The sequence below is a fragment of the Symphalangus syndactylus genome, chromosome 23 (genome assembly GCF_028878055.3).
Source record: "Symphalangus syndactylus isolate Jambi chromosome 23, NHGRI_mSymSyn1-v2.1_pri, whole genome shotgun sequence".
Classification (NCBI taxonomy): domain Eukaryota; kingdom Metazoa; phylum Chordata; class Mammalia; order Primates; family Hylobatidae; genus Symphalangus; species Symphalangus syndactylus.
The window spans coordinates 26,323,767-26,612,124 of NC_072445.2; the positions used below are offsets into that span (position 1 = coordinate 26,323,767).

At 42.1% G+C, this 288,358-nt stretch overlaps 1 protein-coding gene, 2 long non-coding RNA genes, 1 other non-coding gene and 4 pseudogenes across 11 annotated transcripts; 5 read left to right on the plus strand and 3 right to left on the minus strand.

Annotated features, from left to right (window-relative positions):
* Positions 1-25,941: 25,941 nt before the first annotated feature.
* Positions 25,942-26,381, minus strand: LOC129472893 (superoxide dismutase [Cu-Zn]-like; annotated as a pseudogene).
* A 20,398-nt stretch (positions 26,382-46,779) lies between these two features.
* On the plus strand, positions 46,780-109,932 carry LOC134735717 (uncharacterized). Its single transcript, XR_010119127.1, has 3 exons — positions 46,780-46,891; positions 104,072-104,165; positions 108,281-109,932. It is a non-coding gene; the product is annotated as an uncharacterized lncRNA (long non-coding RNA).
* Positions 56,740-56,903, plus strand: LOC129473893 (U1 spliceosomal RNA). Its single transcript, XR_008654414.1, has one exon. It is a non-coding gene; the product is annotated as a U1 spliceosomal RNA (small nuclear RNA).
* LOC129472892 (high mobility group protein B1-like) lies at positions 73,760-74,383 on the minus strand (annotated as a pseudogene).
* ELOVL5 (ELOVL fatty acid elongase 5) lies at positions 100,266-185,941 on the minus strand. Of its 8 annotated transcripts, none has more exons than XM_063632656.1 (9): positions 185,766-185,903; positions 134,318-134,383; positions 130,443-130,630; positions 114,905-114,982; positions 113,816-113,987; positions 111,945-112,069; positions 109,311-109,445; positions 107,790-107,973; positions 100,266-100,559 (listed from the first exon to the last, which is right to left on the minus strand). In XM_063632656.1, the coding sequence occupies exons 2-8, from the start codon at positions 134,373-134,375 to the stop codon at positions 107,830-107,832; spliced, it is 900 nt and encodes a 299-aa protein (XP_063488726.1). In that variant the 5' UTR covers positions 134,376-134,383; positions 185,766-185,903; the 3' UTR covers positions 100,266-100,559; positions 107,790-107,829. The 8 variants fall into 8 exon arrangements, with proteins under 8 accessions (XP_063488726.1, XP_055118822.1, XP_055118821.1 ...); XM_055262847.1 differs by lacking the exon at positions 100,266-100,559 and adding an exon at positions 126,539-126,619 and having other exon boundaries at positions 106,101-107,973; XM_055262846.2 differs by lacking the exon at positions 100,266-100,559 and having other exon boundaries at positions 106,101-107,973; positions 185,766-185,941.
* LOC134735718 (uncharacterized) lies at positions 173,921-177,046 on the plus strand. Its single transcript, XR_010119128.1, has 3 exons — positions 173,921-174,042; positions 175,110-175,237; positions 176,597-177,046. It is a non-coding gene; the product is annotated as an uncharacterized lncRNA (long non-coding RNA).
* Positions 185,942-191,608: 5,667 nt separating the features above from the next.
* On the plus strand, positions 191,609-192,006 carry LOC129473396 (large ribosomal subunit protein eL31-like; annotated as a pseudogene).
* A 23,193-nt stretch (positions 192,007-215,199) lies between these two features.
* Positions 215,200-215,605, plus strand: LOC129473109 (replication protein A 14 kDa subunit-like; annotated as a pseudogene).
* The last annotated feature ends 72,753 nt before the right edge of the window (positions 215,606-288,358 follow it).

The window sequence follows — 288,358 nt, forward strand, 5'->3', positions numbered from 1 at the left end:
GTGCAGGAACACGCACTGATGTGTAGCAACTCAGCCTAAAAAGCAGTTTTTATTATAATACATTGCTGCTGTCATAAGCACTCAGCAAATATTTGTTTGAGTGAGTTGACGCTATGTTGACGCTAACTCATTAAGATCACTCTCTTGAATGCGCCCTCAACACCTTTGCAGGTACCACAATCCTGGGTCATCACTTTAAACCCATGTCCATGAACGTTACCCTGTATCCCGCCGTCCGTTCATTCTCACACTGTTTCACACTTGCAACTCACTCAGCTAAGCTCCGACACCTCACTCTGCTCATGGCCTTGCTTTCCAGTTCACTGAGAAAACGAAGCAGATAGACGGAACTTCACAGCGCCCTACCACGACCACAGGTCGGCCTTCCTGCCAGTGAAGGTAGGTGAACTGTCCTGGCTCCTAAGAGCAACCCTTCCCGTGCCCTAGGTAAAATCCCTTCTCACTTCCACGGAAACATGACTCCAGAAAATTTTCACGACCTTTTTCCCCGTGTCATCAATTTTCTTTTCTCTACTAGATTATTCTTATTAGCACAGAAACCTGCTGTTATCTATCCCATCATTATTTATCATTCCTCTTGGGCCCCAGTTTTCTATCGGCTATGACCTTATTTCTGTTCTTTTTTCCAGTACAATTCCTGGGGTTTTCCATACTAGCTGATACTCACCAACTCCAAAGCCTTCCTTGCTATTCTCGGCTACACCCACTGTAATCAGCTTTTGCTCAGACCATTCCAAAGGAACTTCTCTTGACCTCTGCATCACTTACATCCATTAGTCAACCCTGTCCTCATCTTCACTTTATCTATAAACAGCATTTGATTGCTAGCTCCTCACTTCACCGACCCTCAGGGCACCATCAACTGGCTTCTCCTCCCCTCTTAGTTCTTTGTGGAGCCTGCCTTTTCTCCCCAGTCTATCCTTACCAAGTTCTCTAAGGCATGGTCCTTGCACTTATTTCTACCGCTAGCTCAGACTTCTCCCCTGAGCTCCATACTCTGACACCTAACTGTTCAACTTCTCTACATGACCATTTAATGGGCCCCCAAACTGTTATCCTCATATTCTCCTGCTCTGCCCACAGTCTTCCTGTCTCAGTTAATGGCTACCCATCCTTTCAGGCTCTCAGGCCAAAGTCACTGCAGGCATCAGTGACCACTTTATTTCTCTCACACTCCATATCAGCTCCCTCAGGAAATCCTGCTGGCTCTACCTTTAAAATATATTGGGATTCAAGCCGGGTGTGGTGGCTCATGCCTGTAATCCCAATACTTTGGGAGGCTGAAACAGGTGGATCACCTGAGGTCAGGAGTTTGAGACCTGCCTGACCAATATGGTGAATCCCTGTCTCTGCTAAAAATACAAAAATTAGGCCAGGCATCGTGGCTCATGTCTGTAATCCCAGCATTTTGGGAGGGTGAGGTGGGTGGATCACCCGAGGTCAGGAGTTTGAGACCAGCTTGACCAATATGATGAAACCCTGTCTCTACTAAAAATACAAAAATTAGCCAGGTGTGGTGGCATGCACTTATAGTCCCAGCTACTCAGGAGGCTGAGACAGGAGAATTGCTTGAACCCAGGATGCAGAGGTTGCAGTGAGCTGAGATCATGCTTCGGCACTCCAGCCTGGGTGACAGAGCGAGATTCCATCTCGAAAAAAATATATATATAATATATATATATATGTATTCTTACCATGTCTCACCACCTCCACCCACTACCACTCTGGGATAAGCCATCAATATGTCTCCCCTGGATTACTCAATAGCCTCCTAGGTGGTCTTCCTACATCTCCTCCAATTTATTGTCAATTGAGCACCCAGAGTGATCTCTTTTAAAAAGGCCAGAGCATGTCACTCCTTTGCTCACAACTATTTATGGGCTCCCCACATTAGTAAGAATAAAAGCCAAAATCCTTGAAAGGCATGCAAGATTCTAGACCAACAAAGTCCAATCAAAACAGGGCATTTTACATTTCCCAGGAGTCACAATGGAAAAGTAAAAATAAACACATGAAATGAATTTTAGTAATATATTCATTTAACCCAATATCGCTAAAACATTATTTTGACATGGAATCAAAATTGAGAAAAATTACAACTAATTCTCATTCAAAGTCTTTGAAACATGGTGTATTATTTAATCATGGAGTCAGGCTAGGTGCAGTGGCTCACACCTGTTAATCTTAGCACTTTGGGAGGCTGAGGTGGGTGGATCACCTGAGGTCAGGAGTTCGATACCAGCCTGGCCAACATGGTGAAACCCCATCTCTATTAAAAATACAAAAATTAGCTGGGTGTGGTGGCATGTGCCTGTAGTCCCAGCTACTTGGGAGGCCAAGGCAGGAGAATTGCTTGAACCTGGGAGGTGGAGGTTGCAATGAGCCAAGATCACGCCACTGCACTCCAGCCTGGGTGACAAAGAGAGATTCCATCTCAAAAAAAAAAAAAAAAATCATGCAGCCCATGTCAATTTGGACCAGCCACATTTCAAGTGCTGAGAGCCATCTGTTGCCAGAGATGACCGTATCGGGCTATACAGCCAGAGACCACATTTCTCAGATTATCTCTCTGATCTAGTGATGGCTCCCTGCAGACATGTGCGAAAGTTACAGCCTTCAGCTACCCTCCGCCTGGCTCACTCTGCTCCAGCCAGGGGGCATGCCTGACACTCTGCACTGCCTATTCCCTCTGTCTCCACTGCTCTTTCCCCCAGTATCCATAGAGCTGCCTTCTTCACATCTTGTCATCTTTGCTCACATGGTCAACCTGTTTAAATGATAGCCACCACACGTCCCCTTCTGACACTCCTAATTCCTCTTATGCACCCTATTTCTCCCTCTAGCATTTAGCACCTTCTAAAAGTGTGTGTATTCATGACGTGATCTCTGTTTTCTCACACTAGAAGATAAGCTCTGCAAGGGAAGGTGTCTATTTTGTTTGGCAATATGGGCCCAACACTTACAACAGTGCCTGGTACATAGTTGGGCACTCAACAAACACTCCTTGACTGAACAAAGTGATGAGAGACTAAATCAATCTTCCCAGAGGGTTTTCAGGTCAGGGCTCAGAGCCAGCGTCTCACATAGCACGATAGCAGCAGTGACCTTGGCATGATTGAAATGGGAGCTGTTTTGTTTGTTAGTAATCACTGCAAGAAAGGGCAAGGCTAGATTCAATGCAGCAAGCATTTTCTGAGTGTCCACTGTGTGCAAGGCTGTAACTTTCGCACATGTCTGCAGGGAGCCATCACTAGGACACAGCCTCACCTTCGGGCTGGTACTAGTTTTCCTGTGTGCAGCTCTGGAGAGCAGCCCCAGTGTCAAAAGCATGAAATTGATAGAAACTGATTTCAGTTTTTTTGGAAAGAAGAACGTTTGAGTAACCAGCTCCATTCAAAATGAATTGGACTGTCTTAAGAAGTGCAACTATTGCCCCAAATCTAGAAATAAATATTACTGAGAAGATATGGGCACTGAGTGGGAGGTTAAATTAAACCTCATAAGCCAACTCTAACTTTAATATTCTAAGACATTAGCCTACATTTTGATATAGTAGAAATAGTATGGGTTTTAGTATCAGGCAGTCTGGGTTTGAAATCCTCTTCCATCCATCACTTAGCCTGCTTCTGGTTAGCCTTTTCTTTTTCTTTTTCTTTTTTTTCAGACATAGTCTTGCTCTGTCACCAGGCTGGAGTGCAGTGGCATGATCTCGGCTCACTGCAACTTCTGCCTCCCGGGTTCAAGCGATTCTTGTGCCTCAGCCTCCCGAGTAGCTGGGACTACAGGCACGTGCCACCACGCTCGGCTAATTTTAGTATTTTTAGTAGAGACGGGGTTTCACCATGTTGGCCAGGATGGTCTCGATCTCCTGACCTCATGATCCGCCCTCCTCGGCCTCACAAAGTGCTGGGATTACAGGCGTGAGCCACCGCGCCCGGCCTTGGTTAGCCTTTTGCATATGTTCCATTTTTTTAGAATGTTGCCTGTCCCCAAGGATTTTTTCTAATATCAGATGAGATAATGTATATAAAACTGTCTTCTATATGAGTTGACATATAATAGAAAATAAATAATAAACTTTACTTGGAAAATTTTCTCCTAGGTTCCAAGATTTCCAAAATTTTTCAAGGTTTTCCTTTAAAAAAAAAAAAAATTCTGATTTCCAATGGCAGGGCCTGGGGAATGGGTGATAGGTGCCATGTCCGGCCTCGAAGGCGGGAAGAAGAAGCCCCTGAAACAACCAAAGAAGCAAGCCAAGGAGATGGATGAGGAACAAGAGGCCTCCAAACAGGAAAAAAAAGGAGAAGCAGAAGAAACCTAGGAGCTAAAAGTGAAGGCCAAGGCTGTAGGGAAGGGCCCTCTCCCTGAACATGGGTGAAATCTGGCAATCTCCATCTCTTTTTCTATCAGTAACAAGAGCAATCACTACTCATAAGTGTTAGGTGCTGTGTCATTTAATCTTTGCAAAAGGCCAAGCGATGTTGGCCCAAATTAGTCTCATTCACATGAGGAAACTGAGGTTCAGAGATGCTAATTAACTTGCCCAAGGCCAGTATCTGGGTAAATGGCCAAAGCTAGCCTAGGAGATTCCTAAGGTATTCTTTCAGTATTTTGTACTAATTAATTCACTCAAAAAGTGTTTATTAGCCAGGCATGGTGTCTCATGCCTGTAATCCCAGCACTTGGAGAGGCAGAGGTGAGAGGATTGCTGAAGCCCAGAGTTTGAGACCAGCCTGGACGACATAGGGAGGGCCCTATATCTATAAAGATTTAAAAATTAGCTAGGCCATGGTGGTGTGTCCCGTAGTCCTAGCTACGTGGGAGGCTGAGTCAGGAGGATCACTTAAGCCCAGAGGGTCAAGGCTGCAGTGAGCTGAGATCATGCCACTGCACTCCTGCTTGGATGACAAAGTGAGACCCTGTTTCAAAAAAAAAAAAAAAAGAGAAATGTGTTTTAAGTATTTAAAACACTCATATTCATATATATTATATATATTTATATAAAACATACATTACATATAGATAGATAGCCCTCCTAACTGTGCCAGGAGCTCCGTGCAATTGAAGACACAGTTGTACACAAACGTCTTCTCTGCCCTCTGGGAACTTAGTCCCTAGGGTTAGGCTGGAGAGTTTTTGACAGTCACCTGTTCCCTTTCAAGAAGGCTTTGCTTCCCCTCCAGGCTCCAGGAGAATGTCTGTAGATACTTTGGTTTTCTGCTCCTCTGCTAAGTCTGTAGCATTTTCCTGAAATTATTTTATCTTATAATTATGCAAATAACTTATGGAAATAAGTTGGAAAGATAATTTTCCATTTGTGATTGGATGCCAAAATGGATATTACTTTTTCCTTTTTTTGAGACAGAGTCTCGCTTTGTTGCCCAGGCTGGAGTGCAATGGAGCAATCTTGGCTCACTGCAACCTCTGCCTCCCTAGTTCAAGCGATTCTCTTGCCTCAGCCTCCGGAGTAGCTGGGATTACAGGCATGCACAACACCTGGCTAATTTTTGTATTTTCAGTAGAGTGTTTCGTCATTTTGGCCAGGCTGGTCTCGAACTCCTGACCTCGGATGATCCGCCTGCCTCAGCCTCCCAAAGTTCTGGGATTACAGGCATGAGCCACCGTGCCCGGCCTACTTTTTCTTTTCTCATTTTTTTTTTCTTTTTCTTTTCTTTTTTTTTTTTTTGAGACAGAGTCTCGCTCTGTTGCCCAGGCTGGAGTACAGTGGTGCGATCTTGGCTCACTGCAAGCTCTGCCTCCTGGGTTCACGCCATTCTCCTGCCTCAGCCTCCCGAGTAGCTGGGACTACAGGCGCCCACCACCACGCCCGGCTAATTTTTTTGTATTTTTAGTAAAGATGGGGTTTCACTGTGTTAGCCAGGATGGTCTCGATCTCCTGACCTCGTGATCCGCCTGCCTCGGCCTCCCAAAGTGCTGGGATTACAGGTGTGAGCCACCGCACCTGGCCCTACTTTTTCTTAAGTGGCCACACATCGCAGCCTAACATCTTGCAGAGCAAACTGTAATTTGGAAACCTAACTTCTCTAAAGCCCCCTCCATGTCCTCCTTTGACTTCCAGTTTGTTTCAAAATCCCAGTCACATCCTGTATACACGATGTGGAAGAGGAACGTGTGCACACTTAAGCAGTGCAGAGTTCTTAATTAGTAAAAAATGTTGGCTTGCTCCTTCCCTCTCCTGAGGGGCCTGAACCTACACCTCTCCCTCTTCAGGTCACTGACCAAGGGCTTGCTGACCTATCCCTTAGCCCTCCTTAGAACAACCTTACAGTATCAACCACACCTATCCAATGCGTATTTTAAGGGCTCAACCTTCCCCTTTTCATTCAGTCTGATTTTACTCATTTGTTTTAGAAACAAAAAAGCAAAAAAGGCTGGGCGTGGTGGCTCATGCCTGTAATCTCAACAATTTGGAAGGCGAAGGTGGGAGGATAACAGGAGTTGAAGGCCAGCCTGGGCAACACAGTGAGACACAGTCTCTACAAATAATTTTTTTTTAATGAGCTGGGTGTGGTCGCGTGTACCTGTGGTCACAGCTATGCTAGGGAGGCTGAGACAGGAGGATCGCTTGAGTATCAGGAGGTCAAGGCTGCAGTGAGCTGTGATGTGTCACTCACTGCACTCCAGTCTGAGTGACAGAGTGAAACTCTGTCTCGATAAATAAATAAATAGAAGGAAAAGCAGAAAACTTGTCCTATTTTCTTAAAAAAAAAATTAAAAAGCAACCAGAAGACTATGAAGGCCTGGAAAAAAACTCACCACAATTTTTCTAATCCCAATTTATATGATTCTATAACACACATAAGGCCAGGCACGGTGGCTCACGCTTGTAATCCCAGCACTTTGGGAGGCCGAGGTGGGCGGATCACGAGGTCAGGAGATCGAGACCACGGTGAAACCCCGTCTCTACTAAAAAATACAAAAAATTAGCCGGGCGTGGTGGCGGGCGCCTGTAGTCCCAGCTACTCGGAGAGGCTGAGGCAGGAGAATGGCATGAACCCAGGAGGCGGAGCTTGCAGTGAGCTGAGATTGTGCCACTGCACTCCAGCCTGGGCAACAGAGCGGGACTCCGTCTCAAAAAAAAAAAAAAAAAAACACACACACACACACACACACATAAAACAGAGATATAGTTAATGCTCCAAACCCCTGTAGCGACATTACACAGGGCAATAAAACCACGAACCATGCACTTGGAATGTCTTACTTTTAACTTTGGAATAAAAAGGCTCAGGGACTAAGAGAAATGTATTTTAAGTATTTAAAACACTCATATTCAGGTATGCCAAATGAGATAGAGATGTACTGATTTCATTGATTTTGCTATTTTTTTTTACAGGAAGCAGGGGTACTATCAAACTAGTGGTACTAAATTTCATAGCATAGCATTCAAAGGCCTCCCTCATCTAGAGGACTTTGCCAGCCTCTGTGGGTTCCATAGATTACCCTAGATTGGAATACTCTTGATAATAATCTTTATTTTGTGTTCCTACACAGTCCTGGTCATATGATAAGCATGCAGTTATTTCGGTCATTTTATGGTATTATCAATACACTATCCATGTAGACGAACCTCTGAACCCTCAGTTCCTTGAAGTCCTTACCTCCAATGATCTTGTCCACCACCCAATGCCTCACACTCACCCTCATTGTTGGAACCTAAACCTCATCAAGACCAGTAACTGCAACTGGTCATAATCTCAAAGTCAAGCGTTCGATCCATGCCTCCCACCTTCTATCATTTCAGATTAGCCTTTCCAGTAGCCTGGTAGCCCTCTTCAAAAATCTTTCCCCAACTAGAACCTCAAATCTATTGATCCTCTAACTCATAACACTCCCTCACCTGCTTCATGTTCTCTACCTTCTAACCATGGGACACTAACTTTTATACCAAAAAAATTATTGTTTGTCTGAAATTCACATTTAAGGAAGCATTCTGTTGTGTTTTGTTTTGAGAGGCAGGGTCTATGATGCCCAGGCTGAACTTGAACTCATGTGCTCAAGCAATCCTCCTGCCTCAGCCTCCTGAATAGTTAGGGCTACAGGTGCATGCCACCGTGCACAACTATTCTGTATTGTTATCTGCTACATCTGGCAACCCTGCAATCATTATAATCACTCCCTTACATTAACTCCCAACCTGCTTGGCTACCTCTGACTTGAAACTCCCTCAGCAAAAGCACAGCTGAGGTTAAACCCCAGCTTCCTGACCACTCTGTGTCCCCCTCATTGCAGCAGACTGTGGCTGGGGGAAAGCACAACCCTGCTGGGCGGGTCTCACTTGAAATTCACAGCAGCAGCCCTTGAATAGGGCCTTCCTGCTGCCTGGTGAATCGTCCTACTTAGATTCCCCTACTCCATTTACACTCTGTATTTCACGCCTGTGCCAATCTCCTCAAATCTTCTGTATTTTCTCCCTCGTCTCCATCCTCGGGATCCTACTTCACTGAGAAAACCGAAGCACTCAGGAGAATTTCCTGATTCCCCTCACTACATCTGTCCAACTTGTTTGTACCCATCTATGTTAACTTCTTGTCCATGACGTAGATCAGGGCAGGCAAACTCTTGGCCCCGAGCCAAATCCAGCCCATTGCCTGTGTGTGTACAGCTGGCTGGCTAAGGATGGTTTTTACATTTTTCAATAGAGGAGAATCTTTTTTTTTTCTTTTTGAGACAGGGTCTCACCCTGTCTCCCAGACTGGAGTGCTGTGGTGGTGCAATCTTGGCTCACTGCAACCTCCACCTCCCAGGCTCAAGCCATTCTCCTGCCTCAGCCTCCCGGGTAGCTGGGATTACAGGCACGCACCACTACCACCCAGCTAATTTTTGACTTTTTGGTAGAGACGGGGTTTCACCATGTTGGCCAAGCTGGTCTCGAACTCCTGACCTCAAATTCAAATGATCCACCAATGATCCACCTGCCTCGGCCTCTCAAAGTGTTGGGATTACAGGTGTGAGCTACCGCACCCAGCCTGAGGTGAATATATTTTATGACATGTGAAAATCATATGAAATTAAAATTTCAGCAATCCTAAAGAAAGTTTTATTGGAACATAGCCATGTCCATTCATTTTGTATTGCCTATGTATTGCTTTAGAGCCGGGACCATAAAGTAGTTTCAATAGAAACTGTATGACTCACAAATACTAAATCATTTACTATTTGGTTCTTTATAGAAAAAGTTGGTGGGCATGGAGGCACACGCCTGTAATCTCAACACTTTGGGAGGCCTAGGCAGGAGGCTCTCTTGAGCCCAGGAGTTTGAGACTAGCCTGGGAACGTAGGGAGACCCCATGGCTACAAAAAATTTAAAAATTAGCTGGGCATGGTGGTGCATACCTGTAGTCCCAGCTACTCAGGAGGGTGAGATGAGGATCGCTTGAGCCCCAGAGGTCGAGGCTCTAGTGAACCTTGACTGTCATGCCACTGCACTCCAGCCTGGGCAACAGAGCAAGATCCTGTCTAAAAAAGAAAAAAGAAAAAGTTTGCTGATCCCTGCCATAGACTATATGCTCCAATCCAAGGCCAATAATTCGCATCCCTCTCCACTATTCAAGGATATTGCCCTACTAATTCTACCCTATCCCGTGTCATCATTTTTCCCTGTTCTACTAAATCATTATTAGCATACCAAAAGGCTGTTATTTCTCCAATCTTTTTTTTTTTCTTTTTTTTTTTTTGAGACAGAGTCTTGCTTTGTTGCCCAGGCTGGAGGGCAGTGGTGCAATCTCAGCTCACTGCAACCTCCACCTCCTGGGTTCAAGCGATTCCCCCACCTCAGCTTCCCAAGTAGCTGGGACAACAGGCGTGCACCACCATATCTGGCTAATTTTTGGATTTTTAGTAGAGACAGGGTTTCACCATGTTGGCCAGTCTGGTCTCGAGCTCTTGACCTCAAGTGATCCAGCCGCCTCGGCCTCCCGAAGTGCTGGGATTACAGGCGTGAGCCACCATGCGCAGCCTATTTCTCCAATCTTTAAACAAAACAAACTCTTCCTTGGCTTGCCCCTGCCACAATCAGTGAGTGCTCTTTTTGGCAGCAAAAAAGTCCCTGAAGATAAACTGTACTTGAGGTCCACAATTCTCCAAATTTCTCTGAAACCATCCTCCATCACTACCGACACTGTTCGCTAAGTTACCAATGACCCCCACATGCTAAATCCCGCGGCCGTTCTTGGTCTCCTCTCATCTTACCTGATCGTTGGGCAGGCAGCGTGTGACACGGTGGCTCACTCTTTCTGCTTCCAAGCACTTTCTTCGTGCCGCTTCTGAGACACCACACCCTCTTGATTTTTCTCCTTGCTCCTGGATGCTTCCTTGTCGTCTCCTTTCCTTGTTCCTCTTTTTCATCTCTTATCACGGGAGGGCTCCAGGACCTCTTGCCAGACTCTTCTTGCTTTCCCCTTCATAGACTCTTTCTGTCTCACCCTTTAAATTAGCTCTGTTACGCTGATGACTCCCAAATATATGCCTGCAGCCCAGACCTCACTCCTGAGCTCCCTGCTTCACTGTTGAGCCCCCTACCCGTCATCAACACATGAGCATCTGCCAGACAACTCAAAATCACCATTCCAGGAACAACTGGGGCATCTGCGCTTGATTACCACTCTCTACTTTCACCCGTGACACTGTAGCCCCTGTCCCCTCAAAGGATCATTGCCCCTAAAGAAAGTATTTCAACACTGTGATGTGATTTTTTTTTTTTTTTTTGAGATGCAGTCTCACTCTGTCGCCCAGGCTGGAGTGCAGTGGCATGATCTTGGCTCACTGCAACCTCTGCCTCCTGGGCTCAAGTGATTCTCCCGCCTCAGCCTCCTGAATAGCTGGTATTACAGGCACCCCCCACCAAGCCCAGCTAATTTTTGTATTTTTAGTAGAGACGGGGTTTCGCCATGTTGGCCAAGCTGGTCTCAAACTCCTGACCTCAGGTGATCCATCTGCCTTGGCCTCCCAAAGTGCTGGGATTACAGGCCTGAGCCACTGCGCCCGGCCTGTAATGCGATTTTTAAGATTTCCTTTCATAGGCGATTTCCAAGCAAAGCTTAATTGGACCATCACACCACAGATCACACTGCAGATTTTCCATGTTAACATTGTGGATGATTTTTAATCAATAAACACTGGAGATTTCTTCTCACCTGTCTCACCACTTGCCCAAGCTGCCAAAAACCTGTGGTTCTGTGTGCCAGGCCTTCACTCTGCAGTAAAGGATGGAGTAAGGGAACTCTGTGGGCCTCAAAATGTGGGTGCCAGAGAGGGGGCTGCAGGGCTTACCAGTAGGCAGCCCCACCTGGTCCAGGGGAGCTGGAGGCAGAAGCAGGGTCTCTGTCCTCATGACTGTCCAGCTGACTTCAGGCCCTGAGGGGCGTGTGCAGAGCTCAGGGCTCCTGTGGGAGAGAGGATGTTCTTTTTTTTTTTTTAATTTATTTTTATTTTTTTGTTATTATACTTTAGGTTTTAGGGTACATGTGCACAATGTGCAGGTTTGTTACATATGTATCCATGTGCCATGTTGGTGTGCTGCACCCATTAACTCGTCATTTAGCATTAGGTGTATCTCCTAATGCTGTCCCTCCCCCCTCCCCCCAACCCACAACAGTCCCCAGAGTGTGATATTCCCCTTCCTGTGTCCATGAGTTCTCATTGTTCAATTCCCACCTATGAGTGAGAACATGCGGTGTTTGGTTTTTTGTCCTTGTGATAGTTTACTGAGAATGATGGTTTCCAGTTTCATCCATGTCCCTACAAAGGACATGAACTCATCATTTTTTATGGCTGCATAGTATTCCATGGTGTATATGTGCCACATTTTCTTAATCCAGTCTATCGTTGTTGGACATTTGGGTTGGTTCCAACTCTTTGCTATTGTGAATAGTGCCGCAGTAAACATACGTGTGCACGTGTCTTTATAGCAGCATGATTTATAGTCCTTTGGGTATATACCCAGTAATGGGATGGCTGGGTCAAATGGTATTTCTAGTTCTAGATCCCTGAGGAATCGCCACACTGACTTCCACAATGGTTGAACTAGTTTACAGTCCCACCAACAGTGTAAAAGTGTTCCTATTTCTCCACATGAGAGGATGTTCTTGAGTCTGAGCCAGGTGAAGCCAGTGTAGGAGTGCTTACAAATTCGAGCAGTAAGAGAGGAGTTTCTGGGAGCTTCCAGCCCAGGATAGAAGCCTCCATGGCTTCTGGCAACTGGGTGTCCAGACCCAGGTAGTAGGGTAATTTTGGTGACAACAGCGTGCCCGTCCCATTGAGTGTTACACTCCTGAATGGGTGAAAGACTCAGGGCTGGACCTATGTGACCTGATGTGAAATTTCTGTCAAATAACAAAATTTTTAAATGGTTTGCTAGGATTATTTCTATATTGAAAGTTTCTGGCTGGGCGAGGGGGCTCTCGTCTATAATCCCAGCACTTTGGGAGTCCAAGGCCAGTGGATCGTTTGAGCCCAGGAATTCAAGACCAGCCTGGATAACATAGTAAGACCCTGTCTCTACAAGAAATAAAAAAATTAGCCGGGTGTGGTGGTGCGTGCCTGTAGTTCCAGCTATTCAGGAGGCTGAGGCGGGGGGATCACCTAAGGTTGAGGCTGCAGTGAGCTGAGATCACGCCACTGCACTGCAACTTGGGTGACAGAGGGAGACCCTGTCTCAAAAACAAAAAAAAAACAACTTCTAATTATACTTTAAAAACTACTAAAGGTTCAAACTGCCCCCAAAAGACAAAGCAATGTTCTAGTCCAACATTGAAGTCCAGCTTCCTCTCATCCCCACCTGTCTTCCTTCCCTCAAATACTGGCAACCTGTCCTTCCTTCCTCACAGTCCTACATCCTTGCAATCATCTTTGGTCACTCTTTCTCTCAAGCTCCACCTAGCATCTGTGAGGACATTGTGTTGACTCTGCATTCACAATGAATCCAGCAGCTGACATTTCTCACCCAATCTCGCCTCACCTCATCAGTCTGAGCTAGATGACTACAATCCTTCCTAATAGTTCTCCCTGCCTCCTCCCTTGTCTGATAGTCTCCTCCCCATCAGAATAATCCTTTCAAAAGGACATCAGATCCACACCCTGCAGTGGCTCCCCATTTCCCTCAGAGCCAACGCCCAAGTCCCGTAGACGGCTTCCAAAGCCCTGTGTGGTCTGGCAGGCAGCCCCACCGGCCCTCACCTTTTCTGCCCTGTGTCCTGTCATTCTCCCTAACTCACTCAGCACAACACACTGGCCTGCCTGCTGCTCGGGAAACAGGCCTGTCTCCACCTGGAGACCTTTGTGCTGGCTCTTCCATCTACCTGGAATGCTTTTCCCTAGATAGCTTGCTAGGCTCACCTCTTCATCACCTTGTAGTCTACTCAGATGTCACATTTCAGTGTGACCTACCCTAGCCTTCTGACCCCTCAGCCATACCCACCGTTTGACATCACTCTATCAACTTGTAATATATCATACAGCATACTTACTTATTATGCAGTTTAATAGAGCATTATCTTTACAAGGCAACATGTTTTTATCTATTTTGTTCATTTTGATTATTTTGGTCCAAGTGCTTGGAACTAAAAAGCATTCAATAAATATTTGTGGAATGAATGAATTGAATATCTACTTGTTAAACGACTTCACCTTCATGTTTTTACTTAATTTTTCAGTCACCTTGAGAGTTATGTGTTACTCCATTTTACCTATAAAGACAGCAACCTTTAAAAAGTTTAAGTAACTTATACAAATCACAGATTACTAAGTTGAAAAGTGAAATTGGGGACCAAGGTGTTCTTTTTAACCTCATAACTAGTGTCGTTTCCAGCTCTCTATGTGGCTGCATCCCACTTTGGTATTTGTGAGAATCAAAGGAAAGTCAAGTTCATTCACACACCAAATTTCTTTCTTTTTTTTTTTTTTTTGAAATGGAGTCCCCATCTGTCACCCAGGCTGGAGTGCAGTGGCAAGATCTCTGCTAACTGCAAGCTCCGCCTCCCAGGTTCACACCATTCTCCTGCCTCAGCCTCCCAAGTAGCTGGGACTACAGGCGCCCGCCACCATGCCCGGCTAATTTTTTGTATTTTTTAGTAGAGACAGGGTTTCACCGTGTTAGCCAGGATGGTCTCGATCTCCTGACCTCGTGATCTGCCCGCCTCGGCCTCCCAAAGTGCTGGGATTACAGGCGTGAGCCACTGCGCCCAGACTTTTCACACCAAATTTCTGTAAATCAAGGCAGAACTTCCCAAAATAACTGCAAAGGAAAAGTTAGAAGTGGGCACTTACTCATAATTATAAATGCATTTGTTCTTAAAATAATTCACACATTTAAATAACAGAAATTTAGAAGTATTTAAATAGGTAGAAATCATTAAAAAAAATAAAGAAGTAAACATATAACAAATCACTTGCTTTTATCAGATTTAAATATATCCTTGATGGAGTTGTGGTTAAAAAGAATCAAGATGAACTTCATGGTCCCGGCGCAGTGGCTCACTCCTGCAATCCCAGCACTTTGGGAGGCCAAGGCATGTGGGATCACCTTAGGTCAGGAGTTCGAGAGTAGCCTGACCAATATGATGGAACACCGTCTCTACTAAAAATACAAAAATTAGCCAGGCATGGTGGCAGGCACCTATAGTCCCAGCTACTTGGGAGGCTGAGACAGGAGAATTGCTTGAACCCGGGAGGCAGAGGTTGCAATGACTGAGATCGTGCCACTGCACTCCAGCCTGGGTGACAGAGCGAGACTCTAACAACAACAACAACAAAAAAAAAAAACAGAAGAACTTCATGAGGTCTGATTGGAGGTTTTGGGCCAGGAAAAGTGATGGGGATTTTTTTTTTTTTTTTTAAGAGTGAAGGAAGATGAAAAGAATAAACCAAAAAAAAAGTCATCTAAATAATTTGGACAGATGACATTCCCTAGTCTGCTAGAGGCTGCTGATCTCAGAGAATCATCCTTTGTTTTAAAAAATCTAAAGACTGTTGCTGGGCGTGGTGGCTCACGCCTGTAATCCCAGCACTTTGGGAGGCCAAAGTGGGCAGATGGCCTGAGGTCAGGAGTTCGATACCAGTCTGGCCAACATGGTGAAACCCCATCTCTACTAAAAATACAAAAAAATTAGCTGGGCGTGGCGGCGGGTGCCTGTAATCCCAGCTACTTGGGAGGCTGAGGCAGGGGAATTGCTTGAACCAGGGAGGCAGAGGTTGCAGTGAGCCAAGATCGTGCCACTGCCCTCCAGCCTGGGCGACAGAGTGAGACTGTCTCGAAAAAAAGAAAAAAAATCTAATGACTATTTAGCTTTTGTCTTTGGGCCAACTAAAGGCTATATAGCCCAAATAGAGATTATCTTTACCTAGAATAGAAAACCAGAACAAAACCAGTAGAAAAGCTATTACCTCCTCATCCCAGGGCCTGTCAACCTAAAACCCAAGCTCCTCCCATTCCTGTGCCTGGCAAGCCCTCAGATTTGCATTAGAAACTTTGGAGAAGGTTTCCTTTGGTTAACCTGGCAAACTGAAAAGTGGCTGTGCTAAAGGGTACACTCATACCACCAATCTGTAGGTATGGCTTTAATTAATTTGCCCCAGGATTTATGGGAAGAGAGGAAGGAGACAGTTTTTTTGTTTTTCTGGCTTTTTATTGTTGTTGTTGTTGTTTTGTTTTTTTTTTTGAGACAGAGCCTCGCTCTGTGGCCCAGGCTGGAATGCAGTGGTGCAATCTCAGCTCACTGCAACCACCACTTCCCAGTTTCAAGCAATTCTCCTGCGTCAGCCTCCCAAGTAGCTAGGATTACAGAAGCCTAGTGCCATGCCCGGCTAATTTTCATATTTTTAGTAGAGACAGGGTTTCACCATGTTGGCCAGGCTGGTCTTGAACTCCTGACCTCAGGAGATCCACCCGCTTGGCCTCCTGAAGTGCTGGGATTACAGGTGTGAGTCACCGCACCTGGCCTGAAAGGGACAGTTTTATGTGTCACCATGACTTCCCATTTAAAATCAATATAAAATCTGTAGCATCTCTGCTGGTTAACAATTAAATAGAAGAAGCATTACTGATATAGCAATATTAGTACGATGCATTTTTAAATCACATGCTGCAGATAACTGAGTAAGTGCTGTCATTGCTCTAACAATGCAATGTACAAAAGGATAGCTAGGACACTTCGCTGGGCCTCAAGAGCCTCTACCTGTATTTCTTCCTCATCCCTCCCAAGTTTACTTGTCACAGGTAGAAAAAACAAGAGGCGGCCGAAGGCGGTGGCTCACGCCTGTAATCCCAGCACTTTGGGAGGCTGAGGCAGGCAGATCACCTGAGGTCAAGAGTTCAAGACCAGCCTGGCCAACATGGCGAAATCCCGTCTCTACTAAAAATACAAATATTAGCCAGTTGTGGTGGCTCACGCCTGTAATCCTAGCTACTTGGGAGGCAAAGGCAGGAGAATTCACTTGAACCTGGGAGGTGGAGGTGGCAGTGAGCCGAGATCGCGCCATTGCACTCCAGCCTGGGCAACAAGAGTGAAACCCCATCTCAAAAAGAAAAAAAGAAAAAGAAAAATCAAGAGGCATCCACCTAAATAACCCAATGGAATAGGAGGGTGTGGGGTCAGGGCCATTTAGCCTGAACTGCCCCACCTGCCTAAGATAATTGCATTTGAAGGGAACCTTGAAATGGTTAAGTACACAAATTTTGAAGAAGAATTAGGCCGGGCGCGGTGGCTCACGCTTGTAATCCCAGGACTTTGGGAGGCCGAGGCGGGCGGATCACGAGGTCAGGAGATCGAGAACCACAGTGAAACCCCGTCTCTACTAAAAATACAAAAAATTAGCCAGGCGCCTGTAGTCCCAGCTACTCGGAGAGGCTGAGGCAGGAGAAGGGCGTGAACCTGGGAGGCGGAGCTTGCAGTGAGCCGAGACTGCGCCGAGACTGCGCCACTGCACTTCAGCCTGGGCGACAGAGCGAGACTCCGTCTCAAAAAAAAAAAAAGAAGAAGAAGAATTTAAGTGATTTCCAACCTGGAACTCTGTAATACCAGCTACAGGTAGGAGAATTGCTTGAACCTGAGAGGCGGAGGATGCAGTGAGCCAAGATCGCGCCACTGCATTGCAGCCTAGGCGACAGAGTGAGCCTAGGCGACAGAGCGAGAATCCGTCTAAAAAAAATAAAAAAATAAGCCGGCCGGGCGCCGTGACTCACGCCTTTGGGAGGCTGAGGCGGGCTGATCACAAGGTCAGGAGTTGGAGACCAGCCTGGATAACACGGTGAAACCCTGTCTGTACTCAAAATGCAAAAATCAGCTGGGCGTGGTGGCGGGCGCCTGTAATCCCAGCTACTCGGGAGGCTGAGGCAGGAGAATCACTTGAACCCGGGTGGCAGAGGTTGCAGTGAGCCGAGATTGCACCACTGCACTCCAGTCTGGGCAACAGAGCAAGACTTCGTCTCAAAAAAAAAAAAAAAAAAAAAAGCTGAAGAGAAGCCGCAAGTGCGTCCTCTGAATGCAAAGGTGAAAAGTTCTTAACTTAATAAGAAAAGGAAACCATCGTATTTTGAGGTTGCTAAGATCTGCAGTAAGAAGGAATCTTGTATCCCTGAGATCGTGAAGAAAAAGAAATTCATGCTAGTTTTGTTGTTGCATCTCAAACTGCAAAGCTCACAACAGTGTGTGATAAGTGCTTAGTTAAGGAAAAAAAAACATTAAAATATGTGGGTGGAGGTCATAAACAGAACTGTGTTCCACTTGATGGCGATCAGGTTCACTGCTATGGGCAGTTTCAGCCTCTGAACTTATCCCCTGTGGATAAGGGAGCGGGAGGGCTACTGTCATCCCTGTTCAGGAATCAGTTGCAGAAGAGATGTCTCTAGAACTCCTCCCACCAAGGTGAACCTCCACCAAAAGCAGCAAGAACCATAATACTGGTATGTCTGATCTGGTTTTGTTTTTGTTTTCGTTTTAGAGGCAGAATCTCACCTGTGACCCAGGCTGGAATGCAGTAGCAAGATCACTGCTCATTGCAGCCTGAAACTCCTGGGCTCGAGAGATCCTTCCGGATCTCTTGGGACCATAGGGTCCCAAGTAGGACCACAGGCATGCACCACCACACCCAGCTAATTTTTTTTTTTTTTTTTTTTTTTTTTTTTTTTTTTTTTGAGACGGAGTCTCGCTTTGTCGTCGCCCAGGCTGGAGTGCAGTGGCGCAATCTCGGCTCACTGCAAGCTCCGCCTCCCGGGTTCACGCCATTCTCCTGCCTCAGCCTCTCCGAGTAGCTGGGACTACAGGCGCCCGCCACCACGCCCGGCTAATTTTTTTTTGTATTTTTAGTAGAGACGGGGTTTCACCGTGGTCTCGATCTCCTGACCTCGTGATCCGCCCGCCTCGGCCTCCCAAAGTGCTGGGATTACAAGCGTGAGCCACCGCGCCCGGCCTAATTTTTTATATTTTTTGTAGAGACAGGGTCTTGCTTTTGTTACCCAGGCTGTGATCTGTTTATTAAAATATGTCACTAGAGGTTAGAGCTACATCTCCTACTATTCTGCCTAGTAAGCATAATTAAAATATTCACTAAGTATAATTAAGTAAGTATTCATTTAGTGAAGTAACTGAGTAGGAATCTAAGAACTAGGTTCCAGCCTAATCTATACCCAATGTGTAAGATATTACATGGGATCAGATCCTTAGCAAATGTCTTTATATTGATCCACAGTAGATCAACAGAATATATTTTTTAAAGACCTGTTCAAAGTTTTAGACAACTAGGGCCAGGCGTGGTGGCTCACGCCTGTAATCCCAGCACTTTGGGAGGCTGAGGTGGGCGGATCGCAAGGTCAGGAGTTCGAGACCAGTCTGACCAATATGGTGAAACCCCGTCCCTACTAAAAATACAAAAAAAATTAGCTGGGCATGGTGGCACATGCCGGTAATCCCAGCTATTCAAGAGGCTGAGGCAGAACTGCTTGAACCCGGGAGGCGGAAGTTGCAGTGAGTCGAGATCGTGCCACTGCACTCCAGCCTGGGCGACATAGGGAGACTCCGTCTCAAAACAAAATAAAACAGAAAACAACAACAACAAAAAAAACTAGATCATACAAAGTTAAAATATAACTTTCTTGAGAGTCATGATTATATTTAGCAACTTAAATCATTGCCACTGAAAAGCTTGGCTTTAGTTTTAAGCAACTAATCTAAAAGCTATGGCACAGAGCTTGCATGGTGCGGGCTCTAAAGGGTTACATTCCATAGCTAAATCATATAGTTGCTTGGCTGCCTTTATGCTAGACATCAAGTCAGGCAACTGGAATTCAACTCCTGGCAACCCCACTTACTACTTAGCTCTTGGACAAGTCACTTAATCTCTTTGCATTTCATCTGTAAAATAAAAATGATAATACATTCCTGCCTCATTCCACCACTAATGTAGGTGGAATAACATAAGTATGCAATAACTCTAAGACTCTAAGCCTCTGTGAAAATGTTAGTTATTTTTAACATAAATTACAATAATGGTCAAAATGACCAATATTGGCCAAAGCCACACAGGATCCTTCCCAATCCCTTGAAATCACCTTCTGATAACATTGTATATTATTATATTTTATATATTTCTAGTAGATGGACACCCACCTTCCACCCTCAAGTACACCCCAGCGCCTGTTGTTCACCTCCTAGTGTCCATGTGTTCTTTTTGTGTAGCTCCCACTTATAACTGAGAACATGCAGTATTTAATTTTCTGTTCCTGTATTAGTTTGCTTAGAATAATGATCTTGTTCTTTTTTTTCTTGAGACAGTGTCTGGCTCTATCGCCCAGGCTGGACTGCAGTGGCACGATCTCAGCTCACTGCAAGCTCCGCCTCTCGGGTTCACGCCATTCTCCTGCCTCAGCCTCCCAAGTAGCTGGGACTACAGGCACCCACCACCACACCTGGCTAATTTTTTTTTGTATTTTTAGTAGAGACGGGGTTTCACTGTGTTAGCCAGGATGGTCTCGATCTCCTGACCTGGTGATCCACCCACCTTGGCCTCCGAAAGTGCTGGGATTACAGGTGTGAGCCACTGGGCCCGGCTGATCTTGTTCTTTTTTATGGCTGCATAGTATTCCATGGTATATATGTAACCACATTTTCTATCTTTTTTTTTTTTTTTTTTGGAGACAGAGTCTCACTCTGTTGCCCAGGCCTGGGCGACAAGAGTGAAATATGTCTCAAAAAAAAAAAAATTAGCCAGGCATGGTGGAACATACCTGTAGTCGCAGTTACTAGGGAGGCTGAGGCACAAGAATCATCTTAACCCAGAAGGCAGAAGTTGCAGTGAGCCGAGATGGTGCCACTATACTCCAGCCTGGGCAATAGAGCGAGACTCTGTCTCAAAAAAAAAAAAAAAAATAGAAAATGTGATTACATATTTACCATGGAATACTATACAGCCATAAAAAAGAATGAGATCATGTCTTTCACAGCAACATGGATGGAGCCAGGGCCATTATCCTAAGCAAACTAATGCAGGAACAGAAAATTAAATACTGCACGTTCTCAGTTATAAGTGGGTGTTACACCCAAGAACACATGGACACTGGGAGGTGAACGACAGGTGCACTAGGGCATACTTGAGGGTGGAAGGTGGGAGCAGAGAGAGGATCAGAAAAAATACCTATTGGGTAATATGTTCGTTGCCTGGGGACAAAATTTTTTGTACACCGAACCCCTGTGACACACAATTTACCTATTTAACAAACCTGCACATGTACCCTGAACCTAAAATAAAAGTTAAAAGGGTGTGAGAAAGAGAGAGAAAAGAATCTGGTAAAGCTTTCTTTTTTTTTTTGAGACGGAGTTTCGGCCAGGCTGGAGTGCAACGGCGCCATCTCGGCTCACTGCAACCTCTGCCTCCTGGGTTCAGGCAATTCTCCCACCTCAGCCTCCTGAGTAGCTGGGATTACAGGCGCCTGCCAGCACCATGCCCAGCTAAATTTTTTTTTTTTTTGTATTTTTAGTAGAGACGGGGTTTTGCCATGTTGGCCAGGCTGGTCTCAAACTCCTGACCTCAGCCTCCCAAAGTGCTGGGATTACAGGCATGAGCCACTGCACCTGGCCTCTAGGTGTATATACTTCAGTAAATAAATATTCATATGCATTAAAATCCTTGGAAGAATAAAAAAGAAACTTGTTTTAGGAAGGGAATGTTGGGTAGATAGGGGACAAGTGTAGAAAGGAACTTCACTCTGTAATTTTCTCCTAGTTTTTTAGACATAGGAATGAATTACACATTCAAACATTTTAAAAAATTAACAATTTGGCCAGGCGCGGTGGCTGACGCCTGTAATCCCAGCACTTTGGGAGGTTGAGGTCGGTGGATCACCTGATGTTAGGAGTTTGAGACCAGCCTGGCTAACATGGTGAAACCCTGTCTCTACTAAAAATACAAAAAAAATTAGCCAGGCATGGTGGCGCATGCCTATAACCCCTGCTACTTGGGAGGCGGAGGCAGGAGAATCAGTTGAACCTGGGAGATGGAGGTTGCAATGAGCCGAGATCGCGCCACTGCACACCAGCCTGGGCAACAAGAGTGAAATTCCATCTCAAAAAAACAAAAACCAAAAAACAAAAAAATAAACAATTTAAATACGAAATGAAAGTAACCCTCTTCTAAAATTCTTATAGTGTGGTTTCTTGGTGGCCACCAAAACCCTTGTCACAACTAGCTCTGGGAGTTGAAGATGTACAGGAAGGTAAGTGGTTTATTTTGCTATTTAATCAACTTTAAGTCTTTAACAAGTATACTGTGATTTAATGAAAATGGCAACTCAGCAAAGGATTTAGGGCTGTAATTCAGGATGAAACAAACAGGTTGTGATGAGGAAACTCCCCTGCCTGAGGGGTGTCCTGAGAGGGTCAGAGGCTCCAGTGTAGTGAGATAGGAAATGCATTTGCCAAAATGGAATTTAAATTGTTTTTTAACTTTTATTTTAGATTCAGGGGATACATGTAGATTTGTTACATGGGTATATTGTGTGATGCTAAGGATTGGGATACGGGTGATCCGATCACTCAAGTAGTGAGCATAATTTTTCAAACCTTATCCACCTTTCCTGCCTGCATCCAAAATAGAAATTTGAAAATAATTCTCCACACACTGGGATGGATGTTGGCAAGGGAACACCATTGTTTCCTACTTAACCCTTGCTGGATGTTTTTAAGAGTTCTTACCAGATTGCTGGCAGCAAAAACACTAATGTATTCATTCATTTACTTAGATCAATACAGTTCGATTCTTTGCCAAACCGCCCCCCGCCCCTCCGCCGTGTTACTGCTTGTCCTGTCTCTCGAACAGGCTGTTCTGGTCAAATCAAGAGGAGATCAAATGTCTAGGCCTCCACTTTCAGCAGCTGGAACTGAGTTGGAAAAGACAGACTGCCCTCTGAAGCGAAATCACAAAATGAAGGTGAAGGGAGAGGGCCATCAACAAAAGAAAAAGAGAAACTGAATTTATTATCTTTTTGTTTTTCTCCCTGAGGCAACGGAAACAGATAGCAGAGGCGTGGCTCTCCAGGCGACTTCTGTGCTTGCCTGGTCGGCGCATACAGGGCATTCTTCCTAGCTTCCAGCCTGCTCTGCAGAGTCCTCCCCTCCTTCCTTCCTCCCAATCTCCCTCCCTTGCTCTCTTCCTTAACTCTTGGCTTTATTCTGGGTTTTTTTGTTTGTTCTAAATTCTGTTTGTTCTTCGTACTGTTTTTTTTGTTTGTCCTAAAAATCAGGTTTATTAAAATATAACTTACATAGAGTGAAATTCACCCTCTTTAGGTGTACAGTTCTGTAGTTTTATAACCACCCAGATACAGAACATTTCCATCAAGACATAGACCATTTCCAACTGGGTATGGTGGCACACACCTGTACTCCCAGCTACTCGGGAGCCTGAGGTGGGAGGATGGCTTAAGCCGAGGAGTTTGAGGCTGCAGTAAGCTATGATCATGCCACTGCACTACAGCCTGGGCAACACAGTGAGGCCTCATCTCTCAAAAAAAAAATTTATAATAAAAATAAAATATAACAAATTAAACTTGGCTACAAATAGTTTGGAAGCTGCTCTCTGGGAAACAGCTCTCTACCTTTGACATTTAATTTTATAATAAAAAACATTTCCATCACCCCTCAAAATTCCCTGTGCTTCTTTGTAGCCAGTTTCAACAGATGGTCTCTGTTCAAAGTCACCTCTGCTGCTTATTGATTTTGTGCTGTGGACAAATGACTTGGCTTCCCTGTGCCTCCGTTTCTATATTTTTTTTTTTTTTTTTTTTTTTGAGACGGAGTCTGTCTCTGTCGCCCAGGCTGGAGTGCGTTTCTATATTTTTTAAGCGGGGATAATGATATAAACTAGTTCATGGGGTTGTTGTGAGGAGTAAACACTCAAAAATGACTTGTCATCATCGTTATTGTGTGCATAGTTGGTGCTCTGTAAACACCAGTTTGTCATGTGAGCAGGCACATGCTGAAACACTGGTATGTTGCACACGTGCTTCGTGTTCAAGAGTCTGGCACCAGCATACAGTTGGTTTTCTCTAATTCATAGGATTGTATGATCCCGGAACTGGTGGGTACAAGAAATTAACTAGTCCAGTCCCCTGCCTTCCATGACAGGATGAAATATTGTTCTCATCTTAAAGAGGAGCTCACTGGGCCCTCAAAGGCGAATCTGTTCACCCAAGGGGTAGAAAATGGAAGATTTAATGGAAAATGAGAAAGAGCAGGCAAGGGATAAATTGCTCAAGGTAATCAGAACAGCTAAGAAGTGCTAAAGGAAGAACAGATTTCAGATTTCCTGCTTCCAAATCTAGAGCTCTTTTGACTACATCATAGCATTAATAGATGTATCTTCTCTAGATCTTTGGTTGTAGTTAGTGACAGTAACTGTAGCAATGAGCAAAGACTAAATTAGAAGGGGAAAACTTGCAAGGCCAGTTGTGCACAGTTCACTTCTGCAGCAGTTCATTTGCTGTCAGTTTTGTTGTAGTCTTTTTTCTGCCTTTCCCTAGTAAATATTTCCAGTAGAAAGAGAGAAAATACAGCTTGAGCAACATGGCAAAACCCTGTCTCTACTAAATATATAAGAAATTAGCTAGGCACAGTGGCGCATGCCTGTAGTCCCGGCTACTTGGGATACAGAGGTGGGAGAATCACTGAGCCCAGGAGGTCGAGGCTGAAGTGAGCTGAGATCATGCTACGGCACTCCAGCCTGGGAAACAGATGTGAGATCCAGAAAGAAAAGAAAGAATGGAAAAACAAAAGAAAGAAAAGAAGGAGGAAGGAAGGAAGGAATATAAGAAAGAAAGGAAAAGAAAAGAAAAGAAAGAAGAGAAAAGGAAAACAAATGCAGGAGGTAGGAAGGAAAGGAGAGGAGAGGAGAGGACGGGGGGCGGGGGGGATGGAAGGGGAGGGGAGGGGAGAAGAGCGGAGGGGAGGGGTGGCCAGGCGTGGTGGCTCACGCCTGTAATCCTGTCACTTTGGAAGGCTGAAGCAGGAGGATCCCTCGAGCCCAGGAGTTCAAGACCAGCCTGGGCAACATAGGGAGACCCTGTCTCTATTAAGAAAAAAAGACAGAGAAAGCATACTTTTTCCTGCTTGAATATCTGTATGAGTAGCTATGGGGATGGGAATGAGTAGTCTATCACCCACATACCTGAATCTCTACCTGTGGGGCCAGACACTTTAGGACACTCTAGGATGTATTATCTTCAGAAAAACACCACGTGATCACCCAAACCTAACCCTAAGGCATGCGCGCCTTACCTTTCCTGCCCCAGCACCTGAAAAACAACTTTGAGAGAGTTTTTTCCCCTTCAGCCAAGCACCCAATTGCTTCATTCAAGTGCAAACAGACCCTAAAAGAGGTATGACAATAATCGTACTAAGTAACAATGACTCAGTGTTCCTCCAATCATTCTGATTAAATTTAGGAGAAGATCCCTAACACTTGTTAATCATCCTTTTAACAAAAGATCTCACCCTTCAGCAGGCAAAGGTATTAAACTAGATTTAAGAATACTGTTTTATCTCTCTGGTATTTATTTTAAAGTTACTTTCTATTTGTGGCAAATACTTTTCATTTTATGATGTCACATAAATTTTCCTTGTTTTCTTAATTTTTGAGATGGAGTCTCACTGTGTCGCCCAGGCTGGAGCGCAGTGGCGTGATCTTGGTTCACTGGAGCCTCCACCTCCTGGGTTCCAGCGATTCCCCTGCCTCAGCCTCCCCCATAGCTGGGATTGCAGGTGCATGCCACCACACCCAGCTAATTTTTGTATTTTTAGTAGAGATGGGGTTTCACCATGTTGGCCAGGTTGGTCTCAAACTCCTGACCTGAAGTGATCCGCCTGCCTCGGCCTCCCAAAGTGTTGGGATTACAGGCGTGAGCCACCGCGCCGGGCCTGAATTACTCTTTGTCTATTGCAATTCCTCTGTCTTGATGAATCAGCTCTGTCTAGGCAGCAGGCAAGGTGAACCACTTGGGCAGTTAAAAATACAGTATTTAATATTTATCACGTTATATTTTCTTTTTCTTTTTTTCTTTTTTTGAGATAGAGTCTCACTCTGTCACCCAGGCTGGAGTGCAGTGGCTTGATCTCGACTCACTGCAACCTCTGCCTCCCGGGTTCAAGCGATTCTCCTGCCTCAGCCTCCTGAGTAGCTAGGATTACAAGCTCACGCCACCACGCCTGGCTATTTTTTGTATTTTTAGTAGAGATGGGGTGTCACCATTTCGGTCAGGCTGGTCTTGAACTCCTGACCTCGTTATCTGCCCACCTTGGCCTCCCAAAGTGCTGGGATTACAGGCGTGAGCCGCCGTGCCCAGCCTCACATTACATTTTCATAGCTAGCAGGATAACGGTGGAGTTATTGGCACTCGGGTCACATTCTAGGGAATGTTTATTGGGCAATCTCAATGACACCACAAGCTAAATGACTTCCAGTGTTTCTCGTCTTTGTGCTTTCTTCGTTGCCACCTTTGTCCAAGGCATCTGTTTCTTCTGGATCACGCTTGTACAGCCAATGATGGAATGATCTTCTGAAAGTGAATCTTCAGTAGACACACTGGCCACACCATCTTTGCCAGCCATCTCATTGCCCAGGTCTCCCACATGCCTCTCTTGATCCTTTGGGCCACCGTGTTTTTTGGATAGAGGATTAAAGTGCGGATCAGCCTTGTGTATTAGCTCCAAACTGATGGACATGGAATCTGTGCTGAACTTTAGTCAATCCCATAATGCGTCTTGATACCACAGCTGGCCCATTTTCCTTCTGTTTAAAGTGGATGGTGCCAGCATGAGGCCTTAGGCCTCCAACACGCACACAGCCCTTGTTGTCATGGCTTTTGTGGGGTATGCTTTGGTCCAGGCTCTGAAGGCTGTGATGGAATTTTGGCTTAACTTAAAAAAATATACCTTGTTTATTTGTTTATTTAGAGATGGAATTTCACTCTGTTGCCCAGGCTGGAGTGCAGTGACGTGATCTCAGCTCACTGCAACCTCTGCCTCCCGAGTTCAAGCCATTCTCTTGCCTCAGCTTCCCAAGTAGCTGGGATAACAGGCACCCCCCACCATGTCTGGCTAATTTTTTTTGTATTTTTGGTAGAGATGGGGTTTCATCACGTTGGCCAGGCTGGTTTCAGACTCCTGACCTCAAGTGATTTGCCCGCCTTGGCCTCCCAAAGTGCTAGGATTACAGGTGTGAGCCACCGTACCTGGCTAAAAATCAACTTTAAATTATAAAATAATGTAAGCAGTTTACAGAAAGTTTGGGAAAGAGAGAAAGAGAAGGAAGGAAGGAAGGAAGGGAAGGGAAGGAGGGAAGGAGAGGAAAGGAGGGAAGGAATGAGGGAGGGAGGGAGGGAGGGAGGGAAGGATGGAAGAAAAGAAGGAGGGAAGGTTTGTTACATGGGTATATCACGTGATGCTGAAGTCTGCGATACTAAAGGAAGAAAGGAGGGAAGGAAGGAAGGAAAGAAGGAGGGAAGGAAGCAGGGGTGGAGGGAAGGAAGGAATGAGGGACAGAAGGAAGGAAGGAAGGAAGGAAGGAAGGAAGGAAGGAAGGAAGGAAGGCAGGCAGGAAGCCATACACCTTCCATACATTCATATCGTCTATGATCCTATTTGCATTTGAGGAGAGTTCACTGGGAAGGGTCTTTAAAAGTAAGGCCTCTGGGATATAAGAGGCATAGGTATCTTATAGGGTAAGAGGGGATAAAACTAGGAGAGAGACATCCTGGAACAGGTCTGCATTGGAAGACGGGAGGAGGAGAGAGAAGTGTAGGAAGGTTGTGATAAGAGGAAAAGAGAGACTGGGGAGGCAGATGAGAGATTAAGGGCACTATTCCCTAAATTAGCTAAATGCAGTCATGTCTGGGTGACCCTGGAAGGAATTATTTGAGGAAAAATCTGTCATCTAGGTGCCTAATGGCCAGATATGGTCTTTCATTTTCAAGGACCAGGCACACTTTCTGGGGAAGTTGAGGACTAACCAAAATACATAAGTGGGCAACAGAAAGGCTGATTTATGAACTTCCAGTGGAAAACGTAACTCTCAGGTTAAGGCGTCATTAGATATCATGCTGCGGTCAATGCCTTCGAAGTCACATCTTAAGCATAATAATTATTTGTTGGCCTACTGCAAGAATCCACCCTATACAGGGACCAAAAGTTTTCATAAGTTGCAAATCTCTCCCAATAGATGAAATTAAAATAGAATTTGAAAGCTCCTCAGTAAATGTAGTATCAGAACACAGAGTTAGAATGTATTGAACATCTATGATGTGGCTAGGCATGGTGGTTCACGCCTGTAATTTCAGCACTTTGGGAGGCTGAGGTGGGTGGATCACCTGAGGTAGGGAGTTCAAGACCAGCCTGGCCAACTTAGTGAAACCCCATCTTTACTAAAAATACAAAAATTAGCTGGATGTGGTGGAGCACACCTATAATCCTAGCTACTCGGGAGTCTGAGGCACGAGAATTGCTTGAACCAGGGAGGCAGAGGTTGCAGTGAGCGGAGATCACACCATTGCACTCCAGCCTGGGCGACAGAGTGAGACTCTGACTCAAAAAATAAAATAAAATAAAATAAATAAAAAATAATAAAATAATACATTGAACATCTACAATGTGTCAGGCATTGTAGAAACTAATTATAATGTGGTAAAAGACGGACAAACTCAAATACTTGCAATCTAACAGAAGACAATAAAATAGATGAATAAATAAGACAATTTCAAATTTTCAAATAGACATGACTTCTATAAAAACAGAATGTTGAATAGGACGAGGAGAGAGTCAGAGAAAGTGTGTGTATGCTTGTGTGTGTTTTGCACACACCTGTGTTCTTTCTTTCAATTGGGTGATCAATGAAGGCTTCTTTAAGGAGGTGAAGTTTGAGTTAAGACCTGAAGAATCAAAAAGATCCGGAAAAAGGTCTGATGGGTGTGGCAGGAAGCATTCAAAGTACTGGGCAGTGGTGAAGCAGAGGCAGATGGAAGTGGGAGTTTGAGAGGAACCGAGAGAAGGCCTGTGGGTTGGAGGGTAAGAATGCAGGGGAGAGGGAGGCTACAGTTAAATGTTTAACGGAAGGCATTCAGCACGTCATTAGACTCTTTCAGTTCAAATCCCCACCCAACCACAAACTGGTTGTGTGACCTTGGACAAGCTAGTTAACTTCTTTATGGCTCGATGTCTTCATCTGTAAAGGGGTGAAATCAGAGGTAACTACTTCATGGAGCTCCTCTGAAGATGACATGAGATAGTCTAAGTTAAAGTGCGGAGCTTAGGCACGTGGTTGGTCCTGAATAAGCATTAGATGTTGGCATTAATGTGCCCATCTCCACAACAGACTCTCGTCCACTGAGTAAGATTCCCTCCCCCCAGAAATGTACTTGGATGCGTGCTGCCAGTTTGGCGTCTTCGACTACTTAGTCAAACTTGAGACGTGTCAGAGGTCTGCAAACTATAGCTCCCTGGGCAATTCTGTAAACTTTCAAGTTAAGAAAAGTGATTACATATGTAAAGGGTTGGAAAAAATCAAAATAAGAATACATATATTTTCTGCTTTTATTTAAAGTGCAGGCGGTACATGTGCAGGTTTGTTACATGGGTATATCACGTGATGCTGAAGTTTGGGATACAAACTTCACCCAGGTAGTGAGCATAGCACCCAATAGGTAGTTATTCACCCCATGCCCCCCTCCCTCCCCCTTTCTTCTAATAGTCCCCAGTGTCTATTGTTCCCATCTTTGAGTATGTGTACCTATAAGTGAGAACATGTGGTATTTGGTTTTCTGTTCCTGCATTAATTTGCTTAGGATGATGGTCTCCAGCTATATCCATGTTGCTGCAAAGGACACAGTTTCATTCTTTTTATGGCTGTGTAATATTCCGTGGTGTATATGTATCACAGAAAATCAGAATATTTCGTGTGTATGGCACAAGAAAAATGTATGAAACTCAAATTTCAGTGTCTATAAAGTTTTATCAGAACACAGCCACAGCCTTCACTTATGTCTGTGTATGGCTTCTTTCTTGCTCTGACCGCAGAGTTGGGAAGTTTCAGCAAAGACCACATGGCCCACAAAACCTAACGTATTTACCATCCGACCCTTTACAGAGAAAGTTTGCCATCATAGTTAGGAGGACAGGTTTTGGAGACAACGGAGTTACCTGGAGCATGAATTTTCTTCTAAGAAAATGGGCGTAGTAACAATGCCCTCAACAGGTTGCTATGCGAATTAAGAACATTTGTGCTGGCCAGGCGCGGTGGCTCACGCCTGTAATCCCAGCACTTTGGGAGGCTGAGGCGGGTGGATCACGAGGTCAGGAGATTGAGACCATCCTGGCTAACACGATGAAACCCCATCTCTACTAAAAATACAAAACATTAGCCGGGTGTGGTGGCGGGCACCTATAGTCCCAGCTACTTTGGAGGCTGAGGCAGGAGAATGGTGTGAACCCGGGAGGCGGAGCTTGCAGTGAGCAGAGATGGCACCACTGCGCTCCAGCCTGGGTGACAGAGAGAGACTCCATCTCAAAAAAAAAAAAAAAAAAGAACATTTGTCCCATAATCTGAGTTCAATAAATAGTACCCACTGTTTTGTTGTTGTTGTTCTGTTTGTTTGTTTGTTGAGACAGTCTCTGTTTGTTGCCCAGGCTGGCCTGCAGTGCTGTGATCTCGGCTCACTGCAACCTCTGCCTCCCCGGTTCAAGCTCAAGTGATTCTCCTGCCCCAGCCTTCTGAGTAGCTGGGATTACAGGCGTGTGCCACCACGCCTAGCTAATATTTGTATTTTTAGTAGAGACAGGGTTTTGCCATGTTGGCCAGGCTGGTCTCAAACTCTTGGCCTCAAGTGATTTGCCTGCCTTGGCCTCTCAATGTGCTTGGATTACAGGTGTGAGCCATCGCACCCGGCCTAGTACCCATTGTTTTGAAAATGAAGAAGAGAGTGATGATGATAATGCTATTTCCCTACCTGACAGTCCACTCTCTGTTTGATAGCTTTCCTTTTTATGTAGATTTTTCCTATGGAAATGTTGAGGCTTAGAAAGTGATACCTCAAAATGAGACTTCAGAAGCAGCCTGAAGCAAAAGTTTCTCTCTGACCTTCTCCTGTCCGCCTGTCTCTGGCCCCTCATTCTCCCCTGAGGCCAGCCATAGAAACTAGAATCCCTCTTCCCCAAGGCCATAGAAACCAGAACTTCTTTTCCCCCAAACCAGCCACAAAACCTAAAAATACTACTCTAACTTTCCTCCTGCCCCTTCTGTATAAGAACTGGCTATAAAGAAATTATCTGACCCACCTTATGTGACTGTAGGCCACAAGACCCCCATTCTAGAGAGGGTCCTGCCCCACACCCAGAAAGAAGGAATGCTGCTCAGAGAGGCCAAGAGGAACCTAAACAGAAGGGCCTGCTGGGTTTCCCCGCTCAGCCTGTTAGCTTTAGAGCACACGCTTTTTTCCAGTTATATTTCTACAAGGCTGTTGATACTTTGTTGAACCTAACCGTAAGAATGAACAGTTTCCCTTGTATCTTTGTGCCTTCATTCTGAAGGGTCTTGTGTCATATAAAAGTATGAAAAAGTAAATTTGTATGCCTTTTCGCCTATTAATCTGCCTTTAAAAAAATAGAGATGGGGGTCTCCCTATGTTGCCCCGGTTGGAGTATGCTGGCTATTCACAGGCCTGATCACAGTGCATTACAACCTCGTACTCCTGGCCCCAAGGGATCCTCCCTCCTCAACCCCCTGAGTAGTTGGGACTACAGGTGCATACAACTGTACCTGGCTGTAATCTGCCTTTTGCCAGTTGATTTTCAGTGAACCTTCAGAGGGTGAAGGGGGAGCTTTCCCTTGCCCTACAGGAACAAAATCTTTCTAATCTGGAAGCCAGTCTTTCTTTTTCAGATCACTTTGCGTATATGTATGCATACTACTAGCTTAACTCCACAAAGGCAATCTTTTCCCTTCACTTATAAGTTCCTTTTTTCATTATATTCATTTTTCAAGAGTCACTGCCATCCAAGAAGAATCCTCCTGGTGCTAATAAAACTTTCCAGTTCCATTGTTCATTGTAAATTTCTATGAGGATGGACATATTCTATAGATGCATGTTCTATATATTGCTCTTTTTTTTTGAGATGGAGTTTCACTCTTGTTGTCCAGGCTGGAGTGCAATGGCAAGATCTCGGCTCACCGCAACCTCCACCTCCTGGGTTCAAGTGATTCTCCTGTCTCAGCCTCCTGAGTAGCTGGGATTACAGGTGCGTGCCACCACACCCAGCTAACTTTTGTATTTTTAGTAGAGATGGGGTTTCACCATGTTGGCCAGTCTGGTCTTGAACTGCTTACTTCAGGTGATCCACCTGTGTTGGCCTCCCAAAGTGTTGGGATTACAGGCATGAACCACCGTGCCCAGCCCTGTTTTATATATCTATATCTATATATAGATATATAAAATTTTTTTTTGAGTCAGAGTCTTGCTCTGTTGCCCAGGCTGGAGTGCAATGATGCAATCTCAGCTCACTGCAACCTCTGCCTCCCGGGTTCAAGGGATTCTCCTGCCTCAGCCTCCTGTGTAGCTGGGATTACAGGCGCCTGCCACCATGCCTGGCTAATTTTTGTATTTTGAGTAGAGATGGGGTTTCACCATCTTGGCCAGGCTGGTCTTGAACTCCTGACCTTGTGATCAACCCACCTCAGCCTCCCAAACTGCTGGGATTACAGGTGTGAGCCACTGCGCCCGGCCTTGTTCCATATATTTCCATATTTGCACAGTCCAATATCATGGGCCCTGGTCACATGTGACCACTGAGTACTTGAAATGTGGCTCGTTCAACCAAGGAAGTTTAATTATTAAATAAATTTAGTTGATTTAAGTGTAAATAGCCACGTGCAGCTAGTGACCACTATATTGGACAGGTCAGTCCTATATGATTAGGTTACTCGATTGCTTATGAAAATTAATATACATAATATACATTAATATACACTAATATACATAAGCTGTCTTCAGAGTTATTGTGCAATTAATCATGTTTATACAAGGATGACAGGAGTTGGAGACCAGCCTGACCAACATGGTGAAACCCTGTCTCTACTAAAAAATACAAAAATTAGCCGGGCGTGGTGGTGTGTGCCTGTAATCCCAGCTACTTGGGGGGCTGAGACAGGAGAATCGCTGGAATCTGGGAGGCAGAGGTTGCAATGAGCCAAGATCATGCCACTGCACTCCAGCCTGGGTGACAGAGCAAGACTCTGTCTCAGAATAAAATAAAATAGTAAAATAAAATAATCAAAACTATTGTGTATTTTGTCAGCCACTGTATGAGTTGCCACTTCCTTTTCTCACTCAGCACCAGCCCCTGCCTCTCCAACTCTTTCCCCCATCTCTCTGCTCTCAATATTGCTATAAGATTGTTTATGAAACCCTCCTCTTCTCTCTCTGCAAGCCCTGCCCAGAGTGGCTTCTCCTCTAGTTTTAGGCCCAGGGCTGCAGGCGAGGCTGACTGGAGAGATGGATGCCTGAGGGGCAGAGAATGCTTTGACTTCTGGGGGATCGGCTCACTGGCTTTTTTATTGGTTGTGTGGAGGATTATTGTCCTTTTTGTCCTATGGACACCTGCCCAGAGCCAAATATTTGGTTTGGGGTTGTTGGTACTCAGAAAATGATACCCCAAAATATGGAAGTAAAGAGGAAGCCTCAGGCTGGCCTTCGTGTCTGGTGCCTGTAATCCCAGCACTTTGGGAGGCTGAAACAGGAGGATCACTTTAGGCCAGGAGTTAGAGGCCAGCCTGGGCAACATAGTGAGACCCTATATCTACTATTAAAAGAATAAAAAGGCCGGGCATTGGTGGCTCCATGCCTGTAATCCCAGAACTTTGGGAGGTCGAGGCTGGTGGATCACGAGGTCAGGAGATGGAGACCATCCTGGCTAACACGGTGAAACCCCATCTCTACTAAAAATACAAAAAACTAGCTGGGCGTGGTGGCGGGCGCCTGTAGTCCCAGCTACTCGGGAGGCTGAGGCAGGAGAATGGCGTGAACCCGGGAGGTGGAGCTTGCAGTGAGCCGAGATCGCGCCACTGCAACCCAGCCTGGGCGAAAGAGCGAGACTCCGTCTCAAAAAAAAAAAAAAGAATAAAAAAAGAAGCAGCCTCAACGTCTCTCTGACCCGCCCCCTTCCTATCTCTCTGATCTCCTGTCTCTCCCCCTAAAGTGCAGGATGAGACCATTCTCTGAAGTTCCCTTATCGTAGAAATTGGGCCCCTGAAGAGGAACATAATTATCTTCAATCCCTCCCCTGAAATTTCTTTTTCTTTTGTTCTTTTTCTTTTTTGAGACAGGGTCTTGCTCTGTCACCCAGGCTAGAGTGCAGTGCCGTGATCACTGCCTGCTGCGGCCCCAGCCTCCCGGGCTCAAGTAATCCTCTCACCTTAGCCTCCTGAGTAGCTAGTACTATGGGTACACGCCACCACACCTGGCTAATTTTTAGATTTTTTGTAGAGGCAGGGTTTCACCATGTTCCCCAGGCTGGTCTCAAACTCCTGAGCTCAAGCGATCTGCCCACCTCAGCCTCCCAAAGTGCTGGGATTTCAGGTGTGAGCCACTGCACCCGGTTTGAAATTTCATTAATCAGGGAAGATTAAAACTCATATCGCAGAGGAAGAGACTGTGCCACACCTAGAGCCCAGAAAAATTGTCCTAAACCAGTTTGTTCTCCAGTCCCATTCAATCCCCAAAGAAAACTATTTACTCACCATTCTCTGAGCACTGGGTCCATTCTTTCCCCCTGAAAATCATTTTCTCCTGCACCTCCCATCTCCCCTTCCCCTATGAAGCAGGGCCTATAAGCACCTGTACCCTGTTGGGTCACTGGGCAATCATTCTCTTGTGATTCCCCCACGCTATGCATGTTAAAATAAATTTTGTATGCATTTTTCTCTTATTAATCTGCCTATTGCCAGTTCATTTTCAGCAAACCTTCAGAGGATGAAGTAGGGGCTTTTTCTCTTTTTCACTACAGGTTTGCTCTGCCTCTTCTCTGGTTTCCCCAGGCATGGGTTCATGACAGCTGAGTCTGATGACTGTACCAGGTATCTGCCTGTGGATGTTAGGGACAGGACAAATGGCACACGACTAGAGTGCAGCTTGATCGAGCCCCAGCTCCTCAGAGCATGGACAACAAACCCCCAGGGGTGAGGTAAACTTTTTTTTTTTTTGAGATGGAGTTGACTCACTCTGCTGCCCAGGCTAAAGTGCAGTGGAGTTATCTTGGCTCTGGTCTCGAACTAGTGACGTCAAGTGATGCGCTCGCTTCGGTCTCCCAAAGTGCTGGGATTACAGGCATGAGACACCATGCCTGGCCATATTTTGATTTTTTGATAGGCAAAGCCAGAATCAGCCAGGGCCATGAAAGGTAGGGACATGGGAGGAAAGGTCTAACCACTTAGCTCTGGGGTGGGCAATGCTCTTTCTGACATCCCCTCTTTCATCCCCTACTTCATCCTACAGATCCCAGGATGATTCCAGAAAGGAGGAAGACAAAGAAGAAAAGGATTCTGTCATGCTGATGGGAAAAAGACACACGGCAGAGTGCTCAGGGCTAGGGGAGGCCCGCTAGAATTTCTAGCTGTCACTGCTTCCCTGTTCTGTGTGGAAGGGTCCTGGGGCCATGAACCAGTCGCTCAGAGGCTTCATCAGCTCTACTCCTTGCCCTTGACTAATAGATGACCACATAGTTCTCCAGCTCGTTGCCTGTCATCTCCACCACGCTCCAGGCATCCTCATCCCGCTCTGAGCCCGGCTGGTAGTTGCTGTCCATGTCCCAGGCAAAAACACGTCCATCACTGATCACAGTTTCCCCTACAGAGGCCCAAAGCCACTGAGGAGACCGAGGAGATGGCACCAGCCTGGAGATGAGGGTGGGCATGTTCTTAGCACCATGAAGGCCCACCCTCTATATTCAGCCTGGCCCAGGCTGCATGCTTTTCCTTCTGAATCCCCGAAGACTGTATGGTGCTGGCCACCAGAGAAGCCTACCTGGCCTTGGTAGAGTTCTTTTTTTTTTAGATGGAGTCTCGCTCTGTCACCCAAGCTGGAGTGCAGTGGCGTGATCTCAGCTCACTGCAAGCTCCATCTCCCGGGTTCACGCCATTCTCCTGCCTCAGCCTCCTGAGTAGGTGGGACTACAGGTGCCCACCACCACGCCCAGCTAATTTTTTTTTGTATTTTTAGTAGAGACGGGGTTTCACCTTGTTACCCAGGATGGTCTCAATCTCCTAACCTCGTGATCCACCCGCCTCAGCCTCCCAAAGTGCTGAGATTGCAGGCGTGAGCCACCGTGCCCGGCCTGGACTTGGTAGAGTTCTTGAAGGATCCCAGGTTCTGGGATATGAAGCAAGATTCTGTGCCTGGTGTTCCAAGCTGATGGTTGTTGAAGAGGCCAAAGCCATATTCTGTGTATGTGCCCCTTACAGGGGATGGAACGGTGAGGCAGGTGCTACAGAAGGGCGTCAGGTCCCAGCTTCCCCTGAATTTCAGCATCATATCTGGGGGACCAGGAATCATGCCCTGTCAGCCATCACGGTTGGTACACAATTCAAGCACAAGGCCCAGATGGCCTTGGTCCCACAGCACAAGGTATCTATGTCACTGTCAGCTGTCAGCATCACCAAGTGGCCATTTCCTGAGGCCACCTTCACTGTGGGCATGTCCAGCTGCACTTGCACCATCGTCATGCTCCTCTTCGTGGGATCTAACAGCCTGATCACACTGTAATTGTTCTGGAAGCAGCCTCAGAGGAAGACATGGCCATCTTCTGTGAGGACCACTATGTGACTGTCTCCTGCTGACACCTGTATCAACTTCTCTTGCAGTTCCACTTTCCTGGGGACCATCTCTGAGCCCTCCACTGATGTGTCCCTTCCCACGGCACCCTCCTCATTGCAGCTGAAGCACTCGACCTGGCCATTTTGCTTAGACATATTATGGTGTGCATGTCCCCAGCCCCAGCCTACACAGCAGCCTCTGGAACCAGCACCAGCGCTGGCTACTTTTTCTTTTGAATGTTTATTATGCAAATTGGGTCATTCTTGTGATACTCAACTAAATCAAAGTAGAAAGGACAGGTTGGAAAAGAATCAGGGCACATAGCACTGATCCAATAACTGAATTCTCCACAAGCCCAGCAGCTGCAATGGCCTGCTATAGGTAAGATCAGTTTTACCCAATAGCAGCTGAAACGCCCTGCTGTGACTCTACGAATAGCTGTACCGACCCCTGTCACTCACCAATCGGAGCTTGCCAGCTCCCAAAAGCTTCTCCAGTGCCAAGGAGCTTTCTTTCAAAACCATACGTAATATTTCCCTTTCTAATAAAACTCCTAACCTTCTCTTTGTCCTTCGGACACACTGAAGACCACCCCATCTGTGTGTGTGCACCAAATTGCAATTCTGTGATTCCTAAGGAGAAACAGTAGAGATTTGTCTTTATATTTTTATTTCGACTTTGACACTCCCTGGCACACTGTCACCCAGCTCCAGTGAGTCTACATTGCCCTGGCCCGCCATCAGCACCAAGCCTGGTTCAGTTTTCTGGGACCTCTGTGAGACTGAGGGATGCAGAAGGTGGCCCCGTCAGGTTTTCTGGTCAGGAGCACTCAGCTGTGGTGGGAGCTAAAAGCATGGCAGGAGGCAGTGGATCTCACCGTCTGGGTACAAGTGTCCTTCACCTTCTTGCTTTTGGGGGTGAAATCTCCTGGGCGTGGTCTTCTCTTAGTTATGTACTTGGGTGAAATATTCCCGTCCTCAGCGCAGGTTGACCTCAAGGAACACCAGCGCTCACCAGCAGGGCCACCAAATACCCAGAGCACATCCTCTGCAGGCCTCGTCCCAACCCTGGATGAGATGAGAAAGGGCATTTATAAGTTCTTAAATGTTTTCTTTTCTTTCTTTCTTTTTTCTTTTTTTTTTTTTTTGAGACGGAGTCTCACTCTATTGCCCAGGCTGGACTGAAGTGCCATGATCTCGGCTCACTGCAACCTCTGCCTCCCGGGTTCAAGCAATTCTCCTGTCTCAGCCTCCCTAGTAGCTGGGACTACAGGTTCCTGCCACCATGCCCGGCTAATTTTTGTATTTTTAGTAGAGATGGGATTTCACCTTGCTGGTCAGGCTGGTCTCAAACTCCTGACGTCAGGTGATCCACCTCCCTCAGCCTCCCAAAGTGCTGGGATAACAGGCGTGAGCCACTGTGCCTGGCCTCTTTTCTTTTTTTTTTTTTTTTTTTGAGACAGAGTCTCACTCTGTCTCCCAGGCTGGAGTGCAGTGGTGCGATTTTGGCTCACTGCAAGCTCTGCCTCCTGGGTTCACGCCATTCTCCTGCCTGAGCCTCCCAAGTGGCTGGGACTACAGGTGCCTGCCACCACTCCTGGCTATTTTTTTTGTATTTTTAGTAGAGTCGGCGTTTCACTATGTTAGCCAGGATGGTCTCGATCTCCTGACTTCGTGATCCACCCACCTCGGCCTCCCAAAGTGCTGGGATTACAGGCGTGAGCCACCATGCCCAGCCGTTTTCTTTTTTTTTTTTTTAATTGAGACAAGGTCTTACTCTGTCACCCAGGATAGAGTGCAGTGGCACGAACATGGCTCACTGCAGCCTCAATCTCCCCAGCTCAAGCAATCCTCCCACCTCAGCCTCCTGAGTAGCTGGAACTACAGACATGCGCCACCACACCTGGCTAATTTTTGTATTTTTTGTAAAGATGGGGTTTTACCATGTTGCCCAGGCTGGTCTTGGACTCCCGGGCTCAAAGGATCCTCCTGCCTCAGCCTCCTAAAGTGCTGGGATCACAAGTGGGAGCCACTATGCCCAGTTCTTAAAGGTTTTCCTACTTAAGCTTTCCAAGTCTTAAAAATGCCTGCAACTACTGAGTACTCTTCCTCTCCTATCCATGCCCAGCTTGGCAAAAGTTAGTTCTACTTAAACAAACACGTTTACACTGTTACAGGCTCTTTATATTTGCTTTTTGAACAAGTTTGGATTGTTATATGCTATCTGGAGACAAGCAGGCAATATATATCATCAGAGGTCAAATGTTCTAAATTCACTGACTTCTTTTTCCTTTTATTCTTTTCTGAAAATTAAATTTCTTTTTATTTTTTAAAATTAATTTTTCTAGAGACAGGGTCTCACTGTGTGGCCCTCTTCCCTGACAAGAGGTATCAATAAACAAAGTAGATACGAATCCCTGTCCTCAAGGAGCTTACATTCTAATGCTTCTAGGGGTAACATATATAAGGTCAAGCCTCTCATATGACACCTCATGCTAGTCAAGTTTTGCATTTATAAACGTTTGACTGCAGAATGCACTGAAACATAGGGAGAGCTTGAAAGCTTCTCAGGGGTGTTTAGTGCAACATAGATACCAACGTGAACCACAAGAAACACTGAAGTGAAAGCTGTTACTTTGTGTATAACATGCTATTTTCACCATAAGTGTTTTCTAGTGTTTAAGTTTTTTTTTTTGAAGCATCTTTACAATGATATTATAGGAAGTATATGAGAACAATAGGAATGGCCACCTCTACCCACTGCCCACACACTTCAATCCAATGTAGTTTTTTTCTTTTTTTTTTTTTTTGAGACAGAGTCTCGCTCTGTGCCCAGGCTGCAGTGCAGTGGTGCAACCTCAGCTCACTGCAACCTCTGCCTCCTGGACTTAAGCTATTCTCCTTCCTTAGCCTCTTGAGTAGCTGTAACTACAGGTACATGCCACCATGCCTGGCTACTTTTTGTATTTTTAGTGGAGATGGGGTTTCACCATGTTGGCCAGGCTGGTCTTGAATTCCTGACCTCAGGTGATCTGCCCACCTCTGCCTCCCAAAGTGCTGGGATTATAAGCATGAGCCACGGCGCTCGGCCTCAATCCAATTTGGAATCAGGGAAATAGGACTTACTGCCCTGAAGAGTCAAACTCTGTACTGAATAAGGGAGATATGAAAAGTCAGTAGATGCCGCTAAGTAGGCTTTTTAATTGCATGGACACAACTAAAGAATAAATGTGTGAATCAGAAGGAAATGGGCTTTGATCAGCAATGGCAGTGAGGGAAAGAAAAGTGAAAGAAGTAAATGTTTGCTGTTCAGTGGAAGGAGAGGTGCCAGGCACAGTTTCAATCCTCAAGGCAGGTGTTGCCAAGGAAGTTTTAGAACATCCTTTGTGGACTGGCTTTTAGAAATGGTTCAGTACTGAAAAATATTTGCTGCTATTGAAAGATAAACTTAGGTACATTAAAATTTTAGAGAGCTTAGAGTATAAAGTTATAGTTAGCAGGAGGAGGAACAAGTTCTGGGTTCTATTGCACAGTAGGGTGACTACAGTCAATGACAGTATACTTCAAAATAGCTGGAAGATGGTCAGGTGCAGTGGCTCACCCTTGAAATCCCAGCACTTTGGGATGCTGAGGTGAGCAGATCACTTGAGGCCAGGAGTTCCAGACCAGCCTGGCCAACATGGTGAAACCTGTCTCTACTAAAAATACAAAAATTAGCTGGGTGTGGCGGCACACGTCTGTAGTCCCAGCTACTCAGGAGGCTGAGACAGGAGAATCACTTGAGTAGCTGGGACTACCGACAGGGTTTCACCATGTTGGCCAGGCTGGTCTCAAACTCCTGGCCTCAAATGATCCACCCTCCTTGGCCTCCCAAAGTGCTGGGATTACAGGTGTGAGTTACAGTGCCTAGCCAGCTATTTTAAAATATACAAAAAATTATTATTGACTGTAGTTACCCTGCTATGCTATCAAATACTAGATCTTATTAATTCTATCTATTATTTTGTACCCATTAATCACCCCCACTTTATCCACCCCTCTCCTCACTACCCTTCCCAGCCTCCAGTAACCGTTATTCTACTCTCTCACTCCATGAGTTTGTTTTAATTTTTAACTCCCATATATGTAAAATTTGTCTTTGTGTGCCTGGTTTACTTCACTTAACCTAATTTCCTCCAGTTCCCTCCATGTTGTTGCAGATTACAGGATCTCTTTTTTATGGCTGAATAATATTTCATTGTGTATATGTACCACATTTTTTTTATCCATTCGTCCACTCATGGACACTGAGGCTGATTCATGGGAGTGCAGGTATCTCTTTGATATACTGTTTTTTTTCTTTGGGATATATACCTAGCAGTGGGATTGCTGGGTCATATGGTAGCTCCATCTTCAGTTTTTTGAGGAAGCTTCATACTGTTCTCCACAGTGGCTGTCCTAATTTCCATTCCCACCAACAGTGTACAAGGGTTCCCTTTTCTCCACATTCTCACCAGCATTTGTTATTGCCTGCCTTTTGGATAAAAGCTGCTTTAGCTGAAGTGAGATGATACCTCACTGTAGTTTTGACTTGCATTTCTCTGATGATAAATGATGAGCATTTTTTATTTACCCACTGACTATTTGTAATATCTTCTTTTGAGACATGTCTATTCAGATCTTTTGCTCATTTTAAAATAAGATGATTAGATTTTTTTCTATTGAGTTGTCTGAGCTCCTTATATATTTTGGTTATTAATCCTTTGTCAGATGTGTAGTTTGAAAATATTTTCTCTCATTTGGTGGATTGTTTAGAAGGTTTTGAATATTCTCACCACAAAGGAATGACAAGTGTCTGAAGTAATGAATATGTTATTTATCCTGATTTGATCATTACACAATGTATATACGTATCAAAACATTGCACTGTATCCTATAAACATGTACGATAAAGTGCCAATTAAAAACAAAATAAAACTTCTTTTTTTTTTTTTTTTGAGACAGAGTTTCACTCTTGTTGCCCAGGCTGGAGTGCAATGGCGCAATCTTGGCTCACTGCAACCTCCGCCTCCTGGGTTCAAGCAATTCTCCTGCCTCAGCCTCTCAAATAGCTGGGATTATAGGCGCCCATCACCATGTCTAGCTAATTTTTGTATTTTTAGTGGAGATGGCTTTCACCATGTTGGCCAGGCTGGTCTCTAACTCCTGATCTTAAGTGATCTGCCCACCTTAGCCTCCCAAAGTGCTGGGATTACAGGTGTGAGCCACTGTGCCCAGCCAAAATAAAACTTGTTAAATTTTTTTTTTTTTTTTTTGAGACGGAGTCTTGCTCTGTTTCCCAGGCTGGACTGCAGTGGCATGATCTTGGCTCACTGCAACCTCCACTCCCAGGTTCACGCCATTCTCCTGCCTCAGCCTCCCAAGTAGCTGGGACTACAGGCACCCGCCACCATGCCCGGCTAATTTTTTTTAGTAGAGACGGGGTTTCACCGTGTTAGCCAGGATGGTCTCAATCTCCTGACCTTGTGATCCACCCGCCTTGGCCTCCTAAAATGCTGGGATTACAGGCATGAACCACCGCGTCCGGCCCTAAAATTGTTTGAAGATTTTATTTGAGCAGATAACAATGCATGAATTGGGTAGCACTGGATTGCATGTGGTTCAAAGGTGCCACCAAAGTGGGATCAGGGAGGAAGACTTTTATGACGTGAAGGCAGAAGCAAGGCAGATAAAACATTTGATTGGCTGAAGTGAACAAGCCTTATTTGGATCATTCTGATGGAAAGTTCCTAAGCTAAAGGCTAGTTGGTAGTTTCTGATTGGTTAAGCTTAAGTTTCATTTTACTATTTATACTGAGCAGGATTTCAGTTTGTTTCTGTAGGAACCCAGGGTGCTGGAGCCACCTCAGCCTAATGGCCTCCAGTTAATAGTTTTAACACCTCCTGTGTGAATGTTCACCAGAATGTCCACCCACAGGGAAGGCTCTTAGTAATGAGGTTGAAAAGATGCCAGACACTGGATTCTAATCCAGATTCTACATTTACCAGCTGTGTGTTCTTGGGCAAATGGATTTAGTAACTCTGTGCTTATGCATCTAAAATGCAGACAATATTAATACCTTCTCATAAGGTTTTAATGAGGATTATATGAGGAAATAAATATAAAGGCCTTAAAACAACATCCAGTACATGGTTAATGCTGTAAGTATTTGCTATTATTAATAATAACGTATGTCAGGTACTGTTTAGTGGAGCTTACACTCTCACTGTGAGGGGATGTTGGGAGACAGCCAACAAATAATCATAGTGATTAAATTGTATAATATGTAAGACTATACATACTTACATATGTGAAGTATGTAAGGGGACTGGTAAAGGTAAAGGAGACTGGTGGTGAGAACTGCTCACAGTTTCCCATCTACATTAACATTCTCTTATCACTGGGCTGTCTTCACTAACATAGCTTTTCTATTCTGTCTTCATCAATATAATTTTATTATTCCAGGAAACTCTTGCCCAAGAGATACAATTGCACATAACCTTATCATTTCTTCCAGGAACTTCCCAAAATACCCACTTAAATGAATGGTTTGATCAAAGATGATTGACTCATCTCAACTGCTGGTTCATCTCAAACCTTCACCTTGCTCTGTCTACCAACTCTAAATTATATCATAATTTTATGCAACCCTAAGCAAGCCCCCACAATGAAAGATCTGCCTTAAACCTGACTCGCATACCTCATAAACATCCCAACTTCACCCCTTGTGGGCTCCAAGACTGTCAAGGTAGTGCACACTCTTTCTGTCTTATTGTAGTATGAATGTAGTCAGCTTTGTCTTATCAATAGGTCGTTTCTGTGATAGTTTTTGAAAGCCAGCATTTGACAGGGATACTTTGCAGTTTTAAATATAATCATCAAAGAAGGCCTTGACAGGCTTCAGGACATGCTACCCCAAAGTTTGACACTTTGGCATTTGAGAAAATAACAGAAGCAGAAAGGTCCCTCTGCCCTCCTCCCCCTGTTCTCCCCTGAAACACGCCATAGAAGAACTATTTGATCTTCCTCTAAAGCAGGTCATAAGGCCCTCATTCTAGAAGGGTCCTCCCTATACCCAGAGGAAATGAATGAAGACACAGAGAAAAATCTGAACAAATAGGCCTTGCTAAGTTCCTCCTAGTTAATTACCATTAAATTGTATCCTTTTGCTCTCCAGTCATACTTCTGCATGACCCTCTACAAAAACACACTTTTCCCTGTTTCCCTAGGTCTTTATTTCTGAAGTCTCCCATGCCATGTTTAAGTTACATTAAGTATATTTGTACGCTTCCCCTGTTGGTCTGCTTTTGTTATAGGGGTCTTTGTGATGGGTGAGAAAATGTTACGTTTTCTCCCTTACAGCCTCCTTAAGAATGTGGTATTTGGACAAAGACTCAAAGACAGTGAATTCACCCTAGGTATTTGTAGGGGAGGGTGTTCCAGGAAGAGAGAATAGCCAGAGCAAAGGCTCAAATGGGGCCAAGGCCTGTCTTGATTGTAGCAGAGTGAACAACGCGAGTCATGAGACATGAGGTCTGAGATTCTGTGTAAGCCTGGATGTGTGTATATGTGGAGAAGCTATTCATATAGGGTCTTGCAGCCAAGATTATGTTTATATATGTTCCCCTAAAATTATGCCTGATAATAATTTTCTCTTTCAGGAGATTACTTAGATCCAAACCATCCTAGTTTTCATTTCTCTTGGCATTTTGTCCAGCTTCCTGCAAGCTGCAGCTCCCTCAGAATTTCCCCACCATTACCTTATTTTCTTCGCACATTTAGCTCAGTCCTGTCTCCAAGAGCATCACAGCTCTGTCGTTTGAAAAGCACTTAGTGAGTTTCGTAGAAAACTAGGAATTAATACTATCACAGAAGCTGAAAAGTAGTTTCAATACAAAGAAAATGGTTACAGTCAAGTCCCTTGCAGGGCTGTGTCAGGCAGTGTCCTTTGGTTATAGAAGAACTAACAAGTTACATTTCTATTTGACAGGGAGCATTTCATTAACTTTAAAGAAATGAGGGCCTGTGGAGCGAAAGATGGAAACCAGCAAGCCATATCGTCTAGAATTAAATGGTTAAAACAGAGAAAATAACCATGAAATGAAAGAAGAATGGGCATCAGTTGAAAAGACAGAAAGTCTAAAGGTTTTTTTAAATAGGTAACTTAAATGTATTCAAATATGGTTAAATATTACATATTAAATATGGAACAGAACAACACCGATGACTGACAATTTGGGTGGTTCTAATAAAAATATCTTAGTCTAGTTTAATAATTAAAATCTTATTTTGACTGATATATTCATTACTGGTTCAGTGAAATTTTAAAAGGGTCACTTTCATCTCCAAATACGCTGACCTGGAACATACCTGATCTGGGTAATATAAGACTCATCCCAGAAAGTTCAATGGTAAGAAGGTTAAAAAAACATTCTAGCAATTAACTGTCAGAAAGTTTCACAAAGGCCTCTGGGCAGAAAATCTAATTATGTCAGATAAAAATGCAATGCTATCAAGAAGAAAAAAACAACGTTGATGATATAGACTGAATATTTATGTCCCACCAACGTTCATAGGTTGAATTCTAATCCTCAATGTGATGGTACTAGGAGGTGGGATCTTTGGGAGGTTATGAGGTCATGAGCAGAGTCCTCATGAATGAGATCCTTGTTCTTATTAAAGATACCCAAGAGAAATCCCTCCCCCTTCTGCCATGTGAGGACACAGCAAGAAGATGTTTATCTAGGAACCAGGAAGTGAGCCTCACCAGACGCCGAATCTGCCAGCGCCTTGATCTTAGACTTTCCAGACTCCAGAAATAAATTTCTGTTGTTTAGAAGTCACCCAATCTATGGCATTCTGTTACAGCAGTCCACGTGGACTAAGATACTTGATATATCATATATATCATATCATATGTATCATATAATCTTTGGAAATATAGCCAAAGAAATTCCTCTTGTTCCAAAAGAACAGAAAGCAGACAGGTGGTTTATAAATACTGTATAAAACACAAGAACACAGTGAGGAAATGTGATACATCTTAGTAGGGCCAAACACGGAGGTGGTCTCCTTGAGAAAATATCCCCTGCATGTTCCAGACAGACCGAATGACCAACCCTGTGTCTCATGGGTGGCCCTCTGGCAGCACAGTCCACATTACACTGACATTCCCTATTTATGTGCTTGTGTCCCTAGTCAGAGTGTAAAGTCAAGGTCAGAGCTTGTGTCTTACTCATTTCCCAGCATCTAGCCCAGTGCCTGACCCATGGTAGGTATCCTGCAATGGGAGGGGAGCTGAAGTGAGTAATACTGACAGAGGTTAGTTAGGGGAGGTCTTGTACTTCTCTTGAATCTTTAACCTACCTTCTTATTGACCACAAATTAGAAGCATTTATGTAAAAAAGAAACTTCCAACCATTATAATCATGTTTTTCTTTCAGCTCCCTTATGGGCAAGTATTTCTAATGTAGAAACCTAAAAAAAAAACTTGAGGCATTCTAATACCTGTTAAACATACAGCTACAGACCAAATGATTTGCTATATTTTTTTTTTGCAGTCTAGTTGAGGTGTCTACATAATGAGCAGAATGGGCTCCCGAATATTGGACAGTAAAATAATTAAGAGCTGGTCTATGGTATGTATATATATATGTATGTATGTATTTCTTCTGAGACAGAGTCTTTCTCTGTCACTCAGGGTGGACCGCAGTGGTGTGGTCTTGGCTCACTGCAACCTCCAACTCCCAGGTTCAAGTGATTTTCCCACCTCAGCCTCCCGAGTAGCTGGGCCTCCAGGCGTGCACCACCACATCCGGTTATTTTTGTAATTTTTGGTAGAGATGGGGGTTTCACTATGTTGGGCAGGCTGGTCCCAAACTCCTGGCTGCAAGTGATCTGCCCACCTCAGCCTCCCAAGTGCTGGGATTAAGGCATGAGCCACTGCACCCGGCCTACGAGTCTTTATTGAGGGCCTGCTCTGTGCGGTTTTCAGTACTAGGTATAATATGACAAGATAAAGTCCCTGACCTTCATGAACTCACACGCCAGAAAACAAATGAAGAAAATTTCAGATAATACGAGCTGTGAAGAGAAAAAGGAGTGACTTGAAGGAAGAGGTATGACAGGGAAAAACTCTTTTTTTTTTTTTTTTTTTTAAAGAGCTATAAGCATTAGTGGATAATTTATTATTGACTTATATGGTTTGGCTCTATGTCCCCACCCAAATCTCATCTGGAATTATAATTACCACGTGTTGGGGGAGGGGCATGATGGGAGGTGATTCAATCATGCCGCGGACTTCCCCCTTGCTGTACTTGTGAGAGTTAGTGAGTTCTCACGAGATCTGGTTGTTTGAAAGTGTGTACCACTTCCTCCATCTCCCCGTCTCTTTCCTGTCCTGCCATGGTAAAGAAGTGCTTGTTTCCCCTTCGCCTTCCACCACAAGTATTTTTCCTGAGGCCTGCCAGTCATGCTTCCTGTTAAGCCTGCAGAACTGTAAGTTAATTACATCTCTTTTCTTCATAAATTACCCAGGCTTGGGTATTTCTTTATAGCAGTCTGAAAACGGAGTAATAACATTGATTCTTAGAGTTATAAATAATAATTACAAACATATTCAAGAGATACAGAAATGATTAAAGTGAAATTCACAGAGATTATTTCCATTGCCTAACATTTTGACACACACATATCATATATACACATACACATATATAATATACATATTTATATTTCACACTTATCTTACACATAAACACAACTTTTATGTGTACACTCTAAATATCTATGTATAATATATCTGAGGAAGAAAAATAGGGAATTAGGATAGATAAGGGTTGAGGCATAAGTAAGCAAAGAATAATAGGTGCAGCCAGTTCTAGGCAAAGGAATAGCAGGTGCAGCCAGTTCTAGGCAAAGGAATAGCAGGTGCAGCCAGTTCTAAGCAAAGGAATAGCAGGTGCAGCCAGTTCTAGGCAAGATTAGGCAGCATACAGGCCACATCTTCACTCTTGTGATAACAAGACAGAAGTTTCCCCTTCAGCCTCTGTTGGGTTGCAGGCCCATCTTTCATAGGGTATAACCAATTGGAGGCCACTAAAGGGCACCTAGGGGTGTTGCCAAGTTATTTTGACTTTATAAAAACCCTAATTGGAGAGGCTCTTGATCTGCTTGCTACAGCCGCTCCCACTCTGTGAATTGTCTTCAATAAATCTGTGCTTTCCTTTCCTTGCTCCATTCTCCGGTTGCTTTGTTTTTCCTTGCTTTGTTCTTTTGTCACTTTGTTTCTGCATTTTGTTCAATTCTTTGTTCAACAGGGTAAGAACCTGGACAACTCCATCCAGTAACATATTTATGTATACATAATACATCACAAATAGTGCCATAATGTGCATCCTGTTTTTGAACGCAATTCACTTAACAGTAACTCAGGAAGAGGGAGGTGGAGGACACAGCAAGTAAGACTGAAAAAGTATGGCCAGGAAGCTAAATAAGAATCTAGAGAATAAGGTCGTGTAAGACAAGAATTGAAAGACTTTTCGGAATGCATAATTTATTGTCAAATGCTGCAGAATTAAGAACTGAAACAAGAACTAAGACCTATTAACTGGATTTGGCAATTAGACTAGATGTGACCTCTGCTAGAATAGCTTCAGTGGCATGGCAGGGTGGGAACCTGATTGCTGTGTTGAGACGCAAAGAGGGGGTGTTAATAATCATGAACTGTTTCTGTGAGAAAGTCCCTTTGAAAAGACAGGGGAAAAACATACTCTTTTCTCCACAGCCTCATCAACATTTGTTATCTTTTGTCTTTTTAATAATAGTCATCCTAAAGGTGTAAGGTGATATTTTATTGTGGTTTAATTTGCATTTCCCTGATGATTAGAGATGTTGAGTACTTTTTCATATGCCTGTTCACCATCTGAATTTCTTCTTTTGATACGTGTTTATTTAAGTACTTAGCCCAATTTTTAATTCAGTTATTTATACTTTTGGTACTGAGTTGTGTAAGTTCTTTATATATATTTGGGTATTAACTTCTTATTAGGTGAATGGTTTGCAAATGCTTTTTCCAATTCCATCAGTTGCCTTTTGATTTAGGTGATTGCTTCCTTTGCTGTGCAGAACTTTTAGTTTCATGTAATACTAGATATCTATTTTTGCTTTTGTTGCCATATCCAAAAACATATTGCCAAGACCACTGTCAAAAAGCTTTTTCCCTATGTTTTCTTCTAGGAGTTTTACAGTTGCATGTTGTGTTTAAGTCTCTAATTCATTATAGATTGGTTTTTGTATGTGTGTGATAGGGGTTCAATTTAATTCCTTTTTTTTTTTGCATGTGGATAACCAGTTTTCCAAACACCAATTTTTTTTTTTTCTTAATGAGCTATACCCATTATGTGTTCTTGGCACCCTAGTAGAAGATACATTGACCATAAATGTATGGGCTTATTTCTGGGCTCTCTAGTCTTTTCCACTGATTTAGATGTTTGTTTTTATGACAATACTGTATGGTTTTGATTACTATAGCTTTGTAATATGATTTGAAGTCAAGCAGTGTGATGCTTCCAGCTTTATTCTTTCTTCTTAAAATTGCTTTGGCTATTCAGGGTCTTTTGTAGTTCCATGTGAATTTAGAATTGTTTTTTCTATTTCTGTATAAATTGCCATTGGGATTTTGATAAGGATGACATTGAATCTGTAGATTGCATTGGGTAGTGTGAACATTTTAACAATTTTAATTTTTCCAATCCATGAACACGGAACGTCTTTCTATTTGTGTCATTTGAAAAATTTCTTTTGGTAATGTTTTACAATTTTCAGGGTACAGGTCTTTTATTTCTTAATTTCTAAGTATTTCCTTGTTGTTATTGTTGCTAATTTAAATGAGCTTGTTTCTTGGTTTTCCTTTTCTAAAGTTTGTTGTTAGTGTATAGAAACACCACTCATTTTTGTATGTTAACTTTGTATCCTGTAATTTTATTGACTTTTTAAGTTAGTTATAATAGTGTTTTGTGTAGAGTCTTTAGGGATTTCCAGGTATATGATCATATCATCTGCAGAAAGAGATGATTTTTATTTTTCCCTTTCAATTTGGATACTTATTTTTTCTTCTTCTTTTTTTTTATTATACTTTAGGTTTTAGGGTACATGTGCACAATGTGCAGGTTTGTTACATATGTATCCACGTGCCGTGTTGATTTCCTGCACCCATTAACTCGTCATTTAGCATTAGGTATATCTCCTAATGCTGTCCCTCCCCCTCCCCCAACCCCACAACAGTCCCCAGAGTGTGATGTTCCCCTTCCTGTGTCCATGAGTTCTCATTGTTCAGTTCCCACCTATGAGTGAGAACATGCGATGTTTGGTTTTTTGTCCTTGCGATAGTTTACTGAGAATGATGTTTTCCAGTTTCATCCATGTCCCTACAAAGGACATGAACTCATCATTTTTTATGGCTGCATAGTATTCCATGGTGTATATGTGCCACATTTTCTTAATCCAGTCTATCGTTGTTGGACATTTGGGTTGGTTCCAAGTCTTTGCTATTGTGAATAGTGCCGCAATAAACATACGTGTGCATGTGTCTTTATAGCAGCATGATTTATAGTCCTTTGGGTATATACCCAGTAATGGGATGGCTGGGTCAAATGGTATTTCTAGTTCTAGATCCCTGAGGAATCGCCACACTGATTTCCACAATGGTTGAACTAGTTTACAGTCCCACCAACAGTGTAAAAGTGTTCCTATTTCTCCACATCCTCTCCAGCACCTGTTGTTTCCTGATTTTTTAATGATGGCCATTCTAACTGGTGTGAGATGGTATCTCACTGTGGTTTTGATTTGCATTTCTCTGATGGCGAGTGATGATGAGCATTTCTTCATGTGTTTTTTGGCTGCATAAATGTCTTCTTTTGCGAAGTGTCTGTTCATGTCCTTTGCCCACTTTTTGATGGGGTTGTTTGTTTTTTTCTTGTAAATTTGTTTGAGTTCATTGTAGATTCTGGATATCAGCCCTTTGTCAGATGAGTAGGTTGCAAAAATTTTCTCCCATTCTGTAGGTTGCCTGTTCACTCTGATGGTAGTTTCTTTTGCTGTGCAGAAGCTCTTTAGTTTAATTAGATCCCATTTGTCAATTTTGGCTTTTGTTGCCATTGCTTTTGGTGTTTTAGACATGAAGTCCTTGCCCACGCCTATGTCCTGAATGGTATTGCCTAGGTTTTCTTGTAGGATTTTAATGGTTTCAGGTCTAACATTTAAGTCTTTAATCCATCTTGAATTAATTTTTGTATAAGGTGTAAGGAAGGGATCCAGTTTCAACTTTCTACATATGGCTAGCCAGTTTTCCCAGCACCATGTATTAAATAGGGAATCCTTTCCCCATTTCTTGTTTTTGTCAGGTTTATCAAAGATCAGATAGTTGTAGATATGCGGCATCATTTCTGAGGGCTCTGTTCTGTTCCATTGATCTATGTCTCTGTTGTGGTGCCAGTACCATGCTGTTTTGGTTACTGTAGCCTTGTAGTATAGTTTGAAGTCAGGTAGCGTGATGCCTCCAGCTTTGTTCTTTTGGCTTAGGATTGACTTGGCGATGCGGGCTCTTTTTTGGTTCCATATGAACTTTAAAGTAGTTTTTTCCAATTCTGTGAAGAAAGTCATTGGTAGCTTGATGGGGATGGCATTGATCTATAAATTACCTTGGGCAGTATGGCCATTTTCACGATATTGATTCTTCCAACCCATGAGCATGGAATGTTCTTCCGTTTGTTTGTATCCTCTTTTATTTCATTGAGCAGTGGTTTGTAGTTCTCCTTGAAGAGGTCCTCCACATCCCTTGTAAGTTGGATTCCTAGGTATTTTATTGTCTTTGAAGCAATTGTGAATGGGAGTTCAGTCATGATTTGGCTCTCTGTTTGTCTGTGATTGGTGTACAAGAATGCTTGTGATTTTTGTACATTGATTTTGTATCCTGAGACTTTGCTGAAGTTGCTAATCAGCTTAAGGAGATTTTGGGCTGAGATGATGGGGTTTTCTAGATATACAATCATGTCATCTGCAAACAGGGATAATTTGACTTCCTCTTTTCCTAATTGAATACCCTTTATTTCCTTCTCCTGCCTGATTGCCCTGGCCGGAACTTCCAGCACTATGTTGCATAGGAGTGGTGAGAGAGGGCATCCCTGTCTTGTGCCAGTTTTCAAAGGGAATGCTTCCAGTTTTTGCCCATTCAGTATGATATTGGCTGTGGGTTTGTCATAGATAGCTCTTATTATTTTGAGATACGTCCCATCAATACCTAATTTATTGAGGGTTTTTAGCATGAAGGGTTGTTGAATTTTGTCAAAGGCCTTTTCTGCATCTATTGAGATAATTATATGGTTTTTGTCTTTGGTTCTGTTTATATGCTGGATTACATTTATTGATTTGCGTATGTTGAACCAGCCTTGCATCCCAGGGATGAAGCCCACTTGATCATGGTGTATAAGCTTTTTGATGTGCTGCTGGATTCAGTTTGCCAGTATTTTATTGAGGATTTTTGCATCAATGTTCATCAAGGATATTGGTCTGAAATTCTCTTTTTTGGTTATGTCTCTGCCAGGCTTTGGTATCAGGACGATGCTGGCCTCATAAAATGTGTTAGGGAGGATTCCCTCTTTTTCTATCGATTGGAATAGTTTCAGAAGGAATGGTACCAGTTCCTCCTTGTACCTCTGGTAGAATTCGGCTGTGAATCCATCAGGTCCTGGACTCTTTTTGGTTGGTAAGCTATTGATTATTGCCACAATTTCAGAACCTGTTATTGGTCTATTCAGAGATTCAACTTCTTCCTGGTTTAGTCTTGGGAGGGTGTATTTGTCGAGGAATTTATCCATTTCTTCTAGATTTTCTAGTTTATTTGCATAGAGGTGTTTGTAGTATTCTCTGATGGTAGATTGTATTTCTGTGGGATCGGTGGTGATATCCCCTTTTTCATTTTTTATTGCATCTATTTGATTCTTCTCTGTTTTCTTCTTTATTAGTCTTGCTAGCGGTCTATCAATTTTGTTGATCTTTTCAAAAAACCAGCTCCTGGATTCATTAATTTTTTGAAGGGTTTTTTGTGTCTCTATTTCCTTCAGTTCTGCTCTGATTTTAGTTATTTCTAGCCTTCTGCTAGCTTTTGAATGTGTTTGCTCTTGCTTTTCTAGTTCTTTTAATTGTGATGTTAGGGTGTCAATTTTGAATCTTTCCTGCTTTCTCTTGTGGGCATTTAGTGCTATAAACTTCCCTCTACACACTGCTTTGAACGTGTCCCAGAGATTCTGGTATGTTGAGTCTTTGTTCTCGTTGGTTTCAAAGAACATCTTTATTTCTGCCTTCATTTCATTACGTACCCAATAGTCATTAAGGAGCAGGTTGTTCAGTTTCCATGTAGTTGAGCGGTTTTGAGTGAGTTTCTTAATCCTGAGTTCTAGTTTGATTGCACTGTGGTCTGAGAGACAGTTTGTTATAATTTCTGTTCTTTTACATTTGCTGAGGAGAGCTTTACTTCCAACTATGTGGTCAATTTTGGAATAGGTGTGGTGTGCTGCTGAAAAAAATGTATATTCTGTTGATTTGGGGTGGAGAGTTCTGTAGATGTCTATTAGGTCCACTTTGTGTAGAGCTGAGTTCAATTCCTGGATATGCTTGTTAACTTTCTGTCTCATTTATCTGTCTAATGTTGACAGTGGGGTGTTAAAATCTCCCATTATTATTGTGTGGGAGTTTAAGTCCCTTTGTAGGTCACTCAGGACTTGCTTTATGAATCTGGGTGCTCCTGTGTTGGGTGCATATATATTTAGGATAGTTAGCTCTTCTTGTTGAATTGATCCCTTTACCATTATGTAATGGCCTTCTTTGTCTCTTTTGATCTTTGTTGGTTTAAAGTCTATTTTATCAGAGACTAGGATTGCAACCCCTGCCTTTTTTTGTTTTCCATTTGCTTGATAGATCTTCCTCCATCCCTTTATTTTGAGTCTATGTGTGTCTCTGCATGTGAGATGGGTTTCCTGAATACAGCACACTGATGGGTCCTGACTCCTTATCCAGTTTGCCAGTCTGTGTCTTTTAATTGGAGCATTTAGCCCATTTACATTTAAGGTTAATATTGTTATGTGTGAATCTGATCCTGTCATTATGATGTTAGTTGGTTATTTTGCTCGTTAGTTGATGCAGTTTCTTCCTAGCCTCGATGGTCTTTACAATTTGGCATGTTTTTGCAGTGGCTGGTACCGGTTGTTCCTTTCCATGTTTAGTGCTTCCTTCAGGAGCTCTTTTAGGGCAGGCCTGGTGGTGACAAAATCACTCAGCGTTTGCTTGTCTGTAAAGTATTTTATTTCTCCTTCACTTATGAAGCTTAGTTTGGCTGGATATGAAATTCTGGGTTGAAAATTCTTTTCTTTAAGAATGTTGAATATCGGCCCCCACTCTCTTCTGGCTTGTAGAGTTTCTGCCGAGAGATCAGCTGTTAGTCTGATGGGCTTCCCTTTGTGGGTAACCCGACCTTTCTCTCTGGCTGCCCTTAACATTTTTTCCTTCATTTCAACTTTGGTGAATCTGACAATTATGTGTCTTGGAGTTGCTCTTCTCGAGGAGTATCTTTGTGGCATTCTCTGTATTTCCTGAATCTGAATGTTGGCCTGCCTTGCTAGATTGGGGAAGTTCTCCTGGATAATATCTTGCAGAGTGTTTTCCAAGTTGGTTGCATTCTCCCCGTCATTTTCAGGTACACCAATCAGACGTAGGTTTGGTCTTTTCATATAGTCCCAAATTTCTTGGAGGCTTTGTTCATTTCTTTTTATTCTTTTTTCTCTAAACTTCCCTTCTCACTTAATTTCATTCATTTCATCTTCCATCAGCGATACCCTTTCTTCCAGTTGATCGCATCTGCTACTGAGGCTTCTGCAATCTTCGCGTAGTTCTCGAAACTTGGCTTTCAGCTCCATCAGCTCCTTTAAGCCCTTCTCTCCATTGGTTATTCTAGTTATCCATTCTTCTAATTTTTTTTCAAAGTTTTTAACTTCTTTGCTATTGTTTTGAATTTCTTCCCGTAGCTCACAGTAGTTTGATCATCTGAAGTCTTCTTCTCTCAACTCGTCAAAGTCATCCTTCATCCAGCTTTGTTCCGTTGCTGGTGAGGAACTGTGTTCCTTTGGAGGAGGAGAGGTGCTCTGCTTTTTAGAGTTTCCAGTTTTTCTGCTCTGTTTTTTCCCCATCTTTGTGGTTTTATCTACTTTTGGTGTTTGATGATGGTGATGTACAGATGGGTTTTTGGTGTGGATGTCCTTTCTGTTTGTTAGTTTTCCTTCTACCAGACAGGACCCTCAGCTGCAGGTCTGTTGGAGTTTACTAGAGGTCCACTCCAGACCCTGTTTGGCTGGGTGTCAGCAGCGGTGGCTGCAGAACAGCGGATTTTCGTGAGACCACAAATTCAGCTGTCTGATAGTTCCTCTGGAAGTTTTGTCTCAGAGGAGTACCCAGCCGAGTGAGGTGTCAGTCTGTCCCTACTGGGGGGGGGGTGCCTCCCAGTTAGGCTGCTCAGGGGTGAGGGACCCACTTTAGGAGGCAGTCTGTTCGTTCTCAGATCTCCAGCTGTGTGCTGGGAGAACCACTACTCTCTTCAAAGCTGTCAGTCAGACAGGGACATTTAAGTCTGTGGAGGTTCCTGCTGACTTTTTGTTTGTCTGTGCCCTGCCCCCAGAGGTGGAGCCTACAGAGGCAGGCAGGCCTCCTTGAGCTGTGGTGGGCTCCACCCAGTTCGAGCTTCCTGGCTGCTTTGTTTACCTAAGCAAGCCTGGGCAATGGCGGGCGCACCTCCCCCAGCCTCACTGCCGCCTTGCAGCTTGATCTCAGACTGCTGTGCTAGCAATCAGCGAGACTCCGTGGGCACAGGACCCTGCGAGCCAGGTGCGGGACACAATCTCCTAGTGTGCCGTTTTCCAGGCCCGTTGGAAAAGCGCAGTATTAGGGTGGGACTGACCTCATATTCCAGGTGCCGTCTGTTACCCCTTTCTTTGACTAGGAAAGGGAACTCCCTGACTCCTTGCACTTCCCGAGTGAGGCAATGCCTCGCCCTGCTTCGGCTCGCGCACAGTGCGCTTCACCGACTGTCCTGCACCCACTGTTTGGCACTCCCTAGTGAGATGAACCCGGTACCTCAGATGGAAATGCAGAAATCACCCGTCTTCTGTGTTGCTCAGGCTGGGAGCTGTAGACCGGAGCTGTTCCTATTCAGCCATCTTGGCTCCTGGGAAAAACTCTTGAGGAGTTGATGTTTGGCTGCGACCCAAGTGAAGAGGAGGCAGCCACGTCATGACTCATAGGAAGACCATTCTAAGAGGAAGGCCCAACAATTTGAAAGCTCCTGGAGAATTTGACAGATAGAAGGAGGCCAGTGTGGCTGGAGCCTCGTGGATGAGCAGAAGAGTGTGGGTGAGGACTGGGCACAGAAGGCAGGGGCAAACCATAAATCATGCTAGGGACTGGGTTATTACCCAACACATAATTGGAAGCTTTTGGAGGAATAGCAATGTGATTAAGTAAATTTTTTTTTTATTTTGTTTCTTTTGAGACAGGGTCTTGCTCTGTCACCCAGGCTGGAGTGCAGTGGTGCGATCATGGCTCACTGCAGTCTCAACCTCCTGGGCTCAAGCAATCCTCCCATCTTGCCCTCCCAAAGTGCTGGGATTATAGGTGTGAGCCACTTGTGCCTGGCCTAGCAAATGTTTTTAAAATATCACTCAGACTGCCATCTGAAAGGGGGCTGCTGGGATGGCAAGAATGAAAGCAGGAAGAGAGGACTCCAGGAGGGTGGGTTCCCTGAAGCCTAGAGAAGAAAGGGCTTCCAGAAGGATGGAGTGGTCAGCTTGCCAAATCCCACAGAGAGGTAAGGTAAGGACAGAGAATGGACCATTGGCTTTGGCAAGATATAGGTAGGTCACTGATGACCTCAATAGGAGCTGTTTAGTAGAGGGATGCCATGGAAAGCCTCATAAGAGTGGACTGAGGATGTGAATAAATCAACTACAGTCAACTCTTTTGAGATGGAGTCCAGTTTCACGCCTAGACCGAAATTCAAGATTCATAATGAAGAATTCACTTTTATCAAGCATTGACAGGAGTTAGACACACCTCAAACCATATTTTAAAATACAGCCAGATTACAATGTTATCTGATTCTGAGATTGCCTGTAACTTGATTCATAATAGTGACAGACAGCACTTGGACTAGGACATTAGAGCTGCTGAGAAGGAAAATTGCACCCAGCTTCTTAGCTTCCTGCAAAGATGCACCAGGATCAGAGAAGAAAAGATCAAGTTCTATACTTACCTGGCAGGGGAGATACCATGATCACGAAGGTGGTTTTCGCGGGGTGAGGCTTATCCATTGCGCTCCGGATGTGCTGACCCCTGCGATTTCCCCAAATGTGGGAAAGTCAACTGCATAATTTGCGTTAATGGGGGACTGTGTTCGCGCTTTCTGCCGGAAAAAAAGAAGAAAAGAAAAAAAAAGACAAGACAAGACAAGACCAAGTTCTGAGAGTGCTTGAAGAAGCTGTGCTAGGAGAAGACTGCACTGCCCTAAAACCTTTGAACAAAGATTCTGGGAAGGCTTGGAGAGTGACAGGCATGCTGGACCCTGCAGCTGTTGACAAGGGAGAAATCTTAATTATATTGGGTGAAATTCTCCTATAGAGAAAAGAAGATAAAACTATATGTTTTTGACCAGAAATGCCCAAGAGAGCTCTGCTACCCTCAAGAATCTATTCTTCCTGAAAATGTGAAGATAATGGCTTAGATCTGGAGACCAAAGATAGTCTCAGATGTGGCTGTGAATTTTAGTGGGTGGGCAATGTGGGGTGGAGTGGGGATGGAGGGCTGTTGTGGAAAAGGCAGCCCAGCCTGCTCAGAGGTGTCTATATAGACCCACATTGCTGGCAAGCAACTCATCTCACTACCACACAATGTTTTTTTGTTTTTGTTTTTTTTAAGACAGAGTCTACTCTGTTGCCCAGGTTGGCGTGCAGTGGCATGATCTCATCTCACTGCAACCTCTGCCTCCTGGTTTCAAGCAATTCTCATGCCTCAGCCACCTGAGTAGCTGGGATTATAGGTGTGGAGCACCACGCCTGGCTAATTTTTTTTTTTGTATTTTTAGTAGAGATGGGGTTTCACCATGTTGGCCAGGCTGGTCTTGAACTCCTGACCTCAAGTAATCCGCCCACCTCAGCCTCCCAAAGTGCTGGGATTACAGGCGTGAGCCACTGTGGCCAGCCACAAACAATGTTTTTTTGTTTTTGTTTTTGTTTTTCTTTGAAACAGGGTCTCACTGTCGCTCAGACTGGAGTACAGTGGTGCAAACATGGCTCCCTATAGCCTGAACCTCCTGCACTCAAGCGCTTCACCTGCCTCAGCCTCCTGTGTAGCTGGGACCACAGACATACGCCACCATGCCCAGCCAGCTTTTGATTTTTTTGTAGAGATGAGTTTTCTCTTTATTGCCCAGTCTAGTCTTGAACTTTTGGGCTCAAGCGATCCTCCCACTTTGGTCTCCCAAAGTGCTGAGATTACAGGTATGAGCCATTGTGCCCAGCCTTTCTGCAGCTGGAAAAAGACCAATGAGCTGTAAAGGGAGAAATTCCACAAGGCATAAAAATACACCAGGCTTATATCATCCAGGGCTGCAGATGAGCCACAGTTGAGGAACCAGGCCATGGAACACAGTGAGGGATTCATTCTGCTAAATTAAAGCATCTTTCCTCCAGGATTGTCATCGTGAGGGCATGGCCTGGCCAGAGTTGAGACTGTCAAATGGCTCTCAAGATAGTTCTGAGGTCTAATATAGAAGGGGCTAATGAAAAGGGAAGTTGCTCATGAATACTCACCTACTTACTTTAAAGAGGTTAAGTCCACAAGAACACTAGGTGGGAAGGAGTGGGGGATGGGATAATTGTTGCTGATTAAAAAAAATTTGCAAAATTGTTAAAATAAAGGCTGGAAAATAATCACCTACAGTGGATGTATGACTGCTTATTTAGGTATCCCTCTATTGTCAGACACATAGAATGCTTCCAAACATTGCCGATGCAGCCATTAGCGTGGTTATCACGCTGCTACGGCACAGAGAAGCGGATGCTGTAGTGAGAGAGGCAGGACCACCTGGACATGCACTCTGATTGCAGCAATGTGAAAATCTCATGCAAATTGAGAAAGATCAGAAAGGGACACTGAAAAATGAAAATATTTTCGTTAGGATTGTGGGCTTATGTGTATTTTGAAAAGTTTAAATTAAAGTTATTACCTATTTAAATGTTCAGTAAATTTTTTAGGCAACCATTTTGTTTGTGTTTGTTTGTTTGTTTGTTTGAGACAGAATGTTGCCCTGTCGCCCAGGCTGGAGTGCAGTGGTGTGATCTCAGCTCACTGCAACCTCTGCCTCTGGGGTTCAAGTGATTCTCCTGCCTCTGCCTCCCTGGTAGCTGGGATTACAGGTACCCATCCCCATGCCCAGCTAATTTTTGTGTTTTTAGTAGAGATGGTATTTGGCCATGTTGACCAGGCTGGTCTTGAACTCCTGACCTCAGGTGATCCGCCTGCATTGGCCTCCCAAAGTGCTGGGATTACAGGTGTGAGCCACGGCGCCCGGCCCCAGCCAACTGTTTTAATAATAGTTTTGGTAATGGCAGTAGATGAGGTTGTGAGCTGCTGGGCACATGGCAGCGTTAACTCATACTGGTTGCCTTTGTCCACATCTCCAATCCAAACACTGCGTTTCTCCTGAGCCCAGAGAATGGTGGGGCCTGGGACCCTCCTCCACAGGAGAAAGCAGGCACAGTTACCTTTCTTACTTGAGCCTGCTGAGGACTGAAGATCAGCCACGGAGAAGCCCCGGGGTGAGAATCAGACCAAACTCTAGATGCTTGAGGTGGGAAGGCCTGTTGATCCCTAGGGGAGGAGCTGTGCTTGTCCACTCGATAATTCCTTAGAGGTTGCTCTCCCATGCCAAGGAGTGAGGGAGCTGAGCTCTTTCTACCCTCAAGGCCTACAGCCAGTCAGCTGAGGAGACTGGGGAGAGAGAGGCTTCCTCCTTGTGCTCAGTTGGGCTCTGTCAGCTGGGCAGCGGGTGCACAGCTGAACCATGTGGGGAGATAGTGGTGTTCCATCCACCACTCATGGTACTGCTGTCTGCTGTGGTCTGAATGTTTGTATCCCTCCCTGACAAATTCATATGTTGAAACCTAATCCCCAATGCAATTGTTTTAAGAAGTGGGACCTTGGGAGGTGATGGAGCCCTCGTGAATGGAATTAGTGCCCTTATAAAAGACACCAAAGGGAGCTCATTCACCCCTTCTGCCATGTGAAGACACAGATAGAAAATGCCCTCTATTAAGCAGAGAGCGAGCCCTCACCAGACACTGAATCTGTTGACATCTTGATCTTGGAATTCCCAGCCTCTAGAACTGTAAGAAATAAACTGTTATAAGCCATCTAGTTTAGGAGATTTTTTTTTTTTTTTTTGAGATGGAGTCTTCCTCTGTCGCCTAGGCTGGAGTGCAGTGGCACAATCGCTACAATCACCTCTCACTGCAGCCCCGACCTCCTAGGCTCAAGTGATCCTCCCACCTCAGCTTCCTGACTAGCTGGGTCTATAGGCATGCTTTACCATGTTTGGCTAATTTTTGTATTTTTTGTAGAGATGGAGTTTTTGTCATGTTGTCCAGGCTGGTCTCCAACTCCTGGGCTCAAGCCATCATCTTGCCTTGGCCTCCCAAAGTGCTGGGATTACAGGTGTGAGTACCATGTCCTGCCAGGATTTTTCTTACAGTAGCCCAAATGGACCAAGATGCTACCACTGTAAGTTCTCCCCAGGCCTCAGTGAGCCACTGAGGGAAAACAGTGAAGAATACCCAAGGGACCCAATAGCCAGAGAAATGGCAAACAAGCAGAAAGTCGGCAGTCCCCACGAAAGTGGAACTACTGGAGAAAATAAATGACAACCTGAACCAAAAAATGATAAGAGCATTTACAAGAACTCTAGCAGCCCCCATATGGGGACAAGACTGACTTTTATTTTATTTTATTTTATTTTATTTTTTATTTTATTTTATTTTATTTTTTTATTATACTTTAGGTTTTAGGGTACATGTGCACAATGTGCAGGTTTGTTACATATGTATCCACGTGCCATGTTGATCTCCTGCACCCATTAACTCGTCATTTAGCATTAGGTATATCTCCTAATGCTGTCCCTCCCCCCTCCCCCAACCCCACAACAGTCCCCGGAGTGTGATGTTCCCCTTCCTATGTCCATGAGTTCTCATTGGAACCAACCCAAATGTCCAACAACAATAGACTGGATTAAGAAAATGTGGCACATATACACCATGGAATACTATGCAGCCATAAAAAATGATGAGTTCATGTCCTTTGTAGGGACATAGATGAAATTGGAAAACGTCTTTCTCAGTAAACTATCGCAAGGACAAAAAACCAAACACCACATGTTCTCACTCATAGGTGGGAATTGAACAATGACTGACTTTATTTTAACTGCTAATCTGCCTGACTAAGCCTGAGTCCAGGAATGCCTCCAAAATATGTAGCTGATCTATTACTCCTTAGTAGGAACACCTATTCATTGTACATCTCTTCCAAAACAACCTTCATTGCAGAAATCATATGCTGTGACCCCCAAAGCCACCTACATGTTCTTTCCAGGGTACTTAGGCTTTTTTCCCATGATATAAGCCCTGGGTCTGAGGCCCTGTGGGGCAGAACTCTACCTGTTTCTTGGCTGCCCAAGACCACACTTCTCTCTGTAAATTCCCTTCATAAATCACCCAATGCCGAGAAACTGAATTTGTCTGCCTCATCCTTTGGTTTCTCGGCTCCTTAAACATTGGGGGTCACTTCACATATATGGCCCCCTTCATGGAATACCCCCGATCCCCACACAAAAATTTCTGGGAATAAAAATCTTGATTTGTGAGCTAGAAACATTAGTAAATAATCTAAAAGGGAGGGTGATCATTGTTGAGATCTGAAATGGTGACCTGGAAGTCTAAAAGTGGTAGAAATATATCACAACCCAGAGCAAAAATATAAAAAAATAAAAATCATGAAGAAAATGATAAAGGACTCAGATCTAAGAAACTTCCCATGCAAATAATAGGAGTTGCAGAAAAATCAAAAAGAAATATCAAGAAGGGGAAAGAAGACACACTGAGTTCCAGGCAGATTGATCAAAAATAATTTCTGAACTGGAATAATAAAGAGGAAATCTTATATATTTCTAGGAAGAAAGAAAAAGAAGCAAATGGTTGGATGCGGTGGCTCATGCCTGTAATCCTAGCACTTTGGGAGGTCAAGGCGAGTGGATTGCCTAAGCTCAGGAGTTCAAGACCAGCCTGGGCAACGCAGTGAAACCCCGTCTCTACTAAAATACAAAAAATTAGGCCGGGCGTGGTGGCTCATGCCTGTAATCCAGCACTTTGGGAGGCCGAGGTAGGCAGATCACAAGGTCAGGAGATCAAGACCATCCTGGCAAACATGGTGAAACCCCGTCTCTACTAAAAATACAAAAACAAAATTAGCCAGGCGTGATGGCAGGTGCCTGTAGTCCCAGCTACTCAGGAGGCTGAGACAGGAGAATGGCGTGAACCCGTGAGGCGGAGCTTGCAGTGAGCCAAGATCATGCCACTGCACTCCAGCCTGGGCAACAGAGCAAGATTCTGTCTCAAAAAAAAAAAAAAAAAAAAAATAGCCAGATGTGGTGGCGTGCGCCTGTAATCCCAGCTACTCAGGAGGCTGACACAGGAGAATCCCTTGAACCCAGGAGGCAGAAGTTGCAGTGAGCAGAGATTGCACCATTGCACTCCAGCCTGGGCAACAGAGTGAGACTCCGTCTCAAACAAACAAACAAAAAAACAAAAGAAACAAACTAGTATGTGACTGCAATACTGGAAGGAAAAACATACATTCATGCAACATCCTCAGACTACTGAGAGAAAAGGACTGCAACTCAAGGATTTAACATTCAACCAAAATATTATTCACCTGCCAGGGTAAAAGAACGATATTTGCCAACAAACAAGAATTCACAGACTCTCTCACTTGCATATGCCACTAAGAGCTCTTGCCAAACAACAAAGTTATTGGAACAGAGATTTAATAAGTGGCAGAAGACTTATTTCACATTGATATGTGGTTAAAAGGATAATGGTAGAGTACCTAGGAAAGTATAATTTAAACATTAAATAAAATGTCTTGAAAAACAAAAGATGCAATTCATTAGTGGGAAAGCCTACTAATGGCCAGGAACACAAAGGACTAAACTATCTCTTCAAAACGTAGGAGCTGGCCTGGCATGGTGGTGCGCTCCTGTAATCCCAGCACTTTGGGAGGCTGAGGCAGGCGGATCACCTGAGGTCAAGAGTTCAAGACCAGCCTGGCCAACATGGCAAAACCCCGTCTCTACTACAAGTACAAACATTAGCCAGGGGTGGTGGTGCATGCCAGTAATCCCAGCTACTTGGGAGGCTGAGATAGGAGAATCGCTTGAACCCAGGAGGTGGAAGTTGCAGTGAGCCAAGATTTTGCCACTGCACTCCAGCCTGGGTGACAGAGTGAGACTCTGTCACACACAGACAAAAAACAACAACAACCTAGGAGTTGAGGTATGTTGGATAGATGGGGGAAAGTAAAAGTGATCTAATATTTGCACTAAGTGGGGAACTAAAAGCATTCTGAGGGTCTTAAGGGGAAGAGAATAAACAGTGGGAGAATTAAGCATTTTCCATAAGAGAAAAAGGGTGCTCTCTTGCTCTCTTGTTTCCATATAACATTATACTAAAGAAATATGTAACTATAGGGAAAATAAAAGGTAATCAATGGTGGAATAAAAAATTACAATAAAACCTTCAAGTTAGTGAAGGGAGAAAAGAGAATGAAGAGCAACTTGTCAAAACCATAAAATCAAAGACAAAGAAAAGAGAAAAATCGGCCGGGCGCGGTGGCTCACGCTTGTAATCCCAGCACTTTGGGAGGCCGAGGCGGGCGGATCACGAGGTCAGGAGATCAAGACCACGGTGAAACCCCGTCTCTACTAAAAAAAAGACAAAAAATTAGCCGGGCGTGGTGGCGGGCGCCTGTAGTCCCAGCTACTCGGAGAGGCTGAGGCAGGAGAATGGCGTGAACCCGGGAGGCGGAGCTTGCAGTGAGCCGAGATTGCGCCACTGCACTCCAGCCTGGGCGACAGAGCGAGACTCCGTCTCAAAAAAAAAAAAAAAAAAAAGAAAAGAGAAAAATCAAATAAATAGTAAATATGATGACAAAAAGAATAAAACTAAAAGGTCAATTTTACTAAAAATGCGGTAATTTTTCTATTAACATATTCTAAAATATTATAACAGAAAACAACCCCCATCTCTATATTATTTATGAAAAAAACATTTAAAATGGGGTAATAAAGTTTTGAAAACAAAGTGATACACTGAAGTAATACAAATAAAACAACAGAAAGATGGACATTATGTTAGTATATGACTTACAACATAAAAAGGTATTACTACATCATAAACCTGTATGCACCAAACAACATGGAGCTAAATTTAAGGAAAAGTGATAAAATATAATGATTTTTAAAATTGTTATTGGGAGATTTTATTTTATGGAAGATTTTCATATACATCTTTCAGAATCAGAGAAACTTAATAGTCTAAAAGTAATTAAAGCCTGGGCATGGTGGCTCATGCCTGTAATCCCAACACTTTGGTAGGCAAAGGCAGTTGAATCACTTGAGGTCAGGAGTTCCAGACCAGTCTGGTCAACATGATAAAACCTTGTCTCTACTAAAAATACAAAAATTAGCTGGCATGGTGGCACAGGCCTGTAATCCCAGCTACTTGGGAGGCTGAGGCAGGAGAATCGATTGAACCCGGGAGATAGAGGTTGCACTCAGCCGAGATCAGGCCACTGCACTCCAGCCTGGACTACAAAGCAAGACTCCATCTTAAAAGAAAAAAAAAGTAAGTAAAGACACTGGGAAATTGAATGATATAGTCAAAAACTTTAAGTTAGTAGATATGGTCTTTGTATCTTTTAAGTAAGGATATGTGTGTGTGTATCTATATAATATATATATTTTATATATATTATATATTTTATATATTTTACATATATTATATATTATATATTTTTTATATATTATATATTTTATATATTTTATATATTTTACATATATTATATATAATTTATATATTATATATAGTATGTAATTTATATATTATATATTATATATAATATATTTTATTATGATATAATCTATTATATATTATATATTATATATAATATAATATATATATGTATATTTCTTCCCATATGTCCATGGATTATTTATAAAAATTGTTTGGTAATTGGTCTCAAAAAAAAACTTCTAACAAAATTTTAAAATTTTAACAAAGTTTGCAGGCCTTAAAGAAAATCTCATGCCAAATGTTTAAAAAGCTTAGACTATAACACAATAAAATTAGAAATAAGTATAAAAAAGATAAGACTTAATTACCTATAAATTAACACATTTCTAGGCCAGGTGTGATGGCTCATGCCTGTAATTCCAGCATTTTGCCAGGCTGTAGCAGGTGAATTGCTTGAGGCTGAGGTTACAATGAGCTATAATCATGCCAGCTTGGGTGACAGAGCAAGACTTTTTCTCAAAAATAAAATAAAATAAAATAAAACAAAGAAAGAAGAAAAGAAAAAAAGGAAACATATTTCTAAAAATCTTGGATTAGTGAGAAAATCAAAACAGATTAGACATATGGAATGCAATAAAAAGGAAAATACTTATGCAAAATGGAAGGAATGGAATACAGTAAAAGCTGCATTCTGAAGGAATTCTATCAGTCTTTTTTTTTTTCTTTGAGACGGAGTTTTGCTCTTATTGCCCAGGCTAGAGTGCAGTGGCACAATCTCGGCTCACTGCAACCTCCGCCTTCCAGTTTCAAGCGATTCTCCTGCCTCAGCCTCCCAAGTCACTGGGGTTACAGGTGCCCGCCGCCACCACACCCAGCTAATTTTTTTGTATTTTTAGTAGAGACGAGGTTTCACCACGTTGGTCAGTCTGGTCTCGAACTGCTGACCTCATGATCCACCCACCTCGGCCTCCCAAAGTGCTGGGATTACAGGCATGAGCCACCGTGCCTGGCTGGAATTCTATTAATATTATTAATATTATTAATTCACATTAATTTCCAAAGAAGAAAGACTATAATAAAAAACAAACCTGATAGTAATCTTAGTAAATTAGAAAAATTCATAAGATATTCTTTTAAAAAGTATGAAGGGGGAATAATAAAAATAAAAGCTGAAAATAATGACATGTAAGTAGAAAAAAATAATAAAAAGAAAAATTTTAAAGTTGATTCTTTGAAAAAATAGTAAGAGAGATAAACTCTCCCCAAGCCAGATTAATTTTTTTAAAAAGGAGAGAAGGAAACAAAAATACAGAATTAAGATGAAAAAGGAGATAATCACAGACTCTTCACTGATGAATGAAATTACAAGCAACTGTAACCTTTAATCTCATAGAAACTAATGAGAAAACCTAAAGGAAATCACCAGTTAGAAAAATATGTTTCAAATTTTGTCCCAAGGAAACATAAAATAACTCGAATAAACTATTAGAGAAGAGACTCAAAACGTATTCAGAGATCTATCATGTAAAAAACTTTTAGGCCAAGCACAGTGGCTCATACCTGTAATCCCAGCACTTTGGGAAGCTGAGGCCAGAAGATTGTGTGAGCCCAGAAATTTGAGACCAGCCTGGGCAACATAGCCAGACCCCATCTCTACCAAAAAATTAGCTGGTTGTGGTAATGTGTGCCTGTAGCCCCAGCTACTCAGGAGGCTGAGGTGGGAGGATTGCTTGAGCCCAGGAGGTCAAGGCTACAGTAAGCCATGGTCATGCCACTGCACTCCAACTTTGGGTGAGAGAGAGATACCCTGTCTCAAAAAATAAAAGGCACTTGGTAAATGCAGCTGGCAGATATAATAAAAAACAAAGTAAACCAGAACATGCTTGGGGAATTCTCCTTGGCACTCTTGGAGCTAGGGTACAAGTACAAACCCTGTGATATTCATCTCACTTGGGTAAGATATAATTCACAAGAGCAGGGGCCCAAGGGGGATTTCCTAATAGGACAATATAAGGGCACCACTTTGATAAATTTCAAGGGTAGCAGTAGGAAAAAAAAAAGTCAAGGTTTTAGACCTAGGCAGAAATTACAAGTCAGTATTTTTCTGGAGAAGCACTTTTAAGACAGGCAGTGCTAGCTTCTAGAACATACAATCTGTGCACTCACACAGGGACCTGCATTTTCATTTTGTACTCAGCTCTGCATGAGGTTGATCCTGAGCATAGGTTAGCACTCATCTTCAAGGCGGGTGTTTTGCTGCCACATACAGATCAATTTTGACACACTTTAAATGTCCTCAGGTGAATTAAAGAAGCTAATACGAATATGTTGGTGGTCATCTTCAAGAATGAGGCTACCTAGTGTGGATGGGTAGACAGGTTTAATGTTTCTAGGCATTGTCATTCTCAGGCATCCTTAGAATAGATGCCCTTAATTTCACAATTAAAAATTTAAAAATAGTTTAAAAATATAATTACTTCTGAATATTATTTAATCTTAAAAAGAAAGGAAATCTTGTGACATGCTATAACACGAATGAACCTTGAAGACATAATGGTAAGTCAAATAAGCCAGTCACACACAAAGTACTATATTATTCCACTTATGTGGCATATTGAAAGTGAGCAAATTTATAAACAGAAAATAGAATGGTGGTTGCCAGGTACTGGGGAGAGGGAATAATAGGAAGTTATTTTTCAATGTTACAGACCTTCAGTTTTGTGAGATGAAATAGTTCTGAAGATTGGTTGCATGGCAATGTAAACATACTTAACACTACCGAACTGCACATTTAAAAATGGTTAAGAGGCCAGGTGTGGTGGCTCATGCCTGTAATCCCAACACCTTGGGACGCTGAGGCGGGTGGATTGCTTGAGGCTAGGAGTTTGAGACCAGCTTGAGCAACATGGCAAAACGTCTCTACAAAAAACAAAAAAATTAGCTGGCTGTGGTGGTGCATGCCTGTAGTTCCAGCTACTCAGGAGGCTGAGGTAGGAGGATCACTGGAACCCGGGAGGCCAAGGTGGCAGTGAGCTGAGATGGTGCCACTGCACTTCAGCCTGGGAGACAGAGTGAGACCCTGTCTCAAAAACAAACAAACAAACAAAACACACACCCACAAAACGGTTAAGATGGTAAATTCATGTTACGTGTATTTTACCACAATTAAAAATAAAAAATGGACAGATAGAAACTTCTGAACAGTATAGTGGGGTGCTTAGGCAGAACATACAAGGTGCTTTCCTCCGTAGTAGACAAGACAGAAAGTATGAGATTTCCAGATGCTTAATGAGAGATTTGGTATCAAGAAAGATTATTTATTTATTTATTTATTTATTTTGAGATGAGTCTCACACTGTGGCCCAGGCTGGAGTGCAGTGGCGCAATCTTGGCTCACTGCAACCTCTGCCTCCTGGGTTCAAGCAATTCTCCTGCCTCAGCCTCCCAAGTAGCTGGGATTACAGGCGCCTGCTACCATGCCCAGCTAATTTTTAAATTTTCAGTAGAGACAGGTTTCACCATGTTGGCCAGGCTGGTCTGGAACTCCTAACCTCAAGTCATCTGCCCACCTCGGCCTCCCAAAGTGCTGGGCTTATAGGTGTGAGCCACCAGGCCTGGCCTCAAGAATGATTTCAAAGGCTTGGTGCAGTATCCCATCTTTTCACCTCCAAAGAACTATACAATGTGAACTATGTTATTCTGACTCCCCCTAAGTGAGAATAGGACTGGACTTCCCCCAGTCCTCTGGTTATCCTAGTGCCAAACATTTTTTCCAGAGCCTACAATGCCCAAGGCACTGGGGACACAGTGTCAAATCTAAATAGATTCACCTCATTCCCTGCCCTCATTGGAGATAAGGTTCTTGTGAGGAAGAGAGCTTATCACACAACTAACTTGTTATACATGTTGTGAAGCAGACATTAAAGAGGCAATGAGAGAAGTGATCTTTAGCTGAAGTAGAGGTGACATTGAGCTTTAGTGATCTTCAGCTGAAGTAGAGGTGATATTGAACTTTAGCATGTGAACAAGGTTCCCAACATTGCGTCATGGCAGTGGTTTTCAAGTTGTACTTTCTAGAAGCATTTTTGGACCTCTAAGGAAGAGTGGGGAAAGGGGAAGAGGCCTGACAGCTCAAAGTAGGGTAGGGTTGAGAGGCAATAGATTTATTTACCCAAGCAATGGAGACTTACTTTCTCAGAGAATCACAGCTGCAGTGGGAGGTGGGATGAATTTGCAACATCTGAAAGCAAAAAGATTTGAGAGTTGCTCACAAGGGAATAAATAAATACAACCAGATATTCCCTGGTTTCGTGTCACCAGCTTGTCTATAAACTTAGAAACATCTTATGATTCCTGAAACCTCTCCTGGTCCCCGGCACCCACAGCTTCAACTCCAGTTTCCTGGGGTTGCTGGGTGCTTGCCCCCAAAAGCCTAGCTGCATCAGGACACTCTGTTGTATCGAAATGGGAGAATGTCCTGGTAGAGCTGAAGCTCTGCTTCTGCTGTCTCATGCCACAACAGCTGCAAGTCCTGCTCCCTCCAGAAAGCCGTGCTTGCTAGTTAGGTCTTCTTTCTCCACCTCTCTCAGGAAGGGGGCTTAAAACAAGAGGAGATGCTAGACAGTCTCTTTGTTAATAACAACCACTGCTATTTATTGCATGCTTACTGTGTCCTAGTATTTTATTTTTAATATCATAACAATCCCATGAGGAAAGAAATATTAGCTCTGGGTCCTAGATGTGAAACCCGAGGTTCAGAAAAGTTAAGGATCTTGCCCAAATTTATACTGCTCATAAGTGACAGTGCCAGGTGTGAGCCCTTTGTGCGTGCTCCAAACCATTCAGTGCAAAAAGCAAGAAGTCGGCTGGGCGTGGTGGCTTACACCTCTAATCCCAGCACTTTGAGAGGCTGTGGCGGGCAGATCACGAGGTCAGGAGTTCGAGACCAGCCTGGCCAACATAGCGAAACCCTGTCTCTATTAAAAATACAAAAATTAGCCAGGCATGGTGGCACACGCCTGTAGTCCCGGCTACTCAGGAGGCTGAGGCAGGAGAATCGCTTGAACCTGGGAGGCAGAGGTTGCAGTGAGCCGAGATCATGCCACTGCACTCCCGCCTGGGTGACAGAGCGAGACTCCATCTCAAAAACAAAACAAAAAAAGGCAAGAAGTCCTAGACTCCCTCTCTAGTGGTGGGCACAGAGTCATTCAGGTAAGGCCACTGAAAAAGAAGGTGGAAGGGGAAGATGAGTTAGTACTTGAAATTCTGCTGTCTTGACACAAATAGCTTATCCCGAAATGATAAATGTATTTGTTAATGGAATTTACCCATTTTATACATCGCACATGTTTTGTATGTGGTGTTGAGCATAGAGGTCTTCATTACGAGTCAGGAAATGTAAGTTCCACTTCCACTGTGAGCTGTGTCTCTGTCACAAATGGCTTTATTATTCAAAATTTTCAGACCCCAGTTTCTGTCTTCACTTGACTGAGAATAATTCAACGACAGAGAATGTTCTAGTCTCCTTTGTGTCTCTAGTATCTAGTACAGGGCCCCAAAATGTTTGAGGGTGGAATGACTAGGGAAGGAGGCGAATAAAGGAGGAAGAGATTTATCTTGTAACATCTGTCCTGGTGTTAGCAATATTAATTAAAACAGTTTGCAGGTTTTGTTGAAAAGGTCTGTTGTCCATCTTGGTGGCAAACTAGGAGGAAATGGTATCTAGCAAGGCCCTCTTTGGCATAAAGGGCACAGAATGTGCAACTGACATGTACACACAATGGAATGCCTTCCTCTGTCCACCTTTCGTTTCCCCTTGTTCTTTCCAAAGCAACTGACACCACAAAATGAGAAGAGGTGGAACAGGAGACAGGCTCGCAACAATGACTTGCTGCTTCCTTTTCAGTTACCTTTGTGGACAGACACAAGAATGCAGAGGTCAGAGCTGCCCTAACACAATGTGGAATTGTGAACTAGTTTTGTGCCACCAAACTCACCTGATATATATTCTTCAGTGTCCTCAATTCTTTTAACTTTGCAGAGCTAACTCTTTAGGATTGTGCCAGGATTTAAACTGGGAGCATTAGCTGCAGAGGGCAAAGGAGTCAAGCTAATAAGCTCTCCAATTCTGCTTCTTGCAGACTGCTTCAATTTTGAAGGAGAAGTCGTTATTTTTAGAATTCTTACTTGCGTTCACCCTGTACCCCGAATGATTAACTCCTAGTATGTCCCTCAAGTTTAACCCATACTCCCCCTCTGCTCCTAGGAATGTGAGCACGCCTTCCACTCTGTGACCAGGATTTTAAAAAACTATTTTCAATCTGCCTCCTCTTCCTCTACCCATTTCCCCAATTGCAGCCCTTACCCTCCACCTCTCTCCTATTAAACTCATGTCCATTCAATCTCTAGACTTGTTGGGGGAAGTGGCAGCATTGTAAGATAAACCTTAAGTAATTATTATTGTTTATTTATTTTTGAGTCTCTCTCTGTCACCCAGGCTGGAGTGCAGTGGCGTGATCTTGGCTCACTGCAAGCTCTGCCTCCCGGGTTCAGATGATTTTTCTGCCTCAGCATCCCAAGTAGCTAGGACTGCAGGTGCACGGCCACCATGCCTAGCTAATTTTTGTATTTTTAGTAGAGATGGCATTTCATCATATTGGCCAGGCTGGTCTCGAACTCCTGACCTCGTGATCTGCCCACCTCGGCCTCCCAAGGTGCTGGGATTACAAGCGTGAGCCACTGCACCTGGCCTATTTTTTTCTTTATCTTAAGTTCCAGGGTACATGTGCAGGATGTGCAGGTTTGTTATATAGGTACACATGTGCTATGGTGGTTTGCTGCACCTATCAACCCATCGCCTAGGTATTAAGCCCCACATGCACTAGCTATTTTTCCTGGTGCTCTCCCTCTTCCGGCACCCCAGCCTGAAGTTATTATTAAAGTTCAGTTTAACTCTTGTGGTGTCTACAAAGCATGACTTTGTTGAGTCTTCAACAGATTGTAGCGTTACTCACCTTATGTCATTAAACTGAAGAGGCTGGGGTGATAGGATAAGGGAAGTACACAGCTCAGCATGTGGGGAGTTTATTTAAAACTCTTGTGGTCTTTCATTGACTAGGCAGATGAAGTCATTGCTGACTTATAAATCAACAAAATACTTTTAAAATGTAACCTCCTTTCGTGGTTTGTTATAATAAATTACCCTTGACTACTCTTTAAAAAAATCACAAAGAGAAAATTATAATTTTCCTTCATTGAGTTCAATACTTGTGAGCATCTTTCAGGTAAATGAAGAGGAAAAATACATACAAATAGTTACATTTTGGAAATATTTGCACCTAAAACAATAGAATATGTTCTATGGGAGTAATAAGTAGTTCCTAATGTTGATTTATCTAAATGTATTATTTCTTTTTTTTTATATAATGTGACTATGATGACCAGGAAAGGAGCCAAAAAAAAAGGTTTGAAAATAAATGAAAATAAATGCAAAACCTTAAGTGGTGCACACCTGTAAGCCCAGCAATTGGGGGCGAGGGAGATGGGGCAATGGCTGAGGCTGGAGAATGGCTTGAGCCCGGGAGTTTGAGACCAACCTGAGCAACATAGGAAGATCCTGTCTCTTTAAAAAAGAAATAAATTGGCCAGACATGGTGGTTCATGCCTGTAATTCCAGAACTTTGGGAGGCCAAGGTGGGCAGACCACCTGAGGTCAGGAGTTCAAGACCAGCCTGGCCAACATGGTGAAACCCTGTGTCTACCAAAAACACAAAAATTAGCTGAGCGTGGTGGCAGGCGCCTGTAATCCCAGCTACTGGGGAGGCTGAGGCAGGAGAATTGCTTGAACCCGGGAGGCAGAGGTTGCAGTGAGCTGAAATCGCACCACTGCACTCCACCCTGGGTGACAGGGCAAGACTCCATCTCAAACGAACAAACAAAAATAAAAAACAAATAAATAAGGAAAAAAGGAAAAAGAAGAACTTGTGAACTTGCAAAGAAAAATGGGCGCATTTGGTAACACTGCCCAAATTGGGTGATTTTATTATTATTGTTTTTTTTAACTTTTTACCGGCAAGAGAGATTCTCTGGCATGAACTGAAGGTCCCCTCTCTTCTGGGTGATGTGTATTAACATTGTACTGAGTCTGGTTAGGGTGGCTCTTGGCAGGATAATACTTTTTTTTTTTTTATTAAAAATAATTGTATTTAGGCCAGGTGCAGTGGCTCACGCCTGTAATCCCAGCACTTTGGGAGGCTGAGACAGATGGATCACCTGAGTTCAGGAGTTCAAGACCAGCCTGACCAACATGGAGAAACCCCGTCTCTACTAAAAATACAAAATTAGCTGGGCGTGGTGGTGCATGCCTGTAATCCCAGCTACTCAGGAGGCTGAGGCAGGAGAATTGCTTGAAACTGGGGGGCGGAGGTTGTGGTGAGCCGAGATCATGCCATTGCACTCCAGCCTGGGCAACAAGAGCAAACCTCAGTCTCAAAAAAAAAAAAAAGGAAAAAAAATTGTATTTACTTAGAAACATTCAGAATGTCAACAAAATGTCAACAAAACAGCTGCAACTTGTTTTGTTTTTTTTTTTTTCAATTACAGAGTGGTATTCAGTTAATGGAACAACAATTATTTGGTATAAGCTGCATCAGAGACAACTAAAGATGAAAAAAACTACCATCACCATATATAACTAATTTGCGCTGTGCACCAAAAAGAACCTGTTTGAAATTTCCGTGCCAATTTACAACCCCCATACTTTACCAGGCAAGGTTAGTGGTTATTGAAAATACTAGCAGGGCATGGTGACATGCGCCTGTAATCCCAGCTACTCAGGAGGCTGAAGCAGGGGAATCGCTTGAACCTGGCAGGCAGAGGATGGAGTGAGCCAAAATAGTGCCACTGCACTCTAGCCTGGGTGACAGAGGAGACTCAGTCTCAAAATATAAAAGAAAACAAATACCACCAAGACATCGCTATCTAAAGAAACATTTTGGTAATGTGTTAATTATACAAAAAAATACAATGTATGGTTTAAAAACAAATTTTACACAGCCTTACATTTCATTTTTTTTCTTTAAAAGGAGTGAGTTGTGTACAGGCGGGCTAAATGCTTTACAGACAAGAAAAAAGAAAAACTAGAACCAACTTATTCATTATCATTGTCTTCTTCATCTTCATCTCTTCATCTTCCTCCTCCTCACCCTCTTCATTTTCCTCAGCTTCCTCCTCTTTTTCTTGCTTTTTTTCAGCCTTGACAACTCCGTTTTTTGCTGCATCAGGCTTTCCTTTAGCTCGATATGCAGCAAGACCCTTTTCGCATTTTTCCTTCAGCTTTGCGGCCTTCTTTTCCTAAGGCTGCTTGTCACCTGCAGCAGTGTCATTCCGCATCTCTCCCAGTTTCTTTGCAGCATCACCAATGGACAGGCCGGTATGTTTTGGGCAATACTCAGAACAGAACAGGAAAAAAGGCTGCAGGAGGCCTCTTGGGTGCCTCGGGATCCTTGAGCTTCTTTCTTGTCTCCCCTTTAGAAGGGATACAGGTTTTCATTTCTTTTTCATTACGGGCCTTGTCTGCCTTTGCTGTATCTTCAAATTTTCCTTTCTCTTTAGCAGACATGGTCTTCTACCTCTCTAAGCACTTCTTAGAAAATGCTGAGAAGTTGACCTAAGCATCTGGATGCTTCTTCTTATGCTCCTCCTGACAAGTTTGCGCAAAAAATGCATATGGTGACATTTTGCCTCTTGGCTTCTTAGGATCTCCTTCGCTCATATTGAGTAATTTTTCCTCAGTGAGGCCCAGTGCCTGTCTGGCTCTCACTTGCCCTGGTGCTGTCTCTATCGAGAGGATAATAATTTTAAAGTTTTAAATAAGCATGTCTTATCCTTCAGTTCTCCAAAGCAGGTTTTATATGAGATCTGAATCTGACTGAGAATGTTACTGTTCATTCTTTTCAAAGTTCCAAGTAGACCAGCCACAAAAAGAATTTCTCAGTTTCTTTGGCATGGCTCATGCAAGTAAAAACTGGTGGCTAAGACCTAAAGAACACAGTTTTAATCTCTGAAATACCGATGACTTTGGGCAGAAGCACAGATGGGTAGGAAGAGGGAGGCAAGGGGAGAGATTTCTCTCCCATGATCACGTTGTCCCAAAAAGGGTCCTTGTGTACAGTTTATAAGGTCACATGTCGACACATTGGTTGTTAAGACCTTGATGAAAAGAGTCAGAGGAAGCCAGTGGAAATACTCAATGACATATCAGTGGTGAGGCCTTGAGGCATATAAAGAAGGTCATCAAAGTTTGCCATCTCTTTTATCTGCTCTTGCCCACCTCTGCCTAGATGTTACAAATGAAGGAAATATTTGTTGGGAATATATTTATCTGAATGCACTACGTGAATAACGAGAATGTTGGAAGAATGTATGACAGTATATATTGGCTCTTTCAATATTAAGAACCTCGTATAGTCCTTTACTAAGCTTAAGGCTTGTGCAAACAAGATTAAACAAATACACACAAACAGTCTCCTCCCTCCTTCAGTAAACCCAAATAAATCTGATCAGCTTGAAGTGATTTCTACAATAGCTCTCACGGCTATCAGGATTTAGTCTGATCTCCTGGCAAAGCCAACCCAGCCCCGCATGAGCCCCCGACCCTCTGCCTCCATCCTTCTTTCTCCCTAACTCCCCGCTGGCCCCACCCCCGCCCCCCAGCATGTTAACTGTGAGGTCCTTGACATGCACGCTCCCTCCTCACACCTCCAAGCCTTTCTTTCTCCTGTTCCCTTTACCTCCATGTCTGTCTACTCTCACCTGTCCTTCCACATTTAGTTCCGACATCACCTCCTCCTGAAGGCTTTCCTGCACTGTCTCCTTGCTCACACCAAGACTGGTGCCTTGCCAGTGTGTGCCCATGCATGCTGTCCAGGCCTCCACCACAGGGTTCTACTGAATGGAAACCTTTTGTCTTTTCTTGTTTACTGTTCCTTGTTGTTGTTGTTGTTGTTGTTGTTGAGACAGAGTCTCGCTCTGTTGCCCCGCCTGTTGTGCAGTGGTGCAATCTCAGCTCACTGCAGCCTCCATCTCCCTGGTTCAAGCGATTCTTCTGCCTCAGCCTCCCAAGTAGCTGGGATTACAGGCATGTGCCACCACACCCGGCTAATTTTTGTATTTTTAGTAGAGATAGGGTTTCACCATGTTGGTCAGGCTGGTCTTGAACTCCTGACCTCAGGTGATCCGCCCACCTTGGCCTCCCAAAGTACTGGCATTACAGGTGCGAGTGACTGCACCCAGCCTCCTGTTTACTGTTTCTTTTCTCATAATACAAAACCTGTCAGACAGTAAGTGTTTAATGTACATTTGAGGAATGAATGGTTTAATCAGAGTTTGTTTCTAATCTTGTTTCCAGCCCACATTAGCTTATTCACCTGTGTGCAAAAGTGGATGAGGACAAATAATTGTTAAATCGTTTGCTTGACTAAGAATGTTTTACTGATAGCAAGTTGGCAATCTGAAAATTAGTGGGAGAAGTAGTGATGGGTACTGAGCAGACTGCCAACTTAGATTCTCATTATCTGCTGTGAATCATTTCTTTAACCTTTGAAAGCTTTTAAAATTATTTTTCTGGGTATAATAGTAATGTGGCTAACTAAAAATAATGAAGATCATGTTTATTGTAGATGTGTGCTAAACATCCTTGCTTTGATCCAAGTGCTACAATTGAGACCCCCACATTACCTCCTTTCCCCACTCTGCCTACTCCTAGCATACATGCGGGCATGCATGCGTGCACACACACACACACACACACACACACACACACACCCCTAGACTAAACCTTACCAGATTTAGTCTTTAATAGAGTCCTATAAGACACATTTCACCACATTTCCAAAGTCATAATGGATCTTGGAAGGGAAAGCTATGGAAAACAGTGATAGAAACACACTTGTCACACAGCGATAGAGTTCCCTTTTGATCTCTTCAAACAAGCCAAGAAACAAAGAGCGAAAATCATCTAAGAATTCAAAACTGCTGGACTATTCCCATTGCACCGAGTCATGTGGATCTGTGTCAAGTACACAATCAGTTGCAAGTCAGCTGATAGAAAAGAGTTACTTCAGAAAGATAATCTCAGGGAGCTTATTATGCTCCCTTCGAAGTATTGAGTCCAGTGAACTTGAACTGGAGATTTGAAGTTTCTGATGTTCTGCTGTCACTGGAAAGGAATTACTTTTTTTTTTTTTTTGAGACAGAGTCTCACTTTGTTGCTCAGGCTGGAGTGCAGTGGCGCAATCTTGGCTCAGTGCAACCTCTGCCTCTTGGGTTCAAGTGATTCTCTAGCCTCAGCCTCCTGAGTAGCTGGGATTACAGGCGTGCACCACCATGCCCGGCTAATTTGTTTGTTTGTTTGTTTGTATTTTTGGTAGAGACGGGGTATCACCATGTTGGTCAGGCTGGTCCCAAACTCCTGACCTCGTGATCCGCCTGCCTCAGCCTCCCAAAGTGCTGAGATTACAGGCGTGAGCCACCATGCCCAGCCAGGAATTACTCTTGACAATTTTCTATGTAATTTATTGGAGAATGACAAAAGTGGTTGAAAATATTATTAGCTGGAATCTTGGCCTCTTTTGGTAAACAACAGATAAAAAGTTTTAAGGGTGGAACTTGCAAGTCTAATTACACAACATTAAAAATAAGTCTCCATATCAAACATAATCAGTAGATTTCAGATGAACATGAGGAACTATTAGAACAACTTACCTAAAACAGTTTTGTTTCTCAGAAAAATGACGTTATAGATCTGGCATAGAATTTAGCATAGAAACTCTTCCTACAAGGTATAATGAGAAAGAGCATCAAAGCAAGAGCCTTAAGACTCAGTCTTAGTTCCAGTTTGGCCTTTGTGATCCTGGCCAAGTCACTTCAACGTGAACTTGGTTTACTACGTCTACAAAATAAAAGGGTTGGGCTACTATCGCTGCTGTACTGCTACTACTGATCTATTTGTGCTGGATTATTCTATATCCAGATGAATGAGGCCAAGTGTTTCTGGCATCACCAACCACCATTTAAACAAATAGCATCCCCTCCATAGGGGAGGAGGCTGCACACATCTGCTGCTCTCCACCCTGAGAATGCGGATGAATTCCAATCAGCAGCCACCACCTGACTGATTTGCCCACAGCCTGCTCTGGGTCCACTGGCTGGGAGGCTTCTGGAGGCAGCTGGGTCATGTCATCCCAACCCAAACTGGTGATGTGAAAGAACAGTCACATGTGTGAGCAGGTGCATAACCCATCCTCAGGAGGGAGAATGGAGTGAAGGAACAGTGGTTTAGGGAGTGACTCATTCAGGTTATTCATTCTGTGTGTAAAGCCCAAGGCCCTCCAACTGGCCCCGACCTACCTGCCCCAACTCTTCTGCTTTCCCGACACCTTCTCTGGGCCGCTATTGCCCTTCTGGCTAGTGCAGCTGGCCCCTTGATGGCTTATATGGAAGATAATGTACCTAAGTCATTCATCACCCCAACCCTTGTGCATAGGTTTTCCTTGTTGCCAGAACCTGGATTTTGTTCAAGGGTGTCCCCAGCCCTATGTGATCAAGTGAAGAACTCCCAACCTTCATCCCCAAAGGAAAACTGATCACTATGCTCCCATTGGTAATTGGCCTAAGCCAATCACTGCACTCCCATTGATAATCGGTCCAAACCAATAACTGTGCTCCCATTGGTAATGGGTCTAAGCCAAGCCAATCACTGCATTCCCATTGGTAATCAATCGAAGCCAATCACAGTGTTCCCATTGATAATTGGTCTAAACTAATCACTGGGCTCCCATTGGTAATTGGTCTAAGCCAATCACTGAGCCCCCATTGGTAATCAGTTGAAGCCAATCACTGCACTCCCATTGGTAATCCATCTAAGCCAATCACTGTGCTCCCATTGGTAATCAGTCTAAGCCAATCACTGCACTCCCATTGGTAATGGGTCTAAGCCAATCACTGCACTCCATCTCCCAGTCTACTTACCAGTGATTATCTCAGGTATGGCCATACACTGCAATTTTGGCCAGTGGGAGTGAGTCAGTTAAGAGATTTCTGGGAAGATTCACACTGTCCTGTCTGCATGAGATGCTTGAAATGATGCTGCCATCTTTTGAAAAAGAGAATGATCATCTGACAGGCTGAGTGAGCAGAGAAATGAAGAGAATCATCTGGGGCCTGAGTGAGATCACTGGGCTGCTTTGTTAATCTACCCTGGATGCTCTCTACATCTTGAATTCTTGTTATGTGAAATTACAATTTTTTTTCTTACTGTTTGAGTCAGAAGCCCAAGGTATCTTGCTATTTCTCACACTGGCACACTGGAGAGAAAATAAGGAAACCCCAAGTGGGGTTAGTGGAGGAATCTGTTCCTCCACTTAGAAGCCATTACTGAGGAACAAATTACTTCAAAATTTAGTGGCTTGAAATAACAGTAAGCATGCATTGTCTCTCAGTTTCTGTAGGTTGCAAATTTTGGAGCTTTTTGAATGGGAAGTCTGGCTTAGATTCTCTCCTTTCATGAGACTGCAGATGGGTGTGGGCTGGGGCTGCCCTAATCTGAAGGTTCAACTGGGGCTGGTGGGTCTGCTTCCAAGGAGGCTCACTCACTTGGCTGGCCAATGGGGGCTGGCTGTGGTGGGAGTTCTCAGTTCCTCTCCATATAGGCTTCACCACATGGTACTTGAGTGTCCTCTGTTTTAAAATATAGGTTTTATTAATATTTAGGTATGGCAAAGCCATCGGATCAGGAATGACTGCTAATAAGCAGATAGTTTGTTATGCTCACAGATCTCAAGAGGAAGGGGTGTGTCACACCAGCCACATGGGGAAGTACCAAGGTCAGTTAGGAGGCAGAGGGAGCAGAGTGAAAACAGGGGCACAAACTTTTTTTTTTTTTTTTGAGATGAAGTCTCACTCTATCGCCCTTCTGGAGTGCAGTGGTGAGATCTTGGCTCACTGCAACCTCTGCCTCCCAAGTTCAAGCGATTCCCCTGCCTCAGCTTCCCGAGTAGCTGGGACTACAGGTGCGTGCCACCACACCCAGCTAATTTTTTGTATTTTTAGTAGAAACGGGGTTTCACTGTGTTAGCCAGGATAGTCACATTCCCCTGGCCTCCCAAAGTGCTGGTATTACAGGCGTGAGCCACTGCGCCCTGCCAGGGGCACAAACTTTTATTGTGGTTTCTGTGGGAAGGAATGAGTGAGGGAGGGTGATTGGGCTTTGGATTGAATAGTTTGAATCATTTCAGCAGGCTCTGGGCCACACAGGCTATCCCTAGTTGTCTAGTTCCTACTGCTGGGGTGCTTAAGGCAGGTGGATAGTGGCCTGGAGGGTGAGAGCCCATAAAGGAGGTGGCAGTGTGTGGGCTCTGGATTGATTGGTTTACATTTGTAATGCACCCTCATGGTTGTTTGCTATTTCTAAAAACTGGCTAGTCCTGGGGCAGGCATAAAAATACAAAAATAAAAGACATGGTAAATATATTCTGACAGCATGGTGCTGGCTTTGCCCAGAGTAAGCAATCCAAGAGAGCAAGACAGATACTGTAATGTCCTTTATGCTCTCAATTCAGAAGTCACGTATTATCCCTGCTGAACTCTACACAGACCAGTCCTAATTCAACATGGGAGGAGACTATGCAAAGACATAAATACCTAAGAGGTGAAGATCACTGGGGGCCATCTTGGAGGCTGGGTACGACACATCTGGCAAGTTCCTTGACCTCCAAATGTCAGTGTCTTCACTTAAAAAAGATGGCAATAATATTGTTACTTTGACTTCTAAGTTGAAAGCGAACAGAAAGTGACTCTGGCTTGCTTAGGCAAAAGAGGAATTTATTGAATCAGTTTTGGACAATTCACACAATAGAAGGGAAGGCTATAGAACCAGGCTTAGCAGAACATAAGGGAGCTCAGGGAGCAGGGAAGGTCATGCAGGGCAAAGCCTCAGGGTTGGTCTGGTTGGGAAACTGATGTTGACATCAACTGCACTGGCCACCAGATAATGTGGCCAGAGCTAAACGCTCAGCACCACCGCTGTTGAGCAACTCTCAATCGCCTCTGTGCCCTGAAGCTTCCACAGTGTGGGGAGACTGGAGAAAGGAGGACCAGGTCCCTTCTGCTTCTGGGATTACAGCACATGTCCGCTACAAATACGGGCTTCATGGGATTCACCAAAAATATATGAGCACCTTCCTTGGTAAATCGAGAGTGCTCAGTAATGGTTGGTTGCTTAATAGAAGGGAGAAAGCAGATACCTTGGGATGGAATAGAGTGAGTTTGGAGATCTCAAGTTGAGAGTGAGAATAAAGCATGCTCATTACATTTCCAGCCACACTGAGCATTTCTAATAGCACTCTTACCTTGTCTTCACTCATATGTACATTTGCAAATTCTTAAATTGCTGAGATTTGTACAAATCCTATCTATATACTCTAATTATCCGGTGAACCAAGTTGGAGGCAAGGGAACAGTGAAAGCCTCCTATGAAAATTGCAGTACTGTCTGCGAGCAGTGGCTCATGCTTGTAATCCTAGCACTTTGGGAGAACGAGGTGGGCAGATTAATTGAGGTCAGGAGTTCAAGATTCCTGCCTGGGCAACATGGTGAAACCCTGTCTCTACTAAAAATACAAAAATTAGCCAGGTGTGGTGGTGCACGCCTGTAATCCCAGCTACTCAGGAGACTGAGGCAGGAGAATTGCTTGAGTCCAGGTGGCAAAGGTTGCAGTGAGCTGAGATCACACCACTGCACTCCAGCCTGGGCAGCCGAGTGAGACTCCATCTCAAAGCAAAGCAAAGCAAAGCAAAGTGAAGAGAAAAGAAAATTGCAACACTAGCCTCTTGCTACCTTGACATGAACCACAATTAACCACACTCTTTAAGTGGTGATAGCTTCCATTTCTGTCACTGTTACCTTCATAGTACTTTTTTTTTTTTGAGACAGAGTTTCTCCTTCTGCTCACTGCAGCCTCCGCCTCCTGGGTTCAAGCAATTCTCCTGCCTCAGCCTCCCGAGTAGCTGGGACTACAGGCCCATGCCACCACGCCCGGCCAATTTTTGTATTTTTAGTAGAGACATGGTTTCACCATATTGGTCAGGCTGGTTTTGAATTCCTGACCTTGTGATCCACCCGCCTCAGCCTCCCAAAGTGCTGGGATTACAGGCGTGAGCCACCGCACCTGGCCCCTTTATAGTACTTCTATCTCAGTTTGAATTTCCAAGGCAAAGCCAGACACCTTTTCTCACAGAGCCTGTGCTCTGTTGTTAGATGTGGGCGTGAGTCTTGCTGTTCAAACTCAACTATTTCATTCAAAGTGACCTTGCTTGGGTTTACAAATTCATTGAGGTTGAGTGTGTAACTAAGTTCTAAAATGTTAGTTCTAAACTAAGTTCTAAAATGGTTCTAAAATGTTCGTATATAAGGAGCACCAGGAGGGCTTGCTGAAACACAAGTTGCTGGGCCCCACCCCTGGGGTCTCAGGTTCAGCAGGTCTAGGGCGAGGTCTGAGGATGTGCACTTCTAATGCGTTCCCAGGTGGTGCTGAGGCTGCTGGTCTGGGGGCCACATTGAGAAACACTGACTTGAATGACTTGATGCTGTTGCTGGCCTGCTTTGTAAACTTCTTAGATCCTACCCAGTAATTGCCTTTCTTTTCTTTTCTCTTTTCTTTTTTTTTTTCTTTTTTTTTTTGAGACAGAGTTTCACTCTTGTTGGCCAGGCTGGAGTGCAATGGTGCTATTTTGGCTCACTGCAACTTCCGCCTCTTGGGTTCAAGTGATTCTCCTACCTCAGCCTCCAAAGTAGCTGGGATTACAGGCATGTGGCACCAAACCTGGCTAATTTTTTTTGTATTTTTAGTAGAGACAGGATTTCACCATGTTGGCCAGGCTGGTCTTGAACTCCTGACCTCAAGTGATCCACCCACCTCAGCCAACGCACCCAGCCAGTAATTGCCATTCATAAAGAAAGCCAAGATGACAACTACAGAGCAAAATTATGTGATACTGAGGAATAAATATTGAAACATTATTTTGATTAGAATAATAGCTGCATGGAACAGAAACTTAGCTATAAGAGCTTAAGCAAATAACAGTTTGTTGTTCTCATATTCCCAAGAAGACTAGAAGCTGTCCTAGGCTGGTGAAATGACTTCACCTCATCAGGGGTCAAGGCTCTTGCTACTTTCTCTTTTGTCATCCTTGGTAAATGATCTTTGTCCTCATGGTCACAAGATGGCTGCTGCATCTCCATGTATTGCCTCTGTACTCTAGGCAGGAAAATGAATGATGAACAAGAAATGCATGTATGAGCTTTTCTGAAAGTCCCTCTAGAGACTTCTGTTCCCATCTCATGGGTTAGAACTATGTCACATGGCCACACCAAGCTTCAAGGGAGCCTCAGCATTCATTGACCCACATAAAATGGGGTTCCGTTGATGAGAAAGGAAGGAAGAATTTTGGGTGGTAACCAGCAGGCTCTGGGATGCACTCACCTGCTTGACTCCCAAAGGGTCACATCACGTACTCAGGCCGGAGCCACCTACAGTGCTAAACCAGCCACGCAACAAATGAAAGGGACAGAGAAAAGACATGAAGCCACTTCTGTACTAGCATTTCTTGCCTCCTGCTAATGGGTGTCATATGAAAAGGGAAAACTGAACTAGAACTTCTTTACTATAGACTTCTCAGAAGTTTTATTAATCCTATGTATGTAATGACATTCCAAGGCAGGAACAAACATGCTGCATTTTCCAAGCTTATTTGACCACAGAAGCTTTTTAAAAAATTTTCTGGTGCATCTCCCTGAACTACATTCCATGGAAATTTTTGCCAGAAAACCTTGATATACACAGTGTCAACTATCAGTGTGTTTCTTAAGACTCCTTATGAGAAAAAAAGCCAAGTATGTTCTTCTTACATCAGTGAGATAGTTCTACTTTTTTAAGGGGAAGGAAATGAAAATAGGAACAGTTTGTGAGTTAGGGCGGGGGGTGTGATGCCAGCCTGCCACCTGAGAACCACGCAACCTTGACAGGCCTGGTGGCCTCCCTAGAGTCTCCTGTGGTGTTTTCTTTTTTTTTTTTTATGAGACAGAGTCACCCAGGCTGGAGCGCAGGGAGTGCAGTGGTGCGATCTCGGCTTACTGCAACCTCTGCCTCCCGGGTTCAAGTGATTCTCCTGTCTCAGCCTCCAGACTAGCTGGGATTACAGGTGCATGCCACCATACCTGGCTAATTTTTGTATTTTTAGTAGAGATGGAGTTTCGCCATGTTGGCCAGGCTGGTCTTGAATTCCTGACCTCAGGTGATCCGCCCTCCTTGGCCTCCCAAAGTGCTGGGATTACAGGTGTAATCTACCATGCCCGGCCAGAGTCTTCTGTTCTTACTTGCAAAACAAGATCTGTAGGGAAGCACCAGGATGCATCCCAATAAACCAAAATTCTGCAACTTCACAGCTCCTAGAAAGATCAAGAAGGGACGTCTGAATCAATCTTTGGTAATGGGAGATAGAGGATATATGCACTCCTGTTGGGCGACAGAGTGAAACCCCGTCTCAAACACTGGAGATGGACTCTTGGGGTTTCGACATGTTGGCCAGGCTGGTCTTGAACTCCTGACCTCAGGTGATCTGCCTGCCTTGGCCTCCCAAAGTGCTGGGAGCACAGGTGTGAGCCACTGCGCCTGGCCTGGTTCTCCCATTTTAAGGGCTCATGCATTCTATTGAGCTCACCCAGATAATTTAGGATAATCCCCCCATCTCATCACATCTGCAAAGCCCCCTTTGCCATATAAGGTAACATATCTCCAAGTTCTAGGAATTAGGACATGGACATCTTGGGACTCATGGGTATTCTGCCTACCGCGCAGATGAAATCTATTGTTTAAAGAAGTATAGACAGTATTGGGAAACTAAAAACTATAACAAAAAATTCAAATTAGGCTTAATAGTATGTGAGACAAGCAGTACAAAAAGGTAGAGAAAGTTTATGTGAGAAAAGAAAAGAAAAAAAAAACCCAAGAAAGGAAATCAATTACAACACAAGCAAAAGTAGGAAAACACTAGTTAAGAGTTGGAAGCACGTGAATCCTTTAAGAGCCCGAGCAAAGGGCAAAGGTTTAGTATGGAATTGGTTTTTTTTTTTTTTTTTTTTTTTTTTTTGAGACGGAGTCTCGCTCTGTCGCCCAGACTGGAGTGTAGTGGCGTGATCTCGGCTCACTGCAAGCTCCGCCTCCCGGGTTCACGCCATTCTCCTGCCTCAGCCTCTCCGAGTAGCTGGGACTACAGGCGCCTGCCACCACGCCCGGCTAATTTTTTTGTATTTTTAGTAGAGACGGGGTTTCACCGTGGTCTCGATCTCCTGACCTCGTGATCCACCCGCCTCGGCCTCCCAAAGTGCTGGGATTACAAGCGTGAGCCACCGCGCCCGGCCTAGTATGGAATTGTTGGAGTTTCTTTCTATTATATATTGTACCTTCACCAATAGAACTAAGAGTCTAAAATCACACTATTTAAAAACCAAGAATGTATCAGCATTAACCAGATTGATCCTATAGGCGCTGCCTGACTTTCAGGTGTGGAGGTGGTAGGAAGAGCCACAGAATGGCCTGAAATAATTGCAGAGCTCCAGTGTTTGAAGAATGTATAGGAACCTGGTGAGGTGAAGGCACCCTTGCCTTTGCTTAGTGGCTTCAGAATGTGGAATAAAAAGGAACATGACATCTACATCCAGGTGAGAATTAGGCTTGGGACAATGGGTGGTGAAGTATTAGTCCAAAGGTCAATAAAAGAGTAAGAATCACATGCAAGTATTTAAAGGATCCAGGCAGAGGAGGTGCAATAAGAATTTCTCAGTCCTGGTCCTATTGACACTGTGAACCACGTAATTTTTTGTTGTGTGGGTGTCCTGTGCATTGTAGGCGGGTTAGCAGCATCCCTGGACCCCACCCATCTGATGCAGTGGCACCCTTCCCCAGGATGTGACAACAAAAAATGTCTCCAGGCCTTGTCAAATGTCCCCAGGGGGAGGAGACAAAAATCACCCCAGTTGGGAACCACTGGTATAGACTGAAAGAATAGGCAAGGGGGCACAACACACCAAAAAGGGGGAGCCTGCAAGCCTGGAGAGAGTCTTTGAGGCTACAAGGACACAAAAACCGAGGGAACCTTGTAAGGGGCCTGTTGCTGGAGCTGGTGGGCTGGCTGGGAGCCACCAAGAGCATCCAGCTGGTTTGCATACTGGTCTGTAACTTGGCCGGGGCAGGATCCAGGTCAGAAGAGCTCAAGTCTAATTCGTTCAGGGGTTGCACTCTGGTTGTTTTCCATTTGTTATGCAAGCACAGGTTTCAAAAGGCAATTCACCTGGGCAGGGGATATGCTTGCTTGCAATATAAACAGCTTGGAACCTATTATCTTACATGGTGGTTTCACTTCATCTAGGTTCACTGTCTGTCCTCCTGACCCCTGATTTGTAGAGGAGGGAGGAAACGAGGATGGTGGAGAGACTTGGGTGCAAGTAGTGCCACCTGCAGCCTTTACAAGTGCCTTTATGAGAATTAGAAAAGGTGCATCTCTGGCTGGATGAATTAGGAAAGAATGTCCCCTCAGGGAGGATCAGGAGTGGGGCTAGGCTAGGAGAGTGGATGGCACCTTATCTCCAACCCTAGCTGGGAGCACGGAGCTGCGTGTCAGCGCCCCCATAGTGAGTACCTGCAGAGTTCCCATGGGAGCAAGCCTCCACCACGCACACTACATCTTACATAGCCTGTGAGGCAGAGGCTTACTTATGTAAACCATGGGGGGCAGACATGACATATGGGGCCCCCGAGCTCTGAGGGGTACTAAACTTTCTTACCAGCAGGATTAGAATTTTAGTATGACACACAGTGAGAAACAAAGGCAATTGATTCTGTAGGAATGAGTGTAAGGTGGCTTGAGAATAATCTAAAGGAGAAAGAAGCAAAATGGACAGCTAGGAGAGACTGCAAGGTTGCTTCTGTGCATCTGGCCTGATGAGCCTATTCATTGATAAATTTAGGACCTAGATGATCAACAAGAGCACTGCACTTTTGCAAGTGAGAGCAGACCTCTAAAGTTCCTTCTAAGGTTCAAACACTAATGGCCCAAGGCTATTAAATGCATCTAGTTCAGGGGATGTGTTCTATAAAGTAAATCATGATCTGCTGCATAAATTCCTATGCACTGGACGTTGTAGAAAAATCTTCCTTTGATGACCTTGGAAGACTAGACACGTTAGCCCTCTTTCTACAAGGGCAAGGAAGGTGTCATGCAGCCAAAGGACAGAGAAAGATTCTAAGTCAAGAAAACGCCCATTAAGTGCAGATGTGTCCACGTTACAGATGGAGACCTTGAACCATAGGGTCAGACTAACCCTAACATTGCAGAGTTGCAGAGGGTGAGAGTGTGAATGGAGACCAACACAACAACTGTCTAATTTTGTTTCTTTTGAGACAGGGTCTTGCTCTGTCACCCAGGCTGGAGTGCAGTGGTGCAATCACAGCTCACTGCAGCCTCGACCTCCTGGGTTCCAACAATCCTCTCATCTTGGCCTCCCAAAATGCTGAGATCACAGGCAATAGCCACCATGCCCAGCAAATGTCTAATATTTAAATAAACTTTCTTCCATCTTTGTACTTTGTCAAATATACTTTCATAGCAAGAAAATGAGGGAAAAGTGAAATTTATGGTTTTTATATGACTGAAAGTTGGCAAAAACAAGAAGAAATAACTGGATTTCATTATTACACACCTGTGGGTGTTCTGTTAATGGGCTGACATGTGTGAATGCATACTAAAGACATATACAATTCATGCATTGTATATTTATCCATAAAATTAATGTTTCTTGCTTTCATTTCAGGAAGATTACAATTATGTTGTTATAATCAATATTTTCACATAATTTGTGTTCTATTGACAGTAATACCTAATTAGATTACCTTTCTTGAGTCTTGGTTTTTCTTTTCATTTTTTCAAGTTTACATTTAGAGAAACTGCTCTGCAGAGGCAGTTGCAATTGCAATTATCATTAAAATTCTTCAAGCAACCCTTCCATTTGGAAATGAATCATGAATTTTATGTCAATCATTATAATTGGGTTGCATATGGTATATTGCCATTATCACAGGGACTATCACAAAATAGTTTAATTTCATCCCATAAATTACTATCACTTATATAATGATTTTCAAGATTTCTTATAATAATGTCGTAAAAATCTCTACCTATATAGTTTTGTGAAGGGTTGCTATCATGTTCATGCTTACATGTGCAGACCTACATATACACACCTTTAAGACTAACATGAAGGCCGGGCGTGGTGGCTCACGCCTGTAATCCCAGCACTTTGGGAGGCGGATCACGACATCAGGAGTTTGAGACCAGCCCGGCCAACATAGTGAAACCCCGTCTCTACTAAAAATACAAAAATTTAGCCAGGCATGGTAGCATGCACCTGTGGTCCCAGCTACTCGGGAGGCTGAGGCTGGAGAATCACTTGAACCCAGGAGGTGGAGGTTGCAGTGAGCTGAGATCGTGCCATTGTACTCCAGCCTGGGTGACACAGTGAGACTCCGTCTCAAAAAAAATATTAAAAAAAAGACTAAAGACTAACATGAACTGTTGTGAATATTGCGCTAATGGATGAGAAACTCCAGAATCTTAAATTGGAACATGAAGGGAAACAAGACTCTTGCATTCAGGCTGAGAGGAAGATTTTGGAGAGCTAATTGTTTTTCCTCTTACCAAGGAGCTCCTGTTACCCCAGCTCTCCTCACTCCCCAAGGCAGTGTCTGTGTCTGATGCCAGCAGAAGTACAACCTACAAACCATCACAGCTCTGGATGTCGTTACCTTTTGTTTGGAGAACACAGGGCAGAAGATTTAGAGGTCCCCTGGGACCTAAATGATGTTAGTCATGAGTGGTGTTCAGGGTTACAAGTTGCACTGAGTCAATGGTGAATGTGAAGTGACCACGGACCTTCTAAAGTGAGGGCCCAGGACCCCCTACCCTAGTCCTTGAAGGCCAATGCTGCACCCCTTGCTAAATAACCATACAAATATTACTATAGTGGATTGAATGGCATCTCCCATTAGAATGTCCACATTCGAATCCCTGGAACTTATAAATACAACCTTTTTTTGGAAGAAGAGTCTTTGCAGATGTGTTAAATTAGGAATCTTGAGATAAGCTCACGTTGGATTATCTGTGTGGGCCCTAAATTCAATGACAAGTGATTTTATAAGAGACAGAGGGGAGACAGAGAAGAGGAGAAGGTCATATGATTACAGGGGCAGAGACTGGAGTGATGCAGCCACAGGCTGAGAATGAGAGTCAAGTTATAGCCTTCAGAGGGAATAGGCCCTGCCCATAGCTTGATGTTGGATTTCTGGCCTCTGGGACTGTGAAATAATAGATGTCTGTTGTTTTAAGCACCAAGTTTGTGGCAACTTGTTACTGCAGCCACAGGCAACTAGGGCTGATGATAACAATGACTAATAACCATTAGCTTTTACCATGTCATTTAACAGTGACTAATAACCATGTGCCAGGCCCTCTGTGAAGCCCCTTTTACAAGCATTATCTCATTTGAATCTCACAACAGCCTCATAAGATTGGCGTGATTATTTACCCCAATTTACAGATGAGGAAATTGAGGTTCAAACGGGGCAAGCAGCTTGCCTGAGGCCACATAGCTAGCAAGTGGCTGAGCTGGGATCTGAACCTAGATCTGTGTGACGGTAAGACCTACTTGAAGCACACACTGAAGCCTCGCTGCCTGGTCACATGTGGAGCTGTTATAGACAAGCCCTATTCTTGGTGGTTCCGGGTTGATAGTTCTGTGTTCTTTGGCACCCTACTTAAAGAGTGGTTCAAATATTTTAGCACTCACCCCCTCAACCTTCAGCTCTGTACCACCCCTCAGAAGTGATACATAAATTATAATCAACCATTTATCTAACTCAGAAGACCAAGGGAAAACTTTCCTTGCTATAAAGAAACATTTTAGCCGTGCTTAGTCACATACAGTTCTTTGCAGCTATTTCGCCTCTGGGTCATTTGGGTTTATTTGCAGATGTTGCCAAATGAATCAGAAATCTTGGGAAACGGTCTTTGGAGAAGGACAGCAATCAGAATGATTTTTTGTTAGTTTCTTCTCCCAGGAGAAACTTTTAGTCAGAAATAAGTTTGTTTTCTTAAGACTTAAAATATGTTCTCTGAGCTCATTAAACTATCAGAACATGAAGTCTAGACTCTGGTAATAGTATGAGTTAGACAGGATTTCTTTCCTTGTCTATCTATCTTTGTCCAGTCTATTGGGGACTAGAAGAGATTGTTCTCTATCTGCTGGCCAGCCCAAAGACCGTGTGTGTGTTTGCGTTAAGTGTGTGTGTGTGTGAGGGGGGGTTCTGGATGAGGTGGTTACTTTTATTTTGCTATCCTTTCTTTTCTTTCAAACAAAATCTACACCCCATTTTACAGGTGGAAACATTGAGTGTTTTGGTGACTCTAAAGGATTTTCTCCATGGCGACTCAACTATGCAGGCTTATTACAGATGCTGTGCTTGTCTTCTCAAGAAATCATTCCATTTAGTGAAAACGAGAGCTGTTATACAATGAGTTTTGAGGCTAATTTTAAAGCAAGTCATGTGTCCCTCCCATTGCTCTGACCCAAATATGAGACAGGGATTCAAAGTTGCACACAAAGAAAACCAAAATCAATCAGGAGGCTCTATATGAACAATTTAGTGGGTTACGGGAATGCAAGCTTCATTTTTCAGCCACTGCAATGCTTTATCACTTGAAATGTATTTAGTGTTCTAGTTAGTGCCTGGGAGACTGCTGGGAAGGAAGCTTGAGTCCCAAGCTGGAACCTGGGACTGACCTTGGGTCACTTGTTCTCTCTGCACCTGGGTTTCCAGAGCAGTAAAGAGATGCTATTCTAACCTCTCTTGCAAAGATGCCTCTGTAGTGTGCTAACCAACCACTGCAAACAGAGGTTTGAAGCCATGATCAGGAGTATTCTCTTGAAGGCCGATGGTGAAGGGAAAGGATAGAGACAGGGTTGCAGATAATCCTTAATGCGGCCAGGGCTGAAGAAAGTTGGTGCAGACTAAAGGTGCCAGCGTAGACAAAATGAAGTTCACCTCTAATTTCATTTGTCTGAACCCTTTCTTTCTGTCCAAAGTTAACTTTATGCAATCACTCGGCCTTGGGGAGCTTTCCTCCTCTCTTATTTCTCCAAACCAAAACCTGCTCCCAGGAAATAATCTGATAAATTCATTTGCATCATGGAGAATGGACCAACTGTTATCTTCTGCAAGCCCTCACATTGAAAGTCTTAAAGCAAAAGTAGTGTGTCAGTGTGCAATTCCAGGCAACAGAAAAGATGGGGAAGAGAGGTGAAACCTGTGCTGGGGCAGGGAGTGTTGAGGAAAGTGTCAGGAAAGTTAGGGTCCCAGCAGGACAGGCATTGCCAGAAAGGCAGGCGGAAGTCATCAGCAAGGTATCCAGTGCCTGATGAAGCAGACCATGAAGCTAAGGAGATGAAGAGCAGAAAACCTTGAACAAAAGCTCATATGGAAAGCTATTTGCTTTTTCCCTCAAGCAAAAGATTCAAGAAAAGCAAATGTGTGTATAAAACTCATCATTCATTCATATAAAATTGTATTTACTATGTTCCAGGTATCAAAGAGATCGCCAGGAAAAAGATAAAATCTCTGTCTGCATGGAATTTTCTCTCAGGCTAGTAGGTGAGGCTAACAACAAATAAATAATTTCAGGTGGTTGTAAGTGTTTTGAAAAAAAGTAAAACAGGGAAAGGAGATGAGAGGGTGATGGAGCTGGATGAGGGGGTTAGGAAGGGGTTCTTACGTATGGCTGCCTGAGTTAGCAAACAAAAACACAGGACACCAGGTAACTTTGAGTTTTAGATAGATGACAAATGCTTTTTCTTTTTCCTTTCTTTATTTCAATAGGTTTTGGGGAACAGGTGGTGGTTGGTTACATGGGTAAGTTCTTTAGTGGTGATTTCTGAGATTTTGGTGCACCCATCACCCAAGCAGTGTACACTGTACCCAATATGTAGTCTTTTATCCCTCACCCCCTCTCATCCTTCCCTCAGGGTCCCCAAAGTCCATTGTGTCATCCTTATGCCTTTACCTCCTCATACATTAGTTCCCACTTATAAGTGAGAACGTACGATGTTTGGTTTTCCATTCCTGAGGTACTTCACTTAGACTAATGGTCTCCAATTCCATCCAGGTTGCTGTGAATGACATTATTCCATTCCTTTTTATTGCTGAATAGTATTCCATGGTGTATGTGTATATATATATCTCAACGTTTTCTTTTTTTCTTTTTTTTTTTGAGACGGAGTCTTGCTCTGTTGCCCAGGCTGGAGTAAGTACAGTGGCGCCATCTCGGCTCACTGCAACCTCTGCCTCCCAGGTTCAAGCCATTCTTCTGCCTCAGCCTCCTGAGTAGCTGGGACTACAGACGCCCGCCACCAGGCCGACTAATTTTTGTATTTTTAGTAGAGATGGGGTTTCACCATGTTGGCCAGGCTGGTCTTGAACTCCTGACCTCAAGTGATCCACCTGCCTTGGCCTCCTGAAGTGCTGGGATTACAGGGTTGAGCCACTGCACCTGTCCCCCCTATATAACACATTTTCTTTATCCATTCATTGTTTGATGGGCATTTGGGCTGGTTCCATATTTTTGCAATTGCGAATTTTGCTACTATAAACATGCGTGTACAAGTGTCTTTTTTGTATAATGATTTCTTTTCCTCTGGGATACCTAGTAGTGGGACTGCTGGATCAAATGGTGGTTCTACTTTTGGTTCTTTAAGGAATCTTCACACTGTTTTCCATAGTGGTTGTACTAGTTTACATTCTCAGCAACAGTGTACAAGTGTTCCCTTTATACCACATCCATGCCAACGTCTGTTATTTTTTGATTTTTTGATTATGGCCATTCTTGTAGGAGTAAGGTAGTATTCCACTGTGGTTTTGATTTGTATTTCCCTGATAATTAGTGATGTTGAGCATTTTTTCATATTTGTGTTGGCCATGACATTTTTTTTTATTATCAATATGTCCCATGCAATATTTGGGACATACATGTGCAAAAATATTACTCATTTATCTGAAATTCAAATTTAACTAGATGTCTTGAATTTTATCACATAACTCTCTCTACTCCCATGAGGCCCCCATGAATGAGGTGAGGTTGTATCCCAGGAGATAACAGTAAGTGCAAAGTTTTCCAGGCAGAAATGATCCTAGTTTGCTCAGGAAGAAACCCTGTGTGGCTGAAATAGAGGGAATGGGGATGGGGAAAGGTGGGGGGTTGGGGGTGGTAAAGATGACCCAGTGGAGGTGAGCAGGGGCCAGATCTTGGGGGGCTCCAGGCAAGTGTGAAGAGTTTGCATTTTATTCTGATCTTTGGAGTTTTAAAGAAAGCTCTCAGTACTGCAAAGTATTCATTTCCATGACTATTCCAATATAGTACTGTATTTCCCAAAGCAGTCTCCACTGACATTAAGAACAGACTTACGATAGGAGAGAGTAGGTGCCCCTGCCCTGGGAGAAAAAGAGTGATATCCCCTCTAACTCCACCTGACCTCCCTTCTCTCCCTCCACCCCATTCACATTTTCTTCGGTTTTCCTAACACCATTTCACAAAACCTTAATAAATGAGCTTAAAATGTTACTGGGAGAAAAGACTTAGGGACTCAAATTCTTACTAGAAGTTAAGTGACTACCAGACTGCATATAGTATAGATTAGGTGAAGATGAGAAAATAATGAAAAAGGGAAATTTGACAGTGCTGGCCAAGTGCTGGCAGCTGGGCTAGTTTGCCTACCTGTGACCCTGAGAGTGAGAGTGTTTGCTGAGTAGAAATAAAATCCAATTCTCCCATTCTCTGTGGTGAGATGGCTAAGAAGCTCTCATGGAAGGGGAATTCATTGGGAACCAGGCTGGCTGGGAACTGATACTGCCAGACGGCAGAGTAGTCAAAACAGTTAGCTATAAAGCCCACACTGTTTTGGAAAAGGCTGAACTTGCATCCCTGCCGCAGACCTCGGTGGGCTCCCATCTAATAATGTTTCCTGCCTCCTCTGCCTTTTGCCTCAGTTGATCGTGGGTGACTCAGTGCTCATCTCTGGCAATTCACTCTTTGCAGGGATTTATCTTTCTGAACCAGCCTCCTCTCTGGCCTTCTATTAAAATATACTCTACGTCAAAAGAAGAGTTTTGACTGTATTTCTGTGAGAGAGTCTCTCTACCTTAATTTTCATGCAATGTGGGATTTTTCATACCTAATAATAATCTTTTTTTTTTTTTTTTTTTTTTTTTTGAGACAGGGTCTCACTCTGTAGTCCAGGCTGGAAGTGCAGTGGTGGATCTTGGCTCACTGCAACCTCTGCCTCCCAGGCTCAGGTGATCCTCCCACCTCAGCCTCCCAAGTACCTGGGACCACAGGCACATGCTATCACACCTGGTTAATTTTTGTGTTTTTTGTAGAGACAGGGTTTTGCCATGTTGCCCAGGCTGGTCTTAAATTCCTGACCTCAAGTAATCCACCCACTTCGGCCTCCCAAAGTGCTGGGATTACAGGCATGAGCCACTGTGCACAGACCTAATAATCTTTTAGCTAAACAGAAGAGTGACCATGCTCTCCATCTTACAGATAGGGGAAGTGACTGAGAGAACTGACTTGCCTCAGGTTTCCAGAGTAGGAAGTGGCAGAGCATAAATTTGGACCTCTTATTTGTCTTTTCTAACACACCAGGGGTTGTCAATTTGTTTGAAAAATATTTAATGACTTGAGCAACATTGCACGGCTTCATGCTTCCCTCTAAAATCAAAATGTTCTTTTTCTATAGAAACCAAGAGCAGTATCTACAGTGGAAAGAGCTTTGTTTTCATTTTTTTATTTAAAAAAGTATTTATTTCAAATAGATTGAGTCACTAGGTGATGGGCTGATTCTTTCCAAACGATTTAATGACCTCCCCATTATACAAACAATAAATGTTTATTGCAGTAACTTTAAAAAAGTTAGAAAGCCACAAAGGGAAAAATAAAAATCACCTATAATTCGCCCACCTTGATATAACTGCTGTTGACATTTTGATATGTATTCCTCCTATCTTTTTCATACACATGTAAATGTAGTTTAACAAATTGGAAGAAATGTGCTATAAAATGGTTGATAACTTTTTAATTTAATATTTCCATGACCATTTTCTAACGTTGTTAAATTTTTTCCAAAATGTTTGATCAGAGCATACTGTCTAACCTATGAATGATACATCTACCGCACATAACCTGTTAGTACTTTGAGATTATTACCCATTTTTTTATTATTATAAATAACACTACAGGCTGGGTACGGTGGCTCACACCTGTAATCCCAGCACTTTGGGAGGCTTGAGATGGGCAGATCACTTGAGGTTGGGAGCTTGAGACCGGCCTGGCCAACATGGTGAAACCCCATCTCTACTAAAAATACAAAAATTAGCCAGGCATGGTGGCATACACCTGTAATTCCAGCTACTCGGGAGGCTGAGGCAGGAGAATCACTTGAACCTGGGAGACGGACGTTGCAGTGAGCTGAGATTGTACTACTGCACTCCAGCCTGGGCCACAGAGCAAGACTCCATCTCAAAACAAACAAACAAACAAACAAAAAAAAAAAAACAACCAAAGAACCACCCTGCAATGACCATCCTTGGTCTTATAAAAACTTAGTGTTGTTTCCACTCAGTGATTTGTCTAGATCTTGCTTGGAGAAAAATAAAGACTGGGTAAAAAACAGAGAAAGTTCATAGACATTAGTTTGATTTTTGTCTATCAGAGAAGGGAAAAGAGCAAGGCCACTGATTTCAAATGTCTCCTCTGTAAAGGCCATTTCCTCCCCCGTACTCCTAGTTCTATTCTGCTAACTTGGCTCTTGCACTCTCATCCCTGCAGCCCCAGCTTTCCATCCTGCCACTGCCTTCAGCTGCAATTCTTTGTTTTTGCCCTACTCATCACCTAGGAACCTACCTCCCAGGTCTCACCAGCTGCTGATGGATGTTTTCTGTCTCTGCTCAGTGCCTGAAAACTTATTTCTCAGGGCAGCCAATGAAGGATCCTTATCACAGTATCTGGAGTCATGCCCATAAAGCTCTTTGGCAAATCATTGCACTGTTTTACCTGTGGGCACATCCCCACAATCTGGCTATCGTTGACCTCGTGGGGAGGGTAATAAGCTTAGGGATTATTCCCAGTATTGTGACTTACGGATTTCTTTCATTTCTTCACTGGACTGAGCTACTATCTCTCCATTCCCTTCTTATTAGGAGCTGTTTGTTAGTTCTAATAACAACTAGAAAAATTGTGATCATTAGTCCAAAGCTATAATCTGAGGAACAGTTAAGAGAGGTCATAAAATCAAATAAGGTTAGACTGAGTGCCTTTAAAAAAACATCTCATTTGTTGCAGGGTTCTAAAAATAGTTTCCAACACATCCTTCACGTTCACAATTATTTTTGACTTCAGTTCTAAATGTGAAAGGTATAGAGCAGCAAATTTATACATTAACTTCATAGGAGAACAGAAAGCTCATTAATTCTTAACATTGGTGGGATTTGATGGTTCACTATCATATGCTCTGTTCCGAAATATGTCTGGGTCCACTTTTCTGAGATGATTAAGATGTCCTATTGACAACCTCAGGGCTATTAAAAACACAGTGCCCTTCATATGTGAGATAAGGTTACAGCTCCCACAAGGGAGGGTTTGGGCAACATCAGCGTTAATCATCTCATGTTCATTCATTCACAAATTCATTTATTCCAGTATTTGAGACTCTCCTATGTGGCAGGCAAAAGAAAAAGCCCTTGATTTCAAGGGGGACAAATAAATATAGATACAACACAATGGAAATATTACAGAGAAAAATAAAGCCAAGTCAAAGAGAGACGTGTGTGGGGAGGGTTGTGAGGGATGATATTTTAGATCTGGTAGTTGGAGAGGCCTCTCTGGGGAGGTGGCATTTAAGTGCAGGGACAGGCCATGCAAATAAATATCTGGAGGTGAGGACAAAGGCCTTGAGATGGAAGTGGCTCCTCTAGAGAACCAGGCAAGAGGTGAGGGCAGCTGAATGTGGTGAGCAAGGAAGAGGATGGGACATGTGAGAGGGGTCAGGGCCAGCTCCAGGAGCCTGTAGGCCATGGAAAGGCATAGGATTTTATTCTCTGTGAAGCAACTGCCTAGAGGTGGCTCCGAGACACAGGCAAGCTAGTGACCTCAAGAGGGCCTTGGTCCTGCTCCATCCGAAGAGCTGATTCACTAGACTTTTGCAGTCCCTGATCCCAGCAGCTACAATCTTAGATTCCCAGGGAACTGGAAGCATTTAGTTAGGGATTCTGGGGAGAACCTGTGGGTCCTGTGATAAGGTCCCTGTGGCTGCAAGACCCACCCTCCTGGAGGTTTTATGATTCAGATGAGCTGTTCTGGCACTCTGGGTCCACTAGAAGCTGATGGGATTTTTAACAGAAACAGATGTTATTCCCACTGTGCCACCAGCAGGTTTTTAAGGCCTCATGTGACCATTAACTGTTGTGTGGGGATCATAATTCTAAGAGACCCTCCTGGAGACCATATGATCTGTATCTATTTTCTTGAATCCTAGAACCATGCTGAGGTTTAGGAGGTTAGGTAACTTAACAAGGGCACACGGTTATTGAGCGATGGCAGGATTTCATCTCTGATCTAATTGGCTGGTGACATGGTTTGGTTCTGTGTTCCCACCAGAATCTCATCTTGAATTGTAATCCCCATAATCCCCCATGTGTTGAGGGCGGGACCTGGTGGGAGGTGATTGGATCATGGGGTCGATTTCCTCCATGCTGTTCTCATGGTAGTGAGTAACTTCTCAAGAGATCTGATGGTTTCATAAGAAGCTCTTCCCCCTTCACTTCCTTCACACGCTCTGTCTGCTGCCATGTAAGACATGCCTACTTCCCCTTCTGCCATGATTGTTAAGTTTCCTGAGGCCTCCACAGCCATGCAGAACTGAGTCAATTAAACCTCTTTTGTTTACAAATTACCCAGTCTTGAGTAGTATCTTTACAGCAGTGTGAAAATGGACTGATACAGCTGGAAAGCTTGTTTTCCCCGTTATGCACCACACTAATACCTCCCAAATACTTCCATTCATTCATCAAAACATTTACTGAACATCTGCTATGTATTCAGTGCTGGGCACACTCCAGGGATGCAGAGACAAATGAGACAATTCCTGCCCTCAAGTGTCTTGGAATCAAGTGGGTTGTTTAGAATATACACTCTATCTTCCAGGATGAAGTGAGATTATAACACACAGCCCCACTTTTAGACTTTCTGAATGGAGATTTGTCTTATCCTCATAAAGGAACTTTGCCAGCTGCCAGGCAGGACATGAGGTACTTGTCCATACCTGTTACTGTGCATCTGCCATTGTCACACATGAAAATCATCCGTTGATCCATCTGTCCTTAGTTACCGTTGGCATGCACTACCATTCTGTGCATTTCACTAACATTTGGATCCTTGTAACTTTCAAAGAGATCACACTGTGATTCAGGACTCAACTGAAAAGTCATCAGTTGCCCATCACACAGGGACAATGCAGCTGAAGGCAGTGGGAATTGCTAAGTCTCTGAGTGCTCGCAGAATTATTAGGGCCAAGTGTAGGCCTGACTCATGCATGGCAGACTATCATTTAGGCGGAGAACAGAACCTTCAGATAATCAGAAGCTTCCAGATAATTTTTTAGAGATGTGAAGCTTCCAGGAATATCTTATTTGGTTGAGACAATAGGAACTACCCATTTAACCACATAGGTAAAACTCCAATATCTTTCGACGTGCCTCAAAATTATCTTTACAAGTACCTAAGAGATTATTCTCCCATCAGAATTCTGATTGTTGCCGTCAGCATACCTTCTATAATTTGTAATTGTTTGTCTTTGTCTTTCACCCAAAATGAGGTTATCTTTTCATTTGCTGTTTCCCCAGCACTGGCAAGATGCCTGGAGCTGTGTAGGCCCTCGGTGAATGCTGCAGGATTGCAAGCAGGAGTTGGGGAGAGCAGCATGCTTCTGAGATTCTGTAGACCTAACCATGGCCAAAATGATTGCAAACTGTCTTTAAGGTCTGGCAGGAGCTTAATCTTAGAAGCTTCACTGTATTATTAAAAAAGTGCTGCATAGTTGTATAAACATGATACTATTCGGTTTTTAAATACAGAATTATGAACATGTGTTATCTCAAAAAGGTTTATTAGATGATTTTTTTTAGATGACATCTCACTCTGTTGTCCAGGCTGGAGTGCAGTGGCACGATCTCGGCTCATTGCAACCTCTGCCTCCCAGGTTCAAGCAATTCTCTTGCCTCAGCCTCCCGAGTAGCTGGGATTACAGGCTCCCGTCACCACGCCCAGCTAATTTTTGTATTTTTAGTAGAGGCGGGGTTTCACCATGTTGGTCAGGCTGGTCTTGAACTCCTGACCTCAGGTGATCCACCTGCCCTGGCCTCCCAAAGTGCTGGGATTACAGGTGTGAGCCACCGTGCCTGGCCAAGTTTATTAGATTTATAGATATTATTTGGTAATTACTTTTATGACTTGGCAGTTTCTTTTGCTCAATGGCATCACAGAATGAATGAAATAGTATCTGAAGGATTTTCCCTATGTCTCTTGGCTAATCCACGAGCGGAACATCCTCACTAGATAATATGGACTTTATAAATCATTTACAATCACACTGATGTCACCGTAGACAGACTACTGTCCTGGTTAGAAATGTCATATTGTCCTGGTTAGTTGCCAGGACAATGTGAGTCCCTATAACTGTAATTGTGTCTAGAGGGGCAGGTCTGAGGGGCCGCTTTCTGTACTGTCTCTCTGCCTAGTGAGCTCCAATGCCTGGCATCAGCTTTGGACCAGGAAAGCCCATTTGAACTCTGGCGTCAGACTTACCTTGGGCAGGTCATTTATCCTCTCTGGATTTCAACTTTCTCATCTGCAAAACAGGGAAGACAGCTGCCAATACCTAGACACTGGGAGGAAGGCACCTTGGCGTCTCACACTTGAGAGGTGCTCTGCAACTTCTTTCTAAAACACCTTTTGGAAACTGCTTTCTAGAACACCTTCTGAGCCAGTAGTGAATCCCTGGTGAGCCTGCTAGTGAGTCTCAAGTGATTTGGAAGGCCACTGAGAACACCATGCTATTTAATTCAGATCATGAGAAAAACTGCCATCTCTAGAAAAGTACTCCTTCTCTGGTACAGTTATTTCATCAACCTTTCATTTTTTTCCTTCTATCTAAATTTTATACTTTCATCTACTCTATTCCTACCTCAACCTCTTCAGAAACTTCAAGTACCGCCCACAGGTCCCAGGACACGGTCGATTCTCACTTGGATCCTGGGCCAGTGTGGACACTTGGGAGGCTGTTTAATCCCTTGATCTCATTCCATAAAGAAACACATTTAAATCACCTCCCACCAATTTTTTCCCCAATTGAGGTAAATGTAAAATGAGTTGTAAAAAAATATGTAACATTCTTTCTCAAATGTATTCTCCAAACATTAGGAAATAATGCGAAAGAGGCCAAATGAAAGTGTGATACAGTGAATACAGTTGCAGAGAGTCTCGCTTAATTTCACAGTCACTTATTCACCTGCAGGCAGCTTTCCCGAGCAGTGCTGCGGTCCACCCAGGAAGGTCTTACCGGCCGCAGTCCTAGACAGAAGTTCACTGTGTGCAGGCCTCCTTGCATTGACTATACGCTGTGTGTAACGTTTAACCTTTAAGACGTATTGGAAGCAAGTTCTACTTTATGTCAATGTCCTGAAAAGGAAAGGAACTGGAAGTAAATCAGGGCTACGCTGAAGTGCTACTTTGGAATCACAGAATGTTCCAGATGGAAGGAACCAGGGCACTCCCACAACCCCCTCGTTTGTAGAGGAGACCTGGAGTCATGATGTGCCTCACCAGAATCACATGCCAGTTAGTGCCAGAACAGATAATTTTTGTTCTTGAGTGACAACTTATGACTAGACAATTCTCATATTAAAATCATTTTGTAAGTCAACTGAATTGAAGACATCCAATTTGTCCTTTTTTTTTTGAGAAATTTGAGTTATCTTATTAAATGCTAGTATTAACTGAGCTTTAACCAAGGATACTTTAGTGAAAATAATGTGTTGGGTAATAAAATTTTAAATCTCATGCCATATTGATTAACACACATCTTCCTTGCTTACTTACCTACCTGGTAATAAACCACTCTTAATAGTAAGTGCCTGTCAGGGTAAAGCCCTGTGCTAAAAGCTTTCTGTTTCATTTCTGCATTCAATTCCAGCCATGTTAGCTAAGCATCCGTATCTCTTTTTTATAGTTGAGGAAACTGAGGTTCAGAAAAGAGATAACTTGCTTGTGGTCCCACAGTAGTAAATAGCAAAGCCTTTCTAACAGGTATGCTATGCCACCTCCAAACACACATAGAATTCTGCTAGCATGGACAGAGATGTCCCATCTGTGCCATAGGATATGTATCCTTCTATACCCAGTTCTAAAGTAAAGGTGTAATTTAGGTTCTAGCTTGGGGCCATCACAATTTCCCTCTCCCATTGCCCTTAAGAAAGTAGCTTTGTGTGCTTAGGAGTTGGATTCTGACTGTTCCCTTGTAAGACCATGGGGTGACATTTGGCCTTGTTATTGTTGTCATTGTTTTGAGACAGGGTCTTGTTCTGTCGCTCAGGCAGGCTGGAGTGCAGTGGCGTGATCTCAGTTTACTGCAACCTCCTCCTCCTGGGTTCAAGTGATTCTCCTGCTTCAGCCTCCCGAGTAGCTGGGATTACGGGTGTGCACCACCATACCCAGTTAATTTTTGTATTTTTAGTAGAGATGGGGTTTCACCATGTTGGCCAGGCTGGTTTCGAACTCCTGACCTCAAGTGACCCACCCGCCTCAGCCTCCCAAACTGTTAGGATTACAGGCATGAGCCACCACACCCAGCCCTGGCCTTGGTTTTAAAATACACTTAACCCAGTACTCCTAGAGGGCTGGAGCTCTGCAGGAATGGCACAGGCAGCAGGCAGGTGCGACTTGGTCAACCCCTAACCATGTAGCCTTCCTGGAGGACGGAGAGCCACAGCAATTAATAAGGGAGCAGGGTGCTGGGTGTGGTGGCTCACATCTGTAATACCAGCACCTTGGGTGGCCAAGGTGGGCAGATCACGAGGTCAGGAGATTGAGATCATCCTGGCAAACATGGTGAAACCCCGTCTCTACTAAAAATACACACACACAAAAAAAAAATTAGCTGGGCATGGTGGCGGGTGCCTGTAGTCCCAGCTGCTCGGGAGGGCTGAGGCAGGACAATGGCGTGAACCCGGGAGATGGAGCTTGCAGTGAGCCGAGATTGGGCCACTGCACTCCAACCTGGGAGACAGAGCGAGACTCCATATAAAAAAAAAAAAAAAAGGGAGCAGGGAAGGGCACAAGGTTGTTGGAACCTGGTGCTGATGCTTTCCTACAAACAGGCACCTGTTTCACTGGGAACATTGTCAAGGGGAAAGCAAACAATTTGCTGAAAAGTGGTAGCTTGGTTAAAACATTGTCAATCATCCAAGGGAAACCTGCATCTATGCCCATTATTTGAACAAAGAACACCAGTAGGAATGTGTGGACATAATCACTTAAGAAATATTTGTTTATGAGCCCATACAGGATTTCAATCCCGACTCATCCCATCAGGGGCCCCGTTTTCAGATTTCAAATGCCATCTCTTTGGTGACGAGCAATTTTCTGGCAAAGGTCTGAGGTCCCCTTTGAACCTGCCCTATCTGACAGAAGACTCCATCAGCTTATAACTGAGACTAAGTGAGTCCTGGTTCTTGTTATCATCATGTTCTGGCTCCTCCCTGGCACTGCTGGTGATGGGGGCAGGAGGGCTAGGACACAAGCCAGTGACAGGAGGTTCTGCGCAGAATGGTTCCTTTACACATAATCACTACTTCCTCTGGTAGCTCTGAACAACATTCTACACATTTAATCTAGGAGAACACCCAGACAAATTCCACTCTCTTCCCATCTTACTTCATTTTTAAAACAAGCAGTTTCACCCACACACCCACTCGAGTGCAATGTGTCATCTCCCTCTGGGCCTTCTATGCATTTGCTCATACTGGTTCCTGTATGTAGAATGCTGTCTTCCCAGCACCTTCAGGCTCCATCTACTGAAACCCAGATGGTCTCTGAATGCTCAGATTAAAAGCCAACTCCTTTACAGTGCTTTTCTTACCCACCCTTGCTAGAAGGGTTCTCCCTCCCTGGACTCTCATGGTAGCTGGTTCATACCAATCTCACGGCAGTCACCACAAACCATTTTACACAGAAGGCACACATGTGTATGTTTGATCCCAATTCAGTAGAGGCTCCTGCGAGGGCCGGTTGTTTTCTCACAGATCCCTGTTTGCTCAATACACCTAGCTCAGTCCTCTGTATCAAGCACTCTCCCAGTGAACAAGGTCACATTCTGCAAAGGCCTGGCCAACAGAGTAACATAAATGGGGCAACAGACAGAGTGGCAGGTACTGTTCAGGAGAGTCCTGATTATGTGAGAAAGGGAAGCATTACAACTGGATCTCTGTCACCACTACATTAGCCATTCACTGGATCCTGCACTGCTTGTTCCTACTATTTCCACCCCAGAAGTCTTCCTTGATCTGATCAAGAGTCGAATCCAGACATCCTCTGCAAACTATGGCAAAAACTGGCCCAGGAACTTTCTTTTCATGAGCCATAAACATACCGAAGAGAGAGAGAAGATAAGGACTACAAAAATGTCAAGGATAACAAAAGCAGGTTTTAAATCTATGCCTGGAGTAAGAACTAATGGCCAATGAAGCAATGCTAAAGAGCAGAGCAAAAAACTGACAGCAACCACTATTTGGCTCCATCTGCTCCACTGAGGACAATCACTTCCAAATTAAAGTGTAAAGAAAAACCTGGTTAGGATTTGAAGTCCAAGAGTGATAAGGGGATTGCAGGAGACACCTGTTTTAAATGAGTTCTCATGAAAGACATGTCAGTCGCTGAAACAACCTGTGGATATGAATGCAGAATTGTTGTCAGAACTCCAGAGAAATAATGGACAAAGTCCAGATACTGATAATCACTGCCCTACTTTCCAAAGTAGATTCTAAAAACTCCAGAATGGTGAATTTAATGTAAAATCTGGCAAAACCAGGAATAATACAGATGGTGAACACTTGACTCCTAAGAATTTCTTTTCAACACTGATTTAACAAAGAAAATGTCATACAAAATAACTTCCTTCCCTTTTTTTTTGATAGGATTACTAGAGCAGCCAACCAGGGAAATAACAGTGAAACAATAGCTTACAGCTGAAAGAGACCAGTGGGGTGAGTTGAGATTACAATCCTGAAGGTAAGTTATCACATATACTTTACTCTGAGCTAGATGGGGTTCCAAAGGCTTTATATACACAGTATCATTAGTCATTTATTTAATCCTTACAAGGACCCTATAACATAGAAACTTAACATTGCTCCTATTTGGCAGATGAGAAAACTAAGGCAAAGTTTTCTTGCCAAAAGGTCATACAGGTAGGATTTCAACGCATCCAATGTGGTCTCCAAGTTGTACTTCTCCTATTAGTCTACAATGCCCTTCACATGATTAGCAAGGCTGCCAAAAATAGAGGGAGAAATGGGAATCCTCTCTTTTCCATACAGGAAAAAGGACAGCAGAACACATCTGCCCTCTCTCTCGCCTCTTATCCACTCACTTCTCTAACAGGGGGAGGGAAGACTTTGATTGCTGCTTGGGAGATGCAGCTAAGCACACTTTCTTGGCATGGTAAGGTCATCAGTGTAGAATCTGCCACAAGGGGAGTTTACAATTTAAGGCAGGTAAATTCCAGGACTGATATTTAATATATTTTAATAACCACTTTATCACCAGACCAACCCTCAGAGCAACCACAGGTGTGCTACTGAGCCCTGGTAAGTTAGGTTAATAGAGTTATTAGCAAGGGTTAATTAGAGAGCCACACTGTGGTCTTAGTTTCACCAATCCAGCCTTCTTAGTAAGACACATGCTATTTTGATTCCTACTGGTCTAATTTCCAGTATTTCTTCAATTTGTTCTGAACTTAGAGGGGAAAGACATGGATATAATTTATTACCATCAACTCCCCAACAATCCTCTTACACCTTCTGGATAATATCCCAAGTACTAAATGCAGTTTTAGGTGACATTTCTCTGGAGTTCTGACGGTTCTGCAGTCATATCCACAGGGAGTTTCAGCAACTAACATGTCTTTCATGTGCACTCATTTAAAACAGTATAGGCTCAGTCTTGGCTCTTAGGTGCTTTCTAGTTTAGTACCTAAGAGCCTATACTGGGGACCATATGGTATGAAGTAGATGGAAGGAAGATGGACCATCCATGTCATCTCTCCTGTTGTAGACATGAATGTACCTGTAAATTCAAAATAAGTGGGGTATGCTGGGAAGGGCCACAATCTGGGACATAAAATGATCTTTGGCAAATAAAATGATTGAGCTTTAGGTCCAAGAGGAGGGGACCTCATTACTTTAGATTAGAGGTCAGCAAACTATAGGCACAGGCCTTCTGTTTTGTAAAATTTTTTTTTTTTTTTTTAAGAGATGGGGTGTCACTCTGTTGCCCAGGCTGGAGTGCAGTCACATGACCCTAGCTCACTGTAACCTTGAACTCATGGGTTCAAGCGATCTTTGGCCTCATCCTCCTGAGTAGCTGGGACTGCTGGTATGTACCACCATGCCCAGGTAATTTAAAAAATTTTTTTGTAGAGATGAGGACTTGCTATGTTTTCCAAGCTTATAAATAAAGTTTTACTAGAACACAGCCATGCCCATTCATTTGCATATTGTCTATGGCTGTTTTTGTGCTCCACGATGGCACAATCAAGTGGCTGCAACAGGGACTGTATGTCCTGCAAAGCCTGAAATATTTTCCAACTGGTTCTTTCCAGCAAAAATTTTGCAGACCTATGGTCTAGACCTAGGAAAGTAATTCTAACATCCTCAGGGTAAGGGGAGAGATTGGGGCCAATGAGAGGAAGGACAAAGGAGCATGTTTAGAGCTGGAACCTTTAGTGGGATTACCTGGAGGAGGCAGAGAGGACAGCATTAGGGTGGAACCACCACTCTGCCTTATTATGCAGGGTCCTTCCTCACTGAGAACTAAGCAATAATATGGCCTTCCTAACTGAATTATTTACATCCATTTGTGTAAGTTCCTAGACAGTTAATTAAGTGGATTTTTCTCCAGTTCTTCAGAATTGCCAGCACAAAAAATGTAAAATGCAGGCACAGGTAATCAAAAATGTTTTAATGATTACTGTTTAGACATTTAACAACGTGGGTATATCCAGGTGAGCTAAGCACACTTTGACAGCACACTATTGGATGTTATAGTTTCTGTATTGAAATATGTAAAGACATCTGCAAATTAGTACCTAGCAATGAAGACATACATTTATAAATATACACATTCTAGGTTTGATAAGGTAAATGTAAACAGATGCCATGACTCCTTTTCAAACAGAAAACCCACAAGACTAATAGAGAACCAATAGGCTCCCTATAGTATGAATGTGCAAAATTAAAGCATGGTAAACTGATATTTACATAAATATCAAACCAACAATTAGTTTATACATTGTCAATGACCTTCTAAGATATGTCATGAGTGGTTCCACGAATATCTTTCCCCCAATGGAGAAGGTATTCAGAGGCTAAATTCCAACACTTTAAAATGACACACATCATAGGCTTTATCTGTTTGACCACTGCCTCAAATGTGTGAGATGTGGTTTTATGATAAGCAGTCTATTATTTTTAAACAAGAGGTTCTAAACAAATCTTTAGATTCTAAGCAGAAAGAAATTACAAGTACTATTAGACTTACATTAAACAAGTTACCTCTATCAAATTTCTCGATTCTCTTATGCTGTAGCTATACTTGATTTTACCTCAAAAAGTTTTAAGGTCCTTTTCCCCCCTTTGTTAATTTTGGTAAACTAGGCACATTTTACAAGGAAATCTGTGTCAAAACAGATAACAGTGCATAAATCAATCCAAATTTACACCCTGGCAACCAGTTCCCCATTGCTCATCTACGGGACTCTGTCAAATGGTAAATAGGCAATCACCTCTCTTGAAAAGTATACATCCTCTCTCGCACTGGTGGAAAGCAAAACTGACTTTTTGTTTGCTGTATAAAAACACTTAGCACTTCAGAAATTAAAAATGGCCTACTCACCCTACACCCTTCCTAAAATCTCGAGGACAAAGAATATATATTTAAGTTTCATCAAGACTGCTGTAGAGCCCCCCCTTTTTACATTAATAGTGGCACTCAAAATAAAAAAATAAGATCTGTTAAAAAGTTAAACTGACTGTTCCACTAGATTTGAGCCTGCTTGATTCAAAGCCAATAGTACAAAACTGAAGGTGCCGTGTCTGATTTCACATCAACAAGTCACTGGAAATTATGTCACATTAGTTTCATAAATCATGGTCTCATGGTCTTTGATTTTTTCTAAACAGAGCTATTACAAATTAATACAAACCTGAAACATACCCTAATTTAAACTAATAAGCTTTGGGCCCTGCTTTTTAAATTTTAAGGCATGTGTGTTTCTCTACCATAACAACATTGTACAAATTTACATTTACAATCACATGCATGATCTACAGTTAAAAAAAAAGTTTGGATTACAGTGTTTTTAAATTGTGAATCACAATTCAGCACCTATCATGTTATAACTAATAAGGCAACAGCAGTGTTGTACACTACAATAATACTCCCTTTCCACAGTCTAGCGCAGGGGTCAGAGAGCCCAGAAATGTTAGAAATCTTATCCCTACTTATATAATCTGTATACGTTTTCTAGGGGTTTTGAATTGATGAAAGAAGTCCTACATGAATCACACTATTGTAGGCCAGACTAGTTACAGCAGCTGTTAACGAGCATCAGGGCACAACTCATATTGTGCTTACAATCAGATGATGTCGTTTGGAGGGTTTCAATTCTTTGACTTCAATCCTTCCGCAGCTTCCTTGGCTTCACATTGTTTTCCAGGGGTGAAAAGCTGTTGGTGTGTCCGTTCACAGCAGCCATGGACCCATTCTGGTGGTCCTTCAGGTGGTCTTTCCTTCGGGAGGCCCCTTTCTTGTTGTAGGTCTAAAATGTGTAAGGGCAGATGAGAACCAAATGACCACAGACAGTTTTCTTTATAGGGAATTTTACTGGGAATTGCATCCCTAACGTTAGGCCTAGTTTCCTTTTAAGATCAAATCTTATCAAAGAGAAACTCCTGAGGTCAAGTCCCCATGACTAAATCTTTTGTCACTGGTTTCAATCATTCTTCCTTTTTTTTTTTCTGAGGCTTAGCCTGAGGTAAGTTAACTGAATCACAGGCTGCAACAGAAATACTATTTAAAATGTCACGGAAAATTCTATTTACACTTTACTCTGCTTTGCCTTTTAGTATCTGGATGGCAGATGACAGAGGTTATGTGGCCAAATTGGTCTTTCCCACCTGGCAGCAGCTCTCTTGACACCCACATCCCTTGTTCGTCTTCAAAAGTTCCTCACTGCCTCAGCGACTATCTCAGCCTTCATGAACAAAGTGCTATGCTGCTGTAAGCAGTTAGAATAAATGTGATTTCAGCTTCATCAGGCCCTATCCTTTCACCTCCCTTGTACCTGGTGTATGTTCCACAGTGCAGCCATAAACTATGAAGCCCAGAGGTACATGACTTCAACTCGACCTCAACATGCCACACACAGGTGCCTGTGAGCACAGAAGAGGAAAGGACAAATGTCTGAGCCTCAGGACTTGCAGCCTCTGCCCTTGCTCCTGACCTCCGTGTTTTGCCCAGATCAGCAGGCCTTATGGCTACCAGGCACTAGCAACAAAGGCAGGACAGATGTCATCTGGGGGGTGACGCATGGCAGGAGAATCAGCAGTGGCTGCAATGTGGTGAGGCTCCACTGGAGATGATCTGCCCTAAATGGACCTTTCTGTGAGCAAAGACCTACATCACCACATCATATGCTTAGGAATGAACCGAATCCTCACACCTGAGGACTGAATGTATAAGAAAGCTGAGACAAAAAAGCGTATCTCCATATCTGAGGACTGTGATAAAAATCTCTTCTGAAATTTCATTTGGCCATGATGTTCAGGGTAGTGAACTGAGAGATTTCTGATTGAAATCACCTCTCATGTCTCTGCTGCAGGTCAGAGGGAAGCAACACAGGGTCCTACTGCACAGTTTTCCATTTCCCAGGGGAATCCCAAGACTCCCTCATCCAGGCTCTAGAACAGGGTTCTAGAGTGTCTTCCAGTGAGCTGTGAGCCCCCCAGAGGCAGGGGCTGCTCTTGTCATAGTGACTCCATTAGAGGCCAGAGCCTGTCACCCAGCAAGGGCTCCACTTGCCCATTAAGTGAATAGATGAGGGCCTTTGTTGGTAAAGGCCCCAGATCCCAAGTCCCAGAGAAGGGTGAGATTTACCTGAATGTAGAAGTTTGTGAAGAGAGCAATCAGGGAAATCATGTATCCAATCTGGAAATACAACCAACCAAGAGGGAATGTGCACGGCCAGATGACCCCGCAGCTGGTCTGGATGATTGTCAGCACAAACTGAAGCTAGGGGAACAGAAGGGAGGCAGCTGAACAGGGACAGTGCGTGGACAAGGCCCCACACCAGGCAGACTTTTTAACCAGCATCACCTAAATTTCGGAATTAACACTTGCTGCAGGTACAGCAGTCACTTCACGAACACAACACATACACTACACTTATCCTAAACTCTAGGTGTGTTTGTCTTATATACATTCTTCCTCTGCCCTCCAAGCTATTTAAACTACCTTCTCCAAAATTCAAGGATACACTACAGAGACATCCAAGACTTTTTATTTTTTGAGAAGGAAGAGCAAGCGCGTATGTTGAAAGGGCACTGATAACATCACTGCAGGATGTGCCACCTGGCTAGACATCCTTCCAACTCCTTATCCATGGACGCTTCTGGTTTGGTGAAGGCTGATGAGTAGATTTAAACCTTTACTGGCAAACAACACTAAGTGCATTGATGAATTTTGATGAATAAACCTTGAAACGCATGTGAACTGGTTAGATAAATGGTGGAAAGATGTTTTAAAAAGGGCTAGGCTCAGGCCGGGCACGGTGGCTCACGCCTGTAATCCCAGCACTTTGGGAGGCCAAGGCCGGCGGATCACAAGGTCAAGAAATCAACACCATCCTGGCCAAAATGGTGAAACCCTGTCTCTACTAAAAATACAAAAATTAGCCGGGTATGGTGGCACATGCCGGTAGTCCCAGCTACTTGGGAGGCTGAGACAGGAGAATCGCTTGAACCCAGGAGGCAGAGGTTGCAGTGAACCGAGATCGCGCCACTGCACTCCAGCCTGGTGACAGAGTGAGACTCCGTCTCAAACCACCCCCCGCCCCACAAAAAAAGGGCTTGGCTCTGCACACTGTATTTCTAGCAGCTCCAATGTTTCTAAGTAGAGTTTCTTGTTTTTAATTTTTGAGACAGGGTCTTTCTATGTTGCCCAGGGTGGCCTCAAACTCCTAGGTTCAAGAGATCCTTCTACCTCAGCCTCCCAAGTAACTGGGACTCCAAGCCATGACCCACTGTGCCTGGCTGTTTGCCTTCTCTTTTTTAAGGTTAGTACTGCAGACTGAGGAATAACTAGGAGTGGTGCTTAAAATAAATCCTGACAACCGGGGTAGGTTTAATCTTCCACCTCAAAGTACACAGCCTAACGGGAGACCAACTTTGCCAGTCTGTTCTTTTAAATTCTGCTTCCACCAGACCCAAAACTGTGTGGTATAAATCAATTTCTGCAACATTTCTCCTCAAGTATAACAAGGAGGTTAATCAACAATTTTCCTTTTTCACAGGTGGGTGAGAAAAAAAATTAACAAGGACCGTATAGCAGCTGGCAGAGAGGTGAAAATGAAATATCAAACACTTCAGTCTCTAAGATTTTCTCAGACTTTTTTTTCAGATTGTTATTTTTAAATATTGAAAAATCATAATTGACTTGAAGGGATCTGAATCAGCTTGGTGTGTTTAGAAAAATGTGTTAATAATCCAAGGACAGGGCAAAGGCTTTAATGTCCATGCCCCTCAGTCAGCTAGCTTTGGCCTATTGTCTCAGTGTCATCTATAAAATAGGGACAATAATATGTGTTTTTCTTTTTGGTAGAGACAGGGTCTCACTATGTTCCCAGGCTGGTCTTAAACTCCTGGCCTCAAGTGATCCTCCTGCCTCGACCTCCCAAAATGCTGTGATTACAGGCGTGAGCCACTGTGCCTGGCCTGGGGACAATAATATGAAATCAGGCTACTGGAACAATCTATGTAAAATCATGTACTTCGTATGAGCACCCAACATGTGCTAAACACTTAGGAAATGTCCGTGTTTAATGAGCAGTAGTAGTATTAATTAGTTCATAGAAGAATTCATGAGAGGAGAGAAAGAGGTTACCTATAATATACTGATGAATGGAGAAGGCTTAATCAAGGATGGTGAGAGGTATCAGGTAAAATGGCCTGGCCCTGGCAGTAAACCAGGGGAGGGAGCTGTTAACTGAAGCAAACAGCTGCCATCCTCACCAACAGGTGCTCCACTGCATGGGGGCTGAGGGGTCACCCATACCTGCCAGACAAATATCCTTGCTGCCTAGTAATGGGCTACACATACCCTGGACTCCATACTACTCTCCAGCTCCTTCCAAAACCCCCGGAAACACACAATTTTCATTTTGGATTTTGGACTATAATTAGAAAATACACACACACACACACACACACACATATACACACATACATGCATATGTGCTTATGTGCAAAAACTCAGAAGAGCTGAAATTGAAGTTGACAAATTAGATTCTAGCTCTCTTTCTACAATTCAACTAGCTGTACGCCCATGGTCACAGTTCACTATCAGTTCAAAATAAGAAAATTCCCTAATCTACCCACTTCAAGGAATTTAATTATATCAAATGAAAAAGGCTGGAGAAGGGGCATCTTAGATGCTATTACGTAACACTAAAGCCAAGAAGAGGTCTGCATCCACCAGGAAGTAAGTCCTGCGGAAAGAGGCCAAGTCACTCACCAACTGCCCCTGAGTGATGTACTTCTTCCACCAGAGGTACGGACGCATGGAAGGGACCGACGACAAACCATAGTAAGAGTACATGAGGACGTGGATGAAGCTATTAAGTGTGGCACCAAAATAAGCTGCAGGAACAGAGGGATTTGGGAAGGAGAATGTATTAGTGTTTTAAACAGAACAGGTGGTAAAATAAAAAAATACAAGATTCTTTTTGAATCAAAAAGAGAGATGATTTCCAACAGGGCTGACAAACACTGCAACAGCAAGCACTGCATGGATGTGTAATGAGAATTCAATTTCCACTTGGGCAGGCAGCCACCAGGAGGCTCCGAGCCCAGGGGTCAGCTGTAGCTGCTAGGGGGGCATCTGACACTGAAGCCATGACGCCATCCCGGCACCTACAGGCTTTGCTGCAGATGCCCATCAACTCTCAGAGGCAGCTGTTTTTCTTTACATGCACAACTGCCTCAGATATGCTCTCTGAAGGCTGTGGAAGACAGCTGATGGGCAACATGCTCAAAAATGGTTGTTTCTATACATTTGCTGGGGTGTGGAGAGGTCTCTGAAGCCACCTTCTAATTATTCCCCAGGACTGCAGTGCTGAGGTCATACATTTTTATTAATAATAGAGTCAAGAGTCTAGCTCCTTAGAGATAAAAGAGCCATCTTATCACATCACTTTCAATGTTCAGTAGGACCACTAGTTCTTTTTCCAGACTCTGTCCTCCTCCCCAACGGTCAGCAACTAAACCAAGCCATCTGGCTTTTCCCGGTGCAGCTGGAGGTGCACAGCCTGGTGTTAGGGAAGTTTCTACTCCTGGCTATGATAGGAACTGGCTGTTTGACTTTGGACACATCACATCCATTCCCTGGTTCAGCTTCTCCTGGGCCAAGTGGAGCTGATTAAATCTGTCCTCCTGAAAGTTCTCTGAAAATTTAAAGCACTCTTCGAATGTAGGGAGGGGCTGTTTCTAGTAGAAAGTTAGGCCAGTTAATCCACCATCACGAGCTCCGACAGCGGGAGGAAGGAGGAGCAGAAAGCCCCAACTCTACCCACCTTTCCGTGGTCTTAGTTTCCTCCCAAACCCAAAGGATCTGTATTTGGAAAGCTTTTTTGTTTCCCTAGCTCTGGAATTCCATGACCTTGTGCATCTTAGTAGGCTCAGGTAATCAAGGGCAGTGCTATCCCAGAGAAAAAATATCCATAAATGGACCCATAGGTTCTCAGTTAAATTCTTCAGTGTTCGGATGACAGGACTTTTGACTGAGACATTTGCTAAAACTCCCAGGCTGAATCCGAAGGTGGCAATCTCTGAAAATTATAAGAAACTTTGGACTACAAGCTTTCCAAAACCCAAGTACAACCTTAGAAAATTTATATCAAGTTTTGGTGCTTGTTATAGAAGACACCTTGATCACCATGCTTCAGGGAATATGAAGGTTGTTAGAACATGTGGAGACTTCCTAATGCATGACAGCTAAAGCTGTATTTCAAAATGAGCCTCGCTCCCCGGTACTCATGCAACAGTGTGATCCTATTTTCCTCACCTGCCCATCTCAAACCTTCCACACCATACAGAAGGACCAGAAATAATCTGGAAACTTGCCCTCTAAGTCAGAGAATATTGTACCTATTCCTTAATATGTTCCCAGTGGTATCTCCCTCATCTCACCCAATCAGCACAGAAAGTTCACTTAACTAAAAAAGGGTTTTGTGCATAGGTACATAAACTATCACTAAAAGCAACTTGAACACAAAGCTGAAAGCCTGACCTAGACATTTACAGAAACAGCACCTTTTCTGAAAGCCTTAGTTTCCACTCTCCTCCCTGCTCACACCTGTTCCCCAAGTCCCCGTCTCTAATACTTACAGTGGCCGCAGGGGACCCAGTTCATCACAAACCACCAGATGTTCAGCATCGAGGCATGGTGGTAGACGTGCAGGACCGTGATCTGGTGGTTGTTCTTGCGCAGGATGAAGAAGAAAGTGTCCATAAATTCTATGAGTTTGGAGAAGTAGTACCACCAGAGGACACGGATAATCTAAGAGGAAAGGGTCAAAGATTTAAGGCTTATCCTCACGGCTTCTCTGGAATATCACCTCTGACATGTTTCACTAATATCCAAAAATCTGATGTCAACTCGGAGAAGCCCGAGTGCCCCAAGAGCTCTTAATGTCCATCAGTGGCTGGGAGCTATGGTCACTCTCCAAGTACCTTTAACCAAAGAACATGGTTGGGTTGGGACAGCTGGAGGGGTTTGAAATGACTACAGGGAATGTTTTTGAAAGGGTCCCTGACACTCTTTGAGACTAACAAAAACATGAGGCTCAAGGTTCAAAACCTTGAAGTCTGCCTATTCCCTCTGGAAGCAGCCTGCACAGCCACTAGCAAAGGAAAACCATCTGAAAAACGCTATTGATTTCAGGGACTAGCATGGGGCAGCCGACCTGATAAGAGACACAGAAGAAAAGGAATCAGAACCTGCAGTGTCAGGTCTCTGCCCAATTAAACATGTCAAACAAGTGCTCTAAGGAGATGACTGCCCATGCTGAGCTGCGACTGTTGGCCTGTGATTTAAAAGAAACCTCATGAGTGGAAGTCAGATTTTATTTTTAACACCACTACTCGGAAAAAAAGTACTTGGATGAATGATTTTAAAAATTTAAGACATTGCTTTTATGATCCTGATTGTGTAAATACAACATACTGACTGCATGTGATTTTTCCTGCCAATTGTTAACCGGAGTTATTTTTACAGAGGGGGATGCTTTAGGTTTTATTTCATACCTTTCATGTTCAAATTTTAATACAATGTGTATAAATTGCCTTTTTTATTCTTTTAAAAATATCAACAGGGATGCCTGGGCAGTGAGGTTATGGGCCATTTTGTATTTTATACAACTTATTTAAAAAAACTCAACACTTACAATAATAAAGTTTCTGAAAAAGAGACAGTACCTTCATATCTGATTCTCCTGCAGCACGTGTGCCCTGACAGAAGAAGTTGTATTTGCCTTCCCATACTCCTGTTACTAACTAAAAAAGAAGAAAAAGCCAGTCACCAACAGCATCTGAGCCATGTAAAGTCCTGATTGAACTTTACTAGTTGCAGAATCTGTGATAATTTACCTTGGGCTGTGCTCAGCCAAGTTTGCTCTGAGAAAAAACAATTGTAGGGAAGTGTAAACAAAAGGAAAGCTTTAATGACTTGAGCCTCAATTTCCTAAGGGGTGGGCTTAAAAGTCACTCCCAGGCTGCTGCCCTCAGAGACCCTCCTTTACCACGCTGCCTCTCTGCAGAACGCTCAGCTCGTCACCCCCTTGGTCCTAGCACAAGTGCCCAGACCAAGCCAATCACAGGCTCCCTGCTCTGCCCCACAGAAGCCTCTGGCTGCTTTCCCTAAGCCAGTGCTCCTCAAACTTGAGTGTACAGCACCAGAATTACCTGAAGGGCGAGTTAGTAAAACATGGGTCCCTGGGGGTGTTTCTGTTCCAGTAGGTCTGGGGGCCTAGAATTTGTATGTCTAACAAGGTCCAGGTGATACTGATGCTGCTGATGTGGAAACCATACTTTGAGAACAACTGCTGTGGGCTCAGGGATAATTTAGTCCAACTTTATCTTCATTATTTCCTGTTGTTGTATGTACAATCCTCTGGATCCACGAATTAGGCTTCACAGACTGAAGAAATTGTGCCCATGCCTCAGAATGCAGTACAGTAGGCACTATGCTGTCACAGAAAGGACCCCAGAATTGGGGTGCAGGCTCTACATCACAGCCCTGCAGTTATCACGGGCCCATCCCCTCAATGGGCCCGTGATAACTGCAGGGCTGTGATGTAGAGCCTGTACCCCAATTCTTGTGTTCCCTGTCCTTGAACACAAGAGTTTAGCTTGGTGAGCAACACAGATCCCCCCCTAGGGAACAAGAGGTGATTACAAGGATCTGAAGGCACCTTGTGATATTTCCACCCGGTCTGACCTCAGAAATAAACGGCAAAAATGGGTGCAGCCGCTGCACTCACGCTAGGTATCCTGCCTTCTATCTGATTTTTCTTTGGTTATCTTTCTTCTTGCCCTTTTCCTTCTGCTTTGTCACCTTCTACACATAAAAAAGCACTGAGAGTTAACAGGCTTTTCATGGCCAAAGAAGAGCACAAGGATTTAGCATGGGAGAAGCATCAGTTCATGATGAAGAGCCATGGAATTAGGAGGAAGGCTTGAGTGCCAGGCCCAGCACCTGGGGCAAGCCAGCTAATTCCTGTGGGCTTTTGTTGTTTTTACTGTAAAACGATGAGGTTGGACTAAATTATTTCTAAAGGGTCTGTTCCAATTTTCTGTAGCTTCATGTTAACAGACTTTAAAAACAGACCACACAACAAACTATTCTATACTATCTTTGAAAGACCAGTATCCACATGGTAATTCATTAGAAGGTGTATTAACTTTTCGGTCTTATACTACTCTCTAAAGTCATGGCCAGTCAAGCAGGATCCATGCAGGCTGATCAGAAGTCCTGAGAAGCAAGACACAAAGCCTGAATCCAAAGTGCGGTGGAGGTCGGGGGAGGAAGCTGGCATGCACTCTTGAGACCTGGGGTGGAGAGGGAAGGGCCAGCTTAGCACACTGCTCTCTTTGCTGCCCTTCTTTCTACCCCAGGAGGGAACCAAGCAACCACCTCCTGTGGCTTGAGGATACAGAAAGGAAACTGGTGCTTCTTGACGAAATGTTCGCGGGACAACCGCGAATAAGAAAAATAAGGACAACGCAGTAAGGTTTTCATGAAGATAAATTCGTGCAATGTAAAAGATACTCTTTTTTAAAACAGCAGCCTCTCTTGGCAAAATTAAAAACATACTAACATGACTGTCTTCATCAGAGATATTTTTGGAAATGTTATCATTTTATGAATCTTAAATCTGGAACCTACCATCACTGTTTTTTCCAGCGACTATTTTGGTTTATGGTGTCCTGAGACATCCTGGGTTGGTTTTGCTTTTGTCTGTTTTAAAATAGGATGGCTGGTGTGTGTGCACTTGTGGAGGTGTGGATGACTGCATTCATGAATGTCTACCTTGGCAGGGGTGGGGAAAATCAAGGGAGCTCTCCGGAGAAGAGGAGGACAAATCCTCTCTTGTAATTCTGCAGGCGCCTCAATCCCAAGGATGAGTACGGGTTGAAGGGGTCTTGTTAACTCAGCAGAAGGGACTCTTGGACACACGCTTCCTTTTTAAGAAGGGATCCAGGTGGGATTGCCTTGACTCTTTAAACTAGTTAACCTAAAATTCCATTTGCCCTCTCCCCACCCATAAATGGGGCAGGGGAATCCATGTATAAAAGACACCCGCTGTCTTTGGAGTTTAAGTTGAACTCAAACCTCAGTGTTGTGTGGTGAACTTTTTTCACTCCTGAAGCATAAACCAGGTATACACTCGGTGCCACTCCACTTAACCTAGACCCACCATTCCTCTCCCATCTGTTGAGGTTCCCTGTAGGAGCTCTGTCATGCTTCAGTGCAACACTCTCTCCACTGCTACTCACACCTATCACACTTCTACTGGGGCCGCTGTGCCCCTCAAACAACTGAATTCCATATTTCTGTATTTAAAACCCTCCAGTGAGTCATCGTTGCCTTCAGAATGAAACTCTGAATCCTAGGTGCAGTGTCCAGGTATTTAGTCCTCCACAATGTGGTCCCAAGCTTATCTTTCACTTCTCCCCTACCTACACACAAACTGGACCTCTTCCCATTCTCCAAACATGCCCTTCCTTAACCGCTACACAGTGGCCAAGGGGAAAGGGCATGGGTTTGGGCATTAGCCCATTAAACCCTAGCTTTCTCACATTTTGCTAGGTGGCCTTAGCTAAGGTATTCCAACATTTTAAACTTCAGTTTTCTCAGTCCTCAAATGGGATAAACATAATGCTCCCGCCATGAAGTATATAATGCCTGTCTCACTCAATGTGGTTCATAGGACTAAACATCAGTGTTGGCAGTGACCACTGTTTTATTCTTTTCAACTAGAATGCCCTCTGCACCCATGTACTCCATCTCCAGCTCTCAAAATCCTATCTATCCTTCAAAGTTCAGTTAAAATTCTATTTTCTTCTTGATTACGCCCTTGAGCACTAGAGCCTGAGGTCTATTCTCCTTCCTCTACCCTCACCTTGCATGACCTGTAGCTGTTTGCTCACATGCTCCCTTTGTTAATGGGCCTATTGTGTGCTCTTCTGTAAGATTTCGAAGGGTGGTGACTGTGGCTCCTGCATCCGCATCAACATATTCCAGCACAGGGATTAGTGTACCAGAGATGTCAAACAAATATTTGCTAAACAAATGACAAAGAGTTCAAGACTGCCATTTCTTTCCCCTAAATCTAGGCCTAATGTTTCATGTGCAGCAACAAAGGGAGCTTCATAGTATTTTAAACGAGGCTTGACTTTGTGATGATATTCATCTCAACTCTGTTCACAAGATGAAAACTCTTCATCATCAATTTCATAATGGAGTCACGGAAATTCTCAAATCTCCCTGGCTTCAGAAAGGATAGAATAATTTAACAAACCAAGACCAAGGACCTGAGTTGAAGCTTATTCACCTAAGACCCTCATCAAACCTCCATAAAATGGGCTAGTAGTAGAGGGCTCTGCTCCCTCCATCCCTCTCAGAGGATAGCAATGTGTCCACAGGTAATGGACTACAGAGGTGCTCAAAGCCAAGGACTGACCCCTCTAGCCCAACTAGGAGCACATCACAGGAGACAATCCTCAAGTCAAAGTCACATTGGCCATCTTTCCCTTTGGCACTCAGGCCTAACTTCTTTCCAAAGAGCTGTTTTGGTCAATTTCCCGGAAATTCTTCAAGTTGTGTGTAAGTAGCCACCACAGGGTGAGAGGACCCAGTAGGCTGGAGAAGGTGAAGCACTGAAAATAAGGGCAGGTGTCTGACTACCTTGGGCTTCTGAGAATCAGATCAAAAGAGGACATGACGATACTATAATGAAAAAGCAGACCATCACAAACAGCTAACCACTACGTAACAAAATTTTCCATACCACTGCCAACTCCAAGAACCACCCAGGGGCATTATTTGCAGGCTTTTTCTGAGGAACTGAGATACAAACAGTACCACTGCAAAGCTTTATACGCTTCCTCCTTCCTTGGAGTAAAGCAAACTTTAATTAGGCCAACAGGATGTGCAGAGCTATAATTAAAACCTAGCTACAAGCTCTTTTCTCCATATGAGATAAAGTCAATAACCCTAATGGTTTCATGCACCTTTTCAATGAAAGAAAAAAATTTAGGTGAGTTTCACACCTGGTTCTGGATGACATAATTCATGGAGTGAATCTTTTTTCTTTGAGACAGGGCCTGGCTGTGTTGCTCAGGCTGGTGTGCAGTGGCACAATCTCAGCTCACTGCAACCTCCACTTCCTGGGCTCAAGCCGTCCTCCTACCTCAGCCTCCCAAGCAGCTGAGACTACAGGTGCATGCTGTCATGCCCGGCTGATTTTTATATTTTTGTGGTAGAGATGGGGTTTCACCATGTTGCGCAGGCTGGTCTCAAACTCCTGAGCTCTAGCGATCTGCTTGCCTTGGCCACCCAAAGTGCTGGGATTCCAGGTGTGAGCCCCCGCACCCAGCCAGGAGTGAATCATTTTTAATGGTGAGTTGACTTTTCCCATCTAATAACACATTTAACCACAACTTGTAACCTTCAGCATAATAACCATTTCCATGGCACTTTCTGGAATGCTACTGAAACATCTCAGGAAACAAGGTCACTTGAAACACTTAAAGAAAAAGTAGGAAAACATCATCTTGGGTGGCCCTTATCGGCCATTAACCTCAGCATCCCAAGATGTCAGAGCAACAAGATAACTCCTTTCCAAAGAAGGCTGGCTGCTCCTGGTGATAAGAGCTTGATGAAGCTGTATGTTTACTACCTCCTAAGCAGAAATGGGGTAAAAAGTAATGAAAAATAGACTATCCATACTCAAGTTCAACTACATCACAGGACCTAAGGTGCTTTTCTAAGCAAAATCTCCAAGAATACGTAGGGTTGACCCTTTTCATAGCTTTGTTTCTGTGTGAGTCCTCAAGTGTGTATTTTTTAGATCTGGTACATGCTCATATTTTTAATGAGAAAACAGGGAATGAGAAGTGATAAGGATGGCCCAGGTCTTGGTACCACTGGGATTAGCACAAAGGAATCCTGACTCTCAGTCCAAATGCATCTCAAACAGCAGTTCCAAGCATCTTTGCCCGTCTTCATCTGTTTTTGAATTCTTAGTAAGAACATGGTAGGGATACTCTGTCCATGAAGAATTCTGTGGAAAAGCAGACCTTTAGCTGCATCGTTTTCTTCCGCAGATGTTTGGTTTAAAATTAACCATGAACTACTCAAAACTGAAGTACCTATTTCCTCTAGGGTTTAGTTGGCCAATTTTGGCAGTGCTATTAGGGAGTGCCAGGTCAAAGCATGTGGTTTTTAAATTTCAAATCTTTCCTGTCCAGGGCATAAGGATGCCAATTAAGATAATTTCACACCCATGACCTCCACAGGTTTTTTTTTTTTTTTTCCTTCTGCTTGTGAACAGGAACACCCCTGGGTTACAGCTGAACGTAATACTCTTGGCTAAGTTAAAAAAGACAGGTTCTGTACACTTGAGAAGTCTTTAAAACAAAGCACAAAGAAACGGCCTGTCCTCAGTCCAAGTTGAAACAGGTATGTCTGGCATTTTCCCTGAATCCTCAAGCCCTGCCCTCTTATGCTAGCAGTTCTCCCTGTTCAGGCCTCCCAGAACTTTCCCTCTGTAGAAAGTGGATGGTAAGAGTGCAATGAGCATTAGATGAGTTAGCCCAATACCTGACATAAGGTAGGCACTATCTGTCTTTGCTATGATCTTAGGCAAATGTTAAGTATTTTTGCTTCCAACTAGGGCTAAGGTGGTGCTGGATGTCCCAGCCAAAGTATAATTTGTGTCATTTAAAGGAAGGTCTCCAGCCTACCCACTGACTCCTGCTTTGCAGAGTTAAGTCCACTTTAGCTGAGGATCTGTAAAGTGATGTGCTCCTAGCTACACCGGCTGCACAGCCAAGCTCTCCAGGTGTTGCAGGGGCAAGTTTAGAGGAGTGAGGCCTGGCTCTGGACAAGCCAGAAGGCTTCCTCTCTGTAGAAAGTATTCCCTTCCCCTCCTCTGGATGTGGGTGAGGAATAAAGGATGTCTGAGCTGCATCCTTCTCTCCATTCTCCCTACCGTGAGGCATTCTCTCAGGGCAGTGTCAGATACACTAGGGACAGCTAACTGTTTCCTTTCAGGCCCTGAGAGAAGTTTCTTTCTCAGCAAGGAATTTTAGTTGTAAGGAAACTAAGAGTGAAAAGTATTTTAGGCAATGATCAGGCATTTCTTGTAAGTACTAATCTCACCAGATGTTTCAACTGCTCTATACCTCTGCTAAATGGGAAAAAGAACAGCAAATAGCCTTTTCAAAGTATTTCGGTAAGCAAAGTAATTTTTCAAATAAAATTCAATAATCAATTGCCAGGTTGCTTAAGTGTTTTTCCAAATCCTATTTTCCCACAATAACATATCTATTTTAGGAAAGCCTGAAGGGAAAGAAAAACAACCAGACAGTTTAGAATATTATGTTTCCAAAGCAACTGCTCTGTGGTTCCATCAGATGGCCTTCAAAGCCAGAGCCTGCGGAGATGCTTTCACAGCCCACAATTACAGAGGTTAGAAAGCACAAACAAAGCATTCAGTCACCAAATGCTCAACTTCTTTCATCTTTCCAATAAAAAAGCATCACAAATTTTCAAAAGAAATTCAAAGGAAAAAAAAACTGACTTCTGGTTCTAGCAACGTGGCAAACTGAACAAAAGCAGAACCAACTCTCTCACTATAAACACAGGTAGAAATGTGGTATAAAACACAGCAAAAACTCCAACACAATCAATTCTTACCTATGTGAGGTCCCCACAACAAATTATTCTTTAGAAAAAGAGAAGTCAGCTTAAATTCAACTCCTTCCAAAATCTTTCTTTTATGTGGAAAAGGCATGTTTACCTGAGATGACCCCCAACAATACTAGTTTGGGGTGCTTACACAGAACACTAGGCAAACCTTTATTTCTGTTTTAGGAGGTAAAGAAATTTAACACAGACAATAATTATTCCAGAGGCATCACCTCACAGATTATCTGTAAGCAAACTTTTAATAGAATACTTAAAAAGGCAACACAGCAAATGGTTAAATTTGGAGATCACTGTAATCTAATCTGTATCATTGGGGGGGACAATACTTCCATGTTATGGAATAAAAAAAGAGCAAGCAGTGAACTTTCAGAAGTAAAAGATACATAGCCATTTAAACTAAAAACACAATAGATGGATGAAACAGATTAAAAACAAATGAAGGGAGTAGGAGTGAATGGAAGAATGCAAAATTTTCAAAGTGCCTAGAAAGAAAAAAGATTACCCCACAAATGAGCAAAAGTGGAACCACAGCAGACTTCTCTGGAATAAATCTTCAAAGTGCAGAGGAAAAAAAAAACTATTAATCTAGAATTCTATGCCTTGATAAAGTATTATTCAAGTGTAAAGGCAAATAACATGACACTCAGACTAAGATATTGCCCTTCATAGAAAGAACTACTTAGGAAAAAAACTGAATCAAAAAGGAAAGAATAAATTTCACAGAGCAAAGAAAATCAGTAAACACTGATGGCAATAATGGTGATTATTTAGGACCTTAAAAAAAAAAAAAAAAGTGAGGCCAGATGTGGTGGCTCACGCCTGTAATCCTAGGGCTTTGGGAGGCCAGAGTGGGAGGACTGCCAGAGCCCAGGAATTTGAGACCAGCTTGGGCAACAAAGTGAGACTCCATCTCTACAAAAAATAAAAGTATTAGCTGGGCACAGTGGCATGCTCCCGTAGTCCCAGCTGCCTGGGAGGCTGAGGCAGGAAGATCACTTGTGCCCAGGAGTTTGAGGTTACAATGGGCTATGACCATGTCACTGCACTTCAGCCTGGGCAACAGAGCAAGACCATCTTTAAAAAAAAAAAAAAAAAAAAAAGGTAGAAATAACTCTTGACAACAGTAACATGAAAGATGAGGGGTCAGAGCTAGAATCCTCTAAGGTCCCTGGTATTGTTTAGGAGAATAGAAATACTGACTCAACTGAAACTTTCGTAAGTTAAAAATGCATGGTAAACACCTATGGGTAACCACTCAACAGAATGAATAACTTTTGAATAAGTACAATAAAAAATAATGATTACAAAAATTCTACAAAGCAGTAAAGGAGAAAAGGCAGCCAAAGAAAACATATATACACAAAAAGGTGACAGAAAGTACAGGCATACCTCATCTTTGCTTTATTGCACTTTGTATATATTACAGGTTTTCTCAACTGAGGTCTGTGGCAACTGCATTAAGCAACTCTATTGGTACCATTTTTACAACAGCACATGTTCACTATGTGTTACTGTGTCACATTTTTGTAATTCTCACAATTATAAAATATTTCTCAAAATATTTCAAATTTTTTCACTATTATTATATCTGTTGTGGTGATCTGTGTGTGGTGACTGAACTTTGATGTTACCACTGTAATTGTTTTGAGGTGCCATGAACCATACCTATATAAGACAACAAGCTCAATAAATATTGTGTGTATTTTAGCTGCTCCACAGACTTGCTGTTCCCCCTAACCGTCTCCTTCTTCTCTGGCCTCCTTATTTCCTGAGATACAACAATATTGAAATTGGGTTAATAATCCTACAATGGCCTCTAAGTGCTGAAGTGAAAAGAAGAGCAGCATGTCTCTCACTTTACATCAAAAGCTAGAAATGATTAAGCTTAGTGAGGAAGGCAGGTGGAAAGCTGAGATAGGACGAAAGCTGGGCCTCTCGTACCAGGTTAGCCACGTTGTGAATGCAAAGGAAAAGTTATTGAAGGAAATTAAAAGTGCTACTCGTATGAACACAAAAATGATGAGAAAGCATTAATAGCCTTATTGCTGAAAGTTTGAGTGGTCTAGGTAGAAGATCAAACCAGCCATAACATTCCGTTAAGTCAAAAGCTAATTCAGAGCAAGCCACTAACTCACTTCAATCCTACGAAGCCTGGGAGAGGTGACGAAGCTGCAGAAGAAAAGCTTGAAATTAGCAGAGGATGGCTCATAAGGTTTAAGGGAAGATGTCATCTCCATAACACAAAAGGGCAAGGTGTAGCAGCAAGTGCTGCTATAGAAGCTGCAGCCAGTTATCTGGAAGATTTAACTAAGATCACTGACGAACATGGCTACACTAAACTGTAGCACATACCACTGTGCCTGGCAGCATTTTTATTTTTATCTTTTTTTCTTATAAATAGGGTTTTACTCTGTCACCCAGGCTGGAGTGCAATGGTGTGGTCATAGCTCACTGGAACCTTGAGCTCCCGGGCACAAGCCATCCTCCCACCTCAGCCTCCCAAGTAGTTAGGACAACAAGCTCGAGCCATGCCAGGCTAGTTATAAAATTTTTTGTAAAGATAGGATCTTGCTATGTTGCCCAGGCTGGTCTCAAACTCCTTGCCTCAAGCAATTCTCTCACCTCGGCCTCTCAAAGTGCTAGGATTACAGGTGTACACCACTGTGCCTGGCCAGCATTTTTAAATTTAGGTATGTCTACTGTTTTTTTAAGATTTAATGTGATGGCACACTTAATAGACTATAATGTAAACATAACTTTTATATGCACTGGGAAAGCAAAAATGGTATGACTTACTTTATTGCAATACTCATTGCAGTGATCTGCAACTAATGCTACAATATCTGAGGTATAAAATAACTATTAACATGCTAAATGAAAATGAATTAAATTTCCCCATTAAAAGACAAGAGACTGTCGGATACAGTCATTAAACCCCTATGCATTTATCTGGTCAAAAAACTTACCATATTTGCATAAGGAGATATGTCTAAGAAGATTCTTGGCACGCTGTTAATTGAACAATTTGCATAAACCTACATAGCTGGGCACAGTGGCTCACACCTGTAATCCTAGCAGTTTGGGAGGCTGATGTGGGAGGATCACTTTGAGTCTAGGAGTTTGAGATCAGCCCAGGCAACACTGTGAGACAATGTTTCTACCAAAAATAAAAAAATTAGCTGGGCATGGTGGCACATGCCTGTAGTCCCAGCTACTCAAGAGGCTGAGGTGGGAGGACTGCTTAAAGCCAGGAGTTATAGGCTGCAGTGGGTGAGGTATGATTGTGCCACTGAACTCCAGCCCGGGTAACAGAGCCAGACTGTCTCAAAAAACAACAACAAAAAACAATCTAACAACCTACATATCCATCCAAAGAAACACTTATAAAATGGTGTAATAATTTCCAACACTGAAATAATACAAAGAAGTTAAAATGAATTTCTAATTAACTATAATTAACATAATTATAATTAATGAATTACATCTATATGACTCAAGATGAATTGGTCAAAAATATACTGACTAAAAAAAATCTATTTGAAAAAGAGTTTAGTATACCATTCAGGTACGGTTTTTAAAAACTATCTTAGAACGTACTATGTATTGTCATGTATACATATATATGTAGTAAAAATACATCCAGAGAAAAACTGTACAAACTTCCAAAGAAGTCTTGAAAGGGATTGTACTTTAGATGCATTTTTGTAATGTTTTCTTATTTAAACAAACAAACAAAAATCAAGCATTGGTTAGGTGCACAGATATCATCTATATAATTTTATTTTAAATATTTTCAAATAGTTCAAAAATTACAATTTAAAATAAAAATTGAAAAGGGGAAGAAAGATAAGTTTGGATTTATGCCAAGCCAGATGCATCCATCCAGCTTTTTCAAAATTACAAAATATTTTTTTCAAAATTACATTTTAAATGTTCTGAATATTTTAAAGCACATTCTCTCACACTATTCACAACATACAGTTCTAACTGCAAGGGAGGAAACATAGACAGATACTCAAAAAATAATCTTGTCTGTAACCCATGATTTATCTTTGACTGCTAAATAACTTGAAAATGTGGTTCTGACATTTGCTTTTTTTTTTGTATTCTAATACTCAGGATCCATTTGGTGGAGTAATCAGCTATAGTAACAGTGGGATGAAAAAGGTGGGGAAAACACCTTTTCATTCTAGCCTAAGCTAGTGAATGTCGGTGGGGCAAGGATGGGATGCTAAGGGGCACCTCATGAGAGTACTTTGAAAGGAATGCATCATGGTCCTTGGAAACAATGGGACAGCCAAAGAGGTTGGGGAAAAAAAAATCACTCTCTAGAGTTGAGTCCTCTCCCTTAGTACGCTCATGGCTTCACAGAAGAATTGGATCCTTCCACACAGTCCTCAAAAGTGAGAGGGAGACTGCCAGGCAGAAGTGGGAGTTTTAAGGGGTAGAGCCCAGAAGAATGAAAGAGCCTGGTGTTGCTGGGGTTTGAGTAGAGCTGAGCCTAACAGATCGGCCAAGAAAGGCCAGAGTGCCTCCTTCTGAGGAAAGGAGCCAGCCATCCTTTCGACATAGTGTTCCTGGGGAATTCAAAGCCATGTGCACTGCACAACACTGACCCTGTTTTCTGGCAGCTGCTGCTGAATCCAAGGATCAGTGCGTGAGGCACAGGAAGATCGACGGGGATGCTCTCTTTTGGACTGTAACAAACGCAATTAGATCCTCTCTGCTTAGGGTCTAAGAGGTCAGAGGCACAGCAGGAGAAGAGTAGACACATTAAATGGCTTCACATGAGGACAGACCAGCTGCCTAAGAGGGAAACCACCTGTAACACTCTAACAAAGGAGTTAAAAGTGGCTTTGATAGCTCACTGGGTGGGTCAGGGGAAACCTGATCCAGCCAGGTAGATAAGGCAGAGTGAGGGAAAGCCACTGTTTGGCACCATGTATGTAGAGGTGCTCAATTTTGGGACTGGAGACAAGAGAAAAGACACATGGATAGTGTGAAAAATCAGGTTTCTCTTCAGAGGACAAACGCCCTGAATCTCCGGTGGTTGAAAGGCACACAAGATTTTTAAGTTTGCTCTAAGGGCATCGTTTTACAAAGCTAAGTAACTAATGCAAATTGTTTCTCTTCTATAACCTGGCATTTCATTTCCGAGCCTTCACCATGGACTGTGATATTAGACAACCCCTAATAAGCAAAAGCAGAAAGGATTGCTATAAAGTCCAATACTTTCAAATTAAAACATACCACTAATTCAAATATGCTACAAATCAGGGATCTATGACCTTTTTCCTGGAAATAAACACTAAAGTTAATGAGATAATTAGAAGTAATACCTCTTCTCTCCCTTTAATTTTGTTTCTACCAAGTGCACAAACTATGAGCAAGTCTATATTCCTTCTACATTTTAAACTCGGTTTCACAGTTTTAAAACTGGGATTTAGTTATTTTCCTTCTAGTAAATTTAAAATTTCAGTGACTTCATTTCCTTCTGATCACTTCCCTTCTTTCAAGACTTCTTCCTATCGGCCAGATGTAGTGGCTCACGTCTGTAATCCTAGCACTTTGGGAGGCAGAGGTGGGTGGATTGCTTGAGCCTAGGAGTTCAAGACCAGCCTGAACAACACGATGAAACCCTGTCTTTACGAAAAATACAAAAATTAGCTAGACGTGGTGGCACGCTCCTGTAGTCTCAGCCACTTGGGAGGTTGAGGCGGGAGATCACTTGAGCCCAGGAGGCGAGATGCAATGAGCACCACTGCACTGCAGTCTGGGCAACAGAGTGAGACCCTGTCTCAAACAAACAAAAAAACCCCGCTTCTTCCTGTCTCCTTTAAGTGACAGTTAATTTTATTTGTATTAATCTAGAACTTGCTAAAGCAGCTGTGAATTTATGCCACAGAATTAAATAAACAAAAATACCAAAGACTACTTATTTTAAAAATTCTTTACAGCCCCAAATATGCAGATAAGCAGGAAGGTAAATAAAAACTAAAATAATGACCATTACAGGTGTGTGACCACAGAAGAATGGCTCTAACTCCTGGGACATTTCTCTAAAATGAGGGGCCTCATGGGGCTTCATGATCTCCTCAATTCGTTCCATTGTAAAACTCGATGACTGCTCTTCTGTGTCTTAGCATTCAATGCAGTAGAAATGCTAAGTATAAAAAGAAAAATGGCCCGGTGCTGTGGCTCACGCCTGTAATCCCTGCACTTTGGGAGGCTGAGGCGGGTGGATCACCTAAGGTCAGGAGTTCAAGACCATCCTGGCCAACATGGTGAAACCCTGTCTCTATTAAAAATACAAAAAGACAGGAGTGGTGGCACATGCCTGTAGTTCCAGCTACTAGGGAGGCTGAGGCAAGAGAATAGCTTGAACCTGGGAAGCAAGAGGTTGCAGTGAGCCGAGATGGTGCCACTGCACTCCAGCCTGGGCGACAAGAGTGAAACTCTGTCTCAAAACAAACAAACAGAAAAACGTGTAGCTAAAATGATATTCAAAGCTTGAAAAAGGACACATGATAACGGAATTACTGATGGGTTTTACATATGTACAGGAGAAAACTCAGACAAAAACCAAATGTGAATACCATCAAGCACTAGGGCTTATTTTCAACTTGGGCATATCTGATCTGGATAGCTTTTTGTAAACTTGATTTAATTTAAGGAAACACTGCCTCTTTGTCTATTACCTCTCTATGTACTCTAAACTGTGAGTTAAAAAATATAGTTTCCCTATTCTGTGTATTTCTTAAATTTCTGTATTCAGTGCTTAGTCACTGTTCAGTCTTCTGTTCTCACCAAGATATCAGAGGAAAATCTATACCTTCTATTACAATGTGTTCAGAACCCCCCACATCCAATCAGATGCACACAGCTATAATTTACACAGTGTTTTTCTTCTCCTCTTTACCAGGAAATCATCTGTTTGAGATGATAAATAATGAAATTATAGCTGTATTTCTAGGGCTTAAGAAACATTTAAGGCAAATGCTTAAGTTCTCTAAGAATCATATGAAATATTTTTCTCTTTAATATTGCCATGTATAATAATAAACTCTGTAAGAGTTCTCTTAAATTACATGGCTGTATTATCTATCAATTATGGAAAAGTAAGCAGTTCACTCAGAGAAACCTGACAGCTTGCTGTGGTTTTGTCCCTTGAACACAGAAATGTGCACAGTGCTGGGGCCAGGAGTCACTCCTGTGCACTTCCCCTGGCTCCAGTCCTGAACTCTCCATCTTGGAGGCTAATTAAACTGCCTTCATTCTAGAATAGGACAGAAGAAAAAGCAAAAAAAGGAGTTGTAAGCATTTCTTGGCATGTCAAGCATAAAAGTAATGCTAGGAGCATCTACCATTCTAGTCAGAATATTTGTACCTTGGCTTATGAAACATACATAGGAGAACAAGACACAGATATCCCACAGCTGCCAACACCTCTGATAATCAAATATGCCTGCACACGCCCACACTCCTGCACACCACATGTGGCCAGGGAGACACCATCAGGGCCTGAGGCTGATGGAGAATTCATTTTGTCCCCTGAACACTAATTTTAAGATTCATGTTTCTATCTCTCCTTTTCCTCCCGCCTCTACCTTCTTCTCTACTACTCCTTGAAGAACTAAAACCAAAATTAAACACTGAAAACCTATACAGGAGTGCCTGAACGTTTGTTTTATCCAGGGCTTAATTCTCCAAAAGAGTCAGAAATAGGTTTGTGTTGTAGAATGAAAGTGGGTAGGCTTTCCCGGAAAAATGTACACAAACTGCTTACCACCGGAGGAGAGCTTTCCTCCCCATTTTAGCTTTAAAGGCTATATAGTGTTACCCCTTCAAAATAGGGAGAAGAGAAGGGTTGATTCTGATTTTTCTTTCATTTTTAAGCTATAACATTTGCCTTTGAGATCATCAAATGTGATTTTCAACACTGCAGTGATATAAAAGAAATAACTGGGCCTGAACTCAGACAGATAATTCAAAACCTAAATGCAGATCTCACCAGTCACACTCCTCTTAGCTTTTAAAAAACAACTGAAATTTGACAAGTTATCCAATCAGAGAGGGTGATGTGCCACAAAACATACCAAACACAAGTACCACCCACTTCCTTCCTCCCCTACCTTCAAACAAGAAGCAGGCACTTATTAAATGCTTAATAATAAAATGCTTTCACATGTGTTTTTCGCATTTTGTTCATTTTCCATTCTGTATTTTGCTTGCATGAGAGTATTTCTGAAAATATTTTAATTTTGAATATCATATGAAACCTAATAGAAGAATCAATAACAAAGGCTTCTATTTTAGATATTCTAGAAGGCATACTTGTACAAACAACACTGACATTTCGAAAAATCGATTTTAAAACACACTCAAAATGCATTAAGATACTTGCTTGCCCAGTTGTCTCTACACCCCAAGCGGCCACCTTTCCTCATTTAGGAATACAATTTAGGACAGCAATATGAGTGCATTTACGTGAAAGGAAGACTGTGTTAACCTTTGACTTACCTCACAGAACATATACAGAGACAGCAGTGTGAGTCCAAGGTTATACACCACTAAAATCCCCCGGCAAGAGAATGGCTGTTTATTCCTCATGTATTTTGGTCCCAGCCATACAATTAGTAAATATATGACAGAGCAGATAAATGTGGGTATATAATTGTCCAGAAGAAACCATCCTTTTACTCTAGTATCTGAAAAATTAAAAAAAATTAATGATATATAAAAACATTCACAACTTTTCAAACGTTGAAAAAATTTCTCTCACCATGATGATATAAAAGTCACCTGGTAATTCATGTTCCTAATTCCAACAAAGCAATCAGGAGAGGAGGCATGGATTTTCAATACATATCAAACAAGGTGAAGCTCGTTACATGCTCTGAATAACAATGTATTATTCATGATTTTTGCTAAGTAAAATCATAACAAAAATATTCTTTCCAAAGAATTTAAGAAGAAAACAAGGAGAAGGCTACGTTTCCCATTAATTGGATTTATTAACCAGGTTTACCAGATTACACATAGGGTGATGAAACCCAAGAAATGGCAGTCATTGAACTATGAAGTCCTCCATCTCAGCTGTGTGTCAGTCGGCAAGTGTGGCCAGCATATGCAGACTCAGAAAACGTGCTGCTTAGCCAGGTTAGTGAAACTGGCACTAATTAGAAAGGCAGCCTTTGCTATGAGTGTAATGGTCAACAGCAGAGAGGACAATGATTTAAAAACAAAACAAGGGCTGGGTGTGGTGGCTCATGCCTGTAATCCCAGCACTTTGGGATGCCGAGGCGGGCGGATCACCTCAAGTCAGGAGTTCAAGACCAGCCTGGCCAACACGGCAAAACACTGTCTCTACTAAAAATACAAAAATCCGCCAGGCATGGTGGTGCACACCTGTAATCCCAGCTACTTGGGAGGCTGAGGTGGGAGAATCGCTTGAAATTGGGAGGCAGAGGTTGCAGTGAGCTGAGATCGTACCACTGCACCCCAGCCTGGGCAACAGAGTGAGACTCTGTCTCAAAAATGAAAATAAAAACAAAACAAAACATGAAGGTGAAGCAGCAATGATCAGATGCTAAAAGTGCCTATTTAAAGTGCAGTATTTAACAAACTGAGGAATAGTAGCGTGAGAGAGAAGACCTAGGCGGATCCAGAGGAGACACTGGTATAGGAAGGGCCTCTCCTGCCCCCATTCCTTTTCTTAGGCAGGGAGGAGGGAGAGGGAAACAGGTCAGCCGCCAGCAGCCAACTGACAACCTCTTCTTGAATGGCGGGAAACTCCTTGGTAGCCAGACCCCCTAAGTGTTATGTGAACCCTGAAAGATTCAGCTTCATACTCTGCCTGACCCCAGGAAGCTGCCTCTGAAGCATGCTGCCCTTTGAACCCTGCTATGATGATCCCTGAAAACCTGTGGCTCCTCAATCTTAACTACCCGCCAAGGCTCACAACTCCAGAACTTGAGGCACATGCAGCATTCACCTACTGCGTCTTCAGAGAAGCAGCAGTTGGGAGGACAGCCTCTGCCATTTAATTTTTTTTATTATTCATTTGTTTATTCTGAGAAGGGGTCTCACTCTGTCGCCCAAGCTGAAGTGCAGTAGCGTGACCTCGGCTCACTGCAACCTCTGCCTCTAGGGTTCAAGCCATTCTCCTGCCTTAGCCTCCAGAGTAGCTGGGACTATAGGCACACAGCACCACACCCGGCTAATTTTTGTAATTTTAGTAAAGACCGGGTTTCACCATATTGGTCAGGCTGGTCTCGAACTCCTGACCTCAGGGGACCCACCTGCCTTGGCCTCCCAAAGTACTGGGATTACAGGAGTGAGCCGCCACGCCCGGCTCTGCCCTTTCTTTGACCCCTCCCAGGCTGGACCATCTTGCTACTCTCTCCAGTCATTTTCACCTTGATTTCACAGAACAAGAACAGGCTCAATAAAGCATATGTCCACGTGGGGGAACTGACTGTCAGTCTTCCTTTCTTGCACTGTACACACTAAACTTTCCCAGCATTTCTCTCGTGGCTGGCTTGCTTTGGCTTCAGAGGGACGTGCCCTCCACACCCTCCCCACTAGTTATGCTATGGTCACGGAGGGTGTTACTGTCAGTCCGGCAGAACTGGTTGTGCTTAGAAGTCATTCAGGGAAATGGCTGGCCCCAGGGACTTTAAGGGGATGCTTAACACCTTTTGTTCTCAGCTTTGGGCCTTGGCTGTCAATTTTAAGAAAACCAGTTCCCACTTAACAACTAACATCAGACTGTTACATATTTTGTATGAACATATATATCACAAACAATAAATACACACAAATCTCCCTCTTTTTTTAACTTAAACCTCTGATTTACACTTTGCTTTATTCATTTTCCCACAAATACTCATCTTTCCAAATTGGCATGTATTCATCCTCCCACACTGCAGAGTGCTTCCCGGGCACCTGACCCGAACTCCAGCCCCAGGTAGAGAATCCTTAGGATCTAGTCAATCTGTGGTGGTCCTAACCCCCTCTCTGGTGGCTGGTTCAGGCAGGGGCATGTGAAGCAATTGTGGCCAGTGAGTTTTGAGGGATGACAGCTGGCAAAGAGCTCTTGGAAACGGCTTCCTTATGCTTAAAACCACACAAATGAAACATTTTTTCTTCTTCCTTTGAATGCGCTGCATGGAGCTGCTGTAGCCATCCTACAACTGTGTGAAGTGGGGGACCCATTCTGAGGACAGAGCTGCTGATACCTGGGAGTGGCAAAGTAGAAAATGACAAGAACAAGGATCCTTGGTTGCATTATACAGTCCCTGAAATAACTATGGAATTGCCCCACCTGGTAATGCAAGCTAATAATTATTATTATTATTTTAGCCATTTAGAGTTGGATTTTTTGTCCCTTACAGCTAACGTAAGGCACTATCCCAACCCAAGCAGATACAGATGGATCTAACTTAATTCTTTTTTGTTCTTTTCAACGGGCCATACACTAATTTACATAACCTGTCCCCTACTGACAGGCATCCAGAGGATTCCTTGAAAAACAATGCTGTAATGAGCATCCTGATATGTGTCATTGCATAACTGATCAACGCTAGCCACAGAATAAAGTATTAGGAGTAGAATGGCTAGGTAAAAGGGCATGTGCATTTTAATTCCAACAGAAGGCAAAACAGCCTTTCAGAGAGGTTGTACCCTTTCTCCACACCTTCACTATTATCACTATTATCGCAGGTGACATGAAACCTATTATTTCATCTCTGCCAAGCTAATAGACTAAGTCCTTTTGTTATTTCTTTTGTATTTTAAAAATCATGAGAAACTGAGATTCTTTTTGTCTGTTTAAAAGCCATTTCTAGCTTTTCTGTGAGCCTAAAAAGTTCTTTCTTTTTAGAAAAGACTTTAAAAGACATTTACAGATGACATCAAAAGAAGGCAATATGGAGCTGATTTACTTTCTAAAAGATAAAGCAAGTAAGGTTCAGGTGCATATTTACCAGTGAGTTAACATGATACAAAATGATAAGACCTTAAAAAGCCCTTAAAATTGTAAAAGGGGAAGAGTTTTAAACTCCTATTGCAACACTGCGTTTTGGAAACTAGTTTTTCTTAGAGACTGCCAAGAATTGAGAAAAACATGCCACTGATAATGGTGAAATCTATAGTATTCTCAGGCTACAAGCTTTACAGCATATTTTTAAACTCCAGTTAAAGTCAACAGAGGACCACCCACAGCAGGTGTCTCTGTCAGAGACTTCTCCAAATCCCTTGTCATCCAGGATAAAGTTTTGGACTTTTCATAGAAAATGCTAACATTTTCTAGTATCTCCTCATGCAATATTTACAAGTGACTACAAGCAGGGAGTGATGCCGCAGAAGGTAAGCAAAACCAAAAACCACCTTACCTCGGGGGCCTAGCAATGCCTTCAAATAGGTACTAAGTGATGCATCAAAATGTTCCATTTGAAAACCTATTAAGGAAAAAAAAAAGATACTGATTAATCTCTACTCAAAATGTTTTTTATACAGTATTTTTTTCATAAAAGAATAAGTTCTTTTCAAAGATATGCTACGGACAAGGTTAAGTTCAGTTCCTTAGGTTAAAAGAATTTTTTTAATTCACAAAAGTGACTTCTGTGCTAGATCTAACTTGAAGATCAAAAGGAAAGACACAATTCTGTTGAGCTCACTTTATAAATGAAGTGCCAGTTTTCTGAACTTCTTTTCTGAGTTCCATAGAAACTCTTTCCGTGAAGCTGAAATCTCAGTGGGGAAAAACGTGGAAGTAACTGGAATGAAAGGTGGCAGACAGGAAGACATCCTGTCTGGGCAACAACTGAGGACTTGAGGTAAGACAAGGAAGAGCCATATCAGGGAACAGAATGCCACAGTGACAAGACAGTTTTTTCTGCTTGTTACTTTTATCAATTATTATTTTACAGTACCTCATGTCTACAGTAAAACAATTCAAATATTAAAAATTTAAAAAAGGGGCAAAAATCTCATTACTTCCCTCAACCGCAATCCCCAAGCCACGCATCACAAGGAACCTAATGGTAACATTTCTTCAGTATACTTCCAGAGATTTCTCCTCTTTTGAGCACAAAGAGGTCATACTAAATGGATGTTTTCACAATTGTGGGTTGCAACCCATTAGTAGATGATCATGTCAACTTAGCATTAAAATAATTGATCATAATAGAGAATCAGAATGCTTTGCTCTTAGTGAGAATGAATATAGTTTCATAAAACTTTAGTTTTATTATATCATATTTATAAGTATAATGTACTTAGTTGTGATGTAAAATATATTCTTACTGTGGGGATCACAGTTCAAAAAACTAGAAAAAACACTATTATATATAGAAGTGTGTATATATTACTTGCTTATTTTCACTTAATAAAACATCTTGAGATACCAGTTAAAGATTTACCTCCATCTTCTAAGATTCTATAGCTCCCTACCTTCCCCCATTTAAGATTTCATTTAGAGGGTAACTAATCAACTTTTCATATGCATACTGACTAGATTTTCTATTAAAGACACATATTTCCAACTTTCCTGGCCATTCTTCTTACAGGAATAATCATCAATATTATAAGTTCCAAGGGCAAAGGCAGAACTGATTTTATTAACTAAGCTGTTAATCATTTAGCAATACTTCTCTTCCTTGGCTTGCCACACTGAAGCGTTATATATTCTCTGGCTAATTTTAAGATAAACTACTTTATCCACGAAATTATCTAATGGTTGTAGTAGTTACAATCAAGTCAATCCAGATGAGATGGGACGTAGAGATAGGAGGAGCCATCAACCACACTTTCAAAGTAGTTAACAGGGTTCTGTCCTGACAGCTTTCCTGACCAAGGGGGATTGGGGAGGGTGCTGACACCAATTCATGGCTGGAAATGAAGGCACCAGCTCCCCATACCCATCTGCCAATAACCAGGTCAGCCACCTTTGCCCCTCAATAGTTATACAACCTTAGCACAAGGTCACTTCTGCAATCCAACAATTAAGATTTTAACATACAGTAGTCCCCTCTTAATCCACAGTTTTGCTTTCTGAGATTTCAATTACCTGAAATCAACCACAGTCTGAAAATATGAGGTGGGAAATTCCAGAAATAAACAATTCCTAAGTTGTAGATTGCACACCATTCTGAGTAGCGTGATGAAATCTCCCGCAGTCCCACTCCATCCCGCCTGGGATGGGAATCATCTCTTTGTCCAGCATATCCTCAATGTAGACACTTCTTCACCCTTGAGTCACTTTGTAACCTTGTGGGTTATCAGATCAACTGCCTCAGGATCACAGTGCTCATGTTCAGATAACTTTTATTTTACTTGTTCTATTTAATTATTATTGTTGTTAATCTCTTACTTTGCCTAATTTATAAAGTACACTTTATTACAGATACGTATGCATAGGAAAAAAAACCACTGTATATAATACAGTGTTTGGTACTATCTGCGGATTTAGGCTTCCATTCTAGGGACCTTAGAATGTACTCCTTGACGATGAGGGGGTACTAATGTACTATATTCCTAAGAAAGGCCATTTTGGTCCTAAGCCACTTTCCTGCCCTAGATTGAACCACTTCAGGAGAGACAAGAAATTCTAGAAAATCCTGGTGCTGAAGAGAATAGGTTCAGCCTTATGTTTCGTAAAGAGAACTCCTCTTTAAAACACAGTTAAATAAGAAATGTTTTTATCTATTAAAGGCTATTAAAAGTTCCGCCTGAGGTGGGTTCAGGAAGGGCACTGGCTAAAAGACAATTTGGCTGTGTCTATTTTTTCAACATCTACTGAAAATCATCTAGAAAATCCAAGTTTTGAAAGACAACTATCATGATTTTGTGACACTGAAGTCACACTAACACAATTTAATTTCATCTATGATAATATGGTGGGCCATGTATATCGAGGTCACAGGGTTCCCTGCTCTCCACTAGGCTGCATCCCAAACAGACAAATGAAAGGAAATAAGGAGGAACAAGGTCATAAAGGCTATGACTAATGGACTGAATAACTGATGGACAAGCTGCTCACTGGGGACAGACACCTTCCTCCAAGGCATTTTAAAACCTAGATTCTATTACCTAATGGGTAATATTAACTTACTTACTTATGGGTCACATTAAATGTACAATGATCAGGTATTAAGCATAAAGGGACTTTTGCTACTCTTCATAAGAAACTAGGGTTTGAAACCCCCATTTTTTTTCACTTATTAGCAATGTGACCTCGGACAAGTTATTTAATCTTTCTGAAAAATGGGGAAAAGACCAAAGTAACTGCCTTTAAGAAGATTAATAAATAAGGTAATATAAATAAGGCCCTTAGAGCAGTGTCTGGCATGTAGGAAGCCCCCAATAGATGTTTCTGAATGTATGTCTGCCACAGGATTGCCTCCATGATGAATACTGTCAACCACCCACGGCTGTCTCTGCTTCTCAGCAGGGGCACTGCTGGCATTCCAGTGGAAACAATCAATGTCCTGTGCATTGTGGATCATTAATTGTCCTTGGTCCCTGTCCACTAAATGCCATCAGTGAGCTCCAATCATTCTGACAACCCACAATGTCCACTTGTAAGCCCTAACACACCCCCAGAGAGACAGCAAGAGAAGGTGGGGGCAAGGCGGGGGGGAGTTGATAATATATCAGGAGAGGAACTTGTCAGAAACAGATATTACCCAAACATGAAAGACAAAACTAAAAGGAATGTACTAATTAAATACACAAATATCTAGCACCTATTGTATATTAACACAAAGGATTGCCAAAATAGGGATAAACATAAAGGAGCATACCTGGTGACCTGGAAAAAAATGAGACATTCATAATGGGGAAAAGCCAGATGTAGTAAAGCAAAAACAAAATCCAGTTTGCAAATGAGCAGACAGTAGAATGATGATACGAATATAAGCTGAATATATGTTCAAAACCATGCTGTAACAAAATTCAAACAACAGTATTCTGAGATCAAACAGGAGGAATATGTCTAACAAAAATAAGGGAATCAATCATTTCACTTTCTAATTAAGAGATCTTTCAGAGGGCTGTAGTCAGGGTCAGTTTCTGTGTAAGGAGGAAATAGAGAAGCTGGAAACAAGAGTGAAGAAATGTTTCAAAGTGAAAATACAGATTGGTGGGGCAGGAGTGGAGGGGGATAACAGTAGTGGCCCCGGAAAAATATGAAGCCCAGGAATTGCGATAAATGACCTGTTACTATAAGGACAAATGCCTAGGACACAGTCCAATTTGAGAATCTAGGCTAACATCACAGCAACAGAAAAGCAGCTTGATTAAACATAAGGTAAAATTTCAGTCCAAGAGTACTGAACCAGCAGCAGGCTACCAAAAGAGACTGTGGAATTTAGTATTTGGAGATATTGAAGAATCCTGTTACAAGCCATCTGTCCCAAATAATCTGAGTCTAAACCATTTTGAACAGAGGCCCTGCGGAAGCTGGGAGGCACAGGAGCACTCCTTCATCTTTATAAAATGAAATGTGTTCTCTACAAAAGCACACACAAGAAACGATTTTTGTCAAAAACGGTACATCTGTTCTTAGACTGCATTTCTTCTTGGCTTGGGAATTTTTCTCCTAGGTTTGCAGAACTTTTCACAATCAAACTTAGGAATGTACTGAAAGAGCCAGCAAAACATTCTCTGAAAGAACAGATACATGGGGGGAAACGATAATAATTTTCAAATTACTGTTCCTGCTTATTGTTTCTGAAATGACTACAGTGAAAAGGGAGAAGGGGTAGGTAGAGGTGGGCCCTGGACAACAGGCCCTAATCAGGAGAGTCCTGATCCGTGGATCCCAAGCTTGATTCTGGGCTGGACTCTGGCATGTTCAATATTTTCCCCAAACTCTCCCCTACCACACCCACAATTGGAGATATACTGTAATCTTCTCAGGCAAGGCTGTTTGTTTCTGCACAGGTTACTAACAGACATCTTCACCAAAAGCTTCATCATTTACTCAATACGACGTCATGTTTGTCAAGGCAGCCCCATAACTAGTGTCCCTCAATACCATGTACTTATTTTTCATTCATACCACACACCAAGTGCCTACCACATGCTAGGCACGGAGGCCTGAAGGCCCTGGGATTGCAGGCTGGTGAGAAAGACCATAAACATATATTAATTACAGACAGAAACACACGTACAATATGATATGCAAAATAACTGTTAGCAAAAAAAAATTAAGCAGAATAAAGGGGCTGGAATCATGGAGTGGGAATTTATTTTTGAAAACATAGAGAAGGCAGCCTGAGAAGGTGGCAACAGAGCAGAGCCTGAATGGTGACAGCAAGCCACACATCTACCAAGGGAAAGGGTGTTCCATTTAGAGGCACAAATGAGCACAATGGCCCTGGGGTCAGGGCTAGGCTGGCATGCACAAGGACCAGAAGCCACGACAGGAGTGGGCAGCACAATGGGAGGCCTTCTGTCCTCCATTCCCTGTCTGGTGCCCAGGCCTTGCTCAGCAGTAGAGAGAGGTCAGTCACGAGATACACCTTGCAGAGTGCATGTGGCCAACGGGCTAGGAACAGAAGAGGGTGCCAATCCTTATCTGCTCACACTGCTACCATCTCCTAACCCTCCTTCCTGCAGCCCTCCTGCCAGCAACGTGCCCTTTTCATTCCCATCTTCCTTGCTGAGCCTCATCTGCTATGCCACATGAACAGCACAAAGGTCTCAGCAAATGAATTCTTCATCACCAGGCTAGGCTGGCTTGCCCTGTTAAGTAAATTGGGCACTTGCTGAGTGGTCTGTGGGCTGAGCTATACTCTTTTGTACTAAAGGAATGGGAGGCACAGGGCTATGCAAAAGTCTTGACACTTTGCCTAGTAATCTGGATTTATGGGAACGGCATGACCTACTTTGCACAAGATGCCCAATCACACTGCCAGGTCTGTGGTTGGCCTCACTGGTGCGGTTTCCCATCTTCTGAGCTATGGTGGACCAATGATATAACTTCTCAATAACCCGAATCACACTACAGGCAGCCTGGGTGAGCTGGGTCAAATGGGAACACAGCTGCTCTGTACAATTGTACTAGCAGGGACCAACCCCAGGCACTAGGCTCCATGGAAAAGGAGCTTTAGTCCTACATGCAGCAAAAGAATAAGCTATTCTTTGATCTGGCTGGTTCCCCACACTCTGACAGGAAAATGGACAGGGCTGGGAGTGGCCAGCATGTCCCAGGAAAAAGACCACGCTGACACCAAGCCAAAGCATCGATTCCCATCCTCTTTAACCAGGAGTCTCTGACCTGCACTCAACCTAGGGGACTTCCCAGAATTACAGGTCACAACAGGGAGTAGTAATAGGGCCCAGTGAAAGAAAAGGCCCAATGAAAACAGTCTCCCAAAGCTATTCACTAGTTCAAGAGCCACACACAGAAAATAATGACAGTAAAATGGATTACGGGCAGGTAAATTAGAACCAATTTTAAAGAATTCCTTTTTAACGCACATTTTCCAAAAGACCCTCCTAGTTTAAAAAGCCGCTTCCCATTATAAAATTCTGGAGTGTTTTTGGTAACCATGCAACTATATTATAATTGTGTCTCATTTTAAGTATCTCACTACAAAAAACTGACTGGAGCTGATCATTCTCTTTATAAACTACCCTATATTTAAAGATACAGCTGAAAGGAGCATGAGAGTGTGAGGGAGTTCAGCACACCTTCGTCTGACTCACTCCCACCACCATGGATCAGTTCTGCGCTCCTGGCTAGCTAGTTCCTTCCCCATGTACTATACTAAGTGTTGTAGAATTTTAGGATCCTTGGGCCTGAATTCGAGAGAAAGACTGGAACTACCACAGCCTGGAATACAAAAACCTGGAAATACTAACACGAGCAGAACAAAGAACAAAACCCAAAGCCCTAAAGAGAGTCCTGCTCGCGTGGAAAATCCATCTGTCCACTGTTCAACTCCCTCCAGGGGCAAGTATATGCCCAGGTGAACCATGTGTGGGAGGTTACATCAACATCAGTGCTCACTTTGAACTAATAATCAAACTAGTTGCTAGAAGCATGTTTGAAAAAAGACACTACAATAAGCTTTACAGCAAATCAGTCCCCCTCCTCCCCCTTTCCACTTGGCTCCCAAGGACAACAGAACATGAGGGAATGGGGGTAGGTGGCAACAACGGAAGGAGGTGGTTGGGGTTAATGAGGAGAAGGCACAGTCACAATTCCCAAGATGAAGTACGTCTCAAGGAGAGTGCAAATATTAAGCATCTTGGCCATTTCTACCTGGAGTAGGAGAGAGTAACAAAGCTGCCCAGCAAAGGAAAAGTACCGGGATCTTAAGGCAAATCTGTTTTAAAAGGTATCAAGATTTTTAAAAATATATATTATAGTAAAGAGTTGATATAAGAATTATATTAAAGAAAAGTTTATTTCCTAAACCCACAACCAGGCTGTTTGCTGACTCTAAAACAGTAAAGATCTTTTTAGGGCCAAGTCTTGGTTTGTCTGGCTTCTAAGGCAGCAGTCAGCTTGCTTTGAAAGCTCCCTTTCCTGTGATATCAGTGAAATCACATTCCTTTTGATTTAAAAACGTTTAGCTATTGTCTAGCTTAACTTCATCATATCCTGCTTTACTTTTTTTAACGGTTATTGTTCACCTAAAAATGAGTCAGCTGAGTTTACAAACCCATGTGCTGCAAAGGATCAGACCGAGATTTCCTTGCATTTTCTCTTCTCTCATTCCCATCCATCATTTTTATCAGTCAGCTCGTGTTAGGCAGGCATGGGAACATTCTTCAAGTTGGCTGCCAGTTACACAAAATGAAAAATTAAATGGTGCTTTAATTTGGTAGTCACAACCCTGATTCTAGAATTTAAAAAGATTTTTCTAGGTTGGGAAAATCAGCTCCCAAATAAAACCACACCTTGCTGAGGAATGTTAAAATACAAAATGTCATGAAGACCATAAAGGAAAGAAGATCCAAGTATAACAAGCTTTAGAAATGAAAGTAACTTGACAACAGAATTCATATTAAAGTGTTGGCATTTAAATAAATGATAACTCTGGATTAAATCTTGGCTCAAAAATATCTACCGCGCCAACAGTGGTACATCTGATTGTGTACTGTCATCCTAACACTCTGAATCTATGCTTATTCTCTTTCTTTCCCCCCACCGCAGAATTCCTGTACTTTCTAATCTTCATTCTAAGGACATAACAAACTCTTGTAATTCTCTGATAAGGTCATTTTTCCTGCCATATATCATACATGGAGGCAAAAAACACAGCTCTATTTGGGGTTTTAGATGAGTAACTGCAAAACTGGGACACTGGTAGGTTCTACAAAGCACTGCCACAGGTTAGCTCCACAGCTGAAGAAGGCAGAACAACCTCATTCTGGTATAATGGATAATTGGAGGGGAAATTTTTAAATGTTGCAACAATCAAATTGTTGTGCAACAATCAAATTGTTGTACAAAAATAAGTTTAGGGTCAAAACAGAAGCCTCCACTTCCTGCTCCTTGGCTGCTACCAGTTAATTAAAAAGCACTTTTTAACCATCGCTGGAGAAGGACATCCTTCTAATACCTTCTAACATCCTTCTAACAAGTGGAGAGTCACACCAGTGGCTGTTATCTGTGGTCCTTCCTCCCTGTCCTCTTGCCTTCATTTCCAACCCTTTCTCCAAGGCCCAGATTAGGTATTACAAAGCCTACCTCCACTCCACTGCCCCTCTTGTTGCTGTCTAGACAACTCATTTAGTATACAGCAACTTCAACTTTTTTATGAGCTAGATACTTCTGTGCCCAGGTATTATGGGAACAAACTCTGCAACTCCTTAGAGTCCAAACTCTTTAATGGCAAGTACTCCAGTCTGTCCTATGAGTATAATAATTATCTACTGGTGATACTATAAATGAGATACACCTGTTATTACAAAATAAAAAGAAAAGAAAATGGCACACCTGACTCCACAATGGCAGCATCCTAAAATACGGACTAAATCCTAGTTACAGATGGCATTTCCTCGGGGAGAACTTTCTCAGTGCTAGTTATCTGGAACTCTAACAGAGATGCTCTCTTCTCATCTACTACATGAGCAGTAAAGGCACTTTGTAAAGTGTGAGCCCATAAAAAACAAAAACAAAAAGAAAAAATGCATGTACACACACACACACACACACCCCTCTTAAACATTCAAGGGAATTTCTTCCCCACTGGGAGACAAAGATGTATTCTAGTCTTGAAAGGCAATACACAAATACACTTGATCTTAAAAAAACTCAGATATAGAAATTTTTTCAGCAGTTGGTGGGGGGAGGGTAACATGATTTTAGAACTTTATTCTAGGGGAATTCTTATTCACAGCTAAAGACAGAATGTACAGTCAAGTTCAAAGTTCTTCCCGCAGTTCTCAGCAGAGTCAAGACAAGGACCACTTACAACAATCCACACAACAAACGAGCATTCAGAAAAGGGTTCACCACTGTAGAAAATTACTCTTGTAGAGTTTTATCATCTTAAAGCTGCAAACTTAATTTCCTTTTGAAACTAGAAGAAGTGGTGATAACTTTTAATTGAGTGAAGCACACTGTTACTTGAAAAAAGACAACGATAATTCACACACAGAATGTTCCTTGCTGGTGGGTGAAGGCCAGATTGCTGCAGTTGGACTTAGAACTCCACTTTCACATAGAATTTTGCTGACAGTAACTAATTAATGCCCACAAGGCTGCAGTGAAGCAAGGTAAAAAATCCGTCAGCTGCAGGAGTCAGTCATCCTCCTGACTGGTTTTATTTCTGTGTGTCCAAAGATTCTCAGAAGGACTGCTTTTCAGGCTACCAGCCATTTGAAAGGCAGTTGACTCACTGAGTTAAAAACTGTTTAATGAGTGTCTACTTTGTGTCAAGCAGTATTGCTTGTGAGGAACAGGAAAGTGACAGAGACAGACATGACCTCTGCCACAGTACAAATCAGTAAGCAGTGTGCAAAGGCATCTGTGGCTCAACCACTTTTGGGTGGTAGTGGTTAGGAACACACACTCTGGAGCCCGAGAGCCTGGGTTCAAATCCCTGCTTCACCACTTACTAGCTGTGTAACCTTGGGCAAGTTACTTAACATTCTGTGCCTTAGTTTATTAGACTGTGAAATGAGGGTAATTACATTAACTTCCTCATGTGATTAAATGAGTTAAGATATGTGAAATGCTTAGAATAGTGTGTGGCACAGCAAGTGCCATAAAAATGTTTCTATTATTATCATCATTACAGAGAACTTTGACAATGATCAATTTCATATTCAATGTTTATGGAAGAGTTTTGCTAAGGCATAAACTGGAGTTCCCTGCAAGGTCCATGGGCAGTGAAACGTGCTCACATCCATACCTCACAGCTCTGTTATTCTCTATTTGGCATGGACTCACAAATGATACTTGTGAATCTGGGGATTTGTAAAAGACTCTAGATAAATTCCTCTGAAATGTCAAGGAGATGCTGGTCACTGACTTCTCTGTGAGTAGAAGAGCAGGCCAGTGTCTATCCCAACCTCAGTAGAGAGCAGAAATAAATCTGCATCTGATAAGCCTTTTTTTTTTGTACTCCTGACAACTAGCATATAATAGATGGCCAATAAACTTATTCATTTACCATAACTGAAAATGGGGCTGAGTTGCCAAAGGTCACAGAGGTTGGGTGGAGCCAGAATTTGAACTACGTCTCCAACTCTATTGCCTACCATTCTTAAAATACCCCATGCAGTCTCTCAAGAGGACATCTTCACATATTTACATAAAAGATGGTGACAACATGTGTTAGTATTGCTTGAATTCATATAGGTTTACGAGAAAAAGATACAGAACTATGTAGTTTTAAAATAACATTATCAAGTTAAAAAAAAAGTTGTTTGGAAGATGTTTGGTAATAGAGTTCAAGATCTCTGTAATTAAGACCTAGATGGGAAGTAAAGGGGCAGCAATCCTCCCTGACCTCATTTTCATACTCTTCATCATCACTTCTACTGTATCTCAATCAGTGATAAAATTACAGGCTTATTTTTTAAGTGCTGTGATTATCAGTTATACTGTAATTATCTGTTTATCTGTCCACATCCTATTAGGCTCTAAGCTCTTCAAGGGCAGAACCTCTCGTGTTCCCATTTTATCGCTAGAGTGTCTGGATCTGTGCCTGACCAATTGTTGATTGCTCGTTCAAACTATGAGTGAATGAATGAATAATGAGCGGATCAATGAATGAATGACTTTATCTAGAGTTTCATATCAATGGGCTCTTAAATCTGACTGCATCTTAGAATCACCTAACAGCTTTAAAAACAGGTTTTTGGGATCCACTCCTAGAAATTCTAATTCAATAGATGCTAGGAAATATCTTTTTGAAAAGATCCTTAGGTAATTCTGGGAAACAGCCTGCTTTGGGAACCACTGCTACATATATAAATTAAGCTTTTGGACTCTTACTAAAATCCCCTGCCACCCTTTAATTTTTATCACCCAGATGGTATCCATACACTGTATTACAGAGACAGAGCCTAGACTAGGATGATGGTCTTGAGGACAAGTTATTTTTTATTCCAACAAATTCTGCAGCAATTCCGTTTCCTCTAATTTCACCAGCTGGGGGGAAGGGATGCACGGGGGGGGGGGGTAATCATATTTTTTCAAACCATCTCTCAAGCTGAAATAAAACCTCATATCAAGATAGAGCTCAGTTCTCATATTTTTCAAACACTGTGTGACATGGTACATATCACACATAACAAGCATGCATTAATCCATCCTGCACCTGATGGATTTTTTACCGGTAAGCTCTTTTTTGGGGGATGCTGTTGCAGAAATATTACTATCAGTAGAGGAGATCCATAACACCATTACTACCAGGAGTCAACAGTGGCCAAGTCTATAAAGCTCTGTGAGAACAAAGAACACACCTGTCTTGCTCCCTGTAATCCCTAGTAGCTGTTCTTGGGACACAGAAAGGAATTTAGTAACTCCCTGTTTCATCATGTTGAACTGGGGCAGTATGGATCACTGCTGACAGGCTGCTGCTGCTGCTGCTGCTGCTGCTGCCAAATCAAATGCTTGGCCAAGGACAATTCCATACACTCCTTCCAGAAGGAGGCAAGATGGGTGATAGGAAGAACCTGAACACTGGCTGAGAAATGTGGGCTCTGGCTCTATTATCATCAATCCTAAACTGAGCTGCTTCCTATTATATTCGTTTCATTACCTAGACTACAGGACCTCAAGCTTTCTTCAAGTAAATATGGTATCTATGGGAGGCAGAGTCTAAGATGCCCCCAAAGATCCTGGTACACCTGATACTCACACCCTTATGTAGCGCCCTTCCCCGATGAACCAGGGTTGTGTGTGTGACCAACAGAATAAAGCAAAAGGGATGGTATGTCGCTTCTGGGATTAGGTGGTAACAGATGTTGTGGCTTCTACCTTGGTCAGCTGGCATGTTTCTATCTGTGTTTCTAGGACCACTAGCTCTGGGGAAAGCCAGCTGCTATGCTGTGAACAGTCCTAGGGAGAGGACAATGTGGCAGGAAATAGGCTGCTTGCCAACAGTCACCTGAATGAGCTCAGAAGCAGATCCTCTGGCCTGGTCAGCTTCAGACGAATGCAGCCTCATGAAAGACCCTGAGACAAAACCACCCAGCTAGGCCTTGCTGGGACTCCTGACCCTCAGAAAACGTGTGTGACAGTAAATGTTTCTGCATTTTAAGGCGGCAAATTTGGGGGTAATTTGATAACAATAGATAAAAGCCTTAGAAATTAACAAGGTCAGTGGGGTTAGAAGAAGAGGTTCTTACAAGACAACTCTACTTCCCCTTGCTAGCCTTCCTTTTGGTTGCCACACATAATTAAGGCACCAATTACAAGCACGGCCTAATAAAATATAAACCCTCCCCCTTGATTTAACTGGAACTGGGAGGAGAAGTGAAAAGGCTTATCTAAAGTATAGAATTTGGTTATGAAAACAATACAACACTTTTGTTTCTAGCCTGAGACAAGGGATCTAACATTTACTAAGAGCCTACTATGTAGCTGGGTTTTCAAAGACTCACTAAGGAAATATCCCTATTTCCTAGACGAGGAAACTAAAGTTCAGAGATCTTAAGTAGTTAACTCTAGGTTTATATGGCTTAGGGTAGGCAACCGTCCTGTTTTTCTGGGGGAATTTCCCGGGATGTAAGGCTTTCAGTGCTAAAATCAAAAAATTTTCGGGCACACCGGGAAGAGTTAATCACATTACTTACTGTTAAGTAGCTCACAAAGTTACTTAAATATGTGGTTGGTCCAAAACTTGTGCTCTTTACAATTATCACAAGTTGATTTTTTTGTTGATGTTGTTAATTTGGAGACAGGGTCTCGCTCTGTTCCCAGGCTGGTCTGGTCTTCAACTCCAGGGCTCGAGCAATCTTGTCTGCCTTGGCCTCCCAAAGTGCTAGGATTACAAGAGTGAGCCACTGCACCCAGCCAATCACACAGTTGATTTTTAAAAGTACATCTTAAAGCTATTATTTGGCAGCTTATGATCTGCAACAAATTTCGAACTGTTACGTGTTAAAAAGAAAACCACAAACCCCTCCAGGCTTTATCTCACAATACACACAGAAAAGACTGTTGGGTTTTTTTCTGTGAAAGGGTAAATAATTGCTATTCATATGATACATACTAGCATGGAAATTTTTCACCTTAAAGGATTCTGCAAATTTCTGTTCCAAAATAGCAACTGAGTCCACAAACGACACTGGTAACTCCCCTCTGTACCTCAACAGACTCTCCGGTGTGGCTACATGAGCTGACAGGTGACTGGGTGGGCTCTTCACAGAACTTCACATCAAGTCTGGTGCTCTGGCAGGAGAGGTAGGCAGTTACACAATTTTCTCTTCCACAGAAGCCTAGAGACAGCCAACTGACACCACTGGAAACTTCGGCATAAACAGCGCTCCTGTGGCTGTCATACCTGGTAGGTAAGCGAGGCAGTGTTGCCAAAACAGCTCTTTTTAAGAAAAGACCCATGTAATAACCACTGGGGTAGCTATAATCATAAAAACAGAAAATAACAAATACTGGCGAGTATATGGAGAAAGTGAAATACTCAGGTGCTTGCTGTTGGCGGAACTGTCAAATGGTACATCTGCTGTGGAAAATAGTTTGGCAAGTCTTCAAAAAGTGAAACACAGAATTACCATATGACCCAGCAATTCCAGTCCTAGGTATATACCCAAAGAAATGAAAACATACATTCACTCCAAAACCTGTACACAAATATTCATAGTAACATTATTTATAATAGTCAAAAAGTAAAAACAACCCAAAAGTCGATCAACTGATTAATTAATAAACAAAATGTGGTACATTCATACAATGGAATGTTATTCGGCCATTAAAAGGAATACAGTACTGACATTTACTATATCATGAATGAATCTGGAAAACACTAGGCAAAGTGGAAGATGCCAGACACAAAAGGCCACAGATGATTCAATTTATATGAAATGTCCAGAATAGGCAGATCCATCAGTGGTTGCCAGGGGCTGGAGAAACAAAGGAATGGGAAGTGACTGATACTGTTTATGATGTTTCTTTCTAAGGTAATGACATTGCTCTAGAATTAGATATACTTAAAAATTAAAAATAACTTTAAGAAAAGGAAAGGTACTTTAAAAAAAGGTTTAATATTGTATACACTCAAGCCCACTTCTAGCAATCTACAATAAGGAAATAAAAGCAGACGTGCACTAAGATTGACTTATGATTGTCATCAGTGATATTTGTAACAAAAACTGAAAGGTGGTTAGCCTTCAAGTATCCATCTAGAAGTAACCTTCTAGATGAAACCTTCCGTAACCTAGAAGTAACCTTCTGCTACAGAAATTATAGTATAGGAATATAATTAAATATCATGCCATAATTCAAATGAAGCTATTGGGCACTTATTTTAGAGAAATGAAAACTTTATGTTCACATAAAAACCTGTACACGAATGTTCACAGCAGCTTTATTCATAATAGCTAAAAACTAGAAACAACCAAGATACTCTCCAACAGGTGAATTGTTAAAACAAACCATGGTATATCCACACCATGGAACATTACTCAGCAATAAAGAACAAATGTGATACATAAAACAACCGGAATGAATCTCTAAAGAATTAAGCTAAGTGAAAAGGGCCATCCATTTATAAAACACTTCTGAAATGATAGAACTATAAAGATGGAAAAGAGATTAACAAATTGCCTGGGGTTACAGAAGGTGTGAAGGCAGGATGGAAGAGGATGTGGTTATAAAGGCCACATGTGCTGACAGAAATGTTATGTATCTGGACTGTACTAATGTCAGTATGCTGGCTGTGATATTGTGCTGCAGTCCTGTACAATGTTACCACTGGGGGAAACAGGGTAAAGAGTACTTGGGATCTCTGTATTATTTCTTACAACTGAGTATGAATCTACAATTCTCTCAAAAAGTTCAATTTTTTAAAAAAATCTACGACCATGAGAAAAACCAACAAGGCTGAGCATTTGATTTTTTAAAAATTCAATCAGCTTCCCCAACCCAATCACATGTGGTGGTGACTTTTTTGGCACCTGTAACTGTAAAGGAAGGTTTATGTTGGAAAGGAATAGTCTGAACTATGACTCCATTCACAAAAGTTTAAGGCTTTACCTAAATGCTGGTGTTTCAACTACTCATTTTCACAGTGGTCTGATGAAGCTTCTCAGTAAACATTTTCTTATCCAGACTACTCGGGTGATGGGGATACTGTTTTGATCAACCCAATGATCTAATTAACTTCAAGGAATCATACATCTCACAAAGAGGCCCGCTGTCAAACAATAAGAAAATCATGAAAGATACCAAATAAAATCCTCCTGATTAAAATGTAATCTTTGATGACTCAGAGGCATTTTGTGATCTTGAGGTATCTCAGAGTCAGAATTATAAATGCCAAATCTCACTTTACACTACTGTAGATGAGCAGGCACAGATAATTGGGATAAAAGTTTATAAATTTATTATGACTCTACTGCTTTATATAAGTTCCTGCAATGAGTTTCCTTGCCATTTTCCTTTCTAATACATGGTACATAGAAAACTTAGTTTTATTTCATTTCTAAGATACGTCATCACTCTGTCTCCCAGGCTAGAGTGCAGTGGCACAATGATGGCTCACTGCAGCCTCTACCTCCCGGGCTCTTGCAATCCTCCCACCTCAGCCTCCTGAGTAGCTTGGGACTACAGGCATGTGCCACCATTCCCAGCTAATTAAAAAAAAAAATGTAGAGAAGGAGTCTCGCTATGTTGCCCAGGCTGGTCTTGAACTCCTGGACTCAAGCAATCCTCTTGCCTCAGCCTCCCGAAGTGCTGGGATTACAGGCATGAGCCACCATGCCTGGCTAAAAACTTAGTTTTAGACTGTCAGATTCCAGATGTTTTTGAAAATGAAAAATAATAAAAGTTTACCATATTATAAAAACAAAAAACCTGTGCTTTCTTCCATCTTTTGGATCATTTTCTTGTCAATGCACTGAGAAGCAAAAAAGGGTTAAGCAGCACTTTTACAACGTGCAGTCACTATGTGAGCATAGCTTACTGAAGAGTGATGCCACCACGCTTGTGCTCTGCTCTGGGCTTTTTGCTGCCTGCCATCAGCAAAGAGCTGTTCAACCCCCACAGCTCTTCAGAGCACAGTGGATGTTTCCCAGAAAAGGCTGAGGTGACGGTCTTCTGTAACCCTCCTTGGAAATTATCCAGCAAGATTAGATCTCTTCTTGGCAATGCTTTTCCTCTTTTCACCAAGTGCTACATTCAACAAATGAGCCACTGTGTTTAAAACCTCCTTGATAATCACTAAAGGTGAAATACTGAGAATTGGGTCCTAAGGTGATTACATTTTAGTGGAACTGCAAGGATTTTAGCAAGTCACGTTAATGTAACTGAATATTCTGACTGGCTAATGTGATTTTTCCTTCATTTCAATTCTCTGCAAGTACCAAAATTCAACTCTAGGCTGTCATAGAGCCATTTAGCTGTAACAAAATGAAGGAAAGCCAGTGATCAAATTAACATGAAGTCAATTAGGTGCCCACCTACAGCCAGAACACCAAGGGAGAGACACCAACAGGTTCCAAAATGAAAATTAAGGACAGAGTGAAGGAGAAACAAATACCTACTCCTGTATAGAAATTATAGAAATGCATTACTGGAGAAGTCAATCATGTGAAAATTTTAGGAAAAGAACTGAGACAGTAAAATGGCATATATAATCTTTTAGCAATATGCCTTCACTGAGCACCAAATGTGTAAGGCACTACGGCAAGTGGTAGGGACAGAGAACCTGGTCCTTTCCCTTCAGCTCAGAAATCTAGCTATTCCTCCAGTCATGACCCATATTTTCGGTTCATTTCAAAACACAGAAATTGATGTCTTATGTCATAATTTGAGTGAAAAAAATAAAATTAAAAAGAAAAAAAAATCAGCACAAATTAACAACAGCTTAACACACACCCACCCTTGAAAGGCAAGAATATTTTACTGGTCAGGAGCTAGGGGATGGATATAAAATAGTACATACTATCCTACTTTGATTTGGAAAAGCTATCACATATTTCCTATGCAAAATCCAATGAAAACAATTATTTGAAGAAAATTAATGTAACTACAGAAGCAGTGACATGTTTAAAATGTATTACGTTTTTCTCCAATGATTTTTTTTCATATACATGAACAATTTAATAAATTGCAACTGGGTTGGAGAAGAAAAGGAGAGGGTCTTGGCCAGCTTGTGCTGCTATAAAGAAAATACCACATGCTGCTAGATTAAACAACACTTACTTCTCAGGGTTCTGGAGACTAGGAAGTCCACGATCAAGGTGCCAGCAAATTAGGCTCCTGGTAAGGGTCCTCTTCCTAGCTTCAGATGGCTGTATCCTCCTGGGGACTTGGGGACATGGGGACGGGTAGAGAGAGTACTGGTCCCTCTTCCTCCTATAAAAATATTAATCCCATCATAGGGACTCCACCCTCATGAACTCATTTAAACTTAATTACCTCCCAAAGGCCCCACCCTTCTAATAGCATCACTTTGGGGGTTAGGGTTTCAAAATACGAATTGAGAGTGGGGGGACACAAACCTTCGGTCCGTAACAGAGAGGCAGTTTTCCATTTAAGAGATAAACGAATAACTGTTTACAGAGTCTAAAGAAAATTGACACTTTTAAAAAACCTAGTCTCTAAGGTGAATCATTTTCATTCATATAGTCAAGTTATCAAAACACATAATCTTCACTTTATGAAAGGGTTGTACTATTGTAAATTAGTCATCTGGCCTTTGGAAAATGATTTTTTGGAGAAATGTTACATTAGTTGTTCTTAAACTTCCAGGGGTTCCATATCAATTGTGAAAATCTGATTAAAGCAAAAGGGAAATTCTCTCCATCTCAAAATGACAGAGAGTTTGGATTAAACTGACTGACATTTACAGGGTCCCCCAAATCCCAGTAGTCCCCAAGTTAAAAACCCTAGCTGTCAGTGGTGGACAGATCTCCAGACCAGCCCTAAACTACTTAACTCATAATGAAGTGGCAGCAATAGGACTAGATTCTCATCATTTCTATGAGAAAGATATAATCTGTAATATGTATAATTTCAGTTAGAGTTCTCCAGGATCTGAAACTATACTGTAATAGCATACACTGTAATATTACCTTGGGTAAGCTGCTAAAACTATATAGACTTCAGTTTCCCAACTCATAAACATGGGGACAATAATGCTTATACCTCATGGAGTTGCTGTGAGGATTAAATGAGATAATAAAATTGTATGAAGTACTTGGCATAATGCACAAACGCCTCAATTCGTGGCAGCTATTTTTATCATCATCAGAAGCACACATTCATCAAACATACATTTAACACACTGTCACAGGCACTGGAGACACAGAAATCCACAAGACTACAAATCTGCCTTCAGAGAGGTCAAAAGTCTCTAGCAAGGGAAGGAGAAACAGTAAATAACTGTAATAAAGTGATCTATGTACCATGACAAAGTACGTACAGGAGAAAAGGATGGGTAGAGGTGGGGGGATTAATACAGAGCAGTCAATTCTGTATGGGGACCAGTGGGTCAGGTGGAGCTCTGCAAGGAGAGTAATATTTAAGGCTTGCTAGTAGGGATCAGACAGAAGGCAGAGGTGAAAAGGTGAAAAAGTGAAAAACGATGCTGGAGGAGGTAAGAGCTCCAGAGTTTGTTTTTAAACTGGGGGTTGGTAAAGACGGGATGACAGTGGGGGCGAGAGGCTGAAAACAGGGTGAGATCAGCATCAGGTTGGTTAAAAAAGGACTGCAAGAGTCCAGATGAGAGATGGGGGCCCTCCAAAGGCACAGCAGGAGAGGGAATGCAGGGGTCACATGGGAGAGATGTCCAGGGTGGGCAAGGTGAGGGAGTCCAAGTTTTTGGTTTCTCACGCTGGAGGGGGGTGCCACGTAGTGAGTGAGGAAGCATGAGGGCTGTGGGTGTGTGGAGGGGTGGCAAGCAGACTGCAAGAAGAGAATACGGAAAGTTCTGTTCACCTAGAACTTCACCACTTTACTAATTTTATTAATAAATTGATTATAGTCTGATGTGTATGTTTCATAACCTGTTCGATTAGGAAGCATGTCATATAGTTTGAATTAGTGGAGTGCAAGTTAGTGGAAATTCACTTACTGACATGTTCTCTTACAGGGAAAAATAAGAAAGATAAATTGTACATTAAGTTCATAGTGTTAAATGTTAAGAAGTTCATCCTTAAGCTAGGACCTAACCCACACATTTGTTTAGGGACTTATGTATTCCTGCTGTCCTAAGAAAACATTAAGCCAGCTATGCTCAAACATGAACTACACACTTCAGGAGGTTGAATTATTTAGCAAATTGCTATTTCCTTCACTAAATGGTCTGCTAATGACTGAATGCTTATAAGGAAGATTTCCGAAGTGATTTCTCTCATCCCATTAACGTCTCTCCAAGAGAACCAGATAACCATTTAAAAACCTAATCCAGCCCACTATTTCAAATGATGGGTTTTTCCCCCTTATTTTCAAGTCCTTTTCTTTGCAGAACATAATAATGCTAATAGCAACTAACACTCACTCCATCCTTACTATGTGCCAGTCTTTCTGCTGTATATTTACAAGGATAATCTCAGTCCTCATGCCAGCCCTCTCACAGATGAGTACACCCAGGCAGACAGCCACTGTCACCTGTCCAAGGTTACACTGAGAGGAGGCCAACTGACTCCAGAGCCTACTCTTTGAACCACTACATTCTACTGCCTCCCCACGTTACAATAAATTTTTTTCTATAGTAAAATGATGTTTACTATAGAAAATATGGAAAGTAGAGAAAAAATATTTATTTCATTTTGAAGTAAAAACAAAAAGCTACCAAGAGTGTAGCTGAATCCACGTTAACCCTTCTACCATCTATAATTAAGTGGAGTGATCTTGGGTGAGTACATGTCTGAAAACCTCAATCTCCTCACCTGGAATATTCTCTTCAAATGCGAAGAACACGAATACCTAATCAGATGAGATGGTTCATGTACAGCATTTAGCATGGAGCTTTGCTATTAGCATATACAAATTTACGTAAATATATTTACATAAGTAAACATAATTTTATTTCTTCTACCTTTTTCTACACTTTAAAAAAGCACATACTTCCAGCCTGGGCAAAACGGTGACACCCCACCCCATCTCTACAAAAACTACAAAAAATTAGCTGGGAGTGGTGGTGCACACCTATGGCCGCAGCTACTCAGGAGGCTGAGGTGAGAGGATGGCTTGAGCCCAGGCGGTGTTGGCTGCAGTGAGCTGTGACTGCACCACTGCACTCCAGCCTGGGCAAAAAATCGAGACCCTGTCTCAAAAACATAAAAATAAAATAAAACAAAAAAGCACATACTCGTAAGCTTAAATTTCAACACTAAAGCAGTTATTTTCCTTTTTTCAACTTTAATAGTATATTTGATTTAACCCAATACATCTAAAATATTATCATTTCAACATGTAAGCAACATAAAAATACTTTACATTCCTTTTGCACTATGTCTTTAAAATCTAATATTTTACATTTATAGTCCACTCATGTGGACACTTAATTTTCACTGGAAGTATCTGATTTGCAGGCTGGGCGTGGTGGCTCACGCCTGTAATCCCAGCACTTTGGGAGGCAGTGGCGGGCGGATCATGACGTCAGGAGATCGAGACCACGGTGAAACCCCGTCTCTACTAAAAATACAAAAAATTAGCTGGGCGCAGTGGTGGGCACCTGTAGTCCCAGCCACTTGGGAGGCTGAGGCAGGATAATGGCGTGAACCTGGAAGGCGGAGCTTGCAGTGAGCTGAGATCCCGTCACTGCACTCCAGCCTGGGCGACAGAGTGAGACTCCATCTCAAAAAAAAGAAAAAGGAAATATCTGATCTGCATTTAGAGCTCATAAGATGCGCAACTGCGAAAGTGGATTCACATACTCAAGTTGTTTCAAACACTTAAAAGTTTTAATAGTTGAAAATCAACAAAAAATTAGAAACTTTCTCAGTCATTATAGCCACATTTCCAGTGCTCAGGGGCAACATGGCTACTAGGTACCATAACTGAGAGTGCAGCTCTAAAATGCTCTCCTCCCCAGGGTCACTTTAGACATTCAGTTTTAAAAAATGTGTATGGATGTTGGCTTTATTTCTCATTTAGAATATAATTAATATTCCCTATTTCCTTCTTGATTGGTCCCAAATTCCTTTATCATCTGGAGTTCTCATTTAGTTCACTGCACTGTGCTGGTTCAGTATAATGAGATCAGTTCAGGGCTAGGGCCCTCTCTTGAACTCCTATTTCAATATATTACTCAAACCCTGCTCTCCTCCTCTATTTTAATTGTGTGCAGCCCTTTGTCATCTTTGTAAACACTTTATATTTTCAGAGTACTCTCATACTATCTGGTTTGATCCTTGGAAATGTGTAAGTAAGATGAAGGTTTGGTTTTAATCCTATGAATCTACCAGGTTTATATATTTGCCCAAGTCACATAGAGATGAAGCTAGATTGATTATAACTCATATTTCTGGCCAGGTGCAGTGGCTCATGCCTGTAATCCCACCACTTTGGGAGGCTGAGGCAGTCTGAATCCCTTGAGCCCAGAAGTTTGAGACCAGCCTGGCCAATGTGGCAAAACCCTGTCTCTACTAAAAATAAAAAAAATTAGCTGGGTGTGGTGGTGCACACCTGTAATTCCTGCTACTCAGGAGCCTGAGGCACAAGAATCACCTGAACCCAGGAGGCAGAGGTTGCAGTAAGCCAAGATCGCACCACTGCACTCCAGCCTGGGTGACAGAATGAGACTCTGTCTCAAAAACAAAACAAAACAACCCCACATCTCTTTTTTTTTTTTTTGAGACGCAGTTGTGCTCTGTTGCCCAGGCTGGAGTGCAGTGGCGCGATCTCGGCTCACTGCAAGCTCCTCCTCCGGGGTTCACGCCATTCTCCTGCCTCAGCCTCCAAGTAGCTGGGACTACAAGCGCCCACCACAGCGCCCGGCTAATTTTTTGTATTTTTAGTGGAGACGGGGTTTCACTGTGGTCTCGATCTCCTGACCTCGTGATCCACCCACCTCGGCCTCCCAAAGTGCTGGGATCACAGGTGTTAGCCACCATGCCCGGCCAAAACCCCACATTTCTTAACTTTTGTTCCAGTGTCTTTTCTACTATGCTAGGACATAGCATAGTAGAAAAGGCTTCCTTCCACAGATATCAGGCCCCACCTCTTACTAGTCCCACCCAATCATATATTGAATTGCAGGCAGCCTTAAAAAGTTCTTAGGACTGAAAAAACAAATCACCTCTAGTATTTGCTGTGATTACCAGAAATTAACTCCTAAGAAACCGGCTTATTATCCCAATGTTTATTTTTTTTAAATGATTGAAAATATTCACTTTAAAAACAGGATTCTTGAATTCGTTTAAACTATTGTCTTGCAGTAAGGTGGCCAGAAGGATCACCTCTCATTTATGTATATGGAGACCCATGAGAAAAATAGGGAAAGAGCAATTACAATGGCAACAGCCAACTGAATCCTTCCACCAACTGGATTCTTTGATGAACTGCTGCAGAAGCTCATCCATGCTTGTGATAATCACCAGACAAGAGATCCCTGCCTTCTTCCTTATGTAAGATGTTCTGTTGGGTATAAAGCAAGAGGTCATACTCGGAGTTGACAGTCCATGCCATACCCAAGAGGATGTGTACTGCAGAGACATTTCCAAATAACGTTACCTGTGACAAGAGGTTAAATCGCACAAGCAGGGTCAGTCCTGCAAGTATCATGTGCATCACCACCCACAGTTCCGCATTTGGATCATTTACCTGCACGAAGGCTGCCAGTAATCATTTTCATGAACCTAATTTGACTTCTGAAGCAACATTTATATAAATACTTTTATTTATTCCTCCAATATTAGACATTTAATGTTTCCAAGGTTTCACTATTTTCAAATAATACTGCAATAAACATCTTTACACATAAAACTTTAGCTGTATATTAAAGTATTTCCATGGGTGAGACTCCCAGAAATTGGCCAATTAGGTTGAAGAGTCTTAGAATGCATTGCAAAATTCCTTTTCAAAACATTTTTATGTATTAATGTTCCCACTTGCAAGGTCTATGTAAACAGCCTATATAACTGCACCATTGCCATAACTGGACAATCTCATGAAGAAAAAAATTTTTCATTAATTTAGTCTAATGTAAAACACTATACTAGTATGTCAGAAATATAAATCATACAGAAATCCCAACAGCTGAATAAATAAACACTATATACACTGAAAATTTGTGTAAAGAGCCATTTCGGCTGACACTGGTAAGAGAAAAGTGAAATGGCAAATTGTGTGTATGCTCTGCTTGCCTAAGGATTAATTTGTGAACATAAGCTGGTATTTGTTAACAGGTCACCTATGTTAGGAGCCTTTCTTTCTCTCAGGTTATTAGTACATAGTAAATAGAACTGTCTGCATTCCACAAAAACTCCCCCTCAAACCAAGGAGCTAAGTCTAGTTGCCAATTTTTAAAACCTCTAAGAAGTATTATGCTTCACATGAACAACAGCAATCCTTGAGAACAAATATGGATTTTAAAAAGCACAGTTCAAGCATTTGTTAAATATCTATTCTGTCTGGGGACATGGACTGTCATTTAAAAAACTGAATCTACAAACCCATCCACAGCTTTACAGGAACCCTGTAAATAATGGAAAATTCACTTCTGGTGAGAGAGGCACAAAACTACCTTTAAAAAAGGCAAATTTTTAAAGTATTTAAGAACTTAAAGTAAGAAGACTCTTCCAGTTGTTTTTTTAATTATATATACAACATTTGGCAGAAGACAGGCTATTTTTGCTAATCAGTAGCTGAGTCAGCCAAATTTGGTTTATGTTATTAGTATTATTATCAATAAAGCAGCATAAAACAGCTTGATTTTTCCAATCCCATGTGGAGGCACTAAGTGAGCAGTTGGAAAAATATTTTTACTTGCTCACAGAGAGATTTCATACTCATGTCACAGGACACAAATGAGAAACCCCAAAGAGTCCTCTTGCCTACACTTTTCGGCTCCATCACCACACCTAGAATAAACGAACAGCATAAAACACAACAGCTTCCATTTAGAATCAACCAACTCCTAACCTGGGCGTTAAAATCCTCACGAGGACAACCAGCCCACTATCTGGGAACTATGTCACACTGAAAAAGAAGACTCCACCAGCAAAACATTGGTCAAGTACTAAGATAAGCTATCCAAGGTTTAACAGGAAACGGCATTAACTCTGGCCTAATTTGTTACAGCATCAAACAAAGCTTGCATCATTACAGATTGTAATGCTTCACTAATGAGTTAAGAGGATTTCATTATGAAACCATAATATTCTTCCTTTATTGAGTCCCTTGCTTCAGGACCATAACACCATTAAAAATAGAAAACACACCACGGATAATAATCATAGTAGCTAACATTGAACACTTAATGTGTGCTAAGCATCGTACCACGCACTTCACATGCACTATTTAATTTAATCTTCTCAGTAAGCTCAGTTACCGAGCCTGCACTTGTTGGAAAATGGGATTCAAACCCTGGATGTTGGCTCCACAACCTGCATTTTTAACTGTCAATCACATTGAGATTAAATTTAACTGTTAGGAAAATACAAAAATGCATCAAACTAGCAATCTACAGATACCTGTAACACACTACTGGGTCCCAAGTAGTAGTCTAAGATTTAGGTGAGGAACAGTTTATGTCCAAGACAATCTAACACCAAGACAATGGTGTAAAAAATAGAATGTCAGTGAGTCAATAGTTACATTAATTACAATGTTTATGTGACACTTAATTTGGTTTTTCTTCCCCATTCAAATGAATCATCAGATTTTGGCATCCTAGAAACAGGATAAACGAGGTCATGTTAATTCTCAGGTAAGTAGGCCTGCCTAGACATGACATAAAAGCAAATACAGTGACAACATGATCTCAGTGAAGCTATGACTAAAAAAGTCTCAAATAGAAACTTCATGGAATGAGAAACGGCTCTACCATGTCCAATACTGGCCAGCTTTTTTTTTTTTTTTTTTTTTTGAGACGGAGTTTTGCTCTTGTTGCCCAGGCTGAAAGGCAGTGGCGTGATCTCGGCTCACCGCAACCTCCACCTCCCGAGTTCAAGCGATTCCCCTGCCTCAGCCTCCCGAGTAGCTGGGATTACAGGCGCCCGCCACCACACCTGGTTAATTTTTACATTTTTAGTAGAGATGGGGTTTCTCCATGTTGGTCAGGCTGGTCTCGAACTCCCGACCTCAGGTGATCCATCCGCCTCGGCCTCCCAAAGTACTGGGATTACAGGCATGGGCCACTGCACCCGGCCCAATATTAGTCAGTTTCTAAAGCCAGGATAAGTAATAAGGTTTTCCCATATCCCTTTTAAAATATGGATATGCAGAATTTAAGAAAATCAGTTATGGCTCACGCCTGTAATCCTAGCACTTTGGGAGACTGAGGCAGGCTGATCACTTGAGGTCAGGAGTTCAAGACCAGCCTGGTCAACATAGTGAAACCTTGTCCCTATTAAAAATACAAAACCTAGCCTGGCATGGTGGCACACGCTTGTAATCCCAGCTACTCAGGAGGCTGAAGCAGGAGAATTGCTTTAACTTGGAAGGCGGAGGTTGCAGTGAGCTGAGATTGTGCTATTGCACTCCAGCCTGAGAGACAGAATGAGACTCTGCCTCAAAAAAAAAAAAAAAAAAAAAAAAAAAAGAAAAACAGTTACAGATCTCTATCTACGGGAATGGATTACGTAAGTTTATATAAATAAAAATAACATTTAAAAACATGGATTAAATAGAGTTAAAAGAATTGGGGACCAGGCACAGTGGCTCACAGCTGTAATCCCAACACTTTGGGAGGCCAAGGCAGGCAGATCGTTTGAGCCCAGGAGTTTGAGACCAGCCTGGGCAACATGGAGAAACCCCACCTCTACAAAATATAGGAAAATTAGCTGGGTGTGGTGGTGTGTGCCTGTGGTCCCACCTACTCTGGAGGCTGAGGCAGGAGGATGGCTTGAGCCCATGAGGTGAGGCTGCAGTGAGCCAAGATGGCACCACTGCATTCCAGCCTGGTGACAAGAGGGAGATCCTGTCTCAAAAAAAAGGGAAATAGAATCAGGAAGGAGGGCAGAACACTGGTCTATAACAATGACTCTGGGATAACTACTTAGTCTTAGTTTGGAGAGAAAGCAGAGGAATGGGCTATCATACCAAAAAAAATCAGAATTTCTTCATCTCCAAAGTGTATCAAAAAGGAAAAGAATTAGCTTGAGGTTTGACAGAATAAACTTGCAGAGAGATGATATGCAAACACTAGAAAAGGCCTAGGGTGATATTGCATATAAATAAGTACCCCACTCTCTTCAATGGCTGTGGCGTACAAATTAACCCGAAGCCAAAGACTTCTTTTCTGGACACTGATAACCCTGTTCCATCTAGACTGAAACAAGGTAGAAAAGCACTGTGCTAAAAGTCACCTGGTCTCCCTGACTATGCCCAGCACCCTAAGTCCACTCGCTAACATGAATGTCCTATCCTACTGGTAAGTTTTCAGGGAGGTTGCTTCACAATTTATTCTCCAAAATGCCACGTTTCACACTCAGTTTACTAATGACCACTTCACATGTGTCTAGATGTCCTACCCAAGGACAGGACAATTTATGGATAAATACAGCCAAAGAGAATCATGTATGATTCTTCAATCTAAAACATAACTTCTAGGCTTAAGATACCCAACTGTGTCGTAAGCCAAATATCTGATACTTATGTCCAAATGTCGTTTTCTAAAAAAGTGCCCGCATCTTACCTATCATTTATGGAACACCATGAAGGTGATGGGATACCGCACCCTGTAGATATTTATGCCTGTCAAGTATTCATAAGCACTCTTCTGGATGGAGTCTCGAGAGAGTTTCTGAATGACCGAAACTAGACTCACATGAAAAGTTAATTTCCCACTAGCACCCAGTCAGAGACAGAGTCATAGGGCTGAGGGCTTTGCTCAGGAGGGAGATCCAGGCTTGGGACAAAGGGAGAGGCTTCACCAGAGGAAGGGGTCTTCCACTGTCACTTAAGAGACTGGTAGGTTTGGGTAGGCCAAGGAGCAGGGGAAAGAAATAAGGAAATTGCTACTCAAGAAGTGGAGGCAGGAGTGCGCTGCCACAATCTGGGAAGAATTGTGACACTTGGTAGGCCTGAGAAGTGTCTCAAATTTTACCTCAACTTTATTAAGCAGCCATGTTAATTGGCTGGCATGTGTTAAACATTCCACTCGACCAGAAAACCAAGTTGGCAATGATTTAAGGCACATTAAAACGCGGATGCTCCATAAATATTTGTTAAATGAATTAACTCTGGACAGAGCATCAGGGAAGACTTCATGCAAGTGGCATTTGGCCAGGTTATTAAGGACTTTGCAGGGTGGAAGGCCTAGAAAGCAGAATGGTTGGTGGATATTTCAAGCAGAAGGCACAGCATGAAGAGATATGGAGGTGTGAAAGGATACAGTAGACAGAAAGGGTAGGGTATCAGAATAACTCAGTCATCTCTTAGCCTGTTGAAGCTATCATCTTGAGCATCTTATAAATATCCACGTCTTCCTGGCTGCACCACCAAGGCCCATTTTCTTTCCTGTGGACTCCCAGCTGGCTTTCAGGCACTCATTCTTGCCTCCTTCTATCCACCTCCACATTGCACCTGAGTTCTTTTTAACCACCAAAATCAGTGGGGCCACTCTTGCCTGAAGCTTTTTGTCGCCTTGCTCTCTGGATACAGCCTACAATCCCTCACTTGGCTTAGAGCCCCTTTCACACCCAGGCCCACACCTGCTTTCCCTAGCCCAACTTCTGCCCTCTCCTCTTGCTCACTGCCCCCAACCCCACCCGTTTCCTTTTCACGTTCTGCAGTGTGTCCTCGACTCTGGCAGCTCCCAAGCAGGGAAAGCTCCCTTACCCACCTGTCCCGCTTCCCCTCTATCTGTGCACACCAAAGAAATCTTCCCTGATTCCTCCTGCAGAGCCCCAGACTAGGTTAGGTCCCTCTGTGTACATTCTAATCATATCCCAAATACAAATTATTTAACCTGTGGTTAACATCTAAGTCCTTGAGGCATTATGTATCTGTGGGATGACTGTGAGGCTGAAAAGCAGCCTGGAAAGCAGTTTTGCCCTAGGCACCAGCAAGTACAGTGACTCAGCCATACTGGCCTTCATGAGAAAGCAGAAAAAACCCAAGGTCTGCTTTCCCTCACCTTGCTTCCAGCAGAGCAGGAGGCACTCACATCAGGCACTTGGCACCATTACCCAGCAGGGCAAGATTACAGAACTTTTCACCTTGCTTGCAACTTTAGAAACTGTGTGTCCACCACTACTGCAGCAGACAGTTATGGGTGACGCTGACGTACAAATAGATGAGATGACTCTACTTTAGATGAGCTCATGTTTCCACACGCATTCTCTAACTGAGGACCCCAAATGGACCCAAATCCTTTGAAACAGGATATTCTGCTCCCTCTTATGACAAGTTTCTATCCACCCACTCCTCCTGTCTGCCTTCCCTAGCAGGCAGTCTGCCATCACCAAAGCAGACCTTTGTCCCCACCCTCCTTGCTCAGGCTGGAACCTACAGTCACAAACACTCCTGATGCCCAACCTACCCCTGTGGCGCCTCACTGCTAGGTAAATCCAACAAGCAGAATTGATGGTTTTGCTGAGATCTGGACAGTCCCTATGAATCCCTTAAAAGTTCTCCTCCTTCAGTGGTCACTCTTCACACGCTACAACAGGGGTGGATGAAACTTGAAAACATTATGCTAAGTGAGAGAAGCCAGATACAAGAGGTCACATATTGTATGATTTCATTTATAGGAAATATTCAGAACAGGCAAATCTACAGAGACAGAAACAGATGGGTGGTTGTCAGGGGCTCAGGAGAGGAGAGAATGGCAAGTGGCTGCTAACTGGCAGTGGTCTCCTTTGGGGATGTGAAAATGTTTTGGAATTAGAGGTGACTGTGGCAAACAACACTGTGGATGTACTAAATGCCACTGAGTTGAACGTTTAAAAATGGCTAATTTTATATTATGTAAATTACACTTCAATTGAAAAATTTCAAATAACTTTTTAAAAAGTCCCTCTTCATCCTCCCAATTCATAGAGTATCTTTCCATCGCTCTGCTTATACTCTGGATCTTTTCCCATTTCTTTCAAGAATTTATTCATCTCCCATTTGCCTTTTACCTTCCATTTCCTGTCTCGACTGGATCCTTTTTTTCTGCTGACAAATCAGCTCCAGTGTTCAACCTAAAAATCCTTCCCTGAACTTTATTTTCCCTCAAATCTCATTTACAACGATCCCAAGACCTCATAAAAGTCAGCCAATTATCAATAGCCTCCGCTTTTCCACCTCCTATACCCTTCTAGTTCCGTTTCCAGCAATAAGACAACCACAGATAGTAAAAAACCTATCGGCTACCACACATAAAAAAACACTCTTGTTAAAATGAATGAATGAACCTACAAATTTAAAAAGAAACTGCCAGATACCTTTGGCATTGCACTGCCCAATGAGACAGACAAGGGCACAAATAGCTATTTAAGTAAACTGAAATGAAAAACTAAAAATTCTGTTTCTTAGTTGCATTAACCACATTTCAAATGCTCAAACACTAGTAGTGACTTCTATATTGGATAGTGCAAAATATATCCCATTAAAAAAAAATCTGAGCATCTGGAAATACAGTAGCTCAACTGTACTGATACCTGATTCAGGTATCAAAGAATCTGAGGTTATAAAAATCTTAAAAGAATTCCTTAGAGTAAAATCAAGAGAAGGCTGATGCTCTATTTACAGCCCCTAAAGTAGAGCTCTAGTTGATCTGACATCATACAAAAAAGGCCAGAGGAAATCTTTTTGTAACACATAGAATTAAAGGTTAAATGGTTACATAAAACAAGATGGAGATGTGGGACATGATGCAGCAATTTTTTATTAAAACAAAGGCATTATCCAAAATCAACAGTTAAAAAAAGGTCAAGCAGTATCTATCCAAGAGACAGGAACAAAAAAGAAATCAGCTATTTTAAAACTATTCCAAAAGGTTGCTAGGCTGGAAGCCTAAATACTGTAATGTATAGATAGCAAAGAGAAAGAGATGAATTAAAAAAATAAAATGAACATCTAAAAAGCTATTAATGCTACACTGAGACTTTAATCTCTTCATTTACTCCTTGCTGTTTTGGGTTTTTATTTTAAAAACTGACCACTACAGCCTTCCCATAGAGCACTAAAGCAAGCTACCAGTGTTGTTAAGAGGACGTAAGCTTGCTTTTAAATACTGTCCTATCTACAAAAAGTACCTTACAGATATGTTCATTTGATAAAAAACCAAAACCAGCCCACCTGGTGAAGTTCACATGTGAAGGTGACACACATAGAGCCTGTGGCATAAAACACGAAATTTATTTAGGCAGAAGGAAACAGGAGGCAATGGCTGCTGAAGCAAGAAGGAAAAATGTTTTTATAACTAAGTAGAAGGGTGGTCCTTTAAAAATGCAATAAATGGCCAGGCGCGGTAGCTCAAGCCTGTAATCCCAGCACTTTGGGAGGCCAAGGCAGGTGGATCATGAGGTCAGGAGATCGAGACCATCCTGGCTAACATGGTGAAAACCCATCTCTACTAAAAAAATACAAAAAAATTAGCCGGGCGTGGTGGCGGGCACCTGTAGTCCCAGCTACTCGGGAGGCTGAGGCCAGAGAATGGCGTGAACCTGGGACACGGAGCTTGCAGGGAGCCAAGATCATGCCACTGCACACCAGCCTGGGTGAAAGAGTGAGACTCTATCTCAAAAAAAAAAAAGCAAATAAACAGGACCTATTACATGGATTCCCAAAGAGTAGTCCAAACATCCCTGAAAGTCCCCAGGCCCTTTTCAGGAGTTCTGTTAAGACGGAAACTATTTTCATACTACTACTACTACTAAGAGATTACTTTTTCACTGTCACCAAAAATTTTGAAAAATACGTTTTTATATTTTGAAATATATTTTGAAAAATATATACTTTATTATCATACAACAGGTTATTTTTAAATGTTTTCATAATTGTTTTAAACCTGTATTTTAAAACAATTTAAAATTGATTTCTAATGAAGTAAATACTAATAGATATAATCCATATAAATAAAGCTTTTTGAGTTTCTCAGTAACATTTAATAGTGCAAATCTTATCTTTTTTTCTTTTTGCTTTTTTAAATGTTTTTCTCTCAGGCCACTTTGTCTAAGAATAGTACGTCGGCCAGCTGCAGTGGCTCATGCCTATAATCTCAGGACTTTGGGAGGCTGAGGCGGGTGGATCACCTGAGGTCAGGAGTTTGAGACCAGCCTGGCCAACACGGTGAAACCCTGTCTCTACTAAAAATAGAAAAATTAGCCAGGCATGGTAGTAGGCACCTGTAATCCCAGCTGCTCGGGAGGCTGAGGCAGGAGAACTGCTGGAACCCAGAAGGCAGAGGTTGCAGCGAGTCAAAATCACGCCATTGCACTCAGCCTGGGGGACAAGAGCAAGACTTCGTCTCAGAAAAAAATAAAATATAAAAAAGAGAGAATAGTGTGTCTTCAGACCAAAAAGTTTGAGAGCTGTTGTATTAAAAACTGCACATAGAATTTTCCTCTTCTGTAAGATTTTATTTCTAAAAAGACATTACATACTTAGCTTCTTATCTTAATGGCAAATATCCCAAATATACTTTAAAAATAAAGAGCTTCTATGGACACGTCACTTAACAATGGCAATACATTCTTAGAAATGTGTCACTAGGCGATTTCATCATGAGAACATCATAGAGTGTATTTACACAAACCTAGATGTATGGCGTACTACACATGCAGACTATATGGTACAACCTATTGCTCCTAGGCTACAATTAACCTGTTCGGCATGTTACTATACTGAATACTGTAGGCAACCATAACACAGTGGCAGGTATTTGTATAGCTCAACAAAGAAAAGGTATAATAAAAATAGAATATAAAAAATAAAAACTGATACACCTGTACAGGGCACTTACCATGAATAGACGTTGCTCTGGGTGAGTCAGTGAGTGGTGAATGACTGAGAAGGCCTAGGACATTACTGCACACTGTAGACATTATAAATACTACACTGAGGCTAAACACTATGCTGAGGCTACACTAAATTTATTTTAAAATTTTTTCTTCCTCAATAATAAATTAACCTTAGCTTATGGTAACATTTTTTTCTTTATAAACTTTTTTTTTTTTTTAGGGACAGAGTCTATGTTGCCCAGTGGGGCTATCCACAGGTGTAATCATAGCTCACTGCAGCCTCGAACTCCTGACCTCAAGTGATCCTGCCTCTTCAGCCTCCCGAGTAGCTGGGACTACAGGTGCATGTCACTGTTCATGACTTTTACAGACTTTTACATTTTAACTTTTGACTCTTTTGTAATAACACAACACAAATACATTGTATAGCTGCACAAAAATTATTTTCTTTATACTCATTCTGTAAGCTTTTTTCTATTAATTTTTCTTTTAAAACTTTTTTTTTTCCTTAAAAACTAAGACAGAAACACACACATTAGCCCAGGCCTACTCAGGGTTTTCAATATCACTGTCTTCCCTTCTACATCTTGTCCCACTGGAAGGCCTTCAGGGGCAATAACGTGATAACAATGCTTTCTTCAGGAATACCTCCTGAAAGACCTGCCTGAAGCTGTTTCACAATTAACTTTATTTTCTGGTAAGTAGAAGGAGTACTCTTTAAAATAATGACAGGCAGTGGCTCATGCCTGTAATACCAACACTTTGGGAGACCGAGGTGGAAGGACTGCTGGAGCCCAGGAGTTGAAGATCTGCCTGGGCAACACAGTGGGACCCCATCTCAACAAAAAATTTAAAAAGCCAGGCATGGTGGTACATACCTGTGGTCCCAGCTACTTGGAAGCTGAGGTGGGAGGACTGCATGAGCCCAGGAAATCAAGCCTCCAGTGAGCTGTGATTACACCAATGCACTCCAGCATGAATGACAGAGCGAGACCCCATTTCCAAAATAAATAAATAAAAATTTTTAAAATGATAAAAGTATAGTAAATACACAAACCAGTAACATAGTTGTTTATTATCCCTATTAAGCACTGTATATGGCACGTAATTGTATGTGTGATACTTTTATAGAATTAGCAGTGCAGCAGGTTTACACCAACATCTCCAAAAACACATGAGTAATACACTGCCCTAGGACATTAAGATGACCCCTACTTCACCAGGCAAGAGGAATTTTTCAGTTCCATTATAATCTTATGGGACCACCATTATATATGCAGTTCATCACTGACCAAAATATGGTTATGCAGTGTATGACTAGTCTTTTTTTTTTTTTTTTTTTTTTTTGAGATGGAGTCTCGCTCTGTTGCCCAAGCTGGAGTGCAGTGGCGCAATCTCAGCTCACTGCAAGCTCCGCCTCCTGGGTTCAAGCCATTCTCCTGCCTCAGCCTCCCGAGTACCTGGGACTACAGGCGCCCACCACCACGCCCGGCTAATTTTTCATATTTTTAGTAGAGACGGGGTTTCACTGTGTTAGCCAGGATGGTCTCGATCTCCTGACCTCGTGATCCGCCCGCCTCGGCCTCCCAAAGTGCTGGGATTACAGGCGTGAGCCACCGCGCCCGGCGCAGTGTATGACTAAACGTGTCCTTTAGCAGTTAAATGAAACTTGGAGTACACCGAGTTTAAAAATCTAACACTCAAATATTTGAAGTTTGTTAAAATGGTCATTTTGGAAATAAGCTAATAATAATGAATAAATCTTACACTAAATATATTGTAACTGTATTAGTCTGTTTGGTGTTGCTATAAAGGAATATCTGAGACAGGGTAATTTATAAAGAGGTTTATTTTAGCTCACAGTTCTGCAGACTGGACAAGCAGCACAGTGCCAGCATCTGCTTCTGGTGGGGCCTCAGGAAGCTTTTACTCACTGTGAAAGGTGAAGGGGGACCAAGAGTGTCACATGGTGAGAGAGGAAGCAAGACAAAGAAGAGCAAGAGAGAGATGCCAGGCTCTTTTACACAACCAGATCTCACATGAACTCTCTACCATGAGAGGGCATCAAGTCACTCGTGAGCGATTCGCCTCCATGACCCAAACACCTCCGAGTAGGCCCCACCTCAAACATTGGGGATGAAATTTCAACATGAGATTTGGAAGGGACAAACACCCAAACTACATCAATAACTAGAAATACTCTGTGAAATAAGTTGTTACAGTTCTCTACTAACTCGTCAAGTTACATTCAGTATGGTATTAAGAGAAATTCAACCCAATCAGCCAAACAGGAGTGAGGTGATTTTCACATTATTGCTGGGCATAAAAACTGAGTTTCTTTAGCCACAGCATGATACTAACTCTCCTTCCAAATGAGGACGCTCCTCATGGAGACTTAATCACCAAAAACTAAAATTTAAAATCATAAATGATGGGAGAAGCAAATTTCCTGTGGTTAAATCACATTAGGTAGTACTGCAAATAGAAAGTATTCAATTATCAACCACTACATAAATGCTGAAGTGTTGTTATACATGCAAACATATACACAGAAAGGAGGAGAAGGAGGGAAAAGAGGTGGAGAGAGAATGGAGAGGGAGTGAAACGGAGAGGACCAGGAGAGAAAGAGAAAGAGGAGTGTGTAGAGGAGTGATCACTCAGAATGAAAGTCAAAAATTTATTTTTCTGATTTCAACTTGCCACAACACACACTTTTTGGAAACCAAACTTTCCATTTGCCTACCACGTCAGTCAGTTTTCATCAGGTACTAGTTTCTTTGACTCTGTTTGCTAATCAGTTCAAACTGTATCATGTAAGAGATTCTTCAAAACTTTACAGAAACACGAAAGCCACCCTCCCCAAAAGGGTACAGCTACAGGGTGGCTTGGGCCACTATGTGCCCCCAGCATTAGTGGCTGAAGCTCAGCTGACTCCTTAAAGCCAAGACCTGGCTGAAGGAAGAAAAGCAGGTCAGCAAGGGGGGAGAGCGGAGAGAATGAATAAATAAGGTAGGGAGAAAATTACATGATACTCCCTTCTCTAAAATAAGAATCTGGGAGTGACATTCACCTCTCCAAGCATGTCTTTCAGGGTTGGGAAGAGTATCCCTTTGCAAGAGAACGGTGTTAAAGAGAGTGTTAATCCTGTGTGAACCTCAACACTTACCTGCTATAAAGGTGGATTACATATCCTCATGGGTCATGAAGAAACTCAGTGCTTTTAAACTAGACCTCTGAAAGATCACTAGTTCACAGCCACAGGATCATTAGTTCACAGCCACAGAACAGACACTTGCAGGTTTCTCCCAACAAAATGCTTGCTGTTTGGTTTCGTAGTTTGGAAAACATTACAGAGAAATGCCTATAAAACCAGGTAGACTGTCTCATTAGAGGAAACCAACTTGATCTGAAGAATGGGGAAAAAAATCACAACTGTTTATAGTGGACAGTACAACTGAGACGTTAGTAATGGGCAGGGCACCAAGAACAGGACCAAGACTGTCTTCTCCCTCTCTGTTTTAAATTGTGCTGCACTCAGTTTGTTTTCAGGGGCTTTGTCTTATAGGGATACTGATTAATGTAAATGAATACTCACAATTTAGCACACATAAATCTTATTTTTATCAAATCAAAGGACAAAGGGAAGGGAGAACAAGAAATTTAACTGGTCAACTTAGAACGAATGGGCTCTCTTGTTTTAACCTTATTTCCCTTTCTGGAGAATAAAAGTAGTGATAATTATAATTAAAGGAGTTTTCATGTGTGGTTTATGGAAGTCATTACTCTATTAGTCACGTCCCATATCTATACAGGATTTAAAATTTTTAAATTATACTTGGTGCAGTATTCATTGAAAGTCTTTTTCACCTGTAAGCTCAAATTCCACGGTGAAACAACATTAGGTAGAAGGACAGTGACCAGGGAGAGATAAAACAACTATGATACCACGTTGCCTGTCTATTGACCTTCCTGTCTATGGTATCCTAGAAAACAATCTCTAATGTCAATATGGTCTACAGTGGCTCTGAAATTGTTTCTCTCCCATTTCCCAGGAAACAGGCTATACTTTAATCACTGCAACCAAGTTAATTGTGAAGGACAAAAAACTTCTGAAACCAAAAACTCTTAGGTTGTAAACATGTCCAAAAAAGTGTTTGATGCCAAACTGACATTTTAAAAACAGAATTTAACACGTTATAGCAAGTAGAACCCATTTCCCCTTTTCCAGCACAAGCCATCAAGTTCTGTTTGGGGCTTCAGCCTCCCAAACTCAGTTGGAGAAATCTTACAGTATGAAAACCCAGGAGACAGAGGCCACAGCCTGGACCAAGAGACCAACCAGAGCCACAGAGGCTCCTGAGAAGACCTGCAGCACAGGGTAAAACATGCAAAGGAGGGCCATATAACTTTTATCTTTACTTAATTTATTTTAATTTACTAATATTTAAGTATTAACCTATTTTATTTTTATTAAATTTTTGTGGCTACGCAGAATTCAAATTGCAGCAAAAATCATTCAGGGCTAAACACTGGAAAAATCTCTTAATTCTAAGGTACATGACACATTGGACTCAAAAACAGTTGCTGAGTCCCTTTCACTGGAGAAATTTAAAGAAAGGGTATAGAAAAGTTTTGACCAATTCCACCCAATCCTGCATCCCCAATTCCAATCTCAAGGACCAGTTTCCATCTGATCTCTCTCCACCTACAGATGGTGGTCCTGAATCTCAAAATCAACAAACCAAAAACTGAATCCATCATCTTCTCACACCTGGTTTTTCCTTCCAACTCCCTCATTTCTGTGACCTGCCCCATAACCTTACCAGGAATCCAGCCCTCAAAGCAGGGTGGACTCCTCCCTCTGTAATGGACACCAGGATTCAGGTCCTGTTGCTGGCTCCAAAATGCCCACAATGCCCTGTTCTCCCAAATTAGCACATTCAACAGTGACATAAAGGAAAGAGTTAGACAGAGAAATGATATCTGGTGCTGCTCCACAGCTAGCTGTGTGATTCTGAGCAAGCCATTTAAATTCTCATTCTTGGTTTCATCACCTATTATGTGAAAACGCCAAATTATTTCTAAATTCCAAGCTCTATGGGATTTACAGGATTTGCATCCACTTCTCTTGATCCCCAAAGCCACTATGTAGTTGAAGGCACCATCATTTCCCAACCAGATTAGTACACTCTCCTAGTGGATCTTTCCTGCCTCTAGTCTTGTGCTGCTCCTCACCCCCTGAAAGCACCCGTCTAGGTTACTCACCTCCAGAAACCAGTTAAAGGCTCCGGGGAAAATGACCAAACCCATCCCTGTGGCCCCAGGGCCCATGTGATCAGAACCCTGTCTCCCTCCGGCTTCCCTGGTCTACTTTCTGTTCCTCATATGCTCCTCCATCACCCAACTACCTGCCCCCTTTGCCTCCGAGCCTTTGCTTCAATACTCTGCCCATTTCCTCAGTCCACAGAGATTCTTGCTTAGTCTCCAGGCAACGTTTCCTGATCCCCTCCCCCACCCCACCAGTCTGATTTAGTGTCCTTCCTGTTTACTCGCAGGGCACACCTTCGCAGACCTCTCAGAGGCCTTGTCACTGTAAGTATCCGTTTATTTTGTCACTATCCTTCCCCAGGACTCTCAGTTCCAAGTGAGTGGGGACTGCTGGTCTCGTCCACCACTCACGGCACAGACAGCTGGTTCTTGCCCAAACTCTATAAACAGTAGCAGTACTTTTAGCTGCACATGGCCACTCAGAATCAAGATGAGATTTTCCAGCCACCTGCAGCCACGGGGTGATGTTCTAGCCAATGAGACATAAGCAAAGTTATCTGGAGGCTGTTTCTGGGAACTTCCCGTAAAAGAAAGCACCATCAGTGCTTCTACTTTCCGTTTCTTCTTTCATCCTGCTGCTTGGAAGACGGAGGCCACACTAAGCCTGACAGACGTATGATGAGCAAGGAATTTACGCCGGGTCATACTAGCCCTGAACCATCCACCCTGCCTTTCATGAGAGACATACACTTCTACTTTGTTTTGGGATACCATTATTCAAACCACTATTATTTTGGCATGTCCATCACTGCAGCTGAACCTAACTGCAACATACACGGCCATACCTGTAGTATAATAATAAACTACCTGTTGATTCGAGTATATACCTCAAAATTCCTACTGAGTCTTTTTACTGGTAACTGTATTGTCACGTGTCTCTGTAGGGTCCACATTCCTTAGCAGAGGCTAACACAGACAAATAACCAACACTGAGTGGGTTTAAGTGATCAACAAATACTGACCAAGTGGCTACTGAAGTAGATAAGTAAGCTCTGTCCGACACATACGGTGTACTTTAGCCTGAGCTCAATGTTGCTGCCAACCAAAACAAGGTTAAATAAGAGGGCCAGGCCAGGCACAATGGCTCATACCTGTAATCTCAGGATTTTGGAAGGCTGAAGCAGGCAGATTGCTTGAGCCTAGGAATTCAAGACCAGCCTGGGCAACACGGTGAAACCCTGCCTCTACCAAAAATATAAAAAATTAGCTGGGCATGGTGGTGCTTGCCTGCAGTCCCAGCTATTCAGGAGGCTGAGGTAGGAGGGATATCTGGGCCTGGGAAATTTGAGGCTGCAATGAGCTGAGATAGTGCCACCGCAGTCCATCCTGGGCAATGGGAGTAAGAGTGCCAGTTTCCACGATCATTTTATTACAGAGTATTTCAGTGCCTAGACATCAAAGTTCACCCTATTCTGTCCTTGGGAACAGTGCCACCAGACTGGTCTATCATTGGTATATTCTACCTGAAAGCCCTAACAGGTAATATGCAGGTAAGTAAGGCCCTTCAAAATAACAGCACATGTCATCTCTGCTTCTAGGGCAGGTGGGATGTCTAGCAATTTTTTTTAACCTTAAAGACCTTCAACCATTGTTTACTATAAAGGTAAACCTTGATCTTTGTGATGGGCTTACTGGTAGGATTTCTGGTAGTGAGCACAGGCACCAGGGCCTGCAAATTTCCTGGATTCACAGCAAAAGGGGTGAACCACCAGCAAGGTCTGGTGAGGGTGTCTTTGATCTCCTCGGAAGCCTCATCTACATATTTTGGGTAACAGGGCACCAGGGCTTTGGAGATGTACTGAAGGACAGCATAAATCTGAACCATACAACCACTACCCTTTGCACGAACATGGATGTCCATTCCAGCAAGCCGTTTCTTGTCCAGAAGCAGACCTAATTCCAGTGGCTTGTATTGCAGTGTGAGCAGCTTGATCATCTCCAGGGGCCCCTCGTTCATCTTGATGAAGCCATTGCCACATCTGCAGAGCACCACAGCTATGGCCATCTTCTTGTATCTGAAGATCTGCACAGACTGCAGCCAACAAGTCCTTAGACGGCATATCTCCAGGCATAGGTAAGAGCTCCTCATTGCACCATGCCACGACAGGAAAAGGTGTCTAGCAATTTGTATGGTCTGAGAGCTGTTGGTGTTCTACCCCTTCAGCTGGAAGCAAGGCAACTGGCCTTCTAAAGTCTCCTGCCCAGGTAAGCTCTTCATTTGTGAAACATTATGTATTCTCAGGCTATCAAGGCATACTCAGCTTCACACAGCCATTAGCACATATTATAGGACTGGTTATATTTGAAAGGTACATATGTATTTACAGAAACATTCAGGCAAATAATTGCTAGATACCTACACTATGTGCCAGATAAACATGCCAGACACTACGCAGGTACAACCTTATCTAATGTTTAGGAATCAAGAAAACAGAGGCAAGGAACCAAGGAGAAATTGTAGTTGTCCAGGAAGGATCTGACGTGCTATGGAAGGCTGGGGCAATGTGGGGAAGGGCAATAAGCTTAGAAGGACAGAGAGTATGAATGAGTAATACTTAGTGACTGACAGTTGAGCAAAGTTTGGTAAGAGCATGGTTGATGAGAGAGGAGAACACAAGCATTGCTTCCAGCTTAATGGCTTGGGCAAATTGGTGGAGGATGGTGCTCCTGACTACGTTGGCCAACAGGGGAGGTATGCGGGGCACCCAATGATGAAAAGTTATGAGTCTGGACCTCAGAAGAAATAGACGGGCTAGAAATAAATATCTAAGGGTGAATGGTGGGTGAGTGGATGGATATTTGAATCCATGGGGCAAGTGGATCATGCAATGAGATTTGGCCTTCTGACAGTACTCTGCAACTGTTTGCCTACATTTTAAATTTAATATGCCAGTCCCATTTCTTAAAAAGATGGTAAGTTCAAGCCTGAACTCTGTACCAGGGGGTCAACGAAAAGTACTTACCTTACTGTCACTAGTCACATCCAAATTCCCTTGGGTCACACTGAGCCTATTCTAAGCCCTTGCAAAGGGAACAAAGGGAACAAAAAGAAGCTGCTTTTTGTTTCTACTCCTTGCAAAAGGAAGAAAAGGGAGCTGCTCTGAAAATGAAACCATCACAATATTTATCACATTGTCCTAGAAACATGAGGTCCCGGGATAATGTCTTTACGGGTCTTTCTGGAGAAGCTCAAAGAGCATCTGTTTCAAAGGGCAACTTCCTTCTTGGATGAAGCATCTTGTAGAGAAGACAATCAATGGCCAAGGCAGGTAACAGACACCAAGATACTACACACGCCTCGAATGGTTCCCTTAAAGCCTGAGCTTAAGCAGTCTGGGCTCTACTTCAATCATATTCTAAACATCTAAACCAAAAGACTGCAATTGCAAATAACAGGGAGACAAATATTCAAAAGGCTTTTAAGCAACATTTTCTGCTACGGGCAACTGCTGATGATTCTTATCTGAGTGCAGTCTCTTAACTGATGTGATTACTTGAACATTCAAAATAAATTATCATTTGAGGAAATTATCAATTGAGTTCTCCAACCTAATTTGTGCAAAGTATACAAAGGCAGTGATACCTTAAGCTGAAATTAAAAGACGGTGGAGAAACATAATAAAGATTAGTTATGCAACCCCCCAAACGAAAATGTCTTAAAAGATTTTAATTCAAGCCTGTGTAACATAAATAAGGCATATAGCACAAAAACACATTTCTTTTTTAAAACTCAATCTACATGCCCACATTTTATAACTGTTGTTTGGGTGTGAGGGTGAGTGAGGAGAGGGAGAAGCAGAGTTAAATGTGTAAAAAATGGGGGAAAATCCTGCTACAATACAGCATTTTTTAAAGGGACACACAGTCTAGCAATTGTGTATTCATCTCCTCTATAGCATGTCTCTGAAACCAACAGTTGTTTTATCACCTGTTCAGATTCCATGTGAATATATAAGCCACCCCATGAATTTTGTGATTCTCTTATTTTAGGAATGCTGATACTTATAGCCATTACAATGTTGCCAAACCTAGTGTCCCACAACCAGAAAGAAAATTCAGTTCTGAAAGAGTCTAAGGATCCTAAGAGAACTGAAGGTGGTGGCAGACTTGTCTATAGCCCGAACACCATGGCCCAGCACAGTGGCCCTTAATGAGGCCTTGTATCAAAATGACTTAATGTCATTCTCTATCAGCATGTTTTCAAAATATAGTCACGCATCCCATAATGACCTTTAAATCAACAATGGACCACACATACAATGATACTCCCATAAGATTATAATGGAGCTGAAAAATTCCTATTGCCTAGTGACATCATAGCACAATAACACATTTGTGGTGATGCTGGTGTAAATAAACCTACCGCATAGCTAGACCTGTAACAGTATCACACATAAAATTATGGACAGTACATAATGCTTGATGCTGATGATAAACAACTATGTCATTGGTTTATGTATTTAGTATACTATATTTTTTATCATTAATTTAGAGTGTACGCCTTCTAATTACGTATTTTAAAAAGTTAACTACGAAACAGCTTCAGATAGGTCCTTCAGGAGGTATTCTAGAAGAAGGCATTGTTGTCATAGGAGATGACAGTTCCATGCGTGTTACTGCCCCTACAGACCTTTCAGTGCGACAAGATGTGGAGATGGAAGATGGTGACCCTGATGATCCTGCCCCTGCATAGGCCTAGGCTAATGGGTATGTTTGTTGTAGTTTTTAACAAAAAAGTTTTAAAAACTTTAAAACGAGAAAAAAAGCTTAAAGAATAAGGATACGAAGAAAGAAAATATTTTTTGTACAGCCATACAGCCTGTGTTTTAAGCTAACTATTATTACAAAAGAGTCAAAAAGTTTTAAAAATTTAAGTTTATAAAATAAAAATGTTACAATAAGCTACAGTTTATGTATTAAGAAAAATATATATTAAACTAATACATATTTTTAAAAAAACTTTTATTATAAATAAGTAGAGATGGGGTCTTGTGATATTGCCCAGGCTGGTCTTAAATGCCTGGCCCCACCTCAGCCTCACAAAGTGCTGAGATTACAGACATGAGCCACCACACCTAATCGAAAAATATTTTTTATAAACCTAATGTAGCCCAAGTATACAGTGTTTATAAAGTCTAGAGTGTACAGTAAAGTCCTAGGCCTTCACATTCACTCCCCACTCACTGACTTACCCAGAGCAACTTCTAGTCCTGCAAGCTCCATTCATGGCGCCCTATATAGTTGTACCATTTTTTATCTTTTATATTTTTACTATATCTTTTCTTCATTTAGATATACAGATACTTGCCATTCTGTTACAGCTGGCTACAGTATTCAGTACAGTAACTTGCTGTACAGGTTTGCAGCCTAGGAGCAATGTGGTATATCATATGCCCTATGCATGTGGTAACCATCTAGGTTTGTGTAAGAACACTCTATGATGACCACACAGCAACAAAATTGCCTAAGAATACATTTCTCAAAAAGTATTCCCATTGTCAAGCTATACATGACTTGTATGACTTGTACACCTGACTTACATTTTCACCCAAGGGAGATCAGGCGATCTGGAGATAGAGGCTCCCTAGAGAATTTGGGCGTCTTTCCCTCCCAGTCTGCATTTCTCTGAGCATATATACCTTGTAAATCAAACCAGATGGGGCTAGGACCAGGTAAGGAAACCAATGCTGGATGCCCTTGACCAGTCACACTAATCCAGCCACACTAGACCAGTCAGGCTAGTGAACACTGATTCAACTGGGCTTTTGAACACTGATTTCTTACACTAACAATTATAAGCTATTCAGTGTGTACACTTCTGATTTTCCCTAAAAAAGAGGTTTAAGTTCAAAATATCTAAAATAAGGAGTAATGGAAGAAACAAACGGTCACCCTTTCAAGTATTGATCATAAATGTTATTCCCTATTAGCTTTCTTTATCTAAACCTTTATTTAGTTACTGTCAACAGAAGCTGTATGTTGATTATCCCGTCAGCCTCCCAGAATGTAATGATGAATAAGAAACTCAACCTTGTTTCCTCTCGTGTATCTAAAGCTGCAAATACAAAGATCACTACTTAGGTCTGACAGGTGTACAGCATAGCAGGGTGGCCAAGATTAGAGTCTTTAAGCCAGTCTGCCTGGGTTTGAATCCTGCCTCTGCCACCTACTAGCTGTGGATATTTGGACAAGTGACTTAACCTTTATCTTAGTTTCCTCATCTGTAAAATTGGGGTCCCTACCTCGTGGGCTTTTGTGAAGCCACAATGAATTAATATATGTTGAACACTTCAGCAAAGTGCCTATTATGTGGTACCAAGCAGCTGTATTCAGTACCCACAGAACAGCTTTGTTCTCTTTAAAATTTGCAGAATATTCCGTTGCCCAGCTGTAGCATGATTTATTCTTTTCAAGGACATTTAGTCTACTAACTCTTCCAATCTTTTGCTATTAGAAACAATGCTTCAATAAACATCCTATATAACAGAGAGATGTTTTTACTGTGCTAATCAAATTAAGTCAGTGCCCCATCTAACTTTCATGTACAATACTGATAGTTTTAACACCCTTCAAAGTAGGCACAGGATTATCACCTTCCAAGTTCTAGACAGATTCTAGGGTCTCCAGGAGGTAGAGTGACTTACCTGCTGAAGCCCGCACAGCCGTTAAGTGGCAGAGGTGGAATCCCGCATAGGTGCATGGCTGCCAACCCAATCTGCTTCCTACAGCTGTCCTTACTTAAAAGAAGTACAGGAGGTATTCTTTTAAATGCACCTCAGATCCATAACAGAGATTAATATGCAGAAGTTTGGACAGAAGCAAACTCAAATTATCACAGAGATGCTTCTAACAAATACAGCTGATGGAGGCGTCAACAACTTCTGTAAATATTGAAGTATTATTTCTTCTGCCAAAGACTGAAGCAGAAGTACCCTGAATACTACCCCTAGGGAGATACACCACATTTTCAAACTCCCCTGGAAGCAAATGAATAATTACTGAATTTGGTATCATGAGAACTATTCTTTGGGGAAGGAGAAATTCATAACACTCACTTTGTTGTAGCATTTGCTGTGCCAAGACCGAAGAGGAACAAGTACTACTCTGGGGTTCAGAAACTCGTAAAACACAGACCTAAGTGGCCAATTCGCCAGCATGGCTTCAATTAGGTCTGTTCAGCATGGGCTTCTAAGAGATTAATTCTGACAGGATGAAATTATTGACATGAGGAAAAGGATGGGGTAAATGTGGAACTTAACAGAGATGGAACCTGTGCTCGAAGGAGGGTGCCTACCTAATATAACCATAAAGATTACAGTTTAAAATCACAGGTATATTTCAATAAAATTGTTATTCTCCCAATTAGAGAAAGCATGCCAGTATCAGCACTAAAAATCTTAAAACAAATCAGAAATTTTTCCCTAAATCCCAGTCAGCCAGCAGACATCAAATAAAAGGTACAGAAGTCCAATCTAATAATAAGGAATACTAAGACATACTCATGCCTGGATGCAATTACAACTGTACTTCACACAGAACTGGCAGAAGAGGATGGAGGAGCAAGAGTGAGAATTTAGTCTTTCTAAAAGGTCACCAAATATGAACATTTTAAATTCAGAGACTACGCAATTCTAAAAGTCAACTAAAAATGTTACCAGGGAGCAAACATGCCAGTGGGAACCAAAAAGGCTGGTAATCACATTTATGGGTTGAAATTGGGGTTGGTGGTGAGGGTTCCTATTGCAGAAACTGAAAATCAGGTCAGGATAGGCCAGTACATCTCCAGCAGTGACGTTTCAATCTCATAAAGAGAAAGCCAGCAGCCTGCTGCTGCTGCAATCTCCATCACCTGTTCTGACATTTTCCCTCCCTCCCTCCCTCCTTTCCTTCTTTCTTTATTTTGGGACAGAGTCTGGCTCTGTCACCAAGGCTGGAGTGCAGTGGTGTAATCACGGCTCACTGTAACCTCCACCTCCTGGACTCAAGTCATCCTCCCACCTCAGCCTCCCAAGGAGCTGGGACTACAGGCATGTACCACCACATCCAGCTAATTTTTGTATTTTTTGTACAGATGGGGTCTTGCCATATTGCCCAGGCTTGTTGCAAACTCCTGAGCTCAAGCGATCTGCCCACCATGGCTTCCCAAAGTGCTGGAATTACAGGTGTGAGCCACCGTGCCCAGACCACATCTACCTTTCTAAGATCTAAATGATCTCATTTTCATTCTCTATCCCTGGCCAAACAGAAACAAAGCAAAAATAAAAAATAAAAAATAAAATTTGCTCTAGGCAAAAATGAAAATAAAATTTAATCTTTCATTTTAAAGGAAAAGAGACCAATGCTCAGAGTTGATTTTCTTCAAGTTAGGACAAGAAACCAAGGCAGCCAGATTCTATACAAGAATGAGGCACCCTACTTAAACAATCATGCCTTCCAATCTTCTCAAATTACTTCACTTTTAATAAACATACAAACATGTATGTACTTTAAACCTATAACATGAAGCTACATGTGTTTTAATAACTATCATGGGAGCGGAGGTAACCCAGCTGGTGGAAGAAGCCCAGAAGCCTGGCTGTGCCAGCATCTGGCTGCACCACCTTTGGTAACATTGGGGCTTTCCTTTTCTCACCAGGGACAAGTGTAGGAGGCATCCCAATTCTGTAATGTTAAAATGTGGAAAGTTACCTGCAGTGATTTTAAGATGCCGCTGATTATAAGCTCCATCTCTACCCAGGTGTGAAATGTGAAAAGCTGACAATAGATGAAATGTGGTAGAAACATCTTCTTGCAGAAAGGCAACCAAAAAAATAGCTAAGACAAAGGTTGGCCATGAAGAGGAGGAATTGGAAGAAATGGCTAGTCTGGATATCTATCTAGGCTGTGGGGCTGTTTCCATCTGATCACAAAGCTCCCTCTTCTCTTTGGAAGAGAACCTCTCCTCTTGCTGGCCCTTAAATCCAACTGGTCTTCAAGTCTTATCCTGGACACAGTCTCCCACATTTACCTCTCTCCAGTCTGTGCTCATGGCTGTGGCTTCAGGTCAGGCCTTTTCACTGCCCTGGCCATCTCTAACAAACCCACAGCAATCCACCCTACACTCTAACAAGACTTTCTTTCTGCAGCACAGCACTCATAATGTCCTCATTCTCATTCAAAAGCTTATTGGTGGTATTCTACCAAACACCTTAGGAGAGGGAGCAGGCCAGGGTGTCAAGGTGATCTGAGCTGGAATGCTTTGTGACCTCAAATCAAGTGTCTAAACTCTGGGCCTTTTTCCACCTGTAAAATAGGAATGCTGTAGCATCCATTAATAATAGAAATAAGTCCTTGTGAGGGGCTCAGTGCAAGGTCTGACATACAATAGCTCAGTAAAAGTTAGCCATTATTATTAATTATTACATCAATAACTTGCCTTTCTCACCTTTTCTTCCACTCCTGCCTTCTAAACCAGCGTCTGCCAACTGTGCTATTTGCTTTTTGCCCAATGATTCCACACTCGCTTACTTTCCAAACTCCCTCTTGCCTAGAACGCATGTCCTCCTATTTCTGCCTATCAACTAAGAGTCCTTTATGAAATGTAAGGCTAAATTCTAATTTTAATTCAAGTCCATTTAGTTAAATCCAATCATCCATTCGGTCCTTACAACAGACATTGTAGCTGACTTCCTGTGTTCTGCAGGCCCTTCTTAAAGGTGAAGGAGCTAGCTCAGGAGATTTAACTCCACTTCCCTGGTTCTGGGATGGGCCCCCAGCTTATCAAATGTCCACTGTTCCAGTTATTGCTTCAAGTAACCAAGGCCTAAGTCAATCACCTTAAGGCAAAGGACTCTTTGGAGGGTGGCAGGAAGTCAGGGAATCCCCATGTGAGATTACGGTGGCAGTTGCTGTCAGTCATCTTGGAAAATCAGCCTAGGACATAACAGACATCTGAAGGGACTTCAGAGAAATGGAGCAAAAGTCCTGCCCTCAGGACTTTTCAGGTCAGATGCACAGGTAGTCTCAGTTGGGTTTTCTGTTTCTTGCACCAAAAGCATCCTGACCATTTCAGGAGTGCTAGGCCCTGATACTTAGGTCTAACATGGATAGCTCTGCCATAAACCTTTCTCAGATATAAAGATACAAGTTTCCCAGAAATCTGCTTCTGACTCTCTTTTGGTCCAAGGTGTAGATTAAGTATGTGTACACAGGCTTAAAGTATACACTAAATCAGGAAACCCTCTGGAATCAAGAACTGTTGTCATTCATCTTTGTATCCAGCCCCTCACACCCAAAATCAGTAACTGAGAAGTCAATGAATTAATTTAAAAAATGAACCAAGTGTGGGCTACAAGGAAGCGAACAGATTTTAGACAGATTTAAGAGACAATAAATTGTTAGTCTTGGATGGATTAACAAGAACCTTTAAACACAAGGTTAGATTTTTAAGTTACGGAGTAACAGTGTTACATAATGGCACAGAGCCCACTGGACAAATAATCCTGGCAGCACAGGGATATATGAAGCAGCAGAGATGTTGCAGGAGACAGAGCTACAGGAATCTGGACAAGTCACTTGTCATCTCTAGGCCTTAATCCTAGAGATTCTTTTTTTTTCTTCCACTTTAAGTTCTGCGATACATGTGCTGAACGTGCACGTTTGTTACACAGGTATACATGTGCCATGGTGGTTTCCTGCACCTATCAACCCATCATCTAGGTTTTAAGACCTGCGTGCATTAGGTATTTGTCCTAATGCTCTCCCTCCCCTTGCCCCCCACCCCCCGATAGGCCAGGGTGTGTGCTGTTCCCCTCCCTGTGTCCATGTGTTCTCACCGTTCAACTCCCACTTACGAGTGAGAACATGCAGTGTTTGGTTTTCTGTTCCTGTGTTAGTCTGCTAAGGATGATGGTTTCTAGCTTCATCCATGTCCCTGCAAAAGACATGAACTCATCTTTTTTATGGCTACATAGTATTCCATGGTGTATATGTGCCACATTTTCTTTATCCAGTCTATCATTGATGGGCATTTGAGTTGGTTCCAAGTCTTTGCTATTGTAAATGGTGCTGCAATAAACATACGTGTGCATGTGTCTTCATAGTGCTCCTCAATTCTTAAAAAACAACTGGGGGATAAAACCTCACAGGGGTGTTTTAAGAATTACGTGTGGAAAGCAACCGTCTATGTACATGTGCGTATTAATAAGTACCCGACACAGAAAGCATTCAAGGAAAGACTTATTTATAGGTAACTAATGAGAGGATTATCCTTTTGATAACAGAAGAGCTGGTAGGCAAAGAGGAGGAATTAAAAAAAATTACAAAATGTTTTAGGAGAGAATGTAGCCAGGAAAGAAAGAGGTAAAACTCTCTCTTTACACTCTCTAACTACCCACCGAGGCACCAAAGTTACCCTCAAGAAAAGTAAACAGTTTTGCTTTGATTTGTGTAATTCAAGCTGGACATAAGACACCCAAGGATGGACGCTCACCTCTAGAAGCAGGAAGACAAGCAACAATTACGCAGGGAGCAAAAGAGGAGGTAGTGGAAAAAAAGATTCTTGCAAACATAGAACATCCAAAAATTAAGGTCTGTAACCAAGAAGAAGCTCTGTTGATCTCAGGGAATGAGAAGGAAACATTTTCAAACCACCATTTGGCAGACCCAATGCTGGGCTCTCATTTGCATTATCTCTTGAAATCCACAATGATTCTGCCACATAAAATCCCCATTTGTAGACAAGGAAATTGAGTCAAGGAGGTGAGGTCCATATCTGAAGTTACAAGATATTTTTCTTGAAGAACATCAAATTTTAGTAAACCTTCTACTGTCACTTTTCAGCAAAGTTCTGTACTACATTCTGTAACATTACCTATCTGTAACTATCAATAAAAATTTCCCCTTTGTCTTCAATTAGAAATAGAAACGAAAATGCAAAAAGAGAAACAGTACAGAAAAAGTTCCTGGCAATAAGAAGTTAGAATCTAGGGTAAAAATCTAGGCCTGGCGCGGTGGCTCACACCTGTAATCCCAGCACTTTGGGAGGCCGAGGCGGGCGGATCACGAGGTCAGGAGATCGAGACCATCCTGGCTAACACGGTGAAACCCCGTCTCTACTAAAAATACAAAAAATTAGCCGGGCGAGGTGGCGGGCGCCTGTAGTCCCAGCTACTTGGGAGGCTGAGGCAGGAGAATGGCGTGAACCCCGGGGGGCGGAGCCTGCAGTGAGCCGAAATCGCGCCACTGCACTCCAGCCTGGGCGACAGCGAGACTCCGTCTCAAAAAAATAAAAATAAAAAATAAAATAAAAAAATCTAAAAGGAAAATGAGTAACATTTCCCTTTCAAGTGCAGAGCTTTCCTGGAGAATCACAGGCAGTATCTGAGCTACTGGAAAAGTAACCCACTTGTCCCCAACCACAGATGGAAGGCTGAAGTGTTTGTTCACGGCCATCTAAGGCAAAACCGCCTGTTTCTATCTGTAGATTCTGCAAGAAATGCTTTTGGCTGAGATGTGCAAGCAAAACAAGTGCAGACCAACAGGTTATCTGCCAAGCGGTTAGGAGAATGAGTTACAAAACCTGACAAGCAACATCAGCTCTTCCGTACAATTCAGTGAAGCACTTCCTGCCACGGGTCCCGCTATTTAAAACAAATTAGGCTGCTCACTCCCCACAAATCCCGTCTAGCACCTCTCGGTTCCTCACTCTAGCTAATAAACCATGCACTGGATTCTTCCGAAAGAGACCTCCCTAACCACCCCCCCCCACCCCGCCACCTCCGCCACTTTGCATAACTTGGCCAAATGCATTATCCAAATTTGCAATCAAGGAGCTTAATTCACAATTGTGGATGGGGCGAGGGGAACTGCCAAGTGCAAGAACACGGAACGGTTGCGAGACACAGTTCAGCAAGAACAACTCTTGCCCTAGGCATTGCTCCGTCCACCCGAGGTGGTGGGGTGGGAGAGTCTCACCGGCGCAGAAACAGTAAAAAGGCACTTTTCCTTACAACTCGCAAGACAACACACACTCCAGCTCCTCCGGCGCAGGGCACAACCGCCCCCGCGCCGCGCGCCTCCCTCGCTCCCGCCTCTCCAGGGATCAGGCTCCCAGAAAGGGCCGCCCCGGTCGCCCCCGAGTCCCCGCCCTCTCGCTTTCCCACCAGCCTCATCCCTCCCCGAGTACCGAGGGCTGCCGTTGTCTGGTTTCAATAAAAACTGAAGTGGTCCCGAGGGGCGGAGGGAAGGTCCGAAGGGTTAACGGAGGCGGAGAGAATACGAGAAAAAGAAAAGGCCGGAGGGTCCCCCCAGCGGCGCCCGGCGCCCGCGGACCCTCGCACAGGCTCTTCGAACTCACCCGGGTTTCGCCGCCTCCGAAGAAAGCGCGCTCCCTCCGAGAGCGCTCCCCCGGCTCTCCCGCCGCGCGCTCCGGCCAGCAGGGCGGGAGGACCCAGGCGGACAGACCCATCCCTCCGCGTCTGGTCGGAGCACGGTGTCGTGCCCCGCGGCGCCTGTCAGCGCGCACAGGTGCGACCGCGGCACAGAGAACGCTCCCGAGCGCCCTGCCTCAGCCTCCGCGTGGGGCGAGCCGCCTGCGCCCGCACCCCTTTCCCCGCGCCCGAGGAGCCCGGCTGTACGCCGAAGCCAGCGGAACTGGAGGCCGCGGGCGGAGCGCGGACCGCCCCGGCAGCTCTTTCTCGGCACCAGGTCCGAGACCTAACGGCAGTTCTCTCTGACCGCTTCCCGGCCGCGCGCTCGCGCGGGTGTCATGGCCGAGCGGCGGCCCCCGGCGAAGTTTCCCGGAGCTGATGGCTTTACCTTTTAGCCCGAGGGGCGGCAGCAGCTTTGAGCAGCAAGGCGGCGGCGGCGGCAGCGGCGGCGGCGGCGAGAGCTCGGGTGGCAGTCGGAGCAGAGGAGGATGTAGAAGGAGACACCGGTGGCTAGGACCCGCTGCGATGGGAAGAGGAAGGCGCCGGCTGTCTACAATCAGAACGTGGGCTGACCGTGACGTCACAATGGCGCGGCCAGCCAATCGGGACCCGAGGGATGAATCAAGCGCTATGATGTCATGCGGCTCGGGAGCCAATCGCGGGACAATAGAACTTTCCTGATTGTAAATTCTAGAATCCGATCCGGTGGAGAGCCTAGGCCGGGGTTGGCCCCCTCGGTTTCACGTGCCTCTGGGAAATTTTTTTCCCGTTTCTTCCTAATAAGCCTGCGTGGAACGCAGAGCCTGCGCAATAGCCCCGGTGAAGTTCTCGATGCCCTGAACTCTGGTTTTTTTTATTGCCAGGCGTGGCAGGAGTCTGTGGCCGCATTTGGGTGGCAGAAGCTCACCCTCGTTACGGTCTCCTCTATGACTATGTCATTCTGAAGGGGATCCACTTCATCGTTAAAGCAGAAAGGGTTAAATGCCCACGGAGACCGCAGGAGTGAAGGTCTGCAGTTGAACAAGATAAAGCAACAAGAACAAAATGACTCAAAACTGCTGTAACCATAACTCCCTTGCAAAGGATTTACCGTGTATTTTTCTTAGGGATTCTGATTTTTCTTTGGACGCCACTATCAACTCCATTCCTACTCTAGAAATTATTCTAAAGGATTGTTGAATGAGGAAAGATGGAATAAGTGTCTTTTCAGCTAAGCATATTAAAGCACTTAAGACAAAGGGGGTTCAGGGCATAAACGGAAGATCCTTGCTGTTTTTCACTGATATTTGGATAATTAAAGACCTTCATTAGCCTTGTATCCTACTGTTTCCCCATTCAGACCCCAGAGATTTAGCCTTTCTTCGTGTGCCCGTCTTGCTGTATTCTTATTCCTCTATGTCCATCCACCTAACCGTCGACTATTTAATGTAGGCAAATTTATTCTTTTAGTTTTTCTTTTTTGAGACAGAATCTCGCTCTGTTGCCCAGGCTGGAGTGCAGTGGCGCGATCTCAGCTCACTGCAACCTCCACCTCCCGGGTTCAAGCGATTCTCCTGCCTCAGCCTCCCAAGTAGCTGGAATTACAGGCACGTGCCACCACACCCGGCTAATTTTTGTATTTTTAGTAGAGATGAGGTTTCGCCATATTGGCCAGGCTGGTCTCGAACTCCTGACGTCAGGTAATCCGCTTGCGTTGGCGTCCCAAAGTGCTGGGATTACAGACGTGAGCCACCGAGCCTGGCCGGCAAATTTATTCTTTTACATATTTACAATGTAATATTTATCACGTGCCAGCTGTGTTTCAGGCACTGGGCCATTGCAATAGGAACGCAAGTATACAAACCATGTACAAATTAAGTAAATTAAACATATGCAAATAATCGAGATTGTCAGTTGCCATTGAGCTCCACAAACACTGAATGACATCAGTTTGCTAGATACTATGTTAGGTATTCCAAATTTAAAACCTTCAAAGACTTCTTGGGCCTGGAAAATGATACAGTCAGGAAGCAACTACAATGCAGAGTGGTAAATGCTGCTGTGGACATCAAGGGACATGCGAAAAGCATGTGCTGGTGGCATAGACTATTTTTTTGAGATATCTCCTTCATTCTTCACTCTTCTGCCAGTAGTCCAAGGCCAGGGTTCATCTCTGTCATCCCATCTAAGTTTTGCCTTTCCAGGTTTTAAAAGTTTCTAATTTAACTTGAGATTCCAAAAATCTTAAGTTTTACGCCACACTTGTTTGTATTGTGCTTACCCATCAATAAAATGTTTTAAGCCCATTTGACCAAAATATCTTTAAGTTCAGGCTTATATAACTGTCAAGCTATGCATTAAATATCAAGTGATTTTTCTTATTGTATGATTTAGTATGACGTTTTGCTATTTTTTCCCATCCCCCAAAGGCTGCCTTTTTACACAGTTCTTTGTTGATGTGTGTATCTTGGTTTCCATTATGGCATCACCACCCTGTATTGTAGTTGCTTTCTGATGGCATCATCTTAATCCTTGGGGTGTGTGTACCCCACTTTAAAGACCACCGCTTTAGGTAGTAAACTCCGTTGAAGGGGAAAACATGGTGAATTTTGCTCCTTATTGATCTGTAGATCTTAGTACAATCCCTGGCATATAAGGGCTCAATAAATACGTGTTAGATGAGTGAATCTGTGAACTGTCATTCCCCCTCACCATAACCATCACTTTTCAGCTCCAGAGTTCCAATCCTCTGTCAGATAGTCACATCCCAGGATTATTAGATTATTAACTCCTCTCAAACATGTTGGCAAGGTCATGTTCTCATTAGTTCTCAGTACATATAGATATGCAAATATATTATTTTACATATTACAATGTAATGTTTATCATGTGTCATATATCTCTGGGGGAAACTCCCTCCCACCCTAACAATTACTTCATATTTCTGCATCATTACACTCATGAGTAAAGCTGTCAGAAAAACAGTGGAACCGAAACAACTCCCCAACTTAACTGTGGGATTTTTTTCCAAATAAATCAAAAGAATACCTAGGATCCAATGCCAGGCTTACTAAATAACAGGGTTCAAGGAACCTGTTTTTGGTAGCATCAGAATCAGATTCCTGGCCAGCTGGGTTCTGGAAACTGTGCTGAATCCATCCTTGCCCTTCTAACCCACCTATCCAACAATGTGAGCCCAGATAAGGTACAGTTAACAAAACCCTGTAACTATTACCTGTTTGTTCATAGCATCCACATGGTAGTCCCCCAAGAAATGATTGTTGAATTATCTTCATTCAATAGCTAACTATTAATATTTTCTTCTTTCTCCTTCATTTATTTATTTATTTATTTATTTATTTATTTATTTATTTATTTTTGAGATGGAGTTTCGCTCTTGTTGCCCAGGCTGGGGTGCAATGGCACGATCTTGGCTCATTGCAACCTCCACCTCCCAGGTTCAAGCGATTCTCCTGCCTCAGCCTCCCAAGTAGCTGGGAGCGCCCGCCACCACACCCAGCTAATTTTTTTGTATTTTTAGTAGAGGTGGAGTTTCGCCATGTTGGCCAGGCTGGTCTTGAACTCCTGACCTCAGGTGATCCACCCACCTCGGCCTCCCAAAGTGCTGGCATTACAGGTGTGAGCCACTGTGCCTGGCCTTCTATTTGTTTTTAAATTCCGGTAACATTTTTCCTTTTGCTCTTAGTTTTCATCATTGAGCTCAAATCTCCTCAAACCACACACTTCTAAGTGTATTAGAAGGTTGCTTCATTATTGCTTTTGAAAAGGAAAGTATTTAACATCCTAGGCAATTTGTTTTATTGTTATAGCAGCTGCAGTTGAGTTAAAAAATATAATTGGAACTTTCATTAGAATACAATTCTGATTAGTGAAACTTGTTTCATTAGGAAGTATTTGCATGACGTAATGAAACACATCCTTCCAGAAAAGATATAAGCCAATGTTTGCCTCTGGACCTATCAAAGTTGACTAAAATATAGGCCAAGTAGCAGCTATTTTATGCTAAAGATGACACTGCAGTCTCTGTTGGTTCCTACGTTCTCCACCTCCCCCCACAATCCTTTTTTCTTCTGTTCTAATTTGTGTTTTCTATTATCTTGCTGCCCAGAATTCCCACAGGCCTGGCTTGTCTTTGTTGGAGGCAGAGGTAGATTAAAGGCAGTTTCTTGTCCTCCTCAGACCTTGGAGTCAGTTCCATACTTCCATTGTTACTTCTATTCCTTCTCTTCATTGCTGTTCAACAATATGTACTGCAGTTTACCTCTGTCCTTGTCCTTGAGTGTTCATCTTGATGAACACGAACTACTTGAAGACGCTGCCCATGCCTGGTCTGCTATATTGTTTTCTTAATGGCTAGCAGAATTTCTGGCAAATCACAAATGTTCATAAATATTTGATTAATGAATGAACAATTTGTACAATTTCTGGATTCTCTACCTTTTTCTTCTCCACTTCCTTTTACACTCTTTAGTACTCTCTCCAGAAGTGACTGGGCAATGAAAGAGATCTGCATCCCAGTCTTCTGTATCCACATTTGCTTTGCAGGTGATATCATCCCCTTTCATGTGTTTGGATTTCATCTATAGTCTGTTGACTTCCAAATGTATTTCTCCAGCCCACACATTTTGCCTGATTTTCAGACTTACATACTTAACTACCTATTAATGACTTCTCTAAATGAGATATATTCATAAATGAGATATCCAAAAGACATCTCAAATTAAGCATAACAAAAAATGAACTCTTAACTGGCCCTCAAACCTGATCTTCCACAGTAGTTCCCTGATTTGTAAATGACAATTCTATGGACCCAGTTTCTCAGATCAGACACCTTAGAGTTACCTTTAGCTCCTCTTTTTTTCTCACCTACTACATCCAGTGTATCAGCAATACTCTACTACTTGACCTTTGAAACATATCCAGAATGTGTTTGCTTTTTACCATCTCTACCTCATGACCACCTGGTTTAAGTCACTATTAACCATTGCCTAGAATGTCGTAATGGTCTCCTAACCAGACCTCTACTTCCGTCTTTGCTGCCTACAGTCTATTCCCAAACCAGGTGCCAGAGTGATCCTTTTAAAACCAAAGCCAAATCATGCCACATGTGTGCTCAATGTCATCTAGCAACTTCTCATCTCCCTGAGAGTAAAAGTCAAAATCTTTACAATGGCCTATAAGATCCTTCATGATTTTGCAACTTACCATTTCTCTGACTTTCAACAGCTACTCTGTCTTCCACCCACAATGGCCTCAAGAAATATCTTGAGCACATCAAGCACTAGACTGCCTCAGGGCCTTTGCATTTACTCTTCACCTCGTGCCTAGAATGATCTAACCCAGAAATCTCCAAGACTTACATCCTTGCTTCGTGCTGGTTGCTACATCACTGTGATTTTCTTAGGGATTTCCCCTGGATCACTCCCTTTAAATTTGCAATACCTCCCTCCTTGCCTTTCACACTCGGGAACACTTTATGTTTCTCCTTAGCACTGAACATTCTGGCATACTATAGATTTACTTTTTAATATTTGTGTGTTATCCCCACAGCCCCATAAGCTCATTGAGGACACAGACTTTGTTCTCATCACCACTGTTTCCCCAGCACTTTGAACACTGCCTGGCACTTGGTAGGAGCTCAATAAATACTTATTGAATTAGTAAAGGAACAAATGAATTAATGTAAAATTGAAATGCAAGTCAATAATATATGTTTTTACTAGGTATCATATGGCCAAAAATTAAGTCAAAGAGAAGGAAAGCTTACTAACTACAATAGTTTAAAAAATATTATCTGAGTATAATTTTTCTGTTCCCTGTTACAGTAGATACAACAAATTTCTCCTTTTGCCTTTCTGAAATTTTAAAATCTGAAAAATTAACGTGCTCCAAAGGAATATTTAACATTTTTAAAGTGCTATTAAAAAGACTGTAACTATACTTTTAATGAAAAAGAAACATTATTTAGTCTTAAATTGCTATGAATTTGGGATATCTTACCCTTTCTATGCATGCATCAGTTATCTTGAATATCAAGCACTTTCTCTTGACATAAAAACTGTTATATTTATTTCAATGATGAATCCAGGTTCGTAACAATTCTTTCCCTTATGCTTTCAACGTTATAATGAGACAAGCAAATTGAGCCACAGAAGAGTTAAGTGACATGACCAAGGCTGCACAGCCAGTTAGTGCAGAATTAGAATTTAAGTTCAAGTATCAGTTCTCCCTTTCCAACTTGGACGCGGCAGAATGGCTCCCGCAAAGAAGGGTGGCGAAAAGAAAAGGACCGTTCTGCCATCAATGAGGTGGTGATCCAAGAATACACCATCAACATTCACAGGTGCATCCATGGAGTGCGCTTCAAGAAGCGTGCCCCTCGGGCACTCAAAGAGATTCCGAAATTTGCCGTGAAGGAGGTGGAAACTCTAGATGTGCGCGTTGATAGCAGGCTCAACAAAGCTGTCTGCACCAAAGGAATAAGGAATGTCCCATACCGAATCCGTGTGCGGTTGTCCAGAAAACATAATGAGGATGAAGATTCACCAAATAAGCGCTATACTTTGGTTACCTATGTGCCTGTCAGCACTTTCAAAAATGTACAGACAGTCCATATGGATGAGAACTAATTGCTGATCCTCAAATACATCAAATAAAGTTATAAAACTGCAAAAAAAAAGGTCTCGTTTCTCAACTTCTTCATATGCTAAGATATGCTGAAGATAAGGTAAGATTTTAACCTAAGATAGATGGTCAATGTGTCTTTACTTTGCTGGTTATTAGAAGATACATTTCATAATTGATTTATTTTATTCTGTAACATATTAAATAGCTAAAGGTTTCCAGGATGTAAACAAAAGCATAAGATAAATAAACTTTTAGCCAAAAAACTACCTGTGAACAACTGACCAAGAACAGCGATGAGGTTTCTATTGTTAAGGAGTATGTTCTTGTTAAGTAGTATGTTCTGAAAGTGCGCTATGAGATTTTCTGGAGCCGGTGATACAGTCCAGAATATGCTTTGTGCTAATTCTATCTTTTGTAAAACAAAAGTTTTTTAAAACTTAGCCATAAGTGAATTAGTCATTCTAAGTTGTGCGATGCTTTAGTTCTCAGCATAATGTGTCATAAAAGGCCGTGCTTTTGTCCACCTGCAATATTAGACATGATTTTGCATGTCAAAAACTGGTAGTATAATTTATTTTCACAGTCTCAAATTCACTTTTTGCCAAGAGTGAATGTGGGATGTTAAGACTCAAGTGAAATTCTACAAGTTTGTGTTGCAGTTTAATTATTTTTGAAAACTATTTCTTGGCCTTTGATTGTAAAGCACTTTTTTCTCCCCAAATTCATATACCCCTTTGTGTCAAGTTCACTCAGTCAATTCTCTTTTGAGTTAAATAGCATTGCAGTGTTGCCTTCTAATCTGAGTGGTTAAATGACATGATTTGACTGTTACAGTCTTCTCTATAAGATGTATTTCAATAGAATGAATTAGGGTATAAAACGTAAAAGTTTTCAAATACCCGATGAGCATAAAATTGGGACAATTTTAGGTGGTTTAAAGTCTAGAAAATACAGAATACAATATGTTAATACTTTTGCATCTTGTTGATGCATAAGATTAACTTTTTTTTTTTTTTTTTCTGAGACAGGATGTCATTCTGTCATCCAGACTGTGGTGCAGTGGCACCATTTTGGCTCACTATAGCTTCCACCCTCCAGGCTCAAGTGATTTTCCCACCTCAGCCTCTTGCAGAGCTGGCACCACAGGTATATTCCACTATGCCCAACTTTTTTTTTTTTAATGTATTTTTAGTAGAAAACGTTGGCGAGGCTGGTCTCAAACTCCTGAGGTCAAGGGATCCACCTGCCTTACCCTCCCAAAGTGCTGGGATTACAGACCTGAGCTACGACGCCTGGCCAACTTCTACTGAGTTTTTGTTGTTGTTGTTGTTTGTTTTGCTTGGAGACCGAGTCTCACTCTGTTGCCCAGGCTGGAGTGCAATGGTGTGATCTCAGCTCACTGCAATCCACACCTCCCAGGTTCAAGTGGTTCTTGTGCCTCAGCCTCCCGAGTAGCTGGGACTACAGGTGTGAGCTACCACGCCTGGCTATGTATTTCTGGTAGAGATGGGGTTTCACCACGTTGGCCAGGCAGGTCTTGAACTCCTGACCTCAGGTAATCCGCCTGCCTCGGCCTCCAAAAGTGCTGGGATTACAGACATAAGCCACCATGCTCGGTCTTTACTGAGTCTTAATCTAAACATAATCTTTTCATTTTTCTTTTCACCTCCTCTGACCTCTTTTACTTCCTTGAATGTTACTTAGAACAATATGTTCCTTCCTTCTTTCCCCATGACCAAAGCATTCTGTGCAGGCTTTTTATCATTTATAATATTAATACTGTAATTGTTTTCTTATTACCTCTCCTCCCCAAGTCAAGTGAAGAATATGTGTCATTCATCTTTGCACCTCTAGCATGCTGTGACACGTACATAGTAGGCATTCAGTAAATGTTTATTGAGCTAGACTCTCAGAAGACCATTTACTTTCCTCATGATAAAGATAGCAAATAAGACTCAGGCTGTTTCAGGATGTGCAAGAAAAAAATGTTGGAGCCCGCAATTCATATCACAGTTTATTGTACTTTAATGACAAGATAGGCAGATTCTGACATGGCTCCCAATAATCTTTGCCACTTGATATTCATGCTGGTGGGTTGGACCTAGTAACTTGTTCCTAACAGATAGAATACGGCAAAAATGATGGAATGTCACCTCCTAGATTGTTAGAAAAGAAGGTTTGACCTCTGTCCTATTGGCACTCCCTCTGTAACTTCTTGGCTTTGCGTACTTTGATGAAGGAAGGTGCTATGGAACTGTCTACATGTCAAGGAACTAAGGTTGGGCTCCTGTCCACAGGGAGCTGGGAACTGAGGTTCTGAATCTAACAGTCCTTGAGGAACTAATCCTGCCAATCACCACATGAGTGAACTTGGAAGTGGATCCTTCCTCAGAAAAGTCTTGCGATTACTCCGGGCCCAGTATCTTGACTGCAGTCTGTGAGAAACCCTGAGGCAGAGAACCCTGCTGAGGCAAACGATGCCCCAATTCCTCATCTCAGAAACTTTGAGGCAAAAAATGTTGTTCCAAACCACTAGATTTTGGGATAATCTGTAATGTAGGAATAGTTAATACTTTTTAAAACAGAATCAGACACAGACGAACTGAAATAAAGTTTATTTACATTACTTATCAAAACAATCAAGGTATGCCTAGTGTTTGATAACTATGTCAATATACCGGTCACAAGAATTTACCTTTCCCAAAGCGGTTTTCTCATATCATGAAAAACATATACACATATGGGCATAGGTTGCCCAATTTCAAAAAGAAGAGGTCAAGGCAAGCGACCTGGAAAACAAATTAAGCTGCTTCTTCATTGATTAGGGAACTTACTGGTAAGGAACCCTCATTCCTCAACCTATGTCCCCCAAAGATCAGTAAACATTTTCTCAACTCGGGGGTAGTCAAGTGCCTCAATTTCTCACTTCATTTATTATTTTGAATTGAGGTCTTGCAGCTTACTATAACACAAACCAAAACACAGACATTATATGGGGAAGATGACGCATTGAACTTTCGTTCACTAATGAGTAGACCCAATTAGTTTATTAGATCAGCCAAGCAAGGAGTAACTAGACTGTGAAAGTCTGAAAGCCTGGAAAATTGTGTTGTGGTTAAGAAAAATTCCCACAGAGTAGGGATAAAGGGGGGCACAGTGGATGCATAGAATAGGCGTAAAAAGACAGAATTACTTTTCAGAAAACATTCATTCATGAATGAATTCACTTGTTAAATTATCCTCCGCACATAGCAAGAAATCTGGAAGTCAGTGGATGCTAAGTATGTGTTTACTGACTATTCTTTGGGAACTTGGTATGTGCTACGAATTGAGGTGATAAAACTTTTTACCAATATATGGTAAAAGGCGATGTGCCTTAGGAAGTGCAAAAAAAGTGCTATGGGAATCCACATGTCAAAGAGGATGAGGAAAGGGCATTGTAGCAGTAGGGCCTTTGCAAAGGCTGTATACCCTCTCCTTAAAACTGCTCACCTCTCCCCTTCCCAGGTCTCAATTGAGAAGTCATCGTTTTAAAACGACAGGTCTTTCCCATACCTGGCTAAAATCAGTTTCTCCTCTACTTCCTCTTCCTCAGCCACTACTTTACTTTGTCCACAGCACTTAGCACAATCTGTAATTGTTTTGTTTACTCATTTTTACCTCCTACCTTCCCTATTACACTTCAGGATGACAGAAGCAAGTCTACCTTGTTACTGGGGTGTGCCGGGCATAAAGTGTGCGTACATTTCTTTCTCTTCCTGTTTTTAGAGATGGGGTCTCGCTCTGTCGCCCAGGATGGAGCGCAGTGGCGCGATCGCCGCTCACTGCAGCCTCGAAGTCCTGGGCTCAAGCGATTCTCCTCCTTGGCCTCCCAAAGCGCTGGAATCAGGGGTGTGAGCCACCTGGCCTGAGTGACTGAATCTAAAATATGGAGTCAAAACGGGGTATTGATGTAGGGACAGAAAAAAACTGGGTGTCCAGACATGAATTCCAATCAAAGGAGCCGGGCCTTCTTGGCACGTCGCGCTCCGAGAACCCGGGAGGGATCCACAGAAGCGGGGACGCCCTTTGTCGCCGGCCTGAGGGGCGGGCGTGGCTTCCCTTTGCAACCCCTTCCCCCAGTCTTGACCGCAGGCCCTTGAGGGCCACCATCATTTCTGTGTTCCCGGAACGCGGTGGGCACACTCGCGCCAGGCGCGGGTACCAGGGCCTGCCCGGGGCCCCCTCCTCCACTCTCGCGGCGTGGAGACCGTTAACTGCCAGTGGCTCAGGGCGGTGCCGCCGCCACCCCAGCGGCACTCGGCTCTTCTCGCCCGCCCTGCGCCGCTCGGCTCCTCTCGCCCGCCCCGCGCCCTCGGCGGCCCCGCCCCGCACCCCCGCGGCGGTCACCCCATTCATCCCGCGGCCGCACCCACCAATCACCGCGCACCAACAGCGCGGCATCTGGCGATGGGGCGGGGCCTCGCGAGGCGCGCGCTCGCGCCCTCCCCGCCTTGAGCTCGCGCTCGGGCCGGGTAATTCCCGGGCAATGACCAGACCTCGTCCCCGCGCTGACCCTTCCTGGGGACATCGGGTGGGGGCGGAGGAGGCGCTGAGCTAGGGAGAGGAGAGTTGTGCGGCCCGGACCACGCAACCTTGGGATCGGAGGGTGGTCGAGGCCTTGAGGGAAGAATGGAAGGCGGCCTTGACTGCTGGTGCTTCCACGCCCTTCAAATCCAGAGCCCAGAGCGTCCAGGCTGGAGTCTAGGACGTTCAGAGTCCCGAGACGCTCGAGTGGGTGGAACCACGTGGGGCGGGAGAAGAGGGGGAGATTAGGCAGCAAGAAAACGGTCCTCGTGGGCAGTTCAGCCTAAACCTGGAGCTGGGGAAGGGCCTCTGGAGAGAAACCTTAAATCGTTACTCATCTTTCACAGTCTTTTATAATTGTGAATGAGCCCTCCGTTGTAGACTGTTAATGTGTGTCCAGGATGCCCGAGAGTGGGGGTAAAACAATAAAAGACTCCTCCTGTTGTGATTAAAATTATATTTGCTTTTTGTATCCTCATAAGTTTCATGATATTGAAAATGGGTCTTGTTATATTTCATAAATGAGCTTTTAAAAAAAATTCTGAGATATCTTCCAAAAAGTATCACTCACCAGGGAAGAAAAGAAAAGGAAACCTAGTGGCTTTTCTGTTGACGCCAAAGGTTACTCCCTCTGCCTCACCACACACACAAAAAAAACAAAACAAAACAAAACAAAAACCCAGAAAAACCCTTAAAGGCACAGAAAGCAGTTTGGCTTGATTGTAAAGTCTTGGTAGATATTTTTGCTTATCATTTAATCCTTTTAACAAGTCTGTAGGAATAGATGGGTATTACCACCAGTTGTAGATGTTGAAACAGGCTGAGATTCATCTGGCCAAGGTCATACATAGTTTGTAAGTGACAAAGTGTGGGCCTGTCACGGTAGAAGGTCGTGACTGCAGTTGTCCGGGTTCTTGACATTTTGAAGAAAGAACTGAACAAAACGCCCAGCAAAGCAAAGAAAGAATGAAGCAACCAAAGAACGAAAGCAGGGATTTATTGAAAACGAAAGTACACTCCACAGTGTGGGAGCTACCCGGGCAGCGGCTCAAGGACCCCGACACAGAATCTTCCTGGGTTCAAATACCCTCTAGAGGTTTGTTTCCCTTTGGCCACTTCATACTCACCTCATGTAAACGAAGTGGTAGCCCGCAATCAGTTTGATTGGTTGTGGACAACCATTCAGAGGCTAGAGTGAAATTACAAAGTTGCAAAGGAAGACTGGACCCGCAATCGGTCTGATCTGTTGCTAACTCCCAATTTTCCATCTGCCTGGCAGAAAATGTCAAGAGGAGTAACCTCTGATCCTTTCGTTACTTCGGGGTGGAAAGTTAGGGTTTTCTTTTCTTTTTTGACGAAAGTCTTGCTCTGTCACCCAAGCTGGAGTGCAGTGGTACAATCTGGGCTCACTGCAACCTCCGCCTCCCAGGTTCCAGTGATTCTCCTGCCTCAGCCTCCCGAGTAGCTGGGACTACAGGCACGCGCCACCACGCCATGCTAATTTTTGTATTTTCGGTAGAAACGAGTTCACTATGTTGGCCAGGATGGTCTCGAACTCCTGACCTCGTGATGCGCCCGCCTTGGCCTCCCAAAGTGCTGGGATTATAGGCGTGATCCACCGTGCCCCGCCTCCTTTCAATTTAGTTCTAGGAAGTTGGTGTGAAACAGCTTTAGGTTCTCTGCCTCTAGACCCTATTCTCCTGCCTCAGGCCCTTTCCATACTTCTCTCCCTTAGGTCATGAAATTTCAACCCACAATAAATGGAAGGTGAAAAGCAATCTGATAATTTTGGAGTCCTTAGCTAAAAACTGCATCTAGCCAAGTACTAGCACCTCTTGGAGATGGGTTGTGTTTTTTGAGAACTCTGTTAAGTACATAGTTTTCATGCCAGTATTATGAAAGGTAGAAGGAGAGTTTCTTGAGATTCTGAAGTGCCAGGTCACGTGAGTTGATGACTTTTGTAAGCCTGGGCTGACCTGAAACAAAACAAGACCTCTTTCGGTTGCTAGGTATTGCCTGCTAGGATGCTGGAAGGCTGTCCAGGTCTTGTTCAGGGACTTCAGTCTTTGTGGCAAGCAGAGTATAGAGCAGTTGGATTAAAGACCGAGTTAATTAGGTCACAGAATGCTTTTTGATGGGGGGAAAGCAGCAAACTATGATGGGACTTTTAGCTCAGTCTGGTTTAACAGATTAGCCAAGTGTATCTGCTCCATGCTATAGGCACACAACAATGACTGAGAAATCTTTTCTGCCCACAGGAAAAGGTTACAGTTGGGGTAGGGTGCATCAGTGAGTCAAGTCTATGAATAACTAGTAAAGGAAGGCAGCACATAAAGTAACAATGCAAGTAAATACAAAGCGAGAACTATGGTGGATGCAATGAGTTTTGACAGAGCAACTGAGGTCAAAATTAAAAGCAAAGAAAGGAGATCCCTTTAGGCTGCAAGTTGAGAATTTAGAACTTTTCTGCACCAAGCAGCCAGAGTGGTCTTTAAAAAGAAATGCCAATCCCACATCCTTAAACAACCTTTAATAGCTTTCCCATTGCACTTGGTACAAAATCCCAAATCATTGCTATGGCCTAAAGACCTGCCTGAGGTGGGTCCTTGCTTACCTGCCCAGCCTCACTGGCACCACTCTCTACACTTGCACCATACTGTTCCTCTCTGTGAGTTTCTCTCATCTAGGCCTCTTACGCATGCTGTTCCCTCTGCCCACTTTACCACCCTGCCCCACTTTTGTACCCCTTTATCCAGCTCATCTGTCCTCCCATCTTGCCTTCAAATTACTTCCTCGTGTCCGGAATTGGTGGACTCTTGGTCTCCCTGACTTCAAGGATGAAGCCGCGGACCCTCGAGGTGAGTGTTACAGTTGTTAAAGACGCTGTGTCTGGAGTTTGTGCCTTCAGATGTTCAGATGCGTCTGGAGTTTCTTCTGGTGGATTCGTGGTCTCACTGACTTCAGGAGTGAAGCTGCAGATCTTCCCAGTGAGTGTTACAGCTCTTAAAGGCAGCACGTCCAGAGTTGTTCGTCCCATCTGGTGGGTTCGTGGTCTCGCTGGCTTCAGGAGTGAAGCTGCAGACCTTCGAGGTGAGTGTTACTGCTCATAAAGGCTGCTCAGACCCGAAGACTGAGCAGCTCCAAGATTTATCCCGAAGAGCGAAAGAACAAAGCTTCCACAGCCTGGAAGGGGACCTATCTGACCCCACCCACATCCTGCTGATCGGTCCATTTTACAGAGAGCTGATTGGCCCATTTTGACAGGGTGCTGATTGGTGCATTTAGGAACCTTGAGCTAGACACAGAAGTTCTCCAAGTCCCCATTAGATTAGCTAGACACAGAGCACTGATTGGTGTGTTTACAAATCTTTAGCTAGACAGAGTGCTGATTGGTGCGTTTACAATCCCTGAGCTAGACACAGAGTGCTGATTGGTGCATTTACAATTCTCTAGCTAGACATAAAAGTTCTCCAAGTCCCCACCAGATTAGCTAGATACAGAGTGCTGATTGGTGCATCCACAAACCCCGGAGCCAGACACAGAGTGCTGATTGGCACATATAGAATCCTTCAGCTAGACATGAAAGTTCTCCAAGTCTCCACCCGACTCAGGAACCCAGCTGGCTTCCCCTAGTGGATCCCATGCCAGGGCCACAGGCGGGGCTGCCCATCAGTCCTTCACCGGGCGCCTGCACTCCTTAGCCCTTGGGCAGTCGATGGGACTGGGCCCGGCTGAGCAGGAGGCGGTGTCCATCAGGGAGGCTCAGGCCCTGCGGGAGCCCACTGTGGGGGCGGGGGCTGGGGGGTCTTGGCTCGGCCATGACGGGCTGCAGGTCCCCAACCCTGCCCCGTGGGGAAGTGGCTGAGGCCTGGTGAGAATTCGAGTGTGGTGCCAGTAGGCCGGCAGTGCTGGGGGACCTGGTGCCCCTTCTGCAGCTGCTGGCCCGGGTGCTAAGCCCCTCACTGCCTAGGCCGGCTGCAGCAGCCAGCTGCTCCCAGTGTGGGGCCCTCTGAGCCCGGGCCCACCAGCAACTCGCGCTGGCCTGCAAGTGCTGTGCGCAGCCCCAGTTCCCGCCTGTGCCTCTCCCTCCACACCTCCTGGCAAGCAGAGGGAGTCGGCTCTGGCCTTGGCCAGCCCAGAGAGGGGCTCCCACAGTGCAGCGGCAGGCTGAAGGGCTCCTCAAGCATGGCCAGAGCAGACACCATGGCCGAGGAGGTGCTGAGAGCAAGCAAGGGCTGCTAGCACATTGTCACCTCTCACTCTGAGAAGCTTCCCTTGGAAATAGGGTCCACTATCATCAGATCCTTTACTTTGTTCCCCAAGTACTTATCGAAATTTGTAAGATAACTGTTATTTGCGTGATTATTGATCACCTCTTTAAATCCACCTATTCCATAATGACACTCTTTCCCCATAGGGCATATAACAATTTGTAATATATATTTATTTATGCAGTTATCTGTGTTTATGTCTGCTGGCCCCACCTGTTTTTAGGCTCTATGCAGACATCGTTTCATTTCCCATTATGTCCAATGTTCAGCACAATGCTTGGCATATGGTCAATGCTTGATAAATACTTTGACATCAAATTAATGTTCCAGATCAGTCGGTCTAAGACACATGCTGAGGAATAGTGGGAAACAGGCTGGGTAAAGTAGGATGGAGCCAGATTGTGAGGGGCCAGACAGAGGCTTTTCTCTTTTTCTTTCTTTTGTTTATTTGTTTGTTTGTTTGTTTTTGTAGGAAGGGGTCTCACCATATTGCATAGGCTAATCTCAAACTTCTTTTGGGCTCAAAATATCCTCCTGCCTCGGTCTCTCAAAGGGCTGGAATTACAGGCATAAGCCACTGCACCCAGCTCAGAGGATTTTCTATCCAATTGGCTAGACCTGTGCTGTTCATAGAGAAGCCACTAGCCCCACATGCAGCTATTGAGCACTGGAAATGTAGCTAAGGACTGAGGAATAAAATTTTACATTTTATTTAATTTTAATTAATTTACATGTTCTAACTTGGGTATGTGAATCTACTTTTTCAACTATAATTTTATGAAATCTAAATACAGATCAAGTGTTTCTGGTGAAAATTTAGTGTTTGAATTGAGAAGTACTATAAATACACTGGAATTTGAGACCTTAGGAAAAAAATGTAAAACATCTTGTAATTGCTTCCTTTAATTATATGTTGACATGGTAATAGTTTTGATATATTGGGTTAAGTACAGTATATTTTTAGAATAATTTTACTTATTCTAGGTGTATACCCAAAAGAATTGAAAGCAGGGACTCAAACAAATACTGGTACAGTAATGTTCATAGTAGCATTTTTCATAATAGCCCAAAGGTGGTAATACTCAAATGTCCATTAATAGCTGAACAGATGTATTCGTCCATTTTCACACTGCTATAAAGAACTGCCTGAGACAGCGTAATCTGTAAAGGAAACGGGTTTAATTAACTCACAGTTCTGCATGGCTGAGGAGGCCTCAGGATACTTACAATCATGGCAGAAGGCAAAGGAGAAGCAAGGCATGTCTCACATGGCAGCAAGAGAGAAGAGAGAGAGCAAAGGAGGGGAAGTGCCACACTTTAAAACCATCAGATCTCATGAGAACTCACTATCATGAGAACAGCATGGGAGAAACTGCCCCCATGATACAATCACCTTCCATCAGGTCCCTCCCTTGACATGCGGGGACTACAATTTGAGATGAGATTTGAGTGGAGAGACAGAGCCAAACCATGTTATTCCATCCCTGGCCCCTCCCAAATCTCATGTACTGTTCACATTTCAAAACCAATTATACCTTCCCAACAGCCCCTCAAAGTCTTAACTCGTTCCAGCATTAACTCAAAAGTCCAAGTCCAAAGTCTCATCTGAGACAAGACAAGTGTCTTCTGCTTATGAACCTGTGAAATTAAAAGCAAGTTAGTTACTTCCAAGATACAATAGGGGGTATAGGCATTGGGTAAATGTTCCCATTCCAAATGGGAAAAAATGGGCAAAAACAGAGGGGCCACAGGCCCCATACAAGTCTGAAACCCAGCAGGACATTCATTAAATCTTAAAGTTCCAAAATAATCTCTTTTGACTCCATGACTTAGATCCAGGGCATGCTGATGCAAGGCGTGGGCACCCAAGGCTTTGGGCAACTCCACTCCTGTGGCTCTGCAGGGTACAGCCCTCCTTCTGACTGCTCTTATGGGCTGGCATTAAGTGCCGGTGGCTTTTCCAAGCAAACGGTGCAGGCTACTGGTGGATCTACCATTCTGGGTTCTGGAAGGCGGTGGCCCTTTTCTCACAGCTCCACTAGGCAGTGCCCCAGTGGGAACTGTGTGTGGGGTCTCCAACCCCACATTTCCTTTCTGCATTACCCTAGTAGAGGTTCTCCATGAGGGCTCTGCCCCTGCAACAGACTTCCGCCTAGACATCCAGGCATTTTCATACATCCCCTGAAATCTAGGCAGAGGCCTCTAAAGCTCAATTCTTATCTTCTGCATGCCAGCAGGCCCACCCAACTTCATATGGAAGCTGTCAAGTCTTGGGACTTGCACCCTCTGAAGCAATGGCCCAAGCTGTACCTTGGCCCCTTGTAGTGATGGCTAGAGCTGGAGTAGCTGGGATGCAGAGTACCAAGTCCTGAGGCTGTACAGAGCAGCGGAGTCCTGGGCTTGGCCCGTGAAACCATTTTTCCCCTCCTAGGCCTCTGGGCTTGTGATGGGAGGGGCTGCTGCAAAGATCTCTGACATGCCCTGGACACATTTTCCCCATTGTCTTGGCTATTCGCATTCAGCTCCTTGTTACTTATGCAAATTCTGCAGCTTGTTTGAATTTCTCCCCAGAAAATGGGTTTTTGTTTTCTACCGCATGGTAAGGCTGCAAATTTCCAAACTTTTATGCTCTGCTTCCCTCTTTTTTTTTTTTTTTTTTTTTTTGAGATGGAGTTTCGCTCTTGTTGACCAAGCTGGAGTGCAGTGGTGCAATCTTGGCTCACTGCAACCTCCGCCTACCGGGTTCAAGCGATTCTCCTGCCTCAGCCTCCCAAGTAGGTGGGATTACAGGGGCGCGCCATCAGTCTGGCTAATTTTTTGTATTTTTAGTAGAAATGGGGTTTCACCATGTTAGCCAGGCAGGTCTCAAACTCCTGACCTCAGGTGATCTGCCCACCTCGGCCTCCCAAAGTGCTGGGGTTACAGGCATGAGCCACTGTGCCCGGCCCCTGCTTCCCTTTTAAACAGAAGTTTCAGTTTCAGACAATCTCTTTGTGAATGTGTATGACTGAATGCTTTCAGAATCAGCCAGGTCACCTTTTGAATGCTTTGCTGCTTAAAAATTTCTCCTGCCAGATACCCTAAATCATATCTCTCAAGTTTAAAGTTCCACAGATCTCTAGGGCAGGAGCAAAATGCTACCAGTCTCTTTACTAAAGCATAGTGAGAGTGATCTTTACTCTAATTCCCAGTCAGTTCCTAATCTCCATCTGAGACCACCTCAGCCTGGACTTCATTGTCCATATCACTGTCAGCATTTTGGTCAAAACCATTCAACAAGTATCCAGAAAGTTTCAAGCTTTCCTTCATCTTCCTGTCTTCTTTTGAGCCCTCCAAACTGTCCCAGCCTCTGACCATTACCCAGTTCCAAAGTCACTTCCACATTTTGAGATATCTTTATAGCAGTACTCCACTCCTGATACAAATTTTCTGTATTAGTCTATTTTCTTTTCTTTTTTCTTTCTTTCTTTTTTTGAGACAGAGTCTCGCTCTGTCGCCCAGGCTGGAGTGCAGTGGTGTGATCTTGGCTCACTGCAAGCGCCGCCTCCCAGGTTTACACCATTCCCCTGCCTCAGCCTCCTGAGTAGCTGGGACTACAGGCACACGCCACCACACCTGGCTAATTTTTTGTATTTTTAGTAGAGATGGGGTTTCACCACGTTAGTCAGGATGGTCTTGATCGCCTGACCTCGTGATCCGCCCACCTTTGCCGCCCAAAGTGCTGGGATTACAGGCGTGAGCCACCGCGCCTGGCCTGTATTAGTCTATTTTCTTACTGCTATAAAGAACTGCCTGAGACTGGGTAGTTTATAAAGGAAAGAGGCTTAATTGACTCATAGTTCTGCATGGCTGGGGAGCCCTCAGGAAACTTAAAATCATGGCAAATGGTGAATAGGAAGCAAGGCACATCTTACATGGCAGCAGGAGCGAGCAAACGAGAGAGAGAGAGAGAGTAAAGGGGGGAAGTGCCACACTTTTAAACCATCAGGTCTCATGAGAACTTACTATCACAAGAATGGCATGGGGGGAACTACCCCCATGATCCAATCACCTCCTACCAGGTCCCTCCCTTGACATGTGGGGATTCGAGATGAGATTTGGGTAGAAACACAGAGCCAAACCATATCAGTGGATAAACAAAATGGGTAAATATACAATGGAATATTATTCAGCCTTAAAAAGGTATGAAATTCTGACACATGCTGCAACATGATGAACCTTGAAAATGTTGTTAAGTGAAATAAGCCAGATGCAAAAGATCACGTATTGTGATTCCACTTACATGAAGAACCTAGATAAGCTAATTTGTAGAACCAGAAAGTATAGTGGTTACCAGGGGCTGGAGGGAGGAGGGAATGGGTAGTTATTGTTTAATGAGTATAGAATTTCTGTTGGGATGATGATAAAGTTCTGGAAATGAATAGTGGTGATAGTTGCATAACATTGTGAATGTACTTAGTCCACTGAATTATACATTTTAAAATGGTTAAAATGGTAAATTTTATGTTATATACATTTTACCACAATGAACAAATTTTTTAATTAGTTTATTTCTTTTTATTTTTAAAAACTATAGTCACTGCCAAGGTACAGCTTGGGCCATTGCTTCAGAGGGTGCAAAATTTAAATTACATATGTGACTTTCTACCTTGGGCCTGACAGGTAGCAAGAAGAAGAAGGTCCGTTCTACCATCAATGAGGTGGTGACCCAAGAACACATCATCAACATTCACAAGGGCACCTGTGGAGTGAACTTCAAAAAGCACGTGCCTCTAGAACTCAGAGAAATCTGGAAATTTGCCATGAAGGAGGTGAGAACTCCAGATGTGCATATTAGTATCAGGCTCCACAAAGCTGTCTGGCCCAAAAGATTAAAGAATGTCCCATACCATATCCATGTGCAGTTGTCCACAAAAAAGTAATGAGGATGAAGAATCACCAAATAAGCTCTGTGTTTTGGTAGCTACGTACCTGTCACAACCTTTAAAAAATCTACGGTCAATATGGATGAGAACTAACTGCTGATTGTCAAATAAAGTAGCACTGCAAAAATGAATAAATGAGTAATATGGCTCTCGTATTATATTCTTTCTCTCTCTTTCTTTCTTCTTTTCTCTTTCTTTCCTTCTTTCTTTTCCTTCCTTCCTTCCTCTCTCTCTTTTCTTTTCCTTTCTTTCTTTCTTTTTTCTTTCTTTCCTTTTTTCTCTCTCTCCCTCCCTCCCTCTCTCCTTCTCTCTTTCTCTCTTTCTTTCTTTTCTTTCTTGACAGAGTCTCGCTGTGTCACCCAGGCTGGAGTGCAATGGCACCATCTCAGCTCACTGCAACCTCTGCCTCCCAGGTTCAAGTGATTTTCCTGTCTCAGCCTCCCAAGTAGTTGGGACTACATGGGTGCACCACCACGCCGTGCCAATTTTTGTATTTTTTTGTAGAGATGGGATTTTGCCATGTTGTCCAGGCTGGTCTTAAACTCCTGAGCTTAAGTGATTGGCCTGCGTCAGCCTCCCAAAGCACTGGGATTATAGGTGTGAGCCACTGTGCCCCGCCTTCTCATTGTATTTCTATTGGCAGCACTGGGTTAGACAATGGGGAACTCTGGGAGAGGATGAGTAAATTTCTCTGACGAGGTTTTTCACTAATGTCTGTGGCACCAGGAGGGCAAGAAGGCAGAAGATAATTCTTGTAAGGAGGGCAAGAAGGCAGAAGATAATTCTTGTAAGGAGGGCAAGAAGGCAGAAGATAATGATAAACCCAAGAATTTAGGATTTGTTAAAATACGTCATGTATAAAAACGAACATCTGGAAAAACCTGGCAGGAAGGGGAAACACAGTAGGATTTAATCTGGGAAGGACTTTCCTTGTAGCTGCAATTAAAACCTTCTAGAGATAATGTTTTCTCTGCTGTAATGGGATAACTTGGCAATAAGCCCAGTGCGATGTCCCTTATTTGTTGTGGGATCAAATGCGTTAATATGTGTGAACAGGCACTTTAACCTGAGCTGAGAGGTAGAGATAAGGTGTCAGGTAAGGTTAATCACAAGTATGAGAGTTCTTCAGTGTTTGCATGGTGATTCGTCCTGTCTGCTCTGGATTTTGCAGAGAAACCTTAGCTTTTGGGGGATTTTCTGCCAGTGACATATTTTCTGTTTTATATAAAACTGTTGGAAGGATTATCCATTATGACTGCATGTTACCTCAACTCCTCTGAAACTGCACCATCAGCTATGTTAAGAATGTTGCCCTTGGAGAATGATTATCTTTGCATGTTCAACATTGTCCTGCTATTTGTGAGATTTTCAACCACCCAGAAGCCAGACAAGTACTGATCCAAACTCACAAATGTGCTCTGGGTCCAGGGACCGGCTGTGGGAGAAGGTGGATGGACAATGATTGGACACAAATTTGATTGTTCAACTTAGTCTGTTGCTCAGGGAAGCCAGTGTGATACATGACCCAGGACTGTTACAGGGTTGATCTTGTGGGTTCTCAGAGGTTTGAACCACACTGGACCCTTGGCCCTGGCCCCTAAACATCCTTACAATCCTCCACACAGATGAGGAAAGAGTCCAGCTCTTCAGGCCTGCCCAGATTAAGGATGGCTTATGGTCAGAATGACTTATGCCTCTTCAGAATTAAAATTTCACTTGAGTGGGCTGAAACTGGCTCTTACTCTGGGAGTATCGGGGAAAAAAGTTTGCTGGAGAAAAATGATAATATAAGTTTAATACTCTATAAAATAATGCTGTGGTGTTCTCCGCCTAAATGAAATCAGGAGCATAGGAAGTGCTGAAAAGTTTGCGCCAAATAAGTTTTTATTTATCTTGATTGATCTACCATTTATCTATTTAGATATTTACATTTATTACTGGTTTCGATTAATTTAGTGTAGCTTAGTTCTTTTTAAAGATCCCAGGCCAGGCTCGGTGGCTCACGCCTGTAATTCCAGCACTTTGGGAGGCCAAGGTGGGTGGCTCACTTGATGTCAGGAGTTCGAGACCAGCCTGACCAACGTGGTGAAACCCCATCTCTACTAAAAATACAAAATTAGCCGAGCGTGGTGGTGCACACCTGTAATCCCAGCTACTCGGGAGGCTGAGGCAGGAGAATAGCTTGAACCCAGGAGGCAGAGGTTGCAGTGAGCCAAGATCATGCCATTGCACTCCAGCCTGGGGGACAAGAGCAAAACTCCATCTCAAAAAAAAATCCCTGTAAGGCTCAAGATTGTGTCCTGGCCTTACCACTCGAGTAATTATCAAAAGTTCGTTCCTGCACTCATGTCTTTATAGCATTGCTGCTGGTCTGGGATGAGGGATGTATATTTTTAAAACCATCTAAATTCCTACATCCTATCCCTGGATAGTTCAATAGTGTCTTTGATGAGACTTTCTCTGTAGCTTCCACTGTGATGGCCTGATCATGGCGAGGACTTTGCATTATGTTCCTAGATATCACAGGTAATGGAGTTACTAGAGTAAATTATTCCTTTTTATTAGACTGAGAAGAAAGCGATTTCTGTGCTCCACTATATCTAAGGCATTCTGTGGCTATGTTTCTTCTTGACAAAGTAGGAATTAGAGATGGTTATCTACAAAAAAGGAGAAGGTCCATTTTGGCCTGAGTCTCTTAAGTAACAATTCGTTTAACTTAACCTGGTAATGATTCTAGCATCTGCCATCCTCTTCAATGAGAAATATGAGCATTACACAGTTTCCCAGGGAAATGAATGAGGCGTGGGGAAGAGGTGCTCACCCCTTAAATGCTTTAATTGTCTGAAAATAACTATTACGATTTTGGTTCTGCCAGCCACGGTGGCGTTCACATGTAATCCCAGCTACTTGAGAGGCTGAGGCTGGAGGATCCCTTGAACCCAGGACTTCGAGGCCAGCCTGGGCAAAGTAGTGAGATCCTATCTCAAAAAAAAAAAAAAAAAAAAAGATTTGGCTGGGGACAGTGGCTCACGCCTGTAATCCCAGCACTTTGGGAGGCCGAGGCGGGTGGATCACAAGGTCAGCAGTCCGAGACCAGCCTGGCCAACATGGTGAAACTCAGTCTCTACTGAAAATACAAAAATTAGCCTGGTGTGGTGGCAGCCACCTGTAATCCCAGCTACTCGGGAGGCTGAGGCAGGAGAATCGCTTGAACCCGGGAGGTAGAAGTTGCGGTGAGCTGAGACCGCTCCATTGCACTCCAGCCTGGGTGACAGAGCAAGACTCTGTCTCAAAAAAAAAAAAAAAAAATTACCTGCCAGCAGACTATTACTAGTCACTATTTAATAGGTTAGCAAGCTTCTTGATTCATTTTTTTCCTATGTGATGCCAGAGAATGCATTTCAGCTAAAGGTGTTAAGGGATTAAAAGGTACCTAAACCTTTAATCTAGGAATACTTATTTCTCAATAGGTGTCAAAGCTCTTTAATCTTTTGGATTGTTCTAGGGGAGCCACAGCGGTATTTTATGTATGTGGCTGTAATGTCTGCACCCTAAATTGTCATGGTGTAAACATTTCTGGGTTCTAAATTTGTGGTAGCAGTTGCTATAGTTATTGGTTAGTTTTTTTCTGACAGAGTTAAATTATGATTCTGACTTGTGTCCCACTTCCTTGTCTATTGGACAGTATAAGGTATTTTCGTAAAGCCAGGTACTAATATTTACTCACTAACATTAAATGAATTATAGGAGGGGCAGAAAGCATACTATTGGCTGTTTCTTTTTTCTAAAGTGTGCATAAAATCCCAAATCCACCTATTGCTTGGTCTGAATGAATGCAGATTTCAAAACCATCTAAGCAACATTATAGCATTTAGCTCTCAAAATAAAAGGAAGGCAATTGACTCTGAGTATTCTAGATTAATAATTCAAACAGTTTTAAAAAATATATCCCATACTTTTCTTGCCTACTTGAATATACATCTTTTCCATGGTTGTGTAATTTTGTTTCTGCTTTTTTAACTTCATAGTTAACTATAATATTTTGCCATGTTGCTATATTATCTTTTAAAAATGTCCATTAAATAATTATACTACAGCCATTGCTTTAACCATTGGTGTTCAATTCAAATTTCTAGGCCTTGAATCAAACCTATTGAATCAAAAATACTGAGAGTAGACTCAAGAACCTCCATTAACTAAATTCTTCTGTTTTATCAGAGATAAAGCCTGAGATTCAGGGATAGGAGTGGCCTTAGGAGTGCCTGTACTGCTGAAAAGGAAAGTCGTCATTTCCACCATTGTAAATAATATTGCAATGAATATTATTGTGAACACATCTTCTTCCTTCTTTGAATAATGTCCTTTTTTTGGGCTATGCCATATTTCTTCCTAAACAGGAAGAACCATAAGTATGCAGAATTTTAATCTACCTTCCTGACTTTCTTATATTCTTTTCCCTGATTAATTTATCAACAAATATCTCCAACAATAGTAAATCTGATTTTAGCTACATTTTAAACTGTAAATATGAGACAGTCAATAGTTTAAATTTGACAAAGTTAACAGAAAAGATCAAATTCTTCCACACTCTACCTAGCAGACTAATCAGAATGGGGAAGAAGGCAGCAAAGGTGCGGTGGATCTGCAGCCACTGGTGAGGAACAGATAAGTGGTCGTACCGTAGCATTAACTAATGTTCGTGAATGTTCTTTATACTTAGAAAGCCATTTCACATTCATTACCTGATGAGGTTCTCCCCACTCTGTGAGCAGGTATGATTATTCCCTTTGTATTTATGAGGAAACCAAGGCTCAAGATTGCTCAACAATTTGCGCTGAACAACTAGGAATTGTTTGAATGTGGAAGATTTTCTGCCTCACATCATACTCAAATAGCTGTTTATTGGGGATGCCTTTTCCTTAATATAATATCCAGAAAGCTTTTCTTCTTTATATCTAATTTTACTGTTGTTTTAAAAATTAGGCAATTACAGTTCCATCAGCTCAATTCAAAACCCAGATAATAAGCAACATTTAGTTGCAAGGTACTCTAGGGAATACAAAAATGAGAGGGCACAGCCCTGGGCTTTTGGGAACTTTGATCTGGGAAATGTAAACAGCATGTTTAAAACAAAACAGAACCAAGGACTATAGAGGATTTTCTAATTTCTTCCTTTACAGTTGAGGAAACAGCTCTGGCATCAAGGATTCCCCACTTGAGTTACTGTAAATACTCCTTCGATGCTGGTCTCCTGCTCCGGGCTGCAAGCTCCTCTAGGACAGGGCATGGCTTCCTTATGCCCATTGCTACACCCTGGTGTTTGTGCATGGGCAGGTACAGAGTGGGCACACATTTGATGCATCTTCACCTCAATTTCTTCCAAATGGAATATGCCTCATGATATTTTTCTTTATGCAACAGGTATTTACTTAGCTTCCATTATGTGGCATGCACTTTTTAGGCACTTGGGAGACCAGGGAACAAAATAGAAAATACTCCCTGCTCTTCTGGAGTCAAAAGGTATAATCAATCTTTTGCCTTGCAGGAGTTTGATACCTATAGGATACACTATATCATAGGAGTAATGGTCAGAGTGTCTCTGCTTCTAGCTTTAATTCTATACACTTAGTGCTAAAGAGGCACATGACTTCTAACAGCTGAAGAAGTTTCAGGAATATATCCTTTACCTCCTTCTCTTAATCTCAACTCTACATAAATCTGAGCTTCATGTAAAAGTTTTGAAATTTTAGGGAGCTATCAAGGCAAAGACATAGAGTGGTGAAAGTGTGTAAAATATTCGGAGCTGGTAAATGCACCACGTGGCCAGAGTGTAGGGCTCATAGAGCCTTTAGTTGGAGATGAGGTTGGAGAGTTAGGTTCACACCACAGTAGAGGGCCTTGGGAGAAGCCATTTAGATTTTGGGTAACTGAGAGTGTTTTGAGGTTTTTGATAAAGAAAACAAATACGAACTTACCTGTGTTTAGGAAGGTTACTGTGGCAGGGGTGAGAAGCATGCACCAGGTGGGGCAAGACAAATTAGGAGGGTTTTACACGAGAGTGTTATAAGATAATGGAGCTATAGCAAGACAATAGGAAGGAGAGGAGAGATGAGAGACTGCGGAAGTAGAAACAACATGAGTTCATGATGGCTGATGGGCTAGAGGAGAGAATTCTTGAAGGTGATAGAGAAGTTGTTGATGATAGAGAGGTTGTTGATGACATCAATCGTTGAAAATGTAAGGCAATGAGGAGGTTTTTGATTGATGGATGTGAGTGATGCTATAAATGCAATTTGGATATCTTGTACCAATTCTCTAGGACAGCATAATTTATATCATTTGTATCAAGTAATTCAATTCAACTCAACACATATTTCTGGTGTCCTTACCACCTGCTAAGTGGTAGAAATGATATAAGTATGAGAAGAGAAATCCTGCTGTGAATGGCCTTCAGTATAATGAAGGAAGTAAATATAAGCATGAACAATAACAAAAGGTGAAATACTGTATGATATATTATGAGAGGTATAAGAGCCATTGAGACCTGAGGAAGGAAAAGAATATAGTTATTTAGGGGCAAGCTGTAATGTTTAGAACAGGATAGGATAGAAAATACATCTTTTAAAATTGAAAAGCCATATTGCAGATAAATCAAATAAAAGTGGACTCAGTGTGCAACCAAATGTAATGGATATACTGTGATAATCTTAGTGAATTCCAAGGGGCTGGTACAAGATGTGCAAGTGAAAATCTATGCCTATAAACAGTAAGAAAAAAGAGATTAGCAAAGATGATTTGGGATATTTTAACTTACTGTAGATTATCATTACAGACTCGAGCTCTACACACTTTGACAATCTGTTGATTCTATGCCTGAACACTTTGAAATACCACAGCCTAGGATTTTGATGGGCTGGTCAGTTCCCAGGCAACTTGGCTAATGAGAGCAGCTTCTGTGGCACTGCAGTAGACCTGGTAAGCCTAAGCAGCTGGACAAACCTCTTTGTGAGATTGTGAAACTCATGATATTTTCTGCACTACTTTCCTGAGTTGATTTGATAAAAACTGTTCTTCCAAACCATCAATAGTAAGTTCTTTTAGTTAAGTGATAAATCATAGCCAAATTGTACTGCAAACTGGTTGATGTCTAACTTCTTCAGCATGCATAGATGTCTCCGAAAATTCGTGGTTGGTTGAGTCCAGTATAGCATAATTTATTTTTCCTTAAAATTTCCAACCATTGCCTCAAAAGAGACAAGCCCTTTGGCCTGAGCACCAAGTATCATATTCGCCCCTGTTTTTTCTGACCAGGAAAATGTTTCAATCTATGTGTCTTCACTTCTCATTCATTTTTGTAAGTTTCCCCTTTTCTTTGCATAAGTAGTTGCTTCCTGTCTTCCAGCTGGGCAAAAATTTCTAGTATCAGAAGTTAGGAGTATTGTGCATGATTATATTGGCTCTTTTGCTTTGTTGTAAACAATACACTTAATTTTATCGTACTATTTGTGAGGTTTTATTGAATAATTGTGAGGCTGGTTTCCAAAGGCACATTGATTATTGACTGCAGATTGAGATAGATCACGAGGTTCAGTTCTGTGTCCTCTTAATAGAGTTAACAAATCATCATTTTCGATTTGAATGATATCTGACCACCAAACAGGAACACCTTGTGCTCTCTTGCCTTTTGTCTCAGGATTAGGAGGGCAATTGGAACTACCAGCCAAAGCAGACATCTCAGCATCTCTTAGCCTTTGCCCCATTCCAGACAGGATGCTAGAGGGAGACTCAGCTAAGAATTATTATGTGGTCTCCTTAGCAGAGAGTGTTGATTTTAAGTATCTTGGGTTTTTTTTGGAAATAGAGTTTTGCTCTGACGCCCAGGCAGGAGTGAAGTGGCGTGATCTTGGCTCAGTGCAACCTCTGCCTCCTGGGTTCAAGAGTTTCTTATTCCACAGCCTCCTGAGTAGCTGGGACTACAGGCACGTGTCACCACACCTAGCAATTTTAAGTATACCTTAAAGTATGCTCTGATTCCAGATGTTTGCACCGAGAGTCTGTTAGTTTTTTAAAAAACCTATTTTTTTGTGTTTCTGTTTTATGAAAGTAATATAGTTTGTAGAAAATTTGAAAATAACCGAAGTTTGAAGAAAATAACCCATCATATCACAACTCACTGTTAATGTTTTATTTTATTGCCATCTTGTCTTTGTTTGTAAAACACAATTTATAGATATATCTTAGTTATTATGCATATATAAACATTATATATGTATATTCCTAGTTTCTTACTTTAATTTTGCTAGCAAATTTTGTGTGTTTTATGTTTGAACAACAAATCACTTTGCACTCTAGTAACCTCTGGACTTGTCTTGTTTCTCTCTGTTACACATTTACTTGACAACAAGAACCCTTGTGTCAGGTCAGCATGGGACCTTTGGCTACATTTCATTTATACAGCAAATGCCCAGGAGGGGGGATTATACCATGTTTCCAATATGCACTAGGTTAGAATATCCTAGGGCATATATTTTCATTTTAATACCCTAATGTATAATCTGATTACTATTATGCAAGATAGGACAGAAAGTAGCAATTCTAGATTGTTCCAGAGGCTGTGAGTTTCTTAAAAGACCTGAACCTGATCTGGGGTCGTTCCATTAAAGACACTCATAGAATGGTCTATATGCAGTCCTTAAACATGATTTTCAGAGAATTTATGATCATTTGGTCAAATGCTCAGAATCCTCCACTGATGTGGCCATATTTATATAAATCGATGACCTGATGGTCTCTAGGGCTCATGGTTGGCTGCAGTTATGGGTGGAGACTAGTTCATTCAGAGAGCTGGCAATTAGGAGAGAGAATCAGCCACCATCTCCTCCACATTCTTTCCTTTTTTGGAACTTTGCTCATGTCTGCGTCAGTGGAGCCCAGACCTGGAATCTCAATTGTGTGATTTTGTTTCCAGAAACCATAAGTAAGTGGGCACTAGAGTAAGTTCTTATCAGGCTAAGTTGGAAAGAGATAAATAACATTTCTGAGCCTCACTGATTTAAATGGAATTCACTAGAATTCCAAGGTCTGTCAGTAATGAAAGACAACTCTGAAAATTCAGAGAAGATTCCATTTTTGTCTCAGTCCCTTAAAGAACAGTCAGGTTAGCAGAAAGTGAAACTGACTGTGATGTCAGCTACCACTATTGCCAAATTCATACCTCATGTCAATTAAATTGCCAGTTACAGGCATTATGTACTTTCACAGTTTGTAAGACATTTCATGTTTCAGTGATTTTTGTCTGACTGTATAGTCTTGGATTAAAGACTTCTGACAGAGGAAGACACTGTAATAGAGCACAGTAGATACAGACACCCACGTGGCGCATACTTTCAGTCATCAGTCAGTTTCTCCACAGCGGCAGTCTTGGACTGTAGTCATGGTAGATGTAATGGAGTTGCCCAGGTCGCGCATCAACGCCGGCATGCTACTTGGTTCATCGACCAGCCCATCTGCTTCATAGGGAGGCTAGAAAAGACTCATCCCACTGGAAAAATGTTTATTCTTTCAGATGAAGAATGAAAAAATGGAATCATTGAGTTAATGGAGCCCCTTCATGAAGAAATCTCTGGAATCTTGAAAGTGTTGGAAGAGTAACCACCAAGGCCACCATCATGTGTGCATCTTATGTCCAGTTTAAAGAAGATAACCATCCTTTTGATCTTGGACTTTACAATGAAGCTGTGAAAATTATCCATGAGTTCCCTCAGTTTTATCCTTTAGGGATTGTGCAACATGATTTGATCTTGATGAATTTTCATATGATTGCAAATGAGCTACATTAAATACTATTAGAGGAGACCCTTCTTGTTTGAGGGAGATATTTCTGTGCTTTCTCATATTTAATTTTTTTTTGTTTTTTTTTTCGAGACAGTGTCTCACTCTGTTGCCCAGGCTGGAGTGCAGTGGTGCAATCTTGGCTCACTGCAACATCCATCTCCTGGGTTCAAGCGATTCTCATGCCTCAGCCTCCCAAGTAGCTGGAATTACAGGCACCTGCCACCATGTCTGGCTAATTTTTGTATTTTTAATAGAGACAGGATTTAGCCATGTTGGCCAGGCTGGTTTCGAACTCCTGGCCTCAAGTGATCCACCCACCTCGGCCTCCCAAAGGGCTGGGATTACAGGCATGAGCCACTGCACCTGACCAATTTGCTCTTTTTAAAATTTTATTTGTCTGGCTTTAGATATTCCAGTCTAGAGTTTTTGGCCAAAGTGATGTATTGACAGTTTTCACCTAAGTCCCATTATAAAGAATTGCTTCTACAATATATGGTCAGATTAGATGCAAGAATAAAGCAGTTGTCTGAGTTTAGGTTTCTATTTTATTAGTAAAAACTAAAATAGTACACACTGAAAAATACAGCATAGTAAATATCAATATTCTCTAAATTTATAAACTTGAAAAGTCAGAACCTTTTACTGAAGTTGTGATGCACTACTCAAGATATTGTTAACCAAGGTGGGTCAGAGGATGAGGGCATTTTCAGTTTAGGAGCAGCTACAGCATAGGGACTTCAGAGCCCTTTACCTTAACTTTAGAAGGTCTAAGAGAAGAGTGGCAATAATACACGGTAATCATAGCTAAATTGATTAAACATGGCTGACATACTGGGTACTGCATTGACCACTTTAACGTGTTGTTGTCTTTCCTCTTCATCATAACCTTACAAGGTAGTTAGAGTGATAATTCTCATTTTGTAGAACACAGAGAGGTTAGAGGCTTTTCTGAGGTTATGGAGCTACTAATGCCAGAGCCAAAACTTGAACTCAGGTCTGCTCAAATACAAACACATACTCTTCAAACACATGTTCTTAAACTGTAAACTTTGTGCATTTTTGTTGGTGATTAGCCCTTACATCTTGGCAAATCAAAGGCAAAGCCATTTTACCATGCTCAGATTCATTGACGTTCTCATAAAGCAACATAAGTCAAAATTTAAAGTAGAGGGTGTGAGCCTTCTCCTGCTATTATTATTGTTTTCTTTTCAATTCAGGATTCTGTAGGCACAAAAACACAAAATGATATATCTTTTAGTCACAGGGTGTGCATGTTTTTCTGATCATTTAAATAATTTGAAAACACTACAGACAAGTCTCACTTATGCTTAAATCCTGAATAAAATATTAGCATATAGAATAAAGGAATACATTAAAATGGGATTTGAAATATTGGTAAATGGAATCCAGCAGCACATTTCAACAAAGCAAGTTTTTTTTTGTAGAAATGCAAAAATAGCCTTAAAATTGGTTAGTAATATATAGTCAGCCAAACAAATAGATTTAAAAACCCATTTTCATCCTAATAAATGGTAAGGTATTTGACAAAATTCAACATCAATTTTTAAAAAAGTTCTCATAGTAAAAGAGGCCTAGATTAATATTCTTCACTTGATAAAAAAATATGTATGTTTCAAAGCAAATACTGGTATTCCTTTTTTTAAAATTTATTTTTATTTTTTGAGACAGAGTCTCACTCTTTTGCCCAGGCTGGAGTGCAGTGCTGCAATCCTAGCTAAACATAACCTCTGCCTCTCGGGTTCAAGCAATTCTCTTTCTTCAGCCTCTCGAGTAGCTGGGATTACAGGCGTGCACCACCAGGCCTTCCTAATTTTTGTATTTTTAGTAGAGACAGGGTTTCACCATGTTGGCCAGGCTGGTCTCAAACTCTTGACCTCAAGTGATCCTCCCGCCTCGGCCTCCTAAAGTGTTGGGATTACAGGTGTGAGCCATTGTGCCAGGCCTTAGTATCGCGTTTAATAATGAAACACTGCCGGGTGAATGCCTGTAGTCCCATCACTTCAGGAGGCCATGGCGGGCAGATCACCTGAGGTTGGGAGTTTGAGACCAGCCTGACCAACATGGAGAAACCCCGTCTCTACTAAAAATACAAAATTAGCCGGGCATGGTGGTGCATGCCTGTAATCCCAGCTCCTCGGGAGGCTGAGGCAGGAGAATTGCTTGAACCTGGGAGGTGGAAGTTGCAGTGAGCTGAGATCGAACCATTGCACTCCAGCATGGGCAACAAGAGCAAAACTCCATCTCTAATAATAATAATAATGAAACACAATAACACTAGTTTTTCTATAAAAATTAAGCAAGAAAGACAAAGATGTGTATTATTGCACTGTATAGAGAACACAGTTCTCAAAACAGTATTCAAATTTCTTAGATTTAGAGCTTAGCAAAGTGCCTGGCACACAATAGAAACTCGATTATTTGTTAAATGAATTAGTGACATTGAAACAAGAGGAATAAATTCTGGAATAGAGGAGGCATAATTATTATTTGCAGATAATATAGTTTTGTTTCAATAGAATTAACTAAAAAATGACTAGAAATAATAGGAACATTCAGAATAGTGGCTAGGTTCAAAATTAATATACCACCACCTGCTCCACCTTTGTGGCCTCCTGGGCCACCTGTGGGTCTTCCTCCTGGACCACCCCCAGGAGTTCCTCCAGGCATTCCTGAGACCACCTGGAATGCCAGGCCTCTGAGGGCTTTTACCCCAACATTTACCTCCAGGACCACCACTAGGCTGACTCCCTGGCCCTCCCCCAGGCCCACCTCCAGGTCCTCCTCCTGGGAACAACCACCAAAGCGACCTCCCTCTGCACCTTCAGGTATCCCTCTTTCTCATCCTGGCATGATGACCCACTTTTGATGCCTCCATATAGACTTGTCCCTGTCCACCCCTGGTTTTTTCCACCAACTCCCTTGCTAAACCCTGCGATTTTCAGTGCACCACCCAACTTGATTCAGCAACCCAAGGTGGACGATAGGAGTGCAGCCACCATTGAGAAGAAAGCCACAACAACCATCAGTGCCAAGCCACAGATCACTGCTAATTCCAAGGCAGAGTTTACTTGATTTGTGCCCACAGCACTGAGAGTAGATCGGGAAAATGAAGGGGCTACTGCCACTCCTCCAAGAAAAGTCAGTGGGGGCCAGGCGCGGTGGCTCACGCTTGTAATCCCAGCACTTTGGGAGGCCGAGGCAGGCGGATCACGAGGTCAGGAGATCGAGACCACGGTGAAACCCCGTCTCTACTAAAAATACAAAAAAAAATTAGCCGGGCGTGGTGGCGGGCGCCTGTAGTCCCAGCTACTCGGAGAGGCTGAGGCAGGAGAATGGCGTGAACCCGGGAGGCGGAGCTTGCAGTGAGCCGCGACTGCGCCACTGCACTCCAGCCTGGGCGACAGAGCGAGACTCCGTCTCAAAAAAAAAAAAAAAAAAAAAAAAGAAAAGTCAATGGATAATTCTGCTGTGCCTCTTGACAAAGCAGCTCCCAAATCTAGTTCTTCTATTCCTGTCTCAGTACAGACCAAGGATGATGTTTTGGGGCTTTCATGAAAGCTGGAAGGGTTACTGTGACACCTTATTTCAGTTCAAGGGCTATCCTAAAGTTTAGTCTTGTTCAGAATTTACTACATTTAAGAGAGGGTATCTCATTCAGAATAGATTGGCTATTGAAACAGTGCTGCCACATCCATTCCTTTTCATACCACCATTTTCATCCTGTTTCTTCCCCTTTTCCAGTTCTTTGGAGATTTGCAATTGAGGATCTCAGTTACCTATTTGTTTTGACTCTCTTCTTGTGTGCTGTGGGCACTGGAGCAGAGATTTCTGAAAAATCAGTGTATTTTACCTCGCCTTTTGTTTTTGAGTTATTTTTGATAGTTTCCTATAAATATTTTGTAATATTCTACTTGTAGTGAAATGAATCACAATATCATTTCCTGATACAAAGCAGGATCTGTGGGAAGAAAACATATAGTTCTTTGATTAAAATTATTTCCCAAGCAGAGCCTGAGGCAAGAACAAAGTGCTGATACTTTCTTTGGGCTAAACTTTGAGTGTTTTATGGGAAAAATAAGTAAATGTTCTAAATCAAGAAAAAAAAGAAGATGGCCAAATTGGAGCAGCTCCAGTCTGCAGCTCCCAGTGTGATCGACGCAGAAGACAGGTGATTTCTGCATTTCCAACTGAGGTACCTGGTTCATCTCACTGGGACTGGTCAGACAGTGGGTGCAGCCCATGGAGGGTGAGCCGAAGCAGGGTTGGGCATCGCCTCACCTGGGAAGCACAAGGGGTCGGGGATTTCCCTTTCACAGCCAAGGGAAGCCATGACAGACTGTACTGGGAAAATCGGGACACTGCCACCTACATACTGGGCTTTTCCAATGGTCTTAGCAAACGGCACACCAGGAGATTACATCCTGTGCCTGGCTCAGCGGGTCCCACACCCACAGGGCCTTGCTCACTGCTAGTGCAGCAGTCGGAGATCGAACTGCAAGGGGGCAAGCCTGGCTGGAGGAGGGGCATCCACCATTGTTGAGGGTTGAGTAGGTAAACAAAGTGGCCAGGGAAGCTGGAACTGGGTGGAGCCCACTGCAGCTCAGCAAGGCCTGCCTGCCTCTGTAGACTCCACCTCTGGGGGCAGGGCATAGCTGAACAAAAGGCAGCACAAATTTCTGCAGACTTAAACGTCCCTGTCTGACAGCTCTGAAGAGAGCAGTGGTTCTCCCAGCACAGTGTTTGGGCTCTGAGAACAGACAGACTGCCTCCTCAAGTGGGTCCCTGACCCCCACGTAGCCTAACTTGGAGACATCTCCCAGTAGGGGACGACTGACACTTCATACAGCTGGGTGCCCCTTTGAGATGAAGCTTCCAGAGGAAGGATAAGGCAGCAATATTTGCTGTTCTGCAACATTTGGTGTTCTGCAGCCTCCGTTGGTGATACCCAGGCAAACAGGGTTGGTAGTGGATCTCCAGCAAACTCCAACAGACCTGCAGCTGAGGGATCTGACTATTAGAAGGAAAACTAACAAACAGAAAGGAAAAGCATCAACATCAACAAAAAGGACATCCACACCAAAACCCCATCTGTAGGTCACCATCATCAAAGGCCAAAGGTAGATAAAACCACAAAGACAGGGAGAAACAAGAGCAGAAAAGCTGAAAATTCTAAAAACCAGAGTGCCCCTTCTCCTCCAAAGGATCACAGCTCCTCGCCAGCAATGGAACAAAGCTGGATGGAGAATGACTTTGATGAGTTGACTGAAGTAGGCTTCAGAACGTCAGTAATAACAAACTTCTCCGTGCTAAAGGAGCATGTTTGAACCCATTGCAAGGAAGCTAAAAACCTTGAAAAGAGATTAGACAAATGGCTAACTAGAATAAACAGTGTAGAGAAGACCTTAAATGACCTGATGGAGCCAAAATCCATGGTGAGAAATATGTGATGCATGCACAAGCTTCAGTAGCCGATTCAATCAAATGGAAGAAAGGGTTTCAGTGATTGAAGATCAAATTAATGAAATGAAGCGAGAAGAGAAGTTTAGAGAAAAAAGAGTAAAAAGAAACGAACAAAGCCTCTAAGAAATATGGGACTATGTGAAAAGACCAATCTACGTTTATTGGTGTACCTTAAAGTGACGGGGAGAATGGAACCAAGTTGGAAAACACTCTTCAGGATATTATCCAGGAGAACTTCCCCAATCTAGCAAGGCAGGCCAACAGTCAAATTCAGGAAATACAGAGAACACCACAAAGATACTCCTCGAGAAGAGCAACCCCAAGACATATAATTGTCAGATTCACCAAGGTTGAAATGAAGGAAAGAATGTTAAGGGCAGCCAGAGAGAAAGGTCGGGTTACCCACAAAGGGAAGCTCATCAGACTAACAGCAGATCTGTCAGCAGAAACTCTACAAGCCAGAGAGAGTGGGGGCCAATATTCAACAGTGTTAAAGAAAAGAATTTTCAACCCAGAATTTCATATCCAGCCAAACTAAGCTTCATAAGTCAAGGAGAAATAAAATCCTTTACAGACAAGCAAATGCTGAGAGATTTTGTCACCACCAGGCCTGCCTTACAAGAGCTCCTGAAGGAAGCACTAAACATGGAAAGGAACAACTGGTACCAGCCACTGCAAAAACATGCCAAATTGTAAAGACCATCGATGCTAGGAAAAACCTGCATCAACTAATGAGCAAAATAACCAGCTAACATCATAATGACAGGATCAAATTCACACATAACAATACTAACCTTAAATGTAAATGGACTAAATGCCCCCAATTAAAAGACACAGACTGGCAAATTGGATAAAGAGTCAAGACCCATCAGTGTGCTGTATTAAGGAGACCCATCTCACATGCAGAGACACACATAGGCTCAAAATAAAGGGGTGGAGGAAGATCTACCAAGCAAATGGAAAGCAAAAAAAAGCAGAGGTTGCAATCTTAGTCTCTGATAAAACAGACTTTAAACCAACAAAGATCAAAACAGACAAAGAAGGCCATTACATAATGGTAAAAGGATAAATTCAACAAGAAGAGCTAACTATTCTAAATATATATGCACCCAATACAGGAGCACCCAGATTCATAAAGCAAGTCCTTAGAGACCTACCCAGAGACTTAGACACCCACACAATAATAATGGGAGACTTTAACACCCCACTGTCAACATTAGACAGATTGATGAGACAGAAGGTTAACAAGGATATCCAGGACTTGAACTCAGCTCTGCACCAAGCAGACCTAATAGACATCTACAGAACTCTCCACCTCAAATAAACAGACTATACATTCTTCTCAGCAGCACATCCCACTTATTCCACAATTGACCACATAGTTGGAAGTGAAACACTCCTCAGCAAATGTAAAAGAACAGAAATCACAACAAACTATGTCTCAGACCACAGTGCAATCAAATTAGAACTCAGGATTAAGAAACTCACTCAAAACCGCACAACTACATGGAAACTGAACAACCTGCTCCTGAATGACTACTTGGTACATAACGAAATGAAGGCAGAAATAAAGATGTTCCTTGAAGCCAGTGTAAACAAAGACACAATGTACCGGGATCTCTGGGACACATTTTTTTTTTTTTTTTTAGACGGAGGCTCGCTCTGTCGCCCAGGCTGGAGTGCAGTGGAGTGATCTCGGCTCACTGCAACCTCTGCCTCCCAGGTTCACGCCATTCTCCTGCCTCAGCCTCCCAAGTGGCTGGGACTACAGGCACCCACCACCACGCCTGGCTAATTTTTTGTATTTTAGTACAGACAGGGTTTCACCATGTTAGCCAGGATGGTCTCGATCTCCTGACTTTGTGATCCATCTGCCTCGGCCTCCCAAAGTGCTGGGATTACAGACGTGAGCCACTGTGCCCAGCCATCTCTGGGACACATTTAAAGCAGTGTGTAGAGGGAAATTTATACCACTAAATGCCCACAAGAGAAAGCAGGAAAGATCTAAAATTGACACCCTAACATCACAATTAAAAGAACTAGAGAAGCAAGAGCAAACAAATTCAAAAGCTAGCAGAAGGCAAGAAATAACTAAGATCAGAGCAGAACTGAAGGAGATAGAGACACAAAAAACCCTTCAAAAAATCAATGAATCCAGGATCTGGTTTTTTGAAAAGATCAACAAAACTGATAGACTGCTAGCAAGAGTAATAAGGAAGAAAAGAGAGAAGAATCAAATAGACGCAATAAAAAATGATGAAGGGGATATCACCACCGATCCCATAGAAATACAAACTACCATCACAGAATACTATAAACACCTCTATGCAAATAAACTAGAAAATCTAGAAGAAATGGATAAATTCCTAGACACGTACACCTTCCCAAGACTAAACCAGGAAGAAGTTGAATCGATGAACAGACCAATAACACGCTCTGAGATTGAGGCAATAATTAACAGCTTACCAACAAAAAAAGTCCAGGACCAGACGGATTCACAGCCGAATTGTACCAGAGGCACAAAGAGGAGCTGGTACCATTCCTTCTGAAACTATTCCAATCAATAGAAAAAGAGGGAATCCTCCTTAACTCATTTTATGAGGCCAGCATCATCCTGATACCAAAGCCTGAGAATTTTAGACCAATATCCCTGATGAACATTGATGCAAAAATCCTCAATAAAATACTGGCAAACCGAATCCAGCAGCACATCATAAAGCTTATCCACCACAATCAAGTTGGCTTCATCCCTGGGATGCAAGGCTGGTTCAACATATGCAAATCAATAAACATAATCCCTCACATAAACAGAACCAAAGACAAAAACCACATGATTATCTCAATAGATGCAGAAATGGCCTTTGACAAAATTCAATAGTACTTCATGCTAAAAACTCTCAATAAACTAGGTACTGATGGAACGTATCTCAAAATAAGAGCCATTTATGACAAGCCCACAGCCAATATCATACTGAATGGGCAAAAACTGGAAGCATTCCCTTAGAAAACTGGCACACGACAGGGATGCTCTCTCTCACCACTCCTGTTCAACATAGTGTTGGAAGTTCTGGCCAGGGCAATCAGGCAGGAGAAAGAAATAAAGGGTATTCAATTAGGAAAAGAGGAAGTCAAATTTTCCCTGTTTGCAGATGACATGATTGTATATTTAGAAAACCCCATCATCTCAGCCCAAAATCGCCTTAAGTGATAAGCAACTTCAGCAAAGTCTCAGGACACAAAATCAATGTGCAAAAATCACAAGCATTCTTATACACCAATAACAGACAAACAGAGAGCCAAATCATGAGTGAATACCCATTCACAATTGCTACAAAGAGAATAAAATACCTAGGAATCCAATTTACAAGGGAAGTGAAGAACCTCTTCAAGGAGAATTACAAACCATTTCTGCTCAGTGAAATAAAAGAGGACACAAACAAATGGAAGAACATTCCATGCTATGGATAGGAAGAATCAATATTGTGAAAATGGCCATACTGCCCAAGGTAATTTATAGATTCAATGCCATCCCCATCAAGCTGCCAATGACTTTCTTCACAGAATTGGAAAACACTACTTTAAAGTTCATATGGAACCAAAAAAGAGCCTGCATTGCCAAGACAATCCTAAGCCAAAAGAACAAAGCTGGAGGCATCACGCTACCTGACTTCAAACTATACTCCAAGGCTACAGTAACAAAAACAGCATGGTACTGGTACCAAAACAGAAGTATAAACCAATGGAACAGAGGCCTCAGAAATAACATCACACATCTACAACCATCTGATCTTTGACAAACCTGACAAAAACAAGAAATGGGGAAAGGATTCCCCATTTAATACATGGTGCTGGGAAAACTGGCTAGCCATATGTAGAAAGCTGAAACTGGATCCCTTCCTTACACCTTATACAAAAATTAATTCAAGATGGATTAAAGACTTAAATGTTAGACCTAAAACCATAAAAACCCTAGAATAAAACCTAGGCAATACCATTCAGGACATAGGCATGGGCAAGGACTTCATGACTAAAACACCAAAAGCAATGGCAACAAAAGCCAAAATTGACAAATGGGGCCTAATTAAACTCCAGAGCTTCTGCACAGCAAAAGAAACTACCATCAGAGTGAACAGGCAACTTACAGAACGGGAGAAAATTTTTGCAATCTACCCATCTGACAAAGGGCTAATATCCAGAATCCACAAAGAACTTAAACAAATGTACAAGAAAAAATCAAACAGCCCCATTAAAAAGTGGGCAAAGGATATGAACAGACACTATTCGAAAGAAGACATTTATGCAGCCAAGAGACACATGAAAAAATGCTCATCATCAATGGTCATCAGAGAAATGCAAATCAAAACCACAGTGAGATACCATCTCACACCAGTTAGAACGGCGATCATTAAAGAGTCAGGAAACAACAGACGCTGGAGAGGATGTGGAGAAATAGAAACACTTTTACACTGTTGGTGGGAGTGTAAACTAGTTCAACCGTTGTGGAAGACAAGGTGGTGATTCCTCAAGGATCTAGAACTAGAAGTACCATTTCACTCAGCGATCCCATTACTGGGTACATACCCAAAGGATTATAAATCATGCTACTGTAAAGACACATGCACATGTATGTTTATTGTGGCACTATTCACAATAGCAAAGACTTGGAACCAACCCAAATGTCCAACAATGATAGACTGGATTAAGAAAATGTGGCACATACACACCATGGAATACTATGCAGCCATAAAAAAGGATGAGTTCATATCCTTTATAGGGACACGGATGAAGCTGGAAACCATCATTCTGAGCAAACTATCGCAAAGACAGAAAAACAAACACCACATGTTCTCACTCATTTGTGGGAATTGAACAATGAGAACACTTGGACACAGGAAGGGGAACATCACACACGAGGGCCTGGTGGGGTGGGGGGATGGGGGAGGGATAGCATTAGGAGAAATACCTAATGTAAATCACGAGTTAATGGGTGCAGCAAACCAATGCGGCACATGTATACATATGTAACAAACCTGCACGTTGTGCACATGTACCCTAGAACTTAAAGTATAATTAAAAAAAAATAGAAAAAAAAAAAACCTGGACAGTGTAATGGAGGAAATGATCCCTTTTTTCTAACCACAGAACTAACTACAATAGTAAGAAGTACACCTGCCTTATATGAAGAAAACCTGAAAATTCTGCCGAAGATACCCAAACGCGCGCCCTCTGTCCTTTGCAATTGTTACATCAGTTCTAAACCTACACATTAATAGATGCTAATAGAAATGCCAATAGGAAATTTCAAAACCACCCAACTGATTGAAAAGTTTCATAAGGGATTTGGGAACCATGCCTTCTGTGGCAAAATGTTAATTATGTGAAAAATTTAAAGGCCAATTTGGCAATACCTATCAAAATAAAATTGACTTCATATTTTCACTTTTAGAAATTCATCTTCCAGATAATTCTCTAAGTGTGCAAATTTAAAAATAGGTATATAACTACACATACACATTCATAAGATAATGTATATATGTATGTACAATGGGTTATTTTTGTAGCATTGATTTTTTATTGCTTGAACAATCATGGCTGGCATTTATTAGGGTTTTTGTTTGTTTGTTCGTTTGTTTTTAGACAGGGTTTTATTCCTGTCACCAGGGCTGCAATGGTGTGATCTCGGCTCACTGCAACCTCTCCCTCCTAGGCTCAATGACTCTCCTGCCTCAGCCTTCGGAGTAGCTGGGACCACAGGAGATATCCACAAGACTACTACACCTGGCTAATTTTTGTATTTTTAGTAGAGACAGGGTTTCACCATGTTGCACAGGCTGGTGATCTGCCTGCCTCAGGCTTCCAAAGTGCTGGGATTACAGGCATGAGCCACCACGCCCAGCCTCATTTATTACATTTTAATGAGAAAAAGGCATAAAAATCTGTCACAAACACACACATATACACGTACACGTACACATACACATACACAAGACCTTCTCTATTTCTGAGCATTCTTCCTAAGAAACAACTTATAGGGCAGTTTTTTTGTTTTTAGAGACAGGCTGGAGTGCACTGGCTATTCACAGGCTCAAGTGGTCCTCCTTTCTTAGCCCCCCAAGTAGTTGGGAATGCAGGTGCACATCATCGCACCTGGTATTTTTCCTGTTAAAGTATGTCTGAACCCAGGTTCTCTAGAAGGCAGAGCCTGAGGCAAGAACCAAGTGCTAATACTTTCTTTGGAATGTCCAAGTCTAAGGATTTGAGGGTGAGCCATGAAAAGAAATAAGGCAAAAAAAATTGTGACACAATGCAGTGGTTCCTCATTGGCTACTGCTTTACAACAAAATGCAGAGACTCAGCAGGTGCCTGGGCAAGCACTTTCACCCAGCATGCAAGATTTCTCTGAAGGAGTTAGAAGGAAGAATCGCATCTCCAAGTAGTCCCCAAAAGAGAGAAAATCAGAAATTTTCTCTGAAATTTCCAAGAATTTTCAAAATTTGAGAGAATTTTCTTCCCAGCTGTCCTTTGTCTCTCATTTCTCATTTCTCATCGGTGAAGGTTTACTCTGCCAGGACTCCCCCACACTTCTGGTTTGTGTCATCTGGCTCTTCAGTGGCTCCTCAAGAAGCCACATCCCATGCCCCGGGGTGTGACTTTTCAAGTCTGAAAGTGGAGGCCAACCTGGTGGTTGGTTTCAACCTAGAGAAAGAAGGAGGCTATTAAGAGACTCCAAGAAGGCAAACGAGGTCTGTTTCCAATGCAGACTAGAATACACCTATCTTGGGCATGCACGTGTTGCTCCTGACAATAGCGAACCCTCTGGCCTATCTCAGAAATGGCTCTGTAGCTGAAGGGCTCTGAGAAATAATCTCTCTCTCTCTCTTTTTTTTTTTTTTTAAGACGGAGTCTCACTCTGTCACCCAGACTGGAGTGCAAAGGCGCGATCTCAGCTCACTGCAACCTCTGCCTTCTAGGTCCAAGTGATTCTCCTTCTCAGCCTCCTGAGTAGCTGGGATTACAGGCATGCACCACCAGGCCCGGTTAATTTTTGTATTTTTAGTAGAGATGGAGTTTCACCATGTTGCTCAGGCCGGTCTCGAACTCCTGACCTCAGGTAATTCACCCGCCTCAGCCTCCTAAAGTGCTGGGATTACAGGCATGAACCACCATGCCCGGCCTGAGAAATAATCTCTTAACCTAGAAATCAGTGGAGAAGCCAAGCTATAAAGACACTTTCAGTGAGGAGTATTTGGCCTCAGTGAATGTAGGTCAGCATGCAGCTAATGAACTGGTTTCCTTTCTGATGCCCAGCACGTCTGCCAACTCTGCTGACTGTAGACAGGCTTGTAGAGCTGCTGTTTGCAGCCCTGTTTGCAATAGCAAAAAGTTGGAAACAATCTTTTTAAATCAATTATAGAATATCCAAACAAGAACATTCTACCTAGTGGTTGAAAAAGAATGAGTTTTAAAATACATTAAAAAAAATCAGATTACGCTCAATAAACTATTTTAAAAAGACAACTATATTCCTTCACTCAGCTTTGTATTATTCTTGCTGCTGTTGTTAATAGTAGCAGTGGCAATATAGTCATTGTCTTCTACACTGGTTTACCTGATCATGCTGTCTACGTCTTCATTTATCATCTGTCTTCCCACCTGGATTGTAAGCTCCATGACAGCAGGGCTGTGGTGTGATTTTGTTCTCTTCTGTATACCCTGTGCCTAGATCAGTGTCAAGTTCACAGTAGATTGTCAATAAATATGAGCATAAAGGATGGAGGATCTTCATTGCTTCTATTCTGCTTTTCTATTAGAAAAGGGAATTGCTACTCAATTCCTAAGTATAAATACTGTCTAAGCAGCCCTTGTGAAACCAGTATGAAGTATTTCTTGGGTCCCAGCTGTTTGCTGTCAGAATTACCAAATGTGAGACCTAGATATGGGACCCAGTAGGTGATCTAATCCATCCTTTTATAGATGCTAGGACAATTTAGGCTCAGCACAACAGTGGTGGTTGCAGAAACGAGGGTAGGGAAGAATAAAAGTATTTAACTCCTCAAGAAATTGACAACCTAGATGGAAAGAGAAGATTAAGACACTTGAGAAAATGATAATTTGAGGCCACATATCTCTATGTGTCAAATTGTGTGTGGGACTCTATTTCTACCTTCAAAAATTTTATAATCTTGTAAAATACTATTTAAACAAAGGATATATTTACAATGTTAAATAAAGACAGAATCAATAAGAATTGCTATAAAGGGAGAATTGCAAAGCCAAGCGATTTGGGAACAGACCAGAGGAATCTCATTTTGTCTGGAGGACTTGAGATGGTTTCATGGAGGAAGGGACATTTAAGCTGGTGTCGAGGAGTCTGTAAATAGTGCTGGTTAGAGGCAGGGGTTTGAGGATGAAGGCGTTACAGGCAGAGGGAACTATGCAAGTAAAGCCATGGCCAATGAAAATATTTGGCATTTTTGAAAAATGGCAACCGTCCTGCACCTAGAAGACAGAGGGTGAAGGATATAGGGGATGCAAAAGGATGAGGAGGGCTGGCCAGAGAGGGAAGGAGGTGTTGGGCCAGATTATAACTGTGCTGATGGTTTGAACTGTATCAGCTGAGTAACAGAGAGACACTGAAGGTGTTTTATTAGGGATGTGACAAGATCAGATCTGTGTCTCAGATGATTCTGACAGCAAGGTGAATGACATACCGGGATGCAGTGGGAGGACAGCTAGAAAGAGTGAAATGCTTAGGAAACCTCTGCAGTTGGTGGTTACAGAGTGAGCTAGTGAAGATCTAAATTAGAGAGCTCCCTGGAAATGAAGAGATGGTTGTAGAGATAATTCAGAAGTAAACTGATTGGAAGAACTTGGGGACTAGTGAAAGTGCTAGGAATGTTTACAAGGAAGATGAGCACTAACTATGCCATCAGGTCACAAGAATCCCTAGCACATTTCTAGGACCCCAACACAAAAGCTGCACTTTGAAATGCCCAGATCTGCTAATTTATTGTTTCTGAACTCCCTTGTCCTCATCCCCTGGCTCCCTTCTCAGAAGTTATTCTGAAAAGTCTCTGCCTGAATCCAAAAGGCCTTTCCCAGTTTGCACATCATCCTCCAGTGGACTGGGCAAAGACTTTTCATGGCCATGTTGGGAAAGAGGCCATTGCAGTTCGGGATGGCAATCCTTAAGGGATGCTCTGGCATTCCCTGGGTTACGGACTTTCTCACAGCCTTGGGTTTGCTCCCACTATTCCCTCTTTTCTTTGTAGTCGTCACCCTGTCACTCTCACTAAACTTGTCTGCTGCTCAAACCATACCTATGCACACCATTGGTTTCCATTGCTGGTAAGGCTGAGACTAGTTGGATGTGACTTTTTGCTCTTTTCTAAACTGTATATGCCCTCTTGTTGTTTTCTCAAAATTTCTCCTTTCCAAAAGACTTTCAAAATCTCTTGCCTACCTCTTGTTGGAATGCCGTAGTAGGTGTTTATATTTATTGTATGTGTGCCCTGTCTCTATGATTTGATTGTAATTCCTTTTTGGTGACTCCTAAATGTGTCAAAGATAAACAAAGCTAAATACTAGTTAAAGTGGTAAAGACAGATTTTAATCAGTAATATACTATTGCAATAGGAATAACAGTACAGTGTGAATTGAACTCAACTTTGATTTGTCCAGAGGTGACTGGGTAATTTAAATGGAGAATAAGGAAATAGGGAGTGAGTGAGCAGGGGGTCAGTAGAATGTGGGAAGTGAAGAAACTTACAAAAAGCAGGAAAGGGAGGTTGTCCATGTGAAATTCATCTGGGTTTTCTAACTGGTGTTTACTGAAGTTAGGTTCCTACCCTCCCACAATGACTGGTGGACAGAGGCCCTATCTTCAGGTGTTGACTGGAACAAACAGTAGATTTTTTGCAAATCTTGAGTTTTCTCAGCAGGCGCTTTAAGGAAAGCGGGAGCTGTTAGAAGCTATGTTAGTGTTTGTTCAAGTCTTTATAGGTCAAAGTTGGGCCTTAGTCAGGAGGAAGACTCAAAGGATCCTGGCTCAAGTTTGAGCAAGAAGAGAATCCATGCCACAATGGGTTATGAAAATCAAGAACAACTGGGAAAATATCCACTGTGGTCTCAATAGAAGATCCTGATAAAAGGAAAGGAATATTACAAGGAAATGAGTTAAGGAATACTTTTAAATACTCTGCCCACTGAGAAGGCTGCTAAATTCCATCCACCAAAAACTAGGTGCATCTTCCATACTATATGCTGCTAAAATCTAAACAAAAAACTATGTACCTTATACGTATGTGGTCTCTTAGGATAAACAAAAATTGATGTTGTACATTGGATTTTTGTTTAAATATCTTGTACATTATTAACTGGCTCCTAATGAAGCATAGAAGTAGTGATTCAGATTGACTTGTCATTTAATACACTTTCCTTAGAATGAAAAAAGAGACTGTTTCTTCCAAATATTTAGCTTTATCATTTAAAAATAGTTAAATAATAGTCCATTAGCCTTTATTATTTGCACTTCGTAAATGTAGTAGGTTCCCTTTTGATTTTCTGCCTCTTTCTATTTGAAATTGGTCATTTGACTTATTTACTTGGCATTCTGGTTGGCTGTTATTTACGACTAGTGACATAGTGACCCTCTTTTCTCATATGATGTTCATTGTAACTCTTTCCATGGTCCAAAAGGCCAAAAGAGGAGGTAGATACATATGGGATAAACTTCAAGGCTTAATGTACTTTTTAATGAAAACGTAAGGATAAAAGAAGTAGAGAATGTGTGATATTGTGGTTTGTAGGAAATGAGTTTTTTTAAAAAAATTAAGATATAATTTAAAGACAGTGAAATAAAGAGATCTTAGGTGTGTAGTTAAACCAGTGTTAACAAATGCACATGTCCATACAGCTCACACCCCTATCAAGATACGGATGTATTTCATTAACTAAGAAGTTCTCTCATGCCCTTCCCAGTCAATCCCTGTCACTTCTGGACGCCACCACTGTTCTGATATCATCATGGTGTTTTTTTCTGCTATAGAACTTCATATATCTGAGATCACACAGTATGTACTGTTTTGTATCTGACTTTTTTCACTCAATATAAAATTTCTGAGATTCATTCAGATTTTTATATGTATCAGTAGTTTGTCTCTTTTCATTATTGAATAGTATTGCATTGTATGAAAATACCACAGTTTATTCTATTCATGGACACCTGGGCTGTTTCCAATCTTTGGCTCTGATGAATAAGACTGCTATGAGCGTTCTCATGCAGGGCTTATTTGGACAAATGTTATCATAATCTTTTGAAACTAGGATTAGAATTGTTGGGTCATAGGACAGATATACCTTTAACTCTTTAAGAATGTGCCAAACAGTTTACCTTTCTACCAGTAATGACAAAATTTCTGTTTGCTCCACATCCTCCTTAACATTGGTGTTTTTAATCTTTTGTGTTTTAACCGTTCTAGTGAGTTTGCAATGACGTCTTACTGCAGTTTTAATTTACCTTTCCCCAGTGACTAATACTCTTAAGCGCTTTTCCACGTGCTCATTGGTTTTCATGCATCTTCTTTTGTGAAGTGCTTATTCAAATATTTGCAAATTTAAAAGCTGAGCTGTCTTTTTATTGTTGCATTATAGGGGTTCTTTACATATTCCAGTCAAAAGTCCTTTGTCAGATTTCTATGTTGTAAATGCTTTCTCCTGAACTTTGACTTGTCTATTAATCTTAATGGTGTCTTTTGATGAATAAAAGTTTTAAATTTTGATGAAGTCACAGTTTATTATTTCCCTTTATGGTTAATACTTGCATCCTCTCTAAAGAAACCATTGCCTACACAAGGCTGTGAAGATTTTTAAAATATTATCTTCTAGAAGCTTTATAGTTTTAGCTCTTATATGTATGTTTATGATACATCCTGAATTAACTTTTGCATGTGGCTTAATATAGAGGTAAAGTTCTCCCCCGACCCCCACCAGGGCCCTAATTTTGATACTTATTTCAGTACCACATACTGAAAAGATTTTCCTTTCTCTATTGAGTGGCTTAATATCTTACTAAAAACCATTCGACTCTGGCATAGGTGTAGCTCTACATCTAGGCTCTATTCTGTCCTGTTGGATGTACTGCATATCCCTTTTCCAGTAATACACTAGCTGTAGGTTTGTGGTAAGTCTTAAAGTCAGGTAGTGCAATTCCTTTAACTTGATTTTGTTTTGGCTATTCTAGGTCCTTTGCATTTCTATATAACTTTTAGACTCAGTTTATCAATATCTACAAAAAAGCATGAAGTCTTGATAGACTTCAAAGCAACAATTCACCCTCCTTGGAAATATTTAAAGACTTCTATATTAAGCTGTTGGGAAAACAGATGGGGAAAAGATTGTGGAAGTACAGAATGAAGCAGCTGATGAGCACTGAGCTTCTTTTAGGGGATGAGAGTGTTTTGTGGGCTCAATCTCCCAGTTCCTGCTTTTTCTTTTCTTTTTTTTTTATTATACTTTAAGTTTTAGGGTACATGTGAACAATGTGCAGGTTTGTTACATATGTATACATGTGCCATGTTGGTGTGCTGCACCCATTAACTCGTCATTTAACATTAGGGATATCTCCTAATGCTATCCCTCCCCCGCTTCCCCCACCCCATAACAGGCCTCGATGTGTGATGTTCCCCTTCCTGTGTCCATGTGTTCTCATTGTTCAATTTCCACCTATGAGTGAGAACATGTGGTGTTTGGTTTTTTGTCCTTGCGATAGTTTGCTGAGAATGATGGTTTCCAGCTTCATCCATCTCCCTACAAAGGACATGAACTCATCATTTTTTATGGCTGCATGGTATTCCATGGTGTATATGTGCCACATTTTCTTAATCCAGTCTATCATTGTTGGACATTTGGGTTGGTTCCAAGTCTTTGCTATTGTGAATAGTGCCTCAATAAACATACATGTTCATGTGTCTTTATAGCAGCATGATTTATAATCCTTTGGGTATATACCCAGTAATGGGATGGCTGGGTTAAATGGTATTTCTAGTTCTAGATCCCTGAGGAATCACCACACTGACTTCCACAATGGTTGCACTAGTTTACAGTCCCACCAACAGTGTAAAAGTGTTCCTATTTCTCCACATCCTCTCCAGCACCTGTTGTTTCCTGACTTTTCAATGATCGCCATTCTAACTGGTGTGAGATGATATCTCATTGTGGTTTTGCACAATGTGCTTTTGCATTTCTCTGATGGCCAGTGATGATGAGCATTTTTTCATGTGTCTTTTGGCTGCATAAACGTCTTCTTTTGAGAAGTGTCTGTTCATATCCTTTGCCCACTTTTTGATGGGGTTGTTTTTTTCTTGTCAATTTGTTTGAGTTCATTGTAGATTCTGGATATTAGCCCTTTGTCAGATGAGTAGATTGCAAAAATTTTCTCCCATTCTGTAGGTTGCCTGTTCACTCTGATGGTAGTTTCTTTTGCTGTGCAGAAGCTCTTTAGTTTAATTAGATCCCATTTGTCAATTTTGGCTTTTGTTGCCATTGCTTGCCCATGCCTATGTCCTGAATGGTATTATCTAGGTTTTATTCTAGAGTTTTTATGATTTTGGGTCTAACATTTAAGTCTTTAATCCATCTTGAATTAGTTTTTGTATGAGGTGTAAGGAAGGGATCCAGTTTCAGCTTTCTACATATGGCTAACTAGCTTTCCCAGCACCATGTATTAAATAAATAGGGAATCCTTTCCCCATTTCTTGTTTTTGTCAGGTTTGTCAAAGATCAGATAGTTGTAGCTATGTGGCATTATTTCTGAGGGCTCTGTTCTGTTCCATTGGTCTATATCTCTGTTTTGGTACCAGTACCATGCTGTTTTGGTTACTGTAGCCTTGTAGTATAGTTTGAAATCAGGTAGCGTGATGCCTCCAGCTTTGTTCTTTTGGCTTAGGATTTACTTGGCAATGTGGGCTTTTTTTTGGTTCCATATGAACTTTAAAGTAGTTTTTCCAATTCTGTGAAGAAAGTCATTGGTAGCTTGATGGGGATGGCATCGAATCTATAAATTACCTTGGGCAGTATGGCCATTTTCATGATATTGATTCTTCCTATCCATGAGCATGGAATGTTCTTCCATTTGTTTGTGTCCTCTTTTATTTCATTGAGCAGTGGTTTGTAGTTCTCCTTGAAGAGGTCTTTCACATCCCTTGTAAGTTGGATTCCCAGGTATTTTATTCTCTTTGAAGCAATTGTGAATGGGAGTTCACTCATGATTTGGCTCTCTGTTTGTCTGTTATTGGTGTATAAGAATGCTTGTGATTTTTGCACATTGATTCCTGCTTTTTCAATGAAATATGTTAAAATGACCAGTAGGTAATCTTAACAGGTAGGTTCACACTACACCAGCCTACCAATATTACACAGAAAATGTGAAAGTCATTGAAAAGATTTTAATACTTCAATACCCATCTCTGACCCAGTCTAAAAGTATAGACAGAAGTGTTGGAAGTTAGTTTAAAGACCATAGAAAAGAGACAATTTTGAATAAAATTTGGAAATACTCCATTTACTTCCTCTCTTTAAACTTGTATTGTTCCCTTGACACATATTATGTACCTCCAGAATGTTTACTTTTCACACTAGTATCATAATTGCTTTTCAAAGGGCAGCAAAATTTTACAGACAAATTGGGACAAGCATTTCTCTGACCTCAATAATTCTCTTTAATCTAACAACAGTCTTTGGTACAAGTAGCTAATCACTATTTTATTTCCTGAAACTAAATCACAGATTAGGCATTGTATCTTCCATTGTGTGAAGCAGTCACTTCACTTTTCTCTTAGTATAACAAAACACTTAATGTGGAACCAATTAAGATTGAGGTGAAGTGATTAAAGTTTGCCTTCTGTTACCAACAGCATATCTTTGTTCTCATATTGGACTCATTTGCTGCTTCAAATGGCTGTGCAATTAATAACACTTCTCGTATTTGGTCAGTTCTTACATTAAAGTAATGGCTAAGTTGCTGTGAGACAGACTCAACAATCCTATGGCTTAATTATTAAAGGTTTATTTCTGTCTCATATATTAGACTCAAGGGGTGGGTTCAGATCAACAAGGTGCCTCTGTTCCACATAGTCATTCAGGGATCCAGGTTCTTTCTGTCTTGTCCTGCAATTCTTAAGACATTGTCCTCATTTGTATGGTTGAAGTTGGTCATAGACAAATCCATGTTCCAGCTTATGAGATGAAGGGGAAACATAGAGGAATGCATGCTGATTACCAGTTTCAGACGTGGCACACATCACTTCTAAGCCACATTAGCTGCAAGTGATTAGCTGCAAGTGAGACTGGCCCATGTAGTCTAACTGGACATCTATGTGCCAGTTACAGTTTATTACAATGGACAAGGAGGACAAACAAGATGAGTAAGTGATTATCAGATTTTATCATATTTCTAACTTCTTTGAAGGTTCAGGAGATATTTTAATCGGCAATTTAGAATCTGTATGAACTTTCCATTTACAATAATCTTGAGCATGGATAATGCAATTATCATATGCAGTTATGAGTCTTTCCCATGTAGCTCATAAAATAGTAGGCATTTGTGTTCTAAACAAAGGGTTAAATTTTTTTAAAATATGAACTACAGAAACAAGAATAATCTTTGACATATGGATTGAGAAAGAACAACAAAAGGGAGAAAAAGAAAAAAGAAGAAAAGAGAAAAAAAGACTTCCAGGCAGTTCATAGATTATAATCTTCAATGATAATATAATCCCATATGGTCAGTTAAGACCTCCACAAATCCACCAAAGGGAACATGTCAGAGTCCAAAGACCACTTAATGTTTGAAACTTTATATCTGTGTTTTCATACTGTTAAATGTGGCTGTTCCTTTCCTGTTTCTATTTATATCTTATATAATTTCTCACTTACCTACTCTGTATCCTTCTCTTTGACTTCTATCATCATTGATATTGTTGTGTCAACCATCTAACTGTTTTCCTCATAGTATTCTATTTTAATCCCCTAATTTTTTTTTTTTTTTTTAAACGGAGTCTTGCTCTGTCACCAAGGCTGGAGTGCAGTGGTGTGATCTCAGCTCACTGTAAACCCCGCCTCCCAGATTCAAGTGATTCTCCTGCCTCAGCCTCCCGAGTAGCTGGGATTTAATCCCCTAATTTTTATCCTACAAACCACAATGTTTTCTCCTCTAGTAGACTGCAAGTTCTTCGAGAGAAACAACCATTACCATGTGACAAGGTTCTACCAAGCAAATACTGACAAATGGTAGATTCATAGGAAATTCTAGGTGAATAAAGCAATAAAAGAAAAACAAAATCTAAAATATGCATCTCCTTTCCTACCTTATCTCTTAAAGTTCAAGTCACACTTCATGAATTTGAATTTTATCTGGGCTAGATTGGGGCCAGAAATTATTTTTTATGAACCTAAATATACTTTAGCGTCTAGCGTAGCCCTACATAAAAGTGGGTACACATTTTTTTAAATCTTGTTATGCTGATTTAGAAATGGTAAATAACTCAAGGTTATGTATATGAATAGTTTGAGGACGTACTTTTACAGAGAGATGAATAATTATTTTTTCAATTTCAGGACTCTTTAATATCAGCCATCCAAGATAACGTCTGTGAAGGACTACCTGTCTTCCTTTGCAAACAAAAAGTTCTGCTGTCTGATCTCATTCTTGATACATTTGTCTCAGGAGATGTCCCTTTGTTAAACTATCCCTGGTGAATACAGATAGGCAAATCACACTGAATTCTTCTTCCTTCTAGTACACACCAGTTTTGGTACAAACGAAATCAGATTAAAATGAATAACAAGGAGAACATTAAAAGTGGGGAGAACAGAAGATTTAAAATGAAGATCAAAAACAACTGATGGTCTTTTATCCTCGGTCTTTATACTTTTTCTGGGCAAACTAATTCATGTTCATGGCTTCAATACCATTCAATGTTGACAACTCCCATCTCTCAGACTAGCTGTCTCTCAGATATCTCAGATTAAACGTGTTCAAAACAGAGCTCACTGTTTTGTCCCCACTCCCCCAAAATACATCTCTTTCTGTATTTCCATCTCCCCAGTCACCAGTGAAAGACACCATTTGATCTCTTTCTCTGCTACGGAGTCTATTGAGTTGATTCCTAAGTTCACCTAGTCTTTTCTCTTCGTCTCCTTTCCTGTGTCTCCTGCATTAATCCAGGGTTTCATCATTCAGTTGCAATACTTTCCTGACTGGCATGCATGCTTTGCCCTAATCCTACCCACCTTCATTTATCCAAAACAAAAATATGTGGTGCTTGTTGGATGCCAAGAAGTGGGGCAGGCCCTGGAGATATCAGGAGCACTAAGACAAAGCCCTGGCCCTCAAAGGGCTCCTCATCGAATGCAGAGAGTAGATGTACAAACAAATGACTGGAGAATCAATTGAATTATCATAATTACAGTGATGGAAATATGTCCAGCGTATTATGGAAATATCTGGAAGGACACAAGACCCAGCTTGGGTGATATATATGTATATGTATGTGTGTGTGTTCTGATTAGCAAAGACTTTCTATAAGGTGGCTTGGCTGGGATTTAGGGGAGGAGGAAGGTGTGGGTGAGGTCGTGAAGATTGAGGAGAGGAAGAGAGATCAGAAGGGAAGGACATTATGGGCTGAGGAACCATTCTAGCAGAACCACAAGAGCAAGGAACAACATGATGTGTATGAGGATCTGCAAATATTTTTATATTCTGGCATATAAAGTGCCTAGTAGAAGTGGTGAGAGATGAGACTATATAAGTAGGCAAAGACCAGATCACAGAGGGCCTTGCGTTAAGAAGTTTATTCTTAATCTGGAGAATACAGGAGTTCCACTGAAGGATTTATGCAAGGAAGTAACATGGACACGTTATCATTTTAGGTCGATTATTCTGGTAACAATGTGGAGGATAGATTTGCAGAAACATCTGCAAATAGATGTAGAATAAAACCTGAACTAAAATAGAAGTGGGCATGGAGTTGGGAAATACATAGGCAATAAAACCAGCAGGACCTGGCAATTGATTCAATGTCTTGTTTTGAGGAAGGGAGAGGAGTGAGGGTAACATGGTTTTCTAGGTTGGGTGTGTGGAGGTGCCATCTTAGAGCTAGAGAATGTGAGAAGATGTGCAGATTTGGTGGAGAAAATGATGAAGTCACTTTTGGATGAGTCTGAAATGGTTGTGGGATGTCCAGCAGGCAGCTGGAAAAAAAAAAAAATCTGAAAAAGGAAGGGACCTGGCTTCAGATGTCCCTGCCAGCAGTCATCAGTCGCCTGCAGCTGGCTGTCCCCCTAAGGTGCCAAGTGGTGGCAGATGCAGCCCTGGGTGGACAGGTGCAAAGTGAAAGAAATGCCATTTCTCTGGAAAGGCTTCTGTAGGTTTAAAGCCTAGCTCCATAATTCCTGCTCTTCAGTCTACTCCTGCAAAAATGACAGATCTCTTGGCTAGTTAAGAGTGAATTTCTTTGATGATTCTGGTACCTTGGACTCTAGGAAGACAGTAAGTTAAAAACAGAAAAGATGTCTTAAGGCCTCTTTTCACATAACAAACTTATTTCTGATGCTTTTTGCCCCTGAAACTTGTTTATTATAATTTATCCAGCCTGTCTGGAGGGTGAATAAAGTGGACCTAAAATAAAGACAATTTCTCCCTTGATTGAAGGAGGAGATTGGGCAGCACAGAGAGAGGGGAGAGAAGCTGGTGCAGAGGGCCTTCAGGAAGGCCACAGATTCTCAATTTGTTTAACCTGGTCTTAATTTGAGGCCATAATTTTTCTCCAGTCTTTTTCTCATTGTCCTGGAGTTAGATAAAGATAAAGAGTTCTGTCCTTACAATTTCATTAAACATTCAACTTTATTGGGACCTTACTATGTGCCTAGTACTGTTGAATGTGCTTGAGACATAAGAATGACCAAGATACAGCTCTCGTTCTTAAGAAATTCAGCTTGGAATAGCAGTTCTCAATGCCAGCTGCACTCTAGAATCACCTGGAACTTTAAAAACATCCTAGTGCCTGGGCCCCACACTAGACCTATTAAATCCAAATCCCTGGAGTAGAGTTTCAACACCAGAAGTTTTTTAAAAACATTTTTACTAAAATTTAAGTGTATATAAAGATAAAACAGTATAATTACGGCCTCTCCCCCATGTACATGTCACCCAGATTGAACAATTATCAAATCATGACCAATCTTATTTCTTTTATAACTTCCCTCCCTCACTCCAACCATTAAATTATTTTATCGAATAAAATAATTTAAAAAGTATATAATCTCATTTTTTAATACTTTGATATGTAGCTTTAGAAATTGTTTTCAAAATGCAATATTTTGATCATACCTAAAACAATAAATAAAATTGCTTGCGTCATCAATAACCTGCCAGTTGTCAAATTTCCTGAATTGTCTTTTTTTTTTTCTTCTGAGACCAAGTCTCGCTCTGTGGCCCAGCTGGAGTGCAGTGGTGTGATCTCTGCTCACTGCAACCTCTGCCTCCTGGGTTCAAGTGATTTTCCTGCCTCAGCTTCCTGAGTAGCTGGGATTACAGGGGCATGCCATCACACCCGGCTAATTTTTGTATTTTTAGTAGAGATGGAGTTTCACCATGTTGGCCAGGCTGGTCTCCAACTCCTGACCTCAAATGATCTGCCTGCCTTCGCCTCCCAAAGTGTTGGAATTACAGGCATGAGCCACCGCACCCGGCCCTCAATTATCTTTTTTTTTTTTTTTTTTTTTTTTTTTTTTTTGAGACAGAGTCTCGCTCTGTCGCCCAGGCTGGAGTGCAGTGGCGCAATCTCGGCTCACTGCAAGCTCCGCCTCCCGGGTTCACGCCATTCTCCTGCCTCAGCCTCTCCGAGTAGCTGGGACTACAGGCGCCCGCCACCACGCCCGGCTAATTTTTTTGTATTTTTAGTAGAGACGGGGTTTCACCGTGGTCTCGATCTCCTGACCTCGTGATCCGCCCGCCTCGGCCTCCCAAAGTGCTGGGATTACAAGCGTGAGCCACCGCGCCCGGCCTCAATTATCTTGTAAAAAGTTTTTGCTGCTGTTTTATTTGAATTAGGTCCAAGTAGTATCCATACACTGCATTTCATTAACATGCCTCTTACATTTCTTTTAATCTGTAGGTTCCTCCTTACTCATTTTTCTCTTCTTCACAAGTTTTTTTTTTTTTTTTTTTTTTTTTTTTTTTTTTTTTAAAGAAAACCTGGTCATCCAGGCTTTCTTTAATGATGAGAAGAAATGGGAAGCATTTGCCTGTTCACATTCTTGAATGCTATAGGGTTCTCCACATTGTAGATTAGAAAATGCTTTAATTTGAACTCTGAAACATTTCCAGCCAAAAGCAGCATTACATGGTTTTTGTATGCCTTGAATCTTGGCATTGTCTTGGATGTGCGATGAATGTATGTATGCTCCAGCATACACTTTCAGAAAAAGTTTGTTTCATTGGCATTAAACATTTGTTCTGGTAAATATTTCTCATCCACGATTATCCTATGCAGCTCTTTTCTTCTTTTCTTTTCTTTTCTTTTTTTTTTTTTTTAAAGCTTTAGGACATTCAATATGGCACTTGCTGCCTCACTGCTGATCTTCGCATCATGAAACTTATGAGCCATTTGAAGCACGGGAACCGCCCATGACTTGCTATAAATATTTGCATATAGGTGGGATCACCAGGATGTTTTTTAGTGTATAAAAAAGAGTAGAGGCTGGGTGCGGTGGCTTACACCTGTAATTCCAGCACTTTGGGAGGCCGAGGCGGGTGGATCACGAGGTCAGGAGATCGAGACCATCCTGGCTAACATGGTGAAACCCCGTCTCTGCTAAAAATACAAAAAATAGCTGGGCATGGTGGTGAGCACCTGTAATCCCAGCTACTCAGGAGGCTGAGGCAGGAGAATGGCTTGAACCTGGGAGGCGGAGGTTGCAGTAACCCGAGATCGTGCCACTGCACTCCAGCCTGGTGACAGAGCGAGACTCTGTCTCAAAAAAAAAAAAAAAAAGGAATTCTTGCCTCAGCCTGATTGTCTGCGGTTTAAGTGGCACTTAAACTATATCTGGTACTTCTGTATCTGGTCTTCCATCCATGTTACAAGTATTTTTTCATATCTTCAGTTGGCCCAGCTCTTTTCTTCCTAACAACAGTGAATTTAACCAATGTGGATGATTTCGCTGCATCACTGATTCACTTCTTATCCTTTGAGATGGTTGAGATTGTGGATGTGAAAGTCCTAATTCAAATGCAATGGCTATTACTGGCTTGCCACGTTCATGCTGGGCAATTGCTCTTGAGTTTTATTTTGAGAAACTTAGAAGTAATTTGCCTTCCTCTTCTCATCAGAAGCAGGAGAACAGGGATGGGCATTTTGTAGACATGGTAAGATTTGGAAACACAAGACTCAATATTCAGAAAATGCTGGCAACACAGTAGTACACTGTAGAGTATCGGCTGTTTACCCCTGTGACCATGTGGTTGGCTGGGAGCTGTGGCTCGCTGCCGCCACCCAGCATTGCAAGTGAGAATTGTACTACATATTGCTCGCAGGAAAAAGATCAAAATTCAAAATTCAAAGACCGTTCCTACTGAATGCATATAGTATTTGCACCATTGTAAAGTTGAGAACCAAGTCGGGGACTGTCTGCATTTTCTCCTCTAAAAAAACTCATATTTCTTAACTGTTCACAGAAAAGGCTTATATAAAATAATCAATTTGGGAGCAATGGCACCTTTAAGCCCAGACTGTAGTCTCTAAACGTTGTTTCTCACCAAAAAAATCCCCAAGCTCCATGGAGAAATGAATAGTCCAGGTCTGGAGCAGGAAAGGAGATAAGCCTAGAATTTCTCTGTCTTTCTTGTATGAACTGTACCTCAAGATACACAAGGAGTGGATGAAGAAAAGTTCTTTATAGAAAAATTCTAACTAATAAATGAAAAAGTAATAAAATAATTCGATTATAGCCATTTTGTAACTTTTAATGAGATAATGGATCTAAGTAAAATATGTTTAGCTTCATTTGTTTCATCTTACCTATTTTACTATTTTATTCTAAAAGTAGTAAAAATTTTGGGATGTGCCTTATCTCAGTCTTTAGGATGTTCTGTGCCTGCCCCTAACATTCCTCTATCTTGAGTAGTAAGTGGTCAGGCTGAAGTGAAAATTCTTTAGTCATCACAAGGAGGTTGTAATGTTATCATGGGTGCTGGTTCAGCCCTCTAGCAATGAAGCTACCCCTTCCTGGGAAACTCCTGACAGCTCATTAATAACAACAAAAGAATTCTATTCCAGGAGGCCTTACTCCCTGGGTCTCTTGTTGCTGAAGACTTTATAGGATTTCCATGAGCAATTAGTGATTAACTATCCCAACGGCTGGCCATGTTGCTCCAAGAAGATTTGTCCTACTACCTAGTTGGACTTTGATCCCTGATCTGTTGATTACTACTTTAATCCATTTCGCGTTGCTCTGTTAGGATACCTGAGACTGGATAATTTATAAAGAACAGAGGTTTATTTCTTTCTTATAGTTGTGGAGCCTGGGAAGTCCAAGATAGAGAAGACTGCAATTGGCCAGGGCCTTCTTGTTTTGTCATCCTATGGTGGAAGGCAGAAAGGTGAGAGGGAGAGAAGGAAGAGGGGAAGGGGAGCTGAATTTATTCTTTTATTAGGAACCCTCTCCCACAATAACAATAGTCCGTACATGAGGGTAGAGCCCTCACGACCCTAATAACCTCTTAAAGCTCCCACCTCTCAACACTGTTGCATTGGGGATTAAAGTTTCCAAAACACAAACTTTGCAGGGGACACATTCAAACTGTAGCGATTTCCTTCCAGAAACGTATGGTGGCTGCTTGGCCAGATGCCCAGCTCACTGCACTAGTTGAGTGCAAAAATGGATCAAGTGGCTACGTAGAGTTATGTCAGGCTTATTAGCACAAGATCCATGAGAAAACATTCAAGGATACAGCGTTGGTGTCCCATTGTCCATCCTAGACAGAACTAAACACGAGACACCCTCTTCCTTGTGCTGTGAGGCATTTAAGATGAAGTATTGGTCCATCCCCTATGATCACACCTGGGTGCCACAGCAATGTGGGGTGGTATCACCTGGTCTCTGGTCCTATCCTGTCAGATCAGTTTCCAGGTTGGGAGAATCACCATCCCCTCTCGTAGTGCAATCAGAGGGCTGGTGTCCAAGCCTAGCAATTTCAGCTCTTTTATTAGGTAGCATACGAATGGCAAGATTTTCCATGTGCATTTTCAGGACTGAAGGACTTCCAGCTCCAGCACTAGCATCATGGGGGTGAGGGAGATTCTGGAATCTAAGTCAACCAGAATTGATTGTCTTAAGCACAGGGTCACATTGGTTTCCAGGGAGCTTCACAGGAGGCCCATTCCTTTTCTGGGAGACTAGCCTGCAGAGGGTTGGTCTTGGGCAAATTAATTCTTTCCTCTCTGGATACTTGGGTTGTTTCTGGACATTTACGGTTGGAAATAGCACAGCAATAAATAGCCTTGTGCTCACTTCCCTTAGGAAATGTACCGTCGTGTCTCTGATATTGAGTTCTGGAAGTGGGATTGCTAGGTCAAAAGTCTTGTGCAAATTTTCTAGATATTGCCCAATCCTCTGTGTAGGGGTTGTGCTATTTCATCTGAATTTTAAAAAGTTCTCTATGTGAATCTAACGTGCAGCCAATATTGAGAAACGCTTTTCTAGAATAGATTTTCAAACATTTCTTACATCACTTGAAAACTACTTGGGCTGTTTGGTTTCTTGGTAAATCTCTGAGTAGGTCTTCAGTTAAAACAATTCCCTCTAAGGTATGAGCACTGACATTATAGGACCTTAAACCCTGTCTGAATTTAACAGTAAAACCCTCCATTCATATAGCACTTTCACCAATGCCATCTGCTTTCATCCTCACAGAATTTCAATGACATAAAGAAAATTGATCTTATTCTCTCCATGTTATGGTTTTGGTGCAGAGAGGGGAGCCAATGAACTATACTGCAGAGCTTATTATTCTGGGATGCTTGGACAGGGTTTGGATGCGGACCCCTGAGCCCTGTGGAATTATGTGCAGTATGCTTGTGAGTATATTGTGGTGGTAGTGGTAATGGGTGGAGGATTTATTCATAGTTTTCATCAGGTTCTCACAGGGGGCTATTGTTCAAAACAGGATAAGTGGAAAGAACAAGTGATTTGGAATCAGAGGAAAAATTATTCACGTGTTTTCTGGCTATGTGATTTGTTGTGAGGGCGACTTGGCAGAGACATGTGTTGCCTGGGCTGCTCAGCCAAGTTGATGAAGCTGACTTGGCTTTCCCTGGTCTAGGACTTCGACTCCTTGTAAGGGTTGGGGACAGGTAACCTAAGACCAGGCTGACAAACTCCTGCTCAAGGTCAAAAACAACACAGGTCCTCGCTTTGTTGTCTTTTGTAGTGTTGACACTTTTCAAATTTAAATAATTTCAGTGGGATGCACTCTCTAATTCTCTGGAGGCTCCACTATTCCCTATTGTTTCATGAACCATGATTCACAATTATTATTAGGCCAATTTCCCCTGTGATTCCTTCTTCCTGGAGAACTCTTCTCTCAGATCTTCTTATGGCTAACATCCATCTCATCATTCAGGTCTCAACTCAAATGTCACCTCTTCTGAGAAGCTCTCCTTGCTCACCCTACATAAGTGCCATCCAAAAACCATATCATATGAATCACAAATGTGAGCCACTATGAAGGTTTAAATTTTCTGGTAGCCACATTCAAAAAAGTAAAAGGAAACACGTAAAATTGATTTTATTTATCCATTTTATTTAATCCATTATGTCTAAAATGTTTCAACAAGTAATCAATAAAAAAGTTACAATTGGGATATCTCACATTCTTGTTTTTGTATACTAAATCTTGAAAAATCTTCAAAATCCAACATGGTTTTTCTTGTTTGTTTGTTTTGTTTTGTTTTTTTGAGATAGTGTTTCCCTGTATCACTCAGGCTGGGGTGCAGTGGTGCAATCTCGGCTCACTGCAACCTCCACCTCCTGGGTTCAAGCAATTCTCCTGTCTCAGTCTCCTGAGTAGCTGGGAATACAGGTGCATGCCAACACACCTGAATAATTTTTGTATTTTTAGTAGAGACGGGGTTTCACCATATTTGTCAGGCTGGTCTTGAACTCCTGACCTTAGGTGATCCACCCACCTTGACCTCCCAAAGTGCTGGGATTACAGGCCACCATGCCTGGCCTCCAATGTGTATTTTATACTTAACAACACATCTCCTTTTGGACCGGCCACATTTCAAATGCTCCATAGACAGATGTAGGTGAATGGCTACCATGCTGGGCAACCCTCAAGCAAGGCAGCCCCCTTCTCTACTCAAAAGGCCTGTTCGATTGCTTTCAGAGCACTTATCACAATCTAAAGTTATCTTATCTATTTCTTCCGTACGCACTTACTGTTTGTCTTCCTTTCTGGAATGTAAACTCCACGAGGGCAAAGAGATTTTATTCCATTCACTGTTGTGTCCCCAGCCATCAATAAATACCGTTTAGATGGATGAATGAATGAATGAATGCTTAATTGTTGAATAGATACATGAGTGAATCGACGATTGAAAATGGATGAAATGGACTGATCTCTATAGGTATTTGAACATGTGACCCCTGCCTTAGGCAAACCACTGGACTTTTTGGAGCCTTTACAAAATGGGAGCAATTCCATCAACTTCATAGGGTCACAAGATTTAAGCAATGATGTGTATACAATTGTTTCATAAACTGTAAAGTCCTCTGTAAATGGCAGTTATTATTACTAAATGACTTGCCCAAAATATGTAGTTTGTAAGTAGTGTAAGAGAGGGATTTTGGAATTACATGAGCCTGGCTCTGCCATTAGCCAGTTGCATGACTTGGGCACATTGTTTACCCTCTGTGACCGACTAATGCAGCATCTCCTGGAAAGTGGCCTTGCAAACTGGATTTTTAACAAACATCCCAAGTAATTCTTATTATCAAGAAAGTTTTGGAAACATGGGATATGAAATTACTGCTCTACCAGGGCTCTCTGTGATTGCAGTTAAGACGTGGTTATCCTGTCAAGGTTAATTCCTCTTCAATTGAATGCACAGCTTCAGAAAGATGATGAGCAGTGATGAGAAAGATGATAGCACCTCATCAGCCAGATGGGCAGTATCAATTCTGGTGATCAATGGAATGACAGATGCTGCTGTCAAATCACACTCTTTCTCTCACCTGAAGGCTGATGTCAGCTTTAGCATCAATTAACTGGGTTGCCATGTGTTTTTCAGGTCGGAAATGAAAATCAAGACAAAGGACCTTAGGAAGAGAGGAACAGAATATCTCAGTCATCTAAAAGAGGGAAATTACCCCAGCGACTACTGAGAAGGCACTGACTGGCTACCTATTGACAGGCCCCCAGACAGAAAGTCAGGGACCCCAGTGAGGGTCATGCACGTTGTACCAGCCCTTTTGAACTCCTGGCCTCAAGGAATCCTCCCGCCTCAGCCTCCCAAGTAGTTGGGATTACAGGTATGAGCCACCATGCTCGGTGGAATTAGATACTCTTACGCTTTGCTAATATGAGTGTAAACTAGTCCTTATCCTTCAATGAGATGGGAAGGTATACAAACGGTGATAGACATAAAAATTACAGATATATGTATCCTTGAATCCAGTAATTCCATTTCTACTATACAGTATGTTAACATATAGGAAAATACCCTGAATGCATACATACACAGGAATATTACTCAACTTTAAAAAGGAATGAAATTTTGATACATAGTACAACATGGATAAATTTTGGCTGAGTGAAATAAGCTATAAATGGTGTATAAATAAGTGACTCAGTGTAATAAGCCAACACAAGCAAAAATATTGTATTCTCTCACTTATATGAAGTATCTAGAGTAGTTAAATTCATAGAGGCAGAAAGTAGGATTGTTGCTGCTAGGAGCTGTAGGGAGGAAAAATGGGGAGGTATTGTATCATTGGCATATACTTTCATCCTGGGATGAAAAAGAGTCTGAAGATGGTTGGTGGTGGTGGTTGCATGACAATGTGAATGTAATTAACCACTGAATGTACACTTAAACATGATTAAAATGCACATTTTATTATATATATATTTTACCACAATAAAAGCAATCATATATGCAAGTTTATTCATTACAGTTTTATTCATAATGACAAGATTGGAAACAACCTCAATATCCATCAGCAGAGGACTGGTTACATGTCAATCATAGTATATCCATATAATACAATTCTATGCAGCTGGTAGAAAAGGGAAATTTTTTTATACATTGACATGTATGTTGGATATTGTTGTTTTCCCCTCCAAATTCACTGTTTACCGTCTCTGCCTTATTTTGTTTGCTAGAAGGCTACCCTCTATGGAATGAATCAACTGGGCTCCATTTTCCTCTGCCTTCCATTGGTAAGGCAGGGAGTTCCCTGGCTCTTTCTCACCTAAGCCTCAGACTGGTGATGGCTTTGTTTTTTTCCCAAAGGCCACAGCTCCTATTGGGCAGGGTTCTGGCAATATCTGCAACCCTACCTCACCTCTTCAAGTCTGGGCTCGATGGTGACATGTAATCACTGAGGTTGATATATTGGAATGTCCTTGGAATACTGTATAGGTAGCAGACCAAAGGCTTAGAAAGAGAGAAATGCTGAGATAGACTGCGTGCAAGCTGCTAAGCCACCTGCTACCAGTACATCAGGGAGGTCTGGAGGTCTTTTATCCTAAGACATTAGGAAACACATTAGTGAAAGGAAAGGAGCACCAGCATCCTTGAAAAGTTCTGTGACTGTTTTCTCTGGGCTGGAATGAGGGTAGGAGACTCTGCAGGGGAGTTAGTTTCCTGATTTGATTTCAATGGCAATAAAAGAATCCTGGAGTGGTGGAAGCCAGGAGACAGGAAGACAAGGAGAGTGCATTTCTGTAATAAGCCACAAGGACTCCTGAGTAGAAATAAGAGGTTTTGACCTGTAGGGATCTGTGAAGGTGACTTATTGATCATGGGGTCCTTAGGAATAAGAAATAGGCAGATTTTTAAGGTACTGCTTGATCTGATAAGTAGGAAAAACTCTAGGAAAGGTGGGCAAAAATCTGACCTGGTCTCTTGTGCCTTTCCCAGATCTAAGACAGTACATTGGCTTGGGAGCCCCTTGATTGAGGAGGAGGAAGAGCCTATTGAGGAAGGACTCTGCAATGGGACAACAAAGCTTCCTTAGAGGAACTTAAAATCCTTTACCAGGGTGACTATACAATGGAAAAATTTATACCCAAACTCTCCTGGAATTACTAGATATTGGCTCTAAAGTTATGTTAGCTGTGTGCAGTACCTCATGCATGTAATCCCAGCACTTCGGTAGGCCGAGGCTAGAGGACTGCCTGAGCACAAGAGTTTGAGGTTATAGTGAGCTATGCTCATGCCACTGCACTCCAGCTGGGACAACAGAGTGAAATCCTCTCACAAATAAATAAAAAGTTTTTAAAAAACGTGATGTTAAGCTCTAGAGACCCAAATACTGCTATTGTCCACCTGTCAATAAAGGATGTATGGAAGTTGGGTGATAGATGAAGTCTTGTTTTAAGTCCATCATAGAGTGTGTCTAGTAAGATCCCTGTGCTAATTTCTCTTGTCTCAGATTGTAGAGTGGTAACAGATATACTCAGTAAATCAATGAACCCCTATAATGGCTCCCTGACCCATGGATGGATGCTATTATGTTGGACAGGTTAAATACAAGCTCCTGGAACTGCCCCCATCCTGACCTCCAAGCCAAGGTAGGAAACCAAAATCAATACCATATTCCTGGGGGAATTACTAAGATTAATGACTCAACCAAAGACAAAAAAAATATGTAATGAGTGATTTCTATCATGTTCTCCTGTAACTCATCTGTTTGGATAATGCAACAGCCACAAGACTTGGAGAAGGTCTGTAGATTATTTCAAATCTATTCAGGAGGTAATGCTGTGTCCGGAATTGGTGGGTTCTTGGTCTCACTGACTTCAAGAATGAAGCCGCGGACCCTCGCGGTGAGTGTTACAGCTCTTAAGGTGGCGCATCTGGAGTTGTTCGCTCCTTCCGACGTTTGGATGTGTTCAGAGTTTCTTTCTTCTGGTGGGTTCGTGGTCTCGCTGGCTCAGGAGTGAAGCTGCAGACCTTCCTGGTGAGTGTTACAGCTCTTAAGGCGGCGCGTCTGGAGTTGTTCATTCCTCCCGGTGGGCTTGTGGTCTCGCTGGCTTCAGGAGTGAAGCTGTAGACCTTCGCGTGAGTGTTACAGCTCATAAAAGCAGCATGGACCCAAAGAGCGAGCAGTAGCAAGATTTATTGCAACGAGAGAAAGAACAAAGCTCCCACAGTCTGGAAAGGGGCCCGAGCGGGTTGCCACTGCTGGCTCGGGCAGCCTGCTTTTATTCTCTTATCTGGCCCCACCCACATCCTGCTGATTGGTAGAGCCCAGTGGTCTATTCTGACAGGGTGCTGATTGGTGCCTTTACCATCCCTGAGCTAGACACAAAGGTTCTCCACGTCCCCATCAGATCAGTTAGATACAGAGTATGGACACAAAGGTTCTCCAAGGCCCCACCAGAGCAGCTAGACACAGAGTGTCGATTGGTGCACTCACAAACCCTGAGCTAGACACAGGGTGCTGATTGATGTGTCTGCAAACCTTGAGCTAGATACAGAGTGCTGATTGGTGTATTTACAATCCTTGAGCTAAACATAAAGGTTCTCCAAGGCCCCACCAGAGCAGCTAGGTACAGAGTGTCGATTGGTGCATTCACAGACCCTGAGCTAGACACAAGGTGCTGATTGGTGTATTTACAATCCCTGAGCTAGACATAAAGGTTCTCCACATCTCCACCAGACTCAGGAGCCCAGCTGGCTTCACCCAGTGGATCCTGCACCGGGGCTGCAGGTGGAGCTGCCTGCCAGTCCCGTGCCGTGCGCTCGCACTCCTCAGCCCTTGGGTGGTCGATGGGACTGGGCGCCGTGGAGCAGGGGGTGGCGCTCGTTGGGGAGGCTGGGGCGGCACAGGATCCCATGGAGGGAGTGGGAGGCTCAGGCATGGCGGGCTGCAGGTCCCGAGCCCTGCCCCATGGGAAGGCAGCTAAGGCCCGGTGAGAAATCGAGCGCAGTGCCGGTGGGCTGGCACTGCTGGGGGACCCAGTACACCCTCCGTAGCCGCTAACCTGGGTGCTAAGCCCCTCATTGCCCGGGGCCGGCAGGGCCTGCCGGCTGCTCTGAGTGAGGGGCCCGCCAAGCCCACGCCCACCCAGAACTCCAGCCGGCCCACAAGCGCCGCGCACAGCCCCGGTTCCCGCTCGCGCCTCTCCCTCCACACCTCCCTGCAAGCTGAGGGAGCCAACTCCCGCCTTGGCCAGCCCAGAAAGGGGCTCCCACAGTGCAGGGGTGGGCTGAAGGGCTCCTCAAGTGCTGCCAAAGTGGGAGCCCAGGCAGAGGAAGCGCCGAGAGCAAGCGAGGGCTGTGAGGACTGCCAGCACACTGTCACCTCTCAATGCCATCTCAGCTGACAGTCTGAATGTAGCAAATTTACTGGCTCCAGTTAGCATTGCCTCTCCTCACCCATGACCAGTATTCTATTATTTATTTATGACTGGATTCCAGGTCTGGTTGCTCCATGTTGAATTGCTCCAGATCCGGTTGCTCCACATTGGAAGGTTCTCAGTCCTGTTCACTAAGCATCAGTAGGAAGAGTGGAGGTAGGTAGGTGCTGAGGCCTTCTGAGTCACCCATTGCTACCCTTTGGCTGGTTGTTTTCCTGACACCTCTTAGATTTCATTCTCTGGCTCTGGAACTAGGTCTTAACCTATTTGTAGCTAAGGTTCAGGATATTGGAAAGTTCTTGCATCTGCTGGAGGCTGATCTATTTCTGTTATTATTGGGAAAGAGGAGGAAAACGTTTAAGAGCTGGACTATTAAAAAAACAGTCTAAGGCTTTAAGACTTTTTTTCTGGAAGATCTGAGAGAAATGTGACCTCCAGAAGTAAAAGTATCAAGAAGTTGGGATGAAGTGAGTTGCCTCCAAAATAATGGGAGGGCCATCAGCTTAGTCCAGCTGGTATTCCTTATGAACAGTTAACAGAGGAAAAAAAGCTGCATGCCTGGTTATATATGGGCCTTTTTGGTGTGCAGGCACCAGCAGATGCAGATGGCTGTTGCATTTCAGCCTCACTTACAGATGGCCAAGAAAGTGTAGTGAAGGGAAATTTTCCCAAAGGACAAAACTTCAGGCGGCACATTTAGTTATCCACTTTGCATGGAAAAAGAAATGGCCTGATGTATGGATCATGCTAATTTTTGGGTAATGGCTAATGTACTGGCCCACTTTTCAGAGAAAGAATGAGACTGGAAGACTAGGGGCAAAGAAACCTGGGGGAGAGGTACGTAGATTGAATGGCCACAGAGTGTGTTTTTTGATCCCTATGAATGCTCACCAAAGGTCAAGCCCTGCAGAGGAGTTTCCCAGTAATCAGATGGACAAGACAATCCCCATCATGCATGTCAGTTAGCTTCTCTTTCCGGTTACTCTGGTGCTTGCCCAGTGGGAAAGGGTACCATGCCACCATGGCAAAGGGGATGGAGGCCGCGGACTTCCCCTCACTCAGGTGATCTGGCCACCACAGCTTGAGTGCTTAACCTACCAATAGCAGAGGCCAAAGGTGATCTTGTAATGTTGCATTATTCCCTGGAGGGATCACCCAGGCACCTGTGTCAGGTTGATTACATCAGAATCCTCTTATCATGGAGGTGGCATCAATTTGTTCTTAATGAATACATACATATTCAGATTATGGATTTACTTTCTGTTCTCACGATGCTTCTTCCAGCATTTGTTGACTTAAAGGTTTATCTTTTGTTGTGGTGTCCCACTCAGCATTTGCCTTGACCAGAGGCACATTTATGGCCAAGATATGCAACAATGGGCTTGCACTCTCAGAACATGTTGGTCTAGCTGCATGTCTCATCTCTCAGAAGTAGCTAGCTTGAAAGAATGATGGAAAGACCTACTAAAATTTGAGGTGCTGTTCTAGAGGATGCAGTTCATACATGCCTTAATTCAGGGACCACTCTACAGTGGTGACTGCCTTATAGTCAGGATTCAAGGGTTCGAGAACCAAAAGGTGAGGTAGGAAGGGCCCCTTTCATTATTATTCCTTTCAATACACTTCTAGAACTTCTCCCCTTAATCTTCACAGCCATGGATTTGGTGGGTTTGGGGGTCCAAGTGCCCAAGGAAGGAATGCTTTTCCATGCTTTACAGTCAGGTAGTCCTGTTAAATGGAAAATTGAGCCCTGCTCTCTGGCCGTTTTTGGCTCCTGTGATACTTAACCTAGAGGGAGCTAAAGGGGTGACTCTTATAGACGGATGATAGAAACCAATTAATAATGAGAAAATGAGTTGTTACCTTACAAGGTAAGGTGTTTGAAACCCAGGGGATTCACTATAGCAATCAGTAAACCCCTGAAAGACTGAGGTATGACAGGAAGGGGGTTTGGGTCACCCTATCAGGTAAAGAACCCCATCCAGCTAAGGTTTTAGCAGAGGATAAGGGGAACGTGGGATGGGTAGTGGAAGAAAAAAGTCATGATTCTCAAATTAGAATTTGTAACTGGTCAGAGAATTAAGGAATGTAACAACTGTTTTGTGTTAATTGTCTCCCCTACCCCTTTCTCTGTTAATTTTTTTGCAATGTTTTAATAAAATATAATTCATATAACATAAAGTTCACCATTTGAAAGTACATAATTTAATGTTTTTTTCTATATTCATAGCACCACCATCTAATTCCTGCACATTTCCATCATCTCAAGAAGAAACCTCTGTCAGCAGTTATTCTCTATCGCCTCTTCCCCCATCTATTGGCTAATGTAATGGATTAATCACTAATCTACTTTTTGTCTCTATGGATTTGCCTATTCTGGACATTTCATATAAATGGAATCATACAATATGTGGCCTTTCGTGTCTGCTGTACTTTAGAACAATGTTTTCAAGGTTTATCCATATTGTAGCATGTATTAGTACTTCATGCCTTCTTATGGCTAATATTCCCTTGTATGAATATACTATATCTTGTTTATCAATTTACCAACTGATAAACATTAGGGTTGTTTCTACTTTTTCCTATTATAAATAATGCTCTATAAACATTCATATACAAGTTAAACTTGTCCTACAAAAACTTGTACAAAACTTTGTACAAAAACCTATACACAACCATGTACAAAAACTTGCAGAAAAACTTGTTGTACATGTACAAGTTTTTGTTGACATATGTTTTCTTTTCTTTTGACTATATACCTGGAAGTAAAATTTCCGGATCATGTATTAAGTAGTAATATGTTTAATGTTTTGAGGAACTCCCAAACAGGTTTTCACAGTTCTACACCACTTTACATTCCCACCACCAATATATGAGGGTTCCATTTTCCCCACGTACTTGTCATCAAAAATTATTATTATTTTTATTATAGCCATCCCAGTGGGTATGAAGTTACTTCTCATTGTGCTTTTGATTTGCATTTTCCTAATGATTAATGATGTGGAACATCTTTTCATGAGTCTTTTGGCCATTTGCATATCTTCTTTGAAGAATTCCCATCAAATCCTTTGCCCACTTTTTAATTGGGTTGTCTTTTTTTTTTTTTGAGACAGAGTCTCGCTCTGTCACCCAGGCTGGAGTGCAATGGCACGATCTCGGCTCACTGCAACCTCCGCCTCTCGAGTTCAAGTGATCTTCCTGTCTCAGCCTCCCGAATAGCTGGGATTACAGGCACCCACCACCACATCCTACTATTTTTAATTGAGGTGGGGTTTCACCATGTTGGCCAGGCTGGTCTCAAACTCCTGCCCTCAGGTGATCTGCGTGCCTTAGCCTCCCAAAGTGCTAGGATTACAGGCGTAAGCCACCGCGCCTGGTGGGTTGTCTTTCAAATATTGCATTGTAAGAGGTTTTTCTGTCATGAATTTTGGATACACTAGACCCTTAGCAGAGACATGATTTGCAAATATTTGTCTTCTATTCTGTTGGTTGTTTTTTCACTTTCTTGACGTTGTCCTTTGATACTCAGAAGTTTTAAATTTTGATAAAGTCCAGCCAATTTGTCTATTTCTTCTTTGGTTGCTTGTACTTTTAGTGTCATATCCAAGAAACCATTGCTTAATCCAAAGTCATAAAGATTTACACTTAAGTTTCTTCTTCTCTTTCTCTCTCTTTTTCTCTTTCTCTCTCTCCCTTTTTCTTTCTTTCTTTCTTCCTTTCTTTCTTTTTTTCTTTCCTTCCTTCCTCCTTTCTTTCTTTCTTTCTTCTTTCTTTCTTTCTTTCTTTCTTTCTTTCTTTCTTCTTTCTTTCTTTCTTTCTTCTCCTTCCTTCATTTCTTTCTTTCTTTTTTTTTTCCAGGATCTTGCTCTGTTGCCCAGGCTGGAGTACAGTGGTGTGATCTTGGCTCACTGCAACTTCCGCCTCCTGGGCTCAAGTGATCCTCTCACCTCATCTTTCTGAGTAGCTGGGACTACAGGCAAGTGCCACCATACATGGCTAATTTTTGTATTTTTTTGTAGAGACGGGGTCTCTCCATATTGTCCAGCCTGGTCGTCAACTCCTGAGCTCAAGTGATCTGCCCACTTTGGCCTCCTAAAGTGCTGGGATTACAGGCTATTTCTCTCTGTAAATGTCCGGGGCCGGCAGTCCAAGGCTGAGGGCAAGTGCTGTGCTCCATAACACGCTCAGGGAGTCAGTTTCTTTCCAGTTCACCAGCCCTCCATCCTTAGGGCATGTTCTTGTCCTCCAATGTAATGTTACATCCACTTCCCAGGCAGCAGGATGGAATGGAGAAGAACGGGCAAAGGGCATGTCCCAAGGAAGGTTCCTGGAAGTTGCCTCATAGCCTGTTTGTCTATATCCCATCTGGTCACATTTAACTATAAGGGAGCCTGGGGAACATATTTTTAATTCCTGGGAGCCAGGTGTCCAGCTAAAAATTCTAACACTATTTAAGAAGAGAAGAATGAAAATTGGAAGTAATTAACAGTCTTTGTCACATATATGCATTTAAAAGTAACTTGAGAAGAATATCAGGGAACTGTTCACAGTGGTTATCTAGTGAGGGAGGAGGAGGTGGCAGGTGAGAACAAGACAGATGAGGAAGAATAGTTGCAGAGAGAGTCTTCACTATATCTCTTCCTACATATTATGACTATGAACCATGTATAGGTATTACCTATTTCTAAACTTAGATTAATTTAAAATTCTTTCCTAAAGATAAGTAAATAAGATGAGAGAAAATAAAGAAAAAATATTCCAGCCAGTCTAAACTTTGGTAAGAACAAAAGAGCCATGGAGTTCAGTGAGCTAATGGCCCCCAACTATAGGGCCATTAATGACCTAATCAGAGGAAGAAGGTATAACCAGGGTATATTAGTTTTCTATTGCTGTGTAACAAATACCACAAACAGCAGTTCAAAATAACACAAATTTATTATCTCACAGTTTTTGTGTTGAGAGTCTGGTTTTAACTGGGTCCTCTACTCAGGGTCTCATAAGGCTTAAATTAAGATGTCGTATAGCTGTGACATCATCAGGAGGTTCAACTAGGGAAAGAGCCACTTCCAAGCTCACTTAAATTGTTGGCAGAATACATTTCCTTGTTGTTGTCAGCTGTAGTCTGGGGACACTCCCAACTGCTAGAGGCTGCTCTCAGGTCCTAGCCACACGGTCCCTCCGTTTCAGCAACACGCCTTTGTCAAATTTTGCTCATACTTTAAATCTCTGTTTTTCCTTCTGTGACCAGCCAAAGAAAACTCACTGCTCTTAAGTGGCTAATATGATTAAGATAGGTACACATAAATAGTCTCCCTTTCTTAAAATTAACTATGCCCATAAAGATCAATGGAATAGAACAGACAGTTCAGAAACAAAGCCTCACATATGCAGCCAAATGATCTTCAACAGGGGTGCCAAGACCACTCGTGGGAGAAAGGACAGTCTCTTCAACAAATGGTGCTGGGAAAACGGGATATCCACATCCAAAAGAATAAAGTTGGATGCTTATCTCGCAGCATGTACAAAAAAATTACCTCAAAAGAGATTAAAAATCTAAATGTGAGGCCCAAAACTATAGAACTCCTAGAATAAAGAATAGAGGAAAAATTCCATGACATTAGATTTGGCAGTGATTTCTTGGACATGACATCAAAAGCACAGGCAACAAAACCATACACAGACAAGTGAGAATACATCAAGCTTAAAAACTTCTTTGCATCAATAGACAAAACAGAATAAAAAGACAATGTATGGAATGGGAGAGAATATTTGCTAATTATATATCTGTAAAGGGTTAATATCCAGAATATACAAAGAACTTCTAACACACAACAACATAAAAAACAAACCAAATAAAAAATGGGCAAAAACTTGAATAGATATTTCTCCAAAGATGATATACAGTTGGCCAACAAGCATATGAAAAGGTGCTCAACATTGCTAATCAGTAGAGAAATGCAAATCCAAAACCACAATGAGATATCACCTCACACTCATTAGAATGGCTACTATTTAAAAAAAGCACACAAATAACAAATGTTAGCAAGGATGTGGACAAATTGGAACTCTCATGCACTGTTGGTGGGACTGTAAAATGCTGCAACTGCTCTAGAAGACAGTGTGACAGTTCCTCAAAAAATTACAGATAGGGCTGGGCGCGGTGGCTCATGCCTGTAATCCCAGCACTTTGGGAAGCCGAGGCGGGTGGATCATCTGAGATCGGGAGTTCGAGACCAGCCCGACCAACATGGAGAAACCCCGTCTCTACTAAAAATACAAAATTAGCCAGGCGTGGTGGCGCATGCCTGTAATCCCAGCTACGCGGGAGGCTGAGGCAGGAGAATCGCTTGAACCTGCGAGGCAGAGGTTGCAGTGAGCCGAGATTGTGCCACTGCACTCCAGCCTGGGCAACAAGAGCGAGACTCCATCTAAAAAAAAAAACAAAAAACAAACAAACAAACAACAACAACAACAACAAAAATTACAGCTAGAACTACCATATGATCCACCAATCCTACTTCTGGGTATAGATCCAAAAGAATTGAAAGCACAGTCTCAAAAAGATATTTGCACACCCATCCATGTTCATAGCAGCATTATTCACAATATCCAAGAGGTGAAAGCAACTCAAATATCTATTGATGGAAAAACAGATAAATGGAATTTTGTAAATATATATAATAAGCCTTAAAAGGGAAGGAAATTTTATCACATGCTACAACATCATGAACCTTAAGAACATTATTCTAAGATAAATAAGCCAGTCACAAAAAGACAAACACTTCTACGAGGTATTCAAAGTATTCAAATTCATAGAAACAGAAAGTAGAATGGTGGTTGCCAGGGGCTGGGGGAGAGGGGAATGAAAAGTTGTTGTTCAAATGGGTGTAAAGCTTCAGTATTGCAAGATGAAAAAGTTCTGGAGATCTGTTACTCAACAATGTGTATATACTTAACACTACTGGACTGTACACTGTAAACTGGTTAAGATGGGAAATATTACTTTTTAACCATAATTAAAACAGAAAGTCAACTGCCATATCACAGAAGCTAATCAGAGGAGTACTATCTCATTATATTCTCAGGTTCTACCCACTCACACTCCAAGGAGAGGGGATTATAAAGGCTGAGTGTCATTTCAGTGTCATCTTAGAATTCCGCCCACCATACAGGGGTACTAAAAGCCACTTTTTGGGGGACATTTCTTATCCAGATTTTCACTTCCTAGCTATAAGTTCTAGAGGTTCTGGATTCTATTTTAAGAGGGACAGGATTTCCTTTTACTAAATTCTATTCAGTGCTGCCTGTGTGAATACCATTCCTGTTGGTGGGATTTTATTTTCTCGAGTGGAATGACCTCTCATTCATGGTGTGTTCTTCATGTTAGATTGACTGGCTTGTGGAAGCTTTGGTTTCATCTGGTTGAGATGATCACCAAAGCCAATGTGGGAAAACCTTATTTTTAGTCAAGAAATATTTCTTTTTTTTTTTTTTTTTTTTGAGATGGAGTCTCTCTCTGTCACCAGGCTGGAGTGCAGTGGTGCAATCTCGGCTCACTGCAACCTTCGCCTCCCGGGTTCAAGCGATTCTCCTGCCTTAGCCTCCTTAGTAGCTGGGACTGCAGGTGCCTGCCACCACACCTGGCTAATTTTTTGTATCTTTAGTAGAGATGATGTCTCGCTGTGTTAGCCAAGATGGTCTCGATCTCCTGACCTCATAATCTGCCCCCCTTAGCCTCCCAAAGTGCTGGGATTACAGGCATGAGCCACCACGCCCAACCAAGGCAATATTCTTAAACAGTTATAAGCTTGAGAGGATTGTGAATACAGTTTTTATGGAGCAAAGATACACAAATGAAGCCATTAACAGATGATTTGCAGAAAGAATTTAATCACATTATGTAAAGCATAATTTATCTGCAAGAGAAGTAGATAATAAACCTAGCAGTTAAAACTTAATTTATAGCATCTAATATTCTAAAATCAAAGGAACAACCTTGTATATATCACATATGTATGTGTGTGTATATACATATATATATATATATATATGTTTGTATATATAACTTCTATCTAGAGAGAGAAAATCCCTCTATACCTTCTTCATTAGTCAGAACATGAACTTTAGTTTAAGGAGCATGCAAGCTGCCCACGGTTTCTCCCATCTCAACTTTTCATTCCCAGTGTCACCATTTTTAGAAGTCAAATGACTGACATTGTTCTTATGGGAAGGACATTTAATAATTTGAACCATTAACCTGTTAGGTGACCTCAAATTTCATTCAGCTTAATATTCCCAAAATATCACAAGAAGTCTGAAGGGCCATTTTTCTCAGCTAGGGAAAGTCCCAAAGAGACTGTATCTTGGCTGTTTGCCTGGCCAGCTAGCAAATGCCAGAGGAGAGTACCTGAGCTAGAAAACAGAGCTAATGCCTCTTTTCCAAGCAAGATGCTTTCAATTTTTCAGGAACACTCGGTGATTTGTTGCTGAGAGCATAGCCCAGCTTCAAAGCTATTCTTGCCCAGGCACTGCTTTAGTGTTCTCAAGCAGTCCATTGCTTGGTACCCTGCGTTGTCAACTACTGCCTGTCTCATTTCAGACCCGTCTGTTCACACTGAGAAATGGAAATACATGAAGTGCCTTAACGGATCACAGCCATGGGGCTATTGATATGAGCTTTACCTGGCAGAATGATCTGCCTAAATAATAAAGAGCCAGACTGTGTGGTCTGTGCACATGGACATCACAGGATAAATTGTCTTCCACTCCAAACTCATTCTTCTTTGGCTTAACCTGAGACTCTCAGAGCAACCTCCAAACTCCAGGGACATTGTCTAAATTGATAAACAACTTAAATGGCTTCTTCCCTGCTTGTGCCCAAGGCTACATGTATATGACAAGAAAGCAACGATTCATTCAGATCAGCCTCAGAAATGTTTCTGAAATCATTTCTCCTCAAACACTTTGAATGTGCTATCTGCTTTCTGTCCTGTCGATTTTGTATTTAGATTCCCCCCCTGTCTGCCAAGTCTTTTCTGGCTGTCAGTTGATAGTCCAGCAGATTTTGGGATTCGACTTCTCCCTAAAAGCTCAGACTGGCACCCAAAGCGTTCAGGTATGGGCTGGTCTGGGAGGGAGGCCTGAGAATTCTGATTTTTGTTTCTGATAAATTGCTTTCTTGAGGCACTTGCATTCTTTCTGTTCCTAGTTCTGTCTGGGGTGGAAGGCAATTCTCCATGACATTCCTACATGTTTTGGACTATCTGTTCAAAGACGTTTGCAAAGCAAAAGGCCTTGGAAGCTGGAGATAATAAAGTGTAGAAATGTCTCCTTTCTCAGAGACATTCCAGGATGGTAAATCCGCCTCCTCTCCTGGGAGAGACTTGCTTGGATTCCAGAGTAAATATGTCTTCCCTCTCTCTCAGGAGGGGAGGAGAGGCAGGTCACCAGCGGCCCTACACTAATCAGTTTTTCCTCATTTTGGGAGTTCTCTCCTGTGCTGTACTCCAGTACCTGCCCCAGGTAATATCTGGTCCTCACTGTGAAACCCTGTGGGGATTAGGGCTTTGGGAACTGACACGCGATATTCCTCTGGCTGCTGGTTTTGTTATGATGAGTAAATAGTCTTTGTCTCTCATCCAAAGCTCTTCCGTTCTGTCAGTATACGTACATAAAACTGCATGTGGCAGGCTCACCTGTAAACTTGCAAATAGGGTAACATCCCCAACCCTTCAGTTTCTGACTTAATAGCTTTTTTCAGTATTCTGACGAGACTTCAAGTTCTGGAATAAGAGAATGCAGCAATGAATGAAATCCCAAATTCTGGAAAAAAATAAAATTCAGGTCCCATTCCAGATTCTTATAATATGAGCGTTGGCATATGGGAAGACCTACTCTCTAGATTAAAAGGCCATTTATGTTTCTCATCGTCTGTAATAAGAAAGAGCCTTTATAAGGACTAACATCCCAGAAATAAATATGGTGGATGAGAACAACAAAAAGAGATTTCCATTCAAAGCATGGAGGAAAGCACTTTTTCTTTTTTCTTTTTTCTTTTTTTTTGTCACAGAAATGAGTTAAATGCAACACTAAAATTTGGGGAATATTGCTCAGAAGGTTTTGTGAAGCTGAGTTCAGTAAGCCAATTAGGGAAAAACAAAACAAGGACATATTTTCTAATGTGCAAATGTGTGGACATATTTTCTAATGTGCTATCTGATTTCAAAATATTTCAGAATATTCAAAATATTCACATACTTTCTAATGTGACACACATTTTCTAATGTGAAAATGTGTTCAATTAATTAAGATATAGTATACAAGCTATAGAAATATTTTGTTTTCCTTGAAATAAAAGAATACCAAAGTCTCTGGAGAGAGTGAGAGATCTTTTTCCTCATAGAAATGTTTTGAACACCACCAAATGGGGTCTGGGCTCCTTGCAGCTACTTAAGCATTCATACATCTTTTGTAACCTACCTTCTTTGCAAAATAAATTAGAGCTTCCATTTTCCCTTGAAGCCTTGAACTTCTTGGGCCCAGAATGAACAGCACAATATTAAGTGATAATTGATCACATGTATTTTTTAAAGCAAGCTACCCACTTGGATTTATTAATAGATTTAGGGAGAACAAAGGCATATTTAGTAGGTTATAGGATCAGTAGCTCAGAGCTTCAAAAAAGATGTTTTAAATAAACACAATTGATATGGTTTGGATGTTTGTCTCCTCCAAATCTCATGTTGAGGTGTTATCCCCAGTGTTGGAGGTGGGGCATGGTGGAAGGTGTTTGGATCACAGGGGCAGATCCCTCATGAATGGCTTAGCACCATCCCCTTGGTGATGAGTGACTCCTTGCTCTGAGTTCATGAGACATCTTATTGTTAAAAAGAACTCGGCACCTCCCTCCTCACTCTCTCTTTCTCCCTCTCTCTCCATGTGGTGTCTCTCTCCATGTGATGTACTGGCTTCCCCTTCACTTTCCATCAAGATTGGAAGCTTCCTGAGGCCCTCACCAGAAGCAGATGCCAGCACCATGCTTTCCATACAGCCTGCAGAACAGTGAGCCAAAATAAAATCTCTTTTCTGTACAAATTACCCAGCCTCAGGTATTTCTTTATAGCAATACAAGAACGGACTAACACAACCACCCACCACTGTGTTAGGATATTTTTGGTGTAGTCACTAGAAGTATGCGTCTTGCATGCAACACAAATAGCTGTGAAAGTGAGCTTAAAGATTACATAGAGGAACCAGAATATCAGTGGCTTTGCAGGAGTCCCACAGCTAGTTTAATAACGTGGCCAAGAATGGAAGAGTATGTGCCTTCTACGCTATGCAATGTTGCTGCATTTTTACCCACTCACATTAACTAGTAGATGAAGTAGTCAGGTGGATACCAGCACTTATCTATGGAGAGTTTACAAAGTAGTCTCAGAATTAATTTTTTCTTTGGTTCTCATGATCCTCATGACAGCACATCCAAGCTGACTGTTTTCTGTACCTGACATCTCATGATGCCATGGCCAGAAGCTTGGGCTTTGGTGTCAATCAGACCTGGATTTGAATCCTGGCTCTGCCACATATTAGCTTGTGACCTTGGATGAGATATTTTACCTAAGTCCTCAGTGTTCTTGTCTGTAAAAGGCACATAATAAGAATCTTGTTTATAATGAATAAATAAGATGATATATACAAAGGTCTTAACATAGTGCGTGGCATGCAGTAGGCATGAATTGAGTGATTACTTTTCTTACAATGATCAGATAGTTAACAATGGACCAGGAACATTCTTCATATTCAACCTGCTTTCGGTATACACCTCAATATGTATTCTCTTCTCTTGATCAGTCTATTGTTTCACTGTGTCCCACTTTGTGCTTCTCCCTATCTCCAGAAACCTATTTTATGCTCAATATTGTCTCTTTGACTTTACGCTAATTTTTCTCTCACTCTGAACAGCAAGAATAAAGTTAGCTCTTCTTTTGTCCCATCTCAAGTTTTCCTCCTCCATGAACTTTCTCATATTCTGTAGTTCCCAAGCATTATTCCCTTTCTGAACTACTGACTTACGTCTTGCATCTATCAGCCAATTCACTGATGGCTCTAAACCTTCACATATGCTTGTTCAGTCTCCCCAAATATTGCAAAACTCTCTGTAAGAGTCTATTCCTTTGTTGGACTGTCTTAGCATCTGTCATAGCAGAGTGCTGAAGCTATAAAAGGGGCTCAGTAAATAATTTATAGATGGCTTGATAGATCAGGCTCACCAGTGATATAAGGCAAGTTCAAGAGCAATTCAGGATTATATGGTTCTGTAATCTCCAAACTAAAATTCAGGATATGTGATTTGGACAAGTACAAGCTGACTCAGGGAAACCTGGAGCAGAAGATTTGAAATTGGAACTACCCCAGAAAATGCAGGCGATCTCATCGTGGTTCAGCTAGAGAACAGACATCAACATAGGAAGTTATTTTTCTCAGTGATTTTTCTTAGTACGCATAACATTTTAAAAACTCTAGTTCATAAATCCTTTGTGACCAATGAAAGCCTGATGACCCTCTCTTTATGCTTTAAAAAAATTTGTTTTGTGAAGAATTGGGCCAATAACACTGGTCAGGGATAGATATATTAGTTGACTACTACTGTGTAAAAAATCACCCCGAAATTTAGCAGCTTAAAACAACAACATTTATTATCTCACAGTTTCTGTGGGTCAGAAATCTGGAGCAGCTTATCTGGGTGCTGTGGTTTAGGCTGTCTTATGAGGCTGCCCTCAAGGTGTCAACAGAACTGCAGCCATCTCCAGGCTCAATTGGAAATGGGTCCATTTCCAATTCACACTCATGGCTGTTGGCAGGAGGCTTCCCACAGTTTCTTGCCTTGTGGGCCTATCCATAGGGCAGCTCATAGCGTGGATGCCTGCCTCATCAGAGCAAGAAAGTGAGCAGAGCAGAGATAGGGGCTGGTGAGGGAGTCACATGGTTTATGACTTAATCTCAGAAGTGACGTCTCATCACTTTTTTTTGTATTCTATTTATTAGAAGTACCTCACTAGGTCGGGCATGGTGACTCATGCTTGTAATCCCAGCACTTTGGGAGGCCAGACAGGAGGATCACCTGAGGTCAGGGGTTTGAGACCAGCCTGGCCAACATGGTGAAACCCTGTCTCTACTAAAAATACAAAAAAATTATCCGGGCAGGTGGTGCACACCTGTAATCTCAGCTACTCAAGAGGCCTAGGCACGAGAATTGCTTGAACCTGGGAGGCAGAGGTTGCAGTGAGCCAAGATTGTGCCACTGCCCTCTAGCCTGGGTGACAGAGCAAGATTATGTCACAAGCAAACAAAACAAAAACAGCAAAAGAAGTACCTCATCAGATTTAGTCCACTTTCAAGGGAAGAGGACTATACAAGGCCATGAATACCAGGAAGTGTAGATTATTGGTATCCATGTGAGAAGTTGTCTAACACAACAGGAGACAAAGGTAAAGAATAAGTGTTGTGAACCTTGAAATTTTGAGACAGGTCTCAGTTAATTTAGAAAGTTTATTTTGCCAAGGTCGAGGATGTGCGCCCGTGACAGAGCCTCAGGAGGTCCTGACATGTGCCCAAGGTGGTCAGAGCACAGCTTGGTTTTATACATATTAAGGAGACATCAGACATCAATCAACATACGTAAGATGAACATTGGTTCAGTCTGAAAAGGCAAGACAACTAGAAGCGGGAGAGGGCTTCCAGGTCATATGTAAATAAGAGACAAATGGTTTCATTCTTGAGTCTTTGATTAGCCTCTCCAAAGGAGGCAATCAGATATGCATTTATCTCAGTGAGCAGAGGGGTGGCTTTGAGTAGAATGGGAGGCAGGTTTCTCCTAAGCAGTTCCCAGCTTGACTTTTCCCCTTAGCTTAGTGATTTGGGGGCCCCAAGATATTTTCCTTTCACATTTCTCCCCTTTCTTTTAAAAAATCTTTTGGAGAAAGCATTTTAGAAGAAAATGAGTCTGTGATTTCAGGTTTCATCTGATCTCTCACGGCTAGGATGGTTTGTTCCTTGACGGGCAGGTCCTGAGTTATTAGGAAAGCTCATTTTTAGCAGGTTGTGAAGTCTCATGTCCTATGAAGAGAAAATAGGGGGAGGAAGGGAGAAAAACAACAAACAAAAGAACAATCCTGGAAAATTAAAATAGGCCACATTACTCTGAAGTCCATACATCAGTAGGCAGGTATGAAGGAGGCTTATGCATGTAAATAGCTTGCTGTTATTTTCTTCTGAAGTTAAGTTGTCTAGCTTCAGTTCACAGGGCTTTCAGTGACTCCAAATTAGGAAAAAAGGGGGAAAAAAGGAAAAAAATGAAAACATAATTTTGAAGACTTGTAGCTAAGAAAATTAGAATTCAGTTCAAACTGTAGAAAATAATAAAAATTGAAAAACATTAGGCAAGATTAGAATCTAACAACAGGTGTACTATAGTTTTTGAAGCATAATTTTTCTCCCTCCAGTTTCCCATTTTTACTAAAGACAAATCATGGTAGGACTGATTTGCTTTATTATACTTGGCCTAATTATTTGTATACAGTGCAGCAAGAATGATTATTTTTTACATAGGATTTTAAATTGGCTTTGATGGAACTTTGTTCCATAGAAGGAATCTCAGGTAAGACTTCTTTAAAGCTAAGCCCAGCCATGGATTTGTGCCATTAAATACCTCTGAGTTGGGTGATCCTCTCCTCTTGAGGTTCCAAGATAAACATGGGGTTCTGGGCCTGTCAAAAAGTAACATTCTTTACTTGCCACAGTTCAGGAACCCTGTAAACCCTATACACGGGGTTGTGTAGACAAAGATATGGGGCCAGTTTTTCCAAGGGGCTTTTACCGGCTCCATAAGTCAAGTTTGATTCCTTAAAGGAAAGCACACTGTTCCAGTCAAAGCCTTGATAAAATAACCAGTTTCTCCAATTGTGTCTTGTTACAAATGAAAACAATCCTTATTGCACTTACGTAAATAACTGTATTGTCATAAATTAAGAATACTCAGAAATCGTTTCCAAATTTTGGAGAAGTCAGGCAGAGGGAAACAAATATGCTCCAAATTTTGTTCATGGAAGTATACTTAATTTTCAAAAGCTGTAAATAGCTTAAAAGAAAAGTTTTCTTGACTCTGAAAAACAAAACAAAGGATCAGCAGCTTTTTATGCAAAAAGTTAAAAACATTACTTTAGTCTTCTATTAGCTCAGTTGACACAGTTAACTCTGTTCTGCTTGATATTCATGAATATTCCAGCTCTCCATGAGAGTCCTGAAAGTTTTTTCCTCTATTCTAATGTCACAATCTCCAAAGTTATCAGAAACCTGCATTCAAGAATACCTGTTAGGTTTCTATAGCTGATTATAAAACCACCTTCTAAGGAGGACCAAAACAAGACAAAAATTGTTCATGGATGACAAAAGGTTTTAGGGTAGCCATAGTCAAAGACACAATTGACAAGGACATTTGGTATCTCTGTGGCACACAATAATTTAACCTAACAATTATAATTATTACTGATAATGTACACAAAGTCATGTCAGAATTATAGGAGTTTCACATGATTTTGGAACACACATCAATAACATATTTATATAAATACAAGCTAAAGAAAACCAAACACCATTTCATATTTGGCAATGTTTCTTGTATAATTTTTATACCAAATAAGCCAAATTATGTCATTTTTGGACTTCAGGGAAACTAATATCATAAAGGATTAATTAGATCAGAAAAAGACTAATTTATAATTTGATTTTGGAAAGGTTGTCAAATATCAAACGTTTAAAACACTTGATATCACAGGTCATTGTAAAATAAGTTATTCATTTGACCAAAGTGATAACTCAAGTATTTCAAAAAAAGACAAAAACCTTTATTCTTTGAGAGAGAAGACTTAATTTTACAAATAATAAACCCTAATAAAAACAGCATGAAACCAATTAAATTTATTTTTCAAAATTTTATAAACAATCTATAAAATTTTAACCTTGACCATAAGATATAACTTCCATAAACCTTTCATGATCTTTATAAGTTTTATTTAGGAGTCGGTTAATGCTTCTAGAAAACCTTGTTAATCTGACACAGGGCCCTATATGCTGTTCTTGGATCAGTGTGCCTTTGACATTAATTATTAATTTATAGAGAAACTGAACTTATCTTTCAAAATCAGCCCTTACAATCTCATGTCCTCACCTCTTCCGTGATAGTCCCTGGGCCTTGAGGAGTTGAATAGCTTTAATTTCTGGTCCTGTGTTTCAGGAATGCAGTTTATTTTGATTGACAACTTCTACCAGTCCTGAAGATGGGGCTTTAATTGCTGTCAGTGCTTACAGTTTAGCAGGACTTGATGTCCTTTTTAGATCCAGGAGTCAAAATGCTGTAACTCAATGTCACAAGTACTTTAAAAGCACATACAAAAAGGTACATGGATGTAATAAGTTTAATTAACAATTTTTTAATCTCAGTTTTTTCCTAAGCATACCAAAACTTAATAATAATGTGACAACTTGATCATATAAATTTTTTTTTAAATGAGTCCTCTTATTGTGACTCACTCTGATTGTCATGACATGGTTGGGCTTTCTGGTTTGTCCTGAACATCCCTCCTCCTTAACAACCAGTCATTTCACTCAAGGACTAAATTTATCATACAAGATTCTTTCTCATATGAAATTATTTCTCTTTAAGCTTTCTTACCAAAAATAAAAAAAACCCTCCTGATTTTTATAACTTTCTATCTTGTTTCACCTTTTTTAAAGGACACATTTTTTTAGCAAGAATGTTTTCCTACAATATATTTTTATTGGAAAATACCCAAATAATGAAATACCTACTATTTAATTTAATATAACTTTAGATTCTAAATTAGGACAAGTTTGTCGAAAAGTATTTATCCCATTACATTTACCTATTTTATTTTAATAATTTACCTAGATTATTTATGAAAATTGCAATAGCCATCATTTAAAGTTATAAAACAGCCATTGCAAAATTATAACTAAGACAGTGAAAAAGATCTGCCCTAACTGATTCCATCTTGCTTCTAACCTCCAAGCTGTCCTTGTTCATTCCTGGGAATAGGCCAAACTAACTTTGGGAGGAACTTAGTTTATAGTTTAGCTTTGAAATAAAAATAGTAACAGTCCTTTCCCAAAGCAAACCTCCTTACTGCCTGTGGACTAGACTGCCTAAAGCCACAGGATTAGAAGTTATGGTAATCTTACTAAATTCAATATGTTTTTGAATTACTAAATTCAAGCTATTTTCATTAAACCAGTATCACTGTCTTATTCATTAAGGATTACACAAGCAAAGATCATTCCGTCTTGGGCTGAGTTTTTAGCTTTGTAACCCCTATGCCAGATTTTGACACCTTACAGTATTTGGCATGGATAAGTATGAAATTGCTTAATTAGTAAATGTAAATAAAAATGTATGCTGGCAAATTCTTAAGACATTTCTAATATTATTTTACCAGTAATTTTAAATCCAGCTTATTTATGAAAGATTTTACACATAAGTCACATGAACTTGAAAAAGCATTTGACTAGTCTTTTTTATTTAGTATCGGACTTAAGCACTTTTTTAAGCCAATTACTTAGAGCTCTTTTATATATTTTTAGTAGTGAAACATTGTGTACACAACACATAAATACATAGAGGTATTAGGCATGCTGATAGAAGTACACCTTATAGATTCATAAAGACCTTCTTTAAAATTAGACTTTCAGATTCTTGATAACCTGTTTCATAACCTTAGGCAGTTGTCAGCTAAACAGCCTTAAATTTGCATATTTAAGGAAACAACTCGGGTGAAAATCAGATAGCAAAATGTACATCAAAGGGTATGGAGAGAAAAAGGCTGGTGTGCTAGAGGGAGATTAAAGATTGATGCAAAATCAAACATAAAATTATAAAAATCTGTCATAGGATTGTATAAGGAGACCAATTTTATTTAGATAGGGACTTACCTATCTTTTAACTGAATCTCTGAGCTCTGGGCAGAGCCCAGACTGAATTCTAGGTCTCCAAAAAGGAAGAATGATTATGAGGCTAGACCATGTGATGTTTTTATAGTGCATTTACATAATTTTTTTTTAAAATCAAAGACATTTCTAAGTGTCTAAACTACACTCTACTTTAAAAATCCAAGAGTGGCCTCTGTTGCGATAACTATTTTAATCAATAAATCAGATGACACAATTCAAAAGCAAGCAGTTTAAAAGCTGAGATGGTGGGGCGCGGTGGCTCACGCCTGTAATCCCAGCACTTTGGGAGTCTGAGGCAGGCGGATCATGAGGTCAGGAGATCAAGACCAGCCTGGCTAACACGTGAAACCCTGCCTCTACTAAAAATACAAAAAAAAATTAGCCGGGCGCCGTGGCAGGCCCCTGTAGTCCCAGTACTTGGGAGGCTGAGGCAGGAGAATGGCATGAACCCTGGAGGGGAGCTTGCAGTGAGCCGAGATCGCGCCACTGCACTCCAGCCTGGGCGACAGAGCGAGACTCTGTCTCAAAAAAAAAAAAAAAAAACGCTGAGATGAACTTTTTTGTGTACACTTTTGGAGTTCCATAAGGAAAAACAGGGTTTTCCCCCAAAGGGAGTCTGGCATCTTCTCAATTTTCTTAAAGGAATGTCAGGCTACTATAAACTATTTTAGGTCCCTTATGCAGCAGAGGGTGCTTGAGAAAGGAGAGACAGCAGAAGTAAATGAAGAAAACAGAATTCAGTCAACTGAGAAGAAAACTTACACACACACACACACACATACACACACACACAAAGACAAGGTCCTAGGAGAGAGAGAAAAAAACAAAAACATGAAGACCTTTTAAATATGAACACACACACACACACACACACACCCCTTGGATGTTAGCTTTTAATTAAGCTGACTTTAACCATTGAGCTCTTTTTAAAAAAAAAGTTTTAAAATCTCATTAACATATTTCAGCTCAGAAAAATTGCTGCTATTTCAGAAGCATAGCCATCGCTCTTTCAGTTTGGCCTGGCTAGCAAAAAGGTGGCTTTGTTATGTAAATAATACCCCTTTAGTAGTCAAAATCAAAAATTTTTTTCTCTTTTTTTTTCTTTTTGCTGGTCCCTTTTTCTCTACCATGCCACTTTTTTTGGGGGGGGGGGGGCGGTGGGAATTTAACCATTTGAGAGGCCTTGTTCTCCACAATTTAGAACTTTCCTTTGGATTTTATTGAGTCAGATTCCTTTGGATTTTATTAAGTCATTGGTCCAACACAATGGCAAAAAGATCGCAACAACAACAAAAAGAGAAACAAATAACAACAAAAAACAGTTAAGCAGAACAAATGGTCGCACAACTTGTATGATTACTGAGCACTCTAATGGTGAGAAGAAATGAAGACCAGCTGGTTGTTATCTTTAGCCAAGACAAAACCCCAATTCAGCTACTTATGTAGTAATGGGTCTCAGGCTGTAGACTGCTCTCCACCATCCTAGAAGCAGAGAAAAAAACCTCGTCTTCTCTGTTGGAAATGGTAGACTGCTGTCTGCCATCTTAGAAGCAGAGAAAAAAACCTCATCTGCTCTGTTGGAAATGAGCATAAACTCCATGAAGGAGTTACCTGCTTTCCATCATTATGGAAGCAAGAAAACTTGCCTTTCTTGTTGGAAGCAAGTAGAACTTCAAAAAAGGGAGTTGTATAGCAAAATAAACTTTAGATCTTGACTAAAGTGTGGGAGATCAGGGATTCTCTGGAGGGCGTGCTCCAAGACCTCAGTAAATTGTCCTATTGGTTTGAGCCATAAAGTTAGCTCATGTTAGTACCAAGCACCCATAGTAGATTTGTCAAAGGTCAGGTGCACCTCCACTCAGAATCCCTTCATGGTTACCAAAATGTGAACCCCGAAAATTTAAGACAGGTCTCAGTTAATTTAGAAAGTTTATTTTTTTTTAAGATTTTTTTTTATTATTATACTTTAAGTTTTGTGGCACATGGGCAGAACCTGCAGTTTTGTTACATAGGTATACATGTGCCATGGTGGTTTGCTGCACCCATCAACCCATTGTCTACATTAGGTATTTATCCTAATGCTATCCCTCCCCTAGCCCCCCAACCCCTGAGAGGCCCTGGTGTGTGATGTCCCCCTCCCTGTGTCCATGTGTTCTCATTGCCCAACTCCCACTTACGAGTGGGAACATGCAGTGTTTGGTTTTCTGTTCTTGTGTTAGTTTGCTGAGAATGATGGTTTCCAGCTTCATCCATTTCACTGCAAATGACATGAACTCATCTTTTTTTATGGCTGCATAGTATTCCATGGTGTCTATGTGCCACGTTTTCTTTATCCAGTCTATCATTGATGGGCATTTGGGTTGGTTCCAAGTCTTTGCTGTTGTGAATAGTGCCTCAAACATACACATGCATGTGTCTTTATAGTAGAATGATTTATAATCCTTGGGGTATATACCCAGTAATGGGATTGTTGGGTCAAATAATATTAATTTAGAAAGTTTATTTTGCCAAAGTTGAGGACACACGCCTGTGACAGGGCCTCAGGAGGTTCTGACTTCATGTGCCCAAGGTGGTCAGAGCACCGTTTGGTTTTATACTTTTTAGGGAGACACGAAACATGAATCAACATATGCAAGATGAGCATTGGTTCTGTCTGGAAATGCAGGACAACTTGAAGCAAAGGCAGGAAGACTTGAAGAGGGGAGGGGGCTTCCAGGTCAAAGGTAGACAAGAGACAAATGATTTCATTCTTTTGAGTTTCCGATTAGCCTCTCCCAAAGGAGGCAATCAGATATGCATTTATCTCAGTGAGCAGAGGGTGGCTTTGAGTAGAGTAGGAGGCAGGTTTGCCCTAAACAGTTCCCAGCTTGACTTTTCCCTTTAGCTTAGTAATCTGGGGGCCCCAAGATTTATTTTCCTTCTACAGTGTTAATCTGGATCTTTGCATCTCAAGATTGTGTGACATATCTTTATGCAAAATGGAGTTGAGAACTTCGTAATTCCTGTTTCATCTATTTGCATCCCCTTAGAAAATTCTCATGAATACCCATCTAGTTATTTAGCATTAAGTCCTCATCTTTCATGTTCATTCATAAAATCATAGATTGAACCTGCAAGTGTCAAGGAAGAAGAGATTATAAAAGGAAGGAAGCTGGAATTAAAATTTTTTTTACTATAAAAATGTTAATGTGCAGAAAAGTAGAGAAAGTCATATACTGAACCATCAAGTATACATTACCCAGTAGTTCCAGCATTTATTGAGTGCCTGTGCAAATCATTGTACAAAATATTTCTGAAAGACTGTTTTCACTTTATTCTCTCAATAACCTTTTAAAATAAATGTCATCTTACTTAACGATAAGATAAATATTATACCTTAAGTATGCAGAACATTGAGACTCAAGTTGGGTAAAAAATTGCTCGAGGCTACCCAACTCATAATTTGTAGAGCTAGAATTTAATTTTATTTATTTGTTTTCTCTCGTTTTTTCTATCCCATTATTACTCATTTTCCTCCCTAGTCCATTATGCTATTATTGCCCAATTACATCTTTATATGTTATAAACCCATCAATAGTTTTACAAGTATTGCTTTATGCAGTTGTCTTAAATCAGAAAAATTACGAGCAAACACACATTTATGCTTTTATAAGTCACCTATGTAGTTACCCTTATTGCTGCTTTTATTTCTTTGTGAGGATTTGAGTTGCTGTTTAGCATCCTTTCATCTCACTAGTAGGGCAGTTCTGCCAGCACAGAGCTGGGGTTAGAACCAAGGTCTTCTAACTCCAAGTTAAAGACTATTTCTACCACATCTCAGGGGCATGAGAGCCTGTGAGTTCCCGGACTATCTTTCCATGAGGAGCTCAATTTCATCATTCTGGATATTGGTCCTGCCAGAATTTCTCAACACTCTTATGAATCCTTTCCACCCTTCATTGCCACAGAAGTTTTAATGAGCAAGTGAGTCGTACTGTTTTCTTGGTTTCTTTTCCAGTATCATATGACTACAGGTGAATGAGATATGATTAGCAGCAAGCCAGATGTTAAGAAGCAGTGAGGCAGGGGAGAGGTGGGAACTGAAACCCACAGTTATGATGTGAGTTCAGGTAGCCAAAGACAAATGGATAATCTAATTATGAATCTAGTTGTGAGAGAAGCAGTATTTACTAAACTCAGTAGTGAGATTAGGAACTAAGTCATCAGATCAGAGAGAAGGCAGACCAAAGTGAGCCAAATATAAGCAAGTAATAATCTCTGAGCATTATAATTCAAAGAGATCTATGTGTTGGATGACTAGGGCTAGTTCCAGAAATGGTGCATAAAAATTAGTTGCCGTTTGTTCAATGCTTGCAGCTGTAGGTGGAAGTGTCAGGGCTGCATAGTGTTTGCCTGGTAGAAAGTTCTAAACTGGGTATGATCTAGGAAGGGGAAGGAAGCCTCTAGGATCCCTCCTCTGAGCCATATCCTTCCCAATGTATTAAATCATTATAATATTGAATAATGTATGCAGGGCTTCTCAAGAAGAATGGACATCTTGAAGTTCCAGCTATAATTTTAAAAAAAGAAAACTCCCTGTAATTTAAGTGTTTAATCCTATTAGTATATTTCAATTATAGCATGTATGAACTCATTTGGAGAGGACATAAAAAATCTAAGCTTATGGTCTTTATGAATATGAGACCCATGGTTAGTGGGCCTTCTGGTACAATTCCCTCTCCTCAGCCATCCCCTGCAATAGCTCAGAAGTCAGGGACCCATTCAAAAAGTATTGGTTTTATAAAACTGATACATGCTCATCACAAAAGTGCTATGGAAGAGTATATAGAAGAAAGTTAAAAAACAAACCAACAAGCAAAACCCCCACTATCAACTGCCCAGAAATAATTGTCATAACATTTGGCAACATCATCCTAGTTCCTAGTGATCTCTCTATGCATGTACCCATGTTCACACATAGACATAATTCTACAAAAATGGGACCTACTATAAATGCTTTTTTTAAAAAACAAAACGCATTAAATTTGTCTTTACTTGAACTAAACTGGAGAAAAGCTAATGAAATTGGTAGAATTGCTCAGTCTCAGATTAATAAGTTTCTTCACATCAAGCAATTTTATTTTCCTAGAAGATAACTCTAAAATTTCAGAAGATTTTTTTACTTTAAAAAAAACCCAATCACCAAAATGCTTCAATTCAAGCAGTATCTATGGATCTGCCTGCACTGAAGGTAAGGAACATGACACCATCTTTCTAACCTACCTCTACAACACCATATTTCTGTTAAGTGTATTGTTATTTTTTCATTATCAAGATTCATAAATTTGCTCTGTCCTGTAACCATAATTCTCAGCTTTGCTTTTTCTTTAAGCCATTGAATGTGTTTAATGACCAACCTTCCACTTCCAGGTTTTTAATTTTTCACTTAACAATTGGCTTGCTGGGTGTTGTCATTGGATGGCTCTTTCAAAAAAAATTCATAAGCACTAAATTTCATGAATTGTTGCTTATTTTAAAGTCTGTTTCCTGCCTTTATGTTTCAAGCACAATTAGATGGACACAAAGTTACCCTTTCCTTTCCTCAGAGCTTTGTAAGCAGAGCTCCATTGTCTTCTGGCATTGAATGCTGCTGCTGAGGTGTTGGAGGTCAGGCTCATCTGCACCTCCCTCCAGCCCTTACACTTACAGGAGATTTTCTTTTCCTACATGGATGTCCTTAAAGCTTTTAGTTTATTTCAGGACATGTGTAAGCATTAAATATTCTTTATCAGATTTTCCTGGGAAATGTTTTCTGGTGCTTTGTGTTCTCTTTTTGTTATTAAATCTGTGAGTACCTTTTCTTTTACTATTTGCTTTTTAAAATTTAAGAATACCCATTATTTTTATATTAGATCGCCTTTGTCTAGATTCCATATTAGTAGTCATCTGTCTAGTAATTTTCATCCTTTTTCCATTTCATATTTTAATGCTTGCTCAAGGCTGTCTTTTATCAACTCAATGGTTTTGTGTCATACATATTTTACTTTTGATTACTTCTGTGGTCTTTAGCTATGAAAAGATTGATGAGCCTCTTGGACTGGCCTCTCAATACTTTGGATATTATCACCATGGGTTCATAGTTTTTGGCTTTGCTCATTTTTTTTCTTCCTTAGATCAGCCTCCTTGCTCCACTTCTTGAATGAGTCAACTCATCTCTTACCTCTTCAACAGTGGCAGAAAATTTGATAGATGTTTGTAATCCATTACTGATTTCTCAGAAACTTAAGGAATGGGAGAAGTTGCAAGATAGTAGATGAAGTGGGGAAGAGAATTCCAAGGAGGAACAGCATGTGAAAGATACCTGGAGTAGAAAAAAAAAAAGTGGGGCTTTTTAGGCCATGAGAGAAGGATTATGTGGGTCAGGAAGCACAAGCTTGAAAGACAGCAGTGCTACGTAAAGTGAGGGAGGCCAGATAATATAAAAGGCATTTTAGACTATGAAGTTTGGATTACATCCTTAGAGTATTGGGCTGGGGCAAGGTAGAGGAAGTGGTGGTTACTAAAGAACTTTAAATAAAAAAGGACAAGCATTAATGTTTTTTTAAAAAATGATAGCTATGGTTGTAGGGTAGAATGAAGAATAGAAAGTAGAAGATCAGTCAAGAAACCCTTAACACCTACCCATAGATGGTGGTCGGTTAGCAAAGGTGTTAAAAACAGGAGGAAGAAACATAGAACTTTTTGAAATGGAGGAAACTGGATGTATTAAATATATGCTTGCATCCATACCAATTTGACTTAGAGAAAACATGAAAGGATTTCAAATGTTTATCAATAGGTGAATTTAAACAAATTATGACATTTCCATACAATGGAATACTACTCAGTCACAAAAGGAATGAACTAATAATATACAAAACATAGATGAATCTGAAAATAATTATGGTAAGTGAAAGAAGAATGAAAAGAAGAGTTTATACTGTAAGATTCTATTTATATAAAATTCTAGAAAATACACACTAAGCTATCATGATGGAAAGCTTATCAGTGGCTGCTTGGGGGTAGGAGTTTGGGGAGTAGGGAGGGGTGGGCCAGAGGGATTACAAAGGAGCATTAGGAAACTTTCAGGGGTGATGGAGATGTTTATTATCTTGAGTATGGTGGTAGTTTTGAATGTATACTTGTGTCAAAGCTTATCAAATAGTGTACTACAATTATGTACAGTTTATTTCAGTTATACATGAATAAAGCTGTTTTACTATTAAAATGTAATTTTGAGGTAGTTTAATAGCATTTAGTGAAGAGAACGAGGGAGAGGAAGACAAAAAAGATTATTATAAGGTTTCTGGAATGAGATATTTTCTGTGAAGATATTTAAAGCCCTGGCAGTGGATGAGACCACCAAGAGTAGGAATGGAAGAAGGTCTAGGACTGAGTGTGGAGGAAAGCTGACATTCACAGGCTGTGTGGAGAAGGAGCAGAGGTCTTACTTCGTTGTGTGAGTGTGCCATTGTTGATTTATCTCTTATCGAGAGAGATCATGTTTATTTCTAATATTTTTCATTTCTAAGCTGCAATGAATAACCTTATACATTTTGGAAGTGTGTGTACATGTAATCTGTAAGATGAATTTTTAGATGTAGAATTTTCTGGATCAGAGGGTATGAGTAGTTGTGATTTTGGTAAATAATGCTAAATTCCTCTTCATAGAAGTTGTACCTATTACATTCCCATCAGCAATATGAAAATGCCTCTTTCTCCACAACCTCATCAGCACAGAAGACTATCAAATTTTTGATCTTTCCTAATTTCACAAGTGAAAAATGGTAGCTCAGGATTATTTTAATTTGCATTCTAGCTATGAGTGAGATTAAACATGTTTTATTGGTTAAGAGCCATTGGGAGGATTGTTGTACATTTAAAAAAATTGAGTTACTGATTTTTTTTAACACGTTATACATGCTTTCTTTATATAAGGAAAAGTAGCCCTTTGATTCTAATATATCTTGCATATATATTTTCCCTGTTTGCTGTTCGTCTTTGGAATTTGTTTATGGTAGCTTTGGCCTTGTAGAAATGGTTGATTTTCGTATTGTCAAATTTATAAATCTTTTTGTTTATGGTTCTTGAGTTTTGTGTCATAGTTAGAGAGGCTTTTCCAACTCTAAAAGAATTCTCTTGAAATTTCTTAGAACTGATTTATAGTTTCATTATTTACTCTGAAATCTTTGATTCAATTGTATATTTTCCTGGCGAAAGTGGGACGCGTTAAGACAATTTTAGTTTTATTTTTAGATGGCTACCTTGTTTCCCAAAATCATTTATAAAATAACTCTGTCTTCTCACCATTGACTGGAAGATTTCACCTTTATCTTTATTAAGTAAAAGAGAAGGCTTTTTAATTGAGGGTTTTAGAATATATTTGAATGCTGACACTTAATCCCAGTGCAACAGTGTTGGGAGTTGGGGCCTTTGGGGGTATTTAGGTCATGAGGGCTCCACCTTCATGAATGGATTAATGTTGTTATAAAAGCCCTTTATGAAGGAGTTTGGTCCTCTGTCTCTTCTGTCTTCTGCCATGTGAGGACACAGTGTTTCTCTTCTTTGGATGACACAGTGTTCCAAATGCCATTGTGGAAGCCAAGAGCAGCCCTCACCAGATGCTGGTGCCTTGATCTTGGACTTCTCAGCCTTCAGAATGGTAAGAAATAGATTTCTGCTTTTTATAAGTTCTGTTCTTTATAGGTCTGTGCTATTATACTAGCACAAAATGGACTGAGACAATGAACATGTATGCATATATGTTTAAATTTCATGATGGGAAGAAAGATGACTTCTATTTTCCTATTGTAGTAGAGGGTGTGGATGGATACAAGGCAGCTAAGTCCATTTCTGCTATAACAAAAGCACCATACACTGATGGTGTAAACAATCAATATTTGTTGCTCACAGTTCAGAAGGCTGGAAGTCCAAGATCAAGCTGTCAGCAGATTTGGTGTCTGGTGAGGGCCTGCTTCCTTGTTCATAGACAGCTGTCTGCTTCCTGTGTCTTCACCTGGCAGAAGGGGTAAGGGAACTCACAGGGGCCTCTTTTATAAGGGCATGAATCTCATTCATGAGGGCTCCACACTTATGACCTAATCACCCCCTAAAGACTCCATCTCTATCACCCTGGGGGTCAGGATCTCAGCATTCAAATTTAAGTGGGGGGACACAAACATTCAGATCATGGCATAAACCAACCGTTCTAATTGCATTATTTTCTCTAGAAATGATCAGCTGCCTCTGTGTGGCAAAGAAAAGGCCTATCTACCTTGGAAACAAAGCTTTGGAAAACTCATGGCTGGTCTAAAGAAACAGACAATTGAGTCCAGGTGCTGTGGCTCATGCCTATGCTCCCAGCACTTTGGGGAGCCGAGGTGGGAGGATCTCTTGAGCCCAGGAGTTCAAGACCAGCTTGGGTAACACAGTGAGACCCCATCTCTACAAAAAAAAAAAAATTAATAAATTAGCCAGGCATGGTGGCTTGTGCCTGTGGTCACAGCTACTCAGGAGGCTGAGGTGGGAGGACTGCTTGAGCCTGGGAGGTTGAGGATACCGTGAACCATGATTGCACCACTGCACTCCACCCTGGTCAACAGAGCAAAGCCCCATTTAAAAAAAAAAAAAAAAGAAAAAAGAAAAGAAAAAGAAAAAATGAAATACACAGTTGGACAGTAAAAGAGCCTCTAAAGGGGAAGCAAAGAAGCGGTTAATAGGGCATTGATGACTAAGAACCCATTTTCCAATAATCTCTGGAGCTGGCCTTGCATTTAGAATGAATGTGAACCTGAAACTCTTCAGGGTTCAGGGCAGGGGATGGCATATGATCTATTTGCCTACACTTTGCTTCAGCTGACAGCAGCTGGCAGGCCACCATCCCTGTTTTCTCCCATGATTTGGTGTCTCAGCTGCCAGATGACAGTGCTATTGGGCTGCTCCTAACCATGATCACTCCTTAGCCTGTCCTCGGGTAGCTCTTGCTTCCAGATTTTATTAACCCACACATCCCAGCTGGGTTTCTGGAAACCCCCACCCACTCACCCTGTGAACTGCTGATGTTGGTGATGACTGTGGGCAGTGAGAGCAGCAAGTGGGAAACAGTCTTATGGAAGAGAGAAGAATGTGAGTCAGCTGGATAGATCATTATATGAAAGAAAGAAGATGCATTGGGAAAGTAGGATAAGCCTCATTCTTTTAATAAATACTCATCAAAAGCTGATTACAGAATGGTACTGGATTATAAGACTGAAGTTCCTCCTAAGCCTTTCCCATAAAGATAGGAAGCATGATTTCATCTTTCATTTCATCTTTGAAGATATTGGTTACCGGTCTTCACATGAGCTAAGTGCTCATTAAATGGTTGCTGAATGGATTAATAAAGGAGGGACTATTTTAGTGTCTTTGCTTGTGCCATTCTCTCCCTGGAACACTTTCCCTTTTCTAATATAACTCCAGAAATTCCACTTTTGTCTGAAGGCTCCCCCTCCTCCATGAAGCCTTATGTGACTAATTTCTGCCTAAAGTTAGCTTTCCCCTTTCTAATGTCTATAGTACAGATAGTTGAATCTATATCAATAACACATTCTGTCTAATATTTTGCTTCCATATTCCTCTCTCCCACTGTGGATCTTTTTAATGCTGTGTAGATACAGAAATATACATTCTTACTCTCCAACAAGCGTGTGCATTTCCTAAATGCAGGGACGACTTCTTTCCGAATGTCCGTGGTTCCTGATAGCGTACTGGGCACAAAGTACTGCCCTTGAAGTACTTATTGATTTGACTTCCTATTATCTCTATCTAAAGCAAATATTGTTAGAAAAAAGCTGAGGCTTATTGTTAACCCATACAGGACAGAGAATTGTGACGATCTTTCTTCCTAATCCTTAGCTTAATCCTCCTAATCCTGTAGCTTAAACCCTGAAAATGTTTGCATCCTTGATCTATAAGGAATGTTACAGCATGTGACTCTATTAAGTGTGGACAATTGAAAGGTAAATTAAAATATTTTTATTTGGCAGCATCATGAAACTGTTGAGGTCTATAGACATAATCTTCATATGAATGCTAAACGTAGTACTTACTATCAGTACATGTTCAAGTCCAATGTTACTGAGCTGTGACTGTAGCAATTCACTAATCTTCCTTTGAACATACACTATTTACTTTTTAAAGTCTAAGTTAAAATAGCATTTTTTTCTCTCTAGTGAATATTATGATGCTTTTGTTTTATATTATTCAACCTAAAACTTCTGAGATTTTTTAAAAGGCTAACAGCAGGTTGTGAATGTTCAAATAGACAAAATTGCAAAGTACACATTCATTACCGACTTAGCTCAGCTTCCTGAGATAATCAGAAGTTAAATTTCATCAGCTCTCTCTACCCGAAGACTATGGCACTACCACAAAGATAAATTATTATTTTTTTTTTTTGAGACGGAATCTCGCTCTGTCTCCCAGGCTGGAGTGCAGCGGCGTGATCTCAGCTCACTGCAAGCTCTGCCTCCTGGGTTCATGCCATTCTCCTGCCTCAGCCTCCCCAGTAGCTGGGACTATAGGTGTCTGCCACCATGCCCAGTTAATTTTTTGTATTTTTAGTAGAGATGGGGTTTCACCTTGTTAGCCAGGATGGTCTCGATTTCCTGACCTTGTGATCCGCCCACCTCGGCCTCCCAAAGTGCTGGGATTACAGGCATGAGCCACCGCGCCTGGTCCCACAAAGATAAATTCTTTGAGTCAGAGAGAATGAATACTAGTATTGGAGTTGAGATGGGTAAAAGGGCAACAGAAGGATTATGGGGTGCATAGAAGAGGAGGCTTTGACAATCTAGATACTTTCTCTCCCAAGCCCAAGTATGTATTATTTTGTATTGTTATTACCCCTTAGTCATAGACTGGAGGCTTATGCCAGGATTTAGTGACTCCTCAAGTCTCATTATCAATCTGCATTTAAGATTTAACAGCAAAGTGTGAGATTGAAAGATTACTTGTTCAGACACAAAATAACTTGATCTTCTTGTGGAAACTCAGCTTTAAAAAAATAAATAAATAAAATAACAATAGATTTCAACAGTAAAGTCTTTGTTTGGCTGGGCTCAGTGGCTCACACCTGTAATGCCAGCACTTTGGGAGGCCGAGGTGGGCAGATAACCTGAGGTCAGGAGTTCGAGACCAGCCTGGCCAAGATAGTGAAACCCTTTCTCTACTAAAAATACAAAAATTAGCCAGGTGTGGTGGTGTGCACCTGTAATCCCAGCTACTCAGGAGGCTGAGGCAGGAGAATCGCTTGAGCCCAGGAGACGGAGGTTGCAGTGAGCCGAGATTGCACCACTGCAGTCCAGCCTGGGCCACACAGTGAGACTCCATCTAAAAAAAAAAAAAGGCTGAGAAAATGGTAAACATGTAAGTCTTAACACATTGTTTTTATATAATGATTACAACAATAAATCTATTCTGTACAGTTAGATATAAGGATATAACTAGACTTTTTCTTACAGTAGCAGGTACATCATGAGGGAGGATGTGATAGGAGTCGAAGTGCTCTAAGATTGGGATGATTATATGTCCCAATTTGCCCAGGAGAGTTCATGCTTGTGCCTGTTTTCCCAGTGTAATAGTTAATACTATCCCCTTATCTCAACAGCATCCTAGCTTAGGTGATAAATTACTTGGCTACTTTATACATATAGGACTTAGAGACCTGGAGAACTTGGGGAACAAGCAACAGAGCAGAGGCAAAGACAAAGTTAAGATCTCATTCCTGGTTGTCTCATCGTGTGGTAGGGCCACTGACATAAACACTGGGTGAGCTTGTGAATACTTGTCTCAGATCTGGAACTTGTAGTAGGATCTTTCCTAAGACGGAGAAGATGGTTGGTTCCACCCATTCCAATTATTTGGGTTATTAATTGTTCTGAGGCATTTCAGTTAGTTAAATCTAACCTGTCATCCCTCAGCTCTTCTTTGAGTATATAAGAAAACCTAAGAGGCTCCCAAGTTGACTCTACAGCTGAGAGTTTTCCGCTGAGAAGTCCAAAAAGGCCCTGTTGTCATCAACCTCACGTTTACCATGATAGGGTCTATAATTCCAAGTTAACTGGGGGAGGAAGGGGCTCGGGTTTCTATTTGCATTAAGCTATAGAGAATAGGAGGAATAGTTTCCTATTTAAAAAATAAATTTTTTAAAGTGTGAATATTCCATAAACCAACAAACAGACAGAAATTTAGAATGTGCTCACTGAATTAGTCAGTTTAGTAATAATTATGGTGGTGATTCTGGAGAAGGGCGTGGAAGAGACAACTTGGGGAAGAGAACAGTGCTAGGACAAGAACCAGAAGGCCTGGATTCTGGCTTTGATTGTGCCCTTTCTGGCAATGGGATCTTGAATAAGTCATTTAACTTCTTTAAATTGCAGTTTCTTCTGTAAAATGAATTAAGATAAAAATTAAGAATATTTGTAAGCACTAGCCATGTGCCAGGCACTGCTCTAAGCACTTCATGAATCTCTAAAACAAACCAATGTATTATTGGCATTTTTCCATTCTAAAGATGAGGAAATTGAAGCATGGAGAGATGAGCTAACCTTCCTAAGACCACGCGCCTTCTCAGTGGCACCTCTAAGATTTGAAACTGGGCACTATGCTTTGACTCTCCTGACTACCTTCGGGTATGCCCATTCACCATTTTACATTCTGCTATATGTCTTGGGAAAATGACCCATGTGGGCATCCTTGCTCTCTGGCTTCCAGTTGGGTTCCAACAGTGACAAGGGATTGGACAGTGGGAGGAGAGATTGGTTTCTTTCTCTTCCCAGTTGCCTCCCTAAGAGGCCACCACAGATTGGCTGATTCTTTTATCAAATGTGATGTCTCTTGTCAAATGCCCTCTCCACACAGTTAACCTATACCAGTTCTAAAAACTGCTTTTTTTTTCCCTCCATTCTCTTTTAGGCTAGGAATGGTAACAGCTCTTTGATCTTGCCAGCCTGGGATACTGCACCACCCTTTGCTGTCAGAATCCTTTCTGATTACATATTGCAAGCTCTAAAGTTGCACATAATGTACTCTACCAGAAGGAAGCTGATTTTGTGGTCACAATACTATCTGTCTGGAGTAGTGGGGGTTCTGCTTAGTAAGGACTCCCCTAGTTGGGCCTCTTAGAATGGAGAAAGTTGACAGTTTCAGGACTGAGATACTTGAGAAAATCAGGAGGGTGCTGAACAGCTTTGTTTCTTAACTTCCTGGCCAGAATTTGTAGATTTTCAGTACCTCCCAATGTTTCCAGATGTATTCAGCTCCTATACACTAACCTTCTTTCATTACTGAATGTGTCATGGAGTTAACACATATTCTTCCTTCGGCCTGAAATCTTCTTTCTTCTTTTTGCGTAGGAAACTCAGATATCAGCATGAATGTTACTTGCTTAGGGAAGCCTTCCCTGGAACAAACCCCTCATTCCTGCCAGGATGGATGAGTATCCTCATATATGCTCTAACAGCTTTTTGAGCCTTTCCTTCACACTTAGCATAGTTTATAATTATGTATTTGGTGGTTATTGGATCCATATCTCCCCTCTTCCTAGAAAGGAAATTCCAAAAGGTCTGAGATTGGTTTTGACTTTGCTCAACATTAAATTTCCAGGACTGAGCACAGTTACTGACTCTGGTGGTCACTGAAAAATGCTTTTCATGTATCCATGGACAGATGTATGACTAAGCACCATGAAAACTGGTGACGATGGTAGACTGGGAAGAATAAAAGGAGAGCGCTATCTAGTGGTACCAGGTGCAACAAGCAAAATGGGGCCAAGTTTTTGCCTGAGGCCTTACAAAAGTGTTGAAATGCTTGTGGAGAAAATTTTCTTTTTCTCAGGAGGGCAGTAGAATATCCTCAGAAGTGACTAGACTTATGTCAGTGAGGAAGAATATATCACAAAGTTAACAGGAAGACTGATTCCAATCACAAGAAGTGAGGGCTGCAGAGGCCATGGAGGGATGGAAAACGTTTTCTTAGTATTATCACTACTGGGCAATGGGCAGAGCCTGGGAGACAGAGAAGAGAACAGGCGGTATGGAGCATGCATCAAGAACCCTGAGCTTCAGAGCACTTAGTACTGCAAGAAGAATGTGTAAGAAACTCTGGAACCCAGTCCCAGGGAGAGTGAGGGAACACCAGTGATTTCATTGGTATTAGGCTTGAAATAATGATTATTTTCTTTATTCCATATTTCATATTGTTATCCACATACCCCTTCTGACTACATACCTCACCAGGTGTAGGAAATGTGTGTTAGAAGATGATGTTTTTTGCCTTAACCATTGATTTGAATGATCATTTCATCCTCTCTTCTCTACCCAAAGTCGCCTTTCAGAGTCAATTATGGCTTATTCCATAATTATTTTTTTCAGACTACTTCTGTACATTGGTACCACATCTGTAATGAACTGTCGACTCATCTATTTCCCAATTCATTTGAATCTAGAATTTGGCAAGACTTTCTTTTTTAGTGTGTTTTTTAGTTTGACTCTGCATTTTTCTATTTAGGTTGCACACTTGAAAAAAAGCTTTACCCCTTTTTTGAAAAGTTGGCAGATGTCTGTTTTTTTTTTTGTTTTTTTTTTTTTTTTTGAGACAGAGTCTCACTCTGTTGCTCAGGCTGGAGTGCAGTGGCGCGACCTCGGCTCGCTGCAACCTCTACCTCCCGGGCTCAAGTGATCTTCCCACTTAGCCTTCTGGGTAGCTGGGACTACAGGCACGTGCCACCAGGCCCGGCTAATTCTTTGTATTTTCTAGAGACAGGATTTCGCCATATTGTCCAGGCTGGTCTCAAACTCCTGAGCTCAAGCGATCCATCCGCCTCAGCCTCTTGAAGTACTGGGATTGCAGGTGTGTGCCACCGTGCCCAGCCACAGACGTCTTAATGAAAATGAAGCATTACAGTAATATACTAGGGCAAGGGCAATTTGTTCATTATCGACAAGCAAATCACTAAATTATGTAAATTACTGGATTAGACTGGCAGAATTACTTTTCTTTCAGAGAATAATCAAATATTACTTTAAAATGTTAATTTGTTTAAGTTTTTGGCTTTAGATCCAGAAAATCCAAATATTTTAATTTACATCTATTAAAAACCAAATTCAACCTCGAGACCGAAGTCCATTATTCACAGTCCACAGTAGAATATATGAAACCACAAAGATTTTTAATTTCCCTTAATAAACCTGTTTATTGAGCATTTACATTTCCCCTCCTTCCCCCATTTTTGTTTTAAAACATCCTTTCATGAAAGAACAATATTTAAATAAACCTTTGAGGAACAGATAGAGCTATTTAACAAGTGAGGTAATTATATATTATCATTCCCCCACAATGGGGGTTTATAAAGGATTTAAAAGTTTGTTTCTGCATTTGTTTTCAAGGGCTTGCCCAAGCACAGAAACTCCATATATATCAGCAACTAGGGAAAATTGATTCAAATAGATTTTTTTCCAAGAACAGGAATCTTTCTATTTCATATTGCACATGAATATTAAGTAAACTACCTGCTGGAAACAGAAAAAAAAAAGCTTTACTCAAATATGAGTTGCTGATTTAAATAAACTGTTGTACCTTAAATAGAAAAAAACTCTACCTATAAATAATAAAGTAGCATTTCTAAGTGTAGCTACTAGGTTTATTACTGAATTCTGCAGGGAACTGAATGGCCTAACCCCAAATACCATCCTTTTATGACCAATTTGTGTGGAGAGTTATAAATAGTGCAGTAAACTCTGCCTACAAGGCTGTAAGCCAAAAATTTTTGAGTGAATAAAGGGACTGCTGTTCTTTGTGAATAAGCAATTATTAAATGTTGTTTCTGAAACTGGAAGCTGAGCAAAGCAGTTTGTCAGTAGACAGTGTAACATAAAAGAAATTAATTTGATAAAAGTTCCCTCAAAAATGGCTCATGTACTTTGTACACTATGTATGGATCTATTTACACATGTAAAAATTAATTCCATGTAGACATAGCATTGATATATTTATTTATTAAAATTTCTTCATTAGAATAAATTATATAGTGTCAAAACTTTGATAACATTTTAGTATAAGAACTGTTTGTGCTCTTAAAAAACTATTCTGTTTATAACTATAATACATATTCACTGGAGAACGTGCAACAATAAATGCATACTGACTAAAAGAAGAATGAAAACGATTCAAACTCTTACCATCTAGAAGCAATCAAGTGTACCTTACCTCCAAAATTATGACTCGCAGCTCTTTCCTAGTTAGTGAATATAGGTGTACATCACCATTTTAAATTGCTGCTGTTGGCATAATTGATTTTTAAAACCAACTTTCAAAACCAGCTTGTATAAGCCCAGATTTTAACTGGGACATGCAATTCTAGGGCAGCAAGCATGGAGGAAAAGATACAGGAAATAGTGACAGAGAAGGAGCAACACCATGCAATGTGTTTTGCTTCCCGATGACACTCTCAGAGGCAAAGTCTGTTCCTTAGCAGGGGCACTTCCTGGGTCAGGCACTATGTGCTCAGAAAGGCCGTATGGAGAAATCCTATCTTGGAACAGTCTTTTAAAGGAAAGAAGGGGAAGGTATTTATCTGCTGCCTCCCTTTGGCTTCTTTCTTCCACTGGTCAAATTTTGTCTCATGAGGAAGTTTACTCCCTCACATCACTCAGCATCTTTGGGAGTCACTTGCCAAAACACATCCCATGTCCTGAAATGAGATTCTCTATCTAAATTTGGAAGTGACAGGAAGGACCAGAGACTGTAAATGTGTAGCTGATGGTCCCAGGAGGTAGATTTTTATAGGTCTACACCTAGCAGGTCAGTCATAGCAAGTGCTTAGGTAAAACAAAGCGAACCAGGGTCAATGAGACAGCTAAGAAAACCTGTGGAGGCAAATAAGATACGTACTGAAGAAATAATTTAGGTTATTTTTCACAATAACTAAGGCTGCAGTGAAAATCTTTTTGCATATATCTTGTGTACTTCTATGTGTGTGGTCTTAGAATAAATTTCCAGGAGATATATTACTGAGCCAAAAGTTACAATTACTATAACTGTGATACACATGAAAAATTGCCCTCCAGAAAGGCTAGACCAATTTTATTCCATCCAACAGTCACAAGAATACTCATTTCCTCATGAACTTGCCAATGCTGTAATTTGTGTCAGTCAGTGTTTGTGAGATTATGCTGCAGTAACTAATGACCTGGCAAATGGCCGTGGCTTACAACCAACATTTTTTCCTTTTCACATACGTTAGCTGCAGATTGACTTAAGCTCTTCTCCATGTACCATTGATCTCAGGGCTCAGACTAAAGGAGCAGCCCCATCTCAGTCTGATGCCAAAGGAAGCAGAGAGATAATGAAACTCCAGAATGACTCTTAAAAAGTCTCTGCTCAGAAATGACGCATATCACACTTGCTTACATTTCACGGGTCAGAGCAAGTCATACTGCAAAGGTTGATTTCAGTGAAGCAGAGAGTTATAATCCTTGAAAAGGAAGGGGCAGTGAATAACTGGGAAAAAATGTAATCTACCACATTATCTTTGCCAATGAAATGTAAG

Bases quoted from the DNA above. Each gene is read 5' to 3' on its own strand.
- ELOVL5 (XM_055262847.1), bottom strand. From the start codon at position 134,375: ATGGAACATTTTGATGCATCACTTAGTACCTATTTGAAGGCATTGCTA. The intron at 114,983-126,538 runs GTCAGTGTTGTG...CTTCTTTTTTAG, and splicing joins AGCAGCTGCCAGAAAACAGG to TTAGTAACAGGAGTATGGGA. The intron at 112,070-113,815 runs GTAAGTATTAGA...CTGTTCCTGCAG, and splicing joins CTGGGTCCCCTGCGGCCACT to CTTATTTTGGTGCCACACTT.